The 205498-nt window shown below is 35.4% G+C and overlaps 4 protein-coding genes across 6 annotated transcripts; 3 read left to right on the top strand and 1 right to left on the bottom strand.

Annotated features, from left to right (window-relative positions):
- Nucleotides 1-6944: 6944 nt before the first annotated feature.
- On the top strand, nucleotides 6945-69751 carry LOC122415211 (G-protein coupled receptor Mth2-like). The gene is made up of 7 exons (XM_043427201.1): nucleotides 6945-7062; nucleotides 8130-8368; nucleotides 8982-9621; nucleotides 29236-29314; nucleotides 65549-65733; nucleotides 67217-67382; nucleotides 68780-69751. Exons 1-7 carry the CDS (start codon nucleotides 6945-6947, stop codon nucleotides 69135-69137), a joined length of 1785 nt encoding a protein of 594 aa, XP_043283136.1. The 3' UTR covers nucleotides 69138-69751.
- Nucleotides 69752-74709: 4958 nt separating this feature from the next.
- Nucleotides 74710-144517, top strand: LOC122414415 (proteasome adapter and scaffold protein ECM29). Its single transcript, XM_043425676.1, has 27 exons — nucleotides 74710-74829; nucleotides 76138-76385; nucleotides 76757-76875; nucleotides 77025-77174; nucleotides 77256-77525; nucleotides 78018-78213; nucleotides 78399-78484; nucleotides 78568-78757; nucleotides 78830-78975; nucleotides 79120-79426; nucleotides 100069-100255; nucleotides 100351-100716; nucleotides 128921-129096; nucleotides 129247-129348; nucleotides 129437-129643; nucleotides 129727-129841; nucleotides 136194-136377; nucleotides 136469-136757; nucleotides 137010-137243; nucleotides 137948-138286; nucleotides 138554-138710; nucleotides 138792-138950; nucleotides 140427-140868; nucleotides 143281-143470; nucleotides 143546-143702; nucleotides 143783-143992; nucleotides 144069-144517. The coding sequence occupies exons 1-27, from the start codon at nucleotides 74805-74807 to the stop codon at nucleotides 144269-144271; spliced, it is 5454 nt and encodes a 1817-aa protein (XP_043281611.1). The 5' UTR covers nucleotides 74710-74804; the 3' UTR covers nucleotides 144272-144517.
- Nucleotides 144340-146870, bottom strand: peng (Pumilio and CPL domain-containing protein penguin). The gene is made up of 2 exons (XM_043425677.1): nucleotides 146687-146870; nucleotides 144340-146572 (listed from the first exon to the last, which is right to left on the bottom strand). Exon 2 carries the CDS (start codon nucleotides 146558-146560, stop codon nucleotides 144653-144655), a length of 1908 nt encoding a protein of 635 aa, XP_043281612.1. The 5' UTR covers nucleotides 146561-146572; nucleotides 146687-146870; the 3' UTR covers nucleotides 144340-144652.
- A 2078-nt stretch (nucleotides 146871-148948) lies between these two features.
- On the top strand, nucleotides 148949-201884 carry LOC122415397 (glycogen debranching enzyme). 3 transcript variants are annotated; one of them, XR_006261915.1, is made up of 19 exons: nucleotides 148949-149476; nucleotides 151493-151613; nucleotides 151792-151981; nucleotides 152093-152303; nucleotides 158422-158559; nucleotides 167343-167561; nucleotides 167652-167896; nucleotides 171467-171679; nucleotides 171762-172086; nucleotides 186179-186302; nucleotides 187133-187398; nucleotides 191214-192280; nucleotides 192450-192806; nucleotides 192894-193041; nucleotides 193128-193491; nucleotides 194491-194699; nucleotides 194793-194978; nucleotides 198835-199474; nucleotides 199888-201884. XR_006261915.1 is itself a non-coding variant. In XM_043427499.1 (18 exons), the coding sequence occupies exons 2-18, from the start codon at nucleotides 151505-151507 to the stop codon at nucleotides 199141-199143; spliced, it is 4680 nt and encodes a 1559-aa protein (XP_043283434.1). In that variant the 5' UTR covers nucleotides 148949-149476; nucleotides 151493-151504; the 3' UTR covers nucleotides 199144-201884. The 3 variants fall into 3 exon arrangements, 2 of the variants coding, with proteins under 2 accessions (XP_043283434.1, XP_043283435.1); XM_043427499.1 differs by having other exon boundaries at nucleotides 198835-201884; XM_043427500.1 differs by lacking the exon at nucleotides 148949-149476 and adding an exon at nucleotides 149506-151377 and having other exon boundaries at nucleotides 198835-201884.
- Nucleotides 201885-205498: the final 3614 nt, after the last annotated feature.

Raw genomic sequence — 205498 nt, 5'->3', positions numbered from 1 at the left:
TATTATAAACGAAAAACTTCAACCCCCGTGGTCGAGGGTTAAGTATTGTTTTAAAAATATGAAAAAATTACAGCATTATTTTTTATGTATTTCGAAACGATTTAGGGGGCGGAAACGGTAAAATTTTGATCCCAAATAACGACCACCCTAGTGTGTGTGAATTCCTAAACCAACTTGCATGTTCAATAAAACGATTTTTATTTTCAAAAAAACTGATTTGGCTTAAGCGGGTCACCCCCGGTGGGAGCCGCATTTTTTGGGGTTTTTCCCCGATTTTTTTGCGGCAAGGATAAAAAATATAGACTTTTGAAATTTGAAGGTTTCATTCAATAGTGTTCAACTCTATGGTAGAATTTTTTAACTCTGATATTTCGGGTTTATTCGGTGTAAAACTACTTCAAAGGAAACCATCTGCATGGTCTCCATGATTCCGGAGGTTCCGTTTATCTGCGATCAAAAAACTTAAAGCAGTGGCTGTCGCCTGAACGTACAGAATCATACAGAAATATTAAAAATTAAAGGATTATTGAGCTATGCAATATTTTGGAAAATTTAAATCAGTTGTTTCAAAACGGACAAATCCTTCAATTTTTCATATTTCTGTATGATTTTGATTCAGGTGATAACCACTGCTTTACAAATCGAAACACTCCTGGTTTTTTGATCTCAGATAATCCGATCCCCCGGAATCGTGGAGACTATGAAGAAACATATGGGTTCCTGTGGAATAGCATTACACCGAATCTACTAGAGATATCAGAGTTAAAATTTCTACCATAGAGTTGAAATACCATTGAATAAACCCTTCAAATTTCAAAAGTCTATATTTTTTTTCCTTGCCGCAAAAAAATCGCGAAAAAACCCCACAAAATCCGGCTGTCACACGGGGTGACCCTCTATGTTGTATTTCATTATTCCAATGATCAATATTGCGTTATCTGAAAAAAGATTCGAGCGCCTTTAGTCGTTGAAATCCTGTCGTTATTTAACGACTTAATCTCAACATTGAAATTGATAATTCGTTACAATTTTTTGAATTTTTAGATAATATTAGCCGTAATTTGATTAAAAAATTTTTGGTCCTTTTTTATCGATGTCTCTTTCGACGAGGCAAAAAATAATTTTAATTATAAATTTTTTCAATAAATGTCGTTTCGCAAGTACACTCTGATGGGAGAAAATCATTACCTAACATGAAGATTTTTCCCGTATCCTGTAAAAATTTGTTAAGTTCATAGTGCACAAAAAGTAGTCAAATCAAATCATAAGTAACAGCACGAATGCTGTTGAAAAATTGGAGACAAGTACATTTATTATGTTTTATGTCACCTGGACAGTAGTCTCAGTGAAACCCTATGTGACACTCATGTAGTTCAAAACACAAATGCACGATGATTTATAAGAAGTTGTTCGATCTATTCTCTCGAAACTTGCTTCAAATAAACAATTCATTACTAAAGGTTATAAAAAACCATTTCAAACATTTCCATTTATGAATAAAAAAAAATTGAATCTGTAAATCTTGGTAATGTATGAAAAACGTTTGGTTCAAATGAACAAAACATTGTCAAATAAATGCAAATTATCAATATATTAAAATATACAATAATCATTAATTAATCATTCGTAGGCATCACAGAGGCATTTCTTATTTTAAGATTAATAATTCCTAATCAAGAGACTCGGTAGAGTCTCGGGACAAGTACATTGACAGCCCTGTCGTCTGCTGGCCCGAGGCTCTCGCCGAGACTATATTATCTCTGAATAAAACGATTCCCGGTGGTACATTATTCGAAAATAAGCAACAAAATTGATTTGAGTACCAAAATAATTCAGTAATGACTCAAGGTGAGCTATCTGAAATTTTTTTGGAATTGCGAGAAAGTTAATAGTTTGTAAAACACCGAAATATAATCTGCCCACTACGGATGATGGCTTAAATTTTTTTATATGTCAACACGGTATTTTTATAATTTTTTCAGATTTTTAAAACACCATGTTTTCTTTTTCGAATTTTTTTTTTCTGAAATGAAGGATGTTTGGAACACCTTAAAAATATGGTGAGGGTGTTTTTTAGACTCAATGTAATCATATCAAAAAAATCCGAGAGGGTCAAGGTTACAGGTTTACACACTTGGACTGGAATACCTCATATGTTATGAACCAAGTAATAAATTGGGGCATTCTTCTTGATGCCTGGGTATTATGAATAATGACAAGTTGTTTAAGACGAAATGTATAATTATAATTAGAACTTCTTTATTTATCACATTGCCGAGACATTATGAATATTGCTGAGTGGTTTTCGGGCAATCTGATACCCTGATAATACCCTACATCCCACGGGATGCGAGGAGGAGAAAAAACGTGTGACACGCGCTGACCACCCACAGCGATTACGAGCAAACCTTACTCAACTCTTTTGTTTTTGTTTAGTTTGAAGTTTAAGTTGAAGTTTAAGTTTAAAAAATAAAAATAGCTGTAATAAGATCTGGTTTTATTTACTCTTTATTTACTCATATTGGGCATTTTAAAACTGATAAGATCAAGGTGAGTCACTGGTGACCCACCATTGTTAAAACTTTCATTGTTAAAATGACGTTCCGACCATTTGTATTCTTTTTCTACTGTTTTTGAAAAACCTATTTGTATCGAAATATTTTTTTCATTCAACCCCATAAAATATCAAGTATATGATATAAAAAAAGTCCCTTCTATTTAAATTAACATTTTTTTCTGCTTCACGCTGAAGAACAGTCAAGAAGATGGACTTTATCTATCTTTTCATGCTTTTTTTCAAAACGTGCAACAAAAACCCAAGATTACGAAAGACGAATGATGACGAAAATGATGAAAAAGACGAATGATGATTACGAAAAACCCAAGATGACGAAGAAACGAATGTCCAATGAATATTTTTCTTTTTGGAAAACATGCAAAGCTTGCTTGTGTTCTAAGAAATGACTGGAAATAAGACAAGGTTTTTGAGCAACACGCAAATGTGGCAACACCGCAGAATTGTAGGTTATGGCGCTTCATTCGAATATAAGTTACAGCAGCACTTTCGAAACCGTCTGAACATGCGCAAATTGAGTCAACGATAGAAACACAGTATTGCAAAAGAAATATTATACATTTGTAACGAACATTTTGTGTGTTTCATGCATCAATTATTTTCGGAAACAATAAGAAATAGAAAATATGAAAAGAAGACACCGTCAATTTAATCATTTTTGAAGTCTTCTTTGAGGTTAGGGATCTTTCTTTTCCCGTACATACTTCGGATTTCTTTACCCACTGATGAAAAACAAAACACGCAGAAGCTGGGTTTCCTATTGGGATCTGACATGGAGGCATGGCCAAGCTAAAAATGGCGCATACCGGGGTGCAACGTACATGTATGTGTCACATCTTCAAGTGACTTGTGCGTGTGTTAGTTGTCCATGTTCCCATGTTGTTCCCGGTTGTAGTTCAAAATTTGACACCAGATGTCTCACGAATTTTGTCAGATCCCAATACGCGACTATAACTATACGTAGACTCAATGCTTGTACTTGTACGTGAGCACGTACACTAACCCAGGGGCTACGGTGTTGCTGAAATATATACTACGTTACCCATATTAAAGACTAAAACTCTCTGACTCACTACGTACCGAGGGTACTTCGTTAAGAGTATGGATCAGTCGACTAACCTCACTTGGAATTTTCGAAATCGAAATTCTCTGATACAGTTTGATCGATTAAAAAAAGGCTCTGTCAGCCTACGCAGAACGATGGTAAAAATCGACTGACAGAGCCTTTTTTTAATCGGTCAAACTGTGTCAAAGAATTTCGATTTCGAAATTTGCAACTATCTCTCTCGCACTCACGGTTGCGATATACCAACTGATCCATCCTCTTAATATATTCCTTTCACGAACCCGAAATCTCCACAAAAAATTGATTTTAATTTACAGTAAAGTACAACTGCATCCATATAGATTGACGAAATTTCAGGTCAGGTTATCGACCATTTAATGAAGAATTAAAATGTTAAAAATCGTAAAATTTCTACAGGAGCTTATGGAGAATCCATCATCACCACATTTCTATTCAATAATTTATACACTGAATATCTCTAAACTCCTGTTAAAAACTATCTCATGGATAGAAAAAAATGTAAGGAATCCATAGCGACAATAAAGATAAAGGGTTATCGAATGCTGAAAAGAGATATTAACGATATAAGTTGGAAAAATGGCAGAAGCAGAAGCTTTTCCCATATAGCAGCGACTTCTCAGAGGTTAGGAATCAGTCCAAATGTCGAGTGACCTAGTTTGCGACACCAAAAAATACGGCCCTGCGAAAGGAATACCTTAAGGTTGTTTAGAAGAAGAGTGGGGATGGATCAGAGTGGGGGTAACTTTCCTATGCTTATTCATTGGGCGCCATAGCTATTTTTTTTGGAGCCCTATAAGTTTCCCACCAGTATTTTTTTTTATTTACTCGATGCAAATACTCAAAATTTGCATTATCCGTATCCTTTACCATAGTTAACATGATATCTCATCTTGTCTCATTTTTCAATGGTTTAACCTTCATTTAATTGAAAATGATAAAATCACGAACCATCGCGGCAACGTTGGAGCCCTTTTGTCGCTCGTACTCGATAACGCAGGCTCGTCGTTATCGGCTGATAGCTGATGGCAACACAACCTCTAAAAAATTTTAAACGGTGTCACTTGCTCTGTATATTTTTGGACACAAACAAATGTTTTAATTACCGGATCATGAATCGTGAGCAAAGTGAATGTGCAAGAATAAATGTGTGACGGAAGCGGTGTATAATCAGCGGTTGAAACAAAAACATAATATTGGGAAACGCATCTCATCATGCAACATGTGATGATTTGACATCTGCAACCATAACTCCTCCAAAAAAGTCGAAAATGACATTTGGACGCAGAATAATTGACTTGGACACGCTCTTTCAATTGAAGAAATTTTCCAAAGCCCAAAAATTTTGATACTAATTAACACGGAATATTTCAGAGATTACGCCGTCAATTTTTCAATAAAAGTTCAATGGCATGTACAAATATATCATGAGTTTAGTGAGATTGCGCATGGCTCTGTCCATTAGAAGCTGTACTAAAGTGTTGAAAAGTACGCAACTTTGCGATTTTTTTTCTCCGTAAATAATATCCGAATCAACTTCAAATTTTGCAGGGATATTGCTTGAATATTCGACTACCCACTCCGTTAATTTAAAAAATCATTCTCATAAGACGTGATTTTCTTCTAAACAACCTTTTAATGATGAAATTAGGGTGGTCCACTTGATATGGAATACCCTACACAACACAAGTTGATAAGATTCAAAACAACAATATCAGACTTTAATCAGACAGAAAGTTAGGAGATCCAGAAGCTTCGTCCTCCTTTCTAACGTTCACTCCTTAAGGTGGTTCCGCCACGAGACAGTTAAATTAGGAAATTATTTAAATTTGGCATACGCATTGTTTAACATATGAACAACACCTCTATAAAATTTTAACAAGTTTCACCATCCCGAACCCGAGATATATGTAATTGAAGTTGACTCAATTAACACGTAACATATGGACCACGCATAGGCAAACAGCACATTATTAATTCTACAGCTAGTACTAAAATTAGGAAGTTTATAAAAAACGAGGAGGAGCTAGAGCAGGATATCACAGATATTGTGAAAAAAAAATCAAGGTGATGGACCATCTAGTTTGACAGATATAGTCTCGAGAAGTACAAAGGTTTAAGATGCAAACGATATATTTTGCAAGCGAACAAGCGAATGTCGTCTGTATAGACAACCTTTTCTGTGTTTTGAAGCGTAGCCCGGATAGTTCCGTCAAAAAATTTACTCGCGATGTCAAATCAAAAATACTTTTAGAATAAATTTTACGAAAGCAAATGATATTTGTACTATATCTGCTGGTATCGAGTACGTATATAGGCTCTTTACAAAGTTATCGATTACGATCCGAACGAATTATCAATCCTTTTAATATGCAGACGGTACATAACTTTTGGTTGGGGCTGTCGTAGGGGATCGATCTTAAGCCCTTTTTAAGAGTTTTTTCTAAGAAATCGTGTACTCCGCGTGATGTAAATAAAAACAAAAGCGCTGTCACTCGATCGTCATGTGTCCTTTGGCTGTTCTCACGAATCTGAGAAAATGTTTCTTTCATTATATATATATACATTTTTTTTGCGTGCCTATATGTTATCCATAGAGTCCAAGAATAAGAAGACACGAATGTTTTTTTTTTTTTTTTTAGTATCAGCGTGGATTGGAACTTACAAGCTGCTATAAATATAACGGTTGTCGGATCAACTAGATTTTTCTAAGACGTGTATCTGGGTATCCAAAAATATTGGAACCCAGCCCATCGTAGGTGAGGCTTACAATCTTGAAAAGGTCATCTCGCGATTGATCTATTTATATGAAAAATGGCGATGAAACGTAACGAAACTACGAGATTGCATTCAGGCATAAGAAATACGTCGTTGTTCAATTCGTCGAAGCTAAGAATCCGTAGATAACATCGACCGATAAGGAATCTCTGGAAAAAGATACAATCGTGACTAACTGCTGGAATCGACGAATTTCTTCATTCACTGTGTAGCAAAGCCAACTCGATTCATATTAACTACGATTTTTTTATTGATCGATTGTACGAACCCTTCGAAACATTTTATCATCATTATTGCTTATACTCATGATAACGTTCTTATTGATCATTTTCTTGATACTACAGAATAAAAAAATACATGTTAACTTTTTTGTAAGCTTTTTCGTTTTGAATCTCCAGTAAAAGGTTATCGGTCCTTCGAAAATCTCATTGATCGAATTACGAAAAATTAGATGACCGAGACACTAATATTCGGAGGTTGACAGTGAAAAGAGAGGGAGCGGACAAAATGAGCTCACATTTTTTATCAAAACTTCTCCCGGAAACAAGATTTCAATTCTATTTATCGCCTTTCAGTGTTGTGAAAGTGATCGAAGAAGTCAGACGTCGAAGTTCTCGTGTTCCTCGTGAGCGTTTGCGTGTTGATATTAATATATATTGTACCAGCAAGCTGCCAATTTTTTTCGTACATTCTCAAGCACCGTCCTTTCAAATTAATATCCGAACGCAAGGTCCATAGGAAATTGTCCCAACGGATGATTTCCTGCATCTTTCTCTTTATCTCCTCTTCTGATTCTCACGGTCAGAAGAGTTTGGTTGATCTGCCAACTTCTATATTTCCACAAAAGTAACGATCGATAAGTTGTCCGTCTAATCGACGCTCTCCGGTGGGTCTCGGCACGAACACTATGCTGCAATGAACATAAAAGAAGGCACTCTCCCTTGAGGTTGCGAAGAAGCAGCTGCTAACGTATTTAGTTTCTACCGAAATTCTTTCTCAGAACACTTTTTTTTACTTCAATATCTCGGCAAGACATGATAATTATTTTCATCTATAGTTAACTAACGTTCACGAATTTTTCGTTATGAGTCATTTGTGTAAATTGGACGGTTGATTCTCTTTTTCTTTCACGCGCGCGAGCACGCACACACACGCACACACACAACTTTTCTTTGCTGACACGCTTTCTTTTCTTGTAATTTAACGTATAGGAGTATTATTTCAGGGCCAATCATTCTTCGAGAAGCTCTCGTCAACGCCCGCACGAGCTGTTGAGGGACCGATGGAATTAATGTCCCTCTCATCTTTATTAAAGTGATAAAAAACAGCACGGGGTGTTTCCCGATGTATAATAAGAGAAGGCTTGTCTGTAAAAGTGGTTGTCACCCTCTTCGAGGTCTAGTCTCGACTTTGCATAGCTGACGACGAGAGACAGTCGGAGGTAGAAAGTTGTTGGGAACGTCTCGATCATTGTTTTCTCTTTGTTCGCTACTCCATATTTGTTAACAGTCGGTTACGAGATATTCCAAGTTTGAGGGATCAATACCTTTCTGAATTCTGTACCAATTTATCATTCACCTACCATTCCAGTTTGTTAGCCACAACGGAATATAAAGATACTTGTGTTGTACGCGTGTGTTCGTGTGTGCCATATTACCAGAGTTAACAGATTCTTAGAAATTTCCTGTTCAGGCAAATCCGCCGATCATCAGTCACATCCCGTTCGCGAAATCGTCAACATGTTCTCACCTCTGTTGACCACGTTATTTTGCCTTTTAACGCGAATCGTTTCTTCACAATCGATCAATGGAAACACAATCAATCAAAATATAAATTATAATACAACTGAAAATTGGATCACGCAATACGACGCTGGGAAGAATAATTCCGATCGTGCTCTCCCCGTAAACGATTTTGATTATCAGCAGCAGGTAACACTCATGTATTTCATCAAAGTATCACAAAACCTTATCTCAACAAGCTTGGGTAAATTTTCGTGCCGGCGAACATCACAAGCCGGATAGCTGTTTGTTCGATTCCTCGTTCCACGTAACCCGCCGTTCCCACGATAGAAACCGGTTTTTCGAGAGTGCCTCGGATTCGACCTTGAGCTCCTTTGCCCTCGCGTCTCTTTGAATCTTCCAAAAATAATGTATTTAGTTCCGGGTATCGTTTCAATGGAATTTATATGCAATTGAATTTTACACAGAGAACGAATGTTATATATAGAACGCCGTCCGTGGCTTTCCGTTTTTACTAATTATATTTCTAAAAAAATATCAGACACATAAAGCAAGATTACACGATTGAAAAAGATTTTGTGATACTTGGAAAATTATTAACTTTTTGCAGACCAATATATCAGTCCATAGTATAATGAAACTAAAATAAGTACAATAATTTCCTCTATCGGATGAATCATATGTTTACGTACAATTTTGTTACTGTGGAGTCAACGTGGTTGATGACTCCGCAAAGAGAGACCTGTCCGATGCTAGGATGATGCTAGTATTCACTTTAAAAATGAAGTATTTTTCCATTTAGTTAACATCGGAATCAAAGAAGAGTCCCGACGCTGACGAGCAAAAGCCAACGATTTCGATATGTTGTAAGCCCGGAGAATATTTCAATGGAATAAATTGTTATGAAAATAAATCCATGCCAGCCAATGATATATTTCCACCGATTTTGAACTCGAAGCTCGAAATTTCAAGTAAAAAACCGAGCGATTTCATTTGGAGGTACGGATATTTCTGTGAAAAGGGTAGTTACCAGACAAGTGACGATCACAACGACGTATATCATCTGCTGGAAGATGGAACAATCGTTCAGCCCAATGACTCTGATTATACTTTCTTGAGAGAAAAGGAGTATTGTCTTGCTTGGAATATGACAGAAAATGGCCCGAAACACTTTCTGATGGTGTGTTTTCGCGATGCTATTCTCGAAGAGGACAGATCGTTCGAGTACACTCTGTACCCAATAATCATGCTCATTTCAACAATTTTTCTATTCGCCACTTTCGTCGTCTACAGCATATTACCAGATTTAAAGACAATGCATGGTCATACTCTACGTTGTTACGTCGCGTCTTTATTGGTCAGTTACATTGGTCTCTCGATTACACAGCTTACAACAGGCACCAATTTCATTGAAGATCATCTCTACCTCTGCATCATTTTAGGTAATTTCTCATATCTCTTATTTAAACGCGGCTCAAATCATGTTTATGTGTTTTAATATTTAATGCACCCATCCAAATTGCGACTACAATCGATGTATTGACTCGTGCTGCTGCTATTGTTCTCTCGCTTCTCCGATGTATCACCCGTACTCGTTTCAATTTGTATCTTTTCGATGTTGCTCTTTTATAATTTTAACCGACGATTAACTGATTGATGACTTTTTTCACTTCCGTCCTGAAATTGATCTAAGTGAATGATTCTACAAATTACACAATTATTTGATTTTTCCGGATTTTCGAGGCTACGAAATGCCTCTGTTCTCGCCACTAGGATTTCACACATTCGTCCATTATCTCGATCGATCGTCTCAAAACAAGTTTTGCACCATTCTTAATGGAAATCGGTTAAACGTTGAAAAAGTTCACGATGCCTCCACTAATTTTTGAGCGATCTATTTTATGTGCTGTCCAATACAATGATGATGTTGAAGAGTGCTTTTTCATTAATGAATCTATTCTTACGAGCGAGGGCGTAGCAGGCCGTAATGTGTACTTTCAACGTTCACGGCTTTCATTTCATTATTGTGATGAGGCTTGCTGATAATCATAACAATTACAAAGAATAAAATACAAAATATGAGCGGTGCGAAAAGTCGCGTAAAGTTGAAAGCATTTAAATGCTTTGAATTTACGAAAAGAATTTAAATGCTTGAAAATGCGGTACAAACTCATTTATTTTCTGGAGACTTTTTTTCTTGAACAAACCCCTCCCTTTAAACGAAAAGTACACACCACAATGTTTACCAAAAGTCTGAAAGATGAAAAACGAGATACGTTTGATGTTATGTCCTTGTTACTCCGCGAGCAATCTAAAAATTTATCTTCCAACTTCCGCTCACCAAATGACTTTTCAAGTTGCTTGCAACATTTCCATTCCCTACCGAAGTCTGAACATATCCTCAATCTGAGTTCAACGTTTTCATTGAACTTTTCATTTGACCATAATATTCTGGTTTTCAATTCTGACCAACATGAATATCCGACTTCTTTCACCTACCTTCAATAAGCTGGTGATGAAAGTAAAGTCAAAGAAAACAGTCATGTACTGTCATGCAGTTTTAAACTCGAAAATATAAATCTTACCACGATATCCATAAGTTATAATTTTGCACTTACGGACACGAAAAAACCAAAGTTCACCAGGGACATTCGTGGTTCTATTTGAATGATTTTAACATCAATTGATTTTTATAGAATCATTCGGAATGTTCAAAGCATCAATTATATAGAAAAAAAAGTGAGTGTGCGTTAGACCACACAACTGAAGTAAAACTTTTTTCGCAACGTACAGATATATGGGTCATTACACTAATTATGGAATTAATTTGTGCCGGAGGGTCTGAATTATGCATAATCGTAATTGCTTTTCAAAAGTACGTGTCACTGTGGGCTTTCATGATTTTTTTCAAATTTTTTTGTCTAGCAGTTTCTAAGTTATAGAGGTTTGAAAATTTGAAAATTTGCAATTGTTTACTTTTCGTGTTGGAAATATTGAACCTCTGAATTATTTTTCGAAGCACTAAACGTAGTCATTTTTATGTGAAGAAACCTCAGCTTTTCGATAAAAGTATTTTAAATATTTTCAAGGATCAAATAAATCCTGAAAATCCAATTATAACTTTAAAATTGTTTTTTCTCTTAATGAACCATTTTTTAAATATTTTAGAATATTTTTTTTGTAAAGTTCAGACTTTTTTTTACATAGGAACTGCTATTTTATTTTAAGATTCTTAAAAAATCAACTATAAAACAATCAAGTTTAAAGATACGTCATGAATTATCGGTGTGTGCAGTACTGCAGCAACGGTCGTCACGTCATTTATGGATTGAAATTCAAAGATCTCGACATATTATAACATTATATTCAATAGCTGTGTACTTGAATATGTATATAAAAAAACATGACATTCTCGTGGTTTTTTGTAGAGGATTACTTTCTCTAGTAAAAGAGTGTTACAATTATTGTAATTTTAAAATTTTTATAAAATCACTTATTTTTATTGTTTCGTGCTTGGTTTTCATATCGTTCGTATAAAGCTACTGAACTCAAAACTCACTCGCGTTTTACTGAGATGTATATATTTCATGAACTGGCAATGAGAAAAAGAGAGAAAGAAAATATACGCGCGAAATTTCTATCACTTGCTCCTATAGGGCTTCTATCAATGGTCGTGTAAAGCAGGCTAACGCACTAAACTGCGTAAATGAGAGAAAAAGAGAAAGAAAATGTGCGTGCGCATCTCTCTCTCTCTTACTCCTACAATACTTCCAAGTCAGGGCTTAAGACTAAATGTAAGAGTGGGGACGACGGGTCTACACTGTGTATTAAGGAGGGTGGCTAGCGACAATACAATGTTGCCATGCTAAACCATGTTAAATACATTAAAAATTTCAAAATGATAAGAATTTAATAAAATTTGGTGAACATATTCTTTAGTGCCAAATTTGACAATACAAATTTTTAAAGATTTTTCTTCTGTACAGTTATCGAGTAATTGATCCCTAAAGTTCACGTGTACAAGCATAGTGTTTCCATATATATAGGTATACATCCCGGGCATAAGAAATCTGCTTTAATGCGTAATTGCTCGATAACTAAGCAGAAGAAAATTTTGAAAAAAATGGTGTCTTCGCACTTGATGTTGCAGAACATTATCACCATATTTGATCAATTTCTTATCATTTTGACGAATGTAGTCACCCTCTTTAAGGTGATCTATCACTTGCGTGGTGCTTGCGTGAGTGCGAGAGAGATAGCTGCAAAATGGTTACACGTTTTACTCGGATATCCTTGATGTTTTGAGAAAAATAAAAGTTACACCTTGTTCTCTAATAAAATGAGAATAGTGTGTAACTCATATTTTCTTTCAAATATCAACCTACTCGGAATAAAACGTGCAGCAGGATTTTTACCGACTGAACAACTGATAGATCACGTTAAGTATTTCTATCTTACTGGTGGCCAGATAGGATAGCCCCTGACCATAGAGGGCCCTACCATGCGAAGAAGAAGAAGAAGACGTATTTCTATCTCTGACAACGTATATCTCCCTGTCCAATTATCGTTCGCCTCGCCCAATCACACGAGCCCATGGCAATGAGCGTGAGAGAGAACGAAAATGTACATGCACATGCGCATTCACATTTTTCGTAGCACTTCCGTTACATGCTTCCGTAACAAGATTTTCACCCCAAGCCCAGCGCGCCTATAAAAGTTTTACTTCAAAAATCGATTTGATTGACGCTTGCTGCGGCGTCCCTCAATATGCCTCCATTCATACTTTGAAGGATAAAACAACTGAAACGACAAGAATTTTCGACAATATTTTCGGGTAGCACGAAAGTTAAGAGTATGGATCAGTCGACTAACCTCACTTGAAATTTTCGAAATCGAAATTCTTTGACACAGTTTGACTGATTGAAAAAAGGCTCTGTCAGCCTACGCAGGACGATGGCAAAAATCGACTGACAGAGCCTTTTTTTAATCGGTCAAACTGTGTCAAAGAATTTCGATTTCGAAATTTGCAGCTATCTCTCTCGCACTCACGGTTGCGATATACCAACTGATCCATCCTCTTAATGGAATATGAATATTCCAGGATGTTATTAAGTATGAGAAAATCTTTGAAAACGGTAACACCTAGTAATCGTGCAGCGTAACTGGTACAATTACTGATCCTTAATAAAAAAAAACTTAATCAAGACACTGATATATCTTATTTCAACATTTCCCAACTTTAGTGGGCCTATAACGGTAGGTTTATATTTTCTTGTAAAAATCATGGCTCGGGTCTTTTGTGGATTTATCACTAGTCCCCTCGCTGAGCTCCATTCTAAGGTGAATTGAAGTGCCCTTTCCATTATCTCCTTCAGCTCCTGTAGGAAGTTACCTCTCACAAAAAGGGCCACGCTATCCGCATAGCCGAAGGTGTGGATCCCCATCCTATTAAATTCTCTAAGCAGTTCGTTATTATCACAAGACATCACAGTAGAGGTGACAGTACTCCTCCCTGTATGCAGCCTTTTGTCGGCATCCCGCTCACTGTCAGGCCGCTATGTCTAACAGTTAGCCATCTGTTCGCCAGCATGCTGAGAGTCCAGCTATAAGTGGCCTGGGCACCTCATGTCTGGCCATTGGCGCGTTTTAGTAAATATCAACGAATTATAAATGTATAGTTAAAAAACACTTTAAAAAAGTAAAAAAAGAGGGTCAACTATTAAAAGACCACGACTTTAGTTTCGAATGATTTTTCTATAATTTCATTATCAATTTAAAATTTCCTTCCCCATTATTCATTCCTACGACGACATAATAGAATGATCGTGATAAATAAAAAAATATGAGATCACTTCAACATAGCCAAGAACAGTGAATGAATTTCGGTTTCTGCAGGAAATCATGTTATATCTTCAACGGTATAGGAAAGTTTCTGTTAATAGTTTTATGAATAAAATAGATGCTTGAGACATATAGATAAAAACCATCGGTAATTATGCAATTTGGCTACTTTTCTGAAAATCATCGAAAGAAATTTTTTTTTTAGCATGGACGGCTTCGATTAGTTACCATTGATGATATTTCGTTGGGGGAGGCTAACATTTTTCATAAAAACCATGTGTTATGGGGTTTTGAAGTTGTTGGAAAAATATGATGAAATAGAGTAAGTTCACAACAGGACAGGGGCGCGCGCGCACACACACACGCACACACACACGCACACGCGCGCGCACACTCACGCACGTTCACTCACGCACGTTCACCTGCTCTAATGTGAACTCCTAAATAGTCTGATATACTTTAAATCCCCGCATTTTTATTTTTCCAACAACTTCAAAACTCCATAACTCATGGTTTTTATGGAAAATGTTAGCCTCCCCCGGCGAAATATCACTTAAAAAAAAAAATTCCATTAATTTCCAGAAAAGTAGCCAAACTGCATAATTACCAAAAAATCAATGAAGTGAATGATTCAATGAATAGTTATTCTCTAAATATCTAGACGAATAGATAGAATTATTGTATCGATAAATTAATGGGATGGGAAGGAAGGAAAGTTTTATGAGTGAGAGAAGGATAATCTGATGAATACATCAACGAATGCGATACAGAATATTTGTGATGAACTAACGAATGAACAGGTATAGACAAGTAATCAAATTCATACGGGTGGGGTTCAATATGTCGAATAACTGAATTGTAGAACGGTCGATATTTCGAAATTTTTAAAGTTGTGATATCAGTTTGGAGAAAAATAAGTTATTCGAAATTCTTATTCCCGATCAACTATTCAGCAGATTGCGCGTTTAATCAAAAATTCCTTCTTTGAATTCATATTTACCCGAAAATATATATTTCGATAGTTTTCATTTCGAATGCAATTTTAGCAGACCATCCGAATGTCAAAAGTTCATATTTTCGAATTCAAAATGGACAGTAATTGTTTTACAGACAGACCAGAATGTAGAGTAGCAAAAAATCGAAAGTGAATTTTTCGAGCTTATAAAACTTGAATATGCAGAATAGCGATGGCTCGAAAAGGCGAAAGTCAAAATGGCGATGTTTAAAACGGGAGATCACCGGTCTGAGTAAGTGAGTGAGTGAGACGCGTGTATTTGGAGCTCTGCTGCATTTCTTTATTTTGATCGATCGACTTTCTAACGTTTCGCTATTTTGACTGTTCGACTTTTTGGTGTTTCAGTATTTCGACCTCAGTAATATTTCGTATTTCGTTATTATATTTTCAAAATTGTGAATTTTCATAGTATCGCTGACTGTAGTAATTTATGAATCGACAGAGTGATAGTCGAATTTTCAAAAAATCGATATTTTAATCATCGTCCTATGGGCGAGATTGTTACATTCTATTTTTGATGTAAACGTTCTTCGAACCTTGCAGTTTCTGCTTTATTTATTTTCGGCATTGAAAGCTCTAGTCGAATCTATCCGTCTCCATATTATCATTCGAAGTTTATAAATTCGAGATTTTAGCTGTTCGAAATTTTAGTCATTCCAACATTTGATCCCCACCTATTCATACGAAGTAGGATGAGGGGTAATGGAACAAAGAACAAATAAATAAGTGGGTACTGAAATTCGCTCCAGGTATCGTTGGAGGTGTAACATGATTCCCTGGCAGAAATCAAAATACATTTACTGTTCTTGGTTATATTTTTTCTTATCATGATTATCCTATCATGTCATGGTAGCAATAAATAACGGGGAAGGAAATTCTTAATTGATAATGAAAATATAGAAAGATCACTCGAAATTAGAGTCGCGGTCAATAGTTGGCGCTCTTTTTTTAGTTTTTAAATAGTATATTACACACCTAGGGAGGGAATATAGGCTACTTCAAACCGCGGGCAGAATTGTCACCCGAGCCGAAGGCGAGGGTGATAAGCACGCGGTTTGAGGTGGTCTAATTTCACTCCCGTGGAGTGTATACGATTTTTCTGTCCGACGCAGGCGGAATGCGGCAACTTCGGCACGCGCAGCGGGCGATTGGATATCATAAATTTTAGTGCTGCACGTAACTCAAGTGGTAACTTTTTTCAATTTATTAGAAAATACTTGGCCTCGAATTGATATTATTAATTTTAATGCTGTAAATAACTTAGATGCCATTTTTTTTTAAATTAATTTAGTTGTTAGAATAAGATTAGAAAAATGGGGCATCGTTTTTCAAAATGTTTTCAAGCGCGATATTTCGGTTTTTTATTTCTCATGTTTTATTTGAATTTTTTTCACTTTACAAACGAATTACAGATTTGTATTTTTTTTAATGTAATGTTTTTTCAAAATTTGTGAAATTTTTTTCCAATTGTTCTGTTGAAATTATTTACGGTTGGCCACATAATTTTTTTAAAGAATTTTTATGACATTTTTCGTGATATGATCAGGAAACACGGAAGCATCAATGTACTTGTCCCAACCGTTTTTTCCCTAAGGGTTTGATGAATATCCTTGATAATATTGATAATGAGAAAAAAAATTAAACTTTGAGCTCAAATAACTCTTAAACCAATAGACTTAGCTAGAAATCATAAAAGACCTTTTTTGTAGAGCGTCAAATTCTCTATGAAAATATGTGTGTCTCGAAATTTTTAATATATTTGTCCCAGAGTTATGAAATACTGAAGAACGAAAGGAATTTTTCTCATGTTATTTCCAAAAGAATCTTAGGTTGGAATGCGGACTAACTTAGAGTTAATATTAAGAGCTCAAATGTTCAGGGAATTATTTTTTTATTAATTTGGAAGCATTTGAGCCCCTGGGAGCAAAGAAATTCGAAAACACCCCTTTTAAGGACCACCCTAATAATCATCTAGTACGTTGAAATAATCACTTTAGATCCTTATCAGAGGATCTGATATAGAATTATAATAGTCATTTTATTACGAATTAATTCAATGTTGTTTTTTTGAATTCTATTGAGATGTGTAAGCAGATACGGACGGCAGTATCGTGTATAATTGAATCTTCAAATTAATTAAATTGTTCTACCAAACAGAAAAAAGAAAATTTCGGGAAGAAAAAGGTTCGATGGAAAAAAATTTCAAATCATTCCACTCACAAAATGTCTGAGTCATGCTAGTATTAACGACTCAGAAAAGTTCGTTTTTATTTACAATTTTTATTGTTTCCGGCTTTCTTTGAAGCAAAATTTACGAGCCACTTGTCGACAAAGTACGAAAATACAAAGAAAAGAACTTGCCCATAGTCGTCAGTTATTTCACTATATCGACAATGCGCCCATGAGCAACTTATCTTTGAAACTAATCTTTAATTATAAAATCTAGGCGGTACGATCGTTTTCCTATACATAAAGAAAAGATACACGCAAGGCGGTGTCGGTCACAAAAAAAAATTTGCGGATGTTTCTAAGCAGTCATCGTACAGTAGATGTGTTGGAGAAATTGCGGTTTCCCCTCCGGCATCCTTGGCGACAGGGTTTCAGTTCGTCACTGAGCAGTTAAACCCTACATAGTTCGCGTCCATATACATAATAAAAATTCGGACAAGTACATTGAGGATCGCCTGTTTCCGCATGCTATCACAAAAATTGTAAAAAAAAAATTTTTAACTTTACTCAAACCTATTTACAACGTGAAAAAAATTCAAATACACTACTCAATCACGTTACAATCCTAAAACATCCAAAAACTTCGCTTGAAAAAATTTTGAAGACCGATGCTCCGTGTCCCTCTAATTCTCTTCTGACGGAAAAACAACCTAATAAATCACCCTAATATGCATGTATAAGTGAGTAACCAAACACTTCTTTATAAATTTTTCCAATCATGATGCCATAACGATGCGAACAAATGTCTAATTAATTAATAGACCTTGGTATGGATTCAATAAATAGAATTAAACACATTCACTTGATGGGGTGGGGGTCAAAACAACGAACGACAAAATAGCGAACAGGGCATTCAGTATATCTATATATGCATATATAGATATACAGAATGCCTGTTCGCTATTTTGATCGTTCGCTATTTTGACCCCCACCCACTTGATGGAATTTTTTGGGTATTTATTGTAATTCTTAATTGCCGTTCAATAAAAAAATTTGGGTTTCTGGTTGACCAATGGATTTTCCCGCAACTGAGTAGTCAGTACACGTATATAAATCATAAATAACTAATAATAATAATTCGTTTGGACTTTGACCAGTTTTGTGATTTGCTCTGAGATTTATTCTCGCATCCGGGATTCCCCGTCTGAATTCGTTCATTGATACTTTGTTTTTATGTGCGAGTTGCTATTGGTCGAATCTGCTAATTTCAACATTGCGCATGCGCGAGAATTTTCTATTTGCAAAATAAATTAAATTCCATGAAAATTAAAAACTGAAATTTATACTCAGTGGCGTAAAAAATATGGCCTTTTAACTTCATCTCGAATCTCATCAAAAAACGAATTAGTAATTTGATATTAAATTTAAAAAAGAAATTATGCAATTAAGATTTTAATTCGACTGAATGCCGATAAGCGATGATGTAATCGCTCCACTGGCGTCGCTTCACGAGCGCCACCGCATTCTTCTTGACAGTTCCAATATCATCGCCACTGATGTCAACAATCGAGTGTGCCATGTAAGGTGTGAAAATAAAATATTGAGTTGGATAGTGTTTCGTCTCAGTATATTATATCCTGATCACTGACACCTCGCATATATCGTACTTTATGGTTAATGAACTCTACTGAATACCGGATCGAATTAAATTTTGACGGAATTTATTAAAACCATTCATCCGTGTTCGCACATCTCGCACTTGAATATTTTTAACTCTTTATTACGAGCTTTCAGCTGTGTCGGTACGGGGAAAACTAATCATTTGCGACTCATTGCTTTTATCGCCGGAACGTCGACTTGTATGAAAATGGGTTATAGCTGGTATCAAGAGGCCTTTGATTGTGTTATATATAGAACACGTCAATTCTTCGATGTGTTGGCAATTTTAGCATAATCTTGAACCCGCGCAATGTTTTTTCTCAGCAATTGCGGTATCGGTCATGCTGGTTTTGGGCTCATTTGAAAGATCATTTTTTAATCAGTCTCCAAACCAATTTTCAAGGGCTCAAATGACTGTTGAGTTTGATAAGTAGATAAAATGACATGTCAATTTCACCTCCACTACCGCAAATCGTTTTATTATTCAAAGAAAATATAGTTTCGGCTAGCTCGACTCAGCAGGCGACAGGTGTCAATGTACTTGTTCTGAGTATCTTGATAGATATACGTGAATATTGTGGGATCCAACTTGCCCGGTGACGAATTGAGACTTGCCTGCAACTATCGCATCATCCGAGTTTGAATCGTTAATATTTTTTCCTATAGTTTTATCCGTGTCTGCAACAAATATTAACTTGATACTCATCGGTAGCACTGCCGTCTTTTGTTTGAGAATTATTTTATTCAAATTAATCATCGAGACAAAAAACTTGTTTCATTCTTTCTCTAACCGATTTGCTCCTAACTTAAGGCTTTTTTTCGTCTCATTGACTATGTTTATAACATGTAGGGTAGTATGGGGCAAAATGGACACTTAAGGATTTAAGCAAGTTTCATTGATGAGCATATGGTCTTTCCACTATTTTTGAGTCCCAAAATTGATGCCCAGTCCTTGTTTTCCGAATTTCGTAAAAAAAAAATTTCGGGGAAAACGGAGACAGCCCCTCAGAGGCATAAAAATCGAAAAACCGCCATTTTTCAAAATGCAGCCGTTCCAAGCGACTGTCCCCAAATAGAATGTCAACTCGGTAATATGAGGAAAGAAATGGGACCACTCAGGCTCCATTCATTGGATGTAAATGAAAAGAAATGAGTCAAATCTTATATCCCATTTCTGTCATGTTTTTGAGGAATGCAAAAAATCAACTTTAGGTCCATCGTGCTGGGGTATATTTCGTGTTTGTACGTCGTCCTTTGAAGATTGGATTTACTGTATAACATGCAAAAAATGGGCACACACCTTGTGCACAAGTGTTGAAGACGAAGATGTCAGCTGCGAGTGCGATTTTTGTAAAAAATGAATAAAAAACCTTTTTTTCTTATTCGTACTTTGATTACTATTGTGGTTTTTAAAAATAAGTCAAAAAAGCGAACAGATAGTGAGAAAATAGTTTGGGATCTATTTTGCTCTGAAACTTGAATTTTTTGGGGATGTCACCATGGAATTCAATAATTTACCATGCATTATGGTCAGGACATGATTTGGAACCGAAAAAAGAATTGTATGCATTTCATGAAAGTTCAGTTTCGGGAAAGTCCGTTTTGCCCCATGTGTCCATTTTGCCCCATATTACCCTACGTTATATAACATCTACGTTATAACATGTAATTTTGAAAAACTATGTTTTTGTACATTTACCTTTTCTTTTGGAAGGACGACAAAAACTATCATCTGTAGCCACCCATTTTTTAATCTCATAATTTATAGCTAAATATACAGAAAAAAAATAAATAAAATATGCGAGGTAACCTTAAAATTTTTTTGAGAATAACAAAATTTCATTAGAATTATGAATCCATGAAGGACCAACATTTTCTGATATGAGAGCAAAAAAAAATTTTGCTTCGCGATTTGTGTGAAAAAAAAACAGAAAAATATCGAAAAGTGGCTTGAGCACCCTCTAAAAATTTTTTTTTAATCTGAAATTTTGGGTAAATTACTTTTTTTTTATGTACTAACGATTTCCGTTGGAGCTCCGAAAAAAAATATCGATTTTTCTGCATCACCCTAATATACATACCAAATACATCTCTATACCCGTCTGTATATATATAAAACCGGAATAAAAACGCCGTGTAAATATAGTCATTATATTACGAATATACGAATATACGGATTGCAAAGGGGAACAGCAAAAGAAAGAGACAGCCGCAACGTTTTGTTGTTGAACAAAATCTCAACACCAATCGTATCAAGAGACGCGGTAGCGGCTCGACGCCAAGTATTAAAAGGAAAAACTGCAGCGCAAAAGAAAAGCCAGCGCGAGCCCTGCCGCTACTCTTATATACGCGAATATGCCGGTTTTATGACGTCACAGAATTTTCAAATGGCTCTCACAAATAAACCATTTCATAAAACAGCTTGAAAATTTGTGACGATTTTTTTTCGATTTTTCTCTTTCCATTGGTCTTTGTTGCAAGTAAATCCGTCCAGTAGATCCTGAGATATGTAACGTTAGTGATTTAAAATCCATCATTTCGGGATTTTCATTTTCTTAGAGACAGAGGGGCGTAAGTTACGCTTGTTTACATTTGGACTTACGTCCTTTGCACGATTTCTTACTTTTGTCACACTCTACGTCACGCACTACGCTGAACGCGGCTACCCCCTCTCCTTCTGCGTCGTCGAGCGAGAGAGACAGAGAATGGGCGCACAGCGGGGGCAATACCAGCTCCTGGTTTGCGCATAAAATATGTATATAATTATATAATATATATTTCATTTATTAATATTAATTAATAATAAAATATTATTATAATAAATATTTTATTATAATTAATATATAATATAATATATATATTATATTATACAATATATAATATAAAATGATAATAATATAATAAAATAAAAAAATTGAATAATACGAATAACATTAAATAATAAATAATAAAAATTAACAAAATATAAAATTCTGGTCGACGCCGCTGGATTTTTCGAGGATGTCTAGGGCGATAGCTCATGGGTTTTGGAGGACTAGGTTTAAGTACATTCTATCGCGATTTTCGATTTCTAGGTGGACGACCCCATAGTTTTTTATGTCCAGATATATTCCTCCATGGCTTTCGTCGTCTAGGTATGTTTTTTCATGGTTTTCGAGGTTTGGGTCGACGGCTCCTTAGTTTTCGATGTCCAGGTATGTTTCTCCATGGTTTTCGTGGTCTCGAATAATTCCTCTATGGGTTTCGATGTCTAGGTATATTCCTCTATGGTTTCTGATGTGCAGGTGTATATCTCCATAGTTTTTAATGTCCAGGTGTATTTCTCCATAGTTCTTTATGTCTAAGGTATATTTCTCCATGGTTTTCGTGGTCTAAGTATGTCTCTTCATGGTTTTCGCGGTCGAGGTCGACGGTTCCACAGTATTCGATGTCTAGGTATGTTTCTCCACGATTTTCGTGGTCTAGGATAATTTCTCCATGGGTTTTGATGTCTAGGTATATTCCTTCATGGTTTTCAATGTCTAGACGTGTTCCTTCATGGTTTTCGTGGTCCAGGTATATTCCTCCATGGTTTCCGATGTATGGATATGTTTCTCCATGGTTTTCGTGGTCTAAGTATGTTTCTTCATGGTGTTCGTAGTCGAGGTCGACAGCTCCACAGGTTTTGATGTCCAGGTATGTTTCTCTCGGGTTTTCGTGGTCGAGGATAATTCCTCCATGGGTTTCTTCGATGTCTAAGTATATTTCTCTATGGTTTTCGTGGTCTGGATATGTTTCTTCATGGTTTTCGCCGTCGAGGTCGACGGCTCCACAGTTTTCGATGTCCAAGTATGCTTCTCCATGGTTTTCGTGGCCTAGGATAATTCCTCCATGGGTTTTGATGTCTAGGTATATTCCTTCAGGGTTTTCGATGTCTGGATATGTACCTTCATGGTTTTCGTGGTCCAGGTATATTCCTCCGTGGTTTTCGATGTATGGATATGTTTCTCCATGGTTTTCGTGGTCTAGGTATGTTTCTTCATGGTTTCCGCAGTCGAGGTCGACGGCTCCACAGTTTTCGATGTCCAGGTATGTTTCTCTCGGGTTTTCGTGGTCGAGGATAATTCCTCCATGGGTTTCGATGTCTAGGTATATTCCTCTATGGTTTTCGTGGTCTGGATATGTTTCTTCATGGTTTTCGCAGTCGAGGTCGACGGCTCCACAGTTTTCGAAGTCCAGGTATGTTTCTCTCGGGTTTTCGTGGTCTAGGATAATTCCTCCATGGGTTTCGATGTCTAGGTATATTCCTCCATGGTTTTCAATGTCTAGGCATGTTTCTTCATGGTTTTCGTGGTCTAGGATAATTCCTCCATGGTTTTCAATGTCTAGGCATGTTTCTTCATGGTTTTCGTGGTCTAGGATAATTCCTCCATGGTTTTCAATGTCTAGGCATGTTTCTTCATGGTTTTCGTGGTCTAGGATAATTCCTCTATGGGATTTGATGTCTAGGTATATTCCTTCATAGTTTTCGATGTCTGGATATGTTCCTACATGGTTTTCGTGGTCCAGGTATATTCCTCCATGGTTTTCGATGTATAGATATGTTTCTCTATGGTTTTCGTGGTCTACGTAGATTCTTCCATGGTTTTCGTGGTCTAGGTATGTTTTTTCATGGTTTTCGCAGTCGAGGTCGACGGCTCCACAGTTTTCAATGACGAAGTATGAAGGACCACGAAAACCATGTTCCTTCATGGTTTTCGTGGTCCAGGTATATTCCTCCATGTTTTTCGTCGTCCAGGTATATTCCTCCATGGTTTTCAATGTCTAGGCATGTTTCATCATGGTTTTCGTGGTTCAGGTATATTCCTCCATGGTTTTCGATGTCTGGGTATGTTTCTCCATGGTTTTCGTGGTCTAAGTTGATGGTTCCACAGTTTTCGATTGCTAGGTCTGAGTTTCCATAGTTTTTGTTCTCTAGGTATATTTCTTCATCATTTCCGTGATCTAGGTCGATGACTCCATACTTTTCGATGTCTAGGTATGTGTCTACATATTTTTCAATGTCTAGGTATATTCCTCCATGGTTTTGGATGTCCAGGTATATTTCTTCATAGTTTTAAATGTCTACGTATGTTCCTTCATGGTTTTCGTGGTCCAGGTATATTCCGTCATGGCTTTTGATGCTAGGTCAACAATTCCATAGTTTTCGATGTTTGGTTATGGTTCTCCATTTTTTTCGATGTCTACGTCGACAGCTCCATGGTTTTCGATGGCTAGGTATATTTCTCCATGGCTTTCGTCGTCCTGGTATGTTTTTTCATGCTTTTCGAGGTCTAGATCAACGGCTCCGTAGTTTTCAATGTCCAGGTATGTTTTCCCATTGTTTTCGTGGACTAGGTTGACGACTTCATAGTTTTCACTATCCCGGTCGATAGCTCCATAGTTTCCGACGTTTAGGTGAATTTGTCTATGGTTCCCGATATGAAAGTCAACGGCTCCATAGTTTCCGATAGTGTGGTGAGTTTTTCTAAGGTTTTCGATATCTCGGTCGTCGGCTCTATAGTTTTCGATGTCTAGTTTGGCGACTATAGGGTTTTCGATGTCTAGGTGGATGCCTTCGTATTGTTCAATATATATTCGACAATTTTATATTTCCCGATATTTAGGTAAACGGTGCAATGGTTTACGATATATTTCGTCATAGTTATCGATATCTAGATCGGGTGGGGATCAAATGTTGGAATGACTAAAATTTCGAACAGCTAAAATCTCGAGTTTATAAACTTCGAATGATAATATGGAGACAGATAGATTCGACTACAGCTTTGAATGCCGAAAATAAATAAAGCAGAAACTGCAACATTCGAAGCACGTTTACATCGAAAATAGAATGTAATAATCGCCCATAGGACGATGACTAAAATATCGATTTTTCGAAAATTCGACTATCACTCTTTCGATTCATAAATTACTATAGTCAGCGATACTGTGAAAATTCACAATTTTGAAAATATAATAACGAAAGACCAAATATTACTGAGGTTGAAATACTGAAACACCAAAAAGTCAAATGTTCAAAATAGCGAAACGTTAGAAAGTCGATCGATCATAATAAAGAAATACAGCGGAGCTCCAAATACACGCGTCTCACTCACTCACTTACTCAGACCGGTGATCTCCAATTTTTAAACATCGCCATTTTGACTTTCCCTTTTCGAACTATCGCTATTCCACATATCGAAGTTTTATAGGCTCGAAAAATTCACTTTCGATTTTTTGCTACTCTATATTCTGGTCTGTCTGTAAAACAATTACTCTCCATATTGAATTCGAAAATATGAACTTTTGACATTCGTACGGTCTGTAAAAATTGCATTCGAAATGCAAACTATTGAAATATATATTTTCGAATAAATGCGAATTCAAAGAAAAAATATTCGATTAAAGACGTAATCTGCTAAATAGTCGATCGGGAATAAGAATTTCGAATTACTTATTTTTCTCCAATCTTACATGACGAATTTATTAATTTCGAAATATCGACCATTCTACAATTCGGTTATTCGAAATTTCGAACCCCACCCATCTAGATCTGCGATTTAATAGTTTACATTGACGAGGCAGGTTCAGACGTTACAGAAGATCATGAAAAAATGTCACTGGACACCAATAACCATAAAGCTGTGGTCTTAGACATTGAATACCATGGAAACATCTCCTTGGACATTGCAAACCATTGACAGTATCCATGTCAACATGGAATCCATGAATGAGAAGAAGATAGTTTCAAAAATCATTTTTCCAAGTAAACAAGTGGAGGTTTCAAAAAAAGGAATAGAAAATGAAAATATCATCCCATTGCATAGGTATTTCCCAATCTTTCATTGGAAAATTCGAGTTGCTGAATGGATAATCAAAATCGTCACCATTATTGCTTGTAAAAGGTTTCAACTCACATGAACATAACCGCACAGTTTTCGTCCGTCTACATAGAAAAATTAGCTGTGTTGATTGCTTTTGTCATATAGTGAAAATCACTCACCTTGAAATAAATCGTTTCAAAAATTTTCGTTTAAGACGAGGAATGTATTTTTTTTCTTAAGTAAATATTGTTACCGCGGTAAAATCCAAGTAAAATCAGATAAAAAAATAATTGACAAAGTAAGAAAAGAACGCCAATTATTAAAAGGTCGCGACCGTAGTTTCCAATAATTTACTATATTTGCATTTTCAATAAAAAACTTCAAAATATAAAAAAAAAATGAGATCGTTTTCTGAAGTTGACAAATATAGTGAATGAAATACGATTCCCATATAGTTGTCACGTCTCGCAAAAAGAAGTGAAATCAGTAAATATTAAAACTTCAAAAAGTAAAAAAGGCACGCCAAGTATTAAAAGGTCATGACCGTCGTTTTAAATGATTTTCTATATTCGCATTGTCAATAAATAAATTTTAAAAAATGTTTAACTGTGAAAAAATATGAGATCTATTGTAACATATACAGTGAATGAATTACGTTTCCTGTAGGAATTCTGAATTTTGGAAATAAAAAAAAAATGAGATCATTTTCCAACGTAGCCAAGTACAGTGAATGAATTAAGGTTCTTGTGGAATTCATTCGTGTACACTTTTAGCCCTAATCCCTCACTTATTCAGAAAAATTTTCCAGCAAACGTCACAGAGCAACAAAGGTTTCTCGAATAATTCTGCAATTATTAAGAGATTATCATCTGTTTTTATGCTAGCTCGGGTTATAAACTTAAAACAGTTTACGCGTACAAGTGCATGCATTGTATCTATACGATGAACTGCACAAATTCATTTTCAACATTACACACAAGCTTGGCGTGCATGGTTTTCAATCGGAAGCTCGGCGAAGGAATGCCTCATCCGTCCATATATTTGAAGAAAACTTGATGATCCTCTCATGTAATTGTTTTTTAATTTGCCATCCCTTTTCCATCCAACTATTTTATTGAGTAGTTCGACGTGAAATCCCGCGCTGTGTACACAAAGAAAAATATCTATTCTTGACTAGTTTGACTGATAAATTCATTACTCCAAATGTTTCGTATTCAACGCGTTTTCTTTTCTGAAATCAATGTTTACACAGCTTACTTCTTTGTTCATCCATTTCAATACTTGTGTAATTCATCCAATCATCTGCCCATTTGGTAAAAAAAAGAGTGTACGGACAAACGAGTGAAAGTGACGCGTGGATAAATTAAAATGCGTATGGGCATGAAAGAATGGCCGTATCTATCCGTACAAGATAAAGGCATATAAAGGGATTGATTGATTTCATTTCTTTATCCGTTCGTTTAATTATTCAATTTTATCCACAAATTTGACCTATCTGTATTGTTTACCAAATCATTATATAACAGGGCCCCTCGTATTTTATTGGGGGATCGTTTTTTTTCACACTCGTTCATACAATTCTAATTAATTATTGTTTTTATAGTAAATTTGAACAATTGTCTCTTCCCGAGCTTCCGATTGAAAACCATGCACGCCAAGCTTGTGTGTAATGTTGAAAATGAATTTGTGCAGTTCATCGTATAGATACAATGCATGCACTTGTACGCGTAAACTGTTTTAAGTTTATAACCCGAGCTAGCATAAAAACAGATGATAATCTCTTAATAATTGCAGAATTATTCGAGAAACCTTTGTTGCTCTGTGACGTTTGCTGGAAAATTTTTCTGAATAAGTGAGGGATTAGGGCTAAAAGTGTACACGAATGAATTCCACAAGAACCTTAATTCATTCACTGTACTTGGCTACGTTGGAAAATGATCTCATTTTTTTTTTATTTCCAAAATTCAGAATTCCTACAGGAAACGTAATTCATTCACTGTATATGTTACAATAGATCTCATATTTTTTCACAGTTAAACATTTTTTAAAATTTATTTATTGACAATGCGAATATAGAAAATCATTTAAAACGACGGTCATGACCTTTTAATACTTGGCGTGCCTTTTTTACTTTTTGAAGTTACATTCACGGAAGGCGTAGCTGAAAAATCGAAGCATAAACCACAAGTCCATCTATGTGTGAAGCGTTACATATATGAACATACCATATGTATAGGTTTGGTGACAGAGGCCCTTCCTTTGTTTGCATAGTTGGTTTCGTATCGTATATGTTTTGTGGAACAGGGCAGTTTCGAGGAGGATGTCAGTGGAGGGAGATACGTGAATGACTAAACGAGTAGAGTGCAGAAAAGTGAGCAAGAACCAACGCGAAATAAACGTTTTATTTTTGGGTTCGCGTCAGTAAAAAATATAGGAACTATATCGAACTCGAAATATGTTTTGTAATATTTCGTGCGCGTCTTTTTTTTTGTGTACGTTATTGTCATTAATTTCGGGTTTTTTTTTACCCGGAGAAGACTATCCGATTGAACCTCTTACGAATACTTATAAATCGAACGTTACGGAAAAACGGTGGGATGACGGTAATATTAACGTGACCTTCGAGTGTGTGTGTTCAAAAAAAGCTTGTTTGCCAATGTGTTGTCCAATAGGCACGCGTTTCGCCGGTAGCAACAGGTGCTTACCGACGGAAAATGAAGTTGAAGTGAAATTTCCTTCATTTCACGATACCGAAAATTTGAAAGTGATAAAAGATGGTATCCGCATTGAGAATTTTCACATTTTCACATGGGACCCTTGCCATGGTGGTGAAAAATATGACCTTCAACCGCATTTGCGATTTGACGATGAATTCAAACTTTTGGCTAATGGCTCCATTTTCCTAACATATTTCAAGAGCCTACTTGATTTCAACCAATACTGTTTTGCAGCAATCGATAATTTAACTTACAGTGTTGTTTTGTGCTTCGATGATTACTCCGATTATGATCTTGCTGCAGAGAAAGATCATATAATTGTTGCACTTCCGATTGGAATGATTCTTTCCGTGCCTTTCCTTTTTCTTACCTTCCTTGTTTATAGCCTCATTCCTGAATTAAGAAATATGCACGGACTTACGTTGCGAGGCTACGTTGGACCTCTCACTGTCGCTTATACCGTTCTCGCTTACATCCAAATAACGCCGCAAGAAAAAATCTCTGATACTGTTTGCATACTCATGGGTATATATTATACTGGCAATTTTTATGAGCAAAAATTTATGTTTATCGATACCGCTCCTCGAATTTCCACGACTCGTGACTATTCAAATCAATATTTTCAACATACGTTTGGTCTACATCTCCTCATAAAACAGCTAAAAATTTTACTCATAAGTAAAATGTCATCCATTTTTTCTTCTCATTCCTACAACTTTATGTCTTGACTCGTATATCCTAAATTCGGTCCACTGTGAAGTGAATACGAAATGAGAGTAATGTTATGATATTTTTCTGTTCATGATTGCATAGCTTTCATCATCCACTTCGCGTTCCTTTCGAGCTTCTTCTGGCTCAACGTTATGTGCTTCGATATATGGTGGACCTTCGGGTGAGTATAGTCTTTTATTTCGCATACAATTGTTTTTGTATTGTATTGTAGTGATGGGGTTCTGAAACACGTCGAAATATGTGATAGATACAAAATTTTGCAACATTCCAATGCCAATATTGTTGATGGGGTGGGGGGGGGGGGAGAATTTATTAAGGAGCTTCCTTGCATATTTCCTCTTCACCGCCCCATCCCCGGATACATGCGTCCGATTGTACTTTGAATTTTGGGTCGCCATGTCTATTCGAGACACTCATCTAAAAACTGAAGTTGAGGCTTTTTTCGTAGTCTTTTTTACAACTGTTATTTCAAATTTTTTTAAAGAATTTTTTTGCATGATTCGTTCAAATTTTCAACAAAAATGCTTTCTGAAAAGGGTTTTCAATATTACCAAAACTGTATTTAAGGTACTGTTTTTTTTTTTCGATATTATCCTTCATTTCAATGTTTAATTCAAGCCATAAAAACTCTTATTTCATTGATACCCATTTTCCTAATCGATACTAAGGCTTGATACATCGCGCCGTAAGTGACATCAAGGTTGTTAATTTCGAAAAGTACAATAAGAATAAAATAATTAATTTTTTTTTATTTCAATTATTATAAACTATTTCATAATTAATTATCAAGAGAAGCGGTAGCGGTACGATGCCAAGTGTTGAAAGAAAAACCAGCGTGTAAAAAGTAGAAGAAAAGCTTAGCGCAAGCCCTGCCTCACTATTGCATACGCGAATGTGCCGATTTATGACGTCATAGTGTGTTTTCGTCAAACCGCTCTCACGGATGAACCGTTGCAGTTGAAATCTGAAAGTTGGTGACAGATTTGTCTTGAATCAGAGTAAACCTTTGGTTCTTCATAAATATATATTTTGAGGCTATAGTTTATCTATCGATTCAAACAATGAGTCTGTTTTTCTGAGTTCTGGTAAACCATGATTTCTCTGTTTCTTTTATTCCCGGATGTCTGGAATATTGGAAGGAGTAGTAGGTGATGTTACCATCCGATATCCAGGGTCACTTTTTCTTCTTTCCGATTTATTCATGCATGTGGTACCATGGTGATCCGGCAATGCTTCAATCTCTTAGGCCGTGGTTATTGAATCACCTATAATACGAGAGCCACCATTAAAATTTTTGTGTCATAGCAATAGGGGTAAAACCGGATCGAATCAATGTTTACGACTGCGCTGAACAAAAAAATACCCATATCAAAAATTTTCCGCGCAACGTCTAACCTGATCGAATTTTCAATAGTGTCAATGAATTGACTCAAAAAGTAGCTCTAAGATACCAGAAACCGAATTTTCAAAATAGTGTAGCGTGAACCCGGAGGATAACTGAAAAAAATTTGAAATGAGGCGCGAAAAAATGTTTATCATAATACGTCTGAAAATCGTATTTACAAGTAAATCTTGGTTAGTTGATGTTAAGAAAATATTTTTCAGAAGAAAATATTGTCGCATTACATCTCGAGATCGTTTTAAAAATGTCAAAGAATTTTACCGATCAGTGTCATAGCAATACTTTTGAAAATTGTTCGTCATGATTAAATAAGCTGTCTAGGTATAGAAAAAATGTATTTTAGAACAATTGAGTATAGCACCTTCCCTATATCAGAAAGTTTATTGATACTCAGTTTGACCAAATTTACCCGAAACTGTGGAACTGAAGATGGAGGGGTTAAGGTGGTTCCTCTACGAGACAGTTAAATTAGGAAATTATTTAAATTTGGCATACGTATTGTTTAACATATGAACAACACCTCTATAAAATTTTAACAAGTTTCACCATCCCGAACCCGAGATATATGTAATTGAAGTTGACTCAATTAAGGAGTTTCGATACAGGCAATACAATGTTGCCATGCTAATCCATGCTAAAAAAATTCAAAAATTCAAAAAGTTCAGAATTTTATAAAATTTGGTGAACATATTCTTTAGTGCCAAATTTGACGACACAAATTTTTTAAGATTTTTCTTCTACACAGTTATCGAGTAATTGATCACTAAAGTTTACGTGTATAAGCATAGCGTTTCCATATATATAGGTATACATTCCGGGCATGAGAAATCTGCTTTAATGCGTAATTACTCGATAACTAAGTAGAAGAAAATTTTGAAAAAATTTGAGTTTTCGCACTTGATGTTGAAGAACATTATCACCAAATTTGATCAATTTCTTAATATTTTGACTTCTGTACCGAAATTCCTTAACACGTAACATATGGACCATGCATAGGCAAACAGCGCATTATTAATTCTACCGCTAGTACTAAAATTAAGAAGTTTATAAAAAACGAAGAGGAGCTAGAGCAGGATATCACAGATATTGTGAAGAAAAATCAAGGTGATTGACCATTTAGTTTGACAGATATAGTCTCAAGAAGTACGAAGGTTTAGGCTGCATGCGATATATTTTGCAAGCGAATGTCGTCTGTATAGGCAACCTTTTCTGTGTGTTGAAGCATAGCCCGGATAGTTCCGTCAAAAAATTTACTCGCGATGTTAGATCAAAAATACTTTTAGAATAAATTTTACGAAAGCAAATGATATTTGTACTATTTTTGCTGGTACCGAGTACGTATATAGGGTCTTTACAAAGTTATTGATTACGATCGGAACGAATTATCAACTCTCTTAATATGCAGACGGTACATAACTTTTGTTTAGGGCTGTCGTAGGGGATCGACCTTAAATAAATGGAGCAAAAGGGGACTTGAATTGGGTTAACAAAAATAAAAATGTTTATTTTATGCCACAAAAATTGAACTTTTCAATCTCTGTCAGACTCAGAATAGTCATCGTTGTCGAAGTCCTTCATCACGTTTTAAACGTCGTCTCCTATGAAATAAATGTCATTAGTAAAACTCTTTTAAGAATGCAACAACAAAAGCTACGTTAACTATATATACCTTATGATTATTAAATCAACGATATTTTATTTGACTTTCGAATTCGTGAGTGTAAGATACAGGTAAATTAGATAATATTAACTAGAGAAAACGCGAAGTACAACGGCCAAATTTTTGTTTTGTTTCAATTTTTTGGTTAATAAGTTTTCTCCTTTTTTAATTTTTTTTTGTTCGTAAACCGATGTACTTAGCAACTTCTGCATTTATTTGACAACTTTTTGATTCTTGATAAAACCATTGATTTCTATGATTTTACAGGTAACTGCCCAAAGAGCATAAATGTACTTGTCTCTAATTTTTTTTACAGCATTCATGCTGTGTTTTCGGTTTATTGGACAACTTTTTGTGTACTCTGCATCTAAAATTTTATAGAACGTATTGAAATATTGAAACAATGATCATGAAATTGAAACATTTGATCAAAAAATGAAGCAGTCTACACATTACTCTACACACATCTAAGTATATGTATTTTGACATGCTAAAGCCGAATCTGGGGTCAGACTGGCCAATATTCCTCCAAAATTTCTAGTGAACTCAAAAATACCGTGAAAATAGGTGAAAATTACAAAAAATGACCGTTGAAAAAAATTTTGTTGACCTAGATCAAGAATATTTCTTGTGTTTTTCGAAAGTTCTGATAAACAAGGTTTTAGAAAATATTCCAGATTTTTCGATTCTCACAAGTGACCCAGGAGTCTCATTGCCAGTATCCACTTATTTGAAACTCTTGGCTCAAGGAATGGCTTCGTATAAATCAGTTGAAATTTCACAAGATCTAGACAAGCGATAAGAATTTTTATTATGAGGTCCAAAGTCTTTGGATGTTTCCATGGAACACTCGGAACTCTTTAAAATCGTGTTGACCAATTGATTGTGCTTCCGAGCAGATGTACTAAAACTGAGCTCGTGGAAAATTTCTCCGTGTCGATTTTGCAGTTTATATTCTGATTCAGTATATTTTATCAAAAGGTAATGACTAAAAATGATGAATTTTGGATTACCTCTGCTTTTGGACCAATAAAATCTTTGATGGTCTGTTTACCTTTTTGCTTTTTGAACCAGGTAAATTTTTGGGTCCTTTTCAATTATACAGCGAGACGATTTTTTTTCGACTCCGATCTTGCAGAGTCTTGTGAAGAACCGGAGTTGAAAAAAATGTAATAGTTTTACTGATGGCCGAATTTTCCAAAACCCAAGATTTCACGCTGTCGAGGAAGAGATGAATGGTGGTGCGAGAATGGTTTCTCAACTCAGGAAAAATACAAAAAATAATTCCCTGTTTGTCGAGTAACGCTCGAATGACCAAGGAATTACTTTCCACAAGAAAAGCGAGTACAAAGTGTATGTAACAAGTTCTGATACTTTGGGAATCCATGAGCTTGGTTTGTTGCGACAAAGTTTCCAAAACTTGTGTGTGAAATGAAAAATACCACCAAGGGGTGGAATATGTCGAATAACTGAATTGTAGAACGATCGATATTTCGAAATTTTTAAAGTTGTAATATCAGTTTGGAGAAAAATAAGTAATTCGAAATTCTTATTCCCGATCGTCTATTCAGCAGATTGCGTGTTTAATCAAAAATTCCTTCTTTGAATTCGTATTTACATTTATTTTACATTCGTATTATATATATTTCAATAGTTTTCATTTCGAATGCAATTTTAACAGACCATTTGAATGTCAAAAGTTCATATTTTCGAATTCAAAATGGAGAGTAATCACCGGTCTGAGTAAGTGAGTGAGTGAGACGCGTGTATTTGGAGCTCCACTGCATTTCTTTATTTTGATCGATCGACCTTTCTAACGTTTCGCTATTTTGACTGTTCGACTTTTTGGTATTTCAGTATTTCAACCTCAGTAATATTTGGTATTTCGTTATTATATTTTCAAAATTGTGAATTTTCACAGTATCGCTGACCGTAGTAGTTGATGAATCGCAAGAGTGATAGTCGAATTTTCGAAAAATCGATATTTTAGTCATCGTCCTATGGGCGATTGTTACGTTCTATTTTCGATATAAACGTGCTTCGAACCTTGCAGTTTCTGCTTTATTTATTTTCAGCACTCAAAGCTCTAGTCGAATCTATCTGTCTCCATATTATCATTCGAAGTTTATAAACTTAAGATTTTAGCTGTTCGAAATTTTAGTCATTGGACCTACCCTAACATTTGATCCCCACCCACCACCAAGCGGAACCATCGATGCCAATGAACACAAAACAATTTTACGATGCCTGGCACTGCTCCGCATTTGATCGGCACTGGAAATATTATTATAAGATAAAAGATTCTGCAATCGAAAACCTTCAGTTACTGCTTCATTGTGGAAAAATGGTTAAAACTATATACAAAGTTCATATCATAGGGCGAGCCGATATATCGGCTTTCCGATCATCTAGAGGCTAATCACAAATGACATTTCAAATGATTTGATTCCATCCAACAATCATAATCCTTTTAAAAGTTCTTTTTGAATTCAAGTCGATAATGGACATTGTTTCTACGTACTTGATAATTATACAATGCATGGCAGAAAATACAGCACTGGCATTATTAACATTTTTTATCAGAAGTATCCAAAAGTATCAGAATTTCAAAAGCATTGCCACCAATGAAGATCTCTATCTTTACTTTCTTTGCAGACTATACCAGAAATTTTCTTCATGCATCAAGCCCTTGACTAGAATTAAACTTTTTCCTCAGTGTTTTTCCAGACAATGCGTTTGTTTCTTCACTCGATATGGTTGTAGTCTCTTGATCTCTTCTGTCACACCTGTTTTGGGTTATTTTATTTATATTTTCCAAGGGAAACTATCCAATTTTTCATAAAATAGCATAATGATCATTTACAAATCTGATAATATTCAATTTCGGAGAGAGCTGATGAAAATTATTGCCATGACAAAGATGCAGAGGCATGGATTTTTTTTAATCTTTCAGAATCCAGACTACATTCTCCACGTAGACAAAAAATATATATATAATTCATTCTAATGTATATATTTTATTTCATTTTACCATTGATCCGAAAAGCATTAGGAAAGCCATTGGAAAATACTTTTTTTCTGTTTTGTACACTAGCTGGCAGTCTTTCTCCTGTAACGTTGTTGATTCATACAACATTCTTGAATTCCTATGCCTTTACGTTTTTCTTTTTCTTCTTCACTTGTTTCTTGCCACTGTCATTATGGAAATCTTAGAAATATTGTCCTGCTTATCCATTTTTTTCACAGCCGGAAAAAATATTTTAACCAAAAAATTGGTTTATCGGCATGTTATCGGTGAGCTGTCATATCCGCGATCTTGATAACCTCGTTTGCATACAAAATAAACACACCACTAAAAAAAAACGCCGTACGGTAAATGCGCTAATGTCAATTACTGATAACCGTTTGGAAATCCAAAAACTTAATTTTAACATATCGAAGAGCTGTCACTTTATCATGATATTTTGAAGCATGAACAGACAGATCACGGAAATATATCGGTATACAATTTGTATTGTGGCAACAGAAAAAAAATAGATAGGTATATAAAATGTATTATGGCACCAGATTTGTCACTAAATAAAAAACAAACATCAAAAATGTGTGCGAAAAAATGCAACATTTTTTGATAAAATTAAAAAATAAATAATCCATATCTTTTCAATGTGTTAAGTTACAGAGTTCGAAGAGGTCACGATCGAAAGAAAAAAAAATAAAAAATATGTCAGTTTGCAGTATTCTCTAAAATGCTATAATTATTTAATTATTAAAGAAATATATTTCGAAAGTCGTCGAAAGCAGCTGAAAAACACTATCGCTCCTGTAAAGACTCTTTGGAAGCGACTTATCATAAAATAAATGTACTTGTCTCAGAGTCGCTACCGCGGCTCTAGATGATTTCGAGTAAATTGCATTTAAAGTTTAGAAAAAGTTGTGTATAAAAAATCGTCTCGGGCAAGATCAGTGTATATTGACTTAATGGCTTTTTGTCACTAGCATCAAGATCCCTTTAAGATGTTTCCGTGCATTCGTTTTTTATGCTTTTTTCGAATACTTAAGGTTGATAATAAGTGACGGCTACGTGATTTTTGCAGCAACTATATTTTTCAAAAATTTTTAAAGACGAAACTTGCTTGAAAACAATAATTTTATTATTTTAGAAATATAATTGGTAAAGAACCAACATTTTTATACAATTTTATTATTTAAAAAACGTTTGAAAAGTTCATTTTGACTAGCGTGGTACAGCAGCTGCCGCTGCTATTGATGTCACGCTATCAGTTTTGTTTACAAATTTTATAGGTTATGAAGTAAGTTTACTGTCCAAAGTAGTATTGCAGTGGAGGAAAATGAAAAAATGGACGATCAAAAAGTTTACCGGGATGGAAATCGTCATTTTGTAAAAATTTACAAAAAAACGTGGCGAAGCTAACGACCGACAAAATATGACCAAAAGGTCGAACTGACGTCACATGCGAACGTATATTGAATGCAGCATTGTCAAACGTTACTGATCCATTTGTCGTGTAATCCGAATGATTTCTTATCACATATTTTTTCATATTTCAGCCGATTTTCAATGGTAAGGTTTAAAAACTAAAATATTCATGTATTCTTGAATATCCACGAAATACAACAATCGATTTTTTTTTGCGAAATCTTGGATATAACTAACGAAAAAATTCAATAACTTTTGATGTGTGTACGGCTTTCATATGCCGGAGTGATAAGTGTCAGAGAAAAGTTGATATTCATCTACTTTAACGCTAGAATTTTCACTTCAAACTTGAGATAAGTATTCTTAAGGGTGTAAACTAGTGATTTAAGAATTTTTTTTTTTTAATTTTACATTGTTCATATCCCATAATATTAAATACTTTTGAATTCCAATAGCTAATATACACTGCCGATCGAAAGAATGGAATGACCAGACAAAAATTCGAGCTGTACCAAAAGATTAATAGCTCTTTCAAAAATTAAGATACTTCAATTTACCAAACAGCGTTTTGAGGAGGACATATATATATTCCTATATTCCATTTTCAAATATTTTTTATGATTTTTTTTTAGATCTGGTATGAATTTTTGCAAATGGTTGTATTCCGACATTTTTTTTTTTAGATGTGTAAATTGCGCATGACTTATGAAAATTTATCCCGTTAATTTTTTTCATCATGACCTTGAAAGACAGAGCAACAGCTCAAATTTTGTTTAAGAAAAGTTTTACAATTCGCTTGGTGGATTCCATTATTCTCATGACTTTTCGATTAATAATTATTATATTTATCGAAAAACAAAAGTTACACTATTGCTTTTCTCGAATGCGCAACTAAAAAGGCAGCAGTAAAAATTTCGGTTTGTGGAGAAGCAACAAAAGAATCATAATATTATGTCCAGCGGTGTCACTTTTGGATTGTTGTTAACGATTATTGACGAAGATTAATTTGAGATAGATCGGTACTAGAGCAAAGCACTATAGAGCTAGTTTTTCCAGGACATTCATATTTGAAATAGATTTTTCAATTTATTTTAAACGAGAGACATCATCTGCAATAGCAGGGTGCTTCAAAAAAAACATTTTATTTTTTTTTTCAGGTCCTATCATCTCAAAAGTTTCTAGGAGTTATAACAAAAATTCTCCTGCAAGGGTAGCTCCATATTTGGATTCTACGAAACGTTCAACCGCTTTTCGTTTTTCCATATAAATAACACGTGAAAAAAATTTTTTCCGTTTTCTTCAAATAAAACCATTAAAAAATTTTTTCTAAAAATTTCAATGGACATATTTTTGTAGGAAATTAAATTCTCTACAAGAAAGCTCTGATGTGATTTTTTCATAAATCTAATAGGTAAAAAGTTATCAGAGATTGAATACGAGCAACCAAGTTAAATCTAATCGCATATAATGTAAGAACGTATTCTTTTTCCGCTGGACCTTTTTGTATTATTTATATTGCCTTTATACTGAGAATATTTACTCAGTGGTTAAAAAAGAAACATATATATTTATGTAATTTTTTATTGAGAAAGTCATAGAATTGGAAACGATTCATAACGTTTAACAATGACAATTATTTGGTAACAATGACATCTGTTTCATTAACACAATTTTTTTAATGACGAATCATTCGTTTGGTACAATCGGGGTATCTCTTTCTATGATCAAAAACGATTTGTAACAGATATTGTTTCTGTTCTTCATTTTTGGTCCCAAATTGGTTGTATCGTTCGATGAGAGCAACCCCACGTTCCGCGATGTCATTAACTACTTTAAGATCTTTTAATAATCTTAAACAATATTTGTAGTTTTCATCTTTTTGCCAGAGTACCGGATCTATGTCTAAAAAAGTACACGGTAAACCCAATGCATCGAATAAAGCCATAGATTTTTTTGTGATAAATTCACTGATATCTTTAGAACAAAGAATATCATGGTCCGATTTTTTTATCACAATTCGTTTTGCATCACATACACTATCTTTTTGTTTTATCGATCGAATCATTTTTGGTTTAATTTCTTGAGATATCGAATCATCAAAAAAAGACAGAAAAGCGAGCTCTTCTGACAAATACCATCCGTGTCTAGAAAATGTTGTGACAGCTGCGTTCGAAATTTTTGGATTGATGTTCTTGTACCTGATCAAGTCTTTCAAGAATTGTAAATCTTGATTAGGAGCTTTAATGGCATTTGGACATTGAAACCACGCTTTTATGTAAATCATAACGATAAACAAACATATATCACGAAGTTGTGATACTTCTCTGTCCGATATTTTAAATTGTTTTTTGAACATGAAGATTTTGAGGCAATAAATAGCTTTCGAAAGCCATCTTGCATGGTGCATAGCTCCAGGTTGTTTAAAAGTAATACCATTCAATGGAGTTCCTCCTAAAAAAATGCAACTCAAATCCAACAATTCTACGTAATCGTCACGAGGTTGATATTCCTGTAATAGTTATAAGAGTGTAATCATTAATGTGAGCTGAAAATGAAAAGAAACCAGTAACGTTTCATATAATAACAAATCGAATAATAAGTATATTACGTTTTTTTGAGTTGAAATGAGTTGTAATAAATCTTCTTTGGCATCTTTGGTCATCGTTTCTACGTGAGAATCCTCAATTCCAGTCTCAAATATCACTTTATCAAATGTTTCCCAATTGTTTTTAAAGCGACGGAATATTGCTACGTTAGGGCCATTTGTAACAGGCCAACACGTTTCTATGACACTTCTAAATACCAATTCGTAGACGTGATGTCGACAAGCCAAATGAAGCAAATTTCTATTTAAATGTCTGTTAAGACGTGAGCACGTTCCGTTGCTTAATCCTTCAAAAATTATTATTTTAAGTTAATGAATGTATGAATAACTATAGATTGTAAGGAGTAAAATTTTTTTTACCAGTATTAATGCTAGCAGTATCAAAACATAGAGCCTTAATATTGTCTTTAACATTCCACTGATTTAATAGTTCAATAATTGCATTTGCTTGGCTTTCACTGTTTCCAGATTCTAGCTTTGGAACACCTAGAAGCTGTTCAAAATCGGGTCCTGATAACAATACAGGCAACCTATCAACTTTTTTAGAGCTTCCACGATCTTCAAGCAATTTGCCATCCCAATGCAACACTGCACTTGAGGGAAACTTGAGCTGCTTTTTCAAATCGTTGATGATTGTTGGTCGTTGTTTTATGCGATGTCGTCTTACAGAACTCATACTCGAATTTATATTTTGCCCATTGACATTCAAACCTTCAGCAATAGAGTTGATGATATAAGTTGCCATTCTATCGCTAGTTTTTGTCCGATCGAGAGTAGCGACTAATTTTGGGTCCATAATATTTCTTTTTTTTTGTCTAAGACGAGCTGGCAATTCATCTTCAAAATTTGAGATTTCACGTTTAAGCCCTTCAGAACTAGAAAATGATTTGCTCCAATTTTCTGTTGATGTAGATAGGTTTGAAAAACTTCTAGTGAGCTCTTAAAATAATAAAAAAATCATTCAAAATAAAATCAGAAGGCGATGAATTAAATAAATAAATTTTGAGGTTAATAAACACCTTCTTCAATAGCTGTTTCTGAATTTGAATGTTCTAGAACAGGTCTTGAGCGATCTTCATTATGTTGATTCGATAAGAATTCTTTTTACGCTTCCGATAACGAATCAAAAGATTTTTTCAGAGCTACATCGAAAATTTTATCCAGTTTCAAAGAAAATCGTTCTTCTTTAAACTTTTGGCTAGTCGTCTTTCTTGATTTATTTTTTCTCAATGCAATCCATTCTTTATGAAGTTTTTCAATTTTGGAAATAACATTACATGGTTTGATTACTGGAATTTTTGTACGGTTCCAAATTTCAGTCACTACATTTAATACACTGCGGGCACTTTCACGAACAGTTTTTTGGAGAAAGTTCAAATTATAAAAGAAAACACATAGTACTTGTCTTTGGGATGGCAATTTACGACCATTCAATACACTGTTTTGGAAGTCTAAAAGTTTTGGAAGACTAAAGATATATACTGATTTTTGAATCCTTTCTTCATTTTACTGATGCTTCGCAAACAAATATATGTACATGTAATTAAATTTATCACTCAAATAATTCTTTGTCAAGGTTAATTCACCATTGCTATGATTGTAACTTTTACTTTGGAAAACCACTACCAGATGGCATAAAAAGACATAGCGGGAGCTTTCCAGCAAGCAACACAGAGCGACACTGTGTTGCACAGTGCGACACAGTGCGACACTGTATTGTACAGTGCGACACTGTACAACACAGTGTCGCTCTGTGTTGTTTGGTGAAAAACGGGAAGCAAATGTTATTATCGACTGAGAGTACATAAAAAAATAAATTTCAAAAGTAGTTGAATTTTTTTTTTTTTGATTCAAAAACAATTCCCCTTGTGATACGAGCTAGAATTGAGGCGCAGTATAAAAACAATATAAATAATACAATAAGATCCAGTGGAATAAAAAATACGCTCTTAAATTATATATGATTATATTTAACTTGGTTGCTCGTATTCAAACTCTGATAACTTTTTACCTATTAGATCTATGAAAAAATCACACCAGAGCTTTCTTGTAGAGAATTCAATTTCCTACAAAAATATGTCCATTGAAATTTTTAGAAAAAAATTTTTAATGGTTTTATTTGAAGAAAACGGAAAAAAAATTTTTTCACGTGTTATTTATATGGAAAAACGAACAGCCGTTGAGCATCTCGTAGAATCAAAATATGGAGCTGCCCTTGCAGGAGAATTTTTGTTATAACTCCTAGAAACTTTTGAGATGATAGGAAAAAAACTTTTTTTTTTGGAGTACCCTAATCTGCAATCATATTTCGATTTTTTAAAATTGTTTATTGATTTTTCACACAGTTAAACGCATCACTTCTCGTATCTTTCGAGGTTTTTCTCCCACTAGAATAACGCGAACACGTGAAGAATATACTATATCGTTATAAAAATATAATATAATATATCGTTTCAATATATTTTCATGAAGTTTCAATACGAAAGCAGGAAAGATTTTTTTTCTTTTCTAGAACAATTTTTTTGTTGTTGTCGATCTCATGCTACTGGTAAACTTCCATTTCAGAAAAATAGCATTTGGTTTTTTGAATCCGCTATATTGGATTTGCAATTTAAATTTTTCTAAAGCCTATTTTTAGATTTAAGCCTACTATTTGGATTCCTTTTATCCACCCCACAAAAACCATTTTTTCCATTTACAAACACTGATTTTCAATTTGATCAAAAAAAACTTAAGTATCAACTTTTATTTCGAAATAATAAGATTCCATTTTTCTAATCCATGCACCATATTCAAGAGATTCGGTACAGTCGATACAATGTTATCATGCTAAGCCATGTTAAGAACATAAAAAAATTCAAAAAGTTAAAATTCAGCAATACATATCTTTTTTAGATTTTTCTTCTGCACCGTTATCGAGTAATTAAACACGTGTATGAGCATAGCATTTCAATATATATAATAGGGTGGCCCTTAATATGGGTAAAAAAAATTGATCGCGCCGCCCCGCAAAACGGTTCCAAATGATAAAAAAAAATCTACGCAAAGCCGTAGCTATGTCCGGTAAGAGCTATTCCAGTTTTCAGAACGGCCCTTGAATTTTCTGTGCGACCATTTGTTGTCGAGATATCGTCGATCAAAGACAAAAGGGTCCGTCTTGATTCAAAGTTCAACATCTCAGCAAAAAATAGTCCTACCGAAGTTTTAAAAAAAAGCAAATTGAAGCTGAATAAACCAGCTATCCGCTCAGTTGAAAAAAATAAATCTACGCTTGTGGAATTGAAAAAAAAGCATAAAAATTTGCAAATTTTTTTCTCTCACTTTTTCTCAAAATTGCGCAGAACATGTAGCTCCGCATTTTTTTCGTCATAAGATCTTGAAATTAGAAACTTGAAGCTTCAAAATGCGTTTTTTTAGACCTCGATACGACCATTTTTCACTGAAATACAACATTTTGAAAAATCACTAAAAATTCGAAAAAATCTTTTGACACTTCAATTTTTTTCGTTAGTGTAGTATGGAAGACCTTATTATTTGATCTGTATATTGAATACTAATATACAATAGCTTCGGAAAGTAGGAAAAAATATTGACACATAAACCAGATTTAAAAAATCCAAGTTTCTCCAATTATTCAGAAAAGTTGATATTTACATCCAAGTTCATGCTTACAGGCATGTCTTCCTCTTACCGGACATAGCTACGGCTTTGCGTAGATTTTTTTTTTATCATTTGGAACCGTTTTGAGGTGTGGCGCGATCAATTTTTTTTTTACCCATATTAAGGGCCACCCTAATATATAAGTATACATTCCGGGCATAAGAACTTTACTTTAATGCTTTATTACTTGAAAACTATGTAGAAGAAAATTTCGAAAAAAATCCAGCTTATGGACGTTATATTGTAGAATATTATCACCAAGTTTTATCAATTTCTTAACATTTATTAACAGGTATCGAAACTCGTTAAATCTGCTATTTTGTAAATATTCCTTGTCTTAATATACCATATTGAATTTACGATTTTTAATTCCAAAAATCTGACAATAGATTTGAATTCAGCGACCCCAAAATTTCCTAGAGTCAACTCTCATGCAGAAACGATTAGATTTGTTTTGTCCAACCTTGGCTAGGGAAAGTCTGAAATTAAAACGATCAACCCAACTTATAATAATGCATTTGTATGGGCTTCTTATTCAGTTTAATTTTTAGTGCGTGAAAGACTTACATAGAACGAGGTTGAAAGAAATCTGGATTCCCACATCCTCTTCCTTCGGTTTCAGAATAAACGATAATTCTGGGTCTGTGTTTCACTACCCCAGTTCCTGGTCGCTTAACTCGATGAATCATCGAAAAGCGAGTAATCGCATGAAAAAATAATACAGAAGTTGTATTTCCTGCGGTTTATCTTACTTTCAGTAAAGGATCATCGAGAAATCGAAGGTTCGCTAATTCAGTGGTTGATGAAAATTCGATCTTATGATCGAATATGAACTGTTCGAAAAGTAACACATAAAAAGCGAGACAGCAACAACAGATTAAAGCTATTGAAGCTCCTCTCGATCTCGTTTCATGTTTCCATATGTTTGTCCAACGATTTTTTAAAATTAGTTTCCCTCTCCCAATGCCTCCGAGCCTTTCCTCACTCTGCTCTAGTAACGACGATAAGATAGGTTAAAAATGCACAACCCCATATGCTTTGGATCACGATAACGAGGGTTCTGTTTTCATTTTTTTACTCATTTCCGATATCTACGTTCTATGGGTGGCCACGATATCATTGATGGATATTCTTTCTATTTTTTTTCATACTTTATTTCTTACGCAAATACTTATTCGTTTGTATATGTCCTTCCATCATTTTTTTGGTGTCAGTTTCCCTAATTAGTTTTCTCCCGTAATTTCTTATGGATAGGTATGGAATTGTGATGTGAAAAATTCCTGTCCTTTTCATACTAATTTCTGATGCTAGCTTACTAGACCAGGAAACGCTGCTTCAAAATAATTAGATTCAAACAGAATATAACTCAATAACAGCAAGTGCCATCATACGCGGAAGGGTCTCTTGATGTTCAACTTTTTCACAAATTGTTGATTTCGCTGTTTTTTGGTTGCTTTGATTGTTTTTGGTTATTTTCTAATTACCGATTTTTCTTTCGTGTCAGTTACCTTCAAGATATTTTTTATCTGTTGTTTTCAGCTTAGATTTTCATGACATTTGAAATAATCCGTTCTGAATTTATATGTACGCTGAGTTCCTTTAATAATGCCTGGATCTGTCATATGTGCAACTTGAACGGTCGGTAACAATTGACAGGCCCAGGCATTAATGGAACTCAGCGTACACGGAAGAAAAAATTCTGTCGTAACATTAGGAATATTTCGGTAAATACTTAGAAGTGTAGCTTTTCCAAAAAATAATGATACATTTTTTTTCGTCTGAGATGCTTGGATGGTTACCAAACACGATATTCCGTCGGGAGTGCCTGAAATTTTTCATCATTTCCATGATTTATGGAGTTTCAAAGTTTCTTGAATTGTAGAATTTTCACGTGTCTAATGGTAACTTCTTATCGCACACACATGTCCTCCTAACCACCCACCAGCTATATGCTGAAGCAGCTAAAATTTTTCAGTATCTAAGGAAAGGAAACGATGTCCTTATCGATGCTGTGCCTAATATTATATTAGAAAATGGCCAACTGTACGTGCTAAAGTAGTCTAACGAAAAAGTACTATCCACGGTAGTAAAATTATTAATAACAGATTCTTTATAATAATATATTCTCGAACACAAGTTTCTTGTGCACGAGTTTCTGAAATTACATACATTCGAGCAAAATTCATAAAATCGAAATTTGCCCTTATCCTAAAATACCAACTCCAATATGTGAAAACTATTCGAACGCCTAAAAGTCATATTAAAAAACACAAGAAATTTATAACAAATGACAACGTGTGCAACCTAGCTGCAGGCCCAATCACGATAGTCGAAAAGACAAAGCGAATACCCAATTCCCTCGAAACGTCCACTTACAACTCTTCGCAAATTCATTTCCAGAACACCTGGAAAATTCTTCCTTAACTGATGCACTTGTCAGTCCAAACTTATTCCCAGCCTCAACAAAAAGAGATAAAATAAGGGTTTAAATTGAGTCTTAATTGTGGATGAAAAAAAACGATTCAGAAAACCAAAACCTTTCACTAATCAGAGGAGAAGATGGACCGACGAACAATCAAGGACAATACACACTAAACTTTTCACAATTCACTAACCTGATGGAAGAAAGCCAACTCATAATCGAAACACCAGAAAAATCGCAGTTTGCAACATCTGTCTCCCAATCAGCCGGAACTTTGGACTAGTAGATCTTTAAAATTTAATAAAACAACTCCCGAAACCTTTCATTATTGTTGGGGATTTCAACAGTTACGGTCCCCTTTGAGGTTTATGCAAATTACATTAATGCTTGGGGGAAAAAAATCGAACGATGGTTAAATGACTTCATCCTTATTCTATTGAACACAAACGAGCACCTCTCCTCCGAAATACTCAGTGCTATTAACATTTGCACAAGCTCCACATCTATCGCCGACAGAACTAACTGGACTGTTGACAATGAATTGAACAATAGTGACCATTTTCCTGAAAGCGTAATTCCACCAACCATCAAGTGTAACAGAATCAGCAACACCGATGTTTTAGTAATTCCAGTAAAATCTCCGACTTTGGGCCGTCCTATTGGATCCACTATTTTGAATGCTTGGATTTTGAGCTCGCATTTGTAATCAGTGATCCAAAAAACGTCTCTAAATTAATTTTTCGTTTATTGTTTACCTGCCAGATTAGGCAAAATTAGATTTATTGGCTGAAAAATGTGTTTTTTTTTGCACAGTAGTGATTACACTGGCACAAAAAAAAGTGGTCAGTATCTAGAACCGGACCTATCAATCTCTACGTATTTTGACCTGCTCAATTCGAATTAGGGATCAGATTGGTCAATATACCTCCAAAATTTTTATGTAAATTCCAAAAAACCGCAAAAATGGCGGAAAATCGCAGTTAAAAGCATGATCACAGTTGTTTTTGACCTTACCCGGGAATGTTTTTATGTAATTTGATGCGCTGAATCTGAATCTGAGGTCAGATTGGTTGATGCACTCCCAAAATTTTGAGTAAATTCCAAAAACCGCAAAGATAGCGGAAAATCGCTGTTAAAAGCATAATGAAAGTTGTCTTCCACCTTACTCGGAAGTCCTTTTTATGTAATTGATTCGCTGAATCTGAAAAGATGAGATGGACTAATACACCCCAAAAATTTTAAGTGATATCCAAAAAACCGCAAAAATGGCGGAAAATTGCTGTTAAAAGCATGATAAAAGTTGTCTTCGACCTTAATCGGGGGTGTTTTTTATGTAATTTGATGCGCTGAATTTGAATCTGGAGTCATATCGACTAATATACCCAAAAACCTTCGAGTAAACTGCAAAAATCGTTAAAAATGGGTCAAAATCGCTAGTATATATGGGTAAAGGAAGAGTTTTATTGATCTATATCGAGTACGCTCTTTTTGCATTTTGGGACTGAAACCGAAACCGGGCGTCTATTTTAACTCGTACGTCTCCAAAATATTGCTTCCCTGGAAAAAAACCGGCTAAAATTGTTCTTTACGAATTTCGAGCAGCTCAATTCGAATCCAGTAGTAGCTAGTAGTCCCGATCATGCATACTTCGATCGAAGATCATGAAAAATAACAAAAAATAGCAAAAAAAACGTCAAAAATAGTTTTTTGAATGTTTTACACATGCATGATTCATTTTAAACTGTACACAAAAAAAAAGATCTATATGTTCTGTATGCAATAAACTAGAAACTGGGGAAATTCGTATAAAAAACTTAAATATAAAACTATCGCAGGCATGATTGTTCTTTGGTTTGAATTCTGCTTAATTGATTTTTTTTTCATTTTCTATAAGTAATATGAGAAGAGGAATTTCTTCATCGATCTTAAACCGGCCTTCTCTTGTAACGAATTCTTTTTTCTTCGAACGACCACCTGTTGTAGCTCCTGTAGAGTACGATGTTACAAGAAACCACTCCTATGAATGTGGTAACAGTCCACATTTATTTTGTTTTGTTTGTGGCAAATTCGAAGTGGAAAAAAACCGAAATCCCTTATCGGACCGATTAAAATCCTTTTATGAGGTTTGCTTCGGTATTAAAATAGTAGATTGGAATGCGAACTGGATACCCCATACAGTTTGTGGTTGGTGTAAGACAATGTTGACACGATGGAATAAGTCCAGAAAGTAAGAGTCCTTGCAATTCACACAACCTATGATATGGTCTGCACGGATAGGTCAAGAGAATTGCTATTTTTGTATGATCGACATCATTGGTTTCACGAAAAATTCCAGAAGGAAAATTGTGTACGCCAACGTTTCATCAGTGCAGAAACCAGCAAAAATAGTAGACGTGGATAAAACCGTAACTACCGAACCGATGGATGTGGAGCTTTCTGATGAAAAGATAGTCATGGATGTTGACGAGATCTATCAAGCAGAAAGTTCCGAGGATGACGATTACCTCCCAGATGATGAAAGCAAAGCTCCTCAAACCTTCAACCAAGAAGAATTGAATGATCTCATACGGGATTTAGGACTGCCAAAAGACGGAGCTGAATACTTGGTGGCAACATTGAAAAAGAAAAACTTGCTATCAAAAGGAACGTCAGCTTACTTTTATCGTGACAGGGAGAAGGAGTTTCGGCAATTCTTCACAAACGACGAAGAGAATTCATTGGTGTGAAAGAATTCAAATGTGAAAGGCTTGATGCTGGATAAATTCAAACCGAACATATATAACAGAGATGAGTGGAGACTCTTCATTGATTCGTCAAAAAGAAGTCTCAAATCCGTTCTACTCCACAACGGAAACACATATTTCTATTCCAATAGCTCACTCAACCAAGCTGAAAGAAAATTACGAAAATTTACATATGGTATTAGAGAAAATAAAGTATTCGGAACATCAATGGTAAATTTATGTCGATCTCAAAATTGCAAAACTGCTCTTAGGTCAACAATCGGGTTTCACAAAAAATCGCTGCTTTTTATGTTTATGCGACAGTAGAGACAGGAAAAACACTATGTTCAGAAAGGGTAGCCAACAAAAACAAATTTCGATCTAGGCCGTAACAATATCATACGAACATCATTGATCGATCAGTATGTCGAAGCAGTATGTCAAAGCTGTGGACAAAGATGCCGATTGTTTCCAGTATTTGGGTGAAAAGTTTCTCGCGATAACTGATGCGAAATTAAAGGATATTTGATAGACCACAAATTCGTAGTTTATTTGAAGACGAAAATATCATTAAAAAAAATGAACGATACTGAAAAGGCAACATGGCAAAATTTCAAAAAACGTTTCCGAGAACTTTCTGGGAAATAAGAAAAAACAGAATTATCAAAATTTAGTTGAAGAGTTGTTGGAAAATTTTAGAAATTTGGGTTACTCGATGAATCTCAAACTGCACTTTCTACATTCCCATCTCGACTACTTCCCTGAAAACCTTGGAGATCTAAGTGAAGAACAAGGAGAAAGATTTCATTAAGACATCAGCAAAATGAAGAATCGGTATCAGGGAAGGTGGAATATCAATATGATAGCAGATTTTTGCTGAACGCAAAAGAGAGAAAGAGGAAGAGAAACCCGCTGCATAGGTCGTTCGAAGAGAAAAGAATTCGTTACAAGAGAAGGACGGTTTAAGATCGATGAAGAAATTTCTCTTCTCATATTACTTGTAGAAAATGAAAAAAAAATCAATTAAGCAGAATTCAAACCAAAGAACAATCATGCCTGCGATAGTTTTATATTTAATTTTTTATACGAATTTCCCCAGCTTCTAGTTTATTGCATACAGAATATATAGATCTTTTTTTTTGTGTACAGTTTAAGATGAATCATGCATGTGTAAAACATTCAAAAAACTATTTTTGACGTTTTTTTTGCTATTTTTTGTTATTTTTCATGATCTTCGATCGAAGTATGCATGATCGGGACTACTAGCTACTGGATTCGAATTGAGCTGCTCGAAATTCGTAAAGAACAATTTTAGCCGGTTTTTTTCCAGGGAAGCAATATTTTGGAGACGTACGAGTTAAAATAGACGCCCGGTTTCGGTTTCAGTCCCAAAATGCAAAAAAAGCGTACTCGATATAGATCAATAAAACTCTTCCTTTACCCATACTAGCGATTTTGACCCATTTTTAACGATTTTTGCAGTTTACTCGAAGGTTTTTGGGTATATTAGTCGATATGACTCCAGATTCAAATTCAGCGCATCAAATTACATAAAAAACACCCCCGATTAAGGTCGAAGACAACTTTTATCATGCTTTTAACAGCAATTTTCCGCCATTTTTGCGGTTTTTTGGATATCACTCAAAATTTTTGGAGTGTATTAGTCCATCTCATCTTTTCAGATTCAGCGTATCAAATTACAGAAAAAAGACTCCCGAGTAAGGTGAAAGACAACTTTTATTATGCTTTTAACAGCGATTTTCCGCTATCTTTGCGGTTTTTGGAATTTACTCAAAATTTTGGGAGTGCATCAGCCAATCTGACCTCAGATTCAGATTCAGCGCATCAAATTACATAAAAACATTCTCGGGTAAGGTCAAAAACAACTGTGATCATGCTTTTAACTGTGATTTTCCGTCATTATTGCAGTTTTTTGGAATTTACTAAAAATTTTGGAGGTATATTGGCCAATCTGACCCCGAATTCGGATTGAGCGGGCCAAAATTTTTCACACTTTAATAATACCCGTCACACTTTTCTTTTGTGTGACGGGTATTATTAACATCTGCTAAGTGCAACATAAGCCCTTAATAGTGATAAAGTAGTCGCGATTGATTTCCAAACATCCTAAAAATACATTTAAATTCGTTGTTAGGCACTACTTAATCTCCTCTTCTCGCATCAAAATGGCTTTCCAGTTTCTATCCACGTACGAGCATTTCAAAGCGAAATTACTGTCTGGAAAAATGAATTTCCGATATTAAAAACAACTCCGATAAGCATATAAATCCTTCGCCCCCTAGACCTCCCGATGCCCCGCATAGATCTGGAAATCCTATAAAAATCCGAAGGCAAAGCGAACACATTCTCAGAAGCATACCAGAATCTCTACAATAATCTAATTAAGAACTGCACCAACCCTATATCTTCACCGGAAGATCCATGGCCACAATGAGCACAAAGGATGCGCCATATTATACGTTCAAAATAAAATCATATACATACTTTCTGACTCCATCTGAGGATTTTAATGTGAAGCATTTGCGACTGTATCAACTGTATTAACCCAAACACACCAAGGAATTTTGGGAAACGAGTTAGTAGACAGAGCAAAGTTAGCAGTTATCGAAGGGGTAAATGAGATAGATAAAATTCCTCTTTTCATCTCTCTTTTTTTCACTCTCAGACTGAAAAAAAAACATTATTAAAACGGTCCTCACTGAATAGAACAATGATTGATCAACAAACTACATAATAAAATTGCACAATGTTTTAACAAACGTCTGGCCGAAAACATACGATCGAGTGTCAGGAAAATAGCGTCTCACCCAACTAAGAATTGAGTACTCCAACTTGACCTATAAGTATCTATTTGATCACTCCACGACACTAACATGCAACGCGTTATCAACTATCGACCGTCTTATAACGATCTACCCATCCCATCAAGTGATACGCGACAATTTACAACTACCAAGATCACTTAAAGAATAGTTAAACAATGCCTCAATAATTCAGAGAGTAATTGAATTTTTTAAACAAATAGGACTTTATAATAATATTTAAGTGCTTACTATATCAGGCAGTCGTTCATAACCTCAGCTGTTTATGCGACTTCACATAACTAACAAAAAAAATTGTATAGAAATTCTATTGCAGCAATTTACTTGGTTCAATAAGTGAATACTTTGTCATGTCCAGAAAAGACGAAGTTTAAGTTAATCCGCTGCCACCAACCTGCACTGTGTGATGCAGGATTTTGAATATTTAATGTGAAACAACGTTAGATGACTAATTGAGAAGCAATTAGTCTCGAAGAATTTAAACTGAAAATATATGATTTATCATCGGAAAATATGAAAGAGAAATTATAGAATAATGGAATCTGAAATTTATGCCAAAGGTTCCGTACGGGCCCCTAAAGAAGTGATGGAATCGCTCAAATGGGTCCAGTCGAATTAGCAAAAATGAAAAAAAATAACCGGTAAAAAGTTAAGAATTGGTGGAAACCCTTGTTTGGATATACTTTTGAACATACTAAAAGTCCTATCCTCTAACCCCATGGCTCGATCCGATAGCTTGAAAAAAAGGAGCACTAATCCAGTTTTTCAATTATATCTCGATAACTATTAGCCTGATCGGGATGAAGGTTATTATAAAAATTGAAGCTCATAAAATTTTCTATAAAAAAGGTATAACACATTTTATTCATATCTTGAATATTTGTCGTGTTTTAACCTGTTTCATATACGAATAATAGTACATTATAACACTAGGACGAAAAAGTTTTTCGTACGCGTGTTATACGAAATTTTATATTACGAGGTGCGGAAATAGGGGTTTTGTGTACGCGAAGCGTACGCCAAAGCGTCCATTTACGGACCGCGTGATATAAATATACTATTTCAGCCCTCCGGGCCGAAGTTGCCGCATTCCGCCTGCGTCAGACAGAAAAATCGTATACACTCCACGGGAGTGAAATTAGACCACCTCAAACAGCGTGCTTATCACCCTCGCCTTTGGCTCGGGTGACAATTCTGCCCGCGGTTTGAAGTAGTCTACTTTCCCTCCCTAGGTGTGTAATATACTATTTTCTCTCAGGTTGTCGTTGGAATCTTTTTCTCGGTGTAAAGGATGTAAAAAAATATTAATTAAATAAAATTATCAAATTTATGGATAATACTATTCCTACACATAAAAATTTGGCAATTCGTACTATTTAATTTTGGTGAACACGACCTGTATTGAGAGCGGTCAGCGATGTTCACTGAGCAGTTTCTACCGTGTTTGAATGTTTCTCAACAGAACTCTCCCTTATTCCGTGTCAAAAGTCGAGTTTGAGTTCAGATATGATGTTCCATGGCAGTAGCCACATATAGTCAGGCATTTTAGTCCTGCTTTCCTATACACCCACAGGATGACGTGCAATCATTCTTGCAATGACACGATATCAATGTCAATAATAATTCCGGAGCAGGTGCCTTGAGTGTCGATACTGGTTTGAGACGGTCATTGATTTTTTTCCAATCCCAAGTTCAGGGCATTTGTCAATACCGCGCCACTTTTTAATTTGGAGATAAACACGGAACGAGTGTTGCTCCATAATTTAAAGGATGTTAGCTTGCCCTCTTGAAGGAGACACGATATGGTGTCATAACCACTGGAAGGGTGTGCGAATAACAGAATGGTATCTGGAAGTCTTTCATGTAATTGTACTGTACGAGAACAATAAATCTTCCATACGTCGCATGTGTATACCCGAAACATCTTTTGATGTTTGTGCGAAATCGTCATGTGGGTTCAGAACACTTTTGATGTGTGTGTGTCCACCTGCCCTAAAGTGAACTCCTTTATAGTCTAATATACTCCAAATCCCCGCATTTTTCCAACAACTTCAAAACCCCATAAATCATGGTTTTTATGGAAAATGTTAGCCTCCCCCGACGAAATATCACTTACTATAGTGCAATCAACAACTTCGAGAAGAAAAAAAAAATTCCATTGATTTTCGGAAAAGTAGTCAAAACGCATAATTACCATAGATACTGTTATAACAAATTTACTTGCCTGCTTCCAGTGTTTACATTGGAGAAGACAGCATTGTTTTGTCCAATGTTTACGTTTCTACATATCGACTATTCCAACATGCTCTATCATTCCACTCATACATCGTGCAGAATGTGTATTATCGTGTTTTGATATACATTTTGAATATTGGTTGTTTATGTTTTTTATGACGTTAGAGGTCTTCCCCCTCATTAAAATTACATGTTGCACTATTGTGTATTGATAACGAATATTCAACAGAAAATTGGTGCAGTTTCAAGCTGCAGCCCGGATTCGACATAATTACCGTATCTATGAGACGATGAATTGTGACGAGTGTATCGTTTCACTTACCGATGGTTTTTGGAATATGAGCAAAAATAATCCATCAGCATAGTAATAAAACTTGATATTAAACAATACACATGAGAGCGTGCTCACAGTCCTATAAGTTTGTGTATAAAATGAATATACAGATCAAGAAAGAGGTCGACACGAGGCCCTTTGTCGTTAGAGTTAAAGTCACTTTTTCGACCACTGCAACGCTCAGTTAATCGACAAATCTCTTAGAGTAAAGTTCATTGAATAAAATATATAATTGCTCTGCTTAAACGTTGTGCCATTTATTTCGAAACCTACTTCCACAATCCAATAATACTATAATACGATTTCAAAATCGAAATGAAAGTATTATATTTTAACAAAATCATGGTGTACTAAAACGCGAAGTAAATTGTACAACTTGTACTTAAATTTATATAACTTCTCATAGTCATTTTTTTACATTTTTGATGATGTTGCAGTTCTTCCCCCTTCTCAAAATTACGTGGGATATGATTTTTTTTTTACATAAAATAAGTAAGAAAATAATTTGGTGCCGTTTTGAGCTGTAGCCCGGCTTCGACATATTCACCAAGGAATTTTCTATTGAGAGGATTATTGGCGTCTCTTCTATAATTACTTACGGGTCTAACGAGAGAATGAATCATCGATACGTGCCCGATCGTCAAATTTCTAGGTGCCAGTGACGTGAAGCGTCAATATAGAACATTCTTTCGATCTTTGTTTGCCGTTGGTCGCGCTAACTCTCCGGTTTATAAGACGGCCGATTAGTCCTGATATTTACATTTGAGAATAGTTATTGCGCACGAGTATGCCAAGCCACGAACTCTTTAGCTATTAAGACGAGTCTACGAAATTTAATGTTTTGCAAAAATTGCTAACATAAAAAACATTTCTCAATAAATGAAAATCGAACGGATGAGTTATTGAATGGACGTTAAAATTCCGCTAGCCCTTCATAAAAAAAAAAAAATTCTTCGAATACAATAATTTCAAACATGATGAATTTATTTACTTCGAAATAAATAGTATAAAGGGAGACGGGCAAAACGAAGTACATGAAAAATTAGAAATATTTTTTTTTTATTAAGATTTCCACAAATCAAATGAATATAAGTATTTTTCAATTATTTTTTAATTGGGAAGCTCAGAAGCCATTCGACAACTTAAAAATTGACCTTCGAGCTAATTAGAAAAAAGTTTTGTCATTGCCGATGACAAAACGTTTGATTTGTTATGATACATGTTTTTCATTATCTAATCGTCAGCCTCCATCGTCGTTGCCGGTCTTTGACATAGTTGTAGGAGGAATATTTATTCACAGTAAAAGAAAATATATGTAGTCCGCGAACAGTACACTCTTCTATTAGTAAATGAGAAAATACAAAAATAGATATGACTTGAAGCAAAACGATAGTAGACTCTGATCAGTAAAATAAGTTGGAAGGTCCCGAGGGTTTGTCCGGTGAAGCAAGACTACCCGTTTCGCGTCTTCGCTCGTGTCCTCTGACCCCAGAGGCCCGAGTCCTCTCGAGGGCCTCGTTTTTTATGAGATCACCCTTTCGGTCTTTTCCAAGGATTTTTCCCAAGGAAAACCCTTGAAACCTGCGTACTCCGCGAGACAGAAAAAATGAAGAGCCCTGTCATTTGGCCATCACGTGTCCATCGGCTGTTTTAAAGACTCTCGAAAAATGTTCCTTTCATAGTCTATCTAAAAAAAATGGTGGGAATTTGATTTCAAATTTTTGTCACAATGGCAATTCGATTCGTGAGTGTTTGTAATATAGGCAGTTCGGCCATGTTGGTTCATTTTTAAAGTGTTGAATATTTTCAATGCCTTCTTCCATAAACATCACCTATAATCACGATTTTTTCTTTTAATCTTTGATTTCGATGTTTTTGATCCATTTGTGACATACTATCCTATTGCAATCTGTTTATTTTCAAATTCAATGTCTATCTGTCAATTTCTGAAAGTATTTATCAAAATATGTATAGAACATACCACACCAAATTGGCTTTTTTTGACCCGACCCACTTTGATTTCATTAAATTTTTTACTTATATTTTAATTTTAACATTGCGTGAGAAACTTTCTCAAACTTTTTCAATTTTTTTTGCCCACCTGTTTTCGCCTAATTTGTTTCATTAAAAACTCGCTATATCAATATTCAAATGCTCATGTTTCTTTCAAAAATGCACCTAATCCGATGATTTTTTTTTATTTTTTCGTTTTTCAGTACACTTTCGAAAAAAAATCAACAAGTACAACAACAGTTGTCTTGAATTTTTTTTTAATTTAAAGCAAAAAATATCTTTTTTCAAGCTGATTAACTATTTTGATTTTTTTTTTTATTTTCTCAAAAACTTTGATAAATTTAAGAACTTTTGCCACCTGTCCCATAGTGGGAAAATGTTTCGCAATATATTTTTTGAAATTTTGAATTTTTTTGTTCAATTTTTACTTGAAACTCTTTCACTATTTAATTTCATCATTATTCAAACTTTTCAGTTCGTTTTTCCTTGTACTCTATTTACTTATTCATATTACTAATAAACGATTAATGATTCAGTTATGTGATATGACAGAATTTTTATCGCACATAAGATTATTTTATTGGATTTCCTTGTAAGATCATATAGTTTAGCATTTTTCCAAAAATTCACTCTAATCGTCAAACAGTTGAAAATTTATTCTTAAATATCGCCTTTTGATTGTCTAGTAGATCAAATTTTATTAATTGATTCCGTATGTATGTTGCAAAATTTATAAGGAAAAGTCTTCATGCTAAGTTATTCGTCACTTTCCGTTTGGGTTGTCGCATGATCAATTTGAAAATTTTTTTAAGAAAGTTTTCAGGTGCTTTTTTTTGATGCTATCATAATTTGTATTTTCGAATACAGTGAACACATACAGCATTTGTCAACTTTATGAATTGTTTATGGAATTGAAATAATATCATTACATAAAAACGTAAACATTTACTCAGAAAAATACATAACAATAGTGCCAGTTTGAAAATTCTGGAACCTCGAGAAAGAACTCTGATTTCTGTACCGTGAGTGTACACATTTGATTCAGGGAATAACAATTAAACGCTCAGAATAGCCGTTCGGACTCCAAACGTTATAGAATAAGATCACTGACACGAATCGAATACTTGTTGACGCATCGTTCTCATTGTATCTTTATTTTTTGCACTGATTGCGAGGATTAATCGATCGATTAGTAGAAAAGTTGGTTCAATGAAAATGAATAATGCATAAGAATACGCGCCATCGATTAGATTATACTGACGTGCGTGAGGCTGATGGGATTTTCGTAATTGCCATGTGTCGATTGGTTTCCATCTGTGCTATCGGTATAATCACTTGCAACAATGAAAAAAAAGCGTAAATTAATTTCTTTACCGTTCCAGTTCTTTCCGATCGATTCCTTGTGTTTGTCGTCAGAGTGAATAACACACGCGGAGAAGGCCTTTGACTGTACAACAACGTCAATCTCCCATCGTGAATCACTTTATCCTCAATGCCTACGCAAATCTTCATATACATATGCATTTGAATTTACGTAATTTACGATGGAAGAAAATAAATGCGCCGATTCAAATATATGAACGTGAATATACTATCACCTATTTTTCGTGAATTTGATTAGTTCGCTATGGTGTCGTAGCGGCTGGTGACTTGCGACTTGGTTTACGATATCATTCTGTGTGTTCTGAAGTTTTACAATAACAGCTGATTCTTCAAAGTATCAATGACAGATAAAGTTGGTATTTAAACAGTTATATACAGAGTGACCCATTCTAACTTTGTTATTTTAATATCTCAAAAAATAAGCGCTTCCGATGAAAATTTTTCGGACAAAATTAACAGGATTTGATTGGAGACGTCTAACGACGTTAACAGTTTTGACCTTCAGTAGCAGCCCCAAGGTCATTTGAGGGTCAACTTTGTTTTCTTGATAGGAACTACATATTTTTTATCGCAGATTCGTATTTTGTGTTAGAAAATAAGTAACTTTTGTCTAACAAAGTTTTTGCAAAAATCTTAAATTCAAATCGAAAACTGATATTTTAAGTTTTGGAGAATAGTACCACCCACTCGCTTAGCTAGCGTAGTTCCAATTGTTGATTACTGTCTAAGCTATCACTCTTCACCGTCAGCATTGGCGTGACCCAGTCGTGCGCATTACGAGGAGGTTGCTGATCGGATTTTATTCACCACTTGGCCGTTTGTTTTTTTTTGTTTTTTTTTTTGTTTTTTTTTTTTTTCAAATGACCTTGGGGCAGCTACGGAAGGTCAAAACTGCTGACGTCGTTAGACGTCCTCTACCAAACCCTGTCAATTTTGTCCGAAAAATTTTCATTGCAAGCGCTTAGTTTTCGAGATATTAAAATGACAAAGTTAAAATGGGCTGCCCTGTATAGAAAAGAAGATTAATTAAAGGCATGTTCAATATATCCCAAACAAAAGCAGATTCTGGTGAAACACAAGGATGTAATAAGTGAGAATATTTTATGTACAACTTATAGGCAAATGTATTCGCTCCGTGCGCGTACACATACTACTTTGAAAGTGAGCGTGTGTTGTGTATACGTATTCCCCCAAAAACGCCGGAGTCCCCTTTATGGTGGCGCTGGCAGTATGTATGAATACACTAATACTATTAGTGCAGTAGTATTAGATTTTTTGCTTCGTCCACGTGCACAGAGCGAATAAGCAGTGTGTGATAACTCTACGCCCAGCGTTCGAAAAGGCCCTTTCAACATCGCAGCGAGAGTTTCATGATTTATTAAAGCATTACCCAATGTATCAGCTTTGGAACTTTATATCACTCTCCCTCTCCTTTTAAAGAGATAAACAACTTTCTATCTTCAATTTCACCTGCCGAAGTCTCCGAAAACTCGAAGGAACAGCTACTACGTGACTGTACATTAGCAAAAAAAAAGTTTTTTCCTGTAAAGTTTCTGGGAGATATAAAAAAAATTCTCCTACAAGGGTAGCCCCATACTTTACAAGACGCTCAACGGATTTTCGTTTTTCCATATAAATAACACGTAAAAAAAATTTTTTCCAGTTTCAATGCACATGTTTTTGTAGTAAATTAAATTGCCTACAAAAAGCTCTGATTTGATTTTTTCATGAAACTAGTGGGTAACCCGTTATTAGACTTTCAATACGAGCAACTAAATTAAATATAATCTAAATGTTATTAATAGTTCCAGATTTCATGACTTAATAAATAAAAAATTGCGGAAGTAAATGCCTCATAACTATATCCTCCGGTATACGCTATTACTGAAAAATTTGCGTTCACATATCAAAATTTTTGCCCGTAGTAAAATTTTGATAGCTCAATCAAAAAACTTTAAACAGAATGTTTCAAAAAGACATTTAAAAAAACTCCCGACTGAAAAATCGTATAGCGTATTGAAAATAAAATAAAGTTGAGAAAAAAATGAATGTTAGAAAAAAACAACATTGTAAAAAAGATATGCATTTCCAGGAAATGATTTATCTTCAAACTTCTTTTCTTAAGAAAATAACAGTAAAAAGAAAATAACTTTAAAAAGACTGAAGTAAAATAGATGAAATATAATTAAGATAGATAAGGAACAACTTAATTGTTAAGTACTACTCCCTCGAAATTCGATTCCTATGATTAATATTAATTGATGGTATTTATATGGTCATTTATATACAAAATTAAATATTTTATTATAATTGTCGAAGTTGAATGATTGAGAGAAGTCTCTAATCAAATCATTGAGTAAGAACTAGATTGATTAGAACTACATCTTCCGACAAATATTAAATGCGCCGAAAAATAGTATACATTCAACGGGAGTGAAATTAGAACACCTCAAACCGCGGCGCGGGCAGAATTGTCACCCGAGCCTTCGGCTTTCGGCCTTCGGCTCGGGTGACAATTCTGCCCGCGGTTTGAAGTAGTCTACTTTCCCTCCCTGGGTGCGTAATATACTATTTCCACCCTACTGTATATATTGCTTAGGGTAATTTTTCATTTATTGAACTTTGTTTGTCTACATCCCAGTTCTCCGCATAGATCAAACCTTTTCATTAACACGAAAATGGATACATTTTGTAGCGATTTTAGAACGTATTCGAGCGCTGTTTACTTTCCACTCTTACTTCGGTCTTTTGTAGCTCCTTGTACACAATATTTCAAGAGAATTTCGAGACAATTCCGTTTAAAAATGTTATAAGAAAGTTCGAAACTGTAAGGATCCCTTGAAAACATTCGACACAGCCCGACAATCAACGATTTTTTCATAAGCAAAGTACAAAATATTGTTTTTCTTTCAACTCAGAGAAAACTTCAAAATTATTCAATCCTTCCCAGATTAAGTTTAACGGTTGACATTTGCACTTATAATCTGTTATATAGAATGGGGTCGAATAAGTAATTGTAGGGAGAAATTTTAGCGACAGCAAATAGTTTGCGAATGATATTAAATGAATAGGAGAATGGATCAATGTTGGAATAATATGTGAGAATTTATCGGATATCGAATCATCTTACCAAAGCATCAAGCACGGATATTTTTTCCGCCTCTTTCACCCTGTCAAACGTTCCTTCTCTGTAATGAAGTTGCCCTGTAACTTCATAGGGTATAGGTTAGATCGAACTGCAGTATCAATTTCGTGTTATATAGTCGGTGATTGATTAGCAAACGAGAAAAACAACCTACGCACTCGGGACTAATAACCTCTGTGAATTTTCCTACTGTTCATTTTCGTTGACACAACCTTGATAACTCGTAATGGATACCTTAATATTATTTTTTTCGAGCTCTTTCGATGATTGAAAAACAAAATAAAAAAAAATCGGTTTACTAAGGACTACCGGTAGTCCTTAGTAAACCAGTTGGTAATGGCAGGAATACTGGTAGTCCTTAGTAAACTTTTGTTATTTTTTATAATTATGATTTCGAGAACAGGATAACGATGATGTATAGTAAAGATGATGAAAATTAACGTATAGTACTTTTCACGTAATTTTTTTGATTATAGATGCGAACAATTATTTTTTTATTTCTGTGTTTTCATTGTTTAATAAAAGAGGTAGAAGAAAATGTGAGAAATAATTCCAAATATATATTGAAATGTTTCGTTATTTGAAAGGTGTTTAATTTCCCAAATATCGGAGGGATTTTTTAGATCTCCTGCGCGCTCGTTGAAGAGGTGTCAGCCCAGCGAATTTTCCCTGGAGGGGGTAAAACCTTTAAATTTTCCTATCTTGCTATCCGAGAAGCTTTCCTTGAACTCAACCTTCAAGAACGGATACTTTCGTCCAGTGTGGGAGCATTTAGTGCTCACTATTGCTTTATCATGACGCGATCGGGCATAGCCCGCTAAAGCGTACTGCGATAAGCAATTTTCTCGTATAACAAGAAAAGTTAGGCTTTGTAATTTCTTTTTTTGGTACAATTTTGGTAGCTTTCTGACAGATTTCCGTGAAACCAGAAATTGTGCCAGGGGGTAGGGACGTCCCGTTACAATTTTTTATATCATAGTTAATTTTTCAGTCAGTTTTAACGTCGAGTGTGGTTATATCTAATGAAAAAAAAAGAATAATACTCCCCAGAGCTCACTTTTGGGAGCGTATGAGGCTTTTCCACGCAACAGTCCATAATTAGTTTTGACATTAGCAAAGATCGAGGTGTGACTGTTTCCTCTTGGGAATAATATTCGTGCGTCATATTTATGTAGTCAAACCGGGGTCTATTCACATCGTAATACATTTTCAAACATAATGTCTTCGCTTACTTGAAAAAAATTAGTGTTTATAGGATATTCTATGCTGATTCAATTTGGATTTGACCTTCAGCTCTTCAACTTTATTTGCAATTTTTTATAAAGTTGTAGTACTTCTGAAAAGTACGTCGGATTTTATTCAAGCGATTTAAGTCGATGATGATTCTTTGAATAAAAAGTGCTTTAATCAAAATTTAGTAATCTAAGAACATTCTCGAAGATTAGATTTTCATTTTCCAAAGCGTTGAAAGCCTTCTATCTTTTTAATATTATTTCAGGTAATCCTTGTTAGCGATAAAAAAAAAGACAAATGAAATCTTTGAGTAAAAAATGTTGGTAGTGTGCAAAAATCGACATTAAGATGATGGATCAGTCGGTAATCACACCTCGAATTTTTGAAATTGAAACTCTTTGACATCGTTCGTCCGATTAAAATAATAAAAATGTCATCGTACGCAGCACGATCGCAAAAATTCGATGACATTTTTATTTTTTCGATCAGACGAACGATGTGGAAAAATTTCCTTTTCAAAATTTGCAGCTATCTCTCTCGCACTCACGGTTGTGATTACCGACTGATTCATCATCTTAAGAGGGTGGATCACGACATCAAAATAATCAGAATTTGATTAAATTTGGTAATAACATTCTTTGGTAACAAATACAATGTTTTAATTTTTAGAAATAACATAAAAAATATCCATAATATTTAAAGTAAACTATAACATTCATCATTACAGAAAATATGGATAGATACATAATTACACACATATTATTCGTAATAAAGCCTACTCTTAATAATGAAAAGTGAGAGTGTAGAAGTTGGCGCCCTGCTAGAATACAATGGATTTGCCACCTTGATCCCCTCCAAAGATAAGCTGTACCAAAACTCTTTAAGAGCACGGATCACTCGGTATATCGCAACCGTGAGTGCGAGAGAGATAGCTGCAAATTTTGAAAGTGAAATTTTTCCACACCGCTCCCCCGATCGAAATAATAAAAATATCAGCCCATTTTTGCCATCGCCCTACGTGGATTGACAGAGCTTTTTTTTAATCGGTCAAAATGTGTCAAAGAATTTCGATTTCGAAAATTCCAAGTAATGTTATGTGTCTCAAATCTCTCCGGAAAATTCCGGAAGAAAATCCCAAGTGCTTTGCAGAAGCACTAAATAAATACTACAAAAGGTTGCACAAAAAATCGAAGTTCTAAAGGGTCAAATCCAGGTCGGGTTGGCGTGGAATGTCCTATATGTAAGGAGGTTGATGACCGTGTTTGAGGGGCAGGCGGCAAGAGGAGTACCTCTCTGTTAAGGAGTTTCGGTACAGAAGTCAAAATATTAAGAAATTGATCAAATTTGGTGATAATGTTCTTCAACATCAAGTGCAAAAACACAAATTTTTTCAAAATTTTCTTCTACTTAGTTATCGAGTAATTACGCATTAAAGCAGATTTCTTATGCCCGGAATGTATACCTATATATATGGAAACGCTATGCTTATACACGTAAACTTTAGTGATCAATTACTCGATAACTGTGTAGAAGAAAAATCTTTAAAAATTTGTATTGTCAAATTTGGCACTAAAGAATATGTTCACCAAATTTTATAAAATTCTAAACTTTTTGAAATTTTTTATGTTTTTAGCATGGTTTAGCATGACAACATTGTATCGCCTGTACCGAAACTCCTTAAAGCATAGATTTCATTTAAAATTGGTGTTAAATGAACTTGATACATTTTCATTATAATATTCATTAAAATATTCAATAATCATGTTAACAGTAATGCAGTGTTAAACCGAGAATAAGGTGCAATTTTAATTTTTCTCAAAAAATCACTGTCTGAGTAAACCGTGTAATCATTTTGCAGTTATCTCTCTTACACTCATGCCACTGACAGATCACCTTAATAGAATAATTCGTTGTATACAGTTTAGAGGTTAAGAGAGGTGTTATAATATGTTTCACCAACACAATCGCAACACACTGTTTACACGGAAACACCGAGTAGCGTTGCCACAGTTCTTTCGTTGATGCCATAGATTCATAGCTGAAACCAAATCCTATCTGACACTTCAACATTCTATAATCGATTCTTAAAAATGGTACAGTGAACGTTTTTGAAACTTCGTGTGTCTACTCACAGAAATTTCAACTTCATAAAAATATTTTTTTACAAGCAATCGAACTATTTTTTATTTGGGTTTTCGTTACAACATTCAGATAATTTTTTTTTTTTTTATTCCACAGACATCTGGATGCCCTAGAAAATGTACTGAAAAAATTTCGTCATTTTTTAATTATTTTTATCAGAGTCACCAATCTCCAATGTCCCTGAATTTTTCCGCTAAATTTCCAAATCGTAAAATTTGTCGTTTCATTTTTTCCTCGCAAATATAGATGGATGATTGGCGCAAAGAAGTAACATTATAATATTCAACTCGATAGTTAGATCAAAATTTATAAAAGTTCATGTGTAAAGTATGTTAAAAAGATGTACATATCTCAGCTTGCAAACTTGAAGCCTAGAAAGAGAAATGGGTTCTACCCATTTCTACCCAGAAGTGGGTAGATACTGTAAAAATGAAAATAGTGACAAATGTTTCACTTATACTTTGAATCATATTTCCATATGTAGTCGGAGAGCTGACGACCAAAATGGCCATGTAATTTTACCATCCTTGAAATTCCGATATCAACTTATCTCAAGAAGCCTATGCAAAAACCGTCAACGTGACAGTATTCAGGTGTTATGGGGTGGGGAAAAAAAGAAAAAAAGTAAAAGTATCGTCATTCATTTTTGTTGCAAATTGTTAGTCTATGTTTATAATGCATCCACAAAAATGTTTGTATCAGTCGGCCGGTGGAAAAGTGTCGCCAGACTCAATTCTAATTTTAAAAAAGTAATAATTTTTAAGTAATAGTATCATCCCTAGCATTTTTCTGCAAAAAAATTATGTATTACAAAAAAAGATTGAAAGTGCGCGTGGCGTTTTGTACGAAATCACATTGAGGGACATGAAAAATAGGCGCGTGGAGGGAGTAACCAGAATAACGCACACTGAAAAAATGGACTCTCAACTGAAGCAGCGGACGTTTCGGAAATACTCGGTTTTTCTCGCTCAACGAGGACAACGAGGCAGGGGCCCGAATACAACCGACATGCCGAGAGAGCACGAATGCCGTCACCGCGCGCATTCCTACCCACGCGCCCATTTTCATGTCCCTCAATGCGATCCCATAAAAAATGCCACTCTTGCAATTATTTTTTTCAGTGTCTTCCCCCTACTGTTTTTGGCTGGCTTTTTTTTCATTTTCTGTAATACATAAATTCTTTGCAGAAAAAATACCAGGGATGATACTATTCCGTAAAAATGATTTTTTTTTAAATTATAATTAAGTGTGGCGGTACCTTTCCACCAACAAATTCATACAAAAATTTTTTTGGGTGCATTGAAAACATGGATTAATTATTTGCAACAAAATTCAAGTATGTTACTCTTACTTTATTTTTAATTTTTTTCCCCACCCCTAACACCTGAATCCACCAGGTGCGCCCTGCCAGTTCGACGGTTTTTTAATTAGAGTCCTTCAGGTAAGTCGATATCGGAGTTTCAAGGATAATAAAATTACCTGGCCATTTCGGTAGTCAGCTCTTAGACTAATAGAGTTGTGCAAGTTGAAAATAAAATCACTCATACGTGCCTTTCGTTTTCACTTCAGTATTCCTTTCACGAACTCAAATATTCTACCTAACTTATTTTACATTATAGTAAAGTAAAAGTGCATGCAAATAGATTGGCAAAATTTCAGGTCAGATGACCGAACATTTAACAAAGAATTGAAATTTCAAAAATGGTAAAATTATTTTTTTCAAAAAAAAAAATGGTAAAATGATAAAAACATGTAAGGAATCCATAGTGACGATAAAAATAAAGGGTTACCGAAGGCTTAAGAGGGTGGATCAGTCGGTATATCGCAACCGTGAACGCGAGAGAGATAGCTGCAAATTTCGAAATCGAAATTCTTTGACACAATTTGACCGATTAAAAAAAGGCTCTGTCAGTCGATTTTTGCCATCGTTCTGCGTAGGCTGACAGAGCCTTTTTTTAATCGATCAATCTGTATCAAAGAATTTCGATTTCGAAAATTCCAAGTGAGGTTAGTCGACCGATCCATGCTCTTCAGTACGTAGGCAGTGCAACGATGATATTGTTCGAACTTTTTTATTGTTCTTGTCGTGGTAAAATCGGTCACAACCGTCACAATTAATAATTATGTCGAAAAATTTCTATCATTTCTCGTTTCAGGGGATTCCGATCTATACAAGGCACTGTCAGGCAAAGAGAGAAAAAGAAATTCATCATTTATTCGATTTACGCATGGGGAAGTGCCAGCGTACTGACCGGAGTTTGTGTCATTATGGATTTTGCTCCAGGAATTCCTAAAAACTTCATAAGGCCAGAATTCGGCACCGGAAGCTGTTGGTTCATCAGTGAGTGCAAATTCTTCATCGAGAAATTCTTTTCCAGCCACCCAGATTTATTTTCGACAGTTGCATACCTCGGGATTTAAAAAACATTTTGATTTGCAATTTGCTCATCAATTTCTTTGTCAATCGGTTTCCCAGCAGCAAACTCTCGAATTATGATAGTTTCAAGGTTTTGAATAAGTTTTAACATCAAAATGACGAAGGCGAGTAATCGAGCTAAGTGCTGAAAGGAAAATTGGGGGTCAAAAGTAAGACTAATTTTTAGTTGCGTTATAATTCTGCAATTGGGAACTCATTCGATAAAATTCTGTCATCGGTGAAGGTTAACAAATAAATATTTTTGATGACAATAATTCTTAAAAGTTATTGATATATTACTCAGACTATGATTTTTATTGAACAGATATTTTTATTTCCGTACGCGAAGTAATTTTTCTGTAAATCGTTGAAACTTTAACGTTTCAGTTCGGAAAAACGAATCAACCAATCATATTGAATTTTATCACGTTATGTAAACATTTTAAAATGGAAAAAACGTATCAATATATTGGCACGTTTCGCAATTTTGGGAAAGTAGTGGTGGTAGTAGATTTTTAAATATCATCAAGAATTCTATCGACCTCGAGTTACGATCATTGGGTGATCTGAGTACCAACCGACAATGGGAGAAAAAGATATTTTCGAAAAAAAAAATCTGAAACCATTTCCGTGAGTTCTACGAAAACCGACGCAAGTTTTCGCCTCATCGAAGTTTTCATTAATCCTTTTAGTTGTCGTATTATACACGGGATTTTTTAAAAGTCCTATTTTTCACAAAACACAAGAAAACCACTGCCATTAATATTTTCACTGTTAACAATGTCTATCTGACAAAGGAAAAAATTGGCGAATGATGGACATTTTCTAAATGAGTACTAATAGTAAAAGAAATTTTTTAAATGTGCTTAGTCTCCCTTTAAGACCGTTTATTGTACTAGTAAATGTTGGCTAGAGAAATAGCCAAGTAAACCATGCCAGAACTTTGAGATTTTTTTTCAGAAACTTTTTGCCGGTAGTGATTAACTGATATGAAATTTAATCTTTCATATAGAAACGAAATGTGTTTTAAACGTTAAATCTCAACTATAATAAGTATAATTTGAGGTATTTCATGCAGGTCGAACATAAAATGTTAGGTTTTAAAGAACGCCCAATCTAGTTCTAACATTCAAATCACAAATTTAAAATAACTTTGACGTTCGAACACACATCCCGATTTCATCTACGCGATTAAATTAACGAATAAAGTTGAAGATCGATTCAGGTAACAAAGTTCCAATTTTTCTTTAGCCTCTAACTTGAGTCCGATTTGGATTGATTTTCCATTTTTACATTCGATTTCAGACCTTTTTTGTTACTCATTAAAAAATCATTAAAATCATTAAAAAAATTAATCATTAAAAAAATATTACTCATTAACATTTTTCTTTTTTTCCTCTGTCTTAAGACGAATCTGCCAAGGCTCTTTACTTCTATGGACCAATAGGAGTTACAGTGCTGTGCAACATTTGTTTATTTATATCAACAACTATAAAGATCATTCAACATAAGAAGGACACAGCTCATCATTTAAAAGGCATGGACAGCCAACGTCATGACGATAATAAACAATGGTTTGTTTTCAAATATTCCTTCCTTTTTCAAGTTTACTAATAAAAAGCTAAAAAAATCCATCCGTTGAAAACAAAGCACGCTTTAGAAATCAAACACTGAATCGGTCATTACCGTAAAATTTAATACCCGTAGCAATAAGAGAGAAGAGCGTGTAAATGAATTTCGTTGAATTCCCGGAGCTTTAACTCACAATTAATACTTCTACAAATGTTTCAGTCATGATTGAAACGAATAATTGAAAGGCTTAAGGTATAACTGGATGGATAGCTCGACCAAAAATTATATCTGATTGGAATTTCCGTACTTCGTGATGCAATAAAAATCTGAAAAAATTCAACAACATTTGGAAAGCTATGAACAACAATTATCAATAATAATATTGCCCAAAAGTTAATAAGAAATTTTTTAAACAATTAATTATTCAATAATTTTGCGGTAACCTTTTGTTTTTTTTTTACCAATCAAATGTGTGTATTTTTCCGAATGCTCATGAATTTTTTCAGGATTTTCGTGGATTTGTGAAATTTCTTGAAAAAATTTTTAAAAAATTTGAATTTTGGATATGTTTTAGAAGACATATTTACCATAAGTTTTGAAAAGTCTCAAGGTTACTGGATCAAAAATGTACAAATAGAGCCACTTAAAAAATTTAATCAAGGGAATTTCAAAAATCCACGAAAATTTTGAAAAAAATAATGAGCATTCAGAAAAATACGCACATTCGATTCGTAAAAAAAAACAAGGGTTTACTGTAAAATTGTTAAAAAATTGTTTATTTAAACAATTTATTAATAACTTTTGGGCAATATTATTATTGATAATTGTAGTTCATAACTGTCCAAATGTTGCTGAATTTTTTCAGATTTTTATTGCATCACGAAGTACGGGAATTCCGATCAGGTACAATTTATCGGCTGGGCTATCCATCCAGTAATACCTTAATAGATTTTTCATAGAAATAAAAACAGCATTTCAACCGTATAAACTACTTAGGATCAACGATTTTCAATGGAACATACCTCATTATTCTCGAGATACTGAACGATTCTTAGTTTTCATGTGTATCGCATAGAAATTATTTTCAGATTGTTGTGTTTGAGCCGGAAAAAGTTTGAATACACTCACCATATGGTGTTTTGTTTTCTTATTTACGGTTACTTCGTGAGAAAGTCTAAGATTATAGCTCCGCGTCAGGCCATATTTCCGCAATGAGTTGTTCGCTCCAACACTATTTCCATACCTTCCTGCTGATTTTTTTTTTCCATCTCCCATTGTCTTTCTATTATGTACGACGAGGAATAAACGCATGGATTTCTCGTCGAAAATCAAATCGAATCACCAAAATTATGTCTCGAATAATTGTTATATTTATACGTAACGCATTTTCTTGATTAAGGTTCAATTTGTATCTGAAGCTTTTCATCGTAATGGGAATCAACTGGTCAATGGAAATAATAAGCTGGCTTTTCAAGGATTCGCCGCAATATGTTTGGTACATAACAGATCTCGCAAATACACTGCAGGGTGTTATCATATTCATAATATTCGTATGGAAAGATAAAACCAAAAGATTACTGTTGAAACGTCTTGGGTGCCAAAATAATAGTTTTCAATCAAGAAATTCAACAAGAAGCGGTTATCACAGCTCGGCTTCCAGAACTTGCACCACAACCGCTATGATGGCAACACTTCAAGAAAAAAATGTTTCTAACGAGCGCACAAAAACCACCACCGATGAGAGCGATTGTCTTTAATACGGTTCTCAATATACAAACGAATGTTCAAGGGATCGCCAAGTCAATTTTGTTCTTTTTCGATTCCTCAACAATTTGAATCTAGAAAATGATTTTCGAATCTTTGATAGTTTTTTTTTTATCCTTCCTAGCTGGTGAAAATCTGTTCACTAATGAGAAAAGAATAAATGAAATAAAAGAATCATTATTCTTGAATTTCACGATTTTTTAAACCTTTTTTTTTCATCTCGAACAAGGATATATCCATCGCATTTTTTTAAGCATCTAACGTGAGTTTCTGGATCAAATTATTCCTTCTCAGCGAGCATAAAATTTGTCAACTCTGAGAATGCATCGCCTGAAAATATCTGTTTTCTAGTCAATATCAATCACGGTTTTTTTTCAATTGACAAAGCATGTTATGAACTTAAAAAAACTTTTTGTCTAGTTGAAATATTCAATCTCAGCTTATACCAGTGGAATAAACGCTGTTATTCGAGGTGCACAAGTCTTACTCTGAAATTAGTTGCATAGCTATGTTTTTTTTTTATTTTTCGTAATAATTTGTACATTGCTGTGAGTCGTCTGTAATCGCTTTTATATTTTAATGAATATAACTGTTTCCGAAATCTCGAGCCAGTCAATTATTATTTTTCCCATGAATCCTCTCCTTGTTTGATAGTAATCCATACATTCTAAGTCGAGCCTCAAAATCAGCTGCAAGATCTGAAATTCAGAATTTGTCATTGAGACTGAAAAAACCAATAAATATTATAGAACATTTTAATAAATAACTGTGGTCACATTAGAAATTGCACCAGCTTAGTTACACTGAAACAGAGCAAAATTGATAGGTTTGGTTTCCGAGTTTCAGCAGGTGAATATTCCAATGAAAGGTGATAATGTTAAAATCTTGTGACTCAAATAAATTGTCATTGTATAAAATTCTTACCTTAACAAACAACTGTACTGCAAGAGTTCTCGTCAATGAGTTCATCCCACGAAGTATGTTTGAAGAAATTTAGTGATTTTAAGTGACTAATACCATAATGTATCCCTGAATCAAAAATACCAAAATTTCTTACATTGATTAATTTGTTTAAAAGATAATGATTGTCGATAGTATCAGCAGTTTTCCTTTCTCCTTAACAAAGGATACAAATAACAACTATCTTTTTGTCTACCATGCCGCTAGTGAGACAATTTATGCTTAAGAAAAAATCTCAAAACTTGGCATGGATATATGGGTATATCAAAAACACTATCAATCTTGTTTCATAATTTATTTGTGCTAAAAATTTGTTCCTGTATTGACAAAAACCATTTCACTTACTCAAAAATGTCAATTGTCACGATTGCTTTGTCATGGGAAAATCCATGGACCTCCAGAATTTTCATAAAGTATTGGCAAATATCTAAAACATGATGGAAAAATTACAAATTGGATTTTTATAAAGTGATTTCAACACCGTATCTATGAACAGTTCAAAGAAAATTTTTCTTCTAATTAATCAAAAGATTCAACTTTTTTATCCTCTATATTAAAATAATTCATGTTCTTTGAAACCAAAGTGTGAAGCAGGCTGGAACATAGCTCACAAAATCACTGTAGGATTTATATTCGGTTAATTGATACATGAGCTAATGCGAGGCTTATATATCAATCAACAGGCAGAAGACAGTTTTTTTGAGCTGCCGATTGTGCAAAGCAATTGTAACTCTTCAGTAATACGTAATGCTTGAATCAACTGGGTTTTACCCAATTCCTTAAAGCCCTAATGGTCATAAAATAGGCATTGGCTAATTGTGTTTGTGCATAATACTACTCAGCTATACAAAGAATAACGTATGAAAAAAAAAAATTTATCTTATAACAATACGAGAATTTTCGAAAGTTTGTCGTCATTTAGGAAACTGCATTGGATAGATAGACACCATTGCAGGGCAAAATAGACCTTTTCTATGCCGAGGTACAATCCATCGACGCACCATGATAGGTGCATCGTATATGGATCTCTCGAATTTAACAAATAAAAAGGAAATAAAAATTAATACGAACGAGCACATGTATTTTCAGAACACGAATAAAATAAAATTTGACATACCCCTTCAAATTGATGCAATTTTTTTTGTTCCTCATGACGTAATAAATGATCAATTATTCTTTTCTGTCAGTAAAGAAGTAAGATAGTTTAAAATCAATTGATGAGATCAAGAAAATTATGATTTTATGCGTTTAGCGTTGTCGAATACAGAGGTACGTGATCTTCCATCTTCTGGCCGGATCTTTATAACAGCGTGTACGAGTCGAAGGCGGAAGTCCTCTTCTCTATTTAATTGGATTTGGCTACTGCCCCAACCTGAACTTGGCCGACCAATTCTGCATTCTTGACGTTTTTTTAATGCATATCGTTAGTCGGACGTCTGTTGGTGTTTGTCGGTTTGAAATTAACCATCGTGGTAAATCTCTACCACTGTACCAAACTCATCTTTGTCAAGTATAATTGTGGTATAATCAGCTATATAAAATTAATCCCTCAATTTTGACTTTTGCCTTTTATTTAAATTTATTATGATTGTTTGTCGTTAGTTAGTGAATGTTTGATTAATTAAAACATTTGTTCGATAGCATTTTTTGACAATCAAACGAAACAAAAAATAGCGTTCAATTAGCGGCAGCTTTTTCAAAATGAGACGAATTTGATTTTTACAAACGTCAATCGATTCGGAATCGTTTATTTGAAACAAATAATATTGTTTGAATGTTGGTTTGGTCATTGTTTTTCCGAGAAATTAATAAATCAAATGGTGTCAATATCCCGTTGTGGCGTTTAGCGAACGAAACCTATGACTACGTTTACACGGCGCTCTTATTCCGGTTTAGTTATATCAATATAGATATACAAACTACATGCTATTGATATACATAAATATACCCGTCTGCTTATACAAAGCGGAATAAGGCCCGCTCTACACCTACAATAATATTGCACAATATTTTTATTGTGCAATAATATTGAGTACTCCCTTTTGAATTCATACGTTCAATAATATGGACTCAATAAAATTGACGGCCATTCCCATCAATATTTTCGTGCGAGCAACGAGCAACATGTCCGACAACGAAGTTTTGGCAGCGGACATGCTGGTGATTTTGTTAAATAAACAAAAAAAAAGAAAACTAATGTGGCTTAAAGAATGGTTGAAAAAAAGGCCAGTCTATACACTTGTGAAAAGCTTGTGAAAGACGTAGCCTTGACTGAAGAAGACGATTTTAAAAACTACGTGAGAATGGATATTGCAAAAAGTTCGAAGAAATTATTACAATGAGTAAAACTTTTGATCGAGAAAAATAACACAAGCATGAGGGAAACGATTTCAACTTAGCAACGATTATCTATAAATTTGCGTTATTTGGTGACTGAACTGCAAAATATTGCGCAATACACGGCACAATAAAAAGGTACTGCGCGCGATGAGCGATGACGAGCGCGATGAGCGACGAGCGATAGCTAATGGATTTTTCGGACGACGGCCAGAAAAGGCTCGATTATGAGACTTATGACCAATTTCTTCACCTCCAGATATCTCTTGGATACCTTTGTCCACAAGATATCTCCTACATTTGGTTTTCTTCACCTGTAGAAATCTGTTATCCAACGGATAAATTTATCCGGTGCTCAGATAAAGCAGATATCTTCCAGATATTGACTTCAGTCACGCATGATTGTAGCACACGAACTTTTGTCACGCAAGGTACCAGCTACTAGTATTATACTGTACATTGCACTAAATTTACTATAGTTTTGCAGTATAAATCGAGGGTATGGTAAAAGAGCGGCAGAATATGAATTTTTAAATGTCTAAATTTTTAAATGGATCAACATAAACATTGCTAGTAAACCATGTAATATCGACAATTTTTAAAGATCTAGTAATGTTATTCCTTCTTAACGTATTCTCAGATTGATATTCGGCTAGTAAACCATGTAATATCGACAATTTTTAAAGATCTAGTAATGTTATTCCTTCTTAACGTATTCTCAAATTGATATTCGGTCCATAAATAAAATCTTTTTTTTGACCGTTTTTCAGAAATATTTTGTAAAAAAAATTCTTATAATTATACCAAATTACTGATTTGGTGATGTGTTTCTAGGGAATTGTATATCCAAAAATACATTTAGATACTTTTTCCACGTTTTGCTCGTAAATTAATTTTCATTCAAAGGTGTCAGTGACCGAGATCTAAATGTAAAAATTGTTGGTTTTAACGATATATAAACTTGGAATACATCCTCTTTTTACATATCTTGAACAGTTCACGGTATACTTATTGGTTCCATGGAATTAACAATTGATCTTCAATTGCATCATTAAACCAAGCACGGTATTTTTTTTCAAACGAAATCTATAGAAAAAGTCCATTTTATCTCACTGATCCAGCTTATTTTTAATGGTATACGGTATATTTTCCACATATTCGTGATACTCGTCATCATCATCATTATCATCGGCATACAACATTGATATCCATAAATAAAAAAACCCATTATGAATGTTTTATTTCACCGTTACAACACACAGAGAACTATACAGTGTATGCACTTCAAAAGTGTTTGGTTATGTCAGAAGTATTTAGTTCTTCGAAGGGATTTAGTGTACTAAAATCATGCGTAAGGGCACTGAAGTCAATATATCTGAAAGATATCTGCAATATCTGCTATTCTGAGCACCGGATAAGTTTATCCGTTGGATAACAGATTTCTGGAGGTGAAGAAAACCAAATGTAGGAGGAGATATCTTGTGGACAAAGTTATCCAAAAGATATCTGGAGGTGAAGAAATTGGCCATTAAAGATATTATTAGGGTATTTCTTTCAGGCGAATATTCTACAAATAACTGATTTTGCATTACAGCCCTAGCGGATTGTACTTTTTTTGAACAATCCGCTAGGAAGTAAAGTAAAAGTGCACGCAAATAGATTGGCAAAATTTCCTAACCTCACTTGGAATTTTTTAAATTGAAATTCTCTGACACGGTTTGACCGATTAAAAAAAGGCTCTGTCAGCCTACGCAGAACGATGGCAAAAATCGACTGACAGAGCCTTTTTTTAATCGGTCAAATTGTGTCAAAGAATTTTGATTTCGAAATTTGCAGCTATCTCTCTCGCACTCACGGTTCCAATATACTGACTGATCCATCCTCAACAAAGAATTGAACGTTCAAAAATGGTAAAATTTATACGAAAGCTTATGGAGATTCCATCATCGCCACATTTCGATTCAATAATTCATGTACTAAATATTTCTAAATTCCTGATATAGACTGTCTCACAGATGGACAAACATGTAAGGAATCCATACAGCGACGATAAAAATAAAGGGTTACCGAAAGCTTAAAAGAGATATTAATGATAGAAGTTGAAAAAATGGCAGAAGCTTTTCCCCTATAGCCGCGATTCCTCTGCAGAGGTTAAGAATCAGTCCCAATTTCGAGTGCCCTAGTTTGCGCTGCCAAAAAAACGGTCATGCGAAAGGAATGCGGAATACCTTAATAAAAAATTAGAAAAGCGCTAGTTATTCGGCCAAGTTTACGGAGGTGCATCGGAGGACCCTATTTTCCCCTATTCCATGTAAATCTATCTATGGCAGAGGCAGGCGGTAAAGGGAGGAGACCTGTCCAAAATGGCAACCGCTACGGATGAATTGAGTGAGTACGCAAAAGTATTTCAATAGTTGATTTATTGTACGGTATTCATTAAATTGAAAGAATATTCGCCATCTATATTGGGTAACGAACTCAATTTAATTCAAAACCTTGTTTCACCAAATGCAAAATCAGGACGATTGCTCACTCTCTCCATAAAAAGTCAAATGTCATGCCGTCATCATGAAGAGACAACTTCAAGTTTCGCATACATTTTTAATAATTCCATAAGATATATTTTTTTTCTTGTATCAGAATGATCATTCATTTTAATGAATTACATTATTCACAATTAAAAACTTCGTAATCTCCTTAATTTTCTATTTGAGTCTTACAATATTGAATGAATAAAAGATATATGACTTGCAAATTATACTTCAAGCTGTTAATTGCTTTCAATGATTGAACTACTATTATTTTTATTGCAATTGTTATGATTGCATTTTGGGAACTTTCAAAATAATTGCAAGTAATATACAGGTCTACACTTTTTCTAAAAATTAAGCACAATATAAGACTTGTTTGACAAGCTTAACCTAAACGTGTTCCATTTCTAGTCTCATTTGTATATATAATAAAAATAGGGAAGTTCCAAAAATGTTGCATTTAAAAATACATAATAACAGTTAAAGTATGAAAAGTATTTGCAAATATAAGACTCAAATATGGATGGGAGCATTCTATTTTTTTATACGAAGACAGGAGCTTGCTTATTACTGATACTTACAATTAGACTTTCATCTCAAAGTTTTCAATGCAAAAATCAAATTAGAAAATTTTGAAATGCAATAATTCTACAGCACTGTTTTGATGGAAATTTCGAGTGTTATTGGCTCTATCATGCAGTAAAATTATAATAGCTCTGATACATTAAAGTGTATAGAATCTTAATTACATAAAAAAACTTGTATTTTTCCAGAAGTCAATTTTATACGGAGAACATTGTGTACCAAAATTTGATACTGTTTAAATAAGTCAATATTGTACCATTTTTTAAATTGTTGAGAAACTAAGAAACTAAATGAAACATTGTTCCATAATGGTTCTTTCTTTTCAAATTCCTTATAAAAATAAGGTCCAGACCCTTTAAAAAATGCTAATGCAATAATATCATATATGGTCTTATGTATCAAATTCTGAATGCTGCAATTACATATATTTTGTAAGAATAATATCAAGAAACAATTCAATTAGTAAAAAAAACTAAATTAACAATTTTTCCTTGTTATGAAAGTTTTGCCATGAACGAGCATTATATGTTTTGTTGATGAATTAAATTTATGAGTCCATTAATTTTTCTTTCACATTCAGTTCTACTGGAAAGGGTTTTTCTATGTTTGGGGAGTACCGACACAGATGAGCAGCTACAGACATCAGTATGCAAGTTTTTACCACCGGTTCTATTAAAACTTTCGAGTCCTCAAGAAGGAGTGAGGAAGAAAGTTATGGGTCTTTTGATACACATTAATCGAAGAGTAAAAAGTCGTCCCAAAGTTCAACTTCCAGTCGAGGCCCTTTTGCTCCAGTACCAAGATCCGACTGCCAGCTCATTCGTTGTAGTAAGTTATAATATATTCTATAATTATATAATATATTATTGATATGAAATAGTATTCATGACTATTTAATTATAGGATTATTTTATTATTATTTATTGTAGCATTTATATATATAAATACAGGATAGTGGAATAATTTTTTTCAATTTTGATTAGATCTCGGGTTATAAAAATATCTTATTTTTTTTTATTTATAAATTTAATTCTCACAGAAGCTTAGTCTTCATGAATTCAAGATGGTAGTTACCTAATAAGCGAATAATGAACAGCAGAATAAGCAAACACCTGGACAGAATGTTGTTTCTTTAGAAATTATTAGAAAAATGTATACTTATATGGAAAGCATATCTAATATTTTGGAACATTTGACAGAACTTCACCATAATATATATCAAAATGGGTTTTCCTCGGATGGAAATGAAAAAGCAGGCAGAACTTATTCCCACTCTTATTAACGCAATCGATGGGAAGCCTCTCTCCCATCAAGACAGGTATTGATTTCTGTAATACAATTGAAACAAAATAATAGAATATAATCATACTATATGATGTTATAATGGTATTTGCAGAAAAATATTGTCGTTTTTCAAGTCGATCTTCGAAAATGATGCAAACTTTTTATTTTCTAAATGATTTATAGTCTGCTGCTGGTAATAATGCCAGCACTGGGATATATTCAAATACCATCGGATCCAGAGAAAAGAGCAGCTTTAATAGGCTTGCCTGAGAAACTTCAAGTGGCGAGACACCTTTTAAATTTTCTACTGGATATGCTGCTTTTACCCTATGGGTGAGTACTGGTTGGTAACAAAGTGTGATGATAAATGAAAAGTTAATGAAAATAATTGAAATCATTAACGTTATTTGTTAGGTCTGTCAGTCAAACGGACAATCAAGAGCTCGGTCAAACAGTCGAATTTCCGGTGCCTCCAGGACTCAGCGAATACGGCTTCAAAAGAGTTATTGGTGAAACTCCACCCACCCCTGAACAGCTTGAGCAAATCAAATTGGGAATTGTTAAATTTATTGGTAGTGGAGTTTTTCCAGACATGGATGTTCTCATACATTTGATTGTCGCAGCATCAGACACAAGATTCAGTGTTGCGAATGCAGCTGATCAACATTTGAAGAAAATTGTCAGGTGTGGTTTATCAGTAACAATTTGAAAATTTCACGATTATAGTCCCGTACAATCACTTTCAACAAATAATTGGAAAAATATTGAAAAATGTCTTCATTACAGTAGTACACACAAGGCATAGCGCATTATAAAATATATTCCAAGACCTGTTGTCAGCATTCTGAGCATATGCTTCGGTAAAGGATTAAAGGTGCTGGGAAAAAATTTTGGAACACAGCCAAAGGACACTTTACTGTGGTGTCCTAATACGACATTTAAACTATTCAATTCATACACCTTTCTTACTGAATAATTACTTCTTCGCATACTTGAACCAAAACTTGAAGCAATGCACGTTTTAGAAAAAAATCATTAATTCGTTTTTTTGGTCTTCATTCGACTATTTGTTAGACATGGCAAACGGGTTAAAAAGCCGGGGTACTAAAAATTCCAAGTAATAAGTATCTTCCTTAAGTATTGAACATTTTTTTATTTTGGTATTTGATTGCGTAGTGGATTGGATTGGGGATCAAAGCAACTAGCCATGCCACTTTACACACTGTTTCTTGGAACTGGAGCACTGGGCACGCAGAAAAACGTTAAGGCAGATATGAAACGAGTTCCAGCGAATACGAGAATACGACTGAAGTTGATGTATTATCTTTGCCGTGTATCTAAAGCCGGATTCATCATACCAACCTGTATTCACGTAATAAATAAGTCCAAAAACCCGTCAGATTCGAGTATCTAAGGATGCGGCAAGACTCGCGCTGTTTCTTTTTTTTTTAATATTTGGTGACTAAGAGCTACCGCATCTCTTGATATGATCCTTATGATGTGATTAATTGTATAAAATACATCACTAACAGTGTTTTAAATATTTATCAAATTCAGGTTGTCTTCGAGTCGTTATACGGAAATAACTCAAACCGTAAATTGAAGTCACTGGCTCTTGACTTTACTTTAAATATGGTCCAAGGGTGAGTGTTGGTATTTTTTTCAATCTAGTAAAGAATCGTTTCATACATATCGCCTGTTGACTGTTTCCATATTTTTGTTTTAGATGTAGCCTTGCACCATTAGTTCGTGTAGCTGGAGTGCTTCTTGAAGGAATGATGAAATTGATATCTGAGGATGAACGAGAACACGAGGCAATGGCGTATACGATAATTGGTAAAATGGGCCAGAGAATTCCGAGTCTTGTCAACAAAGATTTGAGCCTCTTGCAACGATTTTTCGAAGCTCTTGTGACGGTACGAGTGTTTATTAAGATCTCTAATAGTATTCGCATAATGTATTACCTTGCCTTACATCGTTTCTTGCAGAGCGAGCCGGAATTAAGAAGAAACGTAAGGGATGCTCTTATTTCCATGTCTTCAGCATTCGCTTTCAGTGGCGAGGATGGGAACAGTATTGAAATGATGAATACTTTGTTAGCTGCACATATCAAATCACCTGAGCCTAGTGTTAGGTAACAAAACTGTTAAAAACTCCTTGGTATATTTGAATTAATATATTATAAATCCCTACATGATGCGTGCGTGCGTGTGCGCGTGTGTGTAAATAAATGCAATAACCTAGTATGACTTAACAAAGAACTTTTAATAAATTACAGATCAGTTGCTCTACACTATGCGGCTACCGTGTTCCCATCAGATCATGTTCAATCTCGATATCTTTTGCTGTTGGCATCGGGCGACGAGAAGAACGAAATAGCCGCCGAAGCGATGAAAGCTTTGTACGGCACTACGAATGTTATTGAGCGCGATCATTCCGACGCACAGTTATTACAACTTCCCGCATTTCCTCAGATTGTTTCATACATTAGTAAGGAAATGAAGACGAGAATGGAGAAGCTGCCAACCGAAAACATTACGGTGGGAAGTACTTCACTTCCTTACAACATCACCATTTTCAAAGAGGTAAGCTGAATAGAATTTCTTATTATAACAAGTACGGAAGATAACTAATTACTTCACGAAGAATCCCGAATTACATTGCGCTTGTTAAACAAACTGTTTCATCTCATCGCTTTGTTCCAAACACATACCATCTTTTTGAATAAAAAAGTTGTCGGGCATTTCGACGTCAGACGAATTATTAAGAAAGTTCTGTACTTTTGTTGAAATTTTGAGAACTGGTTGAAATTTAAATATGGTATAATAATAGCTTTTATGGACCGACTGTTAAAATTTCAAATCGATTCACCATTTAGTTTTCGAGATATTCGCGATTAAAAATGGGTCATTTTGTACGCGATGCCTATACCTAACACGTCACTGGATAGCACTTTATTGACATTTTTTATTACCGACGCTAAATGGATCTCTTACGACTTTAACCCTTTGAAGCATAGTGACATACTGGTATGTCACCTATGTCCACTCTATTTTTCTTCAATCAAATTATTTTTTAGTACCTAACAACGAATATAAATGTATTTTTAGGATGTTTGAAGATCAATCGTGATTACTTTACCGCTATTAAGGGCTTATGTTGCACTTAGCAGACGTTAATAATCACTACCGTGCAAAAAAAAACACATTTTTCAACCAATAAATCTAATTGTGCCTAATCTGGCAGGTAAACAATAAACGAAAAATTTATTTAGAGACGTTTTTTGGATCCTTAATTACAAATGCGAGCTCAAGCTCCAGGAATTCAAAATGGCGGATCCAATAAGGCGGCCCAAAATCGGAGATTTTACTGGAATTACTAAAACATCGGTGTTGCTGATTCTGTTACACTAAATTGCTGATGGAATTACGCTTTCAGGATTACACAGAGCTAACATCTCAAAAACCCCAGAGTACCAATTTTTGCTTTGATCATAGTATATTACACACCTAGGGAGGGAAAATAGACTACTTCAAACCGCGGGCAGAATTGTCACCCGAGCCGAAGGCGAGGGTGATAAGCACGCGGTTTGAGGTGGTCTAATTTCACTCCCGTGGAGTGTATACGATTTTTCTGTCCGACGCAGGCGGAATGCGGCAACTTCGGCACGCGCAGCGGGCCGAAAGTTGCCACTTTCCGCCCGGAGGGCTGAAATGATTTTTTGTATTCTCGTTCCGCCATATTGGACCCGCCATCTTGAATTTCCAAATATTGAGTCGGCCAGTCGGCAAAAAGTAAAGCCTCAGACCACATGTTTGTCAGCCTCGGCTTCGCCTCGGCCGACAATTACATGTGATCTGAGACTTTTCTTATTTTCCTGGCCTAGGTGTGTAATATACTATTTTGTATTCTCGTTCCGCCATATTGGACCCGCCATCTTGAATTTCCAAATATTGAGTCTAGATTCGTAATCAGTGACCCCAAAAACCCCCTAGTACCAATTTTTACTCTAATAATCAAATGATTTTTTGTATTTTCAATCCGCCTTATTGGATCCGTCATCGTAATGTCAAAATTTCGAGTCCAGATTCGTAATCAGCGACCCCAAAAACTCCCGAGTACCAATTTTTGAGCTAATTGCACATAAGGAAAAATGTATGCTTCAAAGGGTTACTCGACGATTTCAACGAAAGTGATTCCCAAGGTCGCTGAATTTTAATTCGCAATCGAGTTTCTAAAATTCAAAATGCCAGATCTAATATAAGGTTTGCCATTTGAAATAATTAGAATTGGATTTCTGCTTCGGATTTAGTGACCTCGGAAATCATAAGGTACTTAGTTTCGTCGGAAACAAACTATTTTTCGAATTCGCGACCCCAAAAATCTTCGAACCGTGACTTTAAGATATGATAAAATTTTTCCAACACAAAGGTGAGCGGAGAATCTCATTTTTACTTAATTGCGAAGGGGTTAGGGAAACATTATTGTACAAAACGCTATCGCTTCCTCGATTTCCGACGGAGAATCTTTTTATCTTAGAAATTAAATATGAGAGGTATTGTTTATTTATTATCTCGGAATTTTTTTGCATATTTATGATTGGTCAAAGTTTTGTATCTCGCCAAAAACAATGACATTACTCGTAAACGCCACTATTCTAGTCTAAAGAGCCGGATAACTTTCATACAAAGAGCCCAGCAAAGCGCCAATCTTTCGTAGGTTTTTCACTCTTCAGGAACCTGCCCCAAAGTTCTCGTAAAAATCTAGACTGTTTTTCAGCAATTGCAGTGATTAATGATTGAATGATTAAAAATACGAAAAATAATTGTCTTACTATATTTTATTGGGAACTCGTTTTATCGAAAAATGCAACTCATTGTCCATCTTGATACTCTTTACAAAAATGACTTGATGCGAAAAAACTAAAACTGAAACTAAACGGGTTTTTTGCAATTAAAAAAACAATTTCGAATTTGTCTCCCTGAGTGTTAATTAAAAGTCATCGAGTGATGGCATGCACAGCGTCTAGTTTCAAAACAACGAACTTTAATCGAGTTCTACCGGATTTCGTAGCGAATATAATAATACGAAAATAACTTAATTCGATAATAAGATTTGGACTTGACTGGAATCAGTCTATCGGTTAACCCTTTAATGTGCAAAATACACCTTTCGCATGTACCATTTTCTACGTGATTATTCACTATGAAAACGTCGTCGAAAAAATTCGTAAGCTTCCTTGTCGACTATTTTCGAGGGCGCTCTTTTCAATACTGCCATTTAAATTTGGCTAAAACCCTAGTTTTTTAATATATTTTTGTAAAATAAAGAAAAAAAGTCGCAATTTTCGAGGTCCGTTTTTTTTTTAATCCACGATTCGGAAGCCTTATCATATTATTTTCCAATAATTAAGAGCATAAATCGTGTCCTCGATGTTTGTACTTTCGAAGTATGTACTTGGTTTTTCCCCCCCCTAGGCTTACCATTGCAAATAAACAGTAAAATAGCTGAAATAAGATGTTTAATTTTTAGGGGCATACAAATTTTGTGATGAGAACGAGTTTCTTGAAGTTTATATATAAATCGTACATGATGTTCTAGGTTTTTCGGGTCGCTGATCACGAATTTGCAATTAGTTTTGCAAAATTAATTTGTTTAAACAAATTATAGTCAAAAATCGAAAATTTGCAAATTTCTGTTCCGAAGCGTGATCTACGCGGAAAAATATGTAAGACAAACATCTTTATAATTTGTTTAAAAAAATTTTAAACAAATTATGACGAAATATCGGATTTTTTCAAAATCGTTTTTCATGATCAGTAAACCATCAGTAATATGTTGCCACTATTTGTATGAACAAATTGTTCTAATTGTTTAAACAATTTGTTTAAACGAATTATGAAAAAAAAAATTAAATTTCCCTACATTATTCCGAAAATCGTTAACTACGAAAAATAGGACGTAAACAACGACGTGTCATAATAAAAAAAATTTTTTAAATACGATCGAATTGGAACTTCCGAGAATCGTTCTTCAGATATATAGCTGTCTCTAAGAAATCATACATGAAAAAAACATTCAGCAAATTTCATTTGTAAAAGAAAAAAAAATTCAAATAGAACGTGAGAAATTCATTCCTACGGGAAGCATCCGGAACTTGAGAAAGTTCTAGTGAACCAAAAAATTACCAAAAAATCGCATCAAAGGTAAGAGTCATTTGTTACTCTATGGTGGCAGAGACTTAGAAGAAAATCGATTCTTCGCAGACTTTCAGGATCCCCTGGTATTCACAATATTTGACGTCGATTTCGTGTCGGTACAAATTATGTTTATAGCACCGTATGGCCTAAACCCGCATTTTAGCCACGCAAAAGCGTGGCTAAAATGCGGTTTTATGTCATACGGGCTATAAAATAGTATACGATACTCGTGAATTAAGCTGCTTTATTATAGCACGGCGTTTAGCACCTTCGCTATACGCTCGGGCGCCAACTTTACGCCGTGCAATAATAGGCAGCTTAAGTCACACGTATCGTAATGTACTATTAAATATGTACTAAAAGTATTTGTCCGGCCCATCACTTTTCATTCAAATTGCAGCAACAGTAACGAAAATCGATTTGAAGGAAAAAAAATGGTGCAAATAAAAATTTGCAAATTGCTTCCTCAGATGGTCAAGGTGCACGGTGCTCAAGATTCACGATGCTCAAAGCTTACTCTATGAGGTGCTATATTTTTCATTTTGATTTCCTCATAGGGTAAGCTTTGAGCATCGTGCATCTTGAGCACCGTGCATCTTGACCATCTTGAGGAAGCAATTGGCAAATTTTAATTTGCAGCATTTTTTTTGTATGCAAGGAAATAATGGATTTACTCTACCTTCTTTTACGAACTTTAATTTATCTCTTTGTTGAAATTCATAAAAAAACAACTGAATGACGAGTCATCAGAAAAAACAGTTTGCAACTTTCAATTTTCATCGTTTTTCTATTTACATTGAAATTAAATAATTCCGACAACTTTGCTGGAAAGTATAGAGGAAGTACAGACTTATACACAATATCTTACAAAATTTCCAAAAATTGAAGCGGTTAGACGATTTTTTGAAAAACTCATATTTTCGTGAAATTCAAAATGTCATAAAATTTAAACCGCTCAACCGATATTCCCCAAATTCAATACCAACCTTCCTATTATGATAGTCTATTTATAAAAAAAAAAATTATTAATAAATTTGTAAAATTTCGAAAGTTAGAGCGTCAACACCATTTTTATGAAAATTTCAAAACGTCATCATATTCATTTTTTTTTAAACTCTGATAAAATTATCAGAGAATGAAAAGCTTTTATAGATTAAAATCTGTGCAAAACGGTAGCCCTGCATCTCAAACCGTTTCCCAGTTATAAAGGTTTGAATTTTGCAGTGCCATACATATACACACGCGCGCGCGCACACACACACACCCGGACATTTTTTCTAGATATGATTTTTCGATGTTTTGGTGCATTTTGAGCATATTGACATTGAAAACTGGAAAAAAAAAATTTTCATCGTCGCAAAGCTTCCTCTATGAGGAAGCAAAACGTCAAAAATTGTTGACTTTCCAATTCAAAACACAAAAATAATAAAGATTTTGATTCAGTTTTACAGATTTTGGAGAATTTTTCTTTTATTCCTCAGAAGTAATTTTTGAAAATTTCAAGATTTTCCAAACGTATTAAGGCCAACAGTAAAATCGTGACCACAAACGTAGAAAAATTCCATGTATTATAAACGAAAAACTTCAACCCCGTGGTCGAGGGTTAAGCTTTGATTCAAAAATCTGAAAAAATTACAGCATTACTTTTTATGTATTTCGAACCAATTTAGAAGGCGGAAAGGTCAAAATAAATTTTGACCCCAAATATAACGACCACCTTAATACACACACACACACACTCACACGCGGATATATTTTATTTCGAACTTAAATTTTACTTTGTTGGAATTAAAGTGAAAATTCTCCGTGATGATCAATTTAATCTTCTTGATGAAAAAAAAAAATTCCACCAATGCAGAACGAAAAAAATATTGATTGCCTCAGTTTTGATTTGCCAATAGAAATTTTATAATCAAGCACTTTCGAATAATCTGTCATGCGTTTACAGATAATGCGTTTATACTGCCTTTCTATATTTTTGTAGTCCCTTGCTCTCCTCCTTCATTTCTGTTTTGGGTTATTTTATTATATACTCCAATAACAAACATCGACAAGTCTGATGATAAAATCAGAGAGAGCTGATGAGAAAGAGCAGACGCATGGATTTTTTTTCTAATGTTTCAGAATCCTGACTGATCTCTAGTCCTGTCTCTAGATATATATATAGATATATATAGAAATAAACTCTAACCTTTCTAAATATTTTATACCATCAATCCGAATATTGTTGACAATTTTCGATTTGTCTCCATTACATATGACACTGTTGGATTCCTCGGCCTTTATTTCTCTTTCTTTCTTCTTCACTTTTTTCTCACCACTTTTACCAAAACATTGTCCTGCATTTATCTATTTTCTACAGAACCGGAAAAATTGGAACAGTGTCGGTGAACTATCAAATTCGCGATCTTTATAACCTTATCTAGTTAGCATTTATAACATACCATACGTCATATCATAACGAAAATATATAGGTATATACTTGTATTATGGCACCAGAAAAATACTATATAGGTATATAAAATGTATTATGGCACCAGATTTGTCACTAAATAAAACAAATAAACATCAAAAATGTATACGGAAATCCTAGCCCATTCTTCGATGCCATTAAAAAATAAATAATTAATATCTTTTCAACGCGTTAAGCTACAGAGTTCGAAGAGGTCGCAATCGAAAGAAAAAAAAATAAATATGTCAACTTATAATATTCTCCGAAATGCTATAATTAATTAATTATTGAAGAAACAAATTTTGAAAATTTTCGAAAACAATTGGAAACGCTATCGCTTCCAATTATAAATGTACTTGTCTCAGAGTCGCTGCCGCGACTCTAGATAAACGTAAAACATTTTGAAATATAAACATAAAACATTTCGAAAATAAATCATGTGCGACATTTCTAAAATATTTGTATTACTTCGTCGTAACCTAAGCAGAGCCCCGGCCGCAAGTTGTTTCAATGTAATCTTATCCCGCGGACCAAAGGATAAACGAGACAAAACAGACTAGGCGCATAACGTGTTGGATAAATGTCCATATAAGCCCACTACGATAAAAAACAATGGTCCTAATATGTTTAAACACTTACATCGAGTAAATTTTAATACGCTAGTAGTACGCTTCGCATTGCTGTACGACGATACCAGCACGCGTGGCCTGACGGGGATTTTCTTATAAAATTGCGTGGCATTCAACGAGTTAAAGTATTTTTATTGTGATTTCGCTTTTTTTTAGAAGAGTGACAATTACTAAATATTTTAGAAAACAATACATTTTTTTTTTCAATTTTTTTTCATGTGTGTCATCAATTTTTTCAAATGATTTGTGTAAAGTTGAGTAACTACATTCAGGTAGCGAAAACAATTAACCCTGCTAAAACGTTATTTTTGCTACAGTAACGGAAAAAACTGTTTAGACAATTTCAAAAACTGTAAATTCTGTCTATATTAGAATAACCTTATATTTTGTTCCTTACCATGAAACAAATAATGCGGAAGAGAATTTCAAATTGACAATGAAAATATATGAAGATACTTAAAAACGAAGGTCACGGTCTTTTAATACTTGTCGCTCTTGTTTTTGAGTGTTTTTATAGTGATGTATATGGATCATTCCATATCAATTTAATGACGTTGCGATAGTGACCCTCTTCGATTTTTTTAGTTTTTTGTATGTTTTTATACATATAAAAAGAAGTCTGTAGCCAAATTTTTAGTTCTTCATCTCCACCCATTCCGGAGTCGTCGATTTTTGTTAAAAAAAATTATATCTCTGACTATAATTAAACCATAAACTTCCCCTAGGAAAAAAAGGTTGGGACAAGTACATTGATGGTGCCTATTTGCTGATAATTCCATCCATAAAAAAAACTTGAATTTTTTTTTTAAATTGTAAAAAAAATTATTTTATAAAAAAAATACAGAACGATTCGAAAAAAATTTCACAAATCTTGAAAAAACATTATATTTAAAAAAAAAATTAATCTGTATCTATTTTTTAAAGTGTCAAAATAATCAAATAACAAGTAAAAAATAAAAAACCGACAAATCGCGCTTGAAATCATTTTGGAAACCGATGTCTCATTCTTCTTATTTGATTCGAACAGCTAAATCAATTGAAAAAAATTCCATCTAATTTACGTGCAGCATTAAAATTTATTATATCAATTCGAGGCCAAGTATTTTCTAATGAATTGAAAAAAGTTACCACTTGAATTACGTGCAGCACTAAAATTTATGATATCAATCGGTGGACAAGTATTTTATTAGTAACTCGAAATTTGTACATTATTAAATTATTCTAAGAAGCTTTTAAATCCAAAAAAAATCACATGAAAGCTAGTCATTTGTTTCTCTATGGTGACAGAGACTTATAAGAAAATCGATTCTTCTCAGACTTTCAGGATCCTCTGGTATTATTCACAAAATTCGACGTCGACTGGATCGTTACAAATTATGTTTAAATATGTGTTAAAAGTACTTATCCGGCCCATCACTATTCATTCAATAAAAAATCGGTCATAAAAAAACGAAATTGTACGGAAGAATCTGGTTAAAAATTTGTTGAAATGCGATTCATTATTAATTTAATGTTCTTAATAATAGTATAGGTTAGTTCTTATTCCGAATGGAATTCGTTCGCTGGAAGAATAAGTGAGAAGTAAAAATTGCTGTCATTGAATACAAACTGGAGAGTTATTTTGGAAGCTTAATAGTACATTACGATACGTGTGACTTAAGCTGCCTATTATTGCACGGCGTAAAGTTGGCGCCCGAGCGTATAGCGAGGGTGCTAAACGCCGTGCTATAATAAAGCAGCTTAATTCACGAGTATCGTATACTATTTTTCAGCCACGCAAAAGCGTGGCTAAAATGCGGGTTTAGGTCATACGGTGCTAGAGCATTAATATTATGTACAATTTTTTTCATTTAACGATGCACAATAATATCCCTTGTATATTGCGGAACAATTTGATTTTGTTTTTTATTAAATTAGTGCAATTAAGTAAAAATTACTTGAAGATAATTCTCTCAATTCCCTCTGCATGAATACTTGTGACCCATCAGTTCTAGACAAGCCCTGATTTTTATTTAGATAAACAATTTAAACGGAAAGTGATGGGCCCGACAAGTACTTTTAACAGACATGTAAACATAATTTGTATCGATCCAGTCGACGTCGAAATTTGTGAATAATACCAGAGGATCCTGAAAGTCTGAGAAGAATCAATTTTCTTAAGTCTCTGCCACCATAGAGTAACAAATGACTAGCTTTCGTGTGATTTTTTTGGATTTAAAAGCTTCTTAGAACAATTTAATAATGTACAAATTTGGAGTTACTAATAAAATACTTGTCCACCGATTGATATCATAAATTTTAGTGCTGCACGTAATTCAAGTGGTAACTTTTATCAATTCATTAGAAAATACTTGGCCTCGAATTGATATAATAAATTTTAATGCTGCACGTAAATTAGATGGAATTTTTTTCAATTGATTTAGCTGTTCGAATCAAATAAGAAGAATGAGGCATCGGTTTCCAAAATGATTTCAAGCGCGATTTGTCGGTTTTTTATTTTTTATTTGTTATTTGATTCTTTTGACACTTTAAAAAATAGATACAGATTAGTTTGTTTTTTTAATATAATGTTTTTTCAAGATTTGTGAAATTTTTTTCGTATTGTTCTGTATTTTTTTTATTGTTTGATATCACGTCTTTTTTCTCAAAAGTTCCTTATTTATGTTCAGATGACTATAGGATTTTAGTTTAAATTTCTATGAATTATTTATGATTCTCGGCTTATAACGTTGGTTTCTACGAAAAAAGACTTTTTGCCAAAATTGTACTGAAAATATTTCCATAGAGGTTCTTGGACTTTGGTGATTTTTTTCCTTGTACTCTAATATATTTTGTCCATTAGTAACTCAAGAGCGTGGAGCAATGCGTGTTGCGGGCCGAGATATGATTTTCGGCTTATAACGTTAGAAAAAAGAAAGGAAAAGAGGAAAGATAGATCAAATTCAAGACACAACAAATCCAACAGAATTGGCCATTTTTAAATGTTGCTTTTGCATTCAGAATCTAGACATTTTCGTGTCATCCAAAACGTGCCCCCGATGAAATATATTTCCAAAGTTTGCAAGTGGCCACTGAGATCCAATTATCTACAGTTTGATAGTTGCCGAAAAAAGGCACCCGGAAACATTTATTATGTCAGAATTAAAGAAGCAAAAAAACTGACCGTACTCAATTCAACAGAGCAACGGAATTCAAAACGTTTAAGGTACCTGCATTGGTTGTGGAGGAAAATAATTTCATCAGGATAATTCAGAAATAAATTTAGAAATTCTGAAATTTAGCATAGAATTTAGAAAAAGGAAAATTAAGTTAATTAGTAAAGCTGAAGACTTTTGTGTTGAATTTTTGAGATTACATGTTACGGTTGGAATAAAAAATTTAAATGATTGGCAGTAATACAAACTTCAATACTATTTGAAAAGAAATACTTTAAAACTTTCTGAATCCAGTTCCAGTACATATTATCATAATCAAAGATAGGGGGTAATAATTAGCACATATATTTATCCAGAGAAATTTCAAAGTTCGCAGGTATCTGCTGCGATTCAATGTATCTGCGCAATGAGTTTGGAAGACAGCAATTTCAAATCCATCCATAAATGAGCAACTGAAGACTTTTGTAATGAATTTTTCACTTCATATTTATGTTACAGTGAGAGTCAAAAAGTGAAATAAATGGCACAGTATATAAATTTTATAGTATGCAGTTTTATGCTGTATTTCAATGATCCAAATCTATAGTATTATAGTGAAAAGTTGTTAAAAGTCATGATGTTACATTAAAATGACATAGCGCACATAACATTCAGAAATTCTGTAGGTTGGCAGGCATTACACTTAATCGCATCCAAAACTGAGCAACTGCAGACTTATCGTAATGAATCTTTTCACTAATAATTCCAAATTTGCAGTTTGCAGAATAGGAATACTCATCGCACACTTCATTTCATAAGTATATTGTTGTCAAAATTTGTGTTTGCCTACCGCATTCTGAAGATTCGACTTTTCATATTATCAGCGAAAAAAACATCCAAAGACTTTTTGAAACAAGGAATCATTGGAATATTCTTTTTCACACACAGATCACAGACTACATTTACGCGGCTGCTTTTGTACCGGTTTAATATACAAGTTTTAACAAAATAAATACTAATATGCACTCCGTTAGATGACGAAAATTATTTTTAGTTATCCCGCACGCATTTCATAAAATCATAACCGCAAACGTCAACATGACGTGAAACTTTGACTGGTGACTTTCGAGCTCTCGAGCTCCTTAGTTTTCCGGCAATCTTCCTTGCTCTTTTTATTGAATGTCATTGGCCCAATAATTGTCTCACCCTTCATTGGTTGCAACAAAATTTCTCTCACCGGGAATCGGTGATCATGGGGGCCAAGGAGCCTATGCGTTAGTAACTTTTGCATAATCTTAAGCCCGTACAAAGTTTTTTCTCAGAAATTACGACACCGATCATACTGATTTTGGGTTCATTCGACAGGGAACTTCTTAATTAGCTGAAAGTTCAATTTTCAAAGCCGTACATAACTCATGAGCTTCGCAATTATAGAAAATCACATGCCAATTTTACCCCCACCACCGCGAATCGTTTAATTCAGAGAAAGTATAGTCTCGGCAAGAGTTCAGACCAGCAGACGACAGGGCTGTCAATGTACTTGTCCCGAGACTCTACCGAGTCTTTTGATGATAATGTCACTTAATTCTCGTCATTTTTCTTCATGCTTACCGCTCTTTCTAAATAAAAATTAAAAAACTGATTAATGATTTCTTTTTAATGCTTTTTTGGCCTTTTATAGTCAAAAAATTAGTTTTCTCGTTGAGGACACTCAATTTTTTCCAAAAAATTCCCAAAACTTTACGTTAAAAAAACAAAATTTTGAGCCCTATCGCAAGACGGGCTTCAAATAACTTGTAGCAAAAAAAATTGAACGACAAATTTTTTTCTAATTTTCGATTTGTAATTTCGATTTATTTTTAGATCACGTAATTTCTTCAATTAGTCTCAAAAAACATAACTTTTCTCTTACACTTTACATCTTATTTGATTTGCTATCATTACAGACCTTTTCTTTTATTTCTTATTTTTTTTAAACTATGTGTGGGTGGGACTCAAAAGTTAGAAGGCCTAAAATAGCGAGCAGACATTCTGTATATCTATACACAGGGTGTCCCATTTTAATCTTACACCTGACTTTTCTCGGAAAATATTGCTCGGATCAAATATTGTGTGCAACAAAACTTTTAGGGGTTGAAGGGGGACGTTTGATAAAAATTGGTTTGTGGATCCAAAATTCAAAATGGCGGCGTTAGAATGGCCGACATGTTTTTTTCGAATGGAAACATAACTTTTTTTCATCACCAAAAAATTTTTCAGCGCAAAACCAACAACTTTTGTTGGAAAAATTTTTTGATTAAGTTCATATTTTTTAAGTGAGAACATCATTTTCAACTATTTTAGAGGTATCCAGGATGCACCGCGAAGAGATCTTTAACGTACCAAGTGCAAGTGCGTTTGCGTGTGCGTCTGCATATGCGTGCATACGTGGAGGTGCATGTGTGTGTGTTTTTTATTTTCATTTTATTTTTCAACTTTTTGTAAAAAGAGGGGCATGCAATGCCTTTATGCCCATAGGTACGAGCTCACAAGGATTAGGTCTCTGCGGTTCGTCACTACCGCAGTATTTTCGGACTCCAAGCCCTCCTTGTGAGTGTACTCTGATCCCTCCCTAGAGATGTTCAAACATCCCTCCATTCATGTTTAAACATGCCTGAACTCTTCTCTCAAAACCATCAACTGTGCGTAGGAGAACATCTCTCGGGATCAAACGGCAGGCAGCTCTATCCGCTCCTTCACGTTCTCTCGTGTTGTTGGAGCTTGACGGTAGACAGCGTCTTTTAAGTACCCCCACAAAAAGAAATCAGGAGACGTAAGATCTGGTGACCTTGAAGGCCAATTTACAGGACCGTCTCGACCAATCCACCGTTGACCAAATGTTGTATCCAAATGATTTCGAACAACATGAGCCCAGTGAGCGGGTGCACCGTCTTGCTGAAACCACATCTGTTGACGTGTTTCCAAATCCAGATCTTCTAGCAAAAGAGGCAGTTCATTTTGTAGAAAATCAAGGTAACGGACAGAGTTCACATTTCCCTCGAAAAAATGGGGACCTATTAATTGCCCGTTCACAATACCACACCATACGTTCAAACTCCATCGATGCTGGTGATCGATCTGTCTCAACCAATGTGGATTCTGATCAGACCAATACCGAAAGCTCCATCGGTTCACTTGACCACGGTTGTTGAAAGTGGGTTCATCACTGAACATAATGTATCGAAAAAAGTCCCTGGGTCGCTCGATTTGTCTCAACGCCCACCGACAAAACGCCACCCTTCGCAACGGATCTGGATTAGGAGTGTCTTGGTGGAATTGTAGTCGGTACGGGTGAAGTTTCGCACCTCTCAATACACGGTGCACTATCGATTTGGGAAACCCCGGTCGTTCCGAGATCACTTTGGCACTCAAATGAGGATCAATTGCTATCATGGCTAAAATAGCCATGTTTCGGGCTTCATACGATCCACCAAAAATATTGACGTTTGGGAAATGTCGACGGTGGCGGATCATCCGACCTGCCCTCGCTCGCTGCTCAAGGGTTCGGATTGTCTGCCGTGATGGGTGACGACGATCAGGATATTCACGTCGATACAAATTTTCAGCTCGGAAGTAATTGCCCCGACACCTCCCTAAAATGAGGAGCATATCAACGATTTCGTTGGGACTGAAATCAGCCATTGTTGCTAATTTTCAGAATTTTCCTCTAATTTAAGAACTTTTAAAAATTTCGAGAATCAAGAATTTTTCTCTGATTTCAGAACCTTTACAAATTTTCGATTTCGTCTTTTGCTAATGGCTGCGGAGTCAGAAGATAAACGTTTCAATTAATTTTTCATCCGTGGGCGATCACAATGACTTCTAAAATAAAAAATTCTCTGATTTACAACTCAAATGTAGGCGTAAGTCTCGCTTACGTGAACTTATCTTTAAGCGTAAGCTTCGCTTGCGTGTACTTATCTTTAAGCGTAAGCCTCGCTTACGATTAAAGGTAAGTTCACTTTGTAAGAGATTAAAGAAAACATCATTGGTAGTACTGACGTAGTCTGACTTTGCGTAGTTCTCTTACTTTAGCGTTTTAAATCAGAGAAGAATTTTTTATTTTAGAAGTCATTGTGATCGCCCACTGATGAAAAATTGATTGAAACGTTTATCTTCTGACTCCGCAGCCATTAACAAGAGACGAAATCGAAAATTTTTAAAGGTTCTGAAATCAGAGAAAAATTCTTGATTCTCGAAATTTTTAAAAGTTCTTAAATTAGAGGAAAATTCTGAAAATTAGCAACAATGGCTGATTTCAGTTCCAACGAAATCGTTGATATGCTCCTTACACGCAAACGCACTTGCACTTGATACGTTAAAGATCTCTTCGCGGTACATCCTGGATATCTCTAATCAAAAAATTTTTCCAACAAAAGTTGTTGGTTTTGCGCTGAAAAATTTTTTGGTGATGAAAAAAAGTTATGTTTTCATTCGAAAAAAACATGTCGGCCATTCTAACGCCGCCATTTTGAATTTTGGATCCACAAATCAATTTTTATCAAACGTCCCCCTTCAACCCCTAAAAGTTTTGTTGCACACAATATTTGATCCGAGCAATATTTTCCGAGAAAAGTCAGGTGTAAGATTAAAATGGGACACCCTGTATATGTATATGATTTGAGCCCCACCCCTATGTGTTTTTATTTTCGTTGATCTAGAAAATCTTTACCATCGTTGTATTATCAGTATTCGGTGTGGCAGAACGAATTTGTTGCGTATTGTGAATGGATTTAGTACTCATAAAATGATTTAATAGATTTTTCTCCATCGATTAATATTCAGTTTCAGACGACACCATATCGGGAAAAGTTTCTGGACAAAAGTCCAAAAAAGTTCCCACGCTCTTTTTTGTTCTGCTGCGCCGCTGGTTTGGATCTCGGATGTAGCAAGACCCATTTTGAAAGGAACACATTCAAAAAGTCACTACGACCTTTTTTAAGGGTACTGCGTCATTTCAAAAAAATGTTGATTCTTCTGGTTTTTTTGATTCCCGTTTTATTTAGACCGCGTTTTCAAATAAAATTTTTTATCGTATATTCTGCGAGCGAGTCCTCAAAGGTAGAGGCCTCAGCTACAATTTTGTTTTTGAAAACGATTTTTTCCCCTTATCATCGCGTTTTTAGCAGAAAAAGACAAATTTTAAAAATTGCCGCATATCGCGAAAACTATTAGATTTCACAGGATATGGTATGATATGATCTCTTTAATTATTCCCATTCGGGTTACGTCTTCGCTTTTTATATTTTGTCTTCCTTATCCTGCTTCCCATCTTAAATACCCTCGCTCAAAATAAGCACGGTTAAAATAACCAACGAACAAAATAATTCCTGTATCCTAAAACAAATAAACAAAATTACACATACTGTAACGTAAAGCTTTTGCCAAAAAAAAAACACCCCTTATCCTAGCAAAGCAGAGAAAGAGTAAAAAAAAATGAGGTTAGGTTAGAGGATACAAACCTCAGGCTATGGAATAGAAACGTCACCGAATCGCTCAGAGACCCTGGGAATCTGCGAGATTAGGTAATTTACCGTCCACGGGCTATGGGATTGACACGTCGCCGAATCGCTCCGATACCCTGTGCAACGAAAATCGGAAAATTTTGGGTTAGGTGTGAACCCTGGACTCAGGGATTGAAACGTCATCGAATCGCTCCGAGACTTCAGGCATCCAAGGAAAAAGAGGAAAAAGGATGTATGTTTGCTAGTGATTCAGGGTGTATTGTTTGAGGTTAGCTCTATTGTTCCGAGTCAGAAATTTGAGGAAGGACTGACTCCCTAATAAGTCGCGCAGCGCTTCTTATACTGGTTCCCCACCAAAAAGTTCTCAGAATGCGAATTTTTCCGTTTCTGACCTGTTTTACGCATCTTTTTATAACTCCGTTCTGGATTGGCCCGTTGCCATGATTCATGTTTTACGATTGATTGAGCGGATTATCGTACGATGCGCGAAAGTTTGTTTTTATAATTTCAGAATTAGTTTACAATAAAAACAACAAAATTTGACTTCAATAATTATTTAGCAATTGTTTACAAAGTTTTATCTTATAACAAAATTCAATTAAAAAAGATTTAATTTGGTCGAAACAATGTTGTTTGCGTCGCGGCTTGTTCGAGAACATTCGATCTACGCATGCACTGTAAACCAATTTTTTGATTAAAAATAGCTAAAAATAGTCGAAAAAGAATTTAAAAAAATTCTTTTTTGAAATTTTTATTTAGAAAGAGGGTTGAAAATTAAAAAAAAAATGATCCGCATTAAGCGACATTGTGATAATTATAGTCAGAGATATACATTTTTTAAGCAAAAATCGTTAACTCCGGAATGGGTAGAGATATCGAGCAAAAATTTTAGCTGAAGACTTCTTTTTACATGTATAAAAACATATAAAAATTGACATGGAATGACCCATATACTAACCTAAACAAGGAAACAAACAAATAAAAATACACACGGACCTAAACAAAAACACACGTGAATCTACCAATATGAAGGAAAAAACTTGCAGGGTGCATCTGAAATGACAATTATTATCCTCGTGATAAGTCCACATAAGTGTATCGTACAACCACATCCTCCTCTCCCAATTCTTTCTCAATTTCCTTTTCCCAATCCCCCAGATCTATTTTATTACTGTCCCCAATTTTCTAACTATCCTCTATTTCCATTTCCATTCCGTCTTTTCCCTTCCTCCTTTCTTAAATAACATCATTTTGGGTTTATCCGCATTCAGTTCCAGCTTCTTCTCGTTGAAGTATTTTTCTATAATTCATCATTCGTGTCATCTCCCCTTTTCCCTTCGTCAGCACCACATCATCGTGTACGCGAGCGTTCATATTTTCCTTCCTCCTACTTTTATCCCCTTCATCTCCCCCTTTCCAATTCTTTCTCCATGTCCGATCTTAAGAGTATGGATCAGACGACTAACCTCACTTGGAATTTTCGAAATCGAAATTCTTTGATACAGTTTGATCGATTAAAAAAAGGCTCTGTCAGCCTAAGCAGAACGATGGCAAAAATCGACTGACAGAGCCCTTTTTTAATCGGTTAAACTGTGTCAAAGAATTTCGATTCCGAAATTTGCAGCTATCTCTCTCGCACTCACGGTTGTAATATACCGACTGATCCATCCTTTTAACCCCTTCGCAGTGAGGTGAAAATCACATTTTCATGCCATTTTTGTGTTGGAAAAAACTTCTTAGATTTGTCTCAAAGTCACAGTATAAACGTTTGTGAGGTCGCTGATTACAAATTCGACATCAAATTTTCAAAATTCAAAATGGCGGACGCAAATTCAAAAAATGGTCTGATTTCGACGAAAGTGGGTACTTTGTAGTTTTCGGGGCCGCTGAATCCGAATCTGGAATCGGTTTTTCAAAATTCAATATTGCGGATTCAATATGGTGGACGCAAGTACGAAAAATGGTTTATTTCCGACGAAACCAAATTCCGAAGCGCTGAATCCGAAGAAGAAATCCGATTCTAATAATTTCAAATAGTAGATCCACTCTAACATAAGAGGCTTTGAGTTTTGATTCAATTGAGTTAATATTAACTCGAGCACCTAAATGTGAGAAATAATTCAACATAATATAAAAGTATTCTAAACAATGTAAATATGTAGCGAGATTTTTCCTTCTCGTATAGGCTCCCAGGTCGCAGAAAAAAAGACACAACACTCATACTCGATATAGATTAGTTTCATTTGGCTTCATACGCCTATTTTCGTACTCGATCAGTTGTAAATTAATTTTATCCCTACTCTTCATCTCATATCTGAGTCCTCTGGACCTGTCAGCACTCTAGTGCTTCTATAATGTTCCCGCTACACCTGTGACACGCAGATCGAGGGGCATCCACTATACACTCGAATCGCTCTCTTTCGGTTCATCACCTCCTGGAATGTGTTCGGTGGATTGTATTCAGCGAAGTCGACCTTATACCTTGCCGGTAACCGGATAATCCGTCAGTCCCGCAGTTGTCGGTCATGTTTCGGTTGGTTTCGGTCTTTCTCACGAAGATCTGCTCGATGTTCATTTCGTTCAGGTTCTTCCAGAGCTTTCTGACATTGTTCCTCCTATCGCTGCTCTCCATCTTCTGCCATGGTTTTATTTTCGTCGGCTGGCAAAAAATATTTAAACTCTTCCAGCTTCGCCACAAGTTGCGACTTCTCGTTGAACGTGACGTTTCTTAACACCAATATTTTCTTCTTCTGTGGTTTATATAAGTTATAATTCATTGAGTCATTTTGATATCCTACCAAGATCAACTTAATGGCCTTCGGATCAAGTTTCTTGCGAAACTGTTTATCGACCATGCATGTATGCATTCAATCCGAACACTTGGAAGTGAGATACATCTGGTGTTTTTCCAAACCAGATCTCGTACGGCGTCTTTTCTTTACCAGTAGACAATACTCGATTGAGCACGGTCACTGCCATACCGACTGCTTCTGCCCATACGAGAGAGGAAGTTTCTTCGCCATTATCATCGTGCGGGCACTCTCGATGATTGTTCTGTTGTCGCGCTCGACCGTCCTGCTGGGGAGTATAAGATGTCGTGTTAACCAGCTTGATTTCACAAGCTTCGAGATATTGAATCATTTCCAGATTTCGATATTCTCATCCATTGTCTATACGTGACACCTTCATTGGCTTCTCAAACATATTGTTGATTAACTTTTCGTATTTCTTGAAAATGTCTACACCATGCGAGAAAGGTCCACATACGTCCGAATATATGTATTCTCCGGGTTTAATCTTCGCTTTTATTTCGTTCTTCTTAAACGGCAACCTGGCATGCCTTTCCGAAAACACGATTCGCAGAAGAAATTGTCGACATTTGCTAATTTCACACCACAAATTAGTCCTTTTTGCCGCATTTCACCTAACACTTTGTTGTTTGCATATCTCATCCGTTCACGCCAAACGCGCAAGTTCACTGTCGACACATTTGCTTCAGACGTAACATTCCAGTTTTTCGCTCTTAAAAGCATTCGGTAAATTTGATTATCTTGTTGTACACCCACACCAACAGCTTCACTGTCGTATTTTACGGTCGCTTGTTTTCCTTTGAAAAAGACATCATAACCCTTTTCAGTGCATACGCTGACTGAAACCGGGAGCTTTCGAATCTTCTGAACGTAGAGCACGTTTTCAATTCAAATATCACACCATTTACCGCTTATAAGTCTGTTGATGAGCACAGTGCCATCACTGGTAACGTCACACACGTCTTTGTCCCCGAGAGATATCGGCCGTGGTCCGATATTGACTGTGAGTACTGTAAGCCTTATACCAAAGCACGTACTCGCAGTACTCGCAGTCAATATCGGAACACTGCCATCGTCTTACTACTGCACGGGTAAAACTTACTGTACCAGTTCTGTCGGTAAGTAATGTGCCTGGACGCACTGCTGTCGGTAATCCAAACATCGCTTGTGTTGACTTACAGGAGTCGTTCTACGACCTTACTGTCCAGCACCGTTTCTGATTTAACTTATTGCTTCACTTACTCATTTGAAGCAACGAACGCACACTCCCGAAGATTTTCACCGAACTTTTCCTTGTCCATTTTCTTTTTCGTACAGACGCGAGCTATATGTTCTTTCTTTTTGCAATAAAAACACTCGGCACCAGTATTGCTCCTCTCTCTGTTTTTCTCACTGCTATTATTGTCGTTTTTATTCGTATTTTGGTCCGCTGAATCCGAATCCGGAGTCAGATTGGCCAATATACCTCCAAAATTTTAAGTAAATTCTAAAAAACCGCCAAAATGGTGGAAAATCGTTGTTAAAAGCATGATAAAAGTTGTCTTTGACCTTACCCAGGGGTGTTTTTTATGTTATTTTGATGTGCTGAATGTGAATCTAGAGTCATTTCAGCTGATATACCCGAAAAATTTTGAGTAGACCGCAAAAATCGCTAAAAATAGGTCAAAATTACTAGCATGAGTAAAGGAAGAGTTTTATTGATCTAGATCGAGTACGCCCTTTTTGAGCTATCGCTTTTTGAGTTATTGTTAAGTGTACACTGTTGATTACGGCTCAAACTTTGTCTAAATGCATCAAAGTGACGTTTAAAAGTGCTTCGATTGACCGTGATAAAAGTACTAAAAAAATAAAAAATATGGTTATCTTTGCAACGGTAAAAATCACGGAAAGAATCTTCCGAAAAATCTGAAAAAATTCTGTTTCGTACCCTTTAATATGAACAACAAGTGTGCCAAATTTCAGATTTCTATCATCATTATTATGGGAGGCAGAAAATAATTAAGTAACAAGTTTGATAAATACACGTGTTTTGCATTTAAAACTTCAACTCTTTGGTGGCACCTGTTTAAATTCTCCTAGCGCATTCAAATTTGATGCACTTTTTTTTCTTTTTATGTTTCCGCGAAGGAATTTGCAAAAAAAAGTGACCTGAATTCCGACCACCCTAATACATATCAACAATACTTGTTGTGCCCTGAACCCATCCGACGATCTCGCACACATTTTGTTGTATGGTATTTTCTCGTGTGTTGTTTTATCTCCGTGTTATTCTGTCGTATATTTTTTTATCTTCATGTCATTTTGACGGGTGTTACATTGTCTTCGTATTATTTTGTCGCACTGTTATTTTAACATGTATAGCATAGTCATACCAACGTCCTCTTTTGTTTAACACAATTGTTTAGTCACAAAAGAAGGAGATACGAGTCCGAAAAACTCTTATTCCATCAAATTTTTCTAACACATCCAGTAAATAATTCACTTTTAATGATCGATAGATCATCACCTATCTTCGCCTCTGCCTTGCGAGAAACGCCCAAGTTCCTTCGTTCTCGAGACCAATCGAACATCCTTGCGAAAATTCTCCGATTATTGGCCGATATTTGGATAACTTATACAAGGAGGAACCTCGGATTTTGAACGACTATATGGATATAATAATGCCCTGCAATCGTGCTGTAGCAGGTATTTATTACTCATTTCAATTCGGAAAATTAATTTCAACCTAATGGATGAAAAATGAATTAAAATATCAAAAATTCTTATCGTTTTAATTTTAGAGCCGGTGTTCTTAAATGCGCTCCTAGAAATCGTGGGAACAATTTCAAATTGTATAACTGAGCGTTACGTCCAAGAATTACCTTGGTTAAGAACTTTATTGACTTCGACAAAAGCCGATGTAAGAAATTTAGCGGCCCAAATTCATGCCATAATCATCGCTAATTGCTCTACTGATGCGGAAGAATTGGAAACGAGAGCGACAGAATTTTTAAATGCTTCAAAAAATCGGATTCTGGAAAATCAACACGGCTCGTTGATTGCTCTTACTTGGATGCTTGAGAGAACGTTGATGAATCGAAGAGAAACCATCGGCAAGCAACTTATTCTCGAATGGCCGGTGTACAACAACACGGTCAAAAAATTATGTATGTACACAGCCAATAATATCTTAACGCCTTAGGCCACCCTAGAAACTGAAAAAAATTGGGTAATTATGCAGTTTGGCTACTTTTCCGAAAATTAATGGAATTTTTTTTTTCTTCTCGAAGTTATCGATTGGACTATAGTAAATGATATTTCGTCGGGGAAGGCTAACATTTTCCATAAAAACCATAAGTTATGGGGTTTTGAAGTTGTTGGAAAAATGCGGGGATTTGGCGTATATCAGACTATTATTTAGGAGTTCACATTAGGGCAGGTAGACACACACACACTAAAGTTGCGTTAAACCCGCCCAGCGGGTGGGGTTCATATGTCGAATAACTGTCGATATGTCGTAGAACGGTCGATATTTCGAAATTGTAAAAGTTGTGATTTCAGTTTGGAGAAAAATAAATAATTTGAAATTCTTATTCCCGATCGACTATTCACCAGATTGCGTGTTTAATCAAAAATTCCTTCTTTGAATTCGTATTTACCCGAAAATATATATTTTAATAGTTTTCATTTCGAATGCAATTTTAACAGAACATCTGAATGTTGAAAGTTCATATTTTCGAATTCAAAATGGAGAGTAATTGTTTTACAGACAGACCAGAATATAGAGTAGCAAAAAATCAAAAGTGAATTTTTCGAGCCTATAAAACTTGGATATGCAGAATAGCGTAGGCTCGAAAAGGCGAAAGTCAAAATGGCGATGTTTAAAACGGGAGATCACCGGTCTGAGTAAGTGAGTGAGTGAGACGCGTGTATTTGGAGCTCTGCTGCATTTTTTTATTTTGATCGATCGACTTTCTAACGTTTCGCTATTTTGACTGTTCGACTTTTTGATGTTTCAGTATTTCAACCTCAGTAATATTTGGTCTTTCGTTATTATATTTTCAAAATTGTGAATTTTCACAGTATCGTTGACTATAGTAATTTATGAATCGAAAGAGTAATAGTCGAATTTTCGAAAAATCGATATTTTAGTCATCGTCCTATGGGCGATTCCTTACATTCTATTTTCGATGTAAACGTGATGTGAACCCTGCAGTTTCTGCTTTATTTATTTTCGGCATTCAAAGCTCTAGTCGAATCTATCTGTCTCCATATTATCATTTGAAATTTATAAACTCGAGATTTTAGCTGTTCGAAATTTTAGTCATTCCAACATTTGATCCCCATCCCGCCCAGTGAAACCACACACACACACACACATCGAAAGTGTTCTAAACCCACCCAACGATAACGCACACACATCGAAAGTGTTCTGAACCCATACGACGATTTCGCACACACATCAAAAGATGTTCCGGATACACATACGCGATGTTTGCGAAATCGGTGGGTGTATTCAGAGCATTTTTTATGCATGTGCGGTATTGCTAGGCGGGTTTAGAGCACCTTTGATATGTGTGTGCGTGCGTGCGTGCGTGCGCGCGTGCGTGCGCGCGTGCGTGTGTGTCTGCGCGTGTGCGCACGCGCCCCCTGTCCTGTTGTGAACTCTAAAATATTCAAATATACCATATTTCATCATATTTTTGCAACAACTTCAAAACCCCATAACACATGGTTTTTATGGAAAATGTTAGCCTCCCCCGACAAAATATCATCAATGGTAACTAATTGAAGCCGTCCATGCTAAAAAAAAATTTCTTCCGCTGATTATCGGAAAAGTAGCCAAACTGCATAATTACCAAAAATTGTTTTTTGGGGATTTTTTTCTAGAGATACTACGAAGTGAATCGAGATTACAGAAGCGGGGCTTTATTATACGTATTATTGTCTGCTTACAACTTTTTTTTATGAAGCTATTCATTTTGAAATGAAGGCTGAGCAGCGTTTTCGCAATGACGTTTTCTTTTTTTAGGGTCCACGACCGGACTAACAGCTCCTGCAATTGTTGAATTATATAATTAAAAATGGATATATTGATTTTTGGCTAAATGGCGCACTTTTCTAACGTGGAAAATAAGAAAGTTGCCTGAAAAATCGTCGAATAATTATTTTAAAAAAATGACCTATGCAGTATAAAAAAAAATCTTACGTACTTCCATAGTCAATGTATTTTTCGAGATATATGCCAAATTTCAAGTGAAACGGTTGAAAATTATCCGAATTATGAGTCGGATGGTAGTGTCGGACTCAGCTCTTAATACCAACTAAAACTCCTCTTACCCTTGTCCGGGTTACCAGACCGATAAGACGGAGTGATGGAAACTCCTCAAAATTGTGCCTGAGGTCTTGCAGGCATCACGACGACGATGGACAGTCGTGCAACAGTTTAGCCTATCCCAGAACGAGCGATGCTTCGCATGAACGTGGAGAAGATGTCAAGCCCTCCAATCAGCACTCTGGTGGACATGATCTTGAGCTCGGATTTTCGCAGAACACCTAAGCGAACTAGGTCCTCGGCGGAGTCCTTGCTCCAGACACCCTTCCAGTTCAGCGTGACTGAGGTGAAGGTAACGCTATCGACGCGATGCCTTCGCTTAATCATTTCCTCCAACACCCTGTACTTCTCAATCTTGTCAAGATGGGCCAGCCGTAAGTCGCGTTGGACGCCAATTACGGTTGCATCTATTACCAAGGCGTTCGAACCTCTTATTGCTAAGAGGTCAGGTTCAAGATTCCCCTCCGTTCGTTTGAACCTCGTTTTCTCTATCACCTGGTGGTTTTTAGACAAAGATTGAGCAACATAGGCGATACAAGCATCATGACGCTCAGTACGATTTCCAGAAACTCTGGGACAAAATTGGAGCACGTGAGCCAAGGTCTCAGTGTCCTTACATCCCGCCCTGCACGATCGGTCAGCGAGCCGACCTCTAGATGTTCGTGACCGTACAGGCAGAGCATTGATCCTAAGACGCGACATGTTAAGGAAGTCCTTACCAGTTACGATCCTAGAGCCCTGGGTGAGCCAGGCATGCTGCGATGGAACTTTCCTGGATTGCTCCAGTCCGGCTCCATCGTATGCAGTATGCAGCAGCCTTGCCCACCGTTTCTGGATAGACTCCGCACTGGCTAGCACAGAACCGTGGTCGTTGATCCTCATTTCAGCTCTTCGTATCTCATTAAACAGGAAGATAGACTCCGCTGATTGACCATCGGAGCGTGTAAACGCACCGAGGTTTTTAAGTCTTACGAGTCGAAGCATAGGCATGCTCCAGCGAAAGGATGGGAGGGATAATCCACCATCTCTCGCGTCTGCGTGAAAATAGGCGACAACAGTATCGTGTGGTAGCGCGAGCCATGTCCTCACCGTGTTTCGAGTAATCTTATCCAGCTTGTTCAATACACCGATGTTCGTGCAGCCCAGAGTCAGACGATGGTACAGACTCGGGATCACCATAACGCGAAGGCCGAACAGACGTTGTTAGGGCTTCAGCGGTGCTTTGGTAAGAATATCGAGAGCGGATCGGTAAGCATCGAATGGTCTTTTGTTGAGTCGTCCTTCCGGAGTAAACGGAACACCCAGGTACTTCCACTCGTCGGTTCTCTTTAGAGCAGGCAACACAGTGCCCCGAGAGCGGAAGGTGGTTGAGGCATCTATCACACTCTTCTTCTCATGCGGAACATTCCTAACGGCAACAGTAAAACTCTTGCCAGTGTTAACAGAAAGACCACATTGAGATAAGAAGTCAGTTGCGATGTCAAGAAGACACTGAAGACCAAGCGGTGTGGCGGCATAAAAGACGAGGTCATCGACGAACGCCGAGGCGTTCACCTTCCTCTTGCCTACCCTTATCCCGACGTCTGCCGGAAGCAGGCGCCATAGGCGTTCAACAATCATGTTAAATATGATTGGGGATAGAGGGTCGCCCTGTTTCACCCCACAAGTGGGGTGAATCAGGTCGGATTGCCAGTCACCGTAGGTCAACCGAGTCGTACTGTGGTGATAGGTGTCCATGATGTAATCAACCATGACGTTTGGGAGTCCCATTACTCTTAGAGTGGACTTTATTGAAGCATGCGAAACGGAGTCGAAAGCTTTAGCCACGTCTATTGACGCAAGGAATAACGGCAAGAACTTCTGTCTATGGTACCGAAGTATCATTTCCAGAAGAAAGATGTTCTCCGAGCAGCCGTCAACCGGTCTAAAGGCTTTCTGTCTCTCATCAAGCTCTATTCCCAGCGAGAGTCTTGTGGCCAGGATCTCATGGAACGTGCGAGTTATCACCGATGAAACTGTTATTGGACGGAAGTCTCCAGGGGAGTCCGCGCCATCCTTTTTCGGAATCAAGGTGGTTTTAGATTCCAGGAGGTGTCTAGGCAGTTTGCCACAGATCATCAGTAGGTTGAATATCCTCAAGAGGATACCAACCGGTATAGCTCGCAGTTCCTTGACCGACATGCCGTCAGGGCCCGGGGACGAGCCTCCTTCAGGCATGGCTTCTAAGATCTCGTCGCTAGTTATAGGAGCCCAGAGGTCTGCCTTGACTTTCCGCTTCTCGCCGACACCCGGTGACGTGTCACCACCGCAGGTCATGACTCTCGTCCAAAACGGGATCATGATTTCCTTTGGAGGTGCATTGGTCGTAGCTTTATCCTTGAGAATAGCCCTTTTAGCCTGCAATGCCTGCATCATACATTGGCCTTCTAGATTATCATTTTTCATTTCTTTTCTTCTTGAGGCAAGGTGTCAAGTCGACACGGAGCTACTCGTGATTGTGTCAACTCACCCAGCCATCTCACCATTGTGAAAGTCTCTTTCTGTATCAATGTACCCTGTGGAAAGCCACAGGGCAGTAACCCATTGTGGCAGGAAGCACTACGGTCAACTCACCCCGTAGCAATTCGACATTTCTCCGACGCTCGCGTATCCCTACTTTTCACCACTTGCCTCGAGCCAGTCCCCACCATATCCACTCTTCCATGCAATACGCCCTCGTTGAAACTCTCGATGTTCAATTGTAGCAACTCCACCCGATCACAAGTCTTTGACTGTGTTTACTTGTCAGTGCGCCAACCCCTCATATGAAGGACTTCGACATTTCCTCGTCGTTCACCCCGTTTCTCCTGTACTTTTCGCGTGGAATCACCCAAACCCTACTATCAGCTTATCATTTTTCTACTATATCGATTGACTTTGAGTTGAAACGTGACGAGCTGCATTCTATGAAGTTTTCATTATTTTGATTATCTTCTTACGAATTCACACACAAAGTTCACCGTGTGACATTCATTTTTCAAAATTTCCCAGCAACTCATGTAACCAGATGAAACGTTTATAGCTTCTTGAAGATTTTTTAATTAATTTTGCATCTCTGTTGCATTTTTTGCTGAGGCTGAGACATATGCATGTGTTTGAAATCTTTCGGCCAATCGAAATAAAAAAAGACTTGCCATTTTTCCGCGTGGGCGTTTTGTTATTTTGAAGGATAGAATCAGGTAACAAAAGTTTAATTTCGAAAATTCGGACGGGATGGGTAACTCCATACACTCTTCGATGACTTCTGAAATTTACCGGCAAATTAAATTTTTTTGAGTAATTTTATTTCGCGTACAGTTGGTAGTAAACAAAATTCTTGAAGCTTTTTCGGTTGACTCATGTTAAAATTCTATGCAGTAATAGGGAGTGGTGGGCAAAGTGGAAAAAAAATATTTTTTTCATGAAAAATGGAAAAACTCCATCAGTTTACTGAGAACATCTATAAAAAAATATTATTCCTCGGAATTACGAATTTTTTCAAATCGAAAAAAAAAGTAACAAATATTCCACAAAATATTAAATAAATGAATTTTTTTTCTGTAAATGAAAATGTCAATATTTGAGTAGCATAAGAACATGAGTAAAGTTGTTGTAAACGTGTATGAAAATTGTTAATTGTTTTGTAAACTGATGTAAATTTTTGTCCCACTTTTATTCGTGATGTTTTTGGATATTAAAGCTTTCATTTTGTCAAATGATAAGCTTAATTACGTAGCTCAATCTCACCACGCTTATTTGTTTCATTTTGTTTCAATCGTTTTTTATTTGAAAATACAATTTTAATAACTCTCTTGCTTTCTTTCGTGTTTCCTTTTAATCTCAGTGAAAAAGAAATTGTTTTGAAAAATGATTAATCCCATTTTTGACATCGATTTAAGGCTTCTTATCAAACGGGAATTGAAGAATTGTTTTTCATATAATAAGACACTCGAGAGACACGAGAACTCGACGGATCTGAAGAAAAATCTTCAAGAAGCTATAAACGTTTCATCTGGTTGATGAATTGCTGGGAAATTTTTGAAAAATGAATGTCATACGATGAACTTTGCACATGAATTTATAAGAAGATAATCAAAATAATGAAAACTTCATAGAATGCAACTCGTTGCTGATCGTAGGGTATATGGGCGATTCCACATGAAAAGTACAGTAGAAACGGGGTGAACGACAAGGAAATGTCGAAGTCCTACGTATGAGGGGTTGGCGCACTGGCAAGTAAACATGGTCGAAGACTTGGAATCGGGTAGAGTTGCTACAGTTGAAGAGTTTCAACGAGGGCGTGTCGTATAGAGGAGTGGGTATGGTGGGGATTTGCTCGAGGCAAGTGGTGAAAAGTAGGGATACGCGAGCGTCGGGGAAATATCGAATTGCTACGGGGTGAGTTGACCGTAGCGCTTCCTGCCACAGTGGGTTACTGCCCTGTGGCTTTCCACAGGGTACAGTTGCTACTGAGGTTTCATAATGGTGAGATAGCCGGGTGAGTTGACACAATCGAGAGTAATCCCGTGTCGACTTGACACTCGGCCGAAAAATTTTAGAAACTTGGGTTGCTTGAGGAATCTCGAACTGCACTTTCTACATTCCTACCTCGATTACTTTCCTGAAAATCTTGAAGACTTAAGTGAAGAACAAAGAGAAAGATTTCATCAAGACATCAGCGAAATGGGAATTCGATATCAGGGAAGGTGGAGTGTCAGTATGATGGCAGATTTTTGCTGGACGCTAAAGAGAGAAATAATTAGAGAAGATAGAAAGAGGAAGAGAAACCCGCTGAATAGGTCGTTCGAAGAGAAAAGAATCTGTTACAAGAGAAGGACGGTTTAAGATCGATGAAGATTTTTCTCTTCTCATTAGTTACGGAAAATGAAAAAAAAAATCATTTAAGCTGAATTAAAATCAAAGAACAATCATGCCTGTGATAATTTTATATTCAAATTCTTTATACAAGTAGTAGTAGTAGTAGTGGAGTTTTACATGTATACCCTTGTCGGGTTTTTACATGGTGTGCTTCCTGTATTTCCTCTATTTTTTATATATTTTCACTATTCGTTTCTTTTCCCACTGTTTTTTGTTTTTTCCACTACACACACTGTGGACCTACTTTTTTACGTGGTTTCCGAACCACAGAGAGTACAGCTTGGGACACTTAGAAAAATCCATTGGTGTCGGCGGCGGGAATCGAACCCGGGCTCGCTGGGTGGGAGCCGGGCCCGTTACCACTGAGCAACTGCCTCTCTCAATTCTTTATACAATTTTCCCCAGTTTCTATTTTATTGCATACAGAATTTATGGACCGTTTTTGCGGATAGTTCAAGATGAATCATGCACGTTAAAATAATTTACAAAACTATTTTTTGCTATTTTTTACGATTTTTGACGGAAGTTTACACGAACAGGACAAAATCACAGCGACAAGAAATTTGTATCATCAGAAGCGCTTCAACTGAACAAGTCAGCAAAAATCACCCAATCTCGAGTCTAGTTAAGGCTAGTGAAGACTACCGCGTCTTCAGATTCTACCTTATAATTGTGCGACATATTACGCTTTCGAGATAACCAACCTAGGAATATCTCATCTACTTCAGCATTGTACTTTTCTACATTAGCATTTGCTCCGATACATCAAACATTTGATGTCATCTTGATTCTGCACATCTTATCCCAATAATCAATTTTTTTTAAAGTTCGACGAGTTGAACGAAAAGCTGGATAAAATTTTACTCGGTAATCTAATAAACCATACCTTGACCAGCAATCTCTATTGTCTCTGTTTCGTCTTATCACTTGTGATTGGTGTCTATTTGTTTTATGACTCTTTAAATCTTCAGCATATGTTTTTGAGACCAGTCCATACCGTTTACTTCAAATACTTCACCTTTCATACTTCGTCTTATTAATTTACTTTTTCTCCAAGCATCAAGGATCGTTCAGCTGAACCTATACCTTATTTGAAATAAATCAGAATCATACATTGATCTTCATCTATGATTAGTCAATCTCACGTCAGTCCATCAGTTGAAAACAATAAAAGCTTTTGTTTTCAACAAGATATAGTAAATTGGTTCAGTCGCGTGTCAGAATTTCTACACAATGGACGATATGCAGAAAGTTTTGAAAAAAAGATCGGCTAATTTTACAAAAGCCGAAAAAACGCTTCTCATTGATTTAGTGTCAGAAAATAAACATGTATTAGAAAATAAGCAAAATAATTGCGTTGGGGCTTCCGTACTCTTTCTCGCCTATTAATCACGTGAACTAGGTCTTATCGTCATCGGAAGAGATCAAAATATCATAATAAAAAGCCATATGATATGTGATATTCCTACTCCAACTCCTCTATAATGTTGAAAGTTTAGTTATGTCACTTGACATACGTCGAAACCCTACCATTTCTCGACACACGAGTACAACAGTACAATACTTAGATCCAAGTTCAATAGTTCCATGTCTGTAAATCACACGACAAAAAAACACCGATAAAATATCACCGACTAAAAATCACACGACAAAATATCACACGGTCAAAATATCACACCGACAAGAAATCACACTACAAAATATCACACGGACAATATATCACCATTAAATTATTAAAGGTTTCAATTAAATTATTTTGGGTTTCAAACAAACCCAAACGGACAAACACATGCAATCCTACACAAACAAACACATACATCCCTAGACAAACAATCTCAAACAGACAAACACATATATCCCCTCATAAACTAACTGAACAGATAAACATATACATCCCCACACAAACAAACCCGACAGACAAACACATACATCCTTACACAAATAAACCAAAGCAGACAAACACATACATCCCTACCCAAACAAACCCAAACAGACAAACACATACATACCTATACACAAACAAACCTAAACAGACAATCATAAACATCACCACACAAACAAACATTAAGCTCCGATTAATCCGTGATATATTCGTGATTTGCCTCCATATACTATTATCGATGCGATATTTTGTCACAATTATTTGTGGCCTTGTGATATTTTGACTGTGATATTTAGACGTGCTACCAAGTTCAATACGTTGAACGGTCGAAATCCGGCGTTCAAGTTAAATAGCGATCATTCAGCGATCACCACATCTTGGTCGTTGAAGGAAACGAAAAATAAAATGAACTAAGTTTAATCTCAGTTAAACCGCGTTGAAGAAAACTGCCATAAATGCCGTATAAAATATAGGGTGCAGCCTCCTTCCTGTGTGAACATTATTCATGTAAAATATGTTCCAAAAATAATTCAAATTATCGTTAATGATCAGTAAAAAAATTATAGGCGTTTGAACAGCGTCAATTTTGACTTAAATCGGGGGAAAAAATTACAACGGGAATGAGTTAATTTTATGCCTATTTTGAACATGCTAAGTTTTCCCCCTCCTTCACCCCCCGGAACAGCCACCATTTTGGCAAAATAACTACAAAAAAATGATTTTTCACTAATATTCGTGTTCTGAGTGAGTTTACGGCTAAAAAAGTTCATATCGAAATTAACGATAATTAAATTTCCTACCGAAAAGATTTTATACATTTTTTTCCTTGAATTCATATCTTCAGAGTTATAGCCAATCGAAATCTCTCATCTGGTCACATTGACTTACTGATGACGCTATCCCGCATTAATGTCTGCTTCGTTCACTACAATGTTTGATTTTCTCGATCGGGTTTTACATATTTGACGTTTTTATATTTTTTTTTCTTCGATATCGAGGGTGCACAACTATCCCATATTTCTAAACCATTATCGACTTCTCCAGCTTGGCTTGATAAGTCATCTATGAAGGTCACAACGTCCACATGATTGTCGTTAGCACTCGGAACGAATTACTATCAAAAGAATTGCTACTATAATTCCAAGTTGTTTCGGAGTTGAATACCTCCTATTGCTTAGATTTGTGACTTTTCAAACGATGATATAGAAGAGTTCGCGTCAATAAATTATCAGGAGAGAAATGCAAAAGAAAAAGGCATTTCTAAATCCCAGTAATATTGGTGCGATGCTACACGTTGTCACGGAATCATCTTTCAAAATGTGTTTTGTTAATAGAATTTGATGACATTTATTCCATTACCACCTGATACAGAGTATATAAGTTTGCACTGTAACGTCGATTTTTCCCGCGAGGGTATGATCGAGTCCCTTCTCGGCTCAGCCGCCTCTGCTTGCACGACTTACTGGCTGCGGAAATAGACTGAGCGTCAGGTACAAAGTACCGCCGAAATAATCGACTTGATTTCGTTTATTCCTGTGATGGTGACACATCGCAAATTGTAGACCTAAGGGGTACGAGGGAAACGATTGACGAGGACGGTCCGGCTACTCAGCTCTAGCTGAGATACAAAGGGTAGAGGGGGGATCCTTGGGTGAAGGTAGCAATTCGCAACGCAAACAGAATTAAAGCCAACGCAAAGCAAGATCCCAGAGAACGTTTCACGATTTATTCAAAAATTCGACGAATAACCAGAGTACAGGAAAAAATAACTCAGTACGATATTGGAGGCGATATAAAATAAAGTTTGAAAGAAAAGGAATTCGCTAATATGTCCGATCGCACAACTTTTACGTCTTGCGCTGTGACGAGGAAATCCGCGCGTGGCAGGCTTGAATTCGCCGGGGAATATAACGGTTAGCGATTCGCCTCGTGATCTCACAGGTGCCGTAGATGATCGACGACCGAGGCTCTGACATTGCAGGTAAAAGATAACCAGCAACCCGCCAAGCGGGTGCCGTAGGTAGTAGGCAGAAGGTAACCAACGTCAGAACGAACGGTGTCTTAGGCAATTTAAGGCAAAAGGTAATCGACACCTGCTCGATCGTGAGGAGGTTAGAGAATTAGATAGTGTGAAAAATTAACATCGAGATAATATGAGAAAGTATCGAAATTTAGGGCGTAATATCCCTCGCCAAAAAGGTATCAAGAAATAATACAAGCGTCACACATAATAGATACAGAAAAGCGAAGGCTCAAGTGAAAGAAATGATCGAAAAAGGTTTAGCACAAAAGACAAAAGGTACTGCCGTATAAACGACGCGCGACCACGCGAGCAAGAGAGACGGAACGAAAACAACGCGTGAGCTAACGCGCTCTCGAGAGCCTCGGCGCGTGCAGGGAGAGAGAGAGAGATAGGCGTTATTGCGTGGAAGATTGCATCGCTTACTACGCCGATTCAATAAAAACTTGAACTCGAAAATATTCGATAATTTACAACAAAACTCTAATAAATTCTTGCAGGAACCAAATTAGTAGCGAATCACTGATCAAGCTGAGCCACACAAAACGAAATTACTAAAAGACTAGAACACGGGTAGTATCGGCCGCAATCTCGCTCGATACTTTTCCACGTGTCTTACAGGATCGCCACATAATTCTACAAAAACCGGAACTGTATTCCGAAATACTAAAGAGGAAAAACTCAGCTTGATCAACGAATTCAATGGAGATGAAGAATCGGACTTACCGAGGAACACACTCGCAGCACAACAGGGACAAGCTCGGTCACGATAGCTTCGGATCTCTGCTCGCCGGTCGATCTTCGGAAGTAGACTAATTGTGCGAACGAGTGGTCCTCAATATTCGGTGCCATCTCCACCACTAGGCCCACGAACCGCAGCGCTTACCCGCTATAGGCCAGGAAACGGAGCTCTAAATTCCTCAGACTGTGATTCATTTCTAATCTGAAAGCCGTCAGTGCCATCACACGCGTAATGGTCCCCCAAACTTAACTGAATAATTTTGGACAAAAAATTATTATCTTTTTATTTGTTATCAAAAAATTAGTGAAAGAAAACGCATTTTTTTTGGTTTTTCGCTTATAAAACGAAAACGAATGGAGCTATGAGAAAGCAATCAATAGACGAAATGTAGAGAACAAAAATGCGAAGAGAATGAGCCCCGCAACGACCTGATCGATTAACAATTAACGGAGAAAATTTTAAAAAACATTAAAAAATAGCGTTTTTTCAAAAATTTCTATCGTCGCTAATTTTAAAGATGGATCATTTTTTTTTGTACGATTGTAGGTTTCGATAGATACTTCCTTTGTGAAAAATCCAGGCCCTGTCGGATAATCAGTTTATTAGTTATAACACTCAGAAGTTGAGAGGGTCATTTTTTTCGGCAAGGCTGATCGCCTGGAGGTCATCCAATTTCAATTTATTAAACCGATTTTGAAAGAAGAAGTGTTCAGCTACCTACGTATATCTTCGTTTTTCATCCAAATGGTGAAGAAGTAGGTGAAAAACGGGTGCAAAGAGGAGCGGAAACGGCCGAGCGCGTGAAAGTGGTCGAGTGGTGGGGGTTGAACAGCAGTCGCGGGGAGCGCGTATATATAGTAATAGAAGCGTGCTCGGCGCAAGCCATGTAAACAAACATTGGGTTATTGCAGCAACTATATGAGCTATTTCAACATATTTTTTTTTCATTCCGGGGTAGCTGGACCTGCGGAAATTGATTCTGCACTCAGAATTCGTAGAAAATGACTGGAACAATGTTAATTTGGTAAATGAGGATAAAATGCTGTGGGATAAGTGTAATTTTAAAAGGCGAACAGTTTTTCTATTAAGAAACACATGAATAATTTTTATTTTTCAGTTTTTGTATACATATAATAGTAATAACACTTATTATAAATATTACAAAAGGCAGACTGGAAATAGTATTTATTGAAGTATCTTGTCATCGAACTTTGCAAAGTCCGAGCTCGTTTATTAAGAACACATTTAACAAACTTATTTTACAGTTTTTCTACAGATAAAAGTTATCAAAACGCTCATTATTAACCCCTTCGCAGTGAGGTGAAAATCACGTTTTCGTGCCATTTTTGTGTTGGAAAAAAATTTTCTTAGGTTTGTCTCAAAGTCACAGTATGAACGTTTTTGGGGTCACTGATTACGAATTCGACATCAGATTTTCAAAATTCAAAATGGCGGATCCAATATGGCGGACGCAAATTCGAAAAATGGTTTGATTTCGACGAAAGTGAGTACCTCATGGTTTTTGGGGTCGCTGAATCCGAATCTGGAATCGGTTTTTCAAAATTCAAAATGGCGGATCCAATATGGTGGACGCAAATTCGAAAAATGGTTTGATTTTAACGAAAGTGAGTACCTTATGATTTTCGGGGCCGCTGAATCCGAATCTGGAATCGGTTTTTCAAAATTCAAAATGGCGGATTCAATATGGTGGACGCAAATACAAAAAATACGGCTTTAAGTTTTGATTTAATTGAGTTGATTTAAACTCGAGCGCCTAAATGTGAGAAAGAATTCAACATAATATAAAAGTATTCTAAACCATGTAAATATATAGCGAGATTTTTTCTTTTCGTATAGGCTCCCAGGTCGCGGAAATAAAGACACCACACTCATACTCGGTATAGATCAGTTTTATTTGGCTTCATACGCGTATTTTTGTACTCAATCAGTTGTAGATTAATTTTATCACTACTCTTCATCTCATATCCGAGCCCGCTGGACCTATGTCTGCACTCTAGTGCTTCTACAATGTTCCCGCCACACCTGTGACATGAAAATCGAGGGTACCATCCTAGGGGCATCCACTATACCCTTGAATCGCTCTCTTTTGACCCGAAGTTGATCTATGATCCCATCGTCGTTCTCTAATAATCAACTCACCATCTCACACACGGTCATCATCGAAGGATTGGGAGAACCAATATATTTTTCTTGAGGGTGTCAAATAGAGTAAAAATCGAATTTTCATTCTTTGAAGAAGTAAGAAGAAGGACTAAGAATAAAGGTACTCACTTTCGTCGAATTCAAACCATTTTTCGAATTTGCGTCCGCCATATTGGATCCGCCATTTTGAATTTTGAAAATCTGATGTAAAATTCGAATTCAGCGACCCCAAAAACCATGAGGTACTCACTTTCGTCGAATCCAAACCATTTTTCGAATTTGCGTCAGCCATATTGGATCCGCCATTTTGAATTTTGAAAATCTGATGTTGAATTCGTAATCAGCGACTCCAAAAACCATAGTGTACCAAATTTCAATCGAATCGGTGCAGTAGAAATATGTTTTTTTTTAAATGCCCTATACGTGTCATGACACAAAAATGGCACGACTTTTTTTTGCCCCTATACGTGTCACTCACAGTGAAGGGGTTAATATTACGAAACGCAGATCGGAAACAGTAATTATTGGAGTTTTATTCTTTTAGCGGATTTTGGAACCTCCGATTCGTTGACAAATTCATTCGTACTTCCACCGGGGATGCTAGTTTCAATTTCAATTAAATCATCATCCTCCATTTCGCTTTGATTGTCCGACTGTTCTTGCTGATATTGTGCCTCCAAATTGTGACGTATATCAGTCCATACAGTGTGCACTGCAGACCATGTTTTCTACAGCTACACGAAGCATCTATGCACCCTTTTTTACTGCAGGAACACGAAATGTGATCGAGCAACTGCTTGGGAATAGGAGGATCGGTACTCCCTATCGGTATTAATCGGTTGTCCCTCACTTTCCACCCCCAGTCTGTTGCTATCACATCTGCGTTCCCTAACCACAGCTGAAATTGATAAAAAACTCTAAAGGCGTGCTGTTTAGCCGCTCCTTCCGTTGGCGTTAAGGTCGACGTTTTCCGTGAACTTTGTGAAATAAAAATTATTCATGTGTTTCTTAATAGAGGAGCTGTTCGCCTTTTGAAATTACACTTATCCCACAGCATTTTATCCTCATTTACCAAATTAACATTGTTCCAGTCATTTTCTACGAGTTCTGAGTGCAGAATCAATTTCCGCAGGTCCAGCTACCCTGGAATGAAAAAAAAAAAATTCAAAATGGCGGCCTTAGAATGGCCGACATGTTTTTTTCGAATGGAAACATAACTTTTTTTCATCACCAAAAAATTTTTCAGCGCAAAACCAACAACTTTTGTTGGAAAAGTTTTTTGATTAAGTTGATATTTTTTAAGTGAGAAAATCATTTTCAACTATTTTAGAGGTATCCAGGATGGACCGCGAAGAGATCATTAACGTACCAAGTGCAAGTGCATTTGCGTGTAAGGAGCATATCAACGATTTCGTTGGGACTGAAATCAGCCATTGTTGCTAATTTTCAGAATTTTCCTCTAATTTAAGAACTTTTAAAAATTTCGAGAATCAAGAATTTTTCTGATTTCAGAACCTTTACTACAAATTTTCGATTTCGTCTCTTGCTAATGGCTGCGGAGTCAGAAGATAAACGTTTCAATCAATTTTTCATCCGTGGGCGATCACAATGACTTCTAAAATAAAAAATTCTTCTCTGATTTAAAACTCTAAAAGTAAAAGGACTACGCAAAGTCAGACTACGTCAGTACTACCAATGATGTTTTCTTTAATCTCTTACAAAGTGAACTTACCTTTAATCGTACGCGAGGCTTACGCTTAAAGATAAGTACACGCAAGCGAGGCTTACGCTTAAAGATAAGTTCACGTAAGCGAGACTTACGCCTACTTTTGAGTTGTAAATCAGAGAAGAATTTTTTATTTTAGAAGTCATTGTGATCGCCCACGGATGAAAAATTAATTGAAACGTTTATCTTCTGACTCCGCAGCCATTAGCAAGAGACGAAATCGAAAATTTGTAAAGGTTCTGAAATCAGAGAAAAATTCTTGATTTTCGAAATTTTTAAAAGTTCTTAAATTAGAGGAAATTTCTGAAAATTAGCAACAATGGCTGATTTCAGTCCCAACGAAATCGTTGATATGCTCCTTATTTTAGGGAGGTGTTGGGGCAATTACTTCCGAGCTGAAAATTTGTATCGACGTGAATCACGAGAGAACATGAAGGAGCGGATAAGAGCTGCCTGCCGTGCGATCCTGAGAGATGTTCTCCTACGCACAGTTGATGGTTTTGAGAGAAGAGTTCAGGCATGTTTAAACATGAATGGAGGGATCTTTGAACATCTCTAGGGAGGGATCAGAGTACACTCACAAGGAGGGTTTGGAGTCCAAAAACACTGCGGTAGTGACGAAGCGCAGAGACCTAATCCTTGTGAGCTCGTACCTATCGGCATAAAGGCATTGCATGCCCCTCTTTTTAAAAAAAGTTGAAAAATAAAATGAAAATAAAAAACACACACACATGCACCTGCACTTATGCACGCATATGCAGACGCACACGCAAACGCACTTGCACTTGGTACGTTAAAGATCTCTTCGCGGTGCATCCTGGATACCTCTAAAATAGTTGAAAATGAAGTTCTCACTTAAAAAATATCAACTTAATCAAAAAATTTTTCCAACAAAAGTTGTTGGTTTTGCGCTGAAAAATTTTTTGGTGAAGAAAAAAAGTTATGTTTTTGTTCGAAAAAAACATTTAGGCCATTCTAAAGCCGCCATTTTGAATTTTGGATCCACAAACCAATTTTTATCAAACGTCCCCCTTCAACCCCTAAAAGTTTTGTTCCACACAATATTTGATCCGAGCAATATTTTCCGAGAAAAGTCAGGTGTAAGATTAAAATGGGACACCCTGTATATACTAACAGTTCCGTGTGTTCTTGTTTTATTAATTATCAACCATAATATTTCAGATCACAAAAAGAAAATTTGACGTTATAGGTTGACGAAAATTTTTTCTTACAATGTTTCAGACCTATTTTTGATAAACTGATTTACCTTATTTATATTATTCACTAACTATGCGAACGTTTGTTACATTTGTCCAGCACTTCGTAACGTCAAACCCCGGCCGGTTCGTTACCACACAGCTATCAAAGGGAACTCGTATATATGACCTACATTATTACACATGATATGTAATCACGCAACTGATGATATATTTACACTGGACAATATTCCGCGAACTCTGGTTTAATTGAAAGATTATCTTAGTTGACACTTATTTCCAATCGAACGAAATAATGAAATCTTGAAAAGTTTCGTTGACATATGCATCGCGCATTTTTTTATATTTTTTATTTGCACACACAGAGTCTACATTTACGCGGCCACTTTTATACCGGTTTAGTATACCACAAGTTTTAACAAAATAAATATTAACCACTTTTCACTAACCATTTTCATTTATTAATTAGAGTCCACACACAACAGCACTTTGGGGATCATAACCTCACCTGTCAAAATGACGTTCAGTATAAAAACAAGTCTCGGGTGATTTCGGATGTGCGTATCGATGTATTGATATCTTATAACCTACTAACAAATGATATAAATGATAAACTTATTTTCAGTCAAACGAATTAATGAAATCTTAAAAAGTTTCGTCGACATGCACCGCGTATTTCTTTATTTTATTCTTTTTCACACACCAGACTACATTTACACGACTGCTTTTATACCGGTTTAGTTTAGCATTCCACAGGTTTTAGTACTATGCACTTCGTTAGATGACGAAAGTTTTTTTTTATATATCCCACACGCATTCCATAATGACAAAACTCCGTTTGTTTATACGATGATCGAAAACTGACACATGGTTTATATATATATATAATATTTACGGAGTCTGAGCGTGGTCGGGGTAAGACTCAAAAGTTAGAAGGCCTAAAATGGCGAACAGGCATTCTGTATAACGCATATATAGATATACAGAATTCCTGTTCGCTATTTTAGGCCTTCTAACTCTTGAGCCCCACCCGCGGTCGGCCTAGCAGCTGGAGGAGCCGACCGTTGAGCCAATCAGAATGCGTAGAGGCAACAACTCTACTACCACTAACTAAGTCAAAACGCGTATACGTATACGTCGAACTCGTGATGTGTCAGTAACTTTTGCATAATCTTGAGCCCGTGCAAAGTTTTTTCTCAGCAATTACGCCACCGATCGTGTTGATTTTCGGCGCAATCGAAAGAGAATTTCTTAATTAGCTGAAAGTTCAATTTTCAAAGCCTCAGATGACTCATAACTTCGGTAATTCAAAAAAATCACTTGCCAATTTTACCCCCACCATGGCGAATCGTTTTATTCAGAGAAAGTATACTCGGCGAGAGCCTCGGGCCAGCAGACGACAGGGCTGTCAATGTACTTGTCCCGAGACTCTACCGAGTCTCTTGATAAAAACTTCCCATTGAAAAAACTGAAAATTTCACCCCAACCCTTATTTTTCAACTCTTCGGGGATGGTGATGTTGTGTCCGCGAAGACCGTCGCGAAGGGACGAGTTATCAAGGACGAGTATTAAAGGGATTTAGGCCAAAAGAGCTGAACTCCAACTCGATACTTTTACAACAAGTTAACAATAAGTTTATTTAAGAAGTTACAAATTCGAAGTTTTATTGCCTCGAGACCGATCGTTACAATTCTCGTCAAAGACTGTCGAATTTTGGGTTAGTCGATAATTTTATAGATTTGGGGGTTTTCCCCTTCTCGTGCGAATATAACCTAGATTTCCTTCTGGAAGTTTCGATGTTGACATCGAGGGTCGATGCGCTCGTTCGGGAGCATCGATATTTCATCATTGCTGCGTTTGCGCTGAGAGTGCTTAATTTGTTTTAATGAGTGCGATGTACGGGCACAACAGTGAATTTAATTTTATTTCGACAAAAGAGTTTAGTGTGGAACTTGGAATCAAGAGACGCGGTAGCGGCTCGACGCCAAGTATTAAAAGGAAAAACTGCAGCGCAAAAGAAAAGCCAGCGCGAGCCCTGCCGCTACTCTTATATACGCGAATATGCCGGTTTTATGACGTCACAGAATTTTCAAATGGTTCTCACAAATAAACCATTTCATAAAAGAACTTGAAAATTTGTGACGATTTTTTTTCGATTTTTCTCTTTCCATTGGTCTTTGTTGCAAGTAAATCCGTCCAGTAGATCCTGAGATATGTAACGTTAGTGATTTAAAATCCATCATTTCGGGATTTTCATTTTCTCAGAGACAGAGGGGCGTAAGTTACGCTTGTTTACATTTGGACTTACGTCCTTTGCACGATTTCTTACTTTTGTCACACTCTACGTCACGCACTGCGCTGAACGCGGCCACCCCCTCTCCTTCTGCGTCGCCGAGCGAGAGAGACAGAGAATGGGCGCACAGCGGGGGCAATACCAGCTCCTGGTTTGCGCATAAAATATGTATATAATTATATAATAAATAATAAAAATAAAAAAATATAAAATTCTGGTCGACGCCGCTGGATTTTTCGAGGATGTCTAGGGCGATAGATCATGGGTTTTGGAGGACTAGGTTTAGGTACATTCTATCGCGAATTTCGATTTCTAGGTGGACGACCCCATAGTTTTTTATGTCCAGATATATTCCTCCATGGTTTTCGCGATCGAGGTTGACGGCTCCACAGGTTTCGATGTCCAGGTATGTTTCTCCATGGTTTTCGTGGTCTCGGATAATTCCTCCATGGTTTTCAATGTCTAGGCATGTTTCTTCATGGTTTTCGTGGTCTAGGATAATTCCTCCATGGGTTTTGATGTCTAGGTATATTCCTTCATGGTTTTCGATGTCTGGATATGTTCCTACATGGTTTTCGTGGTCCAGGTATATTTCTCCATGGTTTTCAATGTATGGATATGTTTCTTCATGGTTTTCGTGGTCTGGGTATGTTTCTTCATGGTTTTCGCAGTTGAGGTCGACGGCTCCACAGTTTTCGATGTTCAGGTATGTTTCTCTCGGGTTTTCGTGGTCGAGGATAATTCCTCCATGGGTTTCGATGTCTAGGTATATTCCTCCATGGTTTTCAATGTCTAGGCATGTTTCTTCATGGTTTTCGTGGTCTAGGATAATTCTTCCATGGGTTTTGATGTCTAAGTATATGCCTTCATGGTTTTCGATGTCTGGATATGTTCCTACGTGGTTTTCGTGGTCCAGGTATATTCCTTCATGGTTTTCGATGTATGGATATGTTTTTCTATGGTTTTCGTGGTCTACGTAGATTCTTCCATGGTTTTCGTGGTCCAGGTATATTCCTCCATGTTTTTCGTCGTCCAGGTATATTCCTCCATGGTTTTCAATGTCTAGGCATGTTTCATCATGGTTTTCGTGGTTCAGATATATTCCTCCATGTTTTTCGATGTCTGGGTATGTTTCTCCATGGTTTTCGTGGTCTAAATTGATGGTTCCACAGTTTTCGATGGCTAGGTCTGAGTTTCCATAGTTTTTGTTTTCTAGGTATATTTCTTCATCATTTCCGTGATCTAGGTCGATGACTCCATACTTTTCGATGTCTAGGTATGTGTCTATATATTTTTCAATGTCTAGGTATATTCCTCCATGGTTTTGGATGTCCAGGTATATTTCTTCATAGTTTTAAATGTCTACGTATGTTCCTTCATGGTTTTCGTGGTCCAGGTATATTCCGTCATGGCTTTTGATGCTAGGTCAACAATTCCATAGTTTTCGATGTTTGGTTATGGTTCTCCATGGTTTTCATGGTCTAGGTCGACGGTTCCATTGTTTTCGATGTCTACATCGACAGCTCCATGGTTTTCGATGGCTAGGTATATTTCTCCATGGCTTTCGTCGCCTTGGTATGTTTCTTCATGCTTTTCGAGGTCTAGATCAACGGCTCCGTAGTTTTCAATGTCCAGGTATGTTTTCCCATTGTTTTCGTGGACTAGGTTGACGACTTCATAGTTTTCACTATCCCGGTCGATAGCTCCATAGTTTCCGATGTTAAGGTGAATTTGTCAATGGTTCCCGATATGAAAGTCAATGGCTCCATAGTTTCCGATAGTGTGGTGAGTTTTTCTAAGCTTTTCGATATCTAGGTCGTCGGCTCTATAGTTTACGATGTTTAGTTTGGCGACTATAGGGTTTTCGATGTCTAGGTGGATGCCTTCGTATTTTTCAATATATATTCGCCAATTTTATATTTCCCGATATTTAGGTAAACGGTGCAATGGTTTACGATATATTTCCTCATAGTTATCGATATCTAGATCTGCGATTTAATAGTTTGCATTGACGAGGCAGGTTCAGACGTTACAGAAGACCATTAAAAAAATATCACTGGACACCAATAACCATAAAGCTGTGGTCTTAAACATTGAATACCATGGAAACATCTCCTTGGACATTGCAAACCATTGACAGTATCCATGTCAACATGGAATCCATGAATGAAAAGAAGATAGTTTCAAAAATCATTTTTCCAAGTAAACAAGGGGAACTTTTCAAAAAAAGGAATAGGAAATGAAAATATCATCCCATTGCATAGGAATTTCCCAATCTTTCATTGGAAAATTCGATTTGCTGAATGGATAATCAAAATCGTCACCATTATTGCTTGTAAAAGGTTTCAACTCACATGAACATAACCGCACAGTTTTCGTCCGTCTATATAGAAAAATTGGCTGTGTCGATTGCTTTTGGCACATAGAGAAAAGCACTCAACTTGAAACAAATCGTTTTAAAAATTTTCGTCGAAGACAATGAATGTATTTTTTTTCTTAAGTAAATATTGTCACGCCTCTAAAAAATAAGCTAAATTAGAAAAAAAAATAATTGACAAAGTAAAAAAAGAACGCCAATTATTAAAAGGTCGCGACCGTAGTTTCCAATAATTTTCTATATTTGTATTATCAATAAAAAACTTCAAAATAGAAAAAAAAATGAGATCGTTTTCTGAAGTTGACAAATATAGTGAATGAAAGACGATTCCTATATAGTTGTCACGTCTCGCAAAAAGAAGTGAAATCAGTAAATATTAAAACTTCAAAAAGTAAAAAAGGCACGCCAAGTATTAAAAGGTCGTGACCGTCGTTTTAAATGATTTTCTATATTCGCATTGTCAATAAATAAATTTAAAAAAATGTTTAACTGTGAAAAAATATGAGATCTATTGTAACATATACAGTGAATGAATTACGTTTCCTGTAGGAATTCTGAATTTTGGAAATAAAAAAAAATGAGATCATTTTCTAACGTAGCCAAGTACAGTGAATGAATTAAGGTTCTTGTGGAATTCATTCGTGTACACTTTTAGCCCGAATCCCTCACTTATTCATAAAAATTTTCCAGCAAACGTCACAGAGCAACAAAGGTTTCTCGAATGATTCTGCAATTATTAAGAGATTATCATCTGTTTTTATGCTAGCACGGGTTATAAACTTAAAACAGTTTACGCGTACAAGTGCATGCATTGTATCTATACGATGAACTGCACAAATTCATTTTCAACATTACACACAAGCTTGGCGTGCATGGTTTTCAATCGGAAGCTCGGCGAAGGAATGCCTCATCCGTCCATATATTTGAAGAAAACTTGATGATCCTCTCATGTAATTGTTTTTTAATTTGCCATCCCTTTTCCATCCAACTATTTTATTGAGTAGTTCGACGTAAGATCTCGCGCTGTGTACACAAAGAAAAATATCTATTCTTGACCAGTTTGACTGATAAATTCATTACTCCAAAAGTTTCGTATTCAACGCGTTTTCTTTTCTCAAATCAATGTTTACACAGCTTACTTCTTTGTTCATCCATTTCAATACTTGTGTAATTCATCCAATCATCTGCCCATTTGGTAAAAAAAAGAGTGTACGGACAAACGAGTGAAAGTGACGCGTCGATAAATTAAAATGCGTATGGGCATGAAAGAATGGCCGTATCTATCCGTACAAGATAAAGGCATATAAAGGGATTGATTGATTTCATTTCTTTATCCGTTCGTTTAATTGTTCAATTTTATCCACAAATTTCACCCATCTGTATTGTTTACCAAATCATTATATAACAGGGCCCCTCTTATTTTATTGGGGGATCGGTTTTTTTCACACTCGTTCATACAATTCTAATTAATTATTGTTTTCATAGTAAATTTAAACAATTGTCTCTTCCCGAGCTTCCGATTGAAAACCATGCACGCCAAGCTTGTGTGTAATGTTGAAAATGAATTTGTGCAGTTCATCATATAGATACAATGCATGCACTTGTACGCGTAAACTGTTTTAAGTTTATAACCCGTGCTAGCATAAAAACAGATGATAATCTCTTAATAATTGCAGAATTATTCGAGAAACCTTTGTTGCTCTGTGACGTTTGCTGGAAAATTTTTATGAATAAGTGAGGGATTAGGGCTAAAAGTGTACACGAATGAATTCCACAAGAACCTTAATTCATTCACTGTACTTGGCTACGTTAGAAAATGATCTCATTTTTTTTTATTTCCAAAATTCAGAATTCCTACAGGAAACGTAATTCATTCACTGTATATGTTACAATAGATCTCATATTTTTTCACAGTTAAACATTTTTTAAAATTTATTTATTGACAATGCGAATATAGAAATTTTCATACAATATCGCATAAAAACTTTCCATTGAAAAATCTAACAATTTCAGCCTTAACGCTCGATTTTCACCTCTTTCAAGGTGAAAATTAAGCCCGGAAATCGATTTTCAGCGACACAAAAACCCTATTCAATCATTTTTCGTCTCAATCGGTTAAAAATTGAAAACGAGATTTCAATATGTACGCATATGCTACATTATTACCAGAATTGACCCGACTTTTTTTTTGTATATATTGTAACGGTACGTTTGTGCTTGTGCACACCGTCACGCGTGGATTCGAGCAATTCTACATTAAAGAAGAGCGGGCATGAAAGAAAAACAAAAGTAAAATGAAATTAAATTGAAAATAACAAATTATTTATTAAATTTTGAATATTCACGGATTAAATTACAAAAATAAATGAATTTTGTTTTGCATGAGAATTTTGTTTCCGGTATTTTTCTTTGTATTGGAATTTCGCAATTATCTATTTTTCGAAATTATAATAATTATTATCTCGCATGAAGGAATTTGTTTCTAACATTTCTCGCAATTATAACAATAATAATTTCGCCAACGCTGGTTTTGATAAATTTTTAATTAATTTTATTTGATAACTTGATAATTGAGCTATAATTTTATGAACTCACTTTTTATGATTCTATATAATGCAAAAAAGTGTGACGAGTGAGCTTTATTTACTTTTCCACTCTTAAAGGCTCGATATAATCCAAATGAATGATTTTTAGTGAGTTAAATTGGTTTCGAATAATTAGCTCAAAATGGTAAATGACTCGAAATTGTCTCGTTTTGAGAATAAACAAAACTTGCTTGAGTTTGATAATTTTTAATGAATTTAATCGCCACTCAGAAAACAATGATTCGTTGATGGAAAAGAATCCACCCAGAGATCTTGAGACAGAACGAAGCCGAACTGTCCCGGCCCCTCTGGCGTGGAAAGGTAGGAGTCCTACCCAAGAATCTTGTGACCGAACGAAATCGAACGGCCACGGCCCTCTTGGATAGAAAAAGGATTGGAAATCTACCAGGAATCTTGAGACAGAACGGAATCGAACTGTCCCGGCCCTCCTGGATAGATCGGAAACTCTCACCTACGAATCTTGAGTTCAAACAAAATCGAATGAACCCGGCCCTCTTAGCGTGAGAGAGGAAAGGTGTTATTCTATTTGAATTCTGAGTGGTATAATATTAATGTTATTTTGCTCTTTGATTTTAGAGCGATTTTTAAAATGAGTGAAAAATTTGATGTTTCTTTATTCTCGTTTTAATGGCGAGTACACGCGGCGAAATCCGGAGGCAAGACTGGCTTTTGGTTATCGGCATGCGAGTCGAGCTCTCAAGGATTCGAGACGTGACTGGCTCTTTGTCTGCTCAGTGAGCGTTGTTACTTTAGCGAGTCTAGCGTGGCGAGATTCAAGACGAGACTAGCTACCGGAGCTTCTGCGCTCGGGTTTTTATACTCTCTCGAACAAAGGAAATAATAATAATAACGCGCTTGGACTTTGTCCCTTACTCTAATTCGCTGCGCAACTTAATCTCGAAACAGGGACTCCCACTCTAAATTCTCTGATTGGTGCGTTAACTCCCTCGCGTAGGTCCCAATTGGCTGAGTCGAGCTGTAGTCACACCGCGCATGTGCAAGAATTCAATATAATTCAATAAAACAGTTTTTTGATCAATTTTAATGCATTTTATGACTTTCTCCATTATTTTGTTTTATTTTCTATCAATTCTCTCCATAAGATTATTTTTATTTTATTTTATTCACAAATTTACCGAAAGTCACGTTCTTGCACGTGCCTGTTGAATGTAGGTCATCGCGCATGCGCACTGTGCACGCTCGATCTTTCAAAGAAAAGTTTTCTTAAATTTTTAAATGATTTTACTCTGAAATCTTCACCCATTTGTTCAAAATATGTTTTTCTAATGATCCGCATTAATTTTCTGAACAAGAATAATATTATTTAATTAAAATTGAATTAAATCAAGAATTTTGCGAGTCTAGGGAATTTTGGTAAAGCGAAATTGAGTTGGCAGCGCTGAGTGCCTCGCTTCCCGAGCGCCGCTTTGCGAAGTGACAGTTTTCCAACATGGCCGCCGATGTAAACACTCGTGCGTGCCATGTTGTCGAAATAAGTGTTTGAGAGTGTGTTTCGCTTCAATATATGATACAATACCTGTCAACAAGTATACGTAGTATGAGACGCCAATGCTCGTTTTTTAAAAACTTGTGAATTTCGCGGATTGTGAAAAAAAGTGCTGCATACCAAAAATAGTTTCTTTTATATAAGATAAACATTTGATGAGTACTTTCTACACAATTCACGATATCTTTTCTACGAATTTCTTAAGATTGCACTTCAGTGCTTCGTGCCATGTGTCTTATTATGAAGAAACCGATCAATAAAAAATTCAAAAACAAAAATGATACTTTTCCTACTTCGGATATTCTAATACGATTTCATGACTCGAAAAACCTAGATCAATCCATAACTGTTTGAAGTAAAAATTTTTAAAAATCTGATAATATTCTCATGAGCTGAAATTGAATAAAAGGTAAAACTTTTCTCTCCCTTCAAATTTTATAAAAAAGCTCATTGTTTCAGAGTTACGACAATCAAGGTACTTGAAGTTCCACTGGAAATTGAATGGAGAAAAATGTAAAAACAAATTCAGTGAATAAACAATCGATGACGCGACTCTCCTTACGCTTGAAATATCCTGCGAAATCCAATATTCTCCGCGATACGCGGGAATTTTCAAATTTTTTTTTTTCTAAAACGCGATGATTGAGCGAAAAAAATCGTTTCCAATAAAAAAATTGAAACTAAAGCCTCGACTTTTGAGGATTCGCTCGTAGAATTAAGGACAAAAAATTTTATCTGAAAACGCGGTCCAATTGAAACGGGAATCAAACAAATAAAAAATCAACGTCTTTCGAAATTACGTAGCACCCGTAAAAAAGGTCGTAGTGACTTTTCGAATAAACCAAAGTATATATATATTTTTTTTATTATTAATTTTTTCCACTCGTATACCTACTCGGTTTTTACGGTCTCCCCCCCCCCCCTCCCCCGCCCTGCTGCCATTCCACATTTTTTCCCCAGCCCATTGCGGCTGCAGCCGACTTACTCCCCACTGTATCGCATTTGCCGAGGGCGAAGAGAAACTGCAGAAAACCTTGCCGATACAGCCGGTACTTGGTTGATCCCCTTGGGTGGCAGTGCGAGTACGCTCAAGCGCTCCCCCACCAGAGGTGCTCAAACATGGATCTCCTTTACTGTGGTACATTGCGCCAGTCAGTACACGGCTAAAGCAGGGCCATCATCGCACGATGAAAACCGTCCAAGGGAGGCCCCCGAAGCCGTACACCGACCTCCCATGCATCACAGAGAGGTGTTTGGCCGTGGATTTATCAAGGTGGAGTCCGAACTACCCGGGACCACAGCAGGAACACTTGAAAATATTTTCAATTTTTATTGGTGTCTTGGCCGGGATTTGAACCCGGGACCCGCAGATTGCGGGCCCGAGTCCTTGTCCATCGGACCAACCGCTCTCCCGAATAAACCAAAGTAAATCTGTATATATATCTCAGGGATCATTTATCATTTATATATTTCAGGAATCTATTTTATTCATTAAACGATTAATTTCTTATTCCATCGAGGAATTGAATTTTTTTTACTACCGTTGATGAAACTAATTGAGTATCGATTTGAATAGTATATTTGATCAATCGTGTCTTCCCGAGCTTCCATTTGAAAACCATCCACGCCAAGTTTGTATGTAATTTTGACAGTGAATTTGTTCATAAAATCAGAATAACAATCTCTTAATTGCAAAATCATTCTGGGAACGCTTGAAGTCACAAAACTCTTTAGTCGACATCATTGAAGGTGTAACACGATTCTCTGCAGAAACTGAAATTCATTTACTATTCTTGACTATCCTAGAAGTATCCTAGTCTTTTAATACTTGGCGATCTTTTTTTATTTTTTTAAAGTATTTTTATAGTTAAATAAATATACACTTTTTTCCATGAGTATCTTGTAGCTTGAACCTTCAAGTTACTAGAAACAACTTAGAAGTATAAAGGTATTGCAAAATATAACGGCAATAATAAAAAAACTGGATGGTTTTTACAATCCGATTCGCAAATTAATCGTAGTGCTGGTGAAACACTTTATAAATGTCAATCTGATTACATAGAAAAATAGCAGCTGAATAGCTAAGGAGGTACGGCTATTATACTCGAAATCCAACTTTTTGACTTGAAATTTTTATGAGATGTAAACGAATACTTTACGCGGTTATTCTCAAAATTTAAATAATATCGACGATTAGACTAAAAGAGAGCTCACGACGCTTCTGATGCGGCTATTCTCGTTATCAGATCACTGAATTTGTATTTTTCTCTCCTTCTTCGTTTTCCTTCTACCTTTCTCTAATTCCTATCCCTTCTCTGCATCAGGATTAACTATAATCACTCACATTTCTCTGGGGAGCTTTCCAGCAAGCGACACTGTGTTACACAATGCGCTCTAACAAGAGCGAAATAACATGAGCACCACACGATACCGTGTTGCACAGTATTCCACAGTGTCGCTTGCTAGAAAAAAGGGTAGAATCACACGACAAATGAGGTCATTTAGATCCCAAGTGAGTGATTACGGTTAAAAGAGAAACACCGATCTTTTCATTGCATAATGCATTCTCAATTTTTTCTTGGCTTCAGACAATATCTCTTGTTTCAGGGTCTTTCTTCGAGAGTACTACAGAGCTATTATTGGGAGCAGCTGTTCAAGGCATCGGCATGTTAGGCAAAACCTTTGCCCTTCCGATACCTAATGAAGGAAATGAACATCCTAACAAGAAAATTATCGTTGAAACATTATTCTCTATTCTTAATAATGTTAAAATGAGTCAGAAGGCAAGTTTCTTTCATCAAAGTAACACTATTCCATGAAAATTCGAATCACATTTGATATTTGGTTCAAAACTCTACATTTACATATGCAATAATGTTACTTTCATAAGCAAGCGAAAGAAAATATATTTTATCAGAAATTAAAATTTGTAGATCAAAGAAACGGCGATCTACTCATTAGGGCAACTTTGCATCGGTGAAAATTTTCCTTATACAAAAATGATCACCGAAAAATTGATCCAACTAGCGAACGAGGTTGGTGATTCTATTTCTGACCCCACACAGAATATATCGTTTTCAAAAAATTATGCAATTGTTGATTGAAATTTTTTCAAATATATAGACAAAAGATATTTCAATCCATCTGTCAACGGCCGAATCTCTTGTATTGTGCGTACAAGGTCCAGCTTCGCCAGAAGCTCGGAACATCTGGAAATCTCTTTCGTGCGAATACAACATTTCTTATACTCAAGAAAGTGATGATTTATTGGCTTTTGTGACTGACGAACTGTTGAAACTTTCTCGTATTCCGCACCCAAATTCGAGACAGGTGAGAAACGTTTTACCTAGTAAAAAGACCGCATCATATTTTTGTTACGGTGAATTACATTCTTTTTTCGGCAATTTCAACAGGCCGTTTCGATCTGGTTGCTTGCGATCGTAAAGCACAATTATAAACGACAACACATAGCAACCCGATTGCGACCGATCCAAGATGCATTTATGGATTTATTGTCAGAGAATAACGGTAAGATAAACAAATGGTTTTACTTCAGTGAAGTAAGAAACAACTAACCCTGATTTAGAGATATTCACAATCAGTAGTACATCAAGCGGTAAAAGTATATAAAGTGACCCTCTGTACATCGGGGGAATAGGGGAATGGTGGGAGGAGGTGTCTCCCCACCACAACCCTGATGAAAAATGGCGGTGGTCACCCCCCTCTGATTTTTTATGTTAAAGTTCTAACAATTGGAAAAAATTTCACAAATTTTGAAAAAGAAAATACAAATCTATAATTATTTGGTAAAGTGAAAAAAAATTCAAATGAAACATGAGAAATAAAAAACCGAAATATCACGCTTGAAAACATTTTGAGAAACGGTGCCCCATTTTTCTTATCTTATTCCAATAATAAAATCAATTAAAAAAAAATCCATCCAAGTTACTTACAGCAATAAAATTAATTATATCAATTCGAGGCCAAGTATTTTTTAATAAATTGAAAAAAGTTACCACTTGAGTTACGTGCGGCACTAAAATTTATGATATCAATCGGAGGACAAGTGATTTATGAGTAACTCCAATTTTCAAGATTATGGAATTGTTCTAAGAAGCTTTTAAATCCAAAAAAATCACATGAATGCTAATCATTTCTTACTCCATGGTGGCAGAGACTTATAAGGAAATCGATTCTTTTCAGACTTTCAGGATCCTCTGGTATTATTCACAAAATTCGACTTCGATTGGATCGATACAAATTATGTTTGTATATGTGTTAAAAGTACTTGTCCGGCCCACCACTATTCATTCAATAAAAAATCAATCATAAAAAAAAACGAAATTGTACGGCAGAATCTGGATAAAACGTTTTTGAAATGCGATTCATTATTAATTTAATGTTCTTAATAATAGTATAGGTTAGATCTTATAATAATTTTTCCAAATTTTAAATCCGAAAACGTCAAGGGACTGAATATCCCATCCCCCGTTGTCCCTCTTGGTATAATCATTGTAAAAATCTTTTCGTTATGCGATGAACCTTCGTCGACAACTCTGGGGTAGTGTCCACTCTAAGCGTCAATCAAAAGGACACTTTTCTCACCGACGTTTGGGAAAAACACTTCTTGAAGCCATATTTTGAAATGTTCTGTAAACAAATGCATTTAATATAAGGTGCAGATCTATTTTTCCCAATCAAAGTATCATATACAAACGTACCCGATGTTGCCTTGCCAGATTTCGAAACATTTATGAAGACATTGGAAGGTTGAAAAATAGTATGATCTACAATCGGTTCTAACCATCCAGAAGGCTCTTTCAAAATGATAAGAAGTAGTGACAGCAATTTTCCTTCCGTGGAAATTTTTGGCTGTATGGTATAACTATGAGTCGCCGCTGAAACAAATTGTACAAGACATTCCGCTTGTTTTGTGCCTTCATCTGCTAAAGTTCGTCCCGAATGTATTTCTAATTGGAATCCGTTTTGATCGGAATTATAAATATTTTTTAAGCCATATTCCTTAATTTTTACGTGAACTTCAGACACGAATTTATGAGCAAGGTTTTGTAATTCTTTCTTTGATTCGAAGGTCTTCCTCGTTACGAATCTATTAACTATTCTACTTGTTATTCGATGCATTAAAAAAAAAAATTTAATCCATGTTGGGGATGCGCTGAAACGCATATTTGTGTTCGATCAATTTTTGAGCCTGTAATACCCACCTTCGCAGACCGATATTGTGCACAGTGAGTCCTGCGTCTATAGCGCTTTTGAAATTATTAATTGTATATTCAGAAATACGCGACAATTTTTCTTTGTAAGTACCGCCTTTATTCACCTCGTGAACCCAGCGTCTCAACTGGCGCGCTGACTTGACAAGTTTAAAACTCTCTTGTACTGTTTCTATTTTCCTATTTCGTTTCGTTTTTGCACTTCTCCAAAATTCTACCGCTTTTTGTTTGTATTCATCACTCAAATCTTCTTCATGGTCAGTACACGCTTCAGGGCTTGATGGAGATTCTGCAAGACCCCATCCGATATCATTATATTCGACAGGTTCTACTATGATATCTTTATATGGTTCTTGAAATTCTAATGTCGTATCTTCCACGATTTCTAACCGATTGAACTCTGCCATAGAAGCCTTCAGAATTCTCTCGAAACTTTCTTTCAATTCCACTTCATTATTGTTCACAGGACTGTCAGGAATGTTTATTACTTAAAATGTAAGAAGCAACCGTCTTATTACGTTCATTGGGTTGATAGATATGTTAATGACGATACGTTATTCACAGTAGCGGATACGATAGTGACAAATCAATAATCAAACAGCAGCTAAACTTCTGAAGTAATATAAAGTCAGTTTTAGCTTCTTCATCTTGAGTGGATGGTTTAATCTGACATCACCACGAAAACAGATTTTTTTTTGTTTTCTAGATAACTCTCGAGCATTAGCCTGAGCGAGCTGGCTTTTTTAAGAATACTTGGCTACAAAAGGAGCAGGTATGAAAGAAACTTGAGAACGCGGAATTTTGATTTTGAAATATTTAACAATTCGGATTTATTCAATTTTGATCGATTTTACAGAATAAATTCATTACGAATTTATGTTCGCGATCGCACTCGCTGATTGTGAGAAATTTTATTGCGCTCGCTGTTTTCGAATTGATCAATTTTTAATTACGCATATTATACAATAAAAAAAAATATTATTAATTTGAAGCGATATAACCTCGAATTCGTACCGCGGCCTCTTGGATTATCAAAGAACTTACAAAATTTACAAAGTTTACAAAAGTGAAAAAAAATTAAGTCTGACTCGGGCTGAGTTGTATCAAGTCTGAATTTAAAAAAATCATTTACAGAAAGAATTTATAAAAATACAAATTATTTAAAAGAAAAATCATCCCTGATTCTAGCAAGCAAAAGAAGAAAAAAATAGGTTAGGTTAAGGAACAAACCCCAGGCTATGGCATCGAAACATCGCCGAATCTCTTCGAGAACCTAAGCATCTGCAAGGTTAGGTAATTTACCGTCCACGAGTTATGGGATCGAAACGTCGCCGAATTGCTCCGAGAATCCAGGCATCATAAGAAAAGAGGAAAAAGAATTTATGCTTGCTGGGATTAGGGCGTATTGTTTGAGGTCAGCCTTATTGTTCCGAGTCAGAAATTTGAGGAAGGATGGCCTACCGAATGAGTCACGCAGCGCTTTTTATACCCGTTTCCCGACTACAAAGTTCTCAAACGCCGAATTTTTCCATTTTAGATCGGTTCTGCGCATCTTTTTATAATTTTTATGATTTTAGAATCTTGTTATGATTTTTAGAATTACTTTGAGTCTTATCTTATAACAAAGTTCAATTTAAAAAGATTTCATTTAGTCGAAAAAATGTTGTTTGCGTCGCGGCTGGTTCGAGAATATTCAATCCACGCATGTGCAGTAAAGCGCATGTTTATTTATTTGTTTTCACGAATTTATTACCAAAATTTTATGTTAGAATTATTTTTTCTTAATTCTTTATAATTTTCTGCTTCATTTGAGCCTAGTTACATAATTTTTCAAGATCGAGTTGATTTTAAATAAACACCGCCGGCCAACAGTGACGCGGCTCACCGACCGTTGTACGCGCTCGGTCAAAAAAAACATCACGCCAATAGGGCAAGGCTTAAGTCAACTTTGTTTGTATTCTAGGCGGTGAATTGTCGATGCGACTCTTGATATTTGAATTTTATTTTATTTTCGTAAATCGTTCAAAATAGAAACTTATATAAATAGAACGGAAACTAACGCTTCTGTACATACGTAAAGCATGTCAAAGTATTCGATTCGCTATATGATTATGATGGCAGCCGATGAACATGTGAAATAAATATTATTTAGCATATAAGTCGATACGCAATGATAATGGAACCATTTGAATTAAATGTAAACATTTCGATGCGCAAAGTGAAATTCAAGATTTTAGAACTGGTTTAACCCCTTAATTTTTTGATCGGAGGAAAACCAAAAAACACGTTAATATTATTTTTTTCCGCTTTGAAAAATGGCGTTTGTTTTATTGAAATCAGATCGTAAGTTTTTGTTAGATGAAAAAATTCTTGATATTCGGGGGTGAATCATCCCCATGTAATAGGGGTGCATAAAAAGTTAGATACGTCATATAAGTTATTTGAAATAGAGAACATTTTGCAATGGATTTCGTTTCGATCGGTTGAGTGCATTTATATGAAACACTATTAGACGCAAAACATGTCCAAGTTTGGAGGTTGATTTCACCCCTTAAAAATGGCTTTCGGCCGATAAAAAGAAATACGTGTCTCTTATTTTTGGATGGACTATAACATTTAAAAAAATATAAAAATATAAAAAAATTATCAAAATCGGAAGCGGATACTAAAGTATCTTGTGAGTGTTGATATTCTTTCCACCGAGGAAACTGTACGGCCTATGAATTCTACAACCGTACTGGTACTGTACAAGTACAACGTACTAAATGGTTTTCAAAAATGAGCCACGATTTATATATTTGTTTCGTTTTTATTAATCTTATTATGTCAGTTGGTGACATGGTAACATGCTCATCTAGAAGTTCGAAGTTCGACAGTTCAAATCTTTAGAAAATCGTTTTTTTTTAAATTTATTTATATTTTTTTAAACGGCGTTTAGAATGTTAAGGTATGGATACGGAATAATTTATTGTGACGATATTTTTTGTTTTTCATGTGTTTTCAAAAAAGATATTTTCGATTGGGGATATTTTCAATCGAAAAGATTCATACGCTGTATAATGATTGTTCATTTTTAAAAGAGAAAAGGTTTTTTTTTGAAAAATTAGTCTACTTATCAAATTGCATCTAATTTGTTTCAATTTGGCATAATCTCGATTTGAATTAATTGAAAAAATAAATAACGAAAGCGGGAATCGATCTCTCGCTCTTCAGCTTAGGAACCAAAAAGCTTACCACGGCGCTACCGCCAAAGTTTGTTAAATGAACAATGAAACTAATATATAGATCGTTGTTTGTTAATTGTTGGTTGGTGGTGGTACCGTGGTAATACGCCGTATTGTTCTCACCAAATGTCAGTTTACATGCAGGGTCTACAGCATATCAGTAATAGTACCACGTACCCAACACGTACTAGTACCGTACGCTCACCGTGCATCAGTACTTGGTAGGTCCAGTACCAATACGCATACCAGCATTACCACTATTTTACTAGTGGCTATCTAGGTACTATCTTTCAAATTATTTTGTTTTGTTTAGAATCAATTAATGCGATCCACTATTTTTTGGTTTTGTATAATTCGTTTCCCTGATAACACTGTGAATCCTTTTTGAATCTTATATCTTGGGTCGACTACTTTTTTTCGTTTCTCAAAATTGTCACTGTTCTCGAGAATCCCCCCCCCCCCCCCCCCCCCCCTCTAACTTTTGTATCTCACTCATCAGTCTGAGCTGAGTAGTCTAACCGTCCTCGGTTACTCTCATGTCTCTCGTGCGCTCTGTACTTTATAATTGCGTGGCGTTACCAAATATATATCATGACTGGACTAAAACCATATTTCGAAATATGGTCATTGTTTGAGATTTCATCCAATTCAAAATAATGTCAGAATTTCTTTATTATTACACGCGCTATGTAGCCTTGGTTCTTCGCGATGGATTATGTACGTACGCAAAAACAAGCACGATTTCGTACCCCCGAACTTCCCTTCGGCTCGCGCTCTCCTCAGACTAAGACATACACGAGTTCTTATTTGTAGATTTTTCTGCAAGTCGACCAGTAACGATAATCTCGCGCTGCTCGATCTCGTTTTCATATCAACCAAATCAATTTCATTTCCGTTTCTTGTGTTTACGGCCAAGTTACGATTAAACCGTCAAAGAACACGCGTAACCCGCGTATCCGTCTTCCGTGTGACCCACATCGACGCTTCATAAATATCTTATTAGTAAAACTTTTTAAATGTTCAAGTGTTTGATTCACCAGCGCAGCCACGTTCCATTATCCTCACGAATAACTCCTGTCTCTGAATCGGCGTTTAAAAATAATATTAACTATGATCCTACGTTTATCAAAGGTCGTGCGCGATCAGTCATGAATAATACTTTTGAAAATAATATACACCGCGAATCGTTTTATTCAGAGAAAGTATAGTCTCGGCGAGAGCCTCAGGCCAGCAGACGACAAGGCTGCCCATGTACTTGTCCCGAGACTCTACCGAGTCTCTTGATGAAAAACGTGGTGTTCCATCGTAAATACTTAAGAAAGTAAAATATGCTAAATGTGATCAACCGTTAATATTAATTAACCAAGGTTATATTGTCCTAATACACATCAATAAAGAAATATTAAAAATGTCTGTTTGCAGAAGTAGTACAAGATATTGCGTCGAAGGGTCTGGGTTTGGTATATGACAGCAGCGAAGCAAACGGTCGCAACGATCTTTTGTCAACCTTGATGGGTCAATTAGTACAGGGCAAACGCACGGTTACACAAGTTACTCCGGACACTAAAGTGTTTGAGGAAGGTCAATTGGGTACTAGTCCTACGGGGTAATGAAAAAAAATCATCCCTCAAATAAACAGTGACTGAGAACATTTCATATATCATTTGACGAGAAATTAAGAACTTCAATTGTTTCAGTGGCAACATTTCAACGTATCGAGAAATTTGTTCCTTAGCATCTGATTTGAACAAACCCGAGCTCGTGTATCGCTTCATGCATTTGGCAAATCACAACACTGTTTGGACTTCGAAGAAAGGAGCGGCCCTAGGTTTTACAGCAATTGCGAATTTAGCGGGTGATGATTTAGCGAAAAATTTGCCTTACATTGTCCCGAAATTATACAGATATCAGTTCGATCCTACACCAAAAACTCAACAGAGTATGTCAAGGATCTGGCACAAAATTGTTCCCTCGACCCAAAAAGTTGTAAGCAAACAAATTAAAAATAAAAAGCAAACAAACAAAAAAAACAAACACTGGTCAACAGAAAAATATTTCTTCCATGGGAAATTCCAATTTTAAATCATATAAGAGAAATCAAACAATGAATGCAACAATCTTGCAAGAGAAAAAAGAACATTTTCAGATATAAATCAGAATAAAAGTTCGTTGACCAGTGTATTTACAATTTGTCACAAATCGGACCAGTTAAGATTGTTCTTAGCTCTATTTTTCCAGTTGGAACAATACCATGAGGAGATTTTAAACGATCTTGAAGTTAATCTAACAAACAATGAATGGCGAGTTCGAAGCAGCTGTTGTCTCGCTCTTGCCGACCTATTGAAATCTAGTGCTGCGTTAGATTTGGCCAATCGATCACCACAACTTTGGAAACAATTGTTTCGTGTTATGGACGATGTTCACGAGGAAACAAGAATTCGAGCTACGGCAACCACGAAGATTCTTAGCAAAGTACATTATGCATACATATACAGATAAATACATATATTCGTCCTCTCATTCATGAACGTTTTGGCTCAAATCCCTGTAAATTGAAATTATCCCTCCTTAAGGAGGGTGGATCAGTTGGTATATCGCAACCGTGAGTGCGAGAGAGATAGTCGCACATTTTGAAATCAAAATTCTTTGACACAGTTTGACCGATTAAAAAAAGGCTCTGTCAGTCGATTTTTGCCATCATTTTGCGTAGGCTGACAGAGCCTTTTTTTAATCGATCAAACTGTATCAAAGAATTTCGATTTCGAAAATTCCAAGTGAGGTTAGTCGACTGATCCATACTCTTAAAAAAGAAATTTCGGTATATCGAAGTATGAAGTCTCTATTAGTTGCCATATAAAATTTTGTTTATTCGTTGCCATGGATCGTTGCCAAGCATCATTATTAGTTAGTTTTTTGCCGGTAAAGCAGGCGCCTAGCGCCCGCGTTGTTGCTAGTATCATTTAACCTCTAAAGAACCGGAAAGCCGATAAATCAGCTCGCCCTGTGATATGAACTTTGTATATAGTTGATACGTGATATCAGATACTAATTTGGGCACTTTTCAAGGGCGACCCGATATATCGGCTTTCCGATCCTTTAGAGGTTAAAAAACGCATTTGAGCTGCGAAAAGAAAAAAAAATTATTTTCATGTTAAGTCTCAATTCAATCTTGACAGGTATGTGTACGCAATTGCGATCCTTCATACGGGAAATCAGGGGAGCTTGTGCTTCAAGCAATTCTTCCGATACTTTTGGACATTGGTATAACTCACAACGTTGCGACGGTGAGAGCGATTTCACTACAAACTGTTCAACAACTCGTAACTACTGCCGGAAGTATGCTCAAACCTTACCTCGTCGTTCTCATTCCCGCCTTGTTAACGGCCACCGATCTTGAAAGTCCGAAACTCAATTTTTTGAGCAATCATGAGACTGAACCTATGATGCAAGAAGTTATCGATAGTGTTCGAACGAGCGCTGTCAAAAGTCATCATGCTACCGAAACATTAACCAAGGTTAGATTTGTTGATCTATTATTATGGTAATCAGGTCTAAGAAAGCTAACAAACTAGAAAAAAGTTTTAAAAAATGTTGATTTTTACTAATAAATAAGATCCTTCCGATATGTTTCAATTTTCTAATTTTTGAAAACTGAGAACTCGAACACACAAAAATTTTCAAACATTGGAATTTCCTGGAAAATTTTGATTTTTTTTATTTCGAATAAGGAACAGCCTTCTATTTTGATGTTATAAAATTTATATTGTTTTACTTTCTTACAGTGCACAGTATACGTCGACAATTCAGTTCTCAAAGGTCTTATGCCAAAAGTAATTGAATTAATAAAGTCTAGCATAAGCTTGGGAACAAAAGTCGCAATTTCACTATTTTTAGTCCTCCTATGCAGCCAAGTAAGGCAAGAGTTGCAGCCTTATGCGGGTAAGTTTGAAACAACGCCCATATCAGGAGTTGAAAAATGCGTTAGCCAATTGACAAGACTTTATTATGAATTCTTGGTAGATAAAATTTTACCGGCTCTCATAAATGGTCTCATGGATCGGAATGCTGCGGTTAGGAAAACCAATGCTATCACAATTGGACATGTTATCGGTTGTGCGAAACAATCAAGTCGTGACAAATTGTTCGAGAAGTTAAACGCGTGGTACATGGAAAGAGAAGGTACAGTAAATCTATTACCATATCGAACTGTATAATTTGTGAAATTTAACTACCTCTAAGTTCCATAAGAACTGATTTAATAATAAACGAGGACGAGCAAATTTTTTCGATCCTTTTTACCATTTAATGGTTACAACTCCCAATTTTTTTTACAAATTTCTGGAAAATATTAATTAGATGAAAAAAAAAAGATTTTCGTTGCTACCATTCAATAAAATAAAGTGAACCCAAGAGCTAGACTCCTAAATTTTGTATCCATTCTCTCTCTCTCTCTCTCTCTCTCTCTCTCTCTCTCTCTCTCTCTCTCTCTCTCTCTCAAGAGCTATGATGTAGCATAATGTTTCAAATTCCAAATGAAAGTAAACGTTGTGACATTTTACGTAATTCATTCGGAAGTCGCAAAACTCGAATAATTCATCGATTTTTATTTATTTTTATGATGCATTGAAACCTATGCAGCTGAAAAAAAGTTGTAACATTGAATAGCAAATGTCACATATTATACCTCGTGTATGTATTGAATTTTGCGCCAAACCGATGAACTTCCCTCACCCCTGCCACTGTTTTTCATATGATTAGAGTATGCATAAAAGACAGCTCGTTTTTCCCAGATTTTCCTCAACACCTGTTATTACGGTAGTTCTGTATGTACACGTACGAGCTAAAAGTTTGGGCCGCGGCATACAATGAAATCCGATGCTTATACGGTGCTGCCGGCCACACGGTTTTGTCAAAGCTTGTACACTCTGCCTGCCCTACAAAATCAAGCCTCATGCACAAATAGGTTCTCTACACATCGAGAAAGTAACGGTGTAATCGTGGCAACAACGTCATTCTCCAGTATTACTATAGCGTCGGGCATCAAATGCAGTGTTTCCCAAAATCTTATTTATTTATCACGAAAAAAGTTAAAAAATGTACATATGGTAGTTCTATCGAGAAAGGTGGTCGAACATTTGAGAAAAATAGCTTTCCTACCATTTTGTATTGCACCTATCAGTTTGCCGCACCGTACACTGTTGTCATTTTGTCACAGTTGTTTATGCATCTGCTCCGCGTTAAGTAAAATTGCGTTTGTTCATAAGTCAATATCTCCGAAATGAAATGGTCAAAAATTTCCATTTTTTTTGACAGTCGGTCCAGGAAGGGTGTTATTACACAATATTTAAATTTCAGCTGGTTCCTAAGATTTCAACAAAATTACAGAACTACCTTAAAAAAAAAGATCTCAAATCATGTTTTCTTTCAGATTTTTAAAACGAATACCTTGATGCCCATCTTAAAACCTTTTATGCACCAACAAATCCAATAATGAAAAATCTGTACAACAAAAATGATATTGTGCGAAAATCATCATATCCAAATATACAAGAGTGTGGCAGAGCTCGCATTGTATTTTGTTTTACTCGACGCTGAACTATTATTGCGGTTTTTGTCATGTTAATTAATTTTCAGTATATTTTGTAAATTTTCCAGATGACTCGATAAGACTCGCAATAGGACAAACTCTTCAATCAATAAACAATCACAACAATGATATTATTAAACAACACTCGGAAACTGTGATTCCTCTAACGTTTTATGCGATGCATGCCAAAAAAGTAGCGGAGAACGAAAACATGATTGAATTGTGGACAGAACTATGGGGTGAAATTGCACACGGCACCGAATACGCGATTCAAAAACATTTGACTCGAATTACAAACATTCTGAAGAGTGCTTTAGAATCTCCTTCATGGTCATCGAGAGCACAAGCAGCAAATGCGGTTTCTACTGTTGCTTTGAGACTCGGATCTTCCATGGACGATGAAGCTCGAAGAATGTTGTTGATCATTTTGAAGGATGCCCTCCAAGGACGAACCTGGAACGGAAAAGAACATGTTGTACAAGCATTAGCGACATTAGCGTGCAACAGCAAGTACGTCTTGAAAATAATACGAAGGTTTTAAATGCCATAGGACGATAAGCATAGCCAATCGACCAAAGAAAGGTATCTGGATTATCCTTCGAGGAAATGTTCGTACTAGTGTGACATTATGATTCTGCATGTTTCAAATCTCTATCAACTTGGGTTTTTGAGTGAATCGAGAAAATCAAAATACTCGGAAAAAATTTTTTCTCAACAACAGCTGAATTGATTTTAATAAAAATTGAACACGCGAAAGAGGCATATAAAATCTATACTCAAAAAAAAAATAACCGATGACCTTCATAATAACCATTAGAAAACGGTTATTTTTTTTCAAAATTGTTCTTTTTCTTTATGATAGCTTTCTGGAGCAATTTTGAAACTATCTTTTTTAAATGTCTTTTCTGATGTACCATTGTCCCTGAAATTTACAAATTAATCGGAAAGGTCGCCGCATTGAAAAACTATGAAAATCGATTTTGAACCCTAAAAATCAATATATTTCAATTTTTAAACCAATGAAAATTGAAATGAAGCTTACTTGATAAATATCTGTGCATTAGGGTATTTAAAAAATCGATATCTTTTTCTCTCGAAGCTCCAACGGAAATCGTTAGTACATCAAAAAAATGTAATTTTTCCAAAATGTCAGATTTAAAAGAGAAAATTTAGATAGTGCTCAAGTCAATTTTCGATATTTACCTGTTTTTTTTCTCAAAAAACGCGAAGCAAAAATTTTTTTTTGCTCGCGTAGCAAAAAGTGTTCCATGAAATCATGAATCTTATGAAATTTTCTCGCTCTCAAAAAACTTTAAAGGCTGCCTCGCATCATTTATCTTTTTTTTCACCTATAATTTCACCCATTCGTTTTAACATACGACAAGATTGGTCATTCGTAGCCATACATTTTTCAATCTCATCATTTATAGCTGAAGCTAGAAAAAAAAGTTAAATAATGCGAGGCAGCCTTTCAAGTTTTTTGAGCGCGAGAACATTTCATAAGATTCATGATTTCATAAAACACTTTCTGCTACGCGAACAAAAAAAAAAATTTTTGCTTTGCATTTTTTGAGAAAAAAACAGGTAAATATCAAAAAATGACTCGAGCACTATCTAAATTTTCTCTTTTAAATCTGAAATTTTGGAAAAATTACATTTTTTTGGTGTACTAAAAATATGGATTTTTTAAATCACCCTAATGTGCATACACTACTAATGACTAGGTCATGCATACCTAGTGACAACTGCGTGTTTTTTTGTTTAATTATTGGTCTTAGCGGATCTCTCAATGTCCAAACGTGTGGTACATTTCATGCTAATCGCCAATGCTAAGAAGAAGTTAAGTTGCCGATGAACAATTAAAAAATTTTAATTAAAAAAAAATGTTTTTACAAAAGTATTTCCATTATTCAATAGAGGAAGGCGGTTGAGACCAGATATTACGTTATATGCAAGTAAGCTTCATTTCGATTTTCATTCGTTTAAAAATAAAAATACATTGATTTGTAATATTCAAAATCGGTTTTCATTGTTTTTCAATGTGGCACACCTTTTGGATCAATTTGCAAATTTTAGGTACAACGCTACATCGGGAAAGACAATTTAAAAAGATAGTTTCAAAATTGTTCCAGAAAGTTATCATAAAGATAAAGAACAATTTTGGAAAAAATAGCCGTTTTCTAATGATTATTATAAAGATTGTTGGTTATTTTTTTCCTAAATATAGCTTTTACATGCCTCTTTCGCGAGATCAATTTTTATTAAAATCGGTTCAGCTTAAATTGAGAAAATTTTTTTTTTCAATTGAGAAATTTATGAATTGAAGAATTAAATTGAATTGAATAGAGAAAAAATTTTTTTTTGAAAAAAATTATATTTCTTGGTATTCAAAAATCAAAGTTGATAGAGGTTTGAAACCTGTAGGATCATAATATCAGTACATTAGAACCAACATTCCCTCGAAGGATAATCCAGATACCTTTTTGGGCCCGATTGGCTATGCTTATCGTCCCTGTGTATACTTTGATCAAAAAACATACATTAATCAGATAAATTCCATGAATTGATGGACTGTCATTTTTTCTTTTTAGAAATTTCTATTTTGTTTCATTTCCAAATGTTCATCTTGTCGGGTAAAATACCCATTATTCAGTCGTGTAATAGTAGTGAGACTCCGAGCCCATATTCCAAAATTCACTGCCAGTAGAACTACTATATAGCAGGCTATGCTTATGTGTATGACTTTCAGTGTGTACCAGACAAGAGTTCTCGAATGTTAATCGAAGTTTCAACTCGTTCATCCCAAGAGTTAAAAAAAAGTGTAATTTGTTCGGGTTGAGAATCGCAACGATGGATTACATATCCTGATCCCGTATAATTTTTTCAACTAAACCATCTAGTCTGATTTTTTTAACTTCTTAGAGCTATGATAACGGAAGTCTCGAACGTGCATATCTTCAATGGACTCCTGGAAGCTTTATATAAAGAATGTAAAAAAGAAAATGTTGAATACAGACGATACGCCATTAAGGGATACGCAGATGTTTTACACGCCCTAGAGATCGATCAATTCACGGAGATATACGGCATTATGCAAGAAATACTTACCACAGTAAGTTATTTGAGGAAATAACAAACTGAGCTCGCTTTGGAAACGAACGGAAATAAAAAAAGTTATTCATTTTAGTTGTCCAGGAAGAATGATGATAGCGACGATGATGACGTACGAAGTCCAACAAGTATGAGCACGAAACAAAAAGAAGACAAATTGAAATTACAAGAAACTATTTACGAAGCCCTCGGTAAAGCCTGGCCTTCATCGAGTGAAAGTAAAGAAACACAAGGTCAGTATCCCTGATTTCTTACAGTTTTTCTGCTAGATGTATATTTTTCATTCTTCTGATAACATTTCTTATATTTTTAGACAAATACTGCGTACAATTTGTTACTCACTGTAGCGAGAAACTGCGAAATGTAACGCGACCAATACAGGTAGCAATTTTAGTGACGCTCAACTTATTCGTCGATAAACTCCTACTGTTGAAGAAAAAAGTTGATGAAATGAACGATCAGGATCGATTGCTTTTAAGGACTACTTATCATACTCTTATCCAAATATTGGAATATTCAATAGGTGAAAATATTTATACATGAGGTGTTTTATTCAATGTTGGTTGGAATTGATAAAAGAAAACTCTCTTTTATTACAGGTATATCGAAATACACAAGAATCAGGAAAGAAGCATTGAACATCATTGTATCATTATCAAAAAAATTCTTAGAAACGGAAAATACGGAACAACTTGAAGATCTCAAAATATTTTTCGATAAAATCTTGCCCGAGCTGTCGCAGGATCATCAACCAGAAATTCGAACCAGAGTCGTCGATATCAAGGAAACACTTAAAATTTAATCTTACAGCAATTGTACGCAAATTTGTATACTTATACGAGGGACATACATATAAACATGGTTCCACCGTAACCGCGGTATCAGGTTTTATTGGAGTGAACTATTGACTTATTTTCTAATTTTCACTCGTATAATGTAGTGTACACTTGCTATTTTTTTGTGTTTTCTTTATTTGGCCGTTGAGTTAAAAATGTTGTGCCTAATGAATTGTGTAATAGAAAAATAAAAAGGTTCTGTAGAATATTTATCAAGGAGAACAGATATAATCTGGACAGACTGATCGTAAATGGGACAGCAGGTTTGTAGATATACAGCGAATGTTGTTTTAGAAAAAGCAGCGTTGCAGTGTAAGTTATGTAACTCAGTGGCGAGAAGAGAAAATTTATTTAATTTTTTTCAATAATATGGAAGCTCCGGGTGATTTTTGCATTTTCAGTGTTTGAATAACGGGTTTAAGTTTTGTTTTTAACGAAATTACGGTAGATTGGGGACTGTTCTCGATTAAAAATACAAGGAGAAAACAACCTCTATTGAAATAGATCCATCGTTCAATAATTTGTTCGTTGAGCTTTTCTTCAAGTACTTGGCCGAACGTAGAAAAATTTCCTACTCCAAAAGTTTTGTCTACTGCAAGAAGTTTTTTTAGTATCATATGCAATCCAGAATGTTCCACAGCCACGCGTTCCACACCAGTTTCCTCTTTGATCCGAGAATCGTTGTTCGTGATGAATCCAGCAATTGCTTCAAAAGCGCCATTTAATTTATCTCCATGGCCACGCTTCAGAATTGCAAGTGTGACAAGAGCGATAGAGCTATTGGCGAGCCACAACGTAATATTTTCGGTTATTGAATCAAGAAACGGTTCGATAACTGCTTCAATGAGCTCGTTTTCACGAACTTCTGATGATTTTTTGCTTGTTTCATTGTCATCTCCTTGTTTTAGATAATGTACAAGTGTCGGATGAAAATAAGCCGTATCATGACGAGCAACCAGATGAAGTATGACTTTTCTTCCATACTCATTTGACGCGATGTCCACAAGATCAACCAGTATCTCCGCTAATATCAATTTCTTTACAAGAACAGTATCGTCAACTGAATCAAAAATTGCCATAACTACCATGTGACCATGTTCAGATATGCATATATCTTTTACATGTTGTTTCAGTCCTTTCAACAAAATCTTTCGATCCTTGTTTGTACCATACCAAATGCAGGTCATCGCTAATTTTGCACCAATTTCACTTTGAGACAATATGATGATTGAACTTCTGAGCATACTAATCAACTCGGCTCGGTCTTCTGTAGTACAAACTTTCAAATAATCTACCAAAACAGTTTGAACAATGCAGCTACTCACAAGATTTTTATTCAGAACTCTCACTAAATTCATTTTTATTGCAGACAAAGTTGCAGTTTTCATGTCAACAGCCGATGCATAGACATCGCTTATTGTCTTGATTTTGTCGTCTTTTGCTTGCTTGTACATATCCCCATAAAATTCTTGTCTAAAGTGGAGCTTATTGAGATCACTAGCATAATTGTTATAAACATAATCTATCAAGGGTGATGACACACTGTGGCTTACGAGCTTCACTACGTTTCCATAACACTCCCCCACAATGTGCTTGTGAATCTCGTTGTTTCCATACTTCATTGCATTTTTAAGGCAATTTTTGGCATATTTTGACTGGAACATTGCCAGTACCGAGGGCTTCAATTCGTCCATTACGTTTTTACGGATTTCTTCGTTACCAAACTTCAATAACCACTGCACAACCCTAGAGAGATCATGAGTGAATACAGCTTTGTTCAAATTTCCCTTTAACAGGTCATACAGTTTGTTTGTTAATTTTACACGCTCCTTGGGTTTACAATCAGCTCTTCTTAATTTTTCTCCTACTAATTTGGCTTCTAAACTCGGTTCATAAACTGTAGCCAATTTCTTAGCTTTTCGCTGTTCCTTTAACATTTTCTTCTCTTTTTTAAATTCTAACCAATTAGGTTTATCTCTATTTGCAACAATTCCAACCATTTTTTTTTTATCATCTTTAAGATTATCTTTTCTCAGAGCCTTCTTTGGCTCTACAGCATTTAGTTTTGTAGATTTTTCTGATGTTTTAGTCTTTGTTGGCTTCTCGAACTTATTCGTTTTTGATTTTTTCACTGATAGTTCCAATCCTCTTTCCGTTTTTTTATTTTCAATATTTTTCGAAAACTCCACTGAATTCTTGGATTCCATTTTCATTTGAGCATTTCCGATGTGATCGTGACTCAATTTCCTTTTCATCTTGATCAATTTCTAAAATTTTTTATGTACTTTTTGAATATGAACAAAATAGCATCTAAGAGAAATGCATGCTTACACATAACCTCTATACAAAGCACATGTAGATTCGTATATAAAAAATCTTACCTCGATTTTAATACAAATGAAAATTTGATCTTTACGTTCAAAAATCTAACAGTCGAACAAAAAACTTGTTACATTTTTGACATTCTACAAGTAGTTTTCATTTTCTATTATTCATACAGTTTTATACTGAAAGCGGAATGCAACAAGCAACGAGCAACGATTCAGCCACGCGAACGACCTTTATACATATGAGAACCCCTGTCCCCTGTCGCCGAGACTGCAATTTTCAAATTATCGACGAAAACACCTACTGCGACATCTATGCTTACATATAAAATTATCTGAGGGCGGGTTGTTTCAACTTCTAGGTAGCTTATCTGGCGGGTAAAAGCATTGACTTGTAGACCTTTAACGTGATCTATCAATTGTTCAGTCGGTAAAAATCCTGCTGCACGTTTTATTCCGAGTAGGTTGATATTTGAAAGAAAATATGAGTTACACGCTATTCTCGTTTTATTAGAGAACAAGGTGTAACTTTTATTTTTCTCAAAAAATCAAGGATGTCCGAGAAAACGTGTAACCATTTTGCAGTTATCTCTCTCGCACTCACGCAAGCACCACGCAAGTGATAGATCACCACCTTAAGAGCATGGATCAGTCGACTAATCTCACTTGGAATTTTTGAAATTGAAATTCTTTGACACAGTTTGACTGATTAAAAAAAGGCTCAGCCTACGCAGAACGATGGCAAAAATCGACTGACAGAGCCTTTTTTTGATCGGTCAAACTGTGCCAAAGAATTTCGATTTCGAAATTTGCAGCTATCTCTCTCGCACTCACGGTTGCGATATACCGACTAATCTATCCTCTTAACTGTCAGATAGGCCCTTGGAACAACCCGCCCAACTGCAGTTTTTTCGATTAGTGACTTTCGGCCGACCGGAAATCAATTTGAAGGGGCTAACGGAGAGGCTAAATTTTGAAATTTATTTTTTGAAAAATTTACCATTGAACGATCTAATTACGCTACCATTAACCACTATACGATCTTCAAGAAATTTGCTTGGAAAAAATCAAATCGGTTTTATACATACAGACGGGAATATTTATATATATCGTAATCAGACTACGTTTACACGGCCCTCTTATTCCGGTTTTGTATATACAGACGGGTATATTTATATATATCGACAGATATGCATTTTGTATATCTATATTGATATAACTAAACCGGAATAAGAGGGCCGTGTAAACGTAGCCAATGACTACGTTTACACAACGATCTTATTCCGGTTTAGTTATATCAATGGAGTATACATATCTATCGATATCCATCTGTATATACAAAATCTGGTAAAAGGGCGGGTTATTCAAACTTCTATAGGTAAGCCTATCTGACAGTTAAAGTTCTACAAGTCAATGCTTTTACCCGCCAGATAAGCTACCTAGTTGGAATAACCTGCCCTCAGTCGTGAGAATACTCTCGCGAGAGCAACTTTCAGAATTTGCTCTCACGCATGGACAAGCGCCTTAGGGTGATCTATCACTTGCGTGAGTGCGAGAGAGATAGCTGCAAAATGGTTGCACGATTTGCTCAGACACCCTTGATTTTTTGAGAAAAATAAAGGTTACACCTCGTTCTCTAATAAAATGAGAATAGCGTGTAACTCTCATATTTTCTTTGAAATATCAAGCTACTTGGAACAAACCGTGCAACAGGATTTTTACCGACTGATTAAGTGATAGTTTATTTTGGGTAGCTTAATATTTGAAAGAAAATATGAGTTACACGCTATTCTCATTTTATCAAAGAACAAAATGAAATTCGTATTTTTTTCAAAACCTCGATCATGTACCGTTTACGATGCCTCGAATGCTACAGATAATCACAATCGCAACTCCGAGATCCGTCTGTAGGTAGATGGATTATTTTTTAACGGTTGCTCTTTGGAATGCTGCCATTTGGGGAATATTAGGGATAGAGCCTTTTGAAATTTTGATAGGATATTTTTGAAAGTATAAATTTACATGAGCGTATGGTCAGCACACTATAGAGCGTAGATCGGAGCCAGCTCCAATCATAAAAAGAAGAAGAAAATATAAATTGTCAAAATAGACGAAAAATCGATTTCTTGGAATTTTCATACTCTATTGCAATAACTAAGGGGCTTTACGTTCTCCCGCTACGTTTGTTTTCGTCAGTTTTGGCAAAATGATCATTTTTATCGTCCTTTTTTTCACTACAAACTACTTTGCGCAGTTATCCTTCATAACTTCATAACCTACAAAATTTGAAAACAAACTGACAGTTGAACTACGTTGTAAAACGTTTCAATTTCAATTTATAATTTAACACCTTCGTCAAAATGAGTTGATATATTTTTTTCAAATAAAAAAACTAATGTACTGCAATTACTAGGTCTCGCTGTATATATCGTTATATCATATATTCGATTAGGCACGCCTCTGCATACAAAAGATCTCATATTTTTCTTTATACCAACCACATTATTTATTTTATATGTTATACAAGGACCAATAAAAAAGCTGAAAATAAACTATTTCAGCGAAGAAAATATCTAAGCGAACATAACGTGTTTTCTGAAAGTTGCTAAAGAGAGCGAAGTGAGCGTTCCCTTGTCGTGTGCTGCTGCTTCTTTATTGGTAGATGTGCTACGACGATTATCATTACCCTGAAATTTCGTCGTCGCTCTCGCTGTCAACAATGTTTTCGGTTCGTGACCTTAGAGCAGTGCCTTCTTCAATAGAGGTCAAATTCTCAAAGATCCCGCTCCGTTTGGACACGGCAGCCTGATTTACAAGTTGCGATACTTCTAGGAAAAGAAAACGGTAATTTTGATACTAACAGGGCAGTATTGTTATTTATTAACGTATATAATTTTATTTAAGAAGTACATTTCGTATAGTAATCTTTTTCCATTCGTCACAAGTAATAAAATACCTATTTACCTCACTCTCTTTGTCAACCATACTTTGATTGAATATCAGTGATTTTGTAGAGTAAGCTTTTATATATTTTTCAGCACTAAACTGTTGGCGATTAACCCTGTATTTTTTTTTCGAATCCACTTTTACGATCAAGTGTCTCTGATTTATTAATAAAAATATGTTTTTGGTAACTAACGTATTTTTTAAATCACAACATGGAATGGGTATAGGCATAAGATTTTTGGAATAATTTGTTTTTCTAACCCTTCTGGTACATCTGAGGTCGAGTGGCTCCAAGACTTTTTTTTTTATAAAAAAAGACTGTCTTCCACGATTTTGTAAGTTATTGTTGTAAATGGATGGGGACTACTGAACATTATGTGTATGTCTCGGACTGTGGCAGAAGTGTATATATAAGAAGAGCTAATAATAGGAATTCGAATCAGTAAAAACAATCTTGTTTCAAAACATTTCTGATTCTCCAGACATGTGTACTCTAATTTATGTTCGGTCCTAGATGAAAAAAATAAAATAATTGAAAAAAGCAAAAAGTATGATTGCGATTGATAGGATAAGAGCTCAAAGTATAATGGCTTATCATTACCAAAATTACTATCACTAATAAATCACAGTAGCTTTACTGCGTAGCTCAGTAACACGAGTTATGGATGTACCAATAGGCGAAGGGTGATCAATGTGGAACAAGTTGAATGGATTTATCGAAAAACTTAAGAATTTCTTTGGAAGGTTGTTCATTCACTGATACTTGAGATTTCTCTTTCACTATGTAAGTCCAACAGTAATATATTTCAATTATGCCATTTATGAACCTTCCAGGATCTTCAAATTTATTAATTGAACTCAATCGAATTTGGCAGAATTATATCAGAAAAAAAAAGTATTGCTCACACATCTCTAATAAGCATTTCTTCTGGACGATAGTAAATTATATCTATTCAAGTTGAGAAGACAATACCTGCGTTAATAGAATTATCTAACACTATAAAATTCCACTTAATGAATAAACTATAATAATTTATATTTCATCGATTGGAGGAAAAATTGCATTCGGAGCACTCTATTGGTTGTGTAAATGTTACAAGTAAAATTGAAAAACAATTACACAGCATTCTTAATAATGCTTGATGTTCTGAGAGAGAAACTTCACATGATTTTCACATTAAAGCGGAACAATAAGTAACTTTTTTTTCTTTGAGTAATCAAGTCTCTTTACAAAAAGCACAACAGATTTTTTATCAACTGAAGAATTGATTGATTGTCTTAAGAATGAAAAAGCAAAGTGATGAATATTTGTAATAATATAATACAGCTCTGAAGTATTTGTTTGGAACATTAATAAAAGCTACAGCCAAATGAGAACTGCTATTTTAATAAACGTTTGTACATATTCAACAATTTGCGAAAATTTTGACTTTTAATGTTCTACTGTTCCATTAGGAAATAAAAAAAAAACTAGTTTTTCAACTTCAAAAATTAAAATTTTGATAAAAAATGAATGTTTTCTTCATCAGTTGAAGTTTTTGTACATCTAGATCCATTTGTCTCCAGTCGCTACCGCAACTTTTGTCCAACAGAGTATATCTTCCTTTATTCCTAACACCCAAGTTTGTAACCGAAGCGAGTATAGAGTAAGAGAATAGCTACTGGTTCTCTATGCAGTCACGAAGCGTAACGGAGTAACTTAATATACCGAATTGCATGGTCTATGAAACTCATTGTGACAAAAACTTATATGATGCGATTTATGCAAAGTTTTTTATCACTTGGTCCGTGATTGTCACGTAAGTAACAAGTGGAAAAAGTGGGGAACATTACAAATATAATTTGAAATATTTTTTCAATTTGACTCTATGTCCACCTTCAAGAGAAGGTTTTGATAGTTTCATATTTATCTAGAAACTTATCAACATGGCTGAGAAATCTTTGAATAGCGAAAAAAACGGATTGAATCATGTGCGAGTTCTTACTTTGAATAACGGAGAGCATCAAGATGGAATTCAATACAGGGTAAAAAAAGGTAACTTCAACAATTTTTTTACAATCTTTTCTGTTTTATTACACACGTACGTTCATATGGAGCCCCACTTATGCATAATTACCGTCTATATTTCCGAAAATATTCCATTACTCGTCAACGTTATTTAGTTCATTTTTTCTCGCTCATTTCTCATACGTCTTTCATGCTCATAAAACAGGATGGCACATCGAATTTCAACTTGGACCTTCTTTATTTGGGAAGTTAGTACACGTTTATACAAACCATCCACCAACGAGCGATCTACCGTTCGAGAGACACACGTATTATCAACTTCAGTGGAACAAGGATTCGGCTTCAATGCCAGTTATGTTCGCAGGATCGTTCCATTATTATGCGACAGATTCAAAGTCAGTTTGAGTGAACATGAAATATTTTCTAAGACCAGTTAGAATTTTTTAGAAAGTTGAAATTTTACTGTTGTTCGATAGTAAACAATTATAATTATTAAAAATCTGCAGAGATGGGGATGGCTTGAAGGCAATCGCATCGGGGTATCTATTGGTAGAACCAGAACTCCAACTACCTGGATGTAAAGGAGTTCTCCCTCTTGATTGTATCCAATGTCAAACTGTTATTTCAAAATGCCTCGGCCCTTTTTCTACTTGGGAGGAAAAACTCATGGTCGGACGTAATACAGGCTACAATATGATCCACTTCACGCCAATCCAGGTCCGTAAAAAATTAGTAGTCCCTCAAAAACTCAAAATATTTTAAAGGCCGCTTAACAGTTAAAATTTTTTTTATTAATTCAAGATTGGCAATTTTTATTTCCCCATTTCTGTTACCCTTTGGTTATTTCTCAAGCGACTTCTGATGGCAATTGAATTAATGAGTTGGAGAAAAACGTCTTTTCAACCAAACATGTAGAGCCTCTCCTTTCAGACTTGTATACTATTAGAATTGATTTTATGAACATTTTTTTTTTAATCCAACAGACTGAATTATTTTCTGGCGATATGTCAAACTTGATCGTTAAGGTAATCTATCTCTTGTAAGATTAGGGGGTCAGTAACTGAAAAGTAGATACACGGTTTTCTTGGACATGCTTAATATTTCGAAAAAACTAGGAGTTAGACGTTGTTTTCTCACAAATCGAAGTTTACTTTTCAGTTACCGATCCTGCACTTTCATAACTCATAGATTACCTGTAATATCAATCAAATCTGACGCTATAAGTTCGGCTCAGAAGATTCTTAGAAAATTCATACGTTTAGAAACTGACATTTAGGTTTTTTTTGCATATCAAAAAATAGTCTCGGCGCTACAGTTATTTGAATACAAATGTTTACATGAAATGTATTAAAATCATTAGAAGTCGATTTATAAATATTACACCATAGAAAATCGTAATCGGGTAATGGAAATAATGGAAAAAATATTTGAGGTAATCCAGCTCAAGTGTGTAAAGCCATGACCCTGACTCTCTCGGATTTCTTTGATTCTTTTTTGTATAATCACAGTGAGTCTAAAAAACACCCTCATCACATTTTCGGAGTGTTCCGAACATCCCTCATTTTAGAATATTTTTTTTCAAAATAAAAAACAATATTTAGGGGTTGCGAATCGAAATTGGGAGTTTCCTATTTAATTAATATTAAAAAAAAATATTGTCCTTATTATTATTGGTACCGCTCTGCTAATTTTCATGTAGCAATATTTTCCGAATAGATTTTCGTGAGAAACTTGATATGTGAGAAACTTTTAACCCATGATTGGGATGGTGGATAGCCCTTGGTATTCCATCAATAATGAGTGGGTGTAGTGGCAATGGGTGTACGTTGGTGAGTGTGGGCGGCAAAAAAGTGTAAACTCCGTGAAGAACGATCCAGTTTTTTTCTAGAAAGTTCCACAATTTGCTGAGATGTTCTACAATATTTAGTCCAGTCAAATTGCAGGAACGGAGCAACTTTCAATCGGAAATCTTCAAACTTGATCTAAGACTAATTTGATGTACCGAATCGAATGGTGTAAATTATTTTGCGATCAACCCGCGGCGACATTGAAAAAATATGGCATAAAAGTTTAAAACGCTTATGACTCGAAAGCTATCAACTTGGTTGAAAAAATACTTGTATCATCGTTTTCGGACGATTAAAATACGTAAGAAAGCACACTATTAATTTCCGATAATTAAAAAATGAATGGTTAAATAGTAAATAAAAAAGGGCTTTAGACCACACAACTGAAGTAAAACTTTTTTCGCAACGTACAAATATATGGGTCATTCCACCAATTATGGAATTAATTTACTGGAGGGTCTGAATGATGCATAATGGTCATTGCTTTTTAAAAGTACGTGTCACTGTAAGCTTTCAGGATTTTTTTCAAATTTTTCTGTCGAGCCGTTTTTAAGTTATAGAGGTTTGAAAATTTGCAATTGTTGTTAACTTTTTGTGTAGGAAATATCGAAACCCTTAATTATTTTTCAGAACATTAAACTTAGTAATTTTTATGTGAAAAAATCTCAGCTTTGCGATAAAAATATTTTAAACATTCTCAGTGATCAGAAAAATTCCGAAGAAGCAATTGTAACGTTAAAATCGCTTTGTAAAATTTTTTCGAAAAGTTTAGACTTTTTCACAAAGGAACAGTGCTATTTTATTTTGAGATTCTTAAAAAATCAACTTTAAAACAATCAAGTTGAATGATACGTCATGAATTATCGGTGTGTGTCGTACGTACTGCCGCAACGGTCGTCATGTCATTTATAGGTTGAAATTCAAAGATCGCGACATATAATATTATATTCAGTAGCTGTGTACTTGAATATGTATATAAAAAACATGACATTCTTGTGGTTTTTCGTAGAGGATTACTTCCTCAAGTAAAAAAGTGTTACAATTATTGTAATTCAAATTTTTTTATAAAATCACTTATTTTTATTGTTTCGTGCTTGGTTTTCATATCGTTCGTGTAAATCTACTGAACTCAACACTCACACACTCTTTATTGAGATGTATATATTTCATGAACTGGCAATGAGAAAAAGAGAAAAAGAAAATGTGCGTGCGCATCACTCGCTCTCTCTTGCTCCTACAATGCTTCCAGATCAGGGCTCAAGACTAAATGTAAGAGTGGGGACGATGGGTCTACTGTGTATTAGACATTTCTATCTCTACTAATAATGTATATCTCCCTCTCCCTCTCAATTATCATTCGTCTCGCCCAATCACACAAAGCCATGGCGATGAGCGTGAGAGAGAACGAAAATTTACTTGCGCATGCGCAATCATATTTTTCATAGCACTTCCGTTACACGCTTCCGTAACACTTCCGTTACACTTTCACCAGTTTAGCCCCCAAGCCCGGCGCGCCTATAGAAATTTTACTTCAAAAACAACATTGAACTCAGGGTGAAAACCCTGAACCTTCAAAGGCTCAAAATATATTAACTTTGTAGATAACTCGGGTTCTTTCGATTCTACATACTTCAGGAGGGCTTAATCGAACGTTCAAGAAAACAATCGTTTTTTTATGCATTATTCAATGTATAGAAAAATTGCAATTGAATATTTATAAAATACACGTTGAGAACCTCTTTTAGAAAGAGACGCACTGTATGGTTTTGCCGTTCGCACTCATAGAGAGGCACGCGTGCGCACAACACACTGTAATGAGTGCGACAGAGGTGTATGCATATCTTCCATCCTTCTTTACGTACCCAGTGGTGCTCGGTATGCCAACTTTTCTCTTAAAAACCATTTTTCTCACTTATTTTTTAATAAACGGAAATTAATAAGGTGCTTTCTTACGCAGTTTTATCGTCCGAAAACGATGGTACAGGTATTTTTTGAATCAAGTTAATAGTTTTCGAGTTATAAGCGTTTTAAACTTTAACCCTTAATTTTTAACCTTTTAAGCGGCAATGACGCCATATGGCGCACATTTTTTCTGGGCCCAAAGCGGCAATGACGCCATATGGCGCACATCGATTATCTCGTGATTAAGTCAATCAATTATCACCAAATTTGATACTCGGGGGTTTCTGGGGTCGCTGATTACGAATCCGCTCTCAAAATTTCGAAATTCGAAATGGCGGATCCAATATGGCGGCCGAAAATGCAAAAATTCATTCGAATCGGATAAAAATTGGTACTCGGGGGTTTTCGGGGTCGCTGATTACGAATCCGCTCTCAAAATTTTGAAATTCAAAATGGCGGATCCAATATGGCGGCCGAAAATTAAAAATTCATTTTAATCGGATAAAAATTGGTACTCGGGGGTTTTTAGGGTCGCTGATTACGAATCCGCCCTCAAAATTTCGAAATTCAAAATGGCGGATCCAATATGGCAGCCGAAAATGCAGAAATTCATTCGAATCGGATAGGCATTGGCATTCAGGGGTTTTCGGGATCGCTGATTACGAATCCGCCCTCGAAATTTCGAAATTCAAAATGGCGGATCCAATATGGTGGTCAAAAATCCGAAAATTCATTTGAATCGGTCGAAATTTAGTATTCTTCGGGGTCGCTGATTACGGAGTATATAAATTGAAAATAGAAGATTCTCTATGACACATATGAATTGATCATGTAAAATTTTTGCAATGGCACCTTTCTCTTCATATTGATTTTATATTAACCCTGAGTTTTTCAAGTTTTATATGTGAATAAATGTAACACAAATACTATTCAAAATTGCCCCGTGCATGGTCGGCATATGAGATATTGTTTTCGAATTATAAATTTTGAGGACGGATTCGTAATCAGTGACCCCGAAAACCCCCGAGTACCAATTTTTATCCGATTCAAATGAATTTTTCATTTTCGTCCGCCATATTGGATCCGCCATTTTGAATTTTGAAATTTCGAGGGCGGATTCGTAATCGATGACCCCAAAAACCCCCGAGTACCAATTTTTATCCGATTCAAACGAATTTTTTATTTTCGGCCGCCATATTGAATCCGCCATTTTGAATTTCGAAATTTTGAGAGCGGATTCGTAATCAGCCACCCCAAAAACCTTCGAGTACTAAATTTCGTAACAATCTGAATACTTTTTTTTTCCCGCATTTTGGGCACTATGAGGCGAATTGGTTCTGCCGCTTAAAAGGTTAATGTTGCCGGAGATTGATCGCAAAATAATTTACATCTTCGATTCAGCGTCATCAAAAATTAGTCTTATTTTGATTGAACTATAGCTACGAATCTTATGCTCCGATCTTTATGAAATTTGGTGAGAATGTTCTTCAGACATTGTACTTAAAGAATATCTAATAAAAAAATTTACGATCCTTCCGCCCATCACAAGTTTATTGTAACGGGACAGCCTCACCTTCCTCCTCCCCCTGGCACGATTTCTGGTTTCACAGAAGTCTATCAAAGGTTCACGGGCGGAGCCCTCCCGCGTCAGTGGAGTGCCGCCCGTATGACAATAAGGCTCCTAACCTTTCCTCCTTTCTCCTTATTCCTACCAAAACTGTATAAAACAAAGAAATAATGGAGTTTATCTACCTCGTTAGCAGCAATAAAGCAACAGTGAGTACTGGATGCTCCCATACCGACGAAAGTATCCGTTCTTGAAGGTCAAGTTCGAACAAAACTCCTCGGATTGCAAGATGGGGAAATCGGAAGATTTTACCTGCTCCAGGCAAAATCCGTTGGTCAGTGCACGACCTGCACACTGACACCTCACCTGCGTGAGGGAAGAGGATTTAAAAAATTCTAAATTACAATATTTGGGATAATGACCATCTTCCGAACGTTGAAACGTTTCAATGCCTTAACTCTATGTAACTCGGAAAGGCAACCGTTTGAGTAGAAATTTTCATACAAAATTCACTTTTAGTAATGATGCTGAGAATCACATTGAATTTACGGACATGGTTCAATGAACTTTATTGTAGAACACAGATGCGCGCTCCGCGCCCGTCATCTTCTTGCAAGGTGTAACTTTTTATTTATTTTTACATAGAATTCATTTATGTTTAATATTTTAACTCATTAATAACTCTATTACTCATTAATAACTCTATTGAAAAAATGTCCAATTCGAAGAATTTTCGAGAAATCGAGTCGAACAAAACGATATCGACAAAATGTCGTCAAATATGGTTTGAATTCCAAGCTGTCATTTTGACAGGACGAATGAACGTTGTTTTTTCCCGAATGAATTTAGCCCCACAATGGTCGTGTTTCAAGAACCAATTGGAATCGCGGAAAAGCGATGACAATGAAGAACTAATTTACGCGTCACAACCTTACTTTATAAAAAAGGATATCAAGTTTCTCAAGAAAATCCATCCAGAAAATATTGCTACATGAAAATGAGCAGAGCGGTCCTAATAGTAATGAGGACAACAGTTTTTTCAGTGCTAATCAAATAGAAAACTTTCGATTTCGATTCACGACTGCTAAATATTGTTTGACAACGGTCCCCTTTCGTGGAACTTTGTTTTTGGACATTAACTAAAGATTTTCGGGTACGATGGATAAAAAAAAGCTGCTCTAAAATGACGCACCTCTAATGCATATACATTCCGAGGATTGTTCGTAATATTAACCTTTAGAGGACCAGGATTTGAGAGTTGAAATCGCCCTTGAAAAGTGCTCAAATTAGTGTCTGGTATCACGTATCATCTATATAAAAAGGTTATGTTACAGGGCGAGCCGATATATCGGCTTTCCCGTCCTCTAGAGGTTAATATTAAATATACGTAAAAGTTCTCTATGCAAATCATTCTATATAAAAGCATATGGACCCTTGAAGACTCTTGATGTTTTCTCGTCCCATAATCGAAATATGCAGATTGCACCATGTTGATTTACCCAAATATTGAATTAATCAGGTACTGGGAGACTCTCATTCGGCTTACAGTATCAGTGATCAACTAAAATTGAATCCTGCTTTCAACAATGAGAACGGAAAACCAACGATGTTCGACGATGTCCAAGAACTTATCAACAAAATGCGCAACGAATGGAACGTAAGCATCGATCTGACTCTAATAATGCATAATTTTGAGAAAGATTCATTTTGATTCGAAAAGGTTTCATCTAGCATTTTTAAAACCCCTGTGTTATTGTATACAACGGTTTCGGAAGTTTGTTTATTTCTTAATGAGAATTTCAATATTTGAGGTACAGTAAGGTAATCTATCAGTTGAGTGAGTGCGCGAGAGATAGCTGCAAAGTGATTGCACGGACAGACATCCTTGATAGTCTAAGAGCTGACGACTGAAATGGCCAGGTAATTTTATCATCCTTGAAATTCCGATATCAACTTATCTGAAGGATCCTTATACAAAAACCGTTAAATTACTGGTCTTAACGGATCTCTTAATGTCCAGACGTGTGGTATATTTCATGCTAGTCGCTAATGCTAGGAATTAGGTCGCCGATGAGCGATTTAAAAATTTTTATTTAAAAAAAAAAGTTTTTACGGAAGTGTTTCCATTATTTAATAGAGGAAGGCGGTTGTGACCAGATATTATGTTATATGAAAGTAAGCTTCATTTCGATTTTCATTCGTTTAAAAATAAAAATACATTGATTTGTAGTATTCAAAATCGGTTTTCATTGTTTTTTAATGTGGCACACCTTTCCAATCAATTTGCAAATTTTAAGGGCAACGCTACATTGGAAAAGACGATTTAAAAAGATAGTTTTAAAATTGTTCCAGAAAGTTATCATAAAGAAAAAAAAACAATTTTGGAAAAATAACCGTTTTCTAATGATTATTATGAAGATTGTCGGCTATTTTTACCCGTGAGAATAGCTTCTACATGCCTCTTTCACGTGTCTAAATTTTATTAAAATCAATTCAGCTGTTGTTAATAAATTTTTTTTTTTTCAATATTTTTATTTTCTCCGGTTTATTCAAAAACCCAAGTTGATAGAAATCTAAAACTTGCAGGATCATGTATCACATTAGTATCAACATTCCTTCAAAGGATAATCCAGATACCTTTCTGGAGGCGATTCTTATGGTTTTTTCAAATCAGAAAATATCAACACTTTTATTAGCTATCGTTGTGTTTTTTTAACACTAAGAATCTCATATAGAATAAAGAAAACTCCGAGTCGTTGACCGATCATTTTGTCCGTGTTCAGTAGAAGGGGTTAAAGTAAGGTCCTCGAAAAAAAAGTCATCGCATGGCGAACAGATAATTGCCAGATTGAGAAGTTTAGAACAAAATAGGGAAAAAGCACATTAAAGACGAAGGTTTTTTACACAGGTGTCAACGACCGATAAAAAAAGAATAAATAAAAAATGGCCTATGCTTGAAAAAAGTGCAGAAAAACACCTTTATTTTATTTTTTTCTGTGTTTCTTAATGGTTTTCTGATTATTTTTCTGCAAAAAAATGGTTCATGCTTGAAAAAAGTGCAGAAAAACACCTTTATTTTATTTTTTTCTGTGTTTCTAAATGGTTTTCTGATTATTTTTCTGCAAAAAAGTGGTTGATTTCTGCGCAGGATACCTAAATAAAAAAGTAAAAAAAAGCCCGGTAATGATCGGTTCAGTAATTCCGAAATTAACTGTCCACCGTGTGAAAAAGGTCCTTTTGAGAAAAACGCGTTTTAAGTTTTCTTATCTATTCTTTTCTATATTCATCGAAATATGTGAAGTTTTATTATTACTTTTAATCAATTAATCCGCAATCCCTAGACCGTTTAAAAGTACGACTGAGAGTTCTAATGCAGAGAATGGGGGTTGAGTGTCTCAAAAAAATCGAATGTTTTTTTTTTCAAAGAAAATTGAAAAGTCGTCAGAGTATCTCTATAAAAAGACCCTCTGAAAATATAAGCTCTTAATATTAATATTTAGAAGTTGCACTTTGTAATTTTCTATTTTCCATTTAAATAATATGGGAAATATTTTTTATAGCACCGCATGACCTAAAGCCGCATTTTAGCCACGCAAAAGCGTGGCTAAAATGCGGTTTTATGTCATACGAGTTATAAAATAGTATACGATACTCGTGAATTAAGCTGCTCTATTATAGCACGGCGTTTTATTAGCACCCTCGCTATACGCTCGGGCGCTAACTTCACGTCGTGCAATAATAGGCAGCTTAAGTCACACGTATCGTAATGTACTATTTTCAAACGTTGAAATAGGGTATTTTACACCATGTAAAAAAATATATAAAAATGCTGTATATAAAAATATATAAAAATATATAAAATGATAGATTTCGTAAAAAGTAAACGAGAAACGTCAATATTTATTCATAAAAATGTAATGTAAATTTTATAATTCAATTTTAAAAATCATCTTTTTTCATTTGTTTTTCAAATGTCTAAAACACCATCCGCCGTATTGGATTCCAACGTGACGTCACTCCGATAGTAAACAATCTAGATTCTTATTGTGCGCTCTATGTTATTTTGAAATTTTACAAGCTATTATTCATGTTTGTGGACTTTCATCATTCATTTAATTAAAATCGCATTATGGAAAAGGGTTTTGTGAAAGCAGAAAGTACAAATCTATCAATGATAAATATATTGATGGTGGCGATGAATCCACAATTTTTGTGGCATTTTTACACTTGTATTATTGCATTTAGGCACGAGACACCAATGATATACTACTATAACTCATTATTTTCACAAATCTTATTATTTGGTCTTCCGCAATTGTATTGCTTACTAACGGAGTGACGTCACAAACCGAAACAACACGGCGGCCAGTGTTTCCGCGCGAAAATTGAAAATCATAAATAAAAAATAGTTTTCAAGACAGTTTTCAGTCTTATAAAATTGAAATAAAAATTCTATTGGTTTATTACGATCTCAAGATTATTTTTAAACAGTTTTCAAAACAAGGTGTAATACTCTATTCTGTAACTTGATAACGAGCTATTTCACAAGACAAAATCAGTCCTTATAGGAAATCGAATGCTCTACAAAAAAGGCCTGATTGGCATTTTGTGTAAGTCGAGCCGTTTCAAAGATATCAAACTTCAAATTGTTTAAAATTATGCTTTGTTTTTTCTTAAATACAAAAAAATCAATTTATATATATTAAAAGCCCAATAGTATTAACTTGATAATAAAAATATGCATATATTTGATAGAATGCAGATTCAAAATTCTTAATAATTTGAAAAATCATCATTTTCATTGATTTTTAGCGAAAAATATTTATTAACCTAAAAGATATGGTAGAAGTTGAATATCTATTTATTTATATTATGCATAATAATATTTCCACTGATTATATAGTCACTAATGTGTCCCCTTCATTTCATATAAAATTTTTCCTTGTTGGAATTCGTATAAAATACAATGACGAATGTGCTGTTTATCAGTCTCCATCGTAAACTTTACGATTCTGAGAGGTTATGTAACTTTTATAGCCTTATCATTTGGTGTTCTAAACTCTTGTGTCCGATCCTTACAAAATCACAAAAAACCGCAGCGCTGAGAAAAAAACTGTAAAAATTAAGTCATACACCTAATATTTTCAGAGGGTCTTTTTATAAAAATAATCTAACGATTTTTCAATGTTCTTTGGAAAAAAAAACATTCCATCTTTTAAGGCACTCTAGTAGGGGTATTCGCTTCGAGCGCGTGGACGGGTCCAAAAATCTAATATTACTGCACTAATAGTATTAGTGTATTCATGCATACTGCCAGCGCCACCATAAAGGGGGCTCCGGCGTTTTTGGAGTCATACAGAACTATAAGTAACAACTCATATAGGGGATGGCGCACACGATTGGGTGTCCAGGGGGCAGAGTCCCCCGAGGGGTTCGGGGGACTCTCGGGACCCCGAGAGAACGCATTAAACAATTTTACTTTTTGAAAATACAATAGGCAACATAGATATTTCGATAATACGCTAACTTCGCGACTCTCATTTTTCCTCCTCAGTCGAGTTATGATTGCGATCTCATTTTCCCCCTCGGCCGAGTTATGATTTATAACGAGTTATGATCATTATAACTGATAATGTTTGGTTCAAGCGTAATAGCTGTATGGTCGGAATTAGTGACCACAACTTCAACTTTAAAACTGCTCTTCCACTTTTTTAAAGGCTGAATTTCGATCTTTGATATATTAGAAAAAAGTCTCATCTTTTTTATCAAAAATGATAAAAAAATAATTGTTATCAAAAATTATAAAGCTAAAACTTTTAACCCCCACGTTTCACCCCTTAAAACTGAATTTCCATTTTCATTACACCAGAAAAAAGTTAATCTTCGATTAAATATAGACGCTGCATGGTCAGAATTAGGGACCATGAACGTATAATGCTTCAAAATTCAAACCCCGGTTTCACCCCCTTAAAAGCCGAATTTCGATTTTTTTTATTCTTGAAAAAAGTTTTATTTTGCGCCAAATATAAAGACTGCATGGCCTTGGGGCTACAGATATCGTAATATTACCGAGTTTTTTATCAGCGCCGTGGGCTCCATTCTTTCTCTCATGTCTCTTAATGTGGCTCTATCTCTCGCTCTTCTCATGACTAGTTCCACCTCCTTCATCCATTTTGATGATTTGTTCTTACTCCAGTTTTTTAGCTCCTCCTTTAGGCATATCCGCGGCCAATGTCTTTCATCCATTTTCCAAATTTCCACCAAGTACTTAGACTCTCTTCTCCTTGCTTCGACTTCTATTTTTTCCTCGCAATTTCCATTCGCCAAATGTATGCCGGCATATTTCTCCTTACTTCCCTCATCATCGTGTATCTGCCTACCATTTTTTCTATCTTCGACCTCTCTTTCCACCCCCAGATTTCGACGCCATACAGCAGGATCGTTTTGACTGGAGTGTCCAACAAGTATGCTTTTCGCTTCATGTTACCTATTCCTGCTCTCTTCATTATCCCCCAAGCTGCATTTGATGGGATCTGCGTTTTTCTGACAAGGCTCTTCTTCGAGGTGTAAACCATCTCAGTGCACTCCAGACTTCATTCGTAGTTTTGCTCCTCTCCACCTTCCTCCATTCCTCTTCAATTCTCTCTCTCTCTCTTCTTTCTTCTGTATAGCTTCTTTAAATCTTTTTTTTCTTTCTTTCGGGTTTTTGTTCTACAGATATCTACTCAAACGTTGTTACACCCTTGCTCTCCCTTCCCTACACTCTTGATCAAACCACTGTTTACCGGCCTTCTTCCCCAGTTTCTTGCACATGTCCAAATCCCTTGCCGTCTTCTTTATACGTTTCACCAAGCATCTTAATCTCTCCTCTGGTGGTCTTGTCCTCATTTCCTCATTCCACCGTTCCTGTAATCGAATCTGATATTCCTCTACCTTTTCCTCCTTCCAAATTAGGGCTTCTTCCCCTTCGCCTTTTTTATTCGTCTGCCTGCTCTACTCCAATTCCTGATTTGCCCTGATTTCTACTATCACTGGTAGATAGTCTGATTCAATTTTTGGGCTCACTCTCAATTTCTGAATGGAAAAAACTTGCTCTCCCTCTTTCAGTATAGTATAATCCAGTACTGAGCTACCCCTTTGGCCCACGTATGTCAATTTCCCTTCCTCGTCACCACTAACTCTTCCATTAAGTATCGTAAGCCCAAACTCGTCGCACATCATTAATAATTTTCTGCCCTCTGTGTTTAGACATATATCCTCTGATCTTCGGACCCATCCTTCTGTCTCCGCTCTTTCATCACTTGATTGGTCCCTTCCAACATCTCTACGTCTACTCATGTATAATCCATGATCTTTAATATTTCTACTCATGATGAGATACGATCTGAAATCATCATGAGCAGAGATATTGGAGATTAAATATCACACCGGAGTAGATATGTTAAGGAAGATAGACGTTCTCTACGTAGATCCGCAGTTGTTAAGGAGCGGAATTGTTATCGAGACTGGCTATATATCGATAAAATTGTTAACCAGCAGCTACGTATAACTATACGCATCACAGTTCTACACGATAACAACTCCGCTCTTTAAACATATATTTAGAGGACAACTGTTGTTGAATATATTTACTGAGAGTAGAATTGTTGACTTGCTGCAACACAATGAATAACGTCTCTACTCCTTAACATGTTTAGGCGGATAACATAGATTTGATAAAAGAGGAGACATTTTGGATTGTATTGATTCTGCAAAGTTGAGAGCAGAACTGTTCCGAGCAACGTTGTTTTTGAGTAGAGTCGTTTTTGAGAGATCCTTACAGTTCTTTCCTGATTCCAACCAGTTGCTCACCACTCGCTCTGCCCTTTCGGTGGTCTCTTATAGCAGGTTTGGCCGTCCATTTATATTCCGTATTTAACGATGTATGATACAAAGTCTAAATAATTAGAAATTGATCAAATTTGGTAATAATGTTCTTCAACATCAAGTGAGAAAACACAATTTTTTCAATATTTTCTTCTGCTTAGTTATCGAGTAATTACGCATTAAAGCAGATTTCTTATGCCCGGAATGTATACCTATATATATGGAAACGCTATGCTTATACACGCGAACTTTAGTGATCAATTACTCAATAACTGTACAGAAGAAAAATCTTAAAAAATTTGTATTGTCAAATTTGGCACTAAAGAATATGTTCACCAAATTTTATAAAATTCTGATCATTTTGGAATTTTTTATGTTTTTAGCATGGTTTAGCATGGCAACATTGTAAGCCTATACCAAATATCCTCAAGTTCCTTATAATTTTCTCCGACTCATGATCTTTTACCCATGTCTCTTAAACGATTACTATTCTAAACTTCTCCAAGTAGTCCGCTACCTCTCTCAACTTCCCCATTCCTGCTATATTCCAGACTGTCATATTCGTTCGTGAAGACTCTACTTTCTACTTCCGAAAATTTGGCTCGATTACATGAATAAGAAGGAAAATCACTTTCATGTCCCCTTCAATGTTCATGAAACTGCTATATATAAAGTAAGGACTGTCAAGCAGTAAGGCCTGTCAAGGGGTGATTTTGCAGTTTCACCAACAAGCGCTCAACCGATTTCGATAAAACCAAAACCAAAATGTTTCTTATCTAAAGGGGTGAAAAGTTCACCATGAAAAAAAACAGCAGGTTAATCACCCCTTCTTATATTTCTCACACCACAATGGAAAGGAATGAATATGATGGAATCCGACGGGTTCTATTTCCATAAAGACATGAAAATAAAATTTAGGTGTTTTCGCATTTTTGTAAAATTTCGAATCAAGATTTTCTGACGTATTGAAGTTAATACAAACCTTTGAAAGTGTGAATCTCCTCCACTCGATTTTTCTCTTTATTCGCTATTTCAAAATTTCTCCCTGAATTACGTTTAATTTGGTTGCCCTGCATTGACATTACGAATTTAATAATTTTAAGAACCTATAAAACTCGTATTAATCTGAATCGCAGGGGGAGGGGAGAAGGTTGGGAGTTCCCACAACTACTTTTTCGGTGATCATAGAAAGCGGTAACGGTATACAAAGTAACCCACAAGTGGTGAGGTTACTTTGTATACCTTTACCTAGAAAGCTTGTAAACTAAATGTAAATTAATAGGTACCATGCTTACAATGAATTAAATTCAAAGATCTCGACATGTAACATTGTATTCAGTAGCTATATACGTGAATATATATATAAAAAACATGACGAGTGCAAGAAAATATAAATATTGTAAGGATAAGTGATGAGATGTATTAATCATTATTTTCACTTATTTCGACACTGTTGGCATAGATACACTTTTAACAAGGAATTTCAACCCATAAATGATGTGACGACCGTTGCGGCAGCATGGTACACACCGATAATTCATAACATAACTTTCAACTTAATTGTTTTATGGTTGATATTTTAAGAATCCTATAATAAAATAACAGTAATAACACTGTTCCTTCATAAAACAAAGTCTGAACTTTTCGAAAAAAATATTTAAAAAAATGTTTAATACGATACATTTCGAGGAAAAGCGATTTTAAAGGTATAATCGCTTTTTCGGGATTTTGAAGAATATTGGGAGAGTATTGAAAATATTTTTATCGAAAAGCTGAGATTTTTTCACATAAAAATTACCACGTTTAGTATTCCAAAAAAATAATTCAGGGGTTCGATATTTCCAACACAAAAAGTCAACAATTGCAGATTTTCAAATTTTCACAGAAAGCTCACGGTCACATGTACTTTTAGAAAGCAATGACCATTACTCATAATTCAGACCTTCCGGCACAAATTAATTCCATAATTGGTGGAATTACCCATATATAGGGTGATTAAAAAAAAAAATCCTGAAAGTCGCACGTGATTATGTTAATACATTATATGTAAAATTCTCTCAAAATTTGGAAAATATTTCTCATATTTATAATTGCGATTTCTCAAAATAGCTAGGTTTAGGTTGATAAAATTTTTCTCAGGTTCACAACTGGAATTTTTCCTCATTTCTACGCATTTCTGTGGTTATTGTAGTTTACTCAAAATTTTGGAGGTATATTGATTAATCTGACCCTAGATTCACAAGTCAAAACATATAGAGATGGATGGGTCTGGTCCAAGGTATAGACCACTTTTGTGTGACGGTGTAATGATAGTAATCGTGAAATTGAACCATATTTTTTTGATAATCTCCAGATCTCTATAATAACAAATTAAGGAAAAACAAAACCATGCAATTTTATTTTCCCATTAAAAAAAATCTAAGACGTGCAAAAACGTGCAAATTACCAGACCACTCTCTTGAAATGATATACTAGTGATTTTTCCACAATTCACAGCTTTTCATTTTTTAAAGCTGTAAATCCGAGCTTATAAACGACTAAAATTAATGATTATCCATCCACTTTCATTTTCAGGTTTTGAGTATCTGCGACATAGTCTTGAATCATACGGCAAATGAGAGCCCATTTTTACTTTCTCATCCGGAATGCACGTATAATTGTCTCAACAGTCCACATTTACGACCCGCCTACTTATTGGACATTACCCTGTTCGAATTAACAGTGCAAGTTGCTGATAACGAGTGGGAATTGAAGGGAATTCCGTCAATAGTCGAAACCGAGGATCACTTGAATGTATGATATTTTTTTGTGCAGGAATATGGATCAACAATGAATCTAATATGTTCGCCGGCAACGTTGATAATTCGTTTTTTAACTCTCTAGGCAATACGTCACGCTCTGCATACTTACTTCTTACCTCTCGCCAAGATTCACGAGCTATATACTGTTGATGTTGATAGAGTCATTGATGATTTTTTGAATATCGCTCGTACAAGAATACCCGAAGATCCAGCAGCGAACTCACAGACACCGGAAATGACTATTTCCATTATTCAAAATCCGGAATATCTTAGACTCAAGTCAACGGTAGACATGCAGCTTGCACTACGAATTTATAACACCTACAGGTAATTTTATGCAACGATATGAACATATCGTTTCGTTAACTCATTGAGTCTTTTTCTAAACGCTTAAGACCGAGAACACTTGAAAAAATCGCAAATCACTTATGGGGCTTCTCGCTTTGAATTCCGAACCGGTTTTCCATAATTATGCATGCAGCAAAGTTAAAAAAAAGCCTCCTAAATGAACGTATATATTTTTCTTAACGAAAGGAATTTCAAGCACTCATCCTAGCCTCTGTGTGGCACACTTTGCATGCGTGATTCTCAGGAATCAGTTAATGGCTGGAGTATATCTTTGGATTCTCTAAAATTGGGTTGATAGCTGACCCTGAAATTTTACACAACCCTTTATTAAAGATTGAAGTCTACAAATTTTTTTTTTAAATCTTATGAACTAAACCTGGCGATAAAGTTACCTTAAGTGATTAAAATAAACATATTTCTAAATAATACAATTTATACTATCTTATACACTTGAACATTTTTGCATTGTTCATCTCAATGAATAGTAATCATTAATCATCTATAAGGTGGCATTGCTGCCGTCACTCAAAGCATAGGAGCTTCGTCTCTTACCCTCCATCCTCTAAAAAGATTTAACAACAACCTCAAAATTATTTCATTTTTTTTCCTGTTTCGATCATCCCATTATCTCATCGAAGCAATATTAAGGAATTAAAATTTTAATTGGCAATGAAAGTATGATAAGACCATTTGAAACTAAGGTCGCATATATTCAATATTTGGCGTTCTCTTTTTCTTTTTGAAATTTTTTTTATACGGATGTTACTTTTTTTTGAAAACCGGGATAAGTTAAGGATGCGTTTGAAGTAGGGTTACTTCCTCTATATGACGAAATAAATTTACACTATGGAACAGTGATTCATTTTTTTTCGATCATGAGCAATAGTGACAAATTAAATTTTCACAAAAATATAGATCGGATGATTTGTAAATGAGGTTGCAGTCTTTTAATACTTTGTGCCCTTTTTTTACTTTTTCAAGTATTTTTATTGTGATTTAACTTTTTTTTGAGAAGCGTGACAATTACTAATTATTTTAGAAAGTGTCTTCAAAGACAATTTTCTACAGTTACATAACACTGTTATACAGTTATTTTTTCCACGTTGACGGAAAAAAGCTATTGAATTCATTTTTCATAAAATTTGAAGAGAGAAATAAGTTTTACTTTTTCAATTCCAACTCATTAGAATTTCATCAGATTTTTTTTGCACATTTTTTTCATCTTTAAATTTGTACTTCAAACGTAGACAAATTGATAAGCGATTTTTGAAAACTATGAAATCGTAATAGAATACACAGAGTGGAAAAAGTTTTATTTTTGTATTTGAATTATTTATCGATAGATTTCTTTATAAAAAAAACGTTGCATGAGAAGGGCATCTTTAACCTTTAGACGACCGGGATTAGAGCTTTAAATCTACCTTGAAAAGTCCCCAAATGAGCGTCTGATACCACGTACTAACTATATACTAAGTTCATATTACAGGGCGAGCCGATATATTAGCTTTCCGGTTTCTTAGAGGCTAAAAAACTTGTAGAAAAAAGCCGCGGATTGTGAAAAAAGTATATCAAACTTTGGTTTTATCGAAGAAAAACCTCCTTTGCTACTAAGCACTTTTTTCTAATCTTCGACAAGTTTTTGAAAACCGCGCATCGGTGTTTCATACCGCGTTTATAATCCATGAAAAATTGAAATATAAAAGTGGAACTTTTTCCACTCAGGATATTCTGATCCATGGTTCTCAAAAATCCCAGGTCAATTTATCAACGTTCAAAGTAAAAAATTGTGGATAAAAAAAATTTGCAAAAAATTTGATAAAATTCTATTGAATTAGTATTGAAAAAGTAAAAGATTTTTCCATTTTCATATTAAAAAAAAAACCTTTCTTTCAGAGTTACCACAGTTGATGTACTTAAGGTTTCACTAAAAAATTGATTGAAAAAAAAAATTTTTTTTTTTTATTTTAACGACTAGTACAATCACCGACACAACTTTTTTTTCTCTTAAAATATCCTATGAAGTCTAATAGTTCTCACGATATGTGACAATGATTAAAGTTACTCTTTTTTGTTTTGTTAAAAACGTGATTTTCGGAATTTTGAGCTTTCTGGTCATTTTAAGTTCGAAATTTTATACCCACCCCCGTGGTTACTAATAAATAATAAACCACTTCGGCCAAGAGTGCTATTTTAAGGTGTTGTGAGCTCCTTTATATATGTATTTTCTTTTTGAATGTGAATTCATTTTAAAGTGTAAGATTATGCTGCATTCTTGAGTAAAAGAGAAAGAAACATAACATAGATGGTTTAAGGAAGTAACAAATTACATCGACAAATAATCACATTTTTAGTTCTAGCTGGGCTAGCTTTCGAAAGATACGGAAAACGGGAGAATTAAATGCTTCATTTTATACATGATTTTGCTGTAATTTTATTTAGTTTTTATTATTTTTGGTTTTATCTCTGAATTGCCCATTGTCGATCATTGAGACTAATAGTTCCACTTTTCGCTTTTTTTTTTAACTTTTACTGTTTATATATTTTCTTTATGTTTTATTGAGAGGTTTTATTATTTTGTTTGTTTGAGTTGTTTGAGTCGCCTAAGGCATGTCCCAAAATTTCATTTTGTTGCTATTTTGAAAAGTTCTGATTGTCGAGTTGCAGGTATAGCTATATTGAAAAATAACAGATATATCAACTATCATCGTATCACAGATGGATGTTGCATTTCGTAATTTATATTCACATGGATTTCATGTATCATAAATACGAAAAATTTGTATAGCGAAATGTACAGCAGAAAATAGACACATAATCGCAATGGTAGCTATATATATCTCACCTAATGAAAGCATAAAAAAATCATCGAATTCATCCATGAAAAATTATTTATATACACCACAGTAGGATCTGCTCTTCTCAATAAACTGAACCTCCATTCATTCCCAATGATTTTAAGCAGAGATTTCAGTGTTGATTTCGCAAGGGAACATCAAAGTCATTAGTAGATTTTTGAAATCAACATTAGATTTGAATATGTCGAATGATTTAAATGAGTACAATAAAATATAGAACAATGAATACCGGAATTTTTTTTTATATATAACAAATTTTTCATCAAAAGTATTCATTTCATATTTTAGTTATCACAAATATATTATTTTATTTATAGAGTATACAATTTGTATCATACAAATGACGATCAGTCAGAGCGGAATTTACCAGAGTAATTTATAAACGCATTAATAATTATATATTTTATGAATTTTATGAATGCAGAACGAAAAAAAAGTTATATATCGTATTATAATTAATCTCGCCCTGAGAAGTTTACACTTTTATCGTGTGGTCTTAAGCACACACCCACGTTTTTTCATAACTTTCATTTTTTAAATGCTCATTTACCAATTAGAAAAATAAACATCATTATGAACTCAGGCGAATTTATGCAAACTACTTCAAAGATAAAAAAATATTATTTTTGGGTGAAAATAACGAATTCCGTAGACATATAATTAACCACATATTTCATGGGAAATTATTCATTAGGGCGGACTGCTTCGATGAAGATACCCGTTTAAAACGCTGTGCTGAAGATCTGCGAAAGAGCTTACAAGATTTAAACACCGTGATAACCAATGAGATCCAGAACAACTTGAACGCTGCAGTAGAAAACACAATTGCTAGTATTCGATATTTCAGGGTACAGCAAGATGGTCCAAAAATCAAAGAAATAAGTGAACGGAATCCTCTGATACCGAGGTAAAATTTTCATTAGAGTGTAAAGTTTATACCCATTAAAATAAATGGATTGGTATAATTCTGAATTTTCCATGTTTTCCAGGTATTTTACTGATTATGGAGCGCCAAGATCGTTTATGGAACGTGAAGCTGCTATGTATTCGGAAAATGGTTGCTATTTAATGGCACACAACGGTTGGGTAATGAACGGTGACCCCCTAAAAAATTTTGCCGATCCTGATTCGAATATTTACATCCGTCGTGAATTAATCTCTTGGGGTGACAGTGTTAAACTAAGATTCGGTGAAAAGCCAGCAGACAGTCCTTTTATTTGGCAACACATGGCCAATTACGTCGAACAAACTGCCAAGATTTTCGATGGCATCCGGTTGGATAACTGTCATTCAACTCCGATACCCGTTGCTGAGGTATGTTACTTTGAATTAAAGTGGGCTGAACTTCGTCGGTAAACTCAGAAAGAATAAGGTTCCATATTTTTATACGTTTTTATATAAGGAGCTATAAACCGAGTTACATAGAAGCATGCACAATCGAAAACAATACGTTTTTCTTTGAATGATATATATTACGGTGTATCAAAAAAAAATTATTTTTTTCGGTTTCGCAAACTTTATATCATCATGTATACTCGTGTTATTTTTTTCAAAGAACACCCTTCAACAGTTCCAGTATCATAAATATGATGCTTGTCCAAATTTCCAGCCCTTTAAAAGTCGCTCATCGCGATTTTCTGTTTCCCGTTTAAATAACTGGGGAAACACATCACAGTAGACTTTTGAAATTTGTAACTCACAAATGGGTCAATAAACAATGATTCCCAAGACAGGCTTTTGCAGGGAATCGAACATCCTATGAAAAAAACCTTTTGTCATTTTATGATAAATCTGGTCTTTTAAAAGTTACTCGTAATTAAAGTTGAGTTCATAGTAGATTTTAATTTTTGCCACGTTTCCAGCGAAATTGTCAGATGTATCATAAAACATTACTGAAGCTTTTTTTGAGCTCTTGTCATTCTCATTGGAATTATTTCTTGGAAACATTTGGATTGTCATAGATCAACCCTTTCAGTCATAGACGCCCCTATAGTGACGTCATCGTATTTTTATTCACACAATTCAATTCTTTTGACACGGAAAAGTAAGATAGGTTTTCAATGTTTTTTTTTTAATCGAATTGTGTGACTGAAAGGGTTAAGGAGTTTTGGTACAGGCGATACAATGTTGCAATGCTAAACTATGCTAAAAACATAAAAAAATTCAAAAAGTTCAGAATTTTATAAAATTTGGTGAACATATTCTTTAGTGCCAAATTTGACAATACAAATTTTTTAAAATTTTTCTTCTACACAGTTATTGAGTAATTGATCACTAAAGTTCACGTGTTTAAGCATAGCGGGTATACATTCTGGGCATAAGAAATCTGCTTTAATGCGTAATTACTCGATAACTAAGTAGAAGAAAATTTTGAAAAAATTTGTGTTTTCGCACTTGATGCTGAAAAACATTATCACCAAATTTGATCAATTTCTTAATATTTAGACTTCTGTACCGAAACTCCTTAAACTGACCGAACCATATTAACCACATGTTTTTCGCTTTTTCGTAGGAGAAGTGGTGTTCATTTCGGGTCAAACTAACCTAAGGGTGGAAACCAGGTATTTCTTTTTTCCCAACAGGCGTGCCGGTGTTCACCCTGGATCTAACTCACTTAGTGGTTACTACCTTTGAGTCAGTCCGGCCCGGGATCAACATCGCTATCTTTTCTAGCAGGCTTGAAGCGCGTGGTTAATATAATTTTTGTCATTATTCATCAGGGTAAGCGATGAAAAAAATTAAATTTAATGTAATGGAGAAATTTTTCCATCTTACAAGTAATGTAAATATAATGTATTGTTATAAGTAATGCAAATTTTTTTACCACTGTTAACAATGTGATAGAATATTTTTTCATTACTCATGATAATGTAATGCGTAATGGAAAAAAAACACATTACCCATTACAATGTGATGAGTAGTTCATCACCCAGTAAGCAAGTTACAAAAATGCATTATATTTATATTACAAATTTTGCAACACTGGTTGAATATGGTGAATATGAATTTTTGAAAACTTATCAGTTTTGGAATTTGATGTCTAACACATTAGATTCGCCATTTTTAATTTTGACAACCCAATGCCAGATTCGTAACCATCGACCTCAAAAACCTTTGGTTACCAATTTTCACCGAAATTGATGCAGATGAAAATGCATGGCTGGAACTTTTTTATTTTTTATTTCACAAACAATGAAACGTTCTATATTATTATTGAACAAAAATTAACTTGTCACGTATTGAAACAAAACTCGATGGTTCTTTTTTGATAGATAAAAAGAATACTGTGGTTATTACTTAAGGTCGAAGTTAGAATGAGGTTAGAACAATAAAATTTTTGAAAATAATACATGAATGTGCAGAAAAACTATGGAAAAATTTATATTTTCTTTCAGCAATTCAATTTATCCTGAGTTCCTGGCTATTTTAGTCAGAAAACAGATTTTTTTGTAATCCGCGTGATTTTTTTTAATCTCAAGTAGTCTTTAAGATGATGGATCAGTCGGTAATCACACCTCGAATTTTTGAAACTGAAACTCTTTGACATCGTTCGTCCGATTAAAATAATAAAAATGTCATCGTACGCAGCACGATCGCAAAAATCCGATGACATTTTTATTTTTTCAATCAGACGAACGATGTGGAAAAAATTCCTTTTCAAAATTTGCAGCTATCTCTCTCGCACTCACGGTTGTGATTACCGACTGATCCATCATCTTAACCTTTTAAGCGGCAGAACCAATTCGCCTCATAGTGCCCAAAATGCGGGAAAAAAAAAAGTATTCAGATTGTTACGAAATTTAGTACTCGGAGGTTTTTGGGGTCGCTGATTACGAATCCGCTCTCAAAATTTTGAAATTCAAAATGGCGGATTCAATATGGCGGCCGAAAATAAAAAATTCGTTTGAATCGGATAAAAATTGGTACTCGGGGGTTTTTGGGGTCATCGATTACGAATCCGCCCTCGAAATTTCAAAATTCAAAATGGCGGATCCAATATGGCGGACGAAAATGAAAAATTCATTTGAATCGGATAAAAATTGGTACTCGGGGGTTTTCGGGGTCACTGATTACGAATCCGTCCTCAAAATTTATAATTCGAAAACAATATCTCATATGCCGACCATGCACGGGGCAATTTTGAATAGTATTTGTGTTACATTTATTCACATATAAAACTTGAAAAACTCAGGGTTAATATAAAATCAATATGAAGAGAAAGGTGCCATTGCAAAAATTTTACATGATCAATTCATATGTGTCATAGAGAATCTTCTATTTTCAATTTATATACTCCGTAATCAGCGACCCCGAAGAATACTAAATTTCGACCGATTCGAATGAATTTTCGGATTTTTGACCACCATATTGGATCCGCCATTTTGAATTTCGAAATTTCGTAGGCGGATTCGTAATCAGCGATCCCGAAAACCCCTGAATGCCAATGCCTATCCGATTCGAATGAATTTTTGCATTTTCGGCTGCCATATTGGATCCGCCATTTTGAATTTCGAAATTTTGAGGGCGGATTCGTAATCAGCGACCCTAAAAACCCCCGAGTACCAATTTTTATCCGATTAAAATGAATTTTTAATTTTCGGCCGCCATATTGGATCCGCCATTTTGAATTTCAAAATTTTGAGAGCGGATTCGTAATCAGCGACCCCGAAAACCCCCGAGTGCCAATTTTTATCCGATTCGAATGAATTTTTGCATTTTCGGCCGCCATATTGGATCCGCCATGTCGAATTTCGAAATTTTGAGAGCGGATTCGTAATCAGCGACCCCAGAAACCCCCGAGTATCAAATTTGGTGATAATTGATTGACTTAATCACGAGATAATCGATGTGCGCCATATGGCGTCATTGCCGCTTTGGGCCCAGAAAAAATGTGCGCCATATGGCGTCATTGCCGCTTAAAAGGTTAAAGGAAAATGGATATATCTCTATGGTCGAAGAAAAAGTACTCGTAATTATCAAGGAAACACTTTTTTAATGAATTCTTTGACTTTTCCTGAGAAAGCATGAAATTCTGTATGAAAAACTACTAAGCAGTTTTTTCGTAAAATGAAAAAACTGATTTTGACAGCGTTTTGAATAAAATTTTCTTTTTGATTCAACTTCAAACGATGATAGCCTTAAGAACGTTTGCTCTGGCTGATTGTTCATAGGGACCTTTTTTCTAGAGAAATCGATTGTCTATAAAAAAAAAAAAAAACATTATTGACGTTTTTGTATAAATTCTTTCTGAAAAGTTATGAATATAATGATCAGAGATGTAGGAAACTTAACGTTACGGGATGGGTTCAATAAACTGATAGACAACAACTGGTTCAAAGTATATCGAATGATTTAACAAGGTACCGAAAAATGAAATGTAAAACGATCTTTCTCCTTTGAGCGTATTACAGTGACTGACTCTCTATTCCGCGTGTTCCGCATTCTTTCTTTTCCCCCTCTCTGGCGGAACTACTAACATGGTGCGAAAATCAAAAAGAAATAATCGCTTCCTACAGAGATATAAAGAGTTTCTTGATATTCTTATAGAAAATCTTCAAATGTAATCCGCCGTTTGAAATAGGTTAATGGTGAGCTCTGCTTCTAGAATTTTTTTTCCAAAAAATAATATCGATTTTTTTCGGCACACCCTAGAATTTATATTGGGGCATTCCACACCTATTTGATCAAGGTCACCTTCTCTTCTCTTTATTTTTGTCCGCAATTCTTCATGAGTTGGCACTATTTCTAAAAAACAATCAGGAATTTTTGTAGATTTTTCTGGCGCGATTTCATTTATTGATAATTTTATGAAAGAAGCATACTGTTAGTTTAGATATAAAAATCTGAAAAAAATTTATTAAAATCTTGTTTTTTATATAAACAATTACGAGCGTTGAGCCAAAGTGAACGCAGTTGTCTCTCTGTAGAAAAAAGCTTTCTTAAGATGATGGATCAGTCGGTAATCACAACCGTGAGTGCGAGAGAGATAGCTGCAAATTTTGAAAAGGAAATTTTTCCACATCGTTCGTCTGATCGAAAAAATAAAAATGTCATCGAATTTTTGCGATCGTGCTGCGTACGATGACATTTTTATTATTTTTATCGGACGAACGATGTCAAAGAGTTTCAATTTCAAAAATTCGAGGTGTGGTTACCAACTGATCCTAGTATGAGTATGGATCAATCGACTAACCTCACTTGGAATTTTCGAAATCGAAATTCTTTTACACAGTTTGACTGATTAAAAAAAGGCTCTGTCAGCCTATGCAGAACGATGGCAAAAATCGACTGACAGAGCCTTTTTTAATCGGTTAAACTGTGTCAAAGAATTTCGATTTCGAAATTTGCAGCTATCTCTCTCGCATTAACGGTCGCGATGTACCGATTGATCCATCCTCTTAAGGTAGTTCTGTATGTACACGTACGAGCTAAAAGTTTTGGCCGCGGTGTACAATAAAATCTAATGCTTATAGTGCTGCTGGCTACACGGTTTTGTAAACACTCTGTCTGCCTTATACAATCACGCCTCATATACGAATAGATCCTCTACACATATATAGAGTGGCGCCGTAATCGTGGCAACAACGCTATTCTCCATCAGTATTACTATAGCGTCGAGCGTCAAAATGTCAGCGTTTCCCGAAATCTTATTTATTTATTACGAAAGAAGTTAAAAAGTGTTCAAATGGTAATTCAATCAAGAAAGATGGTTGAACATTTGAGAGAAAAAAGCTTTCATATTGTTTTGTATTGTGCCTATGAGTTCGCCGCACCGTACACCGTTGTCACGTCGTCACACCTGGTCATGCGCCCGTTCCGCGTCACGTAAAATTAACACGGTACATCAGTCGATATCTCCGAAACTAGATGGTCAAAAATTCCCATTTTTTTAAATATTAATCCCTCAATAATACTGAATACACGACTGGTTTTATTTTTAAGTCATAAGATCCGTTTAGCGTTGGTAATAAAAAATGTAAACAAATTGTTATTCAGTGACGTGTTAGGTATAGGCATCACATACAAAACGACCCATTTTTAATCGCGAATATCTCGAAAACTAAATGGTGAATCGATTTGAAATTTTGATAGTCGGTCCATGAAGTCTATTATTACACCACATATAAATTTCAGCCGGTTCGTAAGATTTCAACGAAGGAACAAAACTACCTTAACACCAAAAAAATCGAAAAATATAGAAGAAACTGGGTTGGACATTGTCCAATTATTTTCCTATCGAATAAAGGTGTTAAAAAGAATTCCAACTCAGTGACTGGAAGGAGGAGTTATTTACAAAACTTACAGGCAGGGTATTCCATACCAATGTGACTTGGGTCGATGCTACCACGTCGAACTTGCACGGCCGCACGAATAGACAGATAGACGCACAGACTCAAACACTTACGCATTAGGATGATCCTTATTTGGAGTTAAAATTTTTTTTTGTTTTTCAAATTCACCTCTTGGTTCGATTTCGAATTACTAAAAAAGACACCACGGAAAATCTGGGGTCAGTGGGATGATGGGAAATGGTGCCGATAAGCCCGGTCATCGTTTCTGCTTCAATCAAATTTGTGTTTGCTTCATTTTTGGCTGCTATTCTTTCTCTATCTACAAAGCATGTCGAGCCCTCCAAGTGTACTCAAAACTCTTGTCAATCGTTATTAAAAACAAATAATCAAATATTTATGTAACATATAGTCGTTGAAAACTGGAATTACGTTATGCGTATTGCTAAATTCTGAGAAGTATCTCATCATGCATCTCCTTCCAATTATTTCAACTGATTGTTTTTTTCTGTGATACATTATTTTCCTGTATGCTCAAGAGTTAATCATCACATGATTTTTTATTCATTGCTCCTGAATTTCGCTAGTAGAGAACTTTCCTATCGTTTTTCTATTCGTGGAGAGTTATATTTTCTAAAATTTCTAGATCATTATGTCCTTTGATATTCTCTTCATGACCTGGAGGTGCTAGTACATGCCATTACTGAATTTATATGCCCGTGGTTTCCGGGATCCATTGCTTAATAATAGCCTTTTGTTCAGCGCCAATGAAACGAAATACTTTTGTTTCGAAGACTTGTCAGCTTGTCGAGAATAATAAAAGAGATATATCTAGAAAGCAACCTCGAGAGTATGTCTTGCTCTGTTTAAATACGGAGGCCTGACGTACTTTGTTGTCATCATCGATTGAAGAGAGATCGATGTATCGGTGTTTTGATGTGAATTCGTATATCTGAAGAATTCTTTTATAACGTGATAGTCAAGTTATCATGTTGAGAGAAGCAGAATAAAAGAACTGTTTTCAAAACTTGTTTGTCAAAAGATAGTCGAACGCAATGCCGAGAAAGTTTTAATGAATAATCCGCAATAAAATGTAATTTCTGAATCATCGGATGTTCTATGTCGGCCTTTCATATGAAAGTTATTAAAGAATTATGATTATTCAAAATGATTAATATTTGAGGATAGAATTTGTAATTAAAATGGTTTGGGCTATGCCGAGGGAACTTAAAAGATATCAGGAAGAATATCGTGTAAGCGGGACGCTGTGCCAGGAGACACGATGTTCGAAATAGAGTGGGCTTTCCCAAAGAAGTGTGATAGTTGAACTCGATGCCGCAAAGACTATAATAGGAAAGTACGTAGAAATTATAATTGGTGATTGGCTTTGGCAGAAAAAAATCACTTTAATATAAAATGCCTATTTTTAATCAATTCAAACTTGCCGGCATCCTTCGCATCATCCCACTGACCCCAGCATTTTCGTGGTATTTTTTTATAGTGATTTGGAATCGAACCAGAGGGGGAATTTGAAAAAAAAATTTCAACCTCGAACAAGGACCACCCTAGTGAGCACGCTCAGACATAGCCAGATGCATAAAAATCAAAAAAATGAAAGCAATTAACAAAAGCTATATATATATTCTACAGGTTCCATGGCTGTAAATCACACGACAAAATATCACACCGACAAGAAATCACACTACAAGATATCACACCGACAAAATATCCCACGGACAGTATATCACCATTAAATTATTAAAGGTTTCAATTATATTATTTTGGGTTTCAAACAAACCCAAACGGACAAACACAAACAAACACATACATTAGGGTGGCTCAAAAAAATCGACTATTTTCATTTCCTCAAAGCCGCCCGGGTTTCAATTATTAGTGAGGTGAAAAAAGATGCCTGACAAAATTTGAACCCTTAAAAAAATTTTTTAGAGGTCGCTCATCGCGATTTTCTATTTTTCATTTAAATAACACGGGGAAGACGTTACTAGCTGCTTTTGAATTTTATTCCTCGGCAACGGATGAGGGTACGAAAACGCCCAAGGTGGGTTTTGTAGGGATTTGAACGCTCTATAAAAAAAGTCTCTTGGCGTTTTACCCTAAACCTACTCCTACAAAAGTTATTCAACGTCAAAATTGTCTTTGAAGAAAATTTCGTCATTTTTTCACTTTTCCGGTGAAACTATCGACCTTGTCACAAAACGCTGTGGAAACTTTTTCGGAAATCATGTGATTTAGTATAATATCGTGTTCTTAGATTATTACAAAATTGAATAATTTATAATAATACTACATTACGAGGTTATTCTTAGAGGAAAACTGCAATTTCCGTTGAGTGAATCGTTATATTAACAAAAAAAGTTCCAAGTTCCATTGAGTCACTAGGTAATGCTTATTGTTAGTGAAAATTCCAAAATGCATCGGATTTTTCCACCGTCCATTTATAATTTATTTGGGGCATTAATTTTTTTTTTCTGAAGAATGCAATATAAATTCAGATTTAATGTTATTTGAATTAACCCGGCGTGTGTATACTAGGACTTTAAAGGAACAGTCGAAATTTCGAACTCAAAATTCTTTCTTGCCGATAGAAGGCAGGCTCCGGTTACCCCCCCCCCCCCCCCCCCCCCCCCCGCCCCTAAAAAATCTAGGTAGTAGTAGGGACTAAATGTTTATGGGACTGCCGGTTCCGGCAGTTTACCTAAAAACGCCAGTGAGTGTAAGTCGCTGCCGTTCTCTGAAAGGGTCAGTGTACACACCACGTCAGTATTTTCGAAGGTAAGTGGATAGTGTTGTATTTTTCGTTTTCGTAATTTTTCAGTTTTTTTTTTTATACTGAAATGAATGTTGCATGTACTTGATGCTGTTTTTTACGAACTTTAACCTCGATAAAAAAAACTTTTTTTGTATTTTTGGCGTATCAATCGGTTGTTTTTCCATTCTTTCTAGCAGTTTTTCAAAATGGGTATAAGGAACTCATCCCAGATAATGGACAGTTTACATGACCGTCGTTCCCAAGTATTTTACAATCAGGAAAGTGATAATGAATCCGACGGAGAAGAGATTCACGACGACATACCCAGTGAACAAGATGGCAACGAGGACCACGATTTCAATTATCATCAATATATCATTCCTTTGTATTTTGAATAATAAAAAATCATGTTTGTATCGTAAAATTACCTTTTCGTTTATTTTATGACACGCATGAATCCATAAAATATTCCCCATTTTCAGGTGCTCAAATAATTCAACTTTTTGGAACCCACACAAAAAACACTATATTCTTTTGAAAGCTCATAGTCTAAGCTACAAAACCCTAGAACCGTTTTTTTTAAACATTTGTTTATTTTGGAGTTACGAATTTGTTAACAAAAGTCCGCTTTTCCCACATTTTAGACGATTGTTTCATTTTTATTAACAACGGTTTTGAACTTTTGAGTTATGTAGCTGCTGGGTCATGTAGTAGACACTCCAATAAGTAACCCAGAATTTTTTCAGATTTTTTGGAAGCCTACAAAACCTTGTAAACTCGACTGTTCCCTAAAGTACCCAGTATACACACCGGGCACCGAAAAATATAGTGGACACACGCCGGGTTAAGTATAAATTGAAACGTCTAATATAATTGAGTGGAAATAATGTTTGGAATACTGGATAGCTCTACAGTAAGGGTAACCATCCTATGATACCGGCAGAACGGAAAAGGAGGTTACCCTTATTGTAGGGCCATTATTCCAAACATTGTTCCAATCCATTGTTCCAAACATCATTGTCACTCAATTTTTCCAACTCAATTACATTAGACGTTTCCATTTATACTGAATTCAAATTCAGATGTCCTTTTCCGTTCTGCTGGTATTATAGGATGTTGCCCTTACTGTAGAGCTATGAACCATTATTCCAAACATCATTTCCACTCAATTTTTCCAACTCAATTACATTAGACATTTCAATTTATACTTAATTCGAATAACTTTGAATCTGTATTTATATTGCATTCCTAAAAAAAAAAATGAATGCCCCAAAAGAAATTATAAATGGAAGGTGGAAAAATCCGATGCATTTTGGAATTTTCACTAACAATAAGCATTACCTAATGAGTCAATGAAACTTAGAACTTTTTTTGTTAATATAACGATTCACTCGACGGAAATTGCAGTTTTCCTCTAAGAATAACCTCGTAATGTAGTATTATTATAAATTATTCAATTTTGTAATAATCTAAGAACACGATATTATACTAAATCACATGATTTCCGAAAAAGTTTCCACAGCGTTTTGTGACAAGGTCAATAGTTTCGCCGGAAAAGTGAAAAAATGTCGAAATTTTCTTCAAAGCCAATTTTGACGTTGAATAATTTGTAGGAGTAGGTTTAGCGTAAAACGCCAAGAGACTTTTTTTATAGAGCGTTCAAATCCCTACAAAAAACCACCTTGGGCGTTGTCGTACCCTCATCCGTTGCCGAGGAATAAAATTCAAAAGCAGCTATGTTGTGCCCGCGAAAACCGTCTCGGAGGGACGAGTGATCGTGGACGAGGTATTTAAGGTTTATTGCCAATAAATGAGTTGAACTCCAGCTCAATACTTTAAAACAAGTTAACAATAGGTTTATTAGGTAGAGTTTTACAAAGTCGAGGTTTATTTGCCTCGAGACCAAATGATTGACGTTTAAAATTTCTTTTTTGATTCTGTTCGATTCTTTTTTAAATCTGCTTTTATTTTCTTTTATGCCCTTTTTCACTATTAGTTGAAATACTTTTGTTTCGTTTCATATACGATATTCTTATTATTATTATATCATTATAACGATATCATTATTCGATATTCTTGGTTAGTGAGTGACGTAGAGCTTCAGGCGGTCTACGTGTACGCGTATTATGCGTCGTCCACGGCCGATGCTATAGTTCACTATCGAGTCTTGGCTCCGCACCGTGTAGGGCCCTGTCCACTTAGGGGTTAGCTTGGCCGATCTTCCTCGGCGCACGGTGGGGTCGAGCAACAAGACTTGATCACCGATGTCGTATTTAATATGGCTGGCGGCCGTGTCCCTTTCCTCTTTTATTTTTTCTTTTCCTTGGACGAGTTTTTCTCGTGCCACTTGTCGGGTGGCTCTCAATCGCTCCCTTAACTCGGCGACGTAATCGTCATAATTGTATGTTGTACGTGGGGGCTGTTTGAGCGCTGTCGGTAAGTCGGGTTTCTTTCCGTATACCAGTTGGAAAGGGGTATACCCCGTAGCTGAATGTGGGGTGGTGTTGTATGCGAACATTGCATATGGCAACCATTCGTCCCAGTCCTTTTGATCGTCCTGTACATAACTCTTGAGGTATTCGGCTAATGTACGATGTGACCTTTCAAGGGCACCATTTGATTGAGGGTGGTAGGCTGTAGTTTGAATCTTCTTTATTTGCAGTAATTTGCACATTTCTTTGAAAATATTGCTCAAGAAATTAGTTCCTTGGTCTGAAAGAATTATTTGTGGTGTTCCGTATTTGCAGATAATTTCCGTGACCAATCCTTTTGCTACTTCCTTTGCTTCTTGGTTTTTTAATGGTACGGCTGCACTGTATTTTGTTAGAGTGTCCTGGAATGTGAGAATATATTTGTTTCCTTGTTCTGTTTCTGGCAATGGTCCTACTATATCTACTGCGCACTTCTCGAATGCGTTTTCCGGTGTGCTGCTCCACCGAGGATAATGCACCTGTAATTTTTCGTCTTCTGGTAAATTTGCTAGAGCCATCTTCTTCACGTATCGTTCTACTGTCAATTTTTGTTCGATAGTACTCTCATCCTCCACGCTAACTTCAATTAATTCCATGGTAAGGGCTTGTATCCTTTTTCCAAAGTCCGTTACATTTTCATTATTTCGTCTTCCTCATACCCGTCTTCCCCGTGTTATTTAAATGAAAAATAGAAAATCGCGATGAGCGACCTCTAAAAAATTTTTTTAAGGGCTCAAATTTTGTCAGGCATCTTTTTTTACCTCACTGCAACAATAGAAACGCGGGCTTTGAAGAAATAAAAATAGTCGATTTTTTTGAACCACCCTAACATACATCCTGACACAAACAAACCAAAGCAGACAAACACATACATCCCTACCCAAACAAACCCAACCAGACAAACACGTACATACCTAAACACAAACAAAGCTAAACAGACAATCACATACATCTCCACACAAACAAACATTAACCTTCGATTAATCCGTGATACATTCGTGATTTGCCTCCATATATTATATCAATGCGATATTTTGTCACAGTTATTTGTGGTCTTGTGAGATTTTGTGTGCGTGATCTTTTGACGTGTGATATTTTGTCGTGGTGATATATTGTCCGTGATATTTTTTCGTGTGATATTTTGACTGTGATATTTACACGTGCTACCATTCTGCACCATGTCAAGAGAATTGTTTTTTTTTTATAACTAATATCACGGGTTTTACCAAATATACTGAAGTAAAATTATATCCGCCAATGTTTAATAAATTCTGAAAACAAAAACAGAGGCCGTGGTGGAAATCGTAACTCTCGAGTCAATGGATGTGGAGCTTCACGATAAAGAAAAATTCGTGGAAGTCAACGAAGTTTTTGAAGGAAGAAGTTCAATAGTGATGAATTTTTGGCAAATGATGGCAGATATTCTCCGCAAACCTTCAACCAAGAATTAAATTCTCATACGAGGTTACTGTTGGCTAAAGGAACATCAGTATACTTTTATCGTTATAGAGAGAAAAAGTTTCCGCAATTTTTTGCGAACAATGAAGGGAATTCCTTATTGTATTGTGGAGACTTTTTATTGGTTTGTCAAAAAGAAGTTTCAAAGCTGTTTTACTCTATAACGGAAACGGATAACGGCACCCATTCCCATAGCACACTCAATCATGCTGAAGCGACTTATGAAGATTTACAGATTGTATTGGAAAAATATTTTTGGAAATATATCTAAAAATTTCTTAGAAAATAAAAAAAGCGAGAATTATCAGAAATTAGTAGACGAGTTGTTGGAAAATTATAAAAATTTCGGTTGCTTGGTGAATCTTAAACTGCACTTCTTACACTTTCATCTTGGTCACTTCCCTCAAAATCTCGGAGATCATAGTGAAGAACAATGAGAACAATTCCATCAAGATATAAGTGAAATTGAGAGTCGGTATCAAGAAAAGTGGAATGTCAATATGATGGCAGATTTTTGCTGGACGCTGAAGAGAGATATAAAGAGAGACAATATAAAGCGAAAGAGAAATCCACTGCATCAAACATTTGAGGAAAAAAAAGTTCGTCATAATAGAAGAAATATTCAATACCGATAAAGTTATTTTCTCATATTTTTTGCATCACTCTTGCACCTCTTTCAGCATCCACAAAAAAAGAAAATATCATTTAACCAAGCAAGGAAAGCGGTTGGTTCGGTTTGGGACTCGGACTCGACAAGAATGAAATGAAAACTCTCCCTGTGATGCGTGTTGGGTCATTGTATAACTTCTGGGGCCTCTCTCAACGGTTCTCGCCGTGCAGGTGAGGCCCCTTAACCTTGCACTGGCTAACCCAACGCGGCACAGCAGAGGGACGTTCCGGTCTGAGTGTCCCCGATGGCTGTGTCTAAGCGTACTCACATGGTCACCAGGGAAAAATAGGCAGGAACCGGCTGTTTCGGCGAAGGTTTTCTGGAGTTTCCCTCCGCCCAATCAAGTAAAATTAATTTCAAAGCACGAACAACATACCTAAATCAGGTCAATAAATTTTTTTAAATACTCATAACTACGATCCTTTGCAATTTTTAGAGGCTTCTCGCTGTTTAATTCGGATTCAGTGCGTCAAAATACATAGAAATTGATGGGTCCTGGAAAAAGTACCGAATATTTTTTTTTGTGTGCCGGTGTAATTAATATTATCATTCACATACTTGAGAATTTTCGCATTGTTCATGTGAATGAATAGTATTCATTCAATATCTATAAGTTGGCATTGCTGACGTCACTCAATGTATAAGAATATGAGCTTCGTCTCTTAACCCCACTCTCAAAAAAAATTTAGCAACAACCTTAAGTTTTCCATAAAAAAACGAGATAGAACATTTTATTTAATTTTGCCAGTACATGCTCGACGTCGCACGACGAGTCCGTCCGGATTTGTACGTCGTAGCTGAACTCTTCACTAATTCGGATCAGAAGGACAATATCTTTGTAAACCGCTTAGGCATCACTTCTCTAATTAGAGGTATACTCATTTCAATTGATACAAGATATTAGCGGGTTGTATACACTTGCAGCGGGCGAAAAAACGTGATTTTCTTGATTTTTTTCGACAAAAAAATGTTTATTGAAAAACTGTTAACGAAATTCATTAGTATATAAGTTCATGCAACTGTACAATTTTTTTCATCCAAAAATTTCTCAAATGGAGGAATTTCAGCTGTATTCCAGTGGCACATTTTTTTTGAGCATCTGTTGCGCGGTGGACATGGTAAATAAAAAACTGTTCATCCGATCCATAACACATTTATTATACCACTTATTTATTATAATAATAGCCTGGGCCTGGACGAAGGATTTGTAAATATTTTGATTAAAAAAAATGGCGTCAGTTTTAACAAAAAAATTATTTTTTTCGGCACTGAATTTTCGGTTTCTTTGGTACAATTTTTTTCCAATAAAATACGAAATTCTTCGTCCAGGCCTTAGCTATTATTATAATAAATAAGTGGTATAAATTTGGTATGGATCGGATTAATAGTTTTTTTAGTAATCGTGTACACCGCAAAGGTATTTTTCAATAAAGACGATTCTAAGATAATCGCGTTTAAAGATTGAGGTATTAGGCAACCGCGCGTACCGGGTGGTCGGTTGAAATACCCTTAGCTACGAATCTAATGCTCCGATCTTTATGAAATTTGGAGAGAATATTCTTCAGACATCGTACTTGAAGAATATCTGATAAAAAAATTTTCGATTTCTCCGCCCATTACAAGTGTATATAAGGCCTTAAATCATGTACTTTAAACGGTAAGAGAAAGATTCGATAAATTGTGTATTTTTTCTGACGAACAGAGGCAATGTCAGCTTGGGACAGCCACGAGGAGGGGCGTTTGATTTATCGCTACGGCGGTGAACCAGTCGGAGCCTTTTTTCAATCACGTCAGCGTCCTCTTGTACCATGCATCGCCCATGCTCTTTTCATGGATCAGACACATGACAATCCAAGTCCCATAGAGAAACGCAGCATATTTGATTTAATACCAAGCGCTGCTCTGGTTTCAATGGCCTGTTGCGCTAGTGGGAGCAATCGCGGATACGATGAGCTGGTCCCTCATCACGTGAGTTTTACACAATTTACCATTATCTTCAATTTGATTAAGAGTCGTCGAGATCATGTAACAGCCTCAAAATCGATGATGGTGCCAGAATACAAATAGATATTTTTGAAGCAAAAATTAAAAGATGTAATAAATGCCAACGATTCGGTCACATTCACAAATACTGTCGAGGTAAAGATCGTTGCACACAATGTAGTGGTAACCAGCATGAAAGAGAATGTAGGAGTAATAGATATATGCGCTAATAGCGGGGGTGGATACCCGGTAAACGATCCCTCTGGCGATGTTATGACGAAATAAAAGATTTCCAATAAAATTATCAAACATCAAAATATTGACAGACAAACACTCGGCAAACACTCCAATCTAAAAAATTGTCCAATATTTATATAGCAGAAACATGGCGCCAACAAAAGCAAATGGAAAAACCAGACTAAGAAACGACTCAACTTCCCTGTATTTTCTTGACACTGAGATCGAGAAAGAAAATGTTCAACAAAACAATTTCCCTTTCCTACTCAGAACCTCCTCGACACTAAACGGAAAATATGACCATCAGTAGGGACGAAAAAAACATAGAGGAAAAAAATCCAAGGCCCAAGACACAATTCTCTAAATTAATAAGATAGACGATTGACTTTACAGCCACATGTAATCTAAAATTCGCTGCAACGGTCAAATCACTTTAACAAATAATATGTTAACTTGTTAAAATTATTTTGATAGAACAATTGAATTATTGAGCTGACACTCTTCAAAAGTTACATGTAGTTGTTGGTAAAATAAAAACTCACGTAGTTAAGGAAAAATGTATCAATGATACGAATGGAAACATCTAGTCTAATAATAGTAATAAGAAACAATGTCAACATTTTCAACACTCGCACTTTGTCTTTCTTGTATTTTTCTTGACGAGAATTCGCATGAACTCCTATGGCTGCTGGACGATATATGAATTTGTCTCGAGGTAGTGCTTCGGTAAATATGTCAGGATGTTGCTCCCTCGACAGCTTATATTCCAGCAATGATCCCTTTTTCTCGTATTGCTCTCATATATGATGATAACGTACTTCAATGTTTACTCCGCTTGTGAAATACGGGACTTTTGATTAGATTAAGGGGGTCATCCTGTGTGGTAGCTGGATTTTTTGGGGTTTTTTCGTGATTTTTTTGCGACAAGGAAAAAAACATAGACTTTTGAAATTTGAAGGGCTTATTTATTGGTATTTCAACTCTATGATAGATTTTTTAAATTATGATATGTCGGGTAGATCCGGTGTGAAACTATTTCACATATGTTTCTTTATGGTCTCCACGATCCTGAGGAGTTTGTTGATCTGAGATCAAAAAACCAAAGGGTGTTTTGAATTGTAAAGCAGCGCCTAAACTAAAATCATACAGAAAATTCTATCGCAGAGTTGAAATACCAATACCTTCAAATTTCAAAAGTCTATATTTATTTTCCTCGTCGCAAAAATATAGCGAAAAAACACCAAAAAATCTGGTTGCCAAACGGGATAACCTTTAATAGCACTTTGATTATCCAAATAGAATATTGTAAAAATTTCTTTTATATTCAATAAATTTCTGAGTAAATTCTCCGCTCAGGTTATCCCTTTTGCAGTTTGATTTTTATATCTACGAATTCCATGAGATGATTGCAGAACCAAGCATTATAACGTATTCAATTGTCGAATGACGTGTTTCTGAATCACCTGCGTAATCTGCGTCATTTGTATGCCATTATTCGCTGCTCCTGGTTGTCTTCGAATTTAATTCCACAGTCCGTTGAGATATTTGAAGATTCTTTTTACTGCTTTTCAGTGAGTTTTTGTCGCTTCCTTGAGATATCAACTCGCTCGATTGACACCAAAAGTGGGATGGGGATAAAATGTTAGATTGACTAACATTTAGAACAGCGATCTCGAGTTTATAATTTTTGAATGATAATATGGAGACAGATCAATTCAACTAGAGTTTTAACTGTAAAAAATAAATAAAGTAGAAACTTCAAGGTTCGAATTATGTTTACATCAAAAATAGAATGTTACAATCTCCCATAGAACGACGACTAAAATATCGTTTTTCCGAAAATTCGACTCTCACTCTTTCGATTCGTAAATTGCTACAATAAGTATTATTGTGAATATTCACAATTTCTAAAATATAACAAAGAAAGACTAAATATTACTGAGGTTGAAATACTGAAACATCAAAAAGTAGAACGGTCAAAATCACTTTCGATTATTTGCTACTTTATATTCTGGTCTACTCTAATAAAACAACTACTCCATTTTGAATTCGAAAATATGAACTTCTGACAATAAGGTTGCAATCCTTTGCAACAACTAGACCATCGTCAATGTATACTGCCAATAATGTATCATGCTCCTTTTTTCGACCTGTAAATACACATGGATCTTCATTAGCCGCTGTCAGATTATATTTTCTTAATAAATCAGTGAAACGTTGATTCCGATAGCGAGATGATTGTTTTAATACATACAAGCTGCGCTTGAGTTTACAGACCTTTGAAGTACCGTCTTCATATCCCTCTGGTTGACACATGTATGTTTCCATATATGTTTCATATAGGATACTTCATCTTCATACTTCATCTGCTTCCGTATAGGAAATCTGTTTCCACATCAAATTGTTGAATATTTTTGTTTTCAATGGCAGCAATGGCTAGTATAGCTCGAATGGAATCAAACCTGACTACTGGACTGAAAGTCTCGTGATAATCGATTCCTTCTTGTTGTATGAATCCCCTAACAAGTCTTGCTTTAAATCTTTTGATATTTCCATTTTCAGCTCGTTTTAACTCAAAAGTTCATTTATTGTTGACGACCCTTCAGTTTTTTTGAAGTGTAAATAAGTTCCCAGACTTGATTTTTTAATAATGCCTCAATTTCTTCATCTATGGCTCTTTTCCATTTTTCTAAATTTTCATTTTCAATGTCTTCTTTGAAAGAGTTTGGTTCCCTGAGTTCAGTAAGGTCAGTCACGAATAACTTGTTTATAACGGTGAAGTCCTCATATTATTTTGATGGACGTAATGAAGCTCTGTTTCCGGGTGTACGCCCCGAATTGGTATTTCATTTTCACGATTTATCTCCCACGCTGCTTCTTCATGCTTGCCTTCATTTTAGCATGATTTTTTTTTGTTTTGAATAAAATCTTTATGATTTTTTTAATGTAGAGGTTCCGTTTATATTGATTTTTATTTTCAAAATCGCATTTTATTCTATCAATTATTCCCCATTTATTTGATTCTCGAGTTTTTTTTCAATAAATCATTAAATTTTATTGATAAATGAAAAAAAATTTCTGTAGTTGATCAAAACTCGCACGCGCAGAGCTGGGCGGTTATTCAATCGTATTTCTCTGAGTTTTTTTTTATTGAAATCGCGATAAATGAATTTCGTAATGAGCAGTGGAGTGGTGTAAATTTGATTTTGGTAGCCTATTGTCACAAATATGTTTATAATTATTGTTGTAACAAAAGTAAAATATGTCATGACACACACAAACTGCCTTGTATTTTCCTTTATTCATTGCGTTGATAAGAAAAATCTGATGTCCAGAAACGGACCACAGCCGGAATGAGCCAATTAAATCACATTTTCAAATATTTTTTTATTCGCGTAATCGTTATATATTCACCACGAAATCCGGTGAAACCGAATTTAATTTGATTTTTTGGTACTTGATTTTTGACTGCGAATGCCGTTGCTCGATGACTCTTAATAAGCATTGGTTACTACAATATTTTGTTTTTATGAAATTTAAATAAACGTAGTGTTCGTTTATAGATTCACGTGGTCGATGAAAATAGACAATACACAGCATGGAGCGAGGAAAAAGAGCTCGACAAAAAGAACTCACGTTACGTGGGTTTCGAATCAGGAATCATACGCGTCAAACGAGCACTGAACAATCTTCATTTTAGCTTGGGCCAAGATGAATTTTCACAGGTATTCGTCGATCAAATGGACCCTGATATCGTGGCAGTGACGAGACACTCGCCCATGACTCACGAGAGCATAGTTCTGGTGGCGTTTACCGCGTTCAAACATCCTAATTCAACTGCCAAGGATCTCAGGAGGCACGTGCGGCCGTTGCGAATCGAAGGAGTTGTCGAGGAAATTATATTGGAGGCTTCATTTTCATACAAAGCCAATGAATCGCCTTTCCACTATCCCGATAAACACGTCAAAGACGAGGATTTTATAAATGGTTTAACGGATTACGTGGTTGATTTCAAAGAGCATATTCAAATTTGCGATTCGGCGGTATTCAACAAAGTTGATTCGGGAGATTCAAAAATAACGCAGTTAAACTTCGTTAACTTTCAACCCGGCTCAATCGTAGTGATTCGTGTCTCTCTACATGCTGATATAAAACCCGCTCTGTCGAAATTGAATGCAACTATTGAAATGGTGACATCGTTCGAAAGCTCGGAACTTCGAGCGATTGTATCCCGCATGGATTTGGCCGATATGAATAAGGTTTTGTTCCGCTGTGATCAGGAAGAACGCGACGAAACCGGCAATCGTTTCGGGGTTTACAATATTCCTTCTTACGGGCCTGTAACTTATGCCGGTTTTCAAGGAGTAATTTCTCTACTCGCTGAGATTCGTCCGAACAACGACCTCGGTCATCCTTTGTGCGTTAATCTCCGTGAGGGTAATTGGCTCATCGATTATTTTTGGCAACGCCTTAGAGATGACGAAGCCACCAGCCATCTTGGCAAATGGTTAGAAGACGCCGCTGAACCTTTCAAATTAATCCCTCGTTATCTTGTTCCTAGTTACTTCGATGTCATCATCGTTAATCTCTATATGATTCTCTTGGAACAATCCTACGCACTTATGTCTAGGTAAAATGTTCAGTATTGTATTTTTTCATTTTTCTTACATTTACAGACTTATTCGTTAAATCTTATTCAACATACCTGGAATACACATTAACCATATTTTTTTATTTAGTCTTTAAATAACAGTTTTCACGATTTTTGTCATTCTATCTACTACTCATTGTATGTTCAGTTTCGTTCAAGAAGGCTCTACTTTTGTGAAGCTGCTCTCGCTGGTTTCTGTACAAGTTGGAGGTATCGTTCAATCTTCTCCACTTCCTGACTTATCACCGAATTTAAATCCTCCAAAACCAAAAACTAGAGTGACAAATAACGTTGAAGAACAAATGTGCCTTACGATATCGGCTGGACTCCCACATTTTGCGACTGGATATATGAGAAATTGGGGGCGTGATACGTTCATCGCACTTCGAGGAATGTTCCTTTTAACCGGTCGGTACGAAGAGGCCCGATTCATTATTCTCGGATATGCTGCAACATTGCGACATGGCCTTATACCAAATTTATTAGACAAAGGAACAAATGCCCGGTGGGTACATACTTATCACACACTGTTGGACTCGGATGGACAAACATTTTACATGGTTGTTACTATTAATTTTATTTTGCTATTCAGGTTCAACTGTCGTGACGCGATTTGGTGGTGGTTGTATACGATTCAATGTTACACTCAACACGTACCGAATGGTTTGAAAATTTTCTCGGACAAAGTATCCAGATTATTCCCTACTGATGATTCTCCTCCACTTCCGGCAGGACAAGCGGTAAATTATATTTTTTTGTGCAATTATTAGACTACTTTCAATTTGATAGAATATTATGTTCAAAAACTGAACTTTATGACTTTAAGGATCAAGCTCTGTACGACGTAGTTCAAGAAGCACTAACGATTCACTTCCAAGGACTTTGTTTCCGTGAGCGGAATGCTGGACAGAAAATTGATGAGCATATGACCGATCGGGGCTTCAATAATCAGATCGGAGTGCATCCAGACACCGGATTTGTATTCGGTGGTAATGATGCCAATTGTGGTACTTGGATGGACAAAATGGGATCTTCAGCTAAAGCGGGAAATAAAGGAAAACCTGCAACACCGCGTGACGGTTCAGCGATAGAATTAGTTGGATTGAGCAAATGCGCTTTGGGATTCCTTGCAGAGCTCTATAAACAGAATCTATTTCCATATGGAAGTGTTCAGCGAAAAAATCGTGATGGTTTGTTAGTTTCACGTAGCTTATAGAAGTTTAAGTCGGTGAATTCAAGTAATGATGTTCTTCGAAAAAATATTTGAAACAAAATGACTTTTTACACCATGAACATCTTATTACAGCCACATTTGTGCAGCCTTTAATCCTCTTGTTTTTTTTTTTGGAAAATTCAAAGATACGTCAACTTGAAATAATATTTTCGCTCTGCAAAATGGCGTTTGTTTTATTAAAATCCGATCGTAAGTTGTTGTTATACGAAAAAATTCTGAGTATTCGGGGATGGTTCACTTTTTTGCAGTAAGAGCGTATAAGAAGTTGGACATGTCATTTAGGTTATTTGACTTGCGGAACATTTCGCAATTAGTTTCATTTCGATCGGTTGAGTGCTTCTATATAAAATACTTTGCCAGATGTAAAACATGCCCAACTTTGGAGGTCGATTTCACCTCTTAAAAATAACTTTCAGCCAATAAAAAAAAAATACGTGTCTCTTATTTTTCAATGGGCTTATATATGTTATAACATATAAAAAAATTATCAAAATCGGAGGGGGACACTAAAGTACCTTGCCTTGTCAATGACAGAAACTCGGCATTTTTAATTCATAAATATTCGTTAAGGTGCTCTATCACTTGTTCAGTCGGTAAAAATCCTGTTGCACGGTTTATTCCGAGTAGCTTGATATTTGAAAGAAAATATGAGTTACACGCTATTCTCATTTTATCAGAGAACAAGGTGTAACTTTTATTTTTCTCAAAAAATCAAGGGTGTCCGAGTAAACCGTGCAACCATTTTGCAGTTATCTCTCTCGCACTCGCGCAAGTGATAGATCACCTTAATACGAAATCATTTCTTTCTTGTTCGAAGACGTTTTTTATATTGACACATTACCGACTATCAAAATTCACCGTCAGTCCGCGGAAAAAATCCTGTTTTTGTTCGCACTGATTACTTCCACTCACCACAGATTTCACAATTCATTTTTTAAGTATATGATTGTTTTAGGTACTCTCGTAACATGGAGCTATAAACAGTGGTCTGAAAGAATCAACGCCAACTTTGAAAGTTACTTCTTCGTAAACGAAGTACCTGTAGAGGGTGAGATGGATCCGGAATTAATTCATCGCCGTGGAATTTACAAAGATACTCATGGAGCGACTCACGCCTGGGCTAATTATCAACTTCGCCCCAATTTTCCAATCGCAATGGTCGCAGTGAGTGCAATATGGAATTTTCATGGTGAACATTTTATTTTCGATGAATTTTTCATAGCTACACCTTTTTTTTTAATTTTTGTATAATCCAAGGCACCTGAACTATTCGATCCTCATCATGCATGGACCGCGTTGGAACAGGCTGAGCGGATTTTACTTGGTCCTTTAGGCATGAAGACTCTCGATCCTGCCGATTGGGCATATAATGGATATTACGACAATTCGAACGATACGAGTGATACGAAATTAGCCCACGGTTGGAATTATCATCAAGGACCGGTATTTTTCACTGTTCAAACATTTTTTCCTTCAATTACAGTTTTATTTTTTTCTAAAAACAATAGATTTACCTTTTTCTTACGATTAGACGTACATTTTCTTAGATGCCTAAGCTAGACACAACAGTAGAAGCGTATTAAAAAAGCTCCAGTTTTAATTAATGGGTCATTCCACCAATAGGGTATTACACCTTTTTTTGAAAACTGTTTCAAAATAATCCTGAGATCGTAATAAACCAGTGGAATTTTTATTTAAATTTTATAAGACCGAAAAGTGTCTTAAAAATTATTTTTCATTTATAATTTTCAATTTTTGCGCGGAAACGCTAGCCGCCATGTTGTTTCGGTTTGTGACGTCACTCCGTTAGTAAACAATACGATTGCGAAAGACCAAGTAACAAGATTTGTGAATATAATGAGTTATAATAGTATATCATTGGTGTCTTGTGCCTGAATGCGATAATACAAGTGCAAAAATGCCACAGAAATTGTGGATTCATCGCCACCATCAATATATTTATCATTGGTAGATTTGTACTTTTTGCTTTCACAAAACCGTTTTCCATGATGCAATTTTAATAAAATGAATGATAAAAGTCCACAAACGTACATTATAACTTGTAAAATTTCAAAATGACACAGAGCGCACGATAAGAACCTAGATCGTTCACTATCGGAGTGACGTCACGTTGGAATCCAATATGGCGGATGGCGTTTTAGACATTTGAAAAACAGATGAAAAAGGACGATTTTTAAAATTGAATTATAAAATTTACATTGCATTTTTATGAATAAATATTAACGTTTCTCGTTTACTTTTTACAAAATCTATCATAAACATGCATTTTTATATATTTTTTTACATGGTGTAAAATACCCTATTACTTTCTCTAGTAAAAAAGTGTTAGAATTACTGTAATTTAAATTTTTTTTATAAAATCACTTATTTTTATGGTTTCGTGCTTGGTTTTCATATCGTTCGTATAAAGCTATTGAACAATACGAGCTATATATTTCATGAACTGGCAATGAGAAAAAGAGAGAAAGAAAATATACGCGCGAAATTTCTATCACTTGCTCCTATAGGGCTTCTTTCAATGGTCGTGTAAAACAGGCTAACGCACTAACACTGCGTAAATGAGAGAAAAAGAGAAAGAAAATGTGCGTGTGCATCACTCTCTCTCTCTCTTTCTCTTGCTCCTGCAATACTTTCAAGTCAGGGCTTAAGACTAAATGTAAGAGTGGAGACGACGGGTCTACACTGTATATTAAGTATTTCTATCTCTGACAACGTATATCTCCCTCTCAATTATCGTTCGCCTCGCCCAATCATACGAGCCCATGGCAATGAGCGTGAGAGAGAACGAAGATGTACATACGCATGCGCATTCACATTTTTCGTAGCACTTCCGTTACACGCTTCCGTAACAAGATTTTCACCAGTTTACCCCCCCAAGCCCAGCGCGCCTGTAGAAGTTTTACTTAAAAAAATTCGATATTTTTTTTCCGTTCATTTCCTTACGATTACTTATGAATCGCTCAAACTCAAACTATTTTGAGAATGGGTCCTGAAACTCGGAACTTGAAGTTAAATATGCTTTTTTTCAATTTCTGTAAATTGTTGTATTTAGTGTACTCAACTTTTTTTCCATTCTTGATAATCCATTTTTATAGGTGTGTATGTGGATCATTTTATGTCAATTCGATCACTTTTGACCCCAACCCCTATCGATTTGACTGAAACTTTGAAATTTTGTTTTACCCCATTGAAGACATGTGCGAGAATTTGTAAAAGTTTTTTTTTTACCCAGTCCAAAAAAGTGATGAAATAAAAAAAAATAGCTTTCTTCAAATAGCTATAACTTTTCCGAAAATGGACCTATCGGGAGATAATTTAGAACTGGAGATAATTTATATCGAAATTTGCTCGTACAATACGTATCGCATATGAGAGCATGCTATAGGCACAGTCTCTTCGTTTTTCTAATGAGATCGAAAAAATACTTTGAATGATTGTTTCAAAGTCGAAATATAACAGTAAAAATAGGTAAACTTTTCTTAATTTTTCACTCGACTGCGAATAGAGAGAATACGATCCGGTAACACTAACTTTTTGACAATATTATCGCGATCATTCTTCCTCAATCTAGGGAAATATAACCTACTTCTTTATCACGTCCCTGACTATTTGCGATGCGTTGGGCTAGCGCGTTGAAAGGGCTTTTTCAAATCACTAGCTAGCGTGTTAACGCGCTGCCTATATACTCGAAAGTGCGTTAACATGCTGCGATAGCGTGTTTACACACTGATTCATACAAATGCTCCTAATTTGTTGACGCGCTAAAATACCTCGCACGTGTGCAAATCACACAGTGATTTGACCGATGCGTTTTCTAGCGCGTGACATGCTGAGATAGCGTATCGGCGCGGTAATTCGACACAATTTAAGCAGACAGAGTTTTTTTTTAACTGGTCAAACTGTATCAAAGAATTTCGATTTCGAAAATTCCAAGTGAGGTTAGTCGACTAATCTATACTCTTAACACAGTGATTCGACCGATGCGTTTTCTAGTGCAATTATTACCACTATACGCCAGGAAGAGCAGTTGGTCCGATGGATTGAAACTTGGGCTCGCATACCACGTGTCCTGGGTTCAAATCCCGGCCAGAACACCAATGGAAAATGGGTTTTTTCCGAGTGTTTCTACCATTATCCCGGATCGTTCGGACTCTGTCTTCATAAATCCTACGGCTTTGAATAAAAAACAAGGTATAGAGAATAGGTACAATTACCGCGTTGACGCGCCGCTACAGCATATTGCGCGCTAGCAACAACGGTACAATCACTGCGTTGACGCGCTGCATAAACGTGCGAAAAAGACCTTTTGACGCCCAACGCGCTAAATTACCGTATCGCAAATAAAATTAGTAATACGAAAAAAATAATTGATAATCGTATCACCCATGAAATCCTTATGATATATAAAATATCTTGAAATCGTTTGCTGATATTGATTTTGATGTAAAATAAAATTTTTGAATGTAGAAGGGTTAAAAATTGACAACGAATGAAATTTTTTTTCTTTTTCCAATCGAAAAAAAAATAGAAAAAATTCCGGCCAATCAAGCAATTTGCGGAGTTATCTTTGAGATAAATTGAAGGTTTTTTTGAGAAAATAAAAAAAAATACGTTATGAGCTTCGAAAAATTGATTTTTCACAAAAAACTGAAATTTGTCATAGAATTTGACTTCCAAAATAGTCTTTTATTCCGGAAGTACATTTGGAAACAGAACTTTTGAAAAAATAAAGGTTCCAATAGGTACATTTTTGAAAAATTTATAGCTATTTTAAAAATACCGTTTTTTTTAATTCACAACTTTTTTTGGGTTTGATAGAAATTTTGGAAAAATTTTTAGAAATTCTTTAGTGGAGTAAAACAAAATTTCGAGGTTTCAACCAAATCGAAAGAGATCGTGGGTTGAGTAGTGGTCAAATTGACGTGGAATGTCCCGTGTACAATTATATATATTGAATTCACGGTGTGCTTATAAAACAACACTGAGGCTAAGGTTAAAAGAAATATTTCCAAGCGGATTAAAATGAAAATTCTTCATTATGGAAAAAATGTTTCATCTTTGCCAAAAAAAAATCAATTCAAACTGTTATAAACATAAATATGAAATTATATTAATGAAAGAAGAAAGAGAAGGTTGTTTTTTTGTCAAAGGATTAAATACTGGAAATTTAATAGATTCAAAAAAATGTCCGTGAATGTATGTAAAACATATCGTAAAAAACGCAATATAGGAAATAGTTGAGTAATTTTGAAGAAAAACGAAGCGATTCGAATTTCAGGAATGGGTTTGGCCGATGGGATTTTTCCTCCGTGCTAAGTTGCACTTTGCACCACTGGTCGGAGGGGTAGAAGAACTTGAACGGACGATCGCATGGACCGAAACAATAATATCACGACATTTGGTTGAAGCGTCAACGAATCATTGGCGAGGATTGCCGGAATTGACGAACAAAGACGGTGAATATTGTCGCGATAGTTGTCGCACCCAAGCTTGGAGCGCTTCAACTATCCTCGAAGTTCTATACGACCTTGAGACGCTGAAAAAGGAATTACGAAGGAATCACGAAAAAAGCGAGAATACGAACTGATACAATTTTGCGTGTGTTCACCATAGCCACTTGTACTTAGATTATGAGAAACTGGTGGAAAAGAAAGAAAAGATTAAGAAAAATGATGGGCAAAAATGGACTATAGAGGATCAACGGTACCAGATTCAAAAAGCACCAGGTAGTCAAAACAAAGAAAAGCGAAGGGAAACGCACGCAAATGAAAAAAATCAGTCACGTGAAAAGAAAAATGAGAGCACTATTATACCAAACGTACCTGCGTCCAATCTCACGTGTCCAATAATATTACAAACAACATCGAAAATGGCAGCGGGCCATCCGATCAATTTTAAAATGAGTGGAATTGGAAAAGGTGAGGAAATCCCAAATGATCACGTTTACGAAGAGGTCGATACATTAGACGAAACCGACAAAATCTATGAGATACTGAATAAGTCAAACAGTAATGATAAGAATAATCGAATCCTTGATTCTTTCATCAATAATGTTTTACCAAGCCACAAAATTTGTTTGCAATGTGCCTGCGGTTCTCGTGGTAGCCCAGTGATTTATAGTGACACATTGATACGCTGCAAAGGTAACCTTTATGCAAAGGAAGCGTTTTTTCATTGTCCAGAAAACTCCTTGTCGCAACTCCACTTCCGATTTCACTCAGCATTGCACTTTAATAGTGGATTCGATAAAACTCTTTCAAACATATATCACCACTATATGCCCGTCTCTAACTTAATTAAAACTCGCCGATCGGGAATTCTCTATTCACAGCCTATTCTCAATGACATTTTTGATCTACGAAGCAATTTGGGACCTCGTATCGAGCTACTCGGGAGAAACATTGAAGAAATCGGCGAAATAAATACACAGGTTTACCATCGTGCTGTTAACTACATATACTCGAGAATATCCGAGTTTGGATATCCGCCAAGTATCTTCGTTTCGACCGTTAAATCGAGTCGAACATCCTTGAGTATTAAAACCTCCAATTGCAATGAGAATACAATTTATTGGTTGAATTGCAATAACAATTTGAAAAATCGCGTCGATAGTAAAAGTGAACGTGGCGAGCGATCGATAACGTCCGTCAGCGAGACTCACAACAATAGATCCAGTCTTTTGCTACTCGAACCACTTCTCTTGATGCCCGAACTCGTCAATCCGAGGCAAAATTCCGGAAAAAACCGCATTGCTCATTCCGAGCACGTCAAAATAGTACGAATGGTTATTGCGTATACACTTTCATTTTTTCTTTTAGCCATAATCACGTTCTACATAGTATATTTCACGTAGAAAGTGGCTGCCTTAATAGATTTATTTTACACTGCTCTGTGTCAATGGAAGTATCCATTACACGATAGTGGTTTTTAAAAGTTCATGTAAACGACAGTTTTATGGATTGTTTTCCTCGGATATTCTTCTTACCACATATTGAGATTTCTCATTTATAGTTTCCCATTTGCCGTATGGTATCATTTGTGAAATCAGATACATACGTTTTAAACTGATGTAAAAATGGTTTATATATATTAGGGGTGCTCAAAAAAAGTTTTCTCAAAAGTTTCTGGTAGGTAAAAGAAAACTTCTCCGGTAAACGCGACTCCATATTTTGATTCTACTAGATTCTCAACAGGTTTTCGTTTTTCCCTATAAATAACACGTGATTTTTTTTTTCGTTTTCTTCAAATAAAACTATTAAAGAATTTTTTTTACAATTTTGATTGACAGATTTTTGTAGGATATTAAATTCTCTACAAAAAAACTCAGATATGGTTTTCTCATAAACTTAACAGGTAAAAAGTTATCCGACTTGAATACCAGTAACCAATTTGATTCTAATAGTATATGATTTTAGAACGCGTTTTTATTTCACTGGATCTTACTGTATATCAAGAGACCCGGTAGAGTCTCGAGACCAGTACTGTTGTCTGGTATACAGTATACAGTACCATTGACAGTCCTGTTATAGCAGATAACAGGACTATCAATGGTACTGTATTCTTGGATCAGCAGGATCCGAGGCTCGCCGAGACTGTACTTTCTTTGAATAAACCGATTCGCGGTGGTGGGGGTAAAATCAGCATGTCATTTCCTAGAATGATCGAGCTCAGGAGATGTTTCGTAAAGCGAAAATTGGTCAAAACCAACATGATCAGTGGCGTAATTGCTGAGAAAAAACTTTGTACGGGCTTAAGATTATGCAAAAGCTACTAACACATGTAGAAATTTGACGTGTCTGTATATAACACCATCAAAAGCCTCATATCCCTGGGGCTAACTTCACGGCAGTATCGCGGATAGACGTCACATGACAATACCTCCACTTCGTCACTATCCATTATATATACCGAGGTAGTTTGATCAATCGGTTAAGGGTTAAATGTTGTTTTGATAGTGTATGACTATAAAACGTATTATGCGAGTTTTGTAAAAACAGTGCGGGTGAGTTTACTTCCATTTCAATCGGTTCGCGAATGTTTGTTGATATATAAGATATCCGTATTGGGAAATTTATCCTCGTATAAACACTTTGATTTTACGTTTATTTGGGACATTATATTTTTGCAATCCTTATTCTTATTCCTTTGAATTTTCAACGGGCGTTGCGAGAAAAAAAAAGTTCGTTTATAATAACCTCAAACGTTCTTTCCAACCAGAAATTTTATGTCGTATATAATTATATTAAAGAAAAAACACGTGTAATTGGTTGTATGTAAATGAATTCAAATAAATTTTTTAAAAGTATCAAGTAGAGGTGTCTAATCCAATGTATTGTTGTTATATTGTCTTTCATTTAGTTTGGCTGTGCCTTCCGGTCCCTTTTTTCCACCTCCTTAGCTTACAGAGTGTACATACCAATTTCTATTCATTCTCGAGACAATATGTGTGTTGCGTATTTCTATTTCCTCACATTGATTTCATAAACATAATTCAAAAATTTATAATGAAATATCTTCATGATTACTTGTTATACACCCGAGTTTTAAAAAAATCTTTGGGCCAAGTAAATGCATAGATATTCACTTGAGTTGTTACATGAAGAATTTGGAAATTTATTTCGATAAGGCTTTGTTTTTCGTGATATCAAAATTTGTATCTTCGACGAAATGCAATTGACACTTACAGTTTGACAACGTAATGTAGCAATATGTATATTGAGTATTTTCATGCCATGTTTGTGATCGGCATTATGGGTTGAAAAATTTATGTCTGTAAGTCTACCCCTCAGAATTTTTGGATGCGATCAAATATTTTTTCTGCGCATAACCATAGGGTTTAGAGTCGCGGCATATAAAATGACTCCATTTACTTGCCTCAAAATGCCCCATGTTTTGCACTTTTTTCTTGAATGTGACATAATAACTTTCGGAAATGTGAGTTGGTAAATTTTTAAGTGTTTTTCTCCATAGTATCAAAGTTTGTATTACTGGTATGCAGCAAGTACCTATAAACTTTGATATTTCTGTGAAGCGGCAGGTGTGCCAATCATTTCATTTTTTGGTTCCGAGTATAATAAATATGAACGGAGAAATTCATTACTATAAAGTCTTCAGCTGCTTATTTCCAAATAGGTCTGAAACTGCTGTCTTCGAAAGCCAATGCACAGATAAATCAAACAATTTTGAATTCTGTTCGCTTTTAAATGCGCGTTTTTTTTTACTTCTAGTTTTGGCATATTTAATTTAATGAATCTGAGGTACTTTTTTGTCACTATCAAATTGTAGATAAATAAACCGTAGCGGATACTTGCAAACTTTGAAAATTCTGTGTATTGACATGTATGCCAAGTATTATCACTTCCCGTTTTTGATCATGGAATATGGATATATGAGTAGATCCACTGAATTTCGCCCAATTTCTCGGGAGGGGTCTTTCGATTTTGCTCAAACTTGAGTACTTCGAAATATCTTGAAAACTATCCCCAAATATCAAATTTCAACTCTCCAAGTGCTCAAGGTCATGAGAACGAGCCTCACAAACATCAAAAATGACCATTTTTGCTTCGTTTTAAGATTATGGTTCACAAAGATTTTACATTCAAGTCAATAATACTGGTTCCATTTCCTTTAGTATACTATCTAGATCATAGAAAAATGTGATTAAGTCATCCAGATCAAGAGGCTTTTCATCGTGATCAAGTTGAATAAATTGAAAATTTCAATAAAATGGCCTTTTTCACATTGATGCTACAGGCTTATTTCTAAATTAATTAACTTCTATTATGCCTCATTTTTTTCGTTTTTCATCCCTTTCAAGCAAGCCATGAGGAAAATTTGGATCACGTGAAGAAGCCTAGAGAAATATCATTCCAAAGTTTCGAAATTTTACGAAAAATTGCTAACTTTGACCGTGCACCACGGATTTCTATCAACTCCGATGTTTACAAAAATTTAGGTGAGAGTAGTTCGTTATATCCAGAACGACCCGCTTCGAGGAATTTCTTGGCTCGAACTTCCATCACTCTCTACAGCCTACCGAAGATGACACAACTCCGAATGCTTTGATATTGAAAAATGTATGATGCAGTATTTCTGATTTTTTTTTAGGCTGTTTTACGGAGTTTTCCGTACAGTTGTATTGAATCGAACACACATTTACCATATAAACAACAATAAATTTTTTGAAAAATGGAATCATATTCATGTTCGTAATCCGATGTACTTGGCAACTTTTGTATTTATTTGAAAACGTTTTCTTCCTTGAATGAAAAGTCTTCCAACCATTGATTTCCATGATTTTACAGGTGACGGCTCAAAAACTATAAATGTACTTGTCTCTAGTTTTTTACAGTATTCATGCTGTATGTCAGGTTTTAAATATACTTCAACACGCTTTCCTTCATGCACACGCAAACTGCGATGATCTTATGAATTAATTTGACTTAATAATTATAATTAATTATATTAGATTAGAAACAATAGAATTTTTTATACCTATTCTGAAAAAACATAAAGAACTCTAGACGCTATATCATGTTGTGAAGCATTATTCAGGCGTCACGTAAGCATTATGCTCATTTTAAGGTTTATAATTCGTATTGCATCATTCGAAAATCATCAACGAAATTAATTTGAGTACCAAAATAGTTCAGTATCGGCTGAAGGTGACCTATTTGAGAAATTTATGGAATTTCAAGAACGATAATAGCTTGTAAAACACTGAAAAAATAATCTGCCCACTGCGGGTGATGGCTTAAAATTTTTTACATGGTATCACGATGTTTTTAGAACTTTTTCACATTTTTAAAACACGTTTTTTTTTCGAAAAATTTTTTTTCTGAAATGAGAGATGTTCGGAACACTAAAAATATGACGAGGATGTTTTTAAGACTCAATGTGAGCATGTAAAAAAATCAAAGAAATCCGAGTGGGTCAGGGTCACGGGTTTACACACTTGGACTGGAATACCTCATGTATTTTAATAATTTTTTTGGTTTTTCGTCCTGAGATGTTCCATTTTTGAGATTTGCTGTCCACACTGATTCCAGGAGTACTAATTTTCAACACACCCTTATACAAAAAAATAGCATGGAATAAAATTAAAAACAACATTTTTCCAGTACTTCTGAGTGTGTAAAAAATGTGTACAAGGTTTTATTTCAGTCCATCTAACCAATTCTTTTTTCTAAAATAAACAAAAAAAAACCTAAAATTCCAACGTTCACACTGTTCATAGCCCTTCGAATCGTCTTACATCTTCATCCTTGCACCGTTTGTTTTGTTTACCATACAAAAAAATGAGGAGAGATTACCGCACCTTTCAATATTTCATATAAAGTAAATTCGAGAGTAAATTCAAACTGTATTATACACGGCTGAAAAATTATTACATTCCACATGATGAAAGAAAACGGTAGTAACACTCTCAGACCGAGACCTATTTCGCGTTGACGGAAAATGATTCCCTTCATAATTTTATCTCAAAATACTTTCTAGTTTCCGAATCCATTGTGACATTTCAGTTTTTTTGTTGGCAAATATGAATTTTTGCATGTTCGCTGCACGCAGCACCAGGTCCTTGGGGAGCAAAATCAGGAAAATTTACGAATGAATCTAGCACCGAATACCTTAGATACATCATATTAGCTTCTCTTTGAAAGGAAATAACGTTTGGAATACAAAAAAAATGTATACTCACTTTTCTTTTGCGATAACTAAAGCAGCTTTTCACACAACGCCAACTCAGCATGAAACGCCGACTTCATATTGATATTTCGATGGATGAAAGCAGTTTATCTCTTGGTTTAGGAGTATCTGTGGTGCAATCTAACCTTGCTTGATGGAAATAGCCAATTAGAACCCCGACCTTACTTACCGATGCAGTTTCATTAGGCCTGGAAGTTCATGTTATGTAGAAGCAACATACGGTCCGAGAGGGTTAA

The sequence above is a fragment of the Venturia canescens genome, chromosome 8 (genome assembly GCF_019457755.1).
Source record: "Venturia canescens isolate UGA chromosome 8, ASM1945775v1, whole genome shotgun sequence".
In the NCBI taxonomy this organism is placed as follows: Eukaryota; Metazoa; Arthropoda; class Insecta; order Hymenoptera; family Ichneumonidae; genus Venturia; species Venturia canescens.
The sequence above is the reverse complement of the archived record's forward strand: the minus strand, read 5'-3'. Positions and strand labels throughout refer to the sequence as shown.

What these genes read in the sequence shown, in the direction of transcription:
- LOC122415397 (XM_043427499.1), top strand. Translation starts at nt 151,505, where the DNA reads ATGGCTGAGAAATCTTTGAATAGCGAAAAAAACGGATTGAATCATGTG. An exon ending in TCCACTTCACGCCAATCCAG is followed by an intron (nt 152,304 to 158,421) that starts GTCCGTAAAAAA and finishes TGAATTAATCAG; the next exon opens with GTACTGGGAGACTCTCATTC. An exon ending in CACTTCCGGCAGGACAAGCG is followed by an intron (nt 193,042 to 193,127) that starts GTAAATTATATT and finishes TATGACTTTAAG; the next exon opens with GATCAAGCTCTGTACGACGT.
- peng (XM_043425677.1), bottom strand. Translation starts at nt 146,560, where the DNA reads ATGAAAAGGAAATTGAGTCACGATCACATCGGAAATGCTCAAATGAAA.
- LOC122415211 (XM_043427201.1), top strand. Translation starts at nt 6,945, where the DNA reads ATGAGCTCACATTTTTTATCAAAACTTCTCCCGGAAACAAGATTTCAA. An exon ending in CGGAAGCTGTTGGTTCATCA is followed by an intron (nt 65,734 to 67,216) that starts GTGAGTGCAAAT and finishes CTCTGTCTTAAG; the next exon opens with ACGAATCTGCCAAGGCTCTT. An exon ending in CATGACGATAATAAACAATG is followed by an intron (nt 67,383 to 68,779) that starts GTTTGTTTTCAA and finishes TTCTTGATTAAG; the next exon opens with GTTCAATTTGTATCTGAAGC.
- LOC122414415 (XM_043425676.1), top strand. Translation starts at nt 74,805, where the DNA reads ATGGCAACCGCTACGGATGAATTGA. An exon ending in ATGCTGCTTTTACCCTATGG is followed by an intron (nt 77,175 to 77,255) that starts GTGAGTACTGGT and finishes GTTATTTGTTAG; the next exon opens with GTCTGTCAGTCAAACGGACA. An exon ending in CGCACCCAAATTCGAGACAG is followed by an intron (nt 129,644 to 129,726) that starts GTGAGAAACGTT and finishes CAATTTCAACAG; the next exon opens with GCCGTTTCGATCTGGTTGCT.